General features: G+C 51.9%; 5 protein-coding genes across 10 annotated transcripts in view; all 5 read left to right on the top strand.

The window, feature by feature from the left end:
- Positions 1–6427: 6427 nt before the first annotated feature.
- On the top strand, positions 6428–13264 carry AQP8 (aquaporin 8). The gene is made up of 5 exons (XM_031055024.2): positions 6428–6822; positions 8422–8548; positions 9194–9408; positions 10354–10488; positions 10803–13264. Exons 1-5 carry the CDS (start codon positions 6569–6571, stop codon positions 10843–10845), a joined length of 774 nt encoding a protein of 257 aa, XP_030910884.2. The 5' UTR covers positions 6428–6568; the 3' UTR covers positions 10846–13264.
- Positions 13265–26362: 13098 nt separating this feature from the next.
- Positions 26363–129024, top strand: PRKCB (protein kinase C beta). 2 transcript variants are annotated; one of them, XM_034065603.1, is made up of 17 exons: positions 26363–26639; positions 26768–26799; positions 66383–66465; positions 77808–77919; positions 79008–79136; positions 88949–89105; positions 89488–89622; positions 90995–91091; positions 94299–94445; positions 99939–100112; positions 104062–104153; positions 104978–105040; positions 106957–107095; positions 110771–110851; positions 111085–111192; positions 116260–116400; positions 126162–129024. In XM_034065603.1, exons 1-17 carry the CDS (start codon positions 26470–26472, stop codon positions 126312–126314), a joined length of 2013 nt encoding a protein of 670 aa, XP_033921494.1. In that variant the 5' UTR covers positions 26363–26469; the 3' UTR covers positions 126315–129024. The 2 variants fall into 2 exon arrangements, with proteins under 2 accessions (XP_033921494.1, XP_033921493.1); XM_034065602.1 differs by lacking the exon at positions 126162–129024 and adding an exon at positions 121536–122867.
- Positions 129025–134739: 5715 nt separating this feature from the next.
- Positions 134740–160903, top strand: CACNG3 (calcium voltage-gated channel auxiliary subunit gamma 3). The gene is made up of 4 exons (XM_034065430.1): positions 134740–134996; positions 156313–156396; positions 158257–158397; positions 159500–160903. Exons 1-4 carry the CDS (start codon positions 134786–134788, stop codon positions 160009–160011), a joined length of 948 nt encoding a protein of 315 aa, XP_033921321.1. The 5' UTR covers positions 134740–134785; the 3' UTR covers positions 160012–160903.
- A 20265-nt stretch (positions 160904–181168) lies between these two features.
- RBBP6 (RB binding protein 6, ubiquitin ligase) lies at positions 181169–209935 on the top strand. The gene is made up of 18 exons (XM_034065619.1): positions 181169–181760; positions 187302–187401; positions 190035–190071; positions 194697–194741; positions 197072–197160; positions 197278–197374; positions 198113–198252; positions 198903–199075; positions 199606–199709; positions 200135–200493; positions 201507–201600; positions 201681–201759; positions 201850–201907; positions 203055–203417; positions 203773–203874; positions 205257–207002; positions 207750–208635; positions 208846–209935. The coding sequence occupies exons 1-18, from the start codon at positions 181595–181597 to the stop codon at positions 209533–209535; spliced, it is 5328 nt and encodes a 1775-aa protein (XP_033921510.1). The 5' UTR covers positions 181169–181594; the 3' UTR covers positions 209536–209935.
- Positions 209936–232101: 22166 nt separating this feature from the next.
- Positions 232102–249802, top strand: part of TNRC6A (trinucleotide repeat containing adaptor 6A) — a 45428-nt gene continuing 27727 nt past the window's right edge. For 4 of the 5 annotated variants that reach the window (XM_034065197.1, XM_034065196.1, XM_034065194.1 and 1 more), the window contains exons 1-3: positions 232631–232707; positions 243902–243992; positions 246013–246034. In XM_034065197.1, the coding sequence (XP_033921088.1) occupies positions 232631–232707; positions 243902–243992; positions 246013–246034 (190 nt within the window). Of the gene's footprint in view, positions 232206–232630; positions 232708–243901; positions 243993–246012; positions 246035–249802 lie in introns of those variants that run through there. The other variant, XM_034065195.1, reaches the window with a different exon arrangement.

Genomic DNA, 249802 nt, shown 5'->3' with positions numbered 1-249802 from the left:
GCTGTGTCTGCAGTAGCATTGAGCCTTTCTCTGTGCAGATGCAGGAGACCAGGACAGGTCTCAGTTTTACACCTTACCATCCAAGTGCCTTCTTGAGCACAGCATCTGTAACCAGGGACTGCAGGCTTTGCCTCTGGGTGGTTTCCCATGCAGTTGCCTGCTCCCTGGACTGGGAGCAGACAGGTTCTTGGAAGCAGGGGCAGTTATCCTGCTGCATTCAGTGGCCTGCAGCTTCTGGGTTTGCCTTCTGGTTTCACACTGTGGTTACATAAAACACAAGAGTGTTTGAATATTTCTCATTCCTGCTGTGCAGCTGCTCTGCCTTGCTGCTTTTGATATCCTGCTCCTTGATCTCTGCCCACAAACAGCTCTGATCTGACTTGCTGGCATTGGTATCACCTCTGTTAGGTGCTGCATGAGCACTTATGGGACCTGATGTCCTGAAAAACCTTGATTTCAATTAGCATGCAGAAACTGCCTGAAATAGCTGAGTCAAAGGTGCTTAAATATGAAGATGAGAGAAACAAGACAATGTGTAATGTCACAGATCTGCTCATAGCCAAGTTTGACATGTTACTTGACAGTTAATCTCTGTTAGTAAGAACAAGGGATTAAAGAAACTGAAAACCCACCAACAAACCAGCAGCCCTGTAACACCCTCTGCACTGCAGGAGTCTAGTGCAGTGACTAATGCTTGTTCTGTGGCAACAAGACTATCCTGCTGATTCCTTTTAAGTAAGATGAATACATTTTATTTAGTAGTTGTAAAAGCCCATGTCTACTATCAGTTTAATTTTGGCAAAACCCCCCTTGGGCCCCTTTATGAAGGGGAGCTGTGGTCTTACCTCCCCTGGAACAAATGTGTTCCCTTTGAACCAGCTGACATCTGAGATGCAACCTTTGAGCTGTTGAATTTGTCATATCAATGGGCCTTGAATGTGGCTCTCTCCAGGAGACTCTCCTGTGCCGTCAGTCGTCTTTGTTGTCATCTCTGTCATAGCTTAATCCTGTCTGTGGTGGGAAATGATGTCTCTGCCAGCATGAGGCAGATGCTGCTGGAATTGCTGCTCATCAATTTCTATTTTAGGTCCCTGTGTAATTTGCTCGTCTGAGGGAAGCACTGCAGGATGTGGCACAGGAGCAGAGCCGGGGCCGTGGGATGGAAGGCACAATGGTGCCCTGTTTGCTCTCCCTCTAGATGAGTCTGTCTTGCATCCGTTCAGCTGAATGGATGAGCACCCAGCTAGGAGAAGGGGAACCATTCCTGTGAGAGCTCTTCAAGGGACTGGTTGGCAGCAGTGGTGGAGGAAGTAGGTCACCTTGTGCTTCAGGGTTACACCAGGATGAAAGGGGTTTGTGAAAGGCAGTCTGGTTCCTGGGATTACAGCACCTGAAATCAATCTTCTGCCTCAGTTCATTTGAGAGTGCCTGGTGCTGCTGAACAGTGCTATTTGGCTGCAAAGGGAAAGGTTGAGAGAGGTTTGCTGGCCAGGAGAGGTGGCCTTTGCCTGCTGCTTGCTGTGCTTTATGTGACTCTGCTTGTCAGCAGCGGCTCCATTGAGCTGCATGGCAAATCTCTGCCTCTCCTCTGTTCCCAGCCCAGACTTCTGCCTGGTTTATTGGTACTGACAGTGCAGCAGAATTCATCCCCGCACATCCTTTGTTTAAAGGGAAAAGGAAAATCATTTAAGCTTGAATGAACTATGAGATGGGAGGCATTGTTCCAGCTATGGAGCTCGAGCATTCCCTTGCAACCTGCTGCCCCTCTGGCAGTTTCCTCTGATGCTTCAAGGGTTTAGCCTGGCCCTGCCTGCTGGTACCTGTTGGTGAGGGCACAGCACTGTCCCCTTTGCTATGGGGATGTCCTGTATTGGCCTTGCATTGAGCTCTGGTCTCTGTGTCACAGCCATATGTGTGCCATGCTGCTGCAGATCACTTGGAAGTGCTTGAACAAGTTTCCTCTTTCCCACTGAATATTGTTTCTATGTCTGTAAATATAACAGCAGGAGATTTGATGTCATCCATGGGAAAAGTTCTCCTTTGAGTCCCCTGCAGCATGGAGCCTGTGATGTTCCTGCTGTGTTTTGAGTTATGGAGCACCTGAAAAGCTCTATCTCCTCCTGTCCTGCTCCATTTGACTGCGGGATGGGCAGTCAGCCTGTCCCTCCTGTGTGCTGTGCATTCGGAGAGCATGGTGAAGGCAACAGCCAGGACCTGCATGGGGCTTGGGAAGGAGATGGAGCTGGTGGCTGGGAAGGAAGGTCAGCCAGGAAAGGTGGGTAACAGGATGGAGCTGTGTCTGGTCACTGTCCTTGGTGGAAGGTGATGTTAGTCCTCTGCTTCTCCCCGTGCCTGCAGTTGTGAAGCATCTGCAGGATGAGGATGCCCAGTTGCCATGGCAAAGGGAGGGAGCCGAGCGTGGTCCTTGCTTGCCATTGAGCTGCTGTCACAAACTGTTCTGTCAGGCACAAGAGCATCCTCTGATCTGCTCCACGCTGAGCCCTGTGTGTTGGTCCTCGCTCTGTCCAAGCTTCAACCACAGTTCAGATGATCACACTTCATGGTGCCTGTGTTCCACCCCCGTTACCCATGTCTGAGCATTGCCTGCTCAAAACATGCATAAAACTAGTCCCCTTCCAGAAAAATCGATCACTGAGCTCCTTACAGGGATTATCTGGCTCTAGGAACTGACTGGAAAGCAGCTGCTGATTTAGCACACACCACTTCAAGCTTCTCTGCAGCGTTACCAGTTCCTCATTTCATACTTACAGCTGCTTTGAGGTCTCTGTGCTGTTGGGGCAAAGGGAAATGTGGCTGTTGAGGCAGGAAACATTCTGTTGTTGGCAGCCTTATGGGATAGTCACAGGGAGCCAAGTGCTGGGTGACTGGGAAGATGTGCACGTGTGTGAGCTGCCTGGGACCGGGAGCATCCCTCCCTTTGAGAGCTCGCTGGGTTTTAATGTTACATGCCAGATTTAAGGTCTGAGTGTGGCTTCATCCTGTATTTTTCCCTTCTCAGTCCCCAGAACTGCCCTGAATGTGTCCCTGTGTTCCAGCAGACACCAGTAAGTGTATGGAGAACCCTTGGAAATTTCCATGCGTGCGGGAGCAGGTTGGTAGCAACTGGAGGTGAAGTCATTCTGCAAGATAGGCTCTGTAAAGGGGCAGAGGTCAGCTCAGCCGTGTTACTGCTATGAGCTGCACATACTTGTGCAGGTTCTCATTCACCAACAGTTGTGTAATCCTTTGGGCTATGGAGCTCCAAGGTAAACACTGGTGAGATAAGGCAGTGTCAAATGGGTTGCCTTTGCTTTTATGGCTTATTAAAAGAGCTGACCACGGGTGCTGAGGCCTCTCCTTGAAGCAACCCCATTGTGCAGCACTGAAATCCTTTGTGATTGCTTGTATAGACCCCAGTGAGACCTCTGTCCTCTGAAAGAGTCCACATCTGCTCCAGTCCTGCACTTCAGCCTTCAGAGGTGTTAATGGCACCTGGAGATGCTCTTAAGTGTCTAAGTGCTTTCTGAGTTTTGGTGCTGTGGTTCCTATGGAAAAGCAACTGAATCGCTGCAGATCCGCAGGGTGAAGCAAGGAGAAACAGAATGCAATGCGTGGGGAGTGGGTGTTGGATAGAACAGGGGTGTTGTGGCTTTCCCACCCAGGGAGATGGACACGGGAGCTGTTCTCTGCTGTTCTAAAAGGGATTTCTCAGCGCTGATGCCTGTTCTGTGCCACCGTTTCCTTTCCCAATTGACACAGTTGCTGTTGTCACTCATTTAACAAATCGGTGCAAGCACAAACAAGGACAAAAATAAGTGTCTGCTAATATGAGCAGATTTATCCCTGCTCATCCCCACGCCTCTCCCCCAGCGGAGTTCCTCTGCCGCTCACTGAGCAAACCTTAGTGCCAAGTATGTAATCTTATCCAGGATGGGCAAAGGGTGCTGAGCGCAGGGTTGGTTGCTTTGTGTGTTCGTGGGGCCTCTCAACAGGAGGTGGGTGCTGGAGCAGCCCCTGCTCGGGGTGGCACAGGAGGAAGATGGAGCTTAAAATGGGTCTGTAGCAGTCAAGTATGGAACGTGTGTTGTGCTTGAGAGCTGTGGGGTGGGAAAGCTGGGCTGGGGCAGCCTGGAGAACAGAAGGCTCCTGAAGGGGAGACCTGAGAGCAGCTCCAGCGCCTGAAGGGGCTGCAGGAAACCTGGAGAGGGGCTTGGGACAAGGGATGTAGGGACAGGCCAAGGGGAATGGCTTGAACCTGCCCAAGAGAGGGGAGACTGAGCTGAGCTCTTAGGCAGAAGCTGTTCCCTGTGAGGGTGCTGAGGCACTGGCACAGGGTGCCCAGAGAAGCTGTGGCTGCCCCATCCCTGGCAGTGCTCAAGGGCAGGTTGGACACAGGGGCTTGGAGCAGCTGCTCCAGTGGAAGGGGTCCCTGCCCTGTGCTTGGTTAGCAATAATGTAGCCTGAACATGGAGCATTCCCTATGGGAGGCTCAGGCAAATGTCCCTGCTCCCCAGACAATGATGGTAAATGTTTAAAAGCCAAGGACATTGGGTTAATCCTCCCTTCTGGTTTGTGACCTTCTGCAGCTGTTGGAGTCACCATGAGCAGCCTGAACAGCCACAGTCCAGGCACTATGGCATTGCCATCAGCCGCATTCATCACCATGTGCATGGCATCAGCATCTGCAAGCAGCTCCTTTCCTGCTGTTGGCCTGGCCAAGGAGGGGCAGAGCCATGGGCTGGCTCCCAGGGCATGTCCCAGTGCTGGTGCCTGGTGCCATGGGGCAGTTCAGCCCCCTCCGGGTACCCTGATATGGTGCCAGCATCACTCCCCCAGTGCTTTGAGAGCTGTGGGTAGGAAGCACCAGATGAAATCTGGGAACGTGTTACATTAATCTCTCATAATAAATACCCTGACAAACAAATGAAATCTGCATTCCGTTCGTCTGAATTAAAATCTTCCCAATGGAACTCCCTTCTGGTTGTGCTGTGGGACATGGGGAGGGATGGGTTTGATGAACCTGTTGGAGACCAGCTCTCGCTGGCATAGAATCAGGTGTTTTCCTGTTCCATAGGTCTGTGTAAGGGGTTCAAAGAGGAGCCCCAAAGACCCACCAACCCCAGCGTTCCCTCTCCATATTCCTGTGATTCCTACAACCTGTTTTCTATAGGGAGCAAGCTCTCAGCAGGAGAAATGAGCTGACAGGGGCTCATTCAGGGGTGCCTGGATTCCCCCATAGCTCCAGTGTGGTGTTTGTCCATTGTGTGGCCAGCACAGGCCTCCCTGGGACAGGTAAGTGGAAATTTCCTTCCCATCCCAGTGTCCTGTGAAAACACCATAAACCTCCCATGCTGTTCTTTACCCTTGCTTACGAGAGGGGAAAAGCCACCTATAAACCCAATCCTTAATTACCCATCACAAACACCCATCACTGCGGCTGATTGCTCAAGGTGAAGAGCTGCAGGGCTCATCCCCTGTGGGATGAGCTGTATCCTCTGCGCCACGGAGACCGTGTGTCCCTACCACCCTGCCCATTGCCTGTGCTGGTGATTCCCACTCCACGGCCTCTGCTGTGGCTTGAATCTGGCTTTCAGGGCAGCGATCCCTTACTGGGAGCATGGGGCTTTGGGAGGTTTTCAGGTTTCAAAGGTGCTTTTGGGCCATAGCATCACAGCCTGGTTTGTGTTAGAGGGACCTTGAAGCTCCTCCAGCCCCAACCCCTGCCATGGGCAGGGACCCCTTCCACTGGAGCAGCTGCTCCAAGCCCCTGTGTCCAACCTGGTCTTGAGCACTGCCAGCATCCAGATCCTTTGGGACCCTCACCAGCAATCTTCAATTGGGAGCAACAGGGATACAGGCACTTGAGGAGCTCTGGCAGGACCTGGGCTGAGGTTTAGGGGAACCAGCTCTGACTGTGGTTCAAGCTCCTTTGGTAACAAAGTAAATCAACCACTTTACCTGCTCTGTGGGGTCTGTAGAAGGGGTTTGGTGATGGGTCTGTATAGGAGTGATTTGTCATGGGGGGGTTTCCATCCCCACAGCTACATCAGCCATTTCTCACAGTGCTGCTGGATCCCTGTGTGTCCCCATGGCACATGCTGCCTCTTGGCATGCTAAAAGCCACCCAGCAAAGGCAGCCAGCGGGGCTTCACCCAGGTCCCCTGCTATGGGCAGCAATGGGAACAGAATCACATCCCAGGTCCTGGCAATGATAAAAATACCCACAGGGAAAAAATGAATCCAGAACCTTGAAGCAATGAGTTTTTATCAGGGTGGTGATAAAGAGCTTTATATACCTGGAGGTTGGCCTATCACCTTTTATTGCCCTTTTTTTTTCCCTTCTCCTTAAGCAATGCAAATCCAATCCATTTTTAGAGCCTCCCATCCACCACCTCTTCATACAGGTCAAGGGGAGCCTGCCAGCCTTGCAGTGGGACCAGTGCTCCTCATCCCTGCATCAGGACCCAGTGGAGCCCTGAGCCTGCAGCATCTCACTGTGCCCGTGGGGCCGACTGCCCCCAGGGCTCTCCCTGCTCCATCCCAGGACTCTGCACCCCTGCTGCATCCCATGGCCGCAGCTGAGTGCAGCCACCACCCGGTGAAGCTGGTGATGGACATGGACACCAAGGCCGAGCCCCCACAGCCGCACTGGTACGAGCACCGGGTCCAGCCCTGCGTGGCTGAGCTGCTGGGCACTGCTCTCTTCGTCTGCATCGGCTGCCTCTCGTCGGTGGAGGATGCTGTGGGCACCGGGAGGCTGCAGCCGGCCCTGGCACACGGGCTGGCCCTGGGGCTCAGCATCGCTGTCCTGGGAGGCATCAGGTAGGAGCAGGCTGGTACCTGAGGCTGCATGGTGCTTGCTGGTGGACAGGGATGCTCGTGTTTCCCCACTGCCCATAGGATGCTCCCTGCCCGTATATTGCTGCCATTGAGCCTCTCTGTCACTGAGTGGCTTTTTACACGTGCCAGAAGCAGCCCAGCAGCACCCTGAGGAATGGCAGGGGAGGGCAAACCCACTCCTTGTGATGAATCACAGGGTATGGTTGCCGGTAACACCTCTGGTCTGGGGGAGTTTGTTTGGCTTGTGATTGCCACGCTTTATTTTTAGCCCCTTTTAATAGAACCGGTCAAAGCTGAAGCATTCCTGTGGAAAGCTGAGAAATCTCCTTTTCAAAGGATGTCAGCGCAAAGTGTTTTGACCTGAGCAGTCTATTCCCCTGCGTATTTGCAGGTGGAAAACCTGGATTCCATTTACAAGTAGCTTCAATACCTCAAAAGCAGTATTTAGATGAGCCTGCTGATTGAACGATGTGCTGGTTGATGCTAACATATAGAGTTATCCTGAAGGAAGAAGCTGGAACAGCCCCTGTGGAGTTTCATTCCCTTCCCTTTGGCTCATGGATGGGGTGGTTGGTGCTCTGCAGCCAGGTCCTCCTCCAGCTCCCCATATCCCACCCATCCCTGGGGTGTTTGCAGCCAGAGCCCTGTCCAGCACAGACATTTCCAGCCTCAGCAACCCCCCTTCCTGCTCTCTATGATGGGTCTTTAATTACAGCTGAAGAATAAGATGTGATTATAGTTCCTAGACACTCTGAGTCATCGGCTGCACCAGCAATTATTATTAGGGCTGATTGGTTATGAAACTTGCTCATTAAAGTGTGTCTCATGATAATCTCTTTAATTAGAAGGTATCTGAGCTTGTCTTGCATGTGGTCTTCAAGATGAATGACTTAGGGCTGGTAAGGAGGTGGGGTCCATCCCTGCCCTTCCCAGGGCTGTGGTGGGTAGGGATGCAAAGGGACCCGTGTGCCTTCACCTTGGCATGGAGCAGGGGCAGATAAACCCTGACAGTCCCATTGGATTCCTGCAGTGCTGGGGTGGCCTCAGCCCTCCCGACAGCTCCCTGCGGATGTGGTGCTGCCAGGGATGGGTACAGATCCATCCCTGCCTCCCATCCCACAGCAGCAGCAGGGATGGGTGCTCTGTGTGTAACAGGGAATGACTCTGATCCCTGAGCCTGTGCCCCTGGAGGGGCTGCTCCAGAGCACACTGGAGGCTGCGGTGGTGCTGCTGCCACAAGCAAGGCTTTAGCTGGAGGAGACATAGTGGCGTAACCCCCCTGCACCAGGGCCTTGGGCAGGGTGTGGGTGCCCTCTGCACTGGGCAGCACTGGGAGAGAGCCCTTCTCCCTGCACCAAACCAGAGCAGCCCCTGTCAGCACTGCAGGGGTTGGGTATCCAGAGGAAAAACACACTCTGCTTTGAAGCAGCAGCTGCAGAGACAGGAGATGTCTGGATTCTGCTGCCCATAGCATCTTACCATAGGAAGGGCTGAAGACTCCTTTGTGCTTCCAGCCCGTGCTGAGCACAGTGCTCAACCCCAGGGGTAAACCCTTCACTGATGCTCCTTTCTTCTTCACAGTGGAGGCCACCTGAACCCTGCCGTGTCCTTGGGCATGTGGCTGCTCGGGGGGCTGAACATCACGATGCTCATCCCTTACTGGGTCTCCCAGCTCTGCGGAGCAGCCATAGGAGCCGGCCTGGCAAAGGTATGGATGTGTTGGGGCACAGGAACACCCGCAGGGGCTCCAGTGTGATGGGGAGGGTGCGGGGGACCCGGTGCTCGGCTCTGTGGGTGACTACAGGCTGATTGCTCACAGGGTGACACGCTCGGAGGCTGCTGTGTGGGCTCGGGGCTTGTCTGGTGCTCGGGTGTCTGCTTCCTCCTCCAGCTCTCTCACAGTCTGGCTGCAGGGCTCAGACAAGTCGCCCCCGCTGCGGTTTGGGGCGTGCAGATGATCACATCTGGGGTGATTCCTCCTCACCGGCAGCTGCTCTCCAGAGGTGTCTATGGGCACTGACTGTGCACAGAGCGGTGCTGCAGCTCCAGACATTGTGTTTGCCTGCGCTCTGGGGTCAGTTTAACCCATTGCCCGCATCCAGGCATCCCATGCCCAGCCGCATGGTGCCTCAGTGGCTGGGTGAGGCAGAGCGGGGCTGGCTCATTATCGTTATTATCTGGATTGATGCTAAGAGCCCTCAATAATGAGTTTACATTTGCTCAGGGCTGGTTTTCAGGAGCAAAGCGATAAGATCGGCTCCTCTTTAACATGATGCCCTGACAATGAGCACATGTGCCCTCTAAAGCCCCCATTGTGGAGCATGGAGGCACAACCAGGGCTGTCCCCACACAGGCTGTGGCAGCAAGTGAGCGGTACGTGAACACCAGCGGAGGAGCCTTCACCATCATCACAGCTGACGATCAGGTCCCCTCCGTCCTCGGGGGTGAGATCATCCTGACCTCCTTCCTTGTCCTCGTGGTCTGCATGGGCGCTGCCAATGGGAAGACCAAGACTCCGCTGGCACCTTTGTGCATTGGCTTCTTAGTCACGGTTAACATCTTGGCAGGGTGAGCTCATGAGTCCTATCTCCATGCACGTTCCCATATGCAGCTGATGCTGTTTGCTCCTGCAACTGCTGTCACCAGTCAGGGTGCCCCGAGTAGGGGTCAGGATGGGACCATTTGCTGCAGGGATGGAGCTGGTGCTCAGAGCATCCTGCAATGCCAGGAGCAGCTTATAACACACAGCATCGTGGTTCTCTGCTCCATCCCGGCTGCTGCATCCTGTATCAGGGAGGAGAGTGCCTGTGGATGGGGTGGGATGGGATGTGCCCCCTTGCAACACAGCACAGAACCTGCTGCAAGGGAAACTGAGGCAAGCTGGGGAGGCTGCCAATGACCCCCTCTGATGTGCTGTGGGGAGCTGCTGCCCTGGAGCCAGAGCAGCCTTTGCATGGCCCTGTTGTGGGGCGAGAGCACCCAAGGGCAGTGTTTGCCCTGCGCAGACCGGAGCGGGTTTGTCCGCAGCCGCTTGGTGGGTACGGAGCTCGCAGCCCTGCATGTTAATGGTGTTTAGTTAAGGCAGTGCCCCCTCTAGCGGGATCCGGGGCTGTGATTTCCCCGCTGCACAACCGCCCTGGGCAAGTATTCACCCATCTCAGCTCCCTTTCATCTCTGAACGCTGCTGCTCCTCCTGCCCCGCTCCGGAGCATCCCCTGCTTGGAGCCCAGCTCCTCCTTAGCCCCAGAATAGACTCAGCCTTTGTGCTTCCACCCAGCGCTGGGTTTTCCCCTATAGTGTGAACCCTCGTGAGCTCAGGCAGGTGCTGTCGGGGTTAGGATGGTCCGGGTGCTGCAGCTCCTTAGGCTGCCACCTGAGCACCAGGCATCCATGCATGGATGGGGCTGAGGTGGTCCAGGCTGCTGCTGCTGCCCTGAGCATCACCCTGAGCAGGGCCCAGTGCTGGTCCCATGTCCCACAAGGGCTGATGTGACTGATTCATTTCTCTTTCAGAGGTGCTGTGTCTGGAGCCTGCATGAACCCTGCCAGAGCCTTTGGGCCTGCCCTGGTGGCCAATTACTGGGACTATCACTGGGTTTACTGGGTAGGGCCCATGGTCGCTGCTCTCCTCGTCAGCGCGCTGGTGAGGTAGGTGATGCTGCGGTGGTAAAGAGAGAGGAGCTGTGCAGGATGAGCCCCCCTATCCCAACATGCCCTCACCCAAGGGCTCTGCCCTGCAGCCTGCGAGCAACCCTTTTCTATGGAGATATCCAAGGGCTGGAGACTCCTTTCCCCTCTCCTCATGAGGATAGGGCAACATTAACCTGTGCCCAAATCCATGTTGTCAAGTGGGGCAAATTCAGGCTCAGGCTGGCACCAGGCTCTTGTCACTGTGTTTCTGTTGTGTGCTTGCAATGGCAGAAGCACTGACCCAGGTTTCTCTCTCTTTTACCTCCCCAAAGGACCCTGCTTGGTGACAGGAGCATCCGCCTGCTCCTCAAGTGATGCTGGGCATGGGGCTGTGTTTGTGCCATTGTCACTGACCTGCCATGGGCTGGTGCAGCTCAGCACAGCCGCTGTGGAGCCCACCCTGTTCCTGGTCCTGCTCCTCACGATCCCACCTCTGCTCTGCCTCTCTTCACAAGCCCCAGCTCAGGAGATGCTTCACTGGATGCTGCAGGGGCAATGGAAAGCAGCAGCTCTGAACTGAGCATCCCTGCTCTGTCCCAGTACCAGCTCACCAACAGCATCCTCTGACCTGCACCAGTGTCCATGGGGTCCCAGGCTCCCCTGGCACCGGCCATGAGCAGCATCCATCCCTTGTGCTGTGGTGTGTGTGGCTGTGGCCGGCAGCATCTCCAGCTCCCTAGTGCAGGCAGTGGGAGCTGCTGGTTCCCAGACACCCCAAGGGGAACCTGCCTGACCCTGCTCAGGTGATGAGAGCCTGGGGGCTGTATGGCACCGATTCCTTTTGAACTTAATGACAATGTTAATTGCAGGTGGCTCCTCTTCCCTTGCATGGGCCTATGAGAGCTCCCCAGCCCCAAACATGCTGATGGGCACTGTCAGGCTCCATCCCCTGTTCCACGCTGGCTCCTCCATGTCTCCCATTCAGGCATTCCTGCTCCCTCCTCAGCACCCACCCCATGGGGATCCCATGTTCCAGCGCTCAGGATGCTCCCCTATGGGATCCCACTCCTCATTTGGTGCTGTAGCTCCTCAAGCAGGTCAGGATGATGCCCACAGAGGAGGGTGATGAGAGGAGGGATCTTTGGTGACAGCCAATTTATGGCCCCTCTCAGCATCCTGAGGCCCGGGGGGTGATGCAGCCCTCAAGAGCTCGGGGTGGATCCATCATCCCCTGCTCAGGACCGGTGCTGGGCCCGGGGGGTGAGGGAAGGGGCTGTGTGCCAGCAGGAGCTGCTGCCGTAAGCAGGAGCCGGCAGGAGGAGGGTGATGGAGCTGTGTGGGCAGGGGGAGAGGAGCCAGCGCAGGGCTCTGCGTCAGCGGTACCCGGCCCCGACGGCAGCTCTGCCCTGACTCATCGTGTGGGCTCCCGAGGGGGGCTCATAGGGACCCTGTCCCATCCCCACTGCTCAGGGGGATGAACCAGCACCCAGTGTCCTGAGTGCCCCTCAGATCACTCCAAATGCTGCAAACTTACCTTGGGAAATGCCTGTTGCCTTCCCAGCCCATACTGGTGTGCCCTGGGGAAGGGGCTGTGCTGGGAGAGCCGTGTCCCCCTTATGGGGCTGCCCACCAGCCCCATACTGGGATCCCGGTCCATCAGTGGGGCTGGTGTGTGAATGGGTCAGCAGCTGCAGGTGGGAGCAGCAGCATCTTCCCAGGGCCAGGACCCATGTGCTGAGCCCTGGGTTCTCCCTTTCTCCTGCAGCGGATCTGGAGGGAGGAATCCCCCAGGATAGAGGAGATGCTTCCTACCTCTCCTCCCAGGCTGCTCCACGCAGAGGCAGGGAAGCCGTTGCTGTGGCAGGGAGGACGTTCCCGGTGTCCCCGCAGGGCTGGCAGAGCCCTTCACGCTGTCTCCTCTCTATTTCCAGCTTGGTTTCTATTTTCCCAGCCTGGGAGGTGACCCACACGTGCACACACACGCACAGAGATGCGTCTGTATTTAGTAAAGGACAAGGCTGGGGAGATGCTGAAGTGAGGAAGTGCCAGGATTAAAGCATCCCTGACGCAAGGGGGTGTTTGCCTGCATCCCTGCCCACAGGGGATGTGGTACCCTGTGGTACCCCACGATGGGCAGCGTCAGCCCCGCTGACCAGGGCACAGGCAGCTGCTCATTCAGGGAGGAAAATGATGCAACACCACAGGAGACAAAGCATGAAGATGTCACTGGGATGGTTGTCATGGCAACGCCACCAAAAGTGCCAAACCAAGCAAGGATCAACCTCACTGCCTCCTCCCCATAGAGAGCCTCAGGGTATGGGGAGCTGATGGGGAAGTCCCAGCCTCTCCTGGGCCCTGCTCAGGCTGTTGACCCCTATGGGACTGGGGCTGTGGGTGCAATGGGCATGGGGCATGGTGGGTGCCCACCTTCCCATCACCCCAGCATGTGCAGGAAACACGTTTGTGGCTGCAGCTGCCTCTGCATGGAGCTGATTCCCTGCTGCACCCCAGGGTGCTGCTTCTGATGGGTGCAGGGTCTCAGGGCCATGGTCCCACTGTGCTGGGGATGCTCCTGAGCATCAGCCCTTGTTGCATGGCTCAGGCAAGGGAGGCAGGAGGAGGATGTCCCATGCAGGGCTGTGTGTGCTCCCCTGTCTTGCCGCTGCTGTGCTCAGCACACGCGGGGTTCATCCTCAGGGTGACTCTTCATAAAGCATCTGTAACAGTGCCTTGTTTTCCTGGAGTATTATTAAAGAGCTTAATTTATGCTAATTAAATACCAATTAACTCCCAAGCACTTGATGTGTTTTAAGGACATAAAATACATCTCATTCCCCTTCAATCCAATTTGCGTCAGGCCTGGCCATGGGTCTGCACCGTGTGCTTGTCAGCACATGGATCTGCCACGGAGCTGGGATGCATCCTGGTGTTCTCCGGGCTTTTCACATGCATTGGGATGGAGATGCTGCTTGGGAGCAGGCAGGGGGGACAGTGGTGAGGCACAGGGTGGCAGGACACTGATGGGATGCAGACCCAGAGTGATCCTAGGGCACCCAAAGGCTCTGCAGTCATCCTGCACATCCTCACCAGGGTGTTATCGGCTGTGGTTGGTGCCAGTCCTTTGGGGACAGGGAAAACCTCAGGGTATGCTCTGGGAAGAGCATCAGGGGATGTTTGTGCTGCCCTCACACTGCAGCTCTCCCACACTGGATAAACACCCTGGTTAAACTATGAGGGAGAAGCCGTGGTGAGGTGAGCATCCCAGTGCCACCGACCGCAGGGAGCAGCTGGGGTTTGTCTGTGCAGGAGGCTCCCCATGAAGACCCCAGTGGAGTTAGAGTGCTTCCAGTTCAGCACAAGAAATACATGGCTACTGGGGTGAACTTCCTAATGCCATTCCTCAAGGACAGGCTGGATGGGGCTTGGAGCAGCTGCTCCAGTGGAAGGCGTACTTGGAACTGGATGAGCTTTAAGGTCTCTTCACTCCAAACCACTTTGTGATTCCATGTTTCTATGTTGCAGGACTGAGTCCCTCATGGCTGGAGAGCTGGTGCCATCACTGCAGCGATACCTGAGCATCACTGAGCTCACCTCCAGGACAGGGATGGTCCAAGCGTGAGGAAGAACATGCAGAGGCAGCAGTAACTGTGTGTTAGCAACAGCAGTGAGGAAATGAGCAGGGCCATGCGCACAGCGAGGCTCACAGAAGCCTGTTCATTCACTGTGGGCAGAACAAGGCCTCACTGTTCCCTCCCTACCCCTGACCCCGCAGCCGAGGGAATCAGCAGCTCCCGGATGTTTTCCTTCCACATCCTCCCTTCAGAAGGACTGGGGGTGTCTTAACGTGCTCCCCAAACCTCCTCTTCCAATAGCAGCATCCCCAAGCAGAGGCAGCACAAGGTGCCAGGCGTGTGGCTGCGGCAGAGGAAGATGGATGGATGCTTTGTAGAGCATGCCCCATGAGAGCATCTGGGAATTCTCCCTGCGCTCTGCTGGAAAGGCTTTGCCAGCTGCAGCTGCAGCAACCACAGCCTTGGGAATGAAAGGAGATTGGATTCTTATAGCTCATTATCTCCATTGGGCAGAACCACAGCAGGATGCTCTGACCCTCACCAGGCAGAGCTGGACCCATGGCACCAGTTTGCTCCTCCTGTGGGAGCAAACTGGGGGGCTCTGGAACCAGCCTGTGCAAAGAAACCTTCGAATCCCATAAACTGCACCTGCAGCAATGACCTTACATGAGGAGCTGCACAGGGATAGGGATCAGCACAGCTCCCACATCTCCCATATGTCCTGCATGTCCCGTGTCTCCAGCAGCTCCTGTATCTCCTGCAGCCCTCACACCACCGGCAGCCCTGCAATGCTTCCCATGCAGCCCCTGCTGTGCCTGGCACATCTCTTCCAGCCCACCCCATGCTCACCACCGGATGCCTGCACCAGCCCTGGGTGCCCCCCGCTCACCACCCTGGTGCTGGTGCCATGGGGAGCTCCCCGGGTGCTGTGTGGGCACTGCCATGGGGACGTGGGGACAGCGGAGGTGGGCGATGACGTGCGGAGCCGGTGCCGCGCGTGAGCTGGCATCTGCATGTAGGAGACAGGAGCGAGGCGATGGGGAAGGGAGTGGGAGTGGAAATGTGTTCTGGGGAGGCTTTGGAAGCCATTAGAGGGGTCCAGGCAGGAGGAAGCATCCTGCCCTCCTGTGCCCAAGGGGTTGAGGACCCCGAGGCTGGGCAGCATCCTCATTGTGTGCCACATCCCTCATTGTGTGCCACATCCCTCGTTGTGTGCCACATCCCTCCCTGTGTGCCACCTCACTCATTGTGTGCCACATCCCTCACTGTGTGCCACATCCCTCCCTGTGTGCCACCTCCCTCATTGTGTGCCACATCCCTCCCTGTGTGCCACATCCCTCTTTGTGTGCCACAACCCTCTTTGTGTGCCACATCCCTCCCTGTGTGCCACCTCCCTCCTTGTGTGCCACATCCCTCCTTATGTGCCACATTCCTCCTTGTGTGCCACAACCCTCCCTGTGTGCCACAACCCTCTTTGTGTGCCACATCCCTCATTGTGTACCACATTCTTCCCTATGTGCCACATCCCTCCCTGTGTGCAGCCCCAGTCACTGCACCATCCTCTGCTGCTGTATTTGCTGCTGCCCAAGAACCTGGCACGGATGCCGGAGCAGCCTCCCCTGACTTGCATCTGAGCACAGAGCAGAGCCCCAGCACCACAACAAGCTCCAGGAGCTTCTGCAAGCAATGACAGGCAGAGACCCGGGGTCTTTCATGGTGACATCTTCTCCATCATGGTTTTGGGAGCCAAAGCACTCCCGAACCTGGCTCCCCCCACATCAGAGTGGGAGAGACCCTGGAGTGTGGCTGCTGAAGGGAAACGGGGTGAGAAGGGGTGAGAAGGGGTGAGAAGGGGTGAGAAGGGGTGAGAGGGGGTGAGAAGGGGTGAGAGGGGGTGAGAAGGGGTGAGAGGGGGTGAGAAGGGGTGAGAAGGGGTGATCCCTCCACTTCCCACCCCTGCTCCAGCTCCTCATGTTATTGATCTTTAGTTCCTTCTCGCTGTCATCACCAGCCCACTCGGGCTCTCTGGAGAGGAGCCCACAGGAACGTGGCTCCTGGGATTCCTGATATCCTATGGGCTGTGGGGGGGCCGGGACCTCCGGATCCCCGATTGCCCCCAGCTCCTGGGGGAGCAGAGCATCCTCACTGCACCCCCAGTGACATCCAGCCCCGCTCCCCCCAGCACCATGGAGCTGAAGGGATCCCATGTTGGAGGGGTTTAAGATGCATTTGGGTTGATGTTTATTCCCAGTCGGTTGTGGGTTATTGCAGCTTTCACCACTTTGGATGGTAAATGAACAAACACACAAGGCAAAGCCTCCAACACTGATCTGTGCTCAGGCAAAGGGGTGGGAAGTCTGGTTCAGACCCTCACCGTAAGGCTTTGTGTGTGTGCAGGTGATGGAGGAGCCCTTGGTCCCACTCTTGAGGCCATGGGGCTCCTCTGCACCCCATAGCATGTCCCTGGTGCTCTGTGGTCCCCAGCACGGTGATGTCCACTGCCTGCCCTCCATCCCTGCACCCTGCAGCAGAGCCAGCACAGCTCCTGGTCACCATGGAGACCTGGGATGAGGATTAGAACCTTCTTGGATGGATTCCTGCCCCCCCAGCCCTGCACAGCCTCTTGTTCCCTTGCTGGGCTGCATCTTTGTGCTGCACAGCCCCATGTAGGGGCTGCAGAGCTGACCACACACATGAGCACACATCCCATCCCCATCCATGCCCTCCTCCAAGGGCACTGGTGCTGCTCATGGGCTCTGCTGGGACCATGTGCTGTCCTTGGGACAATGTCCCCTTGCAGAGACACAAACCTAAGCTCTTGAAATGGGCTGAAATCACCTCCTGGCCCCATGGTGGGGCTGGAGCCCAAGGAGAAGGGCAGTTCCCAGTGGGCTTCTCACCTCTCCATTGGGATGCTTTGGGCATGATGCGGCACCACCACGATCCTTCAGGCTGGTGCCATCCTTCCCAAGCCAAGCAGAGAGCAGGCAGCAGCCCCCCCAACCTGGGGTCCAAACTGGCAAAGGGGTCACAGCATCAGGGCACCCCTGTCCTTCAGACCCATTGTTATTCCCTTGTCCCCATAGTGGCTGATCCCAGTGCTGCCAGCAAGACCCCAAGGAGTGGGTTTGGCTTCAGAAACAAGAGTTTCTCCTGCTCTTCACTGGGGTTTTCAGCTTTACAAAGCATCAAACCCTCATTTGGGTTTGAGCAGGAGGAATGTCAGCAGCAGGACTGATGTGTGTGCATGTGCTTGGTCTGTGCATCACTGGCTGGATGGGAAGCACGAGGATGAAGGAGCTCCCTGGAGCAGCAGGACCGGCTGGAGCAGAGGCTGGGCGGAAGGGGAATGCTAATGGGATCTGTGCTGGCAGCAGGCGGAATGCTGCACGATAAATAGCCATTTTAATTACTGCACAATATTTACAAGATTGCTTCCTCATTTGGGAAATTAAAACAAATGCTCCATCAAAATGATCAACATTGTACAGAGAGGCACAGGGCTGAGAAAGAGACACAGTGGCTGCTAATGAAGGAGTAATTGGCACCTTGGTGCTGGTGTGGCTTCTTCCTCTTCTTCACAACCATTGTGGGAAGGGCACCGGCAGCACTGGGAGCTCAGGGACCATGGTTCCTGTCACTGGGGTTTGGCAGCTCGGTCATAGAACCCCAGCCTGGTTTGGGTTGGAAGGGACCTTAAAGCTCATCCAGTCCCAACCCCTGCCACAGCAGGGACCCCTTCCACTGGAGCAGCTGCTCCAAGCCCCTGTGTCCAACCTGGCCTTGGGATGGGGCAGCCACAATGGTCCTGGTGATGCTCTGCAAAGAGGCCAGGGGAGGGCTAGGCAGAGGATGCTGAGCTGCAAACCCCCTTTCATGGACACAGGTTTCTGCTGTGTCTGTCCTGCTGTTCCTGCAGGCTGTGATCAGCCCCAGCTCTGCTTTGCTGCCCATCTCTGATGTTATTTCCCAACTCCAGGCCCTAGGATAATGTCGTGACTTGGGACATGCACTGATTTAGGGAAAACATGGAGACATGGAGAAAATCTCTCACACTGTGGTCGCAGAGGGACAGGGACAGAGTGAACTGATGTGTTCTGAGTGTCTGACATGGGTAATGCTGGGCCAGTACTGGGGAGGTGACTGGTTCCCAGCCCCAGAAACCCCTCTCCTATATGGGGAACCCTCTGCCATCCTGCAGAGCCCCCCAAACCTGGGCCAAGGCATGGGGGCTGGATTGGGTCCTCCCCACCATGGTGCACACACCGATGAGCATCCCCCTGCTTGGGGACTGTCCCTGTGGGGTAGGGATGTCCTCTGGGTACCGACCCTCCCTCTGCATCCCCTCCCCTGATTCTTTCCTCTTTTTTCCCCCTTTCTTCCTTTTTCTCCCTTTATTTTGCAGCTCTGCCGTTGCCATGGCAGCGGTGACATCCCATGGCAGCGGGGGGGACACGGTTGGGGTTTCCCTTAGGAGCAGCTCTCACTCTCTGATGGTCACCCACAGGCTGCAGTGGTACCCAGGGAAGGGCTGGAGCAGTCAGAGCCCCCCATGGCACTGCCCTCACTGGGATGCAGCAGAATTGGGTCAGGCTTCTGTGGACATTGGGAATAGCAGCGGGATTTAATTATGCTCAGATACCCACTGACATCCAGCAGGTTGCGTCAGGGGAGGAACTTCCACTCGAATGAAGGGGGGAAGGAGCAGGATGGCTCTTTGATAAGCCAAATGTTGGTCCATAAGGTGGATGTGGCTGAGCTGGGAGTGCTGAGGATTCAACATTCCACTTGTGCCAGGGGCAGGCAGGATCCTTGGGAAAGCCTGGGTGACATTGACTCCTCCTTAGCGGTGTGGGAGTGACTGGGCTCCATGGAGAGGTTGGGAAGAGGAACACAGAGAGAGAGCTGAGGAAGCTGCTCCAGCACAGACCCTCCAGCAGCGCTGGTGATGAGGATTGTGTTCACCTGAGCTCATTGCAGCAGCTCCATGGCCTGGCATCCACACTCCAGGAACAAGCAGAGATCCCACAGAAAACAAGGGCTTCTCTGGTGCTTTGTGTCCCTGGATCTGGATCCCACCCGCATCCCATGGGCAGTGGCTGGGTCAGAATGATGCTCCGAGAGGCAGGAAGGAGCCGGAGTAAGTGACATCCTGCAGATGGAACTGGTGCCATGTGAGTGACAAACACGGAGCAGAGGGAGGGAGAAATAAAGCTCACAGGGATGGAATAACCAACCTGCTGTGATTTACAGCACACCGAGACACCAGCCAGTGCTGGGGCTGCTGGAGAGCGGCTGGGACAGGACCAGGAGACACAACAGGACCCTGGCATCCCCATCCCTCCAACCTGTGACCCTCTGGGGTGATTGAAACCCAGCAGCTGCGGAGGTGCTGCCATCCAAAACCAACCCCAGTCATTTGGTTAGAGAGGAGTGAGAGCCTCATGCAAATGGTTTCCATTCAGAAGTTCTTTTGATTTCTAAATTAGCAGCAAGTCTTCCTGGGGCTTTTTTGGTTTTTTTTCCTTTTTTTCCCTTTTTTTTCCATTTTTTTTAACTTAAACCATTTCAGGAAGCCATCAACAAGTGGGCTGTTCTCACTTTCCAGTGCTTTATCTCCTTCCATTGCTTTTCCTCCCCAGCTCTGCCTGATTTGAGATGTTTGTGGTCCGAGTGCTGCTGGGCCCCCTCAATGCTCCATGCATTGCAGAGCAGCATCTCTGCAGCTCCAGTGCAGCCACCACAAACAGGCTCTGACTCCTGCACTGCTGGACCTGCTGGGGAGGAGCAGCCAAGCTGAGGGAGGCGATGCTGCAGATGCAGATGCAGCCATAAGTCAGGGACAAAGCAGTGGCTGTGTCCAGCTCTGGGGCAGCAGCACAAGAGGGACTTGGAGCTGGTGGAGTGAGTCCAGAGGAGGCCATGGGGATGCTGATGGTGCTGGAGCAGCTCTGCTCTGGAGCCAGGCTGAGAGAGCTGGGCTGGGGCAGCCTGGGCAAGAGAAGGCTCCTGAAGGGGAGACCTGAGAGCAGCTCCAGTGCCTAAAGGGGCTGCAGGAACCTGGAGAGGGGCTTGGGACAAGGGATGTAGGGACAGGCCAAGGGGAATGGCTTGAACCTGCCCAAGAGAGGGGAGACTGAGCTGAGCTCTGAGGCAGAAGCTGTTCCCTGTGAGGGTGCTGAGGCGCTGGCACAGGGTGCCCAGAGAAGCTGTGGCTGCCCCATCGCTGGCAGTGCTCAAGGCCAGGTTGGACACAGGGGCTTGGAGCAGCTGCTCCAGTGGAAGGGGTCCCTGCCTGTGGCAATGGGATGTGGGAGCACAGCAGTGCAGGACCCCAGCAGGCCTGGCCTTCAAGCTGGAATGATCTCCAGTGGGAAATGACACAAAATAGAACTGGTGAGAACAGGCAACCCCCTCCCTGCCCAAGCAGGAGATCTGTGCTTTATCCCAGGCTTGGGTTTGCTGGGAAATGACTGGAGCAGCTGGAGAAATGGGGGAGCAGAGCACGAGCATCCTGTTTCAGAGGTACCAGCCAATTGAGACTCATGCTTCTGTATGAAGGGGTTTGCACTGTGCCAAGGACAGGCCAGCAGCGATGCCAGCATAAACTGGGGTGGTCAAAGGCCAAACCTCTGGAAGGAAGATCTATTTGAGGATTTCCATCCCTCAGGATTTTCCACATGCAGATGATGCTCCAGAGCATCCCCCAGTGCATCCCTGACCTGCAGCCTGGCCCGTGGGGGTCTGTGGGTCAGGGTTTGCTGGGTGTGGAGCAGCAGAAAGTGGCTGTAAGGGAAGAGGTTAATGGCTCAGCTGTGAGGAAAGCCCTGGGAGGTAAAGCTTAATGAAGAAGTCATTGTGCAGTGGCTCAGCCCCGCGCCTGTAACTGAGCCTCATTGTTATTTAAATGTAGCTCCTTGCGGGGCTGGGTGAATAACTTCATCATCAGATGATGTTTCTGAGCGGTGTGATGAACCGTGTGTATAAAACCAACCATCCCTAGGAGAAGGATTCAGATCCAGCTCCTCGGTGGGAGCAGCTGGAGTTTGCCATGGCACAAGCAGTGTTTGCATCCCAGAGGAGGCGGCTGCTGCAGGGCTGAGAGGTGGGAGAGGACTGCAGGGGCTGGTGGCACCTCTGCTCCCCTCTGCTCTGCCTCCAGAGCTGGGCTTAGGCCCAGATAAGACTGATCCCAAGGAAGGGAGAGGGGTGAAGAGCTGCCCAGCCAGGAGTGTGCCAGGCACCAGGGAGCACAGGGAACATGGGTGCAGTGGGATGGGAAACCACCATACATCAGCTGAAGCACATCACTTACAGCTTGGTCTCATTCCTCTTCAGTTTGATTCCTGCTCTTATAATCCAGCAGAAAATGGTAATGCTGTTCTTAACCCCAAACTGCTGCCCTGAGTCTGGAGCATCCCATGCCCACTGGTGAGACCCATGGTGGTGGTAATGACACCATTCAGTCCACCCAGGTGCTAACCCAGCTTGGAAGGCAGCAGAAAATGCCCATGGGTATGGATCAATAGCAAGAAGTGATGACCACTTCCTACCTTAGAGTCATAGGGCAGGAAAGCCACTTATCAATCAAATGGGCTTGGAAGCAAACAGCAGAACCTCAAGGATTTCAGCAGTGACTCTGTTTAAGCAGCTGTGCAGGAAGGCGGTTTGATGTGGGCCCTTTCTGGGCACATGAAACAGAATTAATTTGCTCTCCCTGCAAGCCAGCAGCAGGGATATGAGATATTTAAACAGCCTAACCATGTCTGTGATGTGCTGCACCATGTACCCACGGTGTGACGCAGGTGTGGGGTACCGTGTTCTGCTGCTCTGTGGGGGGTTTGGGGCATGGGGCAGTGAAGAGCACAGGCTCCTCATCTGCAGCCTGCTTTGCCTTGAGGGGGGATGGAAGAAACATTGGTGGGCTTGGAAAACAGCAATGAGCTTCTACAAGCCCTGAGCATCAGCACTGATGTCCACTGCTGCAGCAGGGACCGGCTGGTCCCTTACAGCCTGGCTGCACCCCTGGGCTGTCCTCACATCACATCTTGCTCCTGGGTGCCTGTGGGATGCAGGCAAAGGAGCACAGAGAGGCTGGGAGCCTGGAAATGGGACATGAGCTCTGCTCTTGCAGGCAGCTGCGTTCCCTGGTGTGATGGGGAGATGCTGTCCTGCCTGCTCTGCTCTGGGCCTATGGACCCCTGTTAAATACCATTTATTGAAGTCCCTTCACTCACTTGTGCCCTGGGGTGACTGTGTGGATGCCAGCTCTCTGCCAGCTGAATAACCTGCACTCTGGGCACCACTGGATAACATTGCTTTGCTTCTTTGCCCAGGTTTCCTCCTCTCTGCCCAATACACCTGAATGTCTCTGCTCCCTGTGTTTGAAACAGCTCCATTTGACTCCCATCCAGCACATCCAGGGCTGGCAGCACTGCTGGGCCAACCCCAGGCTGCTCAAGCAGTCGGATGGAGGTAAATGAAGACGATTCCTTCTGGCATCCAGAAGAGGAGCAGCGGCTGTTGCACTGCCGGCTGTGCTGCTGCGGCTCTCCCCATGCTCTCCCCACCCTGGCCACTCGTGTGGGTTTATGTAACGTGCAGGCACCAACGTCTGGGATGCGTTTTCTCACACGGCGGCTGGCTGCGAAGGATGCTCCTGCCTCTGGTGGGTGGGTAACTAGGTCTCTCCTCACATGAATGCAGCTCCTGCTCTTCCTCGCTCCATCCTCGCTGCACGGAGGACGTGAAACATGCCCAAACTGGGAAAGCAGGAAGGGAAAACCAGCACAGCTGATGTCTCCCTGCTGCAGGGTCCTGCATGGTAGCCCTTTTGTTCCCCCAAGGGCCTGGTGCAGAACTCCATCCCCAGAGCAGCAGCAAGGCTAGGGATGCTCCAGCTGCCCCACAGGGGTTTGCCCTGTGTGATATTACTGCAGCCACACTGCTCTGCGGGTACCTGCAACCAGGGCTTCCCCCCAAAGAGAGAAGAAAACAAGTGTGTGTGTGGATCTGCCCTTCCCTGGCAAGAACACTTTGGGTGAAAGCTCTTATAACTCTTCTTATGTCTCCTACACCCAATGGAGCAGTGCTGCTGCCTCAGCACGCACCCCTGAGCATCACTCCCAGGACACCACCAGCCTGCATCCCGCTCCTGTGAGCTTAAAGTGTGCTCAGGAACGTCCTCAGAAAGCTGCACATGAGCTGTGCAGAGCTGCATGGGTTGATGCACAGTGTAAGAGCCAGAGCTAAGGGTGCCCTATCCCTGCCTTGGTCCTGCCAGCATGTTCAGGGGCAAGAGAGCATCTGCAAACCCATTCGGAGGCTGCTGAGACACCTTGATATTTAATTAGAGTTTGGCTCTTCCTCCACCTGTTTCCTGCAGCGGATTTAGGTCCCTCAGAAACACAACACTGTGGAGAGGAGGAAAATCTGTTCTCCAGCTACTCTGAGCTCTTTGGAAAATGCCAATGTGGGCACCAAGGGAGCAGCATCCCTACATCAGTGCCAGGCTGGAGGCTGCAGCGTGCTCACCAGGAGCTCGCTTGTGTTTCCATGTGAGCTGCTGCTCTGGGATGGCAGCTCCTGCTCATGTCCCATCCACACCAGCAGTGTCTGGGGCTCCTGCACATCTGGAGGCAGGGATTGCTTAGGAAACAGGGAGAATTTACAGTGCCTGTTGGGATTCTGCCTCTTTGCTGGGGCTGTGGCTGGCTCTCCCCATCGTGGTGCAGAGCCAGGCTGCAGGGCTGGAGCTGTTGCAGCGTGCCTTGGTGCAGCACACTGGGCTTGTGATTGCAGTGGGTTTCTGACCTGAACCCTGTGATTTATTTGCTGTGGTGCAGGGGAGATAATCAGCTTGTGTTGCTTGGCTCCTGCATCCCTGACCCCGCAGCCTCAGGCCAGGCTCCCTGCTCACACATTTCCCTGCAGCACACCCGGTGCTTTCCCTTCCACAAAGCAGCTCCTCAGTTGCCTGGTGGGAGGATGAGGTCCCTTCCTCAGGATGTGAATCATGTCTCTATGGGAGCCTGCTCCTGCACCCGTTGTCTCTGCATCTCCGGTGCCTGCGGGGCTGCTCTCCCACCCCCAGCAGCAGAGGGAGGCCATTGAGCCCATGGAGCCTGGGTTGTACTGTGGTGTGCTCCATGGAGGTATCCAGCAGGGAAAACTGACCCTGGCTGCCTGTATCACTGGCTGGTGCCCTGCTCTGTCTGATGAGAGGAGCTGACGGAGGAGAAAGAACCTGGAAACGGGAATGAATTGGGCCATACATTGCTCCCCTGAGAGAGCAGGATCAGAGCTGTTTGTAAGTCCCCTCACCACACCTGCGGGGACTTTGCATGAAGAAATACAGCCATTTCCTCAGAGGAAGGAGCTCTGGGATGCTCAGCCCCACGTTCCAAAGTGCGGAGGGGATGTGGATCCCCAGCTCCCATGAAAACCAGCATGGTCTTGAACACTGCTGCCTTTAGTGGGATAGAGCTCTTAGTGTGCTGAATAATGAAACAGCAACATAAGGAAACAAGAAAACACCCCCGAGAGCACGGCCTGTACCTGGGTTTTGTACTCCTGGAGCAGCAGTGAGGAAAGCTCATGCATGAATACCAACATGGGCATCAGTGCTTGGAGGGGGAAATTAAAGCCGTTTTCTCTGTGGTTCCTGCTGCTGCTGGGTTTCCTGTGCAGCAGCTGTGCGGGCTGGGCTTGGAAAATGGGAACACACAGTGAAATAAGAACAAAGAAGAGCCAGGCAAAGCCCAGGGTTTACAATCAAAATGAGAGGAATTGAGCCTAGCAAGGCTAGGCGTTAAGTGCAGCCTGTGTTGAGGGTAATGCACCACTCTCCTATGGGAAAGTACACAGGAAAGGCATCCAAATGACCTGTTATTATGTTCATTACTGCTCTCGTTCCTTCGCATGCAGAAGGAGTTATTTCTGTCGGGAAGGTTTCTATGTGCCACCCAGCAGCGAGCAGAGGACACCCGCAGCAAAGGCGGAACCAGCCCCAGTGCTGGCACAGCGGGAGGCCTGGGAGGGTTCCCTTCACCCCCTCATGGCACAGGCACGGCAGGCAGAGGGATGCCGGCAATTCAGTTCTTCTTAGCCCTAAAAGCACACGGGGCTGGGTGTTAGTGACAAGCCTGTCTATTGATGGAAGGACGACATCAGCAGGACAGGTCAGTTACATCTCATTATTGTAATGAGCCTTTTAAAGCAGCTGCATTAATAACAGTTCTGAGCCTATTTCTGGTAAGTCTCCTGGGTGCCTAATTCCATAGAGCTGGAGGAGCGTTGATCCGAGAAAGAGCTTGTGGGACGGAGGGCTGGAACGCAGGAGAGCAGGGATGCTCTGGAGCTGCAGAAGCACAATGATCACATAGATGCAGAGCTGGAATTAAATCCTGCAAGTGACAATTTAGAAAGTCTTGCTGTTCCCAGAAATATTCCATAGAATCACAGAACTGCAGCCTGGTTTGGGTTGGAAGGGACCTTAAAGCTCATCCAGTTCCAACCCCTGCCACAGGCAGGGACCCCTTCCACTGGAGCAGCTGCTCCAAGCCCTGTCCAGCCTGGCCTTGAACATTTCCAGTCCACGATTATGTTCCAATTAAGGCTGTGTCCTGCTTGGATTTGAATGTTCATTTCCTCAGCTCCCAGACAAGCAGCACTGGTCGCTGGAGCAGGAGACCATCAGATCTGATTTTCAGTGTCTGTGGATGCCAGCAGTGCAGCAGGCTTTCCCTCGGGGTTTTACTGTTGTTGTTACCATCATTATTACCACTATTATTATTACTTATCCACGTCCAATGGACTCCTGCGCTTTTCCCCAGCCTGCCTGCATGGGCAGCAATGCAACCAGAGAGGACAATGTCCCTGCAGTGGGGCTGGCCTGGGGAGAGCAGAGCTGCCCATGCAGTGGGACCTCTACCCACTGCCTGCAACGGTGCCCGTGCTGCTGCCCACACCAGTGCCCACAGTGCTGCCCGTGCTGCTGCCCGCACCGCTGCCCGTGTCGCTGCCGGTCCCCCGGTGGCACCGGGCAGGCCGGGTCGGGGATGCAGATGCTGAATGCAACTGAGCCGATGGGAGGAGCATCTCTCATCCTCGGCCACTGCGCGCTCCTCGCTCGGGCTATGCAAATTAACATGCAAATAAGAGGGAGGGGCTTAGTCTTACAGCGAAGCGGAGACGGGAGAGGGCGTGGCTTGTTATGCAGATAGCATGGGAGGGGCTTGAGCGGTATGTAAATGAGGGGGCGGGGCGGCGCCGGGTGTGTGTCGGTGCCTCCCGCCAGCTGCAGATAGAGGTAGGGTGCGTGCGGCCGAGCCCCGGGCACAGCTGCAGCGGGCGGACCGAGCCGCTCGGAACCGAACCGGGCAGAGCCGAACCGAGCGGAGCCGGCGGCCGGCAGCCCTCGCAGAGCATGGCCGAGCCGCCGGCAGCGCCGGGCCCGGAGGGCGAGGAGGGCCCGGTGCGGTTCGCCCGCAAGGGAGCCCTGCGGCAGAAGAACGTGCACGAGGTGAAGAACCACAAGTTCACCGCACGGTTCTTCAAGCAGCCCACGTTCTGCAGCCACTGCACCGACTTCATCTGGTGAGCGCCCCCCGGGACCCCCCATCCCTCCCCGGCCATCCCTTCCCTTCGCCCCCCTGTGCCGCTCCCCGCACCGGGCAGGGCCGCTGGCTCCCGTTCGGGCTCTCACACCGCCTCTCTCTCCGCAGGGGCTTCGGCAAGCAGGGCTTCCAGTGCCAAGGTGAGTGTTGCGCTGCCGGGAACGGGGGTTCAGTGCCTGTACCCCAGTGGGTCCGAGCATCGCGGCTGGGGCCGGTGGGCAGCACCCGGGGGCACTGGGGAAGCAGCTTCGTCATGTTTTCAATGAAGCGCTCGGTGTTTTGAAGCCGTTTGGGTGTCGCCAGCAGGGAAAAGGGGCTCGAGACTTCAGCTACAGCCCCCCCGGAACAGGCAGAGGGAAGTTTATTGGGTTTAAACGTACTTAACCCAAACCCGGGTGTTTTAACGGAGGAGCGGCAGTACCAGACCGGGGCTGTGCGGCCCCGGCAGGACTTGAACGGCTTCGGTGTGTTGCTCGTGAAGGGACAGATAGGCGTTATAACCGAATGTGTTGCAGTAGATTCTGGGTTACTACGGCCAGAATTCTTTGTTCTGGTAGCGCTGGGATGTTGTGGTGTCCCCTCGGGGAATCCGGGCGGGTTAACGGGGCTGTGCCCGGTTGGTCGGTGCTCGCCCAGCTGCAGGTCTCAGGTACCGGTGATGAGTCCTTGTTATGATGCTATGGGTACCACCTGCGTGAGGTTAGGGTCGGGGCAGGGGATTCAGGCAGCGCTGGCTGTTGCTGCAGCTCCTGGCAGTGAAATTCTGCTTTCGGGAGTATTCGGGGCAGAGTTTTGTTTCGGCAGGTGGCTGAATGGCGAGTGGAGGTATTTAGCATGAAAATAAACGTGCTGTGGCTCTGCTATCTGAAGAACAGCTCATCCTGGCAGCTTTCCTCTGTATCCGAAGCAGAAAACAGACCCTCCCCCGGGTATGGTGTGGTGCAGAACCAAAGCTGGTGGGGCTGGGGGGCACCTCTGCCTGCAGGCAGAAGGACTTTGCCTTGTGTGCTCTCGGGAGCATCTCTGCAGATGCTTCTCCAAGCAGTGTAAGCCTAGTCCAGTCTAAATAGCCTTGCATCCTTAGGAGTATAACCTTAAAACACCAAAAGCATTTCCCTGCTGCCTCATAAACCCCCACCGAAAAGACTGGGCTGGGGCTGGCAAGCAGAGGAAAGCAGATGTAGAGACTAAACCGTGTCCTAGTGGTGTTTCTCAAGGTCACAGCTTCCCCTGGCACCTGAGGTTTCATACTTGGGCGCTCATGCTACTCAGAAGAGTTTTGTGCAGCTCAGCCTTTGCTATGGGTCTTCCCAGCTTCAGCCAGGCGTTAATTGTCTGACTTCCCTCATGGTGCAGGCAGCTCACACCGCCTGGATTTGTGCAAACACGATGCCCCCAAATGTGAGGCATGCTAGAAAAGGGGGGGTCGTGTGCTGCCAGGCAGGGTTTTCCTGTGTCATGGCCAGTGCTTCCCTCAGTTTTACCTATAGCATTCATTATCGGGCAGCTGGAGCCTTTTCAAGTCTCTCTCGCAGCCATTAGGAGCTATTGTCCAAACCTGTAATCGTGCACATGCCTCAGGGCTTGTTCTTTAAAGCTTTTAACCAGTATTAAGCCAATCTTGTGTGTGAGGTCAGCAAATGGTACCTGTGATAGTGCTCACCAATGTGCTAACACGCAGTAGTTGGCTTCCAGATGGGGAGAGCCTCCCCAGCTCTTGGATGTCGAACAACGTGGTCCCGGTGTGTGCCCCTTGGAGCTGGAGCCCTGTGAGGCTGCAGGAGTGCGATGGGATTGCCATGTGTGTGTGGTCTGTGACTTACCCTTCTGCCTTAAGAGCCTGCAGGATTGCTTGTTGACACCTCTAAGGGGGTCTGCAATGTACCTTTCTACCCTAAGAAACCACTTTCCAGGTTACTGTGCTGTTACAGCCATGCAAACCCCGTTACTGTGCTGCAGTGGGAAATGTTGCAGTCTGCAGTGTGCAGAGCAGAGCAAGCTTCACCCGAACACTTCCCCAAAAGCGGATTTTTACGCACATCCCCTTGTGCAAGGCTCTGAGGTCCCTGCTGGAAGCGCTCTCGTTAGCCAGGGTCACTGTGGGTGCGATCCTCGCTAGTGACAGCCTCGCAGGGCTGGTGCCCCTCCGTGGAAGGCTCCATGTGTGATGCTTCCAGGTTGGGAAGTCAAGCACGAGCTGGAAGTCGGTGCCGCCTGCCATCTGCTTGGGAATCACAGCTACCCGGTGGTTCTGCAGCCCTCAGGTCTAGCTTCTCCTTAGGGGCTCTTCAGCCCTCCAGGCTTGCAGTCAGCTTTGGCTGCAGTGTTGAGCTCTCCATCGAATGCAGCTTGAATTCAACAACTTCCCCAACTGTTTTGTCCTGTTCCTCAGAGGGATGGATGGGAACGCAGCTGAGGCTTGTTCCTGTCTCGTTCCTGAGCTGTCTCTTACTGCTGTGCTTGCTCTAAGTGGGTTTTCACCTGTGCCCTGATTTCTTTCTAGGGCATTTGCAATAATTAGTTTGGTAATTAGCTCAGTACTTGTGACTTTTGGCAGGAAGTTGGCAGAAACTGACACTTTGTAGCTTGAAGTACTAACAGATACCACAAATGCCACTTAATTGCCTGCTAATCCGCTTCTTATCCTTGTATACCATCTCCTTCTTATGCATCTGAGCACTTCCTGGGCTAACATCTCTCTTCAGAGCCCAGAAGCGGTGCTGTGCTGGGCAGCAGCAGCTCTGCCCCAAGGAGCAGGGCTGGCTCTTGCAGGTTAACAATGAACACCAATGTATTGTGGATGTTGGGAGGGTGAAGTGCAGTGGATGTGCCTGGAAGTCCAGCTCTTCATGGGGGAATGTTTCCCGGCTGTGTCAGCCCATGGTACAGAGCAGGTTCTGGCTCTGTGGTAGCTGAGCTCTCATGTGAACTCATTAATAACAAAGAGGGGGTGTATGTGTTCTCCCCTTCCTGGGTTTCGAGATCCCTTTGTCCGATACCGTTACCAGGGACCATGTGAGGAGGGAGGCAGCAGGACGCCAAGTTACAGCCGACGGCTCTGCTGCTCGCTGCTCATTTCTCACTCGAGCGCTCCGAGGATGCTGAAGGAGCTGGTTTGAAAGCTGTCGAGAGGGAGATTCTTGGTCTCATCCTCGGAATGTGCCTCTTCTGGGAGCTGGCAGCTTTCTCCATCTGCTCTGCTCGTGTTCCCTCCTGGCATCCTTGGGGTATCTTTCTCCTGCTGCTCAAGAAGTGCTTGGTCCCCTGTGGATCAGGGTACCTGGTGCATGGAGTTTCTGTGAGGGGGCACCTTGCTGAGAGCTGGGTTTGGTTAACCCAGTCACGATCCCACTGGCTGGGCTGGTCTTCTACCTTGGGAGCTCAGGAAGAGGTGTGCATGTAAAGGCAAAGAGCCACGCAGCCCTGTTCTCACTTAGGAGCAAAAATAACCAGCATCTGTTACTGCGTTCACGTGTGCAAAGTAAAGGTCTTGGAAAGAAGAATGTGATTCCTTAAGGGAAACAAAGCGTCATGTAGTATTGGATGCAGTAACTTTCCTGGGTGAAATGTTTACTTCTCATCCCTGGTTACGGCTCAGCAAGCCAAGATGCCCTTCAGGGTTAATCTCTTCCCAAACTTCATACCAAACACAACTCCTCCTTCCCAAATCCAGGGCTCTCGTTTTGCTCTGTGTGCTCACATCTCAACCTTAGGTACCAAATCCAAGCCATTGGCGAATGTCACCCAGGTTTAGCTTCCAAGCAAGTGCTTCTCTTGCTGTCTTCAAACCCACCCTTCCTTCCCCCACCTCCTCGCTGCCCTCCAGACGGAAGTGAAACCCAGCCCAGCTCTGGTCCTCGCTGCAGCTCCTGCTGCTGTGGGTTTTGGGTTCTCACCATCAGCTTCATGCAGACATCCAGCGTGCGCTTCTATTGACTGTATTAAGCAAGGGAGAAACAAAAGCAAAACAAACTCCAATCATTTCAGAGTTGCCTCCAACCCAGTAATTTTGTGTCAACATATTATGCACGCTGGAGGAATGGTAGTGTTCAAATAGACTAATTAAAAATGTTACTGCAATTACTTTTGCAACACAAACGATGCTAATTATATAATGCTGCAGAAATTGGAAACATCAGTTTGGAGGGTGTGGGGTTTTTTTTGCTCCTTGCAGTGATAATAGAATTCCTGATGCTGGAGCTTGGATCTCCCTCCATTGGGGCAGGTAGGAATGGGAAGGGGAAGTGGGTCTGGTCCCCCGCAGCCATCAGCTGGTCTGTGATTCTGCAGAGCTGTGAATACAGTTGATTGGGGGGAAATGGGAAGATTTGGCCCCTTCATGTTCTGGCTGAGGGCTCAAGTCTCCTTCAAAGACTTGTTTTAAAGCCTGGGCTGGTTTCTTTAACCCTGCACAGACACCTGCAGCTCAGCTCAGAGGAATGGATGGGGAAGTGGAGCTGCTTTGGAAGGAAATGTGGCCATGCAGAAGGTTCTCACAGCACTGGGTTGGTGCCTGTGGCAGTCAGCAGGGATCACTTGATCTCTTGAGCCCAGTTCGTGTCTCCTTACAACGCAGAAGGGTTCTCTGTGCAAGCGGTTTCTCTTCCCCCCTTGCAGTGAGCATGGTACATTTTTCTCTATCTCTGAGGTAGCTGTCATCCTGAAATGATGTTAGGGTTTCCTAATGGGGAGGTCTGTTTCCTTCCCAGGGTATCTGTCACTGACCAGTGTCAGCACCAGGAGGCTGTGCCGAGGGTCTCGGGTGTTTTGGGGGTAGCTGGAGGGTTTGCATCACGTCTAACTGGTGCCTATCAGCTGTGACTCCACTGCAGGGTTTAAACCACCCCAGTGTAGAGCTTCTGCTGTGATTGTTCTCTGTGTATTGAGTCTTCCAGGGGAATCTAATGCCTGGGCTGTCTCTAAGGATACATCTCAGCAAACAGTGCAGGCATTTCTGTATGTCTGCCGGCTCACGTGTATGTGATCCTACAATCCCTGCGGCACACGGGCTCCTGGAACGGTGTGCAGGGCATCTTGCACTAGCAGGAACTGTGGGTGGATGCTCACTGGTCTCGGTGCCAGCAGAAGATGCTGGGGCTGCAAAACAGAGCAAGACCTTGAGGGTTTGATATCTGATGTAGAACAGGAGGTGGGGTTGAGTCTCCTCTCCAAACTCCGTGTGAGTTGTGTCAACTGATGGGTTTTATCTAGTAACCCAAGCTAGAGGAGCTGCATCAGCCCTTCTGGTGGGCTCTGCCCTCCTCCCAGCACGGCTCCTTGCTCTGCACACTGCATCTGAAAAGGCAACAGTCTAAAACTGCTCGAGACACTTGTCAATGCCATCCAGTCCCCTTCGGATTGATCAGCAGATGAGCTGCATGATCGCAGTGACTAAGAAATCAACCACTAGCTGTGCCCATCATTTAGTTCAGGCCAGAGCTGCTTGGAAAGCATCACTGTAGAGCATGTGGTCAGACAGGGAGTGTTAAAGCGTGTCCCCTGGCCTGAATGGAACATGTGTGCTAAGGACAAAGGGATGCTTGTAGTGGTGGGTGGATGGGGTTTTGCCCAAGAGGAATGTCTGGGTGGGTTTTTCTTGCAGGAGCCAGATGTGCTGAGGGTTAGAGCTGTACATGGACACACACAGAGCCTGGCTGAGGGTAAGCTCTGGTGTGAAGGGCAGCACGGGGCAGTGGTGGAGGGTGTCCGCAGCACTGCACCATTCATTCCTTCACTGGCTTCATGAATCATTGTTCTGAGAGCCCATGAATTAGAGCCATTTAGAGGAGGTGAGTAAGAGGCTCCTTGTAGGAGAGGGGTAACTGCAGGTCTTGTGGGCAGCAACCCAAGGCAGGCTGCAAGAACAAGCCCTGTGGAAAAGGCAACAGAAACAGAAGTGGAGGAGCTGCAATGATCCTGGATGCAGACTGGGTTTCCATTGCAGTGTTCTGGTGTTGCCTTGTGTGCTGCCAGCACAAACACACTTTGCTTTGCTGATGGGGGTGCTGTCTCTGAGAGCTGGGTGAGGGGAAGAGGGGGGAGAAAGGGTAAAGTGTTCCAGAGCCCCCCCAGGCTTTCCAAATGGTGCTGTAAGAGACAAACCATGGCCAAGGAGTTGCTCATCCCCTGTACCTGGAGTTTCAGAACACACTCATACTGGAGCCATTGTGCTCCTTGGAGTGGGTCCCCTGCAAGGACTTCCTGGAGGGAGGCACTGCAGCTGCATCTTATACCTGAGCAGAGACATGGGATGTAGGGTGCCTGGACCCTGCCCCATCCCTGGCAGTGCTCAAGGCCAGGTTGGACACAGGGGCTTGGAGCAGCTGCTCCAGTGGAAGGGGTCCCTGCCCATGGCAGGGGCTGGAGCTGGATGAGTTTAAGGTCCCTTGAACCCAAACCAGGCTGGGATTCCCAGTGCAACAGAAACAAGGGCTGTCCTTTGGGTTTCATTTTCACTGGGGAAAGGATGGCTGTGGGCTCCTGCTTCCTGCTCCAAGGCAACCCTGCTGGTGGTGACCATTGGCCAGGAGTTCCTCAAGGCAAAGAGGTGACAGTGCTGCAGAGGTGTAAAGTGGGTGCAGTAAATGCTGTAGTGCTCCAGACAGTGACCCAGTGGATGGAGGTGAAAACACCTTCAGAGCTTTCACTCCCATTGGGGCTAATGCATGGCACTATCCCTGGTTAACTCAGCAGGAGACTTGACCCTGGCTGGCCCTGTCCATCACCAAGGCGTCTGGTTTTCCACATAAGCCATAGGAGGGATGGATAAAGGGAAGAAAGCTGCCCTTGAGATGAGCCAAGTGCCTCATCTCAAGCAGACCCATTCCCAGAAGCAGCGGTGATGGCTGTAACGCTTCCCGGGAAGCAGTGTTCTTCCTTGGGAATGCTGCACCTGATGCTGCACAAGGGCAGAAGCAGCCACGTTCCTGGGATGAGGAGGATTCCTGTGGCACCACATGGAGCTGCAGCCATGTGTTCAGTCCTGGTCGGCCCCAGAGCCATGCATGGGGAGGTGGTTGGAAGCCGCTGCCTCCTACAACAGCTTCTACCCCATGAGAGATGCTTCCATGGGTTTGTAGCTGGTGGGGACAAGGGGGGTGAGCAAACCCCTCTGATCCCAGGAGTTGGGGTGCTGGTGTGGGTGCATGGCCCCATGTGCTGCAGGGGCTGGTGTGGGCTGTGCCTTGAGGAGAGGGGATCTCCATGGTGCAGCACGGCTGTTCTGTTCTGATTACCTTAATACTGACTGCAAGGGATTTATCTGCCCTGTTAGACCGGCCCCCACTGGAAAAGGGAAATAGATTAAATGTTCTCTTTAGGAGTAGGCCACCTGAATTCTGTGTAATTACAATAATAACTTGCAGGCTGCAGCCCTTTTTCCCCCTGTTCAGGATTATTTAACTGTTCATTGATAGGGAGGAAGCATGAGGAGTCCTTACAGTGCCCCACGTGATGCAGTGAGCCAGCCCTCACCATTGCTCCTGACGGCTGATCCCATTCCCTGTAGAAGGATCCTGGCTCCCTATAGCAGGCAAGGCATGTTGTGAAGGTGCCAGCTCTGCTGCTGCAGCATCGCTGTGCAGATGGAGCTGTGCACTGCTGTGGTTGTTCATCCCAGCATCTGCTGCAGCCGTGGCCAGGGACTGGTCTGCAGCACACCAGTGGCTTTGGTTCCCTGTAATGGTGTCACAGCTCCAATGCTCATTGCAGACTGGAGTGGGACTCGTTGTCATCTTCCTGCAAAGAGGTGACTTGAAGCTGTTGATAAAGCATCTCTATCTGGAAGCTGTCCAAGGCCAGGCAGACCTGAGTGGTGACAAGCATCACTCTGCTGTTAGGTGCTGATAAACGCTGTCTAGATGAAGATCTAAACGCCCCGGTTGCTTGCACAGGGCATTGCTGGCGTGTGTCAGTGCATGGGGTGCTTGCAGGCTGTGGGATGGTGTCTGCAGTAAGGAACTGTGTGTCTTGGCTAGCCAAGGCCTTGTGGCTCACGGCTGACCTGGGGCGTGATGCCAGCTCTGCTCAAGCTGTTGGGTTTGAGGGATCTGGGCTGATTCCTCTGCTGTTTGTAGCTGTTCTGCTCTTCCCATCATGTGAAAAACCAACCCAAACCAAGGCAGTTCCCAGCATGGTACTCGGATCAGTGAGAGTTTGGGGTGAGCACCCTTTAACCTCATCAGCCTCATGCTAATTTAACTTGTGGAGCACAGGAGCATGAGTCTCCCTGCCCCAGCTGATGTACATTGATTGCAGGGTACCTATAATGCGTTTGAGTCAGATGTGATTGGGTCAAACAATTTGCTTCCATATTTGGTCTTGCTTTAGTGCCAGGTTTATACATCTTGTTTAAGTATGACGAGCAGGACGGGCTCGCTGCTAATCCTCGCTGGCCTGGCAGCGCCTGCCAAGAGAGCCAGTGTTAACAGGCTCCAGTGGGTGTGAGTTACTGGGCTTGCTATGGTGCAGCTCCCCTTAAACTGGGTCTTTTTGCATCCATTGACATCTGGTTCTTCCCCCTCGGGTGGGAGTGCTCCCTGCTCAGAGCATCCTCCTGAGCAAGAGAACCTTTTCATCCCCATGCAGAAGGGAAGCAGGTGAATGTATCTGGGGGGTGGTTGGGGAAATGGGGGGGTAATGAGGGGCTCTGCAGGGAGGTCAATGGAGCTACTGGGCTTGAGCAGGGCACAGGGATGCTGGTGCAGGCGGCCCCGGTGGATGCAGAGGGTGGGCAATGGCAATAAGTGGCTGCTCAAGGGGATCTCTGCCTCTGCTCTCAGTTGGGGATCACGTTTAAAAGCTTCAGTTTCCTGTAGTTCTGCTCTGGTCTTCCTACATCTGATATTTAGTCAGCAGCAGGGAAGCTAAAAAAGATTCTGCTGCCTGAATCCCAGCCTTCAGCCACTCCTCTTCCTCATGCTGTGATGCTGGTGCTTGTGCTGGTAGATTCCTCCCCGTCTTCTGTTGCCATGTGAAGTAATGGAACAGTCATAGCTTCACCTTTGGAGAGAACAGTTAAATACCTTTATTCTGATGGCCTGAGCAGAGAGCACATCCAGTAGTTGATGCTCTTAGCACGTGAACAGATGTGTTTTAATGGTTCCCAATTATAGGAGAACAATGAGGAAGGTTGAGGAGAGGAAGTTGCCTTGGCTCTCCTGAATGGCTTCACCCAACTTCACTGGGTGACATCGCTCTGGAGTCAGGAGCCAGTACAGAGATTGTTTTATAACATCAGTCAGAAGCTGGAGTGAGGGGGAAGTGGCCCACGACTTTAATTTGCATCACTGAGTGGATTAGCTCCTGACGCAGTGCAAAGTCATTATTTACCATCTCCAGATCTGGTGCCTTTATCAATGCGATGCTTTGGAGAGAGGCTGATTCAGAGATCATTACCTCGGTGTTTCACTTGGCAGGGACCATTAACACTTGCCTTGTAAGCAAAATGATGGTGCTTGTCATTGGTGCTTAATATTGTGCCTACCCAAGAGGCTGAGTAATTTGTTTTTAGGGTTTTTTCTTCCTTTGCATTCATTACATTGCTTCAACTTTAGCTTGGCTTAGGAAAAAACCCTTGGAAACACTCCATGACTTGCCATTAACCTAGAGGAGGATTGTCTGAGTGATAAAACCAGTGCAGCCAGTGTCCTGTGCACTGGGATGGATGCATCTTCCCCACCCTGCAGCACAAGGTTGTGCTCAGTGCTTCCAGCTGCTGTGGCTCAGGGTAAGCCAAGGCACTGTCACCTTTCCCAAGCTGATGGAAGACTTTGTGCACAGCTTGAAGCATTCCTCCAAAATGGTTATTTATAGACTCCCCAGAGCTTGACATTGCTTTTGCTGTGGAGCAACCTTTGCTGTGTTGTCATGAGGGAGATGAGCTTTGTTACAGGCTGCTTCAGCCTTTTATGTGCTTTGGGAAAGCAACCTTTATGGAAGGGGTTATCCATGTCCCTCTGCTCACTTCATTTCTGAAGAGCCTAAAGGAATAACTTCACTGTTGGGGGATCTGATCTGAGCCAAGTGCCCTTCCATGGATGATGGTGGAGCTGCCACATCCTTGTGTGCAAGGGGAGGGAAGGGCTGAGCAGGACACCTCTGCTGCAGGAGTTTGCTGCTGGATGCCTCAGGCATTGCTGTGAGACTGAACTAATTCACATCGTGTGTCTAAGGACCAGGAGCTCAGTCCATTAACTTCCAAATTTGTCTTACTCGTCTGTCTTTGATGAAGTGGTGCCTCAGGGCCAGAGTCCTCTGGAAATGAGGCTTGTAGGTCTGTAACAGCAGCGACTTGTTCTGGTAAGACAAAGTGACCTTGGAGGAGCTGATTCCAAGAGTTTGCTTCTGGGGTTTCTCCCTTTGGACACCCCTATCTACAGCTTGGGCTGCCACCTTGTCCTCTGTAGGGGATGGCACTTTGTTGTCCAAGAAGCCTGGGTTGGAAAGGACCTTAAAGCTGATCCAGTTCCAACCCCCTGCCATGGGCAGGGACACTTTCCATTGGACCGGTAGCTCCATCCAACCTGCCATCACTCCATGTTACCTGCACCCTGTGTACCACGGGTGGGTAGAACATGGCACATGCACAGCCGTGTGGTACATGGTAAGGGCAGAGCTTCTGACCTGGAGTCTCCCATGGCTTGTGCAGGGGGGAAAGAGTCTCACTTCCTGGGTCATTGAGAGGGTTCTGGCAGGAGGAAGGGCTTTAGTTAATGCTGCTCAGTAGGGCTGCTCTTAGATCTCAGAGCGAGATGCTGCTGGACTGGAAAGAAGCACCATTTGCTTGGGAAGCCATGGTGGGATTTGCATTTTGGTTGAGCACGAAACCCTGGCAGAGAATGATTCTAAAATAGCTTCAAACTCCAGTTGGAATGTCTTCCCTCTCGGAATCTGTGCATGTCTGTCAGGGTGCCAGGAGGTTTGGAGTTTGGATTCCTTTGTTTGCTGCTGAGGAAAGCGAGGGCTTGTCTGGGTTATGGACAGCACTGCCATCATCCTGCCTGACAAACGGCTTGCTTCCTGCAGCCTTGGAGCAGAATTAGATTCTCCCCTATTATATACCTGAAAGGATTTCTCCTCCAACAGCAGTGCCTGTGTTGACCTGAATACTCAGGGGATGTGTACTGGGGTAGGAGCTCTGCAGTGTGTTTAATGAACCTCAGCTCTGCTGAAAATCGGGTGCTTTGAAATGCATCCTGGAAACTTCTCCTTGCTCCTGCCCATGGTGTAGCCTGCACAAGACTGTGCTGAGTGTTGTCACTGCAGAAAGAGAACAGAGCTCTTAACCTTGGGCTGGCTGTTGCTCCAGGCTCTGCATCTGCATCACCCCAGGGATGCGGTTGGTGGTGGATGGACTTGCATAGGCTGGTGTTTGAAGGCAGTGTCAGCAGGGCTATACCTGGGGCAGGACCATCCATCTCTGCTGTTGTCCTGCTCCCCAGGACCCCTGCTCAGCTGAGCTATGGGGTTCCTGGGGCTGCTTTTCCCTCTGAGCTTGCTCAAGAGGCCTCTCTGCATGGATCTTTTGGAAGGGTTGGTTTTGTTTGGTCTAAGGCTTTGTTCCAAGTGGTTGCTCTTCCTTTCCCAAAGAGAAGTTAGGAACCTTGAATGGGTTTGGCCTCCGTGTGCCATGCTTCAGGAATCAGAGTTCCTTCTGCCTTCACCTGGCTACAGGCTGGCCAAAGAGCAGGTGATGGGACAAGAGGTTTGTTAGGTTGGTTTTAGCCATTTTCTCAAGTTGGTACAACAGCTGCTTGCTTGTGTGGGTAGGAAAGGATGGGATTGTAGCACTAGATGGGGAGGGAAGCCAAGCATCTAATCCCAGCCTTGCGATGGTCCATGGCACAGCAAAGCTCCCTTCCAAAGCCACCTCCCCTGCTCTGGGCTTTGGAAATCTGGAAGAAACTTAATTTCTCTGATGCTACTATTAAGTGAGTCCATGAGGATGAAAATAAACGGCTGTTGGAAGGGCAGACTGACTCACTTTCTCATTCTCCTGTAAATTTCCATTTTGGTTTCAGTTTAAGCTCAGGTATGAGGGGAGTGAAAGCTGGTAATTTGTGACAAAACCTTCTATTTTAGAGCAGGGTAGAAAAACTCCCTTTCTAATTGCAGAAATTATAAGGCTGTGCTTGTAAAGGAATACTGCATCCAACAGTTACCTGCGGATTGCCTTTGGGATGCTCCGCTCTGGAGACACCAAACTGAGATTTACACCGTGCTTTGGTGCTGGTGATGCTGTGAGTGGCTGCAGGGATGGCCCCTGCTCTCCTACAGCCTCAGCTATCACCCTCTTGTCTGCTTTTGCCCCCATTGTCACTAGTGTTTGATGGCCTCCAGCTCTGGTCCTGGAAGAGGCAGAGGAGTTGGTCCTCACCCCTGCAATGCCAGTTAGGATTCTATAGGCTCCATTTATTGCCCCTTCAGGTGATGGGGTGCTCCATCATCCTCCATATGGAAACAACTTGATTTTAATCATCCTGCTCCTTTTCAGACCTCTTCCCATCTGTGGGGCTCTGAAGGCAGTGTCCCCTCATCCCTGGTGCTCTGGCAGCACAGGAGCCTTGCCTGACTATGGGGCACAGGGACTTGACTTCATTCCTCGGTGTCTGGCTGCTACAGACCCTGCAGCTCAGCTGCGAGTTCCTCCTGTCGCTGCCTGCTTGGCTGTCATTTCCCTTCCATGGTGTCAGAGTGAAACAAGAACACTTCTGTAAAAAGCAAGAGGAAAATCATGTGAATAAGCAGTGGGTTCGAAATAACGTGGCTGCTCTGGTCACTTCTGAATGGGGAAGCAAAGGGGCTGCCAGGCTCTGCTGCCATCCTCTCCCCTGCACTGTGTGCGTTGGAAGGGAGCTTAAAGCTCATCCAGCTCCAACCCCTGCCACGGGCAGGGACCCCTTCCACTGGGGCAGCTGCTCCAAGCCCCTGTGTCCAACCTGGCCTTGAGCACTGCCAGGGATGGGGCAGCCACAGCTTCTCTGGGCACCCTGTGCCAGCGCCTCAGCACCCTCACTTAGGGAGTGAACTTAGTCCTGAACTTAAGGGAAGAGCTTAGTCCTGATGTCTAATCTAAACCTCCCCTGTCAGTTTAAAACCACTGCAGTGGGCTCAGCTGGATGGTGCTGCCTGTGGCTGGTTAGTGTGGGAAGCAGCACTGGGGCAGGGAGATGGAGGCTGGTGTCCCTGAGGAGCACAGGGACATGCTGACTGGTGTGGGTGATGCGGGAGCCCCACAGCACTGCAGTGGGACCAGTTTGCATCAGCTCAGCACTGTGGAAGCAGAGCAAGGAGGTGCTGTCAGATGCCTCTGGGCTTTGACAGTGCTGCTGACAGGAGCTGCTCAGCCTCCCCAAGGCTGTTTGGCTGCCTGGTGGCTGTTGCTGTCTATGGAGCAGGTTCTCTTCTCAACATCATGGTGAGCAATGCACAAGGGGAAGGGTATTTCCCCCCCTCTCTAAAGACACTCATTCCTTGAGTCTATTTTTGGGTGAGCAGGGTCTGAGCTCCCACAGCTCCTCTGTTCAGCAGAGCCATCCGCCCCATGTCCACCTGTGCCCTGAATTAGAGCTGCAAGATGCTGTGATGGGTCCATATGGGCTCCTAAAATAATAGCTGTCAGCTCACTGCTGACTTGTATGGGGAGCTAAAGCTTATGGCTTTAGGAATGAGAGTTAGCAAACAAGTGCTGGTGGGTTCTAGCCAGACCACAGGTGTGTGTGTCTGCATCTTAGGCACACAGGGTGTGTGCTTTGAGATGGTCACTCTCAGGACCATGATCTGCTGTTTTGAGGAGCTGTTGGTACGTGTCCATTTATTACAAGGCCAAACCTGAGCTTTCAGGAGAGCTGGAGTCAAGCAGTTCCTTTTAACACCTCCTTTCATAACATTACTGGGGCAGATTCATGACCCTGATACATGGAAGCACTCATGAGCCTGTGCTGGGGCAGATGCTGCCGGGTCCTTTCCTAACAGAGGTGTCTGTAAATGAACCCTGCTGCTTGCGTTTAAATTCCTCTTTATTGGCTATTGGGTTTGATGTGCTTGTCTAATGAGTGAGGGCTGATGGATGTCTAATAAAGAACTCGTATCTCATCTTCCCACCGCTGCGGAGACAATTGGCCTCCGAACTGCTCTGCAGTGGCCTTCTGGAGGTGGCTGCCTGTCAGGGCAGCTGTTCCCCTTTGATCGGGTTATTGCACATTCAGGTCTTGTCCTGTTCAGGGTTTATTTGCTGGATGGGGACTGCCAAGCCATTATAGTGAAATGAGCAGCCTAATTGGGAAGGCTTGTGGCTCAGCATCGCTGATCACATTGGTGGGAGCGGGAGCTGGTGGGGAGCTCTGGTGCTGCTTGTGCCCAGGCAGAACAACAAACCCAAGCTGAAACAGCTGAGAGAAGTGGTGGTTTGTGATGTCCTGAACAACAAACCCACTTTTCCTTTGTTATTGGAGCTGTGTTTGGGGTGTGCAGCTTGCAGCCATCTCAGCACAGGGGATGGAAGCAGATGTTGGAGGGGAAGAGCTCCCAGTGCAGCCTGTGGTGGGTGATGCTCTGTAAGGATGCCTGGATCCCATGTTAGAGTCTGCTCAGCTAATAGCCATGTGTTCGTGTTGTGACGCTTGGCTGGAAGCTCTGGTGTCTGTGTGGCCAGACTGGGGCTCCTTGTCTGATGCCGGGTGCTGTGCACTGTGATGCTGTTCCTGTGATGTCTGAGCTCAGCTGTGCTGTCAGGAGACATCCCGACACAGCCTTATAGCTGTTGTTGGAGGGGGAAGAAAGGATGTGATAATTACCCTGTCTCGTGTGGAAGAGCTGGGGAGCAGTGCAGGATGCTGTGTGTCTCCTATGAAGCCTCTGGCTCCCACGCTGCCATAATGCTGCCTGTCCTTTAGAACTGTCACCCCTGGTCCCTGCCAGCTGCTGGTGACCTGGGCAGGAGGTGGCAGGATGCTTTTGGTGACGTTGGTCCTACCCTGGAGCACATCATAGAGCTCCTTGGTCCAGGTTTCGTAAGTGGGGCTATGCTGAAGTAACACGGAAACCATAGAGGAACTACCTGTGAATGGCTTTTTGTTGCTGTCAGGTGGATGGAAGCTAAGCTGAAAGGTTAAAGAGCAGGATCTGGGAGAGCTTTCAGGTTTGGGAGTAGTGGAGGAGCTGTTAAAGGCATCTCTGCCAAACTGGGATGTTCCTGGTCTGGTTTACCTGGACAACAGCTCACGATAACTGCGATTCCAAGGCTTCAAAAGCCTCATTCCTTAAACCTCCTGCAGGGCAGCTCGAGCTCCCCAGTCCAAGCGCTGCCTGCTCCTTCCCCATTGACTTCTCCAGAGGCGTTTGCATCTCGCCCCAGTTTCCGCAACCCCTTTTGTTGCTGCTGCAATCAATATCTGTCTCTCTCTGCTTCTGCCTTGGCACGTAGTGATTTATCCTTCTGCAAAGGTCTCTGAGCAATCTAAATGGAGGAAGGGGTGGATCGCTTACAGACACAGCACCGCTTCACATGCGAGAACAACTATTTTGAGGCTGTATTCTGAGGTTTGACTCAACTTCAACAGCTTCTCTGCAGGGAAAGCTGCATTGATAGTCACAAGTGGTAGCGGGTCAGGTACTCTATTTTTAGAAGTGCCATTTAATGGATGTTATTCTTGCAGCTCCTAGCTGGATGGTTAGTTATGTTCTGTCAAAGTTTGTTAGCATAAGCCAAGTCTTATCACATACTTGTGTTTTATGAAATGATCCATGACAGGGTCTTGGATCTTTATGTTTTATCTTGGTTGGAAGGAAGATGAGTAGTGTGATAAAGTGCTCAGCATCTCTGTATTCTAATGCAAATAGAGGCTATAGAGGTCTCGTAAATCAAGTCTGTTGCCCCATTGTGGTGTGTGCCTGGATGGGTTCAATGGCATCACTGTCTGATGTGGCTGATGCTGCTGCAGGCTCTGCTGCCCTCCTCACCCGCTGCATCTCTGTTGCACTGGATTTGGTTTCATGCTCTCATACTCCATCTCAGCTGTGTAAAGGAAGCTCTCTGCAGCAGAGAGGGTCTGTAACTAAATGCTCTTTATGCCTGGAAGCTGGTGATTAAAATGCTTTTGATCTGCCTTGCTCCTGTGCTCTGTAATGGGTGGTGTTGGTGTATAAGGAGGCACTGACTGGCAGGGCAGGCTGTGTGGATGTTAACATGTGTATGAAGGTGCCTTTTCCACTCATCTCTCCATGTTCACCCTGGTTTATGTACCCATGGGGGATGAGAACCAAGGCAGCCCTGATCCTCACTGCTGTGCATGTGGGATGCCCATGAGCGTTTACAACAACACACTTTTCTCCTCCCAGCTTTGCAGACCTGTCCCTGTGGGTATCTCTGCAAATGGATGTCCCAGCATCCATTTGCATAGCATTTCCATAACACCAGCAGCGCCCTTTGGTGACAGTGGAGCATTGGGGTCCTTCCCAGTCACAGCAGACCTGGCTAAAGCATGGCTTTTGGACCTGGGAAGTGTTGTGGGCTCGGATCCCTGTTTCGCCTGCATCACCTCAGGGTCCGTCATCCTTGGTCAGCAAACTTTAATCCCAGCCCTTAAAAAGAGGAGGGGAGGATAAATATATTGAGGGTAGCAAGGTCTTTGGCTGACGTGATCCTCCTAGTTCATCCTGCACGGACTGAAGATGAGTCAGTTCATTTCTGCTGCTGGCTTGACTTGTTGCATCCATGTCATCCATGTGTTTGGTCTCCTACAATGCTGCTCTTTGCCTTCTGGGTTGGTGATGGCTTCAGGTGTTCCCTCCACAGAAGCACAACTCCTGCAGCCTCTGAGGCTGGAGTAAAGCTCTCTGAGAACTCATCCCCCTTGAGGACTGTGGTCCCTGGTAGTGAAGCCCTGACTTCTGTGTTGGAATATGACTCGTTCTTGGTACAATCTGCTGCAGAAGGTGGGAGCCAATGTACCGGGGTTGCGCGCTGCATCCCACTGATGCAACTGGCTTTGTTTAGGGTCTTGAGTAGTTGGAACATGCTGGCTTGAGTGAATAGTTTTAATTAGTTCCATTCTTAGGCTGCCGTTGACTGCGCTGACTCACTTCCAGCTCTCCGATAACTTCAACACATGACTTCGTACCCAGGCACAGGAACAGAAATGAAACCGAGGGAAGATGGCAGCACACAGGCTGGGGCAGGTCCTGGTGCCCGTGGGAGAGCAGGAAGCTGCAATGGGAGAGCAGGAAGCTGCAGCAGCAGAGCGGTGCCTGGTGCTGTGCCCTGAGAAGTCCCCATGTGTGCCCTGGAGCATCAGCTCAAGTATCGCTTCCCCAAAGCTATTTGTGGAGCTGGAGGCTCTCACTAAGCAGCTTGAGCTTGTCTTGCTTTGCTACTGCAGAGCATGGGCATGGTGAAGCCTGGACATCCCGGGTCCAGCTGGGCTTGCTCTTGGAAGTCCTGTAGCCAAGGGAAGTAGCTGGAATATGCTCCCCCTTTGGTGGTCTGAGGTTTGAAGCCCCCAGTTGTTCCCCTGGCCAGCAGTCAGGATCCTTCCTCTTGCAGAGGACTTCTGTGCTGTGCTCAGCATGTCCTTGCTGCCACATGTAGCTTTTGGCTCTGAATTGTCCATCCTCTTCCTCCTGTGCCAGAGCACTGCTTTTCTGGGTACTCTCCATCGATACCATGGGGTTTGCCTCCTTTGCTCTCTGAACTGGGGCATCAGGGCCAAATTAGACTTACACTGTTGTGATAAAGCTTCCTGTGAGTGGGTTGGGGTTTGTAAGACAAGGTGTAAGTCTCTGTACAGGCCCAGCAATGGCTGGTACCCTGGCAGCAGCCTACAGGAGCTCACAACCTTCCTCATCCTGGCTCTCCTGCCATCTCATTGTGCTGCTCTATAGCTTGCTCTATAGCTTGCTCTATAGCTTGCTCTATAGCTTGCTCTATAGCTTGCTCTATAGCTTGCTCTATAGCTTGCTCTATAGCTTGCTCTATAGCTTGCTCTATAGCTTGCTCTATAGCTTGCTCTATAGCTTGCTCTATAGCTTCTCTCCATGCTTGCTCAGTTCAAAACCAAGATGCTGAGTGCAGTACTGACCCCATCTTGCAGCCAGGGCTGGAATGCTGCTTTGCTGGTGTCCCCTGTGCTGCTGTTCTGTGGCAGCCCTGGCTTTCCAATAGCCCATCTCTGCCCACTGGTGAGACCAGGCAGGAGCTCCATCCCCAGCCCCTCTACAACCTCATTATGGCTTTGTCACCTCTTGTAATGCTTAAAGGGGCAAGTCCCCCACACTGGGGTTGGTGTGGAGGTGCTGGGGGGCCCCAGTGAGGTGGGAGCCATTCCCTGGCACTGCGGCAATGGAAGGTGTTCATGAGTGGGAAGGCTGAAGGGGGAGAAGCTCATTGCTGTTCTTCCTAATTGCTCTCCCACTTCTGTACTCAGGCACAAAGCTGTCCCTGGGGATGCTGCCTGGTTCTGTCAGCAGCACCAGCACCCTCCCCACAGTCGGTCAATTTGAAAGGCATCTCCTCTGTTTTGACTTGGTCTGTCTTCCCTTTGATGTGAGAATGGTCCATCTGCCTCTTGATGAGGTGGAGGATGAAGGGCTGGAGTGAAGCGGGGGTGAGAAGTGCTCGGGGCTGCTCCCATTGGAGCTGATGGGTAGTGGGATGGTGTAGGAGCAGGACTGGGTCCTCACATCGGATCACCCATGTGGGAGGCTGAGCTGGGTTTGTCTCTGCTCCCAAGTGAAAAGCTGATGTAGCAGCCAGAGTTCAGAGTGCTGGGGACGAGATAACTGCCCATGCTCTGGGAGAGGAGCTCACTTCTAGAGCTGCATGTCAGCTGAGAAGCACTGGTTTGTGGTGAGCCCTTCTTAGGCAAGGGAGGCCAAAACACTGCCCTGAGGGGAAGTTTCTGCTGCAGCCCCCATGGAGAGGGCAGCTTTGAGGCTGCCTCTTCAGTCTTTAGTTTTGCTTAAAGAAATCCTTGTTCCAGACTCGCTGCTAGAAACTGGTAATGGGATTTGCAGGAGGTTTTCCTGGTTGGAGGTGTTGGGGTGTGCAGGAAGAGCTCCCTTGCTCTGCATGGGCTGTGGCTGCAGGAAGTCTCTTGTGTTGCAGCCCTGAGGTTGGGTTTGGAGGTGGACACCTGGATTTCACTGCAGTGATGGTTCAGGGCTGCCCTGCAATGAAGCTGTGTAACAGGGACGAAGCCAGGGATTCAGCTGGTGCTGAGGCTTCAGGACCAAGGGATGGGTGAGATGGGGTAGGAGCTTTCCATGGGCACATCTCTTCCTGTGCACAAGCCCTGTTGCAGAAGGAATGCTTCTATCCAGTATTAATGTGATGCTGTTGCCTGCAGGAGCTGGGTCAGTCCTTTCAACATCTGCTGCCCTGCCTGTAGCTCATAAATTCCATTGCATCTTTCCTGTCTTCCCATGGGCTCACTGGCACTTGCTCTTGTATGAACCTGCAGTCCTGAAGCTGCTAAAGTGGATCCTCAAAGCGAAGGTTCCTTTGGCAGCTGGGGGTGGATGGTGAGGTGGTGCCTCCATGGCAGAGCTGTGCTCCTGCCTCTTCTCAACCAAACATGCCCAAACCTTTATGGCACCAAATGTGAATCTTCTTCAGTGAGCTCTGTCCATGGTTGCATGGAAAGCATTTGCAAGGAGCAGTGGTACTGCAGGAAGGATAACTACGGAGTCCTTGGACATCAGTTTGTTGATGATGCTTGGTGCTTCCTATGCTGGTGGCTCCAGTGTGATGGTGGCACATGGCTCACTTTGGTGTGCCCAAAGCCTGGTTCAGTGCTGGTGTATTTCTTCCTCTGGTGCTGTGTGGAGATGGGACTCCAGTGACCACATTTGAGAAGTGTGAGCTGAATGTATGGCAAGCTCGTGCCCTTGTTGCACGTACAGCAGCCTGGCTTCTGATGCGCATAACTCCCCTGTGCCATATGGATGCTGCTGTAAACACATACAGTGCTCAGCTCTTGTATGGGGACAGCCAAGCTCTTCAGTCTTAACTCTGTTAGAAGCTTCTTGGTGGTTTTACCAGGCCTGCTCCACACGACTGAGACAGAAATGAGCCAGAATCACTTATTTGTGTGCCAGGCTTTGAAAGGGTGCGTTGGGAGCATATTTGTTGTTCTCAGCATTGATGTGTGATGACGTTGGGTCACTGTCAGTGTAGAGCTGGTTGAAAAATGAATCTCTAAAGAGGAGTGGGGAGGCTCAGGGGTTGCATTTCATTCTCATGATGACTTTTGGAGTAAGAAGGAGCTTTTCTCTCATTGAGAGTCACCTCACAAGTTTGACTTGGAAGTTGCTTTCAGGCTGATTCTGCTGAAGATTAATATTGGCTTTTTTCTGGTCTTTATCACAGAATCCCAGCCTGGTTTGTGTTGAAGGGACCTTAAAGCTCCTCCAGCTCCAACCCCTTCTACTGGAGCAGCTGCTCCAAGCCCCTGTGTCCAACCTGGCCTTGAGCACTGCCAGGGATGGGGCAGCCACAGCTTCTCTGGGCACCCTGTGCCAGCGCCTCAGCACCCTCAGTCCTGTCTCATGGGGCTGCTCAGGAATGCACTGGGGAGGTGATAATTCCCAAGGGGAATGCTCACACCCATCCCGGGCTGCTCCATGGGGAGGTTTGTTCCATCCGGAACAGGGATCTGCATGCGGCAAACCTGGGTTCTGCTGCCGTTGCTACGGGAACGGGTTGGAAACCTGATTCAGTTCCTTTCCTCTCTGCTCCCTCCTAGTTTAGACCCTGGGATGGATTTTGAGTTGTGAATACAATGGTCTCAGGTTGTATGGGGACCTCAACAATGTCCCTGGCTAATGAAAGAGCTGCCTCAGCTCCCAAGGGTTTCAATGGGAGTGTTTTTGTCTGCTCCTCAATACCCACTATCTAAAGCCAAGTTCAGCAGCTCCGTGTGCCCCGGGGCTGCTCACTGTGCCACCTGCCTGGATAATTGAGACCTTTCAGGTTGCCATAGAGGGTATTTTGGCTTCTAATATTGCATCTATTGATAGCTGGGGTGTTTATTCTTTAATGCAGTGAGAGGTGGGGATGTCTTTGTAAGGTGCTGGAGGCAGGTACGGGAGGGAGGACTTCACAAGCCTCTGATTTGCAGGATGGAGGCAATGAGCCAGACTGGAGCTGGTTTGTAACGTTTGGGGTTTGAACATTGCTCAGAATGTTCCTCTCTCGCTAGAGGGGCTTCAGGAGTTTGCTCAAGGACTAATGGGGTTTAATGTAAGCTGGATCACAGCATCCCAGACTGGTTTGGGTTGGAAGCTTAAAGCTCCTCCATCCCCAACCCCTGCCATGGGCAGGGACCCCTTCCACTGCAGCAGCTGCTCCAAGCCCCTGTGTCCAACCTGGCCTTGAGCACTGCCAGGGATGGGGCAGCCACAGCTTCTCTGGGCACCCTGTGCCAGCGCCTCAGCACCCTCACAGGGAACAGCTTCTGCCTCAGAGCTCAGCTCAGGCTCCCCTGGGGCAGGTTCAAGTCATTCCCCTTGGCCTGTCCCTACATCCCTTGTCCCAAGCCCCTCTCCAGGTTTCCTGTAGTCTTATGGGAACAAGCATCTTGAGAGGAGCTGTTCCCTGGTTACATCAGCCCACTTACTCTTCTGGAGCTTGGCACACATGGGCGACACTACAACTTTAGCAGAACAACACTGTAAGAGAAATCAACCTTCATTGCCAAGAAGCTCTGTCAGTGCTCCTGGGGGCTCACTTACCCTCTTGCTTTCTAAACCCCCATCAATGGTGGCAGTGAAAATCCCATGTGTGTGTTGGAACCTCAGTCCAAGCCCTGCCCCAAGCCCTGCTGTTCTTCACCAGGCTCTAACCTTGGGGGAAAGAAGCTTGAACAGCATCAGAGTGTGTTTGTAGCAGTTTCCTTTTCACTTTGGGATGCTCCTGCCTGGCTGTGTAAGCCTGTGGCTCTCTAAACCCTATTTACTGCAGGGTTTCAGGGCTGTTAAACAGGTGCTGGGCAGCTCACCAGTGTCTTGCTGTGAACATGGCCATGAGGACACTTGCATGAGGGGTCCTGTCTGCAGGTTGAAGTTGGGAGCCTGGAATGAGCTGATGCTTGCACAAGAGGAGCACAAGAATCTCACTTCCCAGGTGCTCAGGGCTGCAGGAGGAGAGGGATGAACTCCATTAGCAGTGTGAATATGTTGGGTTCAGCCTTTGCCATCCAAATTATAACAAAACTGGATTATAATGTAACTGTGATGAATGGCTCTGAAGCTGGATAGAGCTGACACAGGCAGGCAAGTGTCACGTTGGGCCATGGCCGAGCAGCAGTGCTCCAGTGGTGACAGAGGGGAGGAAGGTCCTGGAGCTGCTAAAGGAGCAAGGATGATGCAAGGCAGGAGCACATGCAATAGAGAGAGATTCAGCTGTGTGAATACACTGTTTGGGAAGCACATTTCCAGTGAATTAGGATCCTGGCAGGGTGTAAACCAGCTGAATTTTTTGGGAAGACACCTTTTTGTGGGTGTGTGTTTGATGTTCCTGGGATCTGAAGGGCAGAAGTGCTTTCCTGGGGGTGGCTGGTAAATGGGTTTGTGTCCTGGGCTGAACCTGCTGCTTATGTAGCTCCCGTCTCCATCAGTCCCAGGGTGAGCAGCCTGTGTGTCTGCAGTGTCTTACAGAGAGACTCTATTTGTTATAGCTTGAAGAGCTGCGGTGGGGGTCTCCTGCAGGTTTGACAGGCTTGCCCAGTGCTTGGGGATGGGAGCAGGTGGGAGATGCAGGAGGAAAGCGGGATGAGCCTGGGGTTTCCCATGTTTCAAGGCTCCCATGGCAAAGGGAGGGCTAGGAAAACAGCTGGAAGAGGTGTGTGCTTGTGCCATGCTCTGGTAATGCTCTGGAGAGGCTGGTTACAGCTTGGAGACCCAAAGTGAAGAGCCAGAAGTCTGGGATGAGGCAGTCCTGTATCCGGCATCCCTTGCAGCATCCTCTCTGGGTGCTGGGCTGTGTGGTGTGGAGCAGGTCATTCCCAGCACTGGCAGGGTTTGGAGCAGCACCATGGCTCTAAGCCAGCCTGTGCAATAGGTTGTGGCTGTTTATATGGAATAACTAATCTTTCCAAATATTTATTACTAATCCCATGCTGAGGAGCGGGTGCCGCACGTTCAGTGATGGAAAACCGCCCCCAGGCAGCTGCCAGTCTCACATGAGGCTGGATCTGAGATGTGGTTGATGTGGCAGGGAATGGCATTCCCATCCCAGGGCTGTCAGTGCTCCTCCAGCCCAGCCCATAGCATGCTGGGGAGCAGAGTGGGCTGGGGGGACCTTGCAGGTGTTCAACCAAGGTGCAGGTATCGGGGGGAGACTGGAAGGCAGCATGAAATGGGGGGGTTAACATGAAATCTGGATGGGAAGGCACCTTTTTAGGGGTTTTGTCATCCCAAACACTTTGGACAGACACAGGTTTGTGTTTGCTATGGCATTTGCAGGGAGCTCTTTAGGCAGAACAATGGGGGAGCATCCTTCAGCAGTGAGGAGCTTGCTGGGGGCCATGGGCAGCAGCTTCCTCCTCATAACCCCCTCAAGGTGCATCTGCCCAGCAGCTCCAAGCCTGACCAGTGATGGGGCTTCGTGTATGTGCCTCCTGGCTCAGCACCAACAGTTCTGGGCAGCCTTTAGGCTCTGAGGAGCATTCATCTCCCTGCAGGGGTATGCAAGAAGCTGCTGCCCAAAGCGGTTTGGGGGACATCTGTGACTCCCCCTGGGTTCTGCAGGTGCTGGAGCCATTGCAAGATCCTGAGGTGGCTCGATGGGGGGATGCAAGGAGAAGGGGGTAATTCAGATATCCATTGATCAGCCTGGCCCTGCAGCATGGTGCAGGTGGAGGGTGAGCATCTCCCTCTGCTGAGGATGAGGTTTTCATCCCCACTCCACACTGAGGGATGCTATGGCAGCCGTGGCACAGCCAATGGAGCAGCCGGGGTGTCTGTCAGGCTGGCAAAGGTGGGCACGGGCTGGGGGCTGCTGCGTGAGCGGCTGCTGCCACTTCCAATGAGCTACTGGAAGCTTCTGCTCTTCCCCCAGCTCTGCAGGCAGCTCCTTAGGGCTCAGCACAGGGGATGCTCTCTGCATCCTCTGTGGCAGAGGGAGAACAGGAGGAGAAGTCATTGGGATCTAGAGATGCACAGGCAGAGCTCAGCCCAGCACTTGTGAAATCTGCCCTATTTCATGTCTATGAAGTACTACATCACAGCTGGGAGAGATTTCAGGGGAGCTTAAAGGTTTTATTGTGCCATTTAGTATCTTATGTATGGCGCCTTTCCCTCTATTGCTTTATTAAAACAAACTGAATGGAAAGCTGCCTGTGGGCTACTGGTGATGGCCCACATTTATTGTGCTGAGGATGGAGGGGATGCTGTGCCAGCTGCAGCAGCACAGGCTCTATAAAGCGATCCCCATCAGTGAGGAGGATGCTCTGGAAGGTACCTGGCCATCCAGAAGCCAGGAACCTCGGGCTGATGCTCCACAGGCTTTGGCTGAGGGGGAGGGAGGCCAGGCTTAAATTGCTTATCCAAATGCCATTAAAAATGTAAATGGATTCCTTCTTTCCCTGGGCCAGAGCAGCATTAAAAAGGAGGCCACATCGTAAACATTAATAAAGTCGTATTGGCCAGCAGGGACATGGTGTGGAGAGGGAGCCAAGAAAGCTCTTTGCAGAGCTCCATGTGAATGAAACGGCTCTTCTCTTTTCCTTTCCTCGGGCTGGCAGCCTGGAAAAGGCTTTAATCCAGCACAGTGCCATGGAGTTGTACAGGATGGGTGCCCAGCAAGAGCAAACTCAGTTCGTGGCTTGGAGTTCAGTGAGTGGAGCAGGAGCTGAGCGTGTAGAGCAAGATCCACCTGAACAGCAGTAGCTTTAAAGGGAAGTTAAACATAAAGCAGGTTATTTCTTCCTGCCCCAAAATGTGTTTCAAGACTTCCCTTAATGTGAGTACTGATGCCCTCAGCCTTCAGCTCTCCATGGCCATTGTGATGAACAGGCCTCTGAGTTCATCCTACCCAGGGCTGAATCCCAGACCTTCCCTTGGGAAAGCTGGGTCAGGGACACACAGATCCCCAGGACAGAGCTGCCTCCCACAGCAAGGTGACTCCTCCAGCCTGTGCTACACCGTGCATCGCCTGTCTGCAGCATCAATAAAACCTTGTTCTGAGCAGCTCTGGCTGGAGAGAGACGAGTGAGCAGACAGAGCATCTACATGTTGGAGGTGTTATTTTAATGCCTTATCTGTAGAGCATCAAAAGGAGTGCCAAGTACATGAGAGATCTTGCCAGCTGCAGCCCTTTGAAGGTCTTAAAGGCTGTAATGTTGCAGTGTAATAACACATAGTGCTACAAACTGCCGTGAGAGAATGGCCTGTTTTCAAGGGAGGGGAAACAACAGACCCCAGTGTGATCTGCATCCCCTCCTGCAGCAGGGCGGCTGTGCTGGGGGGGCTGGAGAGTGTCTTAGGGTCAGCACAGAGGGATCCTGCTGCTTGTGGTGCTGTTGGCAAGGCTTTCCGGGGACGTGAGCATCCATCTCCTTGGCTGCAGCCAAGGTGAGCTGGGGAAGCGCTCAATGCCATGGTGAGCATCCTGCCTTGTGTGAGAGCTGGCTTCATGCCCCTCATGCTGCTCTGTGGCAAGGTTCAGTGCTCGGTGACTCGCTGTGGGCAAATCCCCATGGATCCATAATTAGCATGAATCCAGTGTCCTGGAGCCTTGGCTGGGCTCTGCTGCATTGGCAGGACAAACAAGACTGAGGAGAGGTGAAGATGCAGCAGGAGTCAGGGCAGAGCATCCTTCTTTTGTGCCCTAGCACCGTGTGCTGCTGGAGCTGCTCTCACCCTCTGCTCACTAACGCTGTGTTCTGCAGAGGAAGCGGCTGGATTTCTTATCAGCACATTCCCATCTGCAGCACAGGGAGCAGGAAGCATGTGAGACTTCCCAAAATTCCCCTGTGGAATTTAGGACTGAACAGGCTTGAAAAGAAGCTGTGGCTGCCCCATCCCTGGCAGTGTTCAAGGTTGGACACAGGGGCTTGGAGCAGCTGCTCCAGTGGAAGGGGTCCCTGCCTGTGGCAGGGGTTGGAGCTGGAGGAGCTTTAAGCTCCATCCCAACCCAAACCAGGCTGGGATCCTGTGGTTCTATGGCATAAGCAGTGTCTGCTGGGGTGACAACAGACTCAGGGTTTGCTCTTCCCTTGCTGTGTCCTCTCAGTGCACTGTGTGGCTTTCACTTACTGAAGGTGAAGTATCTACTGGCTCCTTTGTTAGCCTGAAAGGGGCAATTGCTGATTGAGCAGCGTTTATTTGCCTATATGAAGATGTTGCAGTGAGGGGAAATAGCTGCTGGTGGCTGTTTGGGGAGGCACCTCAGTGGGAGCTGCTAATGGAAAGCATCCCAGCTATCACAGGATGTCCTGCTGCTGCCTGCGGCTTCCTGGGGCATTTGTTCCTCCTGCCTATGTTAGCAGTGATCTTAAAGCAGACACAGTGAGGACCAAGCAGGACTTGGTTGTTTTGTTCTCCCTGGTTTAAAATAGACTTGATGGATGTGGAACAACTTCTTGTCAAGGCTGTTGCATGCAGGAGGTGGCTGCTGAGCCCTGCTCAGCCCCTTGGTCCCTCCTCCTGGCCTCTGTGATGCTGCTGAAGGCTTGGCCATGCAGAGCTGGTGCCTGCTGCCGTGCTTGGACCACAGACCCCAGTCCCTCCTCTGAACCCTGGGGAGGCTTTGGGACCCACACTTCTCTCATGGCAGTAAAGGCAACCCCTACCCTGCTTCAGAGCTGCTGCAGCTGAGCCCGTGTTCTGCTGGTGTGATGCAGGAGGAAGTGGTTGCAATACCAAGATAAAGTCCAGTGGCTGCTCTCTGGCTGGGTGCAGGGGCAGCAGCACAGACCCACACCCCAGGGGCTCCAGGAGCCTGCCTGCCTATGGCCAGCAACACTGGAGTGTTCTCTGGCTTCCCAGCACACAGGAGCAGGGATGGAGCTTCATCTCCTGCTGCATCTCAGGGCCTGTGGCTGTCTCATGGGCGTGCAGGCTCCAAACCATGCTGGATATGTTGGTGGGGAGACCTGCCCATCGATTAGGTAGAAGTGGAAGGGCTGAAGGATGCTCTGGGTCTGATCCTTGGGCTGATGGTTTGCAGAGCTGGGGCAGAACATTGCATGCAGCACTGTGCAGGGGAGAAAGGCCAGAGGGAAACTGAAAAGTGTCTTGAGGTTGTCCTGAGCCCTCCCATTTGCCTTTTGATGGGTGCCATGCATGGGAGGGATGTTAATGCCTGTGCTGTTTGTGCCTGTGTTCAAAGCACTGTCAGGGCGGAGGGTTCCTGCCCTCTGTGATGCTGGGCTGGTGCTGGTGAGCACTGGGGAAGGCAGCAGAGCACAGACACAGCAGTGTTTCACTGCAGGAAACCCAGGATGGTGACACAATCGCACGCCACAGTTACAGCACTTAATAAATCCTGTGTAGGAAGCTTCACCTTGCAAGGACCCTGGATAACTGCTGCTTTCAGCTGTACTCAAATTGATCTGCTGTTCCTGGGGGTTCAAGGAACCCTTCAGACATCACTCAGTGTATAGAGAACAAGCTCCCAAGCTGCAGCCTGCTCGGATGGAGCCGGAGGCAGCGCAGGGAAGTCATCACTCTTCATATCAGTCCAAGCCCACAGATGAGTGTTGCTGCTGTATGCACAGTGATTATTCTGTGCCCTTCCTGAAAAGCAAAGGGGCTGTGCAGCAGCTCCAGTGCTGTTACAGGGTCAGTGCTGGGACCCAGTGGGGTCTGGATGCTGCGTGGTGCATGCGATGAATGCAGGGAAAAGGAGCTCCTTCAGTGATGGGAGGAATGAAGCCCCTTGTCATGCTCTGAATGGGTTTTCTTTACGCATTTCCCCAAACTGGGATTAGTCTGATTTATTTCAAGGCTGTTGTTTAGGAATAGAGGGAACACGATTATAGACCATGCTGGTTTTAGCAGTAGACAAGTGCCTCCCAGACTTGGCAGGAGCTCTGTGTTCATGTTGATGCTGCTCTTGTTGTTGTCTCGGTGAAAGACCTTCAATTCTTCACCTTTCAGGGCCAGTTTCGAGCTCCAGCCTGGGCTCACCTGGTTATGAGCATCTGGAGATAACATGAAGGTGCTTGGGAAGGCAGAAGTGATGCTTGTGGCCAAGGGTGCTTGAGAAGTTTCTCACCCATGCACAGGCTCTGTACCCGAAATAGAGCCTCTAAAGGAAACAAGTGCTTTATCTTGCACTGTGTGCTCAGCATAAATTCCTCTTGCTGTAGTGTTCAGGAACAAAGCGTGGCTCAGTCTGTCCCTGCATCCCCAGTGCCATGGAAAATTAATGTTGATATTGGAATTATGACGGCTTTTCGCCAGAGGCTCATGAGCACTGGTTTGATGCTTGCCATGTGTAGAAAAGGTTCCTTCATCTCCTTCCCTTAGCTAAGTGTCCCTGTTCCCAGGCTGGAACTGCCTGTAGGGTTGCTCACCCATGGCTTGTGGTGCATCACTGAGGCTTACGCGACACCAGCTCTTTTAGGCAGATAAAGCTATAACCATAATGGATTTGTGCAGCTCCCGTTGCCCTCACAGGGCTTGGAGCCACAGCTGCCCTTGCAGATCCTGCTGACCTCTCCATGGGAACCCAGAGAAGCAAGCCCAGGTCTCCCTGCAGCCGCTACGGGCACCTCCTTATCCCCCTGTGTAGTCTGTGACACCCTGTTCCTCCCCACAGGCTCCTCTGTAGCGTTTGACTGACATCTTTTGAGAAGCTGCCGTGTTTCTGCCATTAACTTTCAATCCCATTTGGGAAAGCATCACTGGGGGTTGCCTTGGTTATGTCTGACAAGCCTGGCAGGTGCTGCTGGGGTGAGCAATGCTGGTGGGGCTGACACAAAGCCAGCACTGTGGAAAGGGAAGGCAGCAGGGACAGAGGATGGAGTGGCTTTTCCCTTGATGCCACAAAGGTTGTGATGGTGCAGAGGAGCCAATGCCCACCCTACTGAGCAGTGCTTGGGCACCAGGCTTCAGGATGGGCTGGAATTGGGGCAGGGTGATGGTACATGGGATAAGGATACATGCACCAGCAACTGTTTAAAGGCTGAAAGATCATTCACCAGCCTGGTGCCCTTGGAGCCTCCTTGCTTGCTGGAAGAGGTGATGGTGTTTATCTGAGCACTGCTATTTAATGGCTATGCTGCTCTCTGCCTTGGAAATAAGACAGAGTTCAGATAGGAGAATTGAAGGCGGTGGGGATGTGAGGAAGGAAATGGGAGTGAAATTCCCCTCTCTGTCTTGGAGATAAGTGACAAAACTCAGCTTTAACTCAGTTACATTATTAGCGCTTTGGGACTGGCTTTTTATCTTCCTTAAATAGGATTAATACACCGTTACAAACACGCTGTCTTCAAAGCAGGCGAGCAGCCATCTTCCAGGGCTCTGCCATGCAGCAGCCGGGATGATGGTGGGTTACCTACACCCCGACTGTGCCCCTCTCAGTGTGTGACTTGTCCTCCGGGCAGGATGGATCCCATTGGGATACCTGCCCATATTTCTGCCTGTTCTCAAGAGCCCGGCCCCGAGTTTCAATTACAATCTTAAATTACCAGGTCACCGGAGTCAAAGTAGGTCTGCAGGTTTTAATGATCTCCTCTCTTGTCGTGTGCAGGGGTTTGGGGTTTCTCCAAGCCTCCTTTCCATCCCCGCACTGAGACCGTCGGTGACGGAGCACATGGCACCGATGGGTTGTGTAACTGGTACAGGCGAGGCAGGTTCCGATGGTGCTCATCCTCCAGGGACTGCAGCAGCTTTCCACTGCCTTCCAGCGCCTTCCAAAGAGATCCAGAACTAATTGCCAAGGCTCTTTAATCTGGTCCCTCGGGGCCTGGATTAATCACAGAGTACTTCTGATATCACTCGCTCGCTGGTGTTGATGCTGAGGGTGTTCTGTGGGGTTGGGATGTATCTGGAGCTGTTGGGTGGGTGTTTGTGAGCAGAGAGGGCTGCAGGCACTGGGCTGTCCCCCAGGCTGTCCCTAGGTCCCTTTGCAGAGGGACCAGGCTCTGAGGTGGATGCAGCAGTTTCCTCTGTGCTGCCTGTCCCTGTTTGTATAAGGTAGAAACTGAGCTTGTCCATTGGTCCTGCATCTTGAGAAGCCTCTCATCTTCCTACCCCTCAGCCAGCATCTGGGTGCCCTTCCTCTAATGCCTGCCATTCCCATCAGCATCCCTGCCATTCCCATCAGCATCTCTGCTTGCCTCCATGGTCCAGGAGCTGCAATCACCTTGCTCCAGCCCAGCATGGGCTCACCCCTGAGGCTGTGATGAAGTCCTCTGTGTGCAGCATTGTGATTTGGGCTTTAAGAAACAGGTTAGAGGTGACATTAACATGGAAAGAAAGAAATTCCAACTTGCAAAATGACCTGTTAGTGTTGGTGCAGTGTGTCACCTGGCTGTAATGAGACATTAGGTAGGGAATAGCATGTTTCCCTCCTGTTCATTCAGGGCCGGTGTGTGGGCAGCTTCCCGGCTGGTGCAGTTCTGTGCGTGGGTCTCTGCAACAGCACCTGGCACAGGATAAAGGAGCAGAGAAGAAAGGTGTCTGTGCCTCATGCAGGGAAACACACTGATGGCTTCATTCTCCTTGCTTTGAACTCCTCTGCTGGCCCCGGCTGCATCCCAGGATGCTTGGAGAGCAGGAGTGGATCAGCATGGTGCCTGCACGGTGTGCGGTCCACGTGGCTGCCCCCATCCTGGTGCTGGGCGTGCAGCTCTGCTCAGTGCAAGCTGCCTCTCTGTACAGGCTCCTGCAGGCAAGATGTTGTGCTGGGGCTTTTGTTGGTCTCTCAATAGTGTGCTTGTGGTGGGACTGGGCTGTGTACCTGCAGCACCATCCCTGCCTGCATGGGGAGTGGGAGGATGGAGCATGGGGTGTCTCTGGATGCTGGGATGAGGCTGCTGGGGTGCTCTGCTCACTGCTCCCAGCAGCTTTATTAGCCCAAAGTGCATTGGAGAGGAAGCAGGAGCTGGACTTGAGCCATGCCCTGGGTTGAGGGACCCTCTGCCCCATTCTGTGAGCCCTGGGCCAGCAAGAGCTGCAGAAGCCAGGTCAGCAGCAGTACCCATGTGCTTCCCAGAGCAGCACTTCCGAGCATCCCCATCCCTGCAGCCTGGATGTGGCTCGAGGTGTTTCTCTGGCACATGCGGTGGGAGAAGGAAGCTCTTTCCCTGCTCCCATCTCTAACGCTATCACCATCCCCTTCCCCACCCACACCCACTGCATTGCCAGGGATGATTGATGTTCCTCATCCTGCATGGCTACAATACATTCATTGTCATGCAGAGGGTGTTGTCACTTCGTTACTGGTATTCCATATAGAACTGCAGACTTTCTTCAATGTTTTCTTCTTATGTACACAAATCCCTCCACAAGTGCCTGGCTGGGCTCAATGTGACCCTTTAAGAAAGGACTGTTAAGGATGGCTCTATTGGAAGTGAACAGCAGAGCACCCATCCTGCCCCTGCTCTTCAGCACAGCTCCTGCATGGCAGGCACTGCATTCACTTGATTTCTGTTGGCAGGGTCTTACCTTGGGAAGCCACAGATGCCACTGCTACCCCCAGCTCTGGCACCTGAACATGGCCTGGTGATGGAGGGATGTTCCCTGGTGTTGGAGGGGTGTTGGATGGAGCAGGGGAGCATTTGACCCTACACCTCCTATAGGGTCTCTCAGCCCTCCACTTGCAAAGGGAGCAGCAAGGGGTCCTTGTGTAGTTCTGCAAGGATGTGTTGTCTTTGTGGTTTTGTATTCTTGGTGTTTTCTTAAGGCCCTAAATTCTGTGGGGAAATCTGTGCCCTGAAGCATTGCTTGTGCTTTTAATGGGTCATAGAATCCCAGACTGGTTTAGGCTGGAGGGAACCTGAAAGATCATCCAGTTCCAACCTCTTCCATGGGCAGGGGCAACTTCCACTAGATCCCTTGCTCCAAGCCCCCTCACCAGATGTGGGTGCTACTGCTGATGGTTGGGGCAAAATTGGGATGTGCTGAGTTCATGTAGCCCTCAAGCATGGGAAACATCATGAGAAAGTGGAGGAGCTCAAAAGAGTGAATAGGCCATAACTGGGTTATGAGGAAGGGGCACAGATAACTGATAGCATGTGGGTATGTGGGAGGGATGAGGGTAGTGATGCTGCTGCTGGATGTGTTAGAGCTCCCTTGGGTGTCCTGCCTGTGCTGCAGTAGTGTGAGCAGGGCCATGGGCAGCAGATTCCCACCTGCTGGAGGTGCAGAAGGGCTCGGCAGCTGCATCCAAGCCAGCCTGCTCTTGGAGATGGGGTGGGTGCTGCCATGCTGAGCCATGGGTGGGAATGCCATGGAAATGAGGATGAGCACCTGAGCGTGGAGACAGCACAAGCAGAGGCTCAGTCAACTGTGAGCTGCAGGAGGGGAGATGATGGCATCTGCAGGAGCCTTCCAAATTACCCAGTGCAAGGAGCAGTCCGGATGCTGCCCAGGAAACCCCTTGGCACCAGAATGCCTTTTCCTCCCTATCTCTGGCATCACTAACGCAGGAACATTCTGGGATAGTCCTGAACTTGTGTAACTCCTATAGGAACTGGGGACAGGTTAAAGCCAGGCTGGCACAGGAGGCCTTTTGCTCAGCACTGGGGCTTGTGGCACGTTCTTCTGCCTGCACAGAGCCTGACACCACTGCAGAAGGGCTGCAGGCTTCACCAAGCTGCTGCTGGCACAGCTGGCAGAGCCGTGGCTGCCTCCTCCTGTGCTGGCACGGGGCTGAATTATTCAGTGTGCAAGTGAGTCTGTTCCCTGGGGCTGGAGGGAGCTGATGAAGTATTTAACTGCTCCCCGAGCCGGGATCAGGCTCTAATGTAAAATTAATGCCTTTGTGTCTCTGGAAATAGCTGCAGCCCTGCCATGGGTGCGGGTCAGCATCACCGGTGCTGGGACATGGGTCCTGGAGAGCGGCTCTTCCTGCAGCATCCTGGGTCTCTTCACAAAGCTGGTGTTGATGCTTTTCCCCCTCCCAAAGAACAAGTAGTAGATGAATGACAGGGTTGGTTTTCTTAATACCCAAAGGGGCTGCAGGAAACCTGGAGAGGGGCTTGGGACAAGGGATGTAGGGACAGGCCAAGGGGAATGGCTTGAACCTGCCCAAGAGAGGGGAGACTGAGCTGAGCTCTGAGGCAGAAGCTGTTCCCTGTGAGGGTGCTGAGGTGCTGGCACAGGGTGCCCAGAGAAGCTGTGGCTGCCCCATCCCTGGCAGTGCTCAAGGCCAGGTTGGACACAGGGGCTTGGAGCAGCTGCTCCAGTGGAAGGGGTCCCTGCCCATGGCAGGGGTTGGAGCTGGAGGAGCTTTGAGGTCCCTTTAACCCAAACCCCACTGTGATTCTCAGAGACCTGGGAACACCCCTGCAGAGCAAGTGGGAGATGGGAGCAGAGAGCCCTGAGCTGGTACCGGGTGTTTGGGCAGACAAGGAGCCTGCACAGATGAGGATGCTTCAGCCTGCACAGATGTGGATGCTTCAGCCTGCCCAGATGAGGATGCTTCAGCCTGCACAGATGAGGGTGTTTCAGCCTGCACAGATGAGGGTGTTTCAACCTGCCCTTCCCCAGCAGGGATTTGCACAGAGGATTCCTCCTCTTCAGGCACCTAATCCCTGTCACTGAGCTCCTCGCATGGAAGGCTCAGTCTTTCCCACAGCACTGGGGAAGGGCCTGGGGGCCAGGATGATCAGGAGCATCCTCCTCCATGTGAAAACAGGGAATGGCATCAGCCAAAGGGGCTCCTGGGGAAGGGGTGGCAGGTCCAGATCCTCTGTCCATGCTGCATCCCTTTCCAGCAGCCAGCATGGGATGAGGAATGATGGGTGTAAGTCCTGCCTATGTTAAAGGGTCTTATGTGGTCCCTGCCTCAGGAGCCACTGATGGGATGTGCTGGAGAGCGGAATGGACAGAGTTGGTTGGTTTTATAATGGCTGGAAGATTGTATAGCTTTAAAAAACTATATCCTGCTGCTTTACAGCAGCAATACCAGGAAATGCAGCTCTATCTCCCTGGCACTGAGTGACAGCTTTCTCAGCACTGATTTGCAGGGCTGGGCTTCTTCATATCTGTAATGAAGGTTTCTTTGTACCGTTTGTGCAGAATTAACTGGTCTGAATAGGAGTTGCTCCCTTGCTTTGGGAGTCTTTGTCACTGTTCAGGGAATCGGAGTCTTTGAGAGCAATGAGGCTGCTGAGACCTCACAGAAGGGAACTCGGATGGCTCAGGCTATCCTTTTATTACTGTCTTTCCACTCCTCAATCCCCATCCTCAGTCCCTGCTGCTGTTCCTGGTGGGTTTCCACAGTGGGAAACCACTGCCCACACCTCCCAGGGCACAATCATTGTCTCCCTGGAGCTGGTAATGGGAAAACCGCTCAAGCCTGATGAGGAGCTGAGGATCCTTGTTGTGTTGTAAGAACCCCAGAAAGCTTCCATCCAAAGCTGGGGATTAAATCCAAACAGTGTATATTTTAGCTCAGCTTCAATCTGTGTGCTCTCCGTGATTAGAAGCTGTCAGAAATTCAGGACTTCCCCTCCTGGAAGCCTTCTTTCCCCTTATTTTGTGATTACCACGCTCCGCTGGCTCTGCTTGATGGAGCAAGGCTCATTTTGTAACGTGGGAATGGAAACTGTGGGCAAGTGCTGGCTGTGGTGCCTTTGAGTGCAGCATCGGGGCAGAGCCAGGCCCATGCGTCCGACCCCGTGGGCTTGCCCAGCGTAGGTGGAGCGACACAAAGCTCCTTTAAAAAGCCCATTTAATCGCGTTTTCTCCCCGGTTTTGGCAATCCTCATTCCAAAGCTGTTTCCTGAAGCTCGAGCTCTTCAGGCAGGGAAATGTTACCCGAATGAGAATCTCCACAGGTTGTAAGGAGCAGCCACGCACTGAGCTACGCTCGAAATAATCTGAGCTTTGTGCTGTTGGAACCATCTGCCAAAGCACGGCTCTGTCAGCTCTCCGGGGAGGCTTGAACTGCTCCCTGGGTTTGCTTTAGAGACGAATCTGGCTTCAACCTTCCTCTGTCTCTGTTAACTCTCCATCTGTCTGCCTTATCTGACATATCTGAGGCTGGTCTGGGTCCTCCAGCCCTCTCCCTTGCCCAGTGAGGTGGGCAGAGGGTTCCCTTCCTAAGGAATGTGTGTTCTGGGAAGGGATGAGACATGGGAGGTGACTTCCCTGAATAATTCATTCTGTGAAGGACTCGAAAATGGATTATCCCTTTCTTGAGCACATCAGGGCAGGGAGTTCATGCAATGAAATTAGAGCAACAAATGGAGATCAAATAAAAGGCAACTCTGCTTTCTGCAGCATGGAGTTGCTAGGCAGGGTTCATTGCTGCAGGAAGTCATTTGTCACCGTGTCTGGGTTTGAGGAGGGCTGGATACCTTCCTGCCAGCTAACCATGTTCCATGTGGGAGATGAGGCTAATCGCATCCCATGGGGCAGCTCCAAGCCCATAGCGTGCAGGGGTCAGGAAATGATGTAGCATCTCCAGCCAGCCTGGCTCTGCCTGCCAGCACCTCGCAGGGCTCTGCTCTCCTGGCATTGGTAAGCCCAGGGCTGTGGGCTGGTGCCAGGGCCACATGGTGGCCAAGGGCTCAAGTCAGGGCTGTTGGAGGCAGCTCTGGGGCTCTCCTGGGCTGCGTGGAGATGTGGGCCCATGGGTGGCACCAAGCTGCTGCTTTGCCTCCAGCATCTATGACCATTCACAGTCACCCAGCACCTTGCAGTGGGTCCATGGCAAGGGCAAGGCCATTTTCCCTCTTGAGTATGATTCTTGCATCCCCAAAACCTGATCCAGAGCAAGGTTAAAGAGGAAAAATGGGACCCCAAAATACTCCAAAAGAGCTGCTCTGAGCAGGACAGGCCACTGCATCAAACGTGTGTCCTGGCAGTAACAGCACAGAGATACAGCTCCAGTGCCTGGGTCCTGCTGCTGTCCAGGATGCACTCAGCAGTCTCAGGCACTTGGAGCTTGCAAATGAATCACAAACCCTGACACCCTCTAGGCTTTCCTCTTCCTGGGAATACCTGTGCTCCTGTTGGGCTGGCTCCATGGGGAGCCTCCTGCCAGCCTAAGGAGCTTATAGCTTTGCTAAAGGGCTTTTCCTGGGCAGGAACTGCTGCACTGGGAAGGATTTTGTATTCTAAGAGCAAACCTTTCAGCATTGTTGTCTGTTTGGGCAAACTGCCCAAGTGTCTGCTGTTGGGAAGGCATCAGAACAGAGACGGAGCATGTGAGGTGAGCCTGGTGGGGAATCTCTTACAGCTGTTTGCATCCTGTAAGCAGGAGAACACACTGCTGGTGAAGGAAGGGGATGTGCAGGGGCACAGCAAACGGGTGCAGTGATACCTGTGATGCTCATCAGTGTGGGCAGGGATGCTCTGCTCCTCCCTGCGCTATCGGCCATGGGAGCCCCTCACAGGGGTGGGCTTTGGCCTCATGGTTGGGGCTGCTCGCTGCATAGGGTGGGCAGGAAGAGAGGGTCCGTGCTCCTTCACAGCCCCTGAGGAGGGTTGGACAGTGCATCCCTCTGCCCAGTGCTGCCCAAGCAAGCCCTGATGGGCATAAATCCTGGTCCTGACTCACTGCAATGTCTTTTCCTGTTCCATCCCTCAAAGGGTTTTCTGCTGAGTGTTGAAGGGATGAGGGGATTCTCCATCCTGCCCCATTCCTGCAGGACTGGCTGTGCTATGGGACAAGCTGTGGTGGCTGCATGGAAATTCCTTATTAATGGCTCTGCCCAGTGCCTTACGGACGCAGACACTTGTGATGGGTCCTGTGTGTTGAGCAGCTCCCATGCTATAGTGTGATGTCCCAGAGCGTGTGCAGCTCCCTGGGTGCACAGTGTTGGATGTTCCCACCATCTCTTCCCCATGCTAAGGTGATGTCCATTTAACCTGCCTGGAGGTCATGATGCTGGAGATGCCTTCAAGCTCTTCCCTAGCGCCACACTGGATAATGGCAGGGTCTGTCCTGGCTGGTGGTTCGCTTTGACAGTGGTTTTATTTGCTCTGTGCTGTTGTTCTCACTGGACCAAGTGTTGGGTGCCAGCATGGGGGTAAGACCTTGCCTTGCATCGGTCAATGTGCAGCTCCTCCTGCCCGACAGTGTGGGTCTGCAGTGACAAAAGCCCTTAGGAAGCAGGGAATTCTTGCAGCAGTATTGCCATGCAGCGCACTGAAGTGCTGGATTTCTCCCTCCTGCCATGGCCGAGGACTTTACAACAGCTTTGTCCACTGCAATGATCTGCAGCGTTGTTCCAAACACACTCCCAGCCATACACTGCTGGATAAAGCTTTAATTCACTGGCCTGGCCAGCAGCAGCCAGTGCTGATGGATGCTCTGCCTCTGCTGTGCTACACCCGCAGCCCTCCCTGCCCCAGGAGGTCCCCCCAGTGCCAAGGTGCAGCCAGATGTGTGCTCTGCAATGCTCATACTCCAGGAACACGTTTTGATGAGGTTTTCCTGCTTGGCAGCATCTGTGATCGGGTTGGAAATTGCTTTATGGGTTTTCTCAAGGGTTTTTCTCAGTGGTTCAGGTCAAGGAGCCCTTAAGTGTTCAGAACATTGTATTGCAGCTCATATAAGCAGATGAGAACCAAGTCCCTGTAAGTCATCTTTGTGGCAATCGAATATCATAGAATCAGGGAATGCTTTGAGTTGGAAGGGACCTTAAAGCTCACCCAGTTCCAGCTCCCTGCCATGGGCAGGGACCCTTTCCATTAGAGCAGCTTGCTCCAAGCCCTGGCATAGAGGAATGGCACTAGGAAGTCCAGCCCAGCAGCTCTATATTTCTTGCACTGAAGTGGAATCATTCCAGCTCCACTGGGAAGCTGTTGCTGCAGCCTGGATACTGGCACCAGCTCCCGGCATCGCCTGCGCCCAGTGTGCTGCGGAGCTTTATTGAGTTTATCCCCACACTTCAGGACAAATCTTTGCTAATAGAGTTCTAATTTCTTCCTTCCTGCTTCCCAGATGCCTCTGTCTCTGTATCCCAATGACAGAAATGGTGAGCTATGTTTTCAAGAAACTGTTTATTTGCTGGGAAGCAAATGAGAGGCCCTGAGAGAGGAGGGTTCCTGGCAGCTCTTGTGCCTCTGAAAGCTTCTGGGTTTGTTCTTTTCACAATGAAAAATGGAAAAGGGAAGAGGAATTTAAAGCCGGAGGTAGCAGGACACGATAAGGGGATTGTGAGTTCAATAGCAAACGTCACTTGCCTTTCCTTGTTCCTTACAAGTGTGATAACGCTGCAGCTGAAGCCTGCGCTGCTCAGCCTGGGTTATGTGCTGTATCTCATCTCATCACTGTTTCCTTTAGCATAACCACGGCTCTTGGAAAGGGATGTGGCAAGTAAGAGACCCCTGAGACAGAGCTGAGCTTGGTGCCCAGGTTTCCCCAGACAGAGGCAGTCTTTGCACATCTTTGCTTTGCTTTCTTATTCCCTTTGCTCCCTTTGTGCATGGTGCTACCCCTTGGAGCTGAGCTGCTCTGGGCACCCTGTGCCAGCGCCTCAGCACCCTCCCAGGGAACAGCTTCTGCCTCAGAGCTCAGCTCAGTCTCCCCTCAGGCAGGTTCAAGCCATTCCCTTGGCCTGTCCCTACAGGCCCTTGTCCCAAGCCCCTCTCCAGCTTTGATGAAAATAAGATGCTTATTTCGCATTTAGGGAAGAAATTAGCCTTTAAGTAGAGTGCTTTGATTGCAGAACCAGGGCTGGCAGTGTCAGATTAGTGTGTGCCATGAAGGGGTGATGGTTGAAGGGATGTGGATTTAGTTCTGGATACTTAGGCTTGAAAGTCTGGGTACAGCATGTTGGGATTAACGTTCCCAGAAGGGTGACTGTCATCAACTGCGTGTGTTGAGGAGAGGGAGACGTGTGTGTGCTGGTCTGGCAGAGGGAGGCTGCGGAGCTGCTGAAGCAATGCAGGGCTGTGGGAGGGAGATGCCCACCTGTTCCATCGGTACACCATTCCATTTTTGGGCACATGCACTTTCAGCTCCGATCCCCACAAATGCCAGATTCTCCCTCTCTTAATACCCGGGGTGACCTCGGAGCGTGCGCTATGGATGGCAGTGAGCTCCATGTGAATAGAAGGGCTCAGAGCCCTCCTCTGCTCAGCACTTTGCTTCTGCCTTTGCTGAAGCGCCTGGTCCAGTTGGTGCTGTTCAATAGGTCCAGTTGATGATGCTCAATAGGTCCAGTTGGTGCTGTTCAGTAGGTCCAGTTGGTGGTGTTCAATGGGTCCAGTTGGTGATGCTCAATAGGTCCAGTTGGTGCTATTTAATAGGTCCAGTTGGTGGTGTTCAATGGGTCCAGTTGGTGATGCTCAATAGGTCCAGTTGGTGCTATTTAATAGGTCCAGTTGGTTCTGTTTAATAGGTCCAGTTGATGACGTTCAATAGGTCCAGTTGGTAATGCTCAGTGGGTTCAGTTGGTGATGCTCAGTAGGTCCAGTTGGTGATGTTCAATAGGTCCAGTTGGTGATGCTCAGTAGGGTTTAAAAACCTGCCACAGCTTTAGAATCCCAAACATCCTAAGTCAGACATAAGAGCTCTGTTTTCCTAAGCTCTGGGTTGTCGAGGTGCCAATCCCTTAACGTGTGACTGACACTGTCACTCTCTTCTCTTTGCAGTCTGCTGCTTCGTTGTGCACAAGCGGTGCCATGAGTTCGTCACCTTCTCCTGCCCCGGTGCTGATAAAGGCCCTGCCTCCGATGTAAGTACCTGCTCCAGTGCCCTGGGTGAAGGCACAACATGGTGTTTTGTGGACCGTGGTGTTTCACAGCAATTTGGAGACCGTGTTCTTGGCAATGGTAGTTCTGTGCTGTTATTTCACAGGCATCTCGAATTCATTGTTATTCACAGTCGTGGGGGCTCTGAGATTCTGAGACACTTAAAACACTTTGAAGTCATCCAATAACTTGCTCTGAGAGCAGGGAGAATGTGTGGGAATGCAGAGACATTTGTGTCTGGGGTTGAGTCTGCAGCTCCCTTTTGTCCCTTGAGTCACAGCCTCAGTTTCCCCATTGGTAAAGTGACATTTCCAGGTTCTGCCACCTGAGCTGAGGTTTTAGGCTTGGGCTTAATTAAGATGAATGAAGCAGTAAGGGCTAAAAAGCTGCTTTAAGACCTTGGCTGATGTGCCCTGGGCTGAAGGCAGCTCCTCTGGCAGGGCCTGGTTCAGTCCTGATCGATCCCTTTTGCCACAGGTGAAACACCTGAAAGCTTTAGCTGTCATTTAAGATGCTCACAGTGCTGCTAGACTGGAGGCAGCCTGGGCAGTGTGCCTGAGCTCCTTCCTCCTCAGCTCATCCCTTACTCTGAAGGCATCACTGCCCCACATCGCTGTTTCCATGTTGGTCCTGCATTGCCCCATGCTTCAGCATTACCTGCTCCTCACTGCAGAGGTCTCCTCCCTAAAAGCAGGCGCAGGTTTTCAGTCTGTTCCCTCTCATCTTGCAGGTTTAATTCAACCAATACATATGTTTGTTCTTCCCAAGGGGGAAACACAGCCCACAGGCACATTTCATGCCTGGGATTTGCATCATCAGTGTTGCTGCGTTTGCTCTGACTCCCTCAGAAAGCACAGCCCCAACCGGGCAGGACCATTGAGGACAGCAGGGTTACCGGGAAGCACTGGTTTAGGTGTTCCTATAGGAAAACAGCACTGCTGTGCTTTAAAACACCAGAAAACCCCCCGAATTCCCACTAAGTCCATCCCCATCCCGGTTTTCCCAAGGCCTTAATTTCCCGGAGCATCCCCGGGCTGCGAGTGGGATTGCTGGAGCAGCATTGCTGCCTGCGGCTCCTGTGCCAGCGCCTCTCGGGGCTGTCTGGCAGTTTGTGTGTTTTCCCGTGGAAACTGGCTAATTTGGGGAACTGCTGGGAGGGAAGGGAGCGAATTGGGGAAACAGCAGCGCTCCACAGCTCTCACCCTTCAAAATAGCAGCCGTGGGAGCAGGCGGTGCAACAGGCAGGGAGGGTTGTTTAGCTGAGGCTAAACACACAGTGTCAGTCGCAGGGGTGGTGATAAATGGGGGTTTAGGGGGGTCAGAGCTGGGGGTAGTTGCTTATAGCGGGGGAGAAGGTGTCTGAGCTGAGCCCTGGCGCCCATCCCTGGCTGGGCTGTGGTACCCAGAGGAGGTGATGGCAGTGGACCAGAGGCCACCAGCTCCATGGCTGGAAGTGGCCCCTTGCTGCTGCAGCAGCCCCGGGAGCAGGGTGGGTGCTGCAGGATGATGTGGGTGCCTCTGCGGTGGCAGAGTGTGAGCCTGCCCTGGGTGATGCAGAAGCAGCAGGAAGGTGCCAGCAAAGGTGACCATGGAGGCAGGAGGTGGGAATGCTGGAGCCACTTAACCTTGCTCAAGGTAAATGAGGTTTGGCAGCGGGAGAGCAGGGAAGGCTGTGGTCCAGATGCCTGCCCGCCAGCCTTCATCACCATCATCTGGGCAGCAGCTGGTGGAGCAGCAGCAGGTACCAGGGTTGTGCTTTGCCTGGTTCTGCACAGCTCTGGCTCACATGGATGCAATGCTTCTGTTTCTCCCTGTCTGATCTAGAGCAAGCCAGGAACAGTGAGGAGCCCTTGGACAGCTTGAACTTCCCCCCAGCACAGCTCTTTGATCCTGGGCCAGCAGCTTTCCTATGGCTTGAACCTGCCAGAGCAGGGGAGACTGAGCTGAGCTCTGAGGCAGAAGCTGTTCCCTGTGAGGGTGCTGAGGCGCTGGCACAGGGTGCCCAGAGAAGCTGTGGCTGCCCCATCCCTGGCAGTGCTCAAGGCCAGGTTGGACACAGGGGCTTGGAGCAGCTGCTCCAGTGGAAGGGGTTGGAGCTGGATGAGCTTTAAGCTTCCAACCCAAACCAATCTGGGATTCAGCCTCCTGCCCTGTGGCTGTCCAGCTGGTGATGGGTTCCTGTGGGCAGCCTCTGCCTGAGATGGGAAAGGTCTAAATTACCTCTAAGTTGTCACATTTTAAGAGGGGCCACCTGATACCAGGGCACAAGAAAGGCCTTTAACCAGGTTCTCTATTGCTTGGGTGAGGGTTGCCACTGTGGCTCATGGAGCAGACAGGTAAAAGCCACCAGGCTGGGGTGAACTGATTTGTTTCTGGTCCTTCCTAAAGATGAATAGAGGGATGCAGATGCTTGGGAGTTAAAGAAAGGAGCAGAAATGTCCCTTTTGTAGCTGCTCTTTTCTGTGCTCAGCAGAGCTCTCTGGTTTGTGCCCTGCACAACTGTTCCCTGGGCTGTAACAGGGGGTTCATGCAGAGCAGGCATCATTCCTTCAGCACTGTCAATCAAGTTTCTTACAGTGCTATAATCCTTAAGGAGCTTTGAACCAGGAGATGTAAAACTACTCCAGCAAACAGCAGTGCCCTGTCTGCTTTGGGAATGCTTCATGTCGAGCTGATGATGCAGAGCTTGAGCCTTCCTCTGCTGTGTTCTTGCCAGTAACCAGAGCATGGATCCAGAGCGACTGATGCAGTCAGGCAGTGGTGACATCTGGGTTGTGGTGGTGATAGCTCTGCCGTGTCCCATTTGTGCAGCAGTCTGGTGACCGCCTTCCCTTGCACAAATAATTAATATCCAATGAAAGAATGAGCTTAATTTATTGCATCTGTTTAAACCTCAGTGTGCTCATCCTTGGAGGGCCACGTGACTGAAGAGGGATGGGCTGCTCAGTGAGATGGCATCTGCAGGGGCAGGAGGCTGGGGATGCAGCGGAGAGATGGATGCTGTCGTTCCATCCGGATCCAGCCTGGCTGGAGCTCTCAGTGCCAGCTGGCTGCTGGGTTGCATCCCTAGAGCTGCTCTTTTATGGTATTCCACTCACGGAGCCAAGGGGAAAACACATCAAAGCCAGAAAGGATTTCTATCTTTGCTCCTTGATCTGTGTATCTTGTGGCACTTGAGAATCAAGGAGAGAACAGTTTTGTGTCCTGTAAAGTGCTTATGGATGCTTAATTTTAAACACCCAGGTAATACTGGTTACTTAAAATGAGTCTGTTTGAAGTCAAGGACATGCTTAAGTCTATGGGGTGGTGTGTGCATGTTCAAGCAGCCAAGGGGTGTACTTTATGCTTTTGAAGCATGACCAAGTAAGTGGAGAGCAGTGAAATGTCAATGGGAACAGACAGATTTGCACTGATCCTGCTTTGGAGCAGGTTCTGTTTGATCTGGTTGTGTATGAACCTCCTTGAGGAGAGCACACGGGTGTTTAACCTCACCAAGGCCACTGAATAGGAACCTTCCATCTAGCACAGGACTAATTATGCATTGATAGAGGGTATCTGAGGAAAAGAGAGTGAAAACTAATTGCTTCCTTCAATAGCAAATGAAGCTGGAGCTGTAAGTGCTGGTACTGAAGACACCAGGGCTGCTTTCATGCTGGACTGCTCTGAAGCCATGGCAGGACATGGCTTATTCTGATGGCTGGGGATGTGACGGTGGGTCTGTGATTTGGGTGATGCTGTTGCTGAGGAGTGTTCCTGGTACATGGGACAGGCTCACTGAGGGCAGATTTGACCAGTTCCTTCCCTTTGTCTCAACCTGTGTTATGCTGAGCTTTGAAGCACTGTTGATGAGGGTGGTGTGGTTCACCCACACCACGTTGCTGGGCTGGGCTCCCATGGCTGTGTGATGTGCATTGGGGTTGGAACTTGATGATGTGTAAGGTCCCTTCCAACTCAAACCACTCCATGATCCCTCAAAAGGCCTGAGCCCTGTGTACCTTTCACATTAACATGCTCTCAGGTCCCTCCCCAGCTTCCCAAAGTGACCACTTGTTCTGCCCAGGAGGACCAGTGTCGCTCTATGGGTTGCCATGACAAGCTCTGATGCTCCCATGCTCTCCTGTTGACAGGAGGCAGCACGAGCATGACCATTGGAGCTGAAGCTTCCCCAAGTATGGCAAGGTCTTCAGGAGCTGAAGTCAGGCGTGTGTAATGTAATGCAGTTGGCAAACCTAATTATAGTAGGAGCTATTAGTAGAATGCATAATTATTTAAATGGTAGACAAAATAATCATTAAAATGACCTTCTTTGCCTTATCCTGGTAAAGGTCATCTAATCAGGATGCATTAATAAATCCCAGAGCTGTTCTGGGTAGGTAACAGGCCAATGTAGCTTCATTCCAAATCTGCATTTCATTTTCCCACTATTTGCAGCATTAGAGGGTTCCTGTAATGCTCCTATCATGGCACCTTTGGTCTTTCCAGGCTCTGTTTGCTGGAGGCAGCATCATTTCCTTTCTGTCCTGGGCTCCTCCTTCCTCAGAAAGCTCTGGAATTGTGTGTTTGTACAGAAGAAAGTATTGCTGCTACCCTGGTTTAGGAGAGTGTGGCTCATACAGGTGGTGTTAGCCTGATGGCGTCTTCCCAGTATTGGTACATGGTGGTTCTGCCCATGCCCAGCATCACCAGATCCAAGCTGGTGCTTGTAGCCGGATGCAGAGGCTCATTCTGCTTTCCCAAGTTTGGGTTCTTCTCTTAGAGGATTTGGGACATGTGGGCTGGCAACAGTTAGCAATGAGAATAAATGAGGATGCCATTTGTGGTACCTAAAAACTAGCAGCTTGTTCAAGGTTCTCTTTTCTGGGGTTATCCCCAGTGGGAAAGGGATGCCTGTTGCCATGTAGCCCCTTTGCACAGGGTAACATCATAGGGCTGTGAGCAAGCTCCGACTGTTGGGGGTGGAGGGTGGGATGTGCAGCCACTTCCCCTTCCCTCTGACATGCCCATTGAGCCAGGATGTTCCTGAAGACCCCAAGCACCTCTTTCCCAGGTCTTGCCTTAGGGAGCAGGATCCGGCTCTCTCCTCTCACCCCCCATACCTGGTGCATGAGCTGATCCTCACATCCCTGCTGCAGCTTGCTGCCTTCCCTTGTCTTGCTAATGAAGTTCTCCATCCCATGGGGTGCCATCTGCCCCTTGCACAAGGGCACATGCTCGCTGCTCCTGCCAGCCGCTGACAGCTCCTGTGGGATGAAGATGTCTCTGCCTTGCTCCCTCCCAGCACCTTCTGTGCTTCCCTGAGCGCTGCTGGAGCCTGGCTTCTCCTCCTGCCAGCCTGCACATGTCTCCAGCCCCATCAGAAGCTGCTCTGCTTTGCCTGTTAAGATTCCAGCCCCTCTGGTTAAAGCAGGGGGCTTGGGATGGCTGGATCGGAGCTGGGTTTGTGCAGAGCATCACCATGAAGATGGTGGGGTAGGAGATGGTACCAGCTGGGGGTCCTGTGGGCACGGAGGGCTTCTCTGTGCTGCTTCAGACCACCCTGAGGCTGCAGGGAGCAGGGGAGCACTGTGGGAGCCCCATTCTTTCAGAGTTTGTTCTCTAATGAAATGACTCTCGAGGTACGTGAAGGATAACAAACATTTCTGAATGATGCTGAGCTGCTAACGCTGCTCGGGGGGAAAAAAGCTGAGTTTGGCTTTTTCTCTTGTGCTGCTGGGTAAAAGAGTGCATTTTATTCAGTGCTGGCAGCAGCAGGAGAAGAATAACTGTCATCTATAGCCCTCTGCAGTTGTCTGACTAGCAGATGAGATCTTCTGTCAATAAAAATGTATTCACTTGCTGGAAGCTGTCAGGGGAAGCTGTCAAGGGCAGGTGTTATCCGGGGCTGGGTGTTTGACATGGAACAGCCCAAGCTGTGATGCTGCTGCTGTGTTGCGGCTGTGCTCGGGGACCACTTGCCCTTCCACAGCCAAGGTCTGGGCAGAGGAGCTGCCTGCACTGCTGTGCCCTCAGGCCTGTGCTGTGAGGTTGAACAGCAGCAGTAACACTGGTAGCACTTGGTGTCAAACTGTCTTTAGAACGTGGATCCCAAGGAGTTCAGTACTGGTAGAAAGGATGCTCCGATGATGGACCCAGACCTTTGTCCTCTTGCCATGACCAGGACCTGTGCTTTCCTCCTGTGTGTAACCTCCTTTCAGTGCACCCCTGTGGTGTCTTTCCATTGGAGCCAATACCCACTGCTCTTGTTTGCTTGTTCCTTAACTTCCTTGCGTGGTTTTTGCTGGGATTTGGAGCTGTTTCTCACCAAAGGTGTTTCTCCAGCGCTGTACAGGCAGGTGGGAAGGTGCAGGAGGTGCATCCTTGGCTCCTGGCTGCAGGTCCCAAACAGGATAGTGCAGGTGAGTGCTGCTTGAAAGCCTGTCCTTGCCAACAGCACAGGGGTCCCATTTCTGGTGACCACTGTTATCTTCAGTTCATCTTCCCCCCTATGTCCTGGCTTCAGTGAGAAGAACTGGCACAAAGCAAGGATGCTGCCCAGAGCTCCCATTCACATCCCTGACCCAGCCTTTTACAGCCCTGGAAGGAAGCAGAGGCTTTTCTCTCCTGCATCACCTTTAGAGTCACTGTCAGGCCACTTCTGTCTGTGCTTGAGGTGTTCCCTGCATAATGGAGGGGATTTTCCTAGGGGAAATATTGGAACAAAGCACAAGGTTTCTGGTTTTACATCTGCTGCCTGGGTTTCAGTAGGTGCAGGCACTAAGCTCATGCTGTGTTCTATTTGCTCTGCTATTATGGGGCTTAAAATTGCCAGCAAATTCACTTTGAAATAGTCTCTTCACATGAATTGTGTTAATTCTTCTTTGGAAAAGGCTGTTTAAAGCTTTTGCTGCACTGAGATGGGGAAATAGGGGCAAGTCATCCTGCAGCAAACCGCTGGGGCTGTTGTGTGGGGTCCAGCATGAAGTATTAAAGCAGCATCAGCCATCGGGTGGGTTCTTGGCTTCCTGGGGACCGCAGGGCTCCAGCCCCTGCTGAAGGGATGGTGATGGGACCTGGGATCTGAGGGGTTTATTTGCATGAGGGAATAGAAGACATTTCAGTGCCCTTTGTGTGTGACTGATCCTAGGGATGAACTCAAGTGAGCTGGATGTGCTTTACAAGTGTTTCATGGCTCAGACTGCTGGGTCTGAGGAAGGGTCTGGGCCAAGGAGAGGCACCACTGATGCAGTGCAGAGTGACTAAACCCAGGCAGCATCCAGCCCAGGGTTTGGGGATGTCAGAGGGCTGCTGCCCTTGCCAGGACACGGACTTGGCATGAGGAATAGCTGAAGCCAAACGCCCTTGCTTGTCGTGCAGTGTGGTGATGCTCTGCTCTGCTCTCCCCCTTGGCTTACTGCTGTGTGCTGAGCCACTGCCCAGGCAGGCTGATGCACAGGAGCAAAGGGATCCTGGCTACAGTGAGCAGCACATAAATTAACCAATGCCACCAGTGAGGAACTGGTGAGCTCCTGCATCAGCATCTCCATCAGGGTTCAGCCAGAGGTGCCTGACATTGCTGTGGTCCTGCAGTGATGTGTATGGGTATGTGTACCTTCAGTGATGGGTATGACCCTGAAGCATGGTGCTGAGCCTGGGGAAGGCTCTGGCAGGGCTGTGCTCACAGTGCCTCCCGCAGAGGCCAGGGCTCGGTTGCTTGCTTTTGAATCACATTTCTTGTGTCCTGGGAGAGCAGGAGAGCTGGGGCTGCTGCAGGCAACACACACAGACCCCATACCCAGCACAGTAGGGTGGGAGCAGCGGGAGGTGTGTGGGGTTTTGCTCTGCAGGTACCTCAATGACGTGATACTGCATTGGCTCAGTTCAGACCTCAAACCTGCTGCCAAGCTGAGAAGCAGGAGCCACCTCTTATGGGTCGTTGCAGGGCACCAGCTTGAAGCCAACAGCTTCTTTCCCTTCCTGGCTCATGTTCTGACACGCATCCCTCCCCTTGCAGCATCGCGGGTCTGTGGCAGCGCTGATTCAAAAGGTCAGAGCCTCGCAGTGCAGTAAAACCTTCCTAATGGTGTTTCTGAGCTGTGTTCCCAAGGAGGGCTCCTCTGCCCTGCTCCTCTGTGCTGATGGGATGCAGGAGGAACGCTTCTCCTTTTCTTGGCAAGCCTCTTTTTAATCATTCTTGGTGTAAGTCTCAGCATCTGCACACACAGGGACCTCGTCATCCCTGTCTCTGTGGTACAAAAATAGGCTCTGTGTAAAGTGACTTCAGACTGGGTCAAAAATGATACCCAGACTTTCCAGTTTCTGGCACCTTCTAAAGCCCTGGTCAAGGTGAAACAGGCCCTCACACCAGAGAGGCAGTTCTGCCTCCCTGTGCCTGGCTGCATCCATCACCCTCGTATCCTTTGGGCTCTGGGTCAATCCAGAACACAGCCCTTGGGGTGGGAGCAGAAGGTGAAGCCCATGAGGGGTCCAGCTCCCTCTGAGCAGGACTGGGATGCTGATGGAGCAGTCTGGAAGGTGCTGTTGCTGCCGCAGCATGGCTCAATGCACACTTTGTTTTTCTGGCTCTGGCTTCTTTATCTCCCATTTCCAGTGGGAATTTAACATCCTTCACATGAATTGTCTCATTTTGCATTAAGCTTGTGGTTTGTTGTTTTTCTTCTTTATGAATGACTAAAGCTTTCATTTGCCTAAACAGGAATATCTGTTTCTAGAAGGGAACACAGAAACTGGAGCGCTCGGGGGCGATTCCTCCCCGTGTCACACGCTGGGGTTTAGCACGTGGCTTCTACTGCTGCCCCCGTGTCATCAGCCTCATCCTACTGCTGCTGGTGATGGGACGAGCACCCCAGGGTGTCCTGTGCAGGGTGCAGAGGGCTCAGGGGGATCTGATGGCTCCCTCCAAGTGCCTGCAGGAGGATGGAGCCAGGAGGGGCTGGGCTCTGCTCCCAAGGAACAAGAGATGGGACAAGAGGAACCGGCCTCAAGCTGCACCAGGGCAGGTTTAGATGGAGCTGAGGAACAATTCCTGCCCCACAGGGTGCTCAGCATTGGAACAGGCTGCCCAGGGCAGGGTTCACACACCGTGGAGATGAGGCCTCGGTGCCATGGGTTCATCCATGGGAGATGCTGGATCTGGTTCACACCGTGTTATGTGGGCAAAGCTGCTTATGGGGATGCCCCTGCGCTGTTGCACAGGCAGAGCTCAGGTCATAAAATCAAGTTTTCAGAGGCTTACAGTGTGTCCCATGGAGGGATTGCCCTATAAGCCTCTTAGGAGGGTGTGTGCTCATCCTGGTGTCCCTTTGGGCACCAGTGCTCCATGGTACCTGCCTGCAGCACTGCACCCATCATGGGCTGCCCAGCTCCAACCCCCTGCCTGCAATCTGCCCACCGAAGCTTTCATTCCCACACCTCTTCTAGCCTGAAACCCAGGCCAAAAGGCACAGTGTCACTTGGAGAGCTGATTACAGGTTAACCATGAACCCTCGTCCTGCCTGTCTTCCGGCTGACACACAAGCCACCAGACAGAGCTGTGCTCTGCTCTGCACATAGGAGCGCTTTGCTTTTTGAGATGATTTCAGTTTCAAACACAATAAACTTGCTCAAGTGTGTGCCCAACCCCTGGCACTCAACAGACTGAATTCAATGAAGCTCTGCTGCTTTTCCGCCTTCCTGGTATCACTCAAGTTATCTGTGGTGCTGTGAAATAATGCAGAATATGAAGTGATTAACGTGACTGGAAGGCTCAGTGCAGTAGTGGTAGGAGAATGAATTGGAATGGGGGAGGTGATGTATTGGCAGCTCTGTTATAGCTCAGTTCTGGCTCCACTCTTTATTTATTTACGTGGCTCGCGGTGCCCTGGAAAGGTGTCTTTCCTAACGCCTGGGCTCCTTTCCAGGCCATTAGAAAGCCACTGAGCTCAAATGGCCAAGCCAGGAGCTGTGCCTCATCCCTAACCCTGCAGTTAACCTGAGAGGGGATGAAGCCAGCAGCTTCTCACCATAATCCTCCTCCTCTGCTGTGTGTGATGCTGCCAGCACCCTACTCTGCAGCACTGAGCTGCTCTGGGCTCCCTTGCAGGAGCAGCACTGTCTGCCCCAGGCCACCCATGCTCCTCATGTGGTCCCTGTATGGTTCTGACATAACTTTGTGTTGTCTTCAGGATGCTCAGTGTTGGTCTGAATACCTGAGGTTTGATCAGGGCTTCCAGGATTGTCTTGTGTGGAAGATGCCAAGAAACACCAAATCCTTGGTCTGCCTCAGTCGTTTCCTCCTATGGTTGGTCCAATGTCCCTCTTGAAGTTGTTTCTCTGTGTGGCTGGAGCAGCTCTGCTCTGGAGCCAGGCTGAGAGAGCTGGGCTGGGGCAGCCTGGGGAAGAGAAGGGGAGACCTGAGAGCAGCTCCAGTGCCTAAAGGGGCTGCAGGAACCTGGAGAGGGGCTTGGGACAAGGGATGTAGGGACAGGCCAAGGGGAATGGCTTGAACCTGCCCAAGAGAGGGGAGACTGAGCTGAGCTCTGAGGCAGAAGCTGTTCCCTGTGAGGGTGCTGAGGCGCTGGCACAGGGTGCCCAGAGAAGCTGTGGCTGCCCCATCCCTGGCAGTGCTCAAGGCCAGGTTGGACACAGGGGCTTGGAGCAGCTGCTCCAGTGGAAGGGGTCCCTGCCCATGGCAGGGGTTGGAGCTGGATGAGCTTTGAGGTCCCTTCAACCCAAACCATTCCATGATTCTGTAGATCCCTGTTGGAGGAGCCCCGTTTGCAAGGTGTCTGTGCAGGACTGCAGCTGGTGTCCAGCATAAACCAGTGCCCCCCACTTTGCACATTCTGCTGGTGCAGAAAATCTGCTGTTGGGTTTAAGAAAGCTCAAAATATCCAAGTAGTATTTTACTGAGCAGCTCAGTTCCCAGAGTGTGCTGGGGAGGGATTGGCACTGGAGCACAAAGGTGCTCACTGGGTACCCTTAATACAGGTGGCAATAACGGGTGGCTTTCTCTGCTTTACATGCAAGCTGAGTAGGGTCCACCCCTTGTGTTGGTTCTTAGGCACCAATTTCACCTGGTGCTTTCCATGCTAAGGCCAAGTTATTTAAAAGCAGTGAATCGCCAGCGAAGCCAACGCGTTCCTTCCTCATTGTTATGGCAACACATCCACAGGGTAATAACGCTGGATCTTGGTGACTGTTGGAAAAGGTCCACATCAGTCGGTGGCAGTTGAGTGAAGTCCATTAACAGCACCTCCGTAGCCAGCTGGCGTGTGAAACGTGGCGAGCGGTGGGGCCCTGCCAATGTTTAATGCAGGTTTATAATCTTTATGGTGTATTTTCCTCCCAGGATCCCCGGAGCAAACACAAGTTTAAGATCCACACGTACTCCAGCCCCACCTTCTGTGACCACTGCGGGTCGTTGCTCTATGGGCTCATTCACCAGGGGATGAAATGTGACAGTAAGTGATGGAGCGGTGCTTGCAGCCATGGGGGGCTCTGGCACCCCACGGCCCTGGGCAGGGTCTCCCCCACATCATCTCTCCCCCTACACAGCATCCCCACATTCTCTCCCCCCTCTCAGCATCCTCCACATCATCCCCACAGGATCCCCACATTTTCCCCCACAGGATCCCCACATTTTCCCCCACAGCATCCCCACATTTCCCCCCACAGCATCCTCCACATCCCCCCCCAGTATCCCTGCATCCCTCCAATCTTCCCTCATTCCCTCTCCAGCTCTCCCAGAGCTGGCTCTGACTGACACCCCGTGGCCGTGTTGGCTGCAGTGAAACAGCCTCTGCAGAGCGCTTGGCTCTGCAAACAGGAGGAATTCTTTCCAAAGCAGAGGAAATGGGGGATGCAAGAACAGGGAGAGGATGGAGAGGGAGAGATCAGTTATTTTCCATGTTAATCTTGTACGTTCCTATTTAAAAGGACTGTGAATACACAGCTCTGCTTCCGTGCTCGTGCTGCCGGCGGGGAGCAGCACACTCTGCTGCTCGCCATGTGCTGCCTTTCCCATAAATATAGAAGCTTGCTGACTGTTGTGGGAACAGTGTATTCATTATCACCTTTAAAATGTTACCAAGTGGAAAGGAATTTCTTTAGAATAAAAAATTACAGATATATATATTTATATATTTTATACATATGTAACTTTCTGTACACGTGTATATGAATACATGTACACAGGTGATATTTAATGCCCCCTGTCAGCTCCCAGTGAACCCACTCAATACCCAGCATTGCACCATGGGTGTGATGGAGGAGAAGTCTGTAAAATTCAAGTAATTAGAATAAGGGCTAAAATCCTCTAATCTCCATTGGTAAGACCCAGAGCTGGGGGTTGGTGGGTCCCTGTGTCCTGGCAGGCCTCTGCCAGCCCCCAGCTGCATCTGAAGCTCCATTTCCTGCATGTTTGCCCCAGAATCCCTTAAAGCATCCCCATTTAAAGCGAGGACAAGCTCTCCCCATCCCTCAAACCCCATGAGCTGCAGCAGAGGTGACCCCAGCACTGACTGTCCCTTTCTCCCTGTCCACCCCACAGCCTGCATGATGAACGTGCACAAGCGCTGCGTGATGAACGTTCCCAGCCTGTGCGGGACGGACCACACCGAGCGCCGCGGCCGCATCTACATCCGGGCTGACATCGAGAAGGACGTGCTCACTGTTGTAGGTAGGTGTGATACCCAGGTGAGGTGGGACAAGGCTTTTGCTCTCCTCCAAGCACATTCCTGCCCTCTGGCAAGCCCTGGATGGTGCTTCCTGTGTTCAGTGGCTTTTCCAGTCCGAGACTTCTCAACCTGTGCTTTGAATCATGTGGAATTCCAGCATCCCTTGGGATGGGTGGCAGAAGGTTCCTCTGTTTAGCTGTGCCGTGGGGAAAAGCACATGGTTTGGATTGTGCTGTCCCCACGGTGGTGAACATCCCTTTCCTGCTGTTCTTCCTATGCCTTTAACAGTACCTGGGCCCATACAGGTCTTGGTTGGGATCTCAGTGGTAAGAGATGGGGCTGGTGGAGGCAGCCAGGCAGTGCTGCGCTCTGCTCTGACCCAGGGACCCATTGGGGAGCCCCTTGTCCCTCATCCCGGTTTCCTCTGTCCTGGAACATCTCCATTCTCAGCTTGTGGCACAAAACAGGATTATCCCATCCCTAAAGGCTTTGAGTTCCTAGGGCATGCTGCTTCCCCCGCGACCTGTAAGCACATTGTGAAACAAACTGTGCTCTTGTGAAGCCTCTTGTTCCCTGCATGGAGAGACCAGACTGGAGATGTGACTCCCTCTTGGGTGCTGGCAGGGGTAGGAGGCAGGCAGAGCTCTCTGTGGATGCACAGAGCTGGGTAACCAGGCAGCTCCGGAGGTCCAGTTGGTCTCTGCAGGGTTCCCAAGCTGTTCACAGCATGAGTTCAAAGCACGGGGTGTGAAATGCCACCTCCTGCCCACGCTGCAGACGGGGTCCGAGGGGTGCCAGGCTGATGATGCTGATAACGAGGACTAGATCCTCCAGCATCACACCAGTCTGGTTCCCGCATCCCGCAGGACAGCAGGGCTGGCAGCAGGAGATGCTGTGACATCCATAGGGTTTGCTTCAGTGGGATGGGGTCAGCTCTGGGGTGTCCCACTGAGCTCAGCACTGCTCTGATGGGTGCCTGGAGGAGTGTGAGTTTGTGGGGCTGAGCTGCTGCTCTGGGATGCTCCTTGTGGGGAGGGCAGGCTCAGCAGAGCCAAATGGAGACAGCTGCAACCTGTGTGATCCCAGACAGGGGCTCCAGCCCCTCCTGCCCCTCCTCTACCCTGATGAGGGGTGATCTGAGCACCTCAGGGTGCTGGGTGAGCTGTTACAAGGGCCTGTAGGGACAGGCCAAGGGGAATGGCTTGAACCTGGGAATGGTGCCCAGAGAAGCTGTGGCTGCCCCATCCCTGGCAGTGCTCAAGGCCAGGTTGGACACAGGGGCTTGGAGCAGCTGCTCCAGTGGAAGGGGTTGGAGCTGGAGGAGCTTTAAGGTCCCTTCCAACCCAAACCATTCCATGGTTCTATGATCCAGGAGCACAGGGAAGAGGCAGGATCCTCGCTGGCCCTAATGAACCATCAGAAACGTTTTCAAGAACAACATGAAGTTGCTGAAAATATTCATGAAAAAAACTGTGACATTAACACATTAAAAATGTGTTAATTTGGGGGTTGGATTTGTCCCTAAAGGAGAGCTTCAATGAACCACACAGAGCTTCCTTCCACACAACCCTGCTTCCCAGGCACCTTCCTCCGGGGGATGAGGCGGGACTGGTACCCAGCCTCCCATCGCTCCTGCTGGCACCGGAGCCGTGTTCCCATAGCTCCAAAGGGACGGGAGAAACTCCCCCGGCCCCTTTCTGTGCAGCTGGATTTTCCTTCCCTTCAGCTGGCTTTGAAAGGCTGTTTTATTTCTGGCCCTTTATGGAGGTGTTGGTGATAACATGTCATCTGTTGGCTCTTCCAGAAGGCAGGAAGCACACTGTGCTCCCCGGCTCTGCCGCAGAGCTGATGGAGGAGTGGGAGCTCTTGCAGGAGGAGGAGGGAGCACACTGGTGGTGCAGCCTGTCCATCCCTCCTGCCCTCCAGGCTGGTGAGGAGCTCGGCATTCCCATTCCATAAGTTGGATGGAGATGGAATAGTCTGCTCAGAGCAGAGCACACGTGGGCACCCAGCCCATGGAGCTGTGTGCTATGGGGACACAGGCTGGGCACTGCTGTTTGTGCTGCCAGGGAGGGACATGGACATGGAACTTGATGATGGACCTTGCCCAGTGTGTGGATGGGGTTTCCTGGCTCAGGAGCTGCACTAAGGGGTGGATGAGCTGTTCCCATGGTCAGTCCCAGTATTTGTCAGCATGTTCCAACACTGTGTGCTCTCCCTGCTCCAGGCCTGTCCCTGTGGGGCATGGAGCAGGCAGAGGCTCAGCCAAGCATGGGCAGTGTTGCCCATACTGGCAGGCCGAGCTTGGTCACACCAGGCTGAAACTGGGGTGCTGGGATCCCTGTTTTCCTATGAACATCTCTGCTGGTGTAAGGAGGAGATGCAGGATGCTGCAGTGGGCTGAAGCTGTTGGGCTCTGTGCCCAAGGGATTGTCTGTGGTGCCTTTGATCCCAGTAAAACACAGGGAAGGATCTTCTCAATGGTTGGAGACCCTTGCTCACAGCTTCAGTGAGCTGACCCATAGCAAAGAGCATCACATCTGTGGTGTTCAATGTGAGGCCGCTGCTGCTGGCCCTTGGAGCCAGCAGTGCTCGGCTGGGCACAGAGAAATGCCTGCAGGCGGCAGCACAGGCACAGCCAAAGCCTTCGGTTCTCATCATTGACTTGAGGAATCCGTCAGGAGTTTGCCGTGTGCCTTTTGGCAGCGTGGTTTTCTATTTAAAACCTGCTCTTTCTGAAGCAAACCTGCTCCTCACGATGCAAAAAGCAGCTTTTTGCTTAAGGAAAGTGCGTTGGTTGACTTGGAATGACCTATGTGGTGAGCTAGAGACCTGAAAAGCTGCATCTCTCTGCATCCCCCTCTCTGAAGATGACCATGGACTGTTTCTCCCCCCCCCCCGATCTGTGATCTGAGACCTCCTCTGTGTGATGGTAGCAGGTAGGAGACGCTGTGGGTCCATTGTGGCCAACACTCCCTATCTTCAGCTCACAAATGAAGCTCAGGAAAGAAGGAGATGTTTAAACCTAACAGATTCACTGTGAATCCCACTGCTGTAGGGCGCGGGTTTGACCCCAAACCTGCTATGGTGTAGGGATGGAGAAGCGGGTGTTGTGAGGGATGGAGCAGCCCCAGGTCAGCTGTAGGCTGTGCAGGGCTATGCTCATGCTCTGCTTGTGCACAGCTCTTGGCACAGCACGGGCCTGCCTACGGCACGGTCTGCCAGATACTGGGATTGTGGAATCATAACAATAACATGAGAAGGACCCAAATGTCAATGTTTTTAACCCATTCTTGGTTCTGAAGAGCCAGGATGAATCTCAGAGCTGGAGGGTAGGAGGCTGCTGAGAGCATCCCTATGGGGGTCACTGAGGCTTCAGGCAGAGGCAGGGCTTGAAATCCAGTAGCCAAACCCCCAGATCTCCCAAACTCTACAACGTGTGCACAGGACAGCCCAGGCTTTGGCTAATAGTAGGGCAAATAAATGGCACCTTCCTAAGGCCTGTAGCTTGGTGCTGTTGGCTCAGTGTGTCCCCCAGCTCCATACTGGGCACTGGGCTCACAGCTCCATCAGCCAAAGGTGGTTTCCAAAACACAGGAGGTTTCTGAGGGCTTGTTAATAAGAGGACAAAGCAGTCTGCATCAGTCTGCATCTCATCCAGGAACGCTTGGATACGTGCTCTTGGCAAGCGCTTCCGAAGCATTGACACGAGCTGTGTGGGGACTGTGTGATCAGCATCCTGCTCGTGAGTGAGGTCCTGAGATGGAGCTGGCTTTGGCTCAGAGCCTGATGTGCCAGGATCATAGAACAGAATCCCAGGACCTCAGGGATCAGCTGGTCCAACCATGTGTTGTTGAATGTCCGATGTTTCTGTGTGTTCAGGTTGGATAGTGTTGAAAGTGCTTATTTCAGTGCTGAACAGACCAGGCCCAGGGAATCAGTGCAGGAGGCTGGAAAACCTCAAGTAGCTGGCTAGAAATGGCTGATTGTATTGGCAGTTGTTGGTTTAAATCAGGATAGAGCATCCCTGCCATTGGTGCTGTGATGAACTGGATCCCAAGGCAAGCAACCTGAGCTACCATGGGTCACCCTCCTGGAGGCCATACAGGGAGAAGCCTGTTCAGCTCTTTGGCTTCCTTACATTAACACTACAACATTCATGGAGTCTCTTCCACTTGTGCCAAGATGGATGCAAGTTGTGTGTGTTGGAGCCTCTGGAGCCTGTGGTGGCAGCCTGGGCATGGGGACGGCTCTGTCGCTTCTCCTTGAGCAGCAAAATGAGATCTCTGCTTCTCTCACCCACCATGTAAACCATGGCAAACTCTTCCTCGCAGCTTTGTCATACCAAGGAGGTAGCGTGGGATGGTTATTTAGCTTGAATCATAGAATCCCAGAATCCCAGACTGCTTTGGGTTGAAGGGACCTTAAAGCTCCTCCAGCTCCAACCCCTGCCACAGGCAGGGACCCCTTCCACTGGAGCAGCTGCTCCAAGCCCTGTGTCTAACCTGGCCTTGAGCACTGCCAGGGATGGGGCAGCCACAGCTTCTCACAGCTTGAGCCTCCTGCACCTTGAGCTGCTTGACAAAATAGAAGTCATCTTTTGGGCCTGGTACATGGGATTTAGGTACCCAGCAGTGCTCTGAGATGACTCAAACTGCCAGAGCAAGTTAATTCCCTTTGGATGCTGCTTACCGATGCTGTCCTCTGTCGCTGCGTCAGGGTGTTCATTGCTTGTCTCAGGGAAGTGGTGACCTACAGGGACTAAGGGCAGAACAAACATGACAGGTTTATGCTGCACATTCAGGGGTACATGTGGGAGATGGAGGCTGTTCAGCATCTTCAGGTGGCTTTGAGCCGTGTCCAGGTGAAAGCACAGTGTGTCCTGTCCTTGTGCTGGAGTATCAGGACAATGCTGGGTTCCCTCCTTGTGGCTCCTGCGAAGCCAAGACCCCATTGGGAGCAGTGGAATGAGGCTCCATCTCAGGGTTACAGCAGAGGCTGCCGGGACCAGAGCATTGCTATTTACCAAGCTGATGAAGTACAACATTGACCCAAACTGAAACCAATTACTCTGTGATTAGATAAAGGAGCTGGAAGTGTGTTAATTAATAATCACCAGCCCAGGAAGACGCAGCCATAATGAGTCCTGAGCCTTTGCTATTGCAGAAGCATGTGTGAATAGATGCTCCTGCAGAGCATTAATTCAGTGTTTTAACACATGAGGGTGTTAATCCCAGCTCGCTGGAATGTGGCTGCTCCCGGCTGGAGCTGGTGTGTGCTGCTGGAGGGGGGAAGATGAGAGCAGAACAGCCCAAGAGCATCCCGTCTCCAAGTCCTGTGCAGGAGGTGTTAAAGGGGGTACCACAGGCATGGCTGAGGCTGTGGTGAGGTGGTCAGGCAGGGATGGGGTGTTGAGCTCTGACCTGGCAGTGAGCAGGGCTCTCAGAAGGGTATTGCCCTTGGTGGGCAGTGGGAAGCAGAGCTCTCTGCCCTCACTGTGTGGTGCTGGCCTTGCTTACTCAGAGATGAAGGTGAAGGATTTGGCAGCCGGTTTAAGCTGTCTTTGAGAGCGGGGTGGGAGTGGGTTTTGTTGTAGGCTTTCTTTTTTGAACATCAAAGTGAACCCCCATATGGTGCTGCATATTTAGCAAAGAACTTTATGGGCTTTATTTATCCGGCATACTCATCTTGCCTTCCCATAGGAGCCTGGGAACCTATGGCATTTGGCACTGCGGTGCTGCCTGTGCCTCTTTACCAGGGTGCAGCTCCTGCTGGGGCTGGAGGAAGGGCCTTACCCTGCTCTCACAGACACCATGGGCTCCTGCCCATGGCCAGAAGGTGCTGGGAAGGGCTGTGCTCCTTCCGGCTTTGGGCATTGGTTCCAGTGCTGTTTCTCCCCACGTTTTCCATTGGAGATGTGGGTGTCTGAAATCAGTGTCTCTTCCCAAGCCTGTTCTGCAGTTATGGCTGTCTGAGTAATTAAAACATGTCTGAATAATTTGTTTGGAAGCTATTGCACATATTGGACAGGAAATTATTCAGATATCACCCAACCAGCTCTACCTGCCCTGGCCCTACAAGGTGTTGCTGGTGCCATCTCCTTCCATCCCAATGGATTGGTGTCCCCAACCCATTGCTGCACACCCTGAGTAAGGGAGAGGTATTTCCTCACAGAACACCCCTGAGCATCCTTGCTGGTACACAGAGGATGTGCCAGCATGGCCCCAACCCCAAACCCCCCCTGGATCCAGGCAAGTTCAGGGCTTTTCAACGCCTCCTCCTGCCTGCAACCAGAGCAGCTTCTCCTCAGCTTGGTAGCCAAAGTGATTTAAGACCAGCTGCTGTAAATGGGATTGTAATATTCTTACTCATCACTATTAATAATGATGTTACTACTTCTTAATGATGCACAAAACTGTCAGAATGTGACTGATATCAAAGTAATTTCCATCAGATTTCACTGTCATAGGAGTGCTGTGAGGAGAGCAGCGCGTTCCTCCCTAGGCGAGGTATAACTGCTGCACCTCTGGGGGCTTTTATTTCTCTTTCACTTAATTGTTGCTTTCTGCTTGAAAAGCCAGGAAGTTACTTAAGGTCAGGCCGAAGCGTTTGGGGTTTTTAAATGAATAGATAAAATTATTCCCATTAATGAAATTCTTTGGCCTGCATGCTGAGATAATAACAGAGGTAATCAAATCTCATGCTTCAGGGCATAAACTGATTAACTGTGAGGGTCAGGAAGCACTTTTTCTGTTCCTTAAAGAAGCAAACAATGGCCTGATAAATGTTGAAGCCTTATTCATTTGTCTCTGGAGGACATTACACTGGTGAAACACACAGCATGGATTCAGTGTGAGGTGATTCTGCATCCTCTCTCTGTGAGGGGACATGGTCTTGTTTGATTCCCATGGGCAAGCAGCTTCTGAGAATCATGGAATAGAATCATGGAACAGTTTGGGTTGGAAAAGACCTTCAAAGCTCATCTTATCCAACCCCTGCAATGAGCAAGGGCACCTTCAACAGCATCAGTTTTGCCTGGTTGGTTGGTCCTACAGGATGGCAGTGGGCTGCGTTTGGTGTGGAGATGGGATATTCCCCCAGTGCTCCAACATCTGCCTATGCTGCGGATGGTCAGGGTCATTGAAAATAGGGTTTTGTAATCATTTTCAAGCCAGGAAGGTTATAAAAGGAGCCAGGCGGTGCCTCGGCAGGACTTACCGTGGGGCTTTTCACTAATACCCTTCTGTGTTCTATCGTTCAAAAGCATGGTTATAAAGATTGCCTTTTTCCCTATCAAAAAGGCTCAGATAAAAGCTTGTAACAATGATGAGAAAATATGTATTCTTCTCCTCGGTGATAAGAGGTGAGGGAAGGGAAGGCGTTCCGGCTCTATCAGTGCAGAGCCTTGGCAAGGCCCTTGGAAATGAAACCCATTATTTGGAGATCTCCCCCAGCAGATTGGAAGCCTGTCTGCTCATGTGCTACAAAGCTTGGAGCAGAAGGGTTTGACTGAGAGTCCACAATGAGCTGCAGAGTAACTGCTGTGCATCCTCTGAAGTGCAGAGTGGGGATTGATGTGCAGGCTTCAGGGAAGACCCATTAAATGGTACATGCAAATGAGTGTTAGGATGTTGTAGGACTGAAGTCAGAGGGAATGGTTACAGACAGAGGAAGATGTGACTGTTGGGCTGCTCACAGCATGTACATGGATGAGGTTGGTGCAGAGCTTCACCAGCCCTGGTGCTGCTGTGGGTTTCTACCCATAGGGGTGTGGACGGCCCAGGGCAAAGCTGACCCGAACTCAGAGAGCAGCCTGTGCAATACATAACACATTGGCAATAACCAGTTGGCTTGAAAGCCACTCATGTGGCTGGTGTTTTATTGTCCTCCAGAGACAGGCTGACAATGCTGGGCTGGGGCAGCCTGGACAAGAGAAGGCTCCTGATGGTGAGACCTGAGAGCAGCTCCAGTGCCTAAAGGGGCTGCAGGAAACCTGGAGAGGGGCTTGGGACAAGGGCCTGGAGGGACAGGCCAAGGGGAATGGCTTGAACCTGCCCAGGAGAGGGGAGACTGAGCTGAGCTCTGAGGCAGAAGCTGTTCCCTGGGAGGGTGCTGAGGCGCTGGCTCAGTTCATCCCTGCTGGGAAGATGAGTTGGCTGCTGCCTAAGCACCTTACAGAAGGACACTGCCCCAGGGACCAGAGCCCCCCACGTGTCCTCTGCTGCTCACACTTGAGCACAGAAAGCTGTTTGTCAGTGCTGATGATCTGCATCCCTGACCCCATGGGCTGAGCCTCCACCTCCCATCAGAGACCCGACCTGCCCCGGGGACCATGGATCCGCAGTGAGGCCGCTGTACATCACTGCTCTGGGGCTGTCAGGGATGAAGTCATCCTTCCCCTTCTGCCCGAGGGGCAGGAGGTGGCTCTGGCTCTTCAGACTTGTCTGGGGCATGTCCAGTGCTGTAGAATCGATAGGGCTGCCAGGCACCTGCAATTGGGCAGCAGGCAATTCCCAGCAGGCTCCCCTCTCTGTGCCTCAGGAGCTGCTGTCAAGGGTGTCCCGTTTGATAAATGAGCTGGTTTATACATGCAAACTGGAGCTTTGGCTCCGAGTTTGCTTCCACAGAGCCGGAAATTGGGCGATGCTTCAGGAGGACAGCAGCAGATTGCAGATTTCGGAGCATTCATTTGCTTTTCAAACCTATCTGGCTCCCAGCCTTGCCTTGGGAATGCCTCACTGGGAACAGAGCAATTGTGTTTGCTCTTGCTGACTCTCTGAAAGGATCTCCTAACATCCTGCAGCACTGCACACGCAGCCGGATTAGGGGTGAAGCTGTGTCCCCAGTGACCCTCGCAGCTGAACTGGGTGATCCAGTGGGAGTGTGGGCAGTGCCACATTCCCTGTTCCTAGAACAACCCATGTGCCTGATCCCGAGGTGTGCACTGGCCTGGGGAGCTGACATTGTGCTGAGGAGGAGCTGGGGGCTCTGTAACTGCAGGGTTTGGCAGGAGCAGTGCTGCCTGCATGAGTCCTGCTGCAGTGCAGGGAAGGGGATTTCCTGCTCTGGCTTCCAATGAGCAGCTTTTCCCCCAGTTACATCCCTGCTCCATCATGTCCCATTGGACTTTCCATCTCTGGTGTCTTTATTGGGCTTGGAGGGAAGATAAGACCCTTCTCCCAGGAGACAAACTGACTTAAGCTGGGGAGAGATGCTTGTGTCAGCCTGATCGTATTCAGGTTGTCAAAGCTGCAACCCCATTGCAAGCAGTTGAGGTTGCCCACAGGTTTCCTCTCCCCTCTTCTGCTCCTGCTCCCTTGGACATCCCGTTGGGACTATGGCATCTGAGCCCAAGGGGATCCAGAGGGAGATCTCTGTGCTCAGCCACTGGCCTGGTGCACCCTGGTGCCAGCTTCACCCTATTCTGTTCCCATTTCCACTCTCCATGGAAAGTACCATCCTGGTGCTCCCCTCTCTCCCAAAAGGATGTAAATCAGTGTAATTCTGCTTACCAAGGTGCAAGAGCAGCTTTAAACTGTTTAAACCTAAGAGCAAACAACAAACCATCCCATCAGAAAGGGGGAGTGATCTCTTTAGTTGCTCCTCCAGCCTCCCTCATCCATCGGAGCTGTGCTTGCTTTGCATTGGTAACTGCACATCATTCCATGAGGAATGGCTGGGTCTGCACATACTCAGTTTTGGTTCTGGTTTTAATCACTGTTTTCACACTCGCTCTTGGCACACAGGGAAGTTGTCAATTGTTGGGTATGTTTGTACTTTTGGTACTGAATTTAATCCTTTCTCTCTTCCCCAGTAAGAGATGCTAAAAACCTAGTTCCTATGGACCCTAATGGCTTGTCAGATCCCTACGTGAAGCTTAAACTAATCCCTGACCCCAAAAACGAAAGCAAACAGAAGACCAAAACTATCAAGTGCTCCCTGAATCCTGAGTGGAACGAGACATTTAAATTGTGAGTAGCAGAACACGTTTAAACCTTTCAACTCCTTCTTCTCACCCCTAAGAACTAATGGGATTGGGTTGGTGCTGATTTAATTGTTCAGAGGCATTAAGCCGATTCAATGAGAAATAATTCCTTTTGGTCCTGTAAGTGGGACTCAGGAACATGCAAACCTCTGCCCTGAGCCCTGATCAAAGCTGAGTGTTCGAGGGCAGGAGCTCTGCATCCTCCATTTGAAATGGATGTGATGGGAAATGCAGTATTAGAGCATTGAACAGTCATTGAGGACCATCCTTTCTGTTTGCAGCCATGTCCTTATGGAGCATGGAGGGGCACGGTGGCATAGCAGTGGCCTCTGGAATTAAACCAGCCCTTTCTCTTTGCTCTCTCGCAGCCAACTGAAAGAGGCAGACAAAGACAGGCGGTTGTCTGTGGAGATCTGGGACTGGGATCTGACCAGCAGGAATGATTTCATGGGCTCCTTGTCCTTTGGGATTTCTGAGCTGCAGAAGTCGGGAGTCGATGGATGGTAAGAGTGGTGATTGCTTTAAAAACACAGTGGGCAAAAAGCAGCTCTGATGGGTTTTGAACATGATGAAGATGAGGCAGCTCATTGTCCTTTACCAGCATCCTTCTGTTCAAGGTCCAGCAGTCGCTGTGGCTCCCATGGAGGGTGCTGCTCCAGCAGGATATGGGGGTGCTGGGTGCCTGAGTGTCCCTGCACGGGCTGGCTTTGTCACCTCCTTCTGCCCCTCACAGCATTGCTGGAGGTGGGGTTTTCCCTCCCATGGGCAGGAACAACCACGGGTGTCTCTGTCTGGTGTTCCTGCAGGCTCTCACTTCCCAGGCATTTGCCAATCCAGCATTTTCCAGCTGAATTCCTTGGTGTGTGAGCTGGGCAGGAGAGCCTGGCTGTGAGCTGGTGAATGGAACACTGTGACCATGATGTGTGGCAGGGACAGCCCTTCCATAGCACTCAGACTAGCAGAACCCATGCCAAGGGGCACTGTTCACCAGGAGGGATGCTCCTGTGTGTAATTACCCTTGTTCCCATATGGAAGATGAGCACTGTGGGTCTGTGACACCGCACTGAATGGGTCTCTTCATTTCCATTTTATCTCCCCCAGCAGGACTCATGCTGCTTATTTCCTTGGGTTTTTTCCCCAGCCACTGATGCCTGAGAGCTCTGTTCCCTTCCCATGTCAAGTGTAATAACTGGAAATAGATATTATGTCTTCTGGAAACCAAAACCTGTGCTACTCATTTGCATTCCACCAGTTGAGCAAACACCCCTGACTCTGTCTTGTCTTTTCCACCATGGGAGGAACATGTATCTCTTTTAAAGCAGGGAATGGAGAGGAGGAGGGATAGTGGATGGGCTGGACACCTACATAGCACTGACCCATCATAGGGCTGCAGCAGGGTCTGGCTGTGATATCGTGGGGCTCAGTCTGTGAGCCTCCATTGTCACAGACCAGATCCTGATGGAGATGAGGCTTCTCCTCTGGGAACATATTCCCAGTCTCCGGTAGGGATGCACGTGTTGGCTGGAGTTGATGCACTGCCACAGCCTGGTGGTTTTCCCAGCCTTTAGGGTTAGGAAATCTAAGTGGAAATCTAAGTCACAGGTTTGGCTGGCGTGAGCTCTGCTGTGTATTTCATACCTAAACAACTGCAGTTAATGGGGAAAACAAGCTTAAAGGAAGAGCTTGCCCCTCTGTTATCTCATTTGTCCCTTCAGTGCAGTCTCTGGATAACACCATTGATTCCCAGGTTCAGGATGGAGCTGAGGCTTCGCCCTGGGCTGGGTGAGATCCCTCAGATCTGATTCCTGAGAGCTGCTGTTTGTCCTTTCCCATTGCCTCCCATCCTGACCTTGACATCTCCCCATGTCCCTCCAGGTTCAAGCTGCTGAGCCAGGAGGAGGGCGAGTACTTCAACGTCCCAGTGCCTCCAGAGGGAGAAGAAGGAAACGAGGAGCTGAGGCAGAAGTTTGAGGTGAATTGATCTCTGCTGCCTATCTGGGGGTTTGTTTGCTGCCTCCTGCCATGCCCTTCACAAGGGACTTTCCCTGCCTCCGAAAGGAGCAGCCGCTTCTGGTGGGTGAGGAGATGATGGAGACACAAATGATGCTGTGGCATTTACATCAGGTTGAGAATACAACAGATGATTGCACCATGTGCTCTGCTAAGGGGGTGCTTGGTCCCTGCCTCTGCTGCCTGTGAGCAGGAAGGAGTCTGACACCATTTCTAAATCATATTTCCCCGCAGCACAGCAAATGCTTCCCTTTCATGTGCGTTGTTTCAATGTCTTTCTGTTAGGGCTACACAATTCACCCTTTGGGGTGGCCAAAAGAAGTACAGCCCAAACAGGTTGCACATTATCATCAATGTGTTTCCAATGCTTTATTCCAGTTGAAGGATGAGGATAGTGGATGGCTCAGAATGACCTGATGTAACCGTGCTCCTGATGCCAGCACATGGTGCAGCAGTTGTACCCTCTGAGGTGCCATATAACAGGATTTGTTCATCTGGTTTTAATGTCATGCTGCTGATTATGAATTAATATCATCAACTGAAGTGAATTAAGATATTAATAGAATTGGATTTGGATCTGATCGTGGGAAGGAAACCTCTCTGAGCCTTTACACATCATGGCATCCCTGTGCCCAGCCGGGTGCACTGGGATCAGGATGGGTTTTGAGGAGAGCAATGGCTGGGTGAGGTGGCACATGGCATCAGTGATCCCTGCGGTGGCCCAGATCCTGCACATCATGGGCTTCACACCACAAAAGCACTGCGGGAAGCTGCCAATTCTGCTCCATCTCTATCAGCATCTTGCTGGGACAGGCTGATGGATGGGAGCCTCAGCCACTGCTATAGCACAGGCTCAGGTGTAGTAAATTCATGCTGACAAATGGAGCCAGGCAGCGAAGGTCAGGTGTGTTTTTAACACAATATGTGAGCAGTATTTGGCACAGTTCAAACCTTAAAGAGGTCTTGAGATGGTGTGAGCCTATTAAATACAGGACTTTTGTACTCACTTAGAGACATTAGAGACACCTGATAGCCAAAGCAGGACACTTCAGTTGCGGTGATGAACTTCACCTCTTCCCAGCTCTTATTTTGGGCTCTTCCATGGAAAGCCCTTTCCCCTCCTGGCCCCACTGCCTGCTGAGCCCATTGTGTCAGGGATGCTGTGTCTGTCTCCTGTGGACATCCTGTGTGAACAACCGCAGGTTGAGTGTGAGACTGAGGGTGGTTGCAGCACCCCCTCTTCAGACCCAGGTAGGGGAACAGCTACAGTCAGCAGGAGGGACCCAAGGTCACTGTCACCCTTGGCTGATGGGAACGCTGTGCCTGAAGCTGGCTGGTTTGCTGGGATGAAGTGAGTGAGAATCCTCTTCCTTCTCCCCTCTTTGTGTTGCTCTTTTCCCCTCTGCCCAGGGTTGAAAGCCTTGCCCTGCTTTGGTCCATGATACATGGGATCCCATGGCCAAACCCAGTGCTGCTGGGCTGCAGATGTGTGGGGGAATATGGGCTCCTCTGGAACAGAGCTGCTCTTTTGGGTGTCATTTAACAGAAACATAATAGTGCCCTTGTATTTTATTGCAGCTTGTTCTCACAGAGGTTAATTTGGTGTCAGGGCTGATCTGATGAGATTGTTTTTCAGCTGTGATGGAGTGTTCAGGAAGCTCTCATGGAATATAACTGCTGCTAAGTACACCTTCCCTTTGGAGATGGCTTTGAAATGCAACAGGGTGAGGACTGCTGAAGGCAGTCACACAGCACAGGGCTGGCATGGCAGAGACACAGAGGCTGCTGCTGTTGGGTGTCCCAGAGCTGGATCCTCATTGCCTTTGGTTGGTGCCAGAGCTGCTCTGTGTCACCTGAAGTAAAATGCTCTGATTCAGCATCCCCTTCTTGTGGGGATGTTGTAGAACCCTAAGGATTACTGTAAGGAAAACTGTTTGTACACTGGGAGAGGTGACTGTTCCCCTGTCAGTGCATTCCCCTTTCCCACTGGAACACTATCACATCCCACTGCAGCAGGTACCAGCAGCTGCTGGCAGGTTTCCACCTCCCCTCTGGTGCAGAGCTGATGTTGGCAATTCCCAGGGACTATTCCTTTAGTTTTCAGTGCTGGAGCTTTTGGGATGGCTGTAGGTGCTGCAGGTGACCTTGAGCGGAGGTTCCTACAGCATGGAGAACCCGGCAAGAACCAATTAGCAGCAGCAAAGGCTTGGAGATTACTTGTGAGGCTCCTATCTGGAGGAGCTGCGAGCAGCAGCCAAATTGAACTGCTGGGATCGGGTTAATGGAATTTCATGCTAGACTGAGCTCGGTGCAAGCCTCATCCCATCCCCTATTGCTAAACATTGAAACTGTGAGATAGCGTTTACAAACGGTGGCTCAGCAGAGGAAGGAGCCTCCAGCCCAGTAAGGAGGCACTGGGCCAGTGAGGAGGTTCAGGGTTTAAACTGGGGGGGGGGTTATGAGGCTCCTTTATAGGCAGTTGTGATGCAGCGGATGCTGGGGGAGCAGGAGCTGTGCTTTCTATTCTGCTTCGTTCCAAATGCGTTTGTAGCTTCCCACGTGCAGCCTCAGCCGGCCCAGGAGAGCAGTTCTCATCAGGATCAGAGAGTCACGGAGGTGGAGCTGCATAAAGAGTCCTGTGTTTTACCTTAATATAGTTATATTCATCTGCCCCTCTCTAGTGAGGTGAGAGACAGGAGCTGGTTTTGAGGGGGAAAGAAAAAAGGCTCATTGAAGCCTCTGTTCTGCACTTTGGATGACCTAGAGCACATTAGGGGCAGCTCCAGGATGCAGAGGCTGCAGTGGGGGTGATAAGGCAGATTTGATTCCCAGATCCTTTTGCATAGATTTAACTGGGAACCAGCCCAATAAAGGGCAATGTGTTGGGGCTGGTGACTCCTCCAGTGCCCTTCTTGGCTCTCCCTGTCACACTTAGAATGGTTTGGGTTGAAGGCACCTTGAGCTCATCCAGTTTCACCCCCATGCCATGGGCAAGGACATCTCCCAATAGACCAGGTCTCTTGCAGGAAAGGTTCCTGTAGCTCACGGGAGCTGGAAAAGAGCTGATGAATGTGGGTTTCAGGAGCACTCACTGGTTTTATAGTGACTTCTGTCCCCAGTTTTCAGTAATCCCTTCTCTTCTCTCCCCATCCCATCTCCATCTTTGCAGAGAGCCAAGATTGGAACAGGGTCCAAGGCTGCAGATGAGAAGACAAGAAATGCCATCTCCAAGTTCGACAACAACGGGAGCAGAGATCGGATGAAACTGTCGGATTTCAACTTCCTGATGGTGCTGGGCAAAGGGAGCTTTGGGAAGGTGGGACACAATATTCACCTTTATGCTTTCCGTATTGAACCCATGTGCTGCGGCCAGGGGGATGCTCCAGTGTGGTCTGTCCTTGCTCTGACTGGGAGCTCTGGTGTTAAGGTGATGGGAACCCAGTCTGTTGGCTCTCTTATGGACTGTGCTGCCGTGTCACAGTGATGAGGAGCTGAGATGTCTGATGAGACCAGCACAGAACTCAGGGGTTCCTTCCCTGTGGGAAGCAATGCGTGTGCTGTGCCTTTAAAGTCCTCTTTGATGTGGCCATTTCTTCCTCCAATAATTACAAATATACATGAACATTTTAATTAACATTCCAGACGGTTGTGAGTGGTACCAGGATTTCATTCTTTGAGTAATTATGGGACTTGGAGCCTGCCTTTTACTTGGGGTCTTGCCAACTTTGTCATGATTTCCATTAGGAATGCCAGCGCTCAAGTGGCTGCTGGGGCTCCGGAGGAAGGGGCTGCATCTGCTGTGCACCAGCACTGTTTGCTGCTCTGATGGATGATGGCCCAACACTGCTCTGATGAGGGAATTGCCTTAATTGCAGGGAATGCTGCTCTGCCTTCGGGCGGGCAGGAGGGGATGCCAGGGCAGTGATGCTCACCCATTGTCTCCCGAACATGAGGGTGAAGCTGCCTTTCCAAGCTGGTTCCTGCACTGAAACAGCTGTGACAGGAGGAGGGCACGTGGAGCATCCATCAGTGATGCTGCCAGGGAGGAGGCTGCTGTTACTCTGTGGTTTACACCTCTGCTGTGTGTTAACATGAGGAGCAGGAAAGCTCCGTGCGTTGTGCCTGTGCTGCTCTCCCTCAGGAATGTGTTCACATCCCAGTTTCCACATCACTTTTGCCCCTTTTCTCTCCCTCCCAACACCTAATCCCTTTTAAATCTGTGCCTGGCATCTGGACACTCTGTAGTTGTGGTTCCCCCCCCCCTTCTTTCAATTTGAGAAACATTAGCAAGTGCTTCCGTCGGCATTGTGGCTTATATAAGGGGATGTGTGACAGAAACTGTTCCCTGGAACAGAACGTTATAAATATGCTAATTTGTGCTAATTAAAACAGCACGTTGGTTTCTATGGCTTGATGCAGCCTCACCCTCACGTGTGCCTGCGCCTCGCTGGGCAGCATTCCCTATGGATCCCCTCCCGATGTCCCACTGCCTGGCTCCAGCATGGGGATGCTGAGGTGGCATGGTCAGAGGTGCCCATAGGGCCCTATGCAGAGGATGCTTTGCCACCTGCATGTTGTGCATTCACAGAGGTGCTGGATGTGTTGGAAGGAGCCAGAGGTGCCCTCATCCGTGCCATGTGGTGGGAGAGGAGCCCAGCGCCCTAGTGTTGGATCCTGCCTGTTCCCAGCCCTTGGCACTATGGTGGTGTCCATGGCATCAGTGTACCCCTCCAGGATGGGCACTGCCTGCTCCTGTGCTGGCTGTGCTGCCAGCATCCCTGCTGCCTGGCTCTGAGTGTGATCACCCCACATGAGGGTGTCTGCCTCAGGAACAACCTTATTCACCCCTGGGCATCAGCACTCGGGTTTACTGACCAGTATTTGTCTCCCTCCACTGCTGCTGTGGTGTTCGTGGTCAGGAGCATCCATGTGTTGGCCTTGGTGAAGTTTAATAACCTTGCTTGTTCTATGCTCAGCATCAGGATATCTCCAGTTCCTATGCTGAGCATTCCCAAGCAAGGACTCTGTAGTACAGGAATAATTCATAGTCACCCTGATTTGGGTTGGAAGGGACCTTAAAGCTCCTCCAGCTCCAACCCCTGCCATGGGCAGGGACCCCTTCCACTGGAGCAGCTGCTCCAAGCCCTGTGTCCAACCTGGCCTTGAACATCAAGTGTCAGGGGCTGGACAATTGCATTGGAGTTTATTTGGAGAGCAGCTCCGAGGCAGGGCCTGGGATGTGCATGGTCCTGGCTCAGCTTGTTCAGCCTCAGGACATGGGGTGACCCTGGGGGCTCCTTGCTGGGTTTCAGTGGCTTTGTCCTGGTCCCTGCTGCTGCCCACCCTGGCATGGGGTCCACCAGTGCCCCCAGGAGCAGTGACTGGTGGCAGTCCCCTGGCACTGGGCTGGCACTGGGCTGGGAGATGTTCCTGACTGGAGAAGGCAGCACTTGGCACAGCCCACCCTGGGTTCGCTTTGCTGTAATATAAATAGAGGGAAGTTAAATTATGTGGCTTGCTCATATTTTTGCAGCTAATCAATCTGTCATGCTATCAAACTGTCAATCTTTCCCGGGGGTTTTATGGTGTATTTCTGAGCAGAGCTGATTCTTTTGCCTGTGCTGTTATGGATTACATTGCAATGGGAGACAATTTCCATGTCCTGTTGATAATCTCTGAGCAGTAAAATGCTTTTCTCCCCTCTCTGGTATGAAATGTGGCAGAAGGGATGGTCTTGCTCTGTAACTTGCAGAGCTGTGCCCTGTCCCTGGGCACACAGTGGGGTTTGGGTTCCTGCTCCCTCCTTCACCTGTGATTTTCATGGCATTTCCAAACTGTGCTGAGGGCATTCACTTGTGTGAATCCTCCTGTACCCGCAGTGAGTGGGTCCCAATCCTTTCCTTTGTCCTTATGGTGAAGCTGGCTCCTCGGTGGCTGTCCTCCTCCTGTGTCCTTACCTGTCCCCATGCTGCAGGCACACAGGAGCTGTGATGCCAGCACACAGGAGCCAGCATGAGCCAGCCCCTGGCACATGAGAGCACAGAGCAGGCTCCTCCACGCAGCAGGATGAGCTGTGGTTCCAAGCTGTCACACTGGCCCTGCACCACCGAGCTGCCATGGGAGCGAGACAGTGTCCGGGACGGTCACATAAGCCCATGGGCTGTGAACAGCCCCATGCAGAAGAGGCCAAGGCTGCTCTTTGTGCCTGTTACACGGTGCAGGATGTAGCGTCTCTGTTGGCTGTAGACCAGAGCCTGCAATCCCCTCTGTGGGTGCAGATTGACAGTCCCTGTAACACCCCGACAGCATCTGGAGCCGCTCGCACTGCCAGCCCAGATGTGAGAGATGACGTGAGGGTATCAGCATCCTCTGTGCTCACCCAGACACCCGCTCTCCCTCTGGGTCTCCTCACTGTGGGTGCAGCTGGGTGCAGGCAGCTGCAGAGTCCTTTTCCCATCTCCATAAAGCAGGGCTGGATGGCTCAGCTGTGGCATCACTGCGTCATTGGGAAGCTGCTGTGGGAAACATTTACAGTCCATGTGCACCCTGGAGCAGTGGTTTGCATTCATTGTGGTGCACCAGCCAACCTGCAGAGCCCAAGTGTGCGGTGGTGGTGGCAGCCACATCCCTGCTCCAGTGGGGATCACACATGGATGTCTTGGTGGTCCCTCTGGGGCAATAAAGCATATTGTGAGCTCAGGGATTCCCTGGTTTAGTTACTCTGGAAGGGTTATGATAGCAAGGTAGGTCTGTATATAATTGATGTTGCATAAAGTGCACTTACTCCTAGTTTTCTCTTCCCATAAACTGCATTCCTGGAGCAGCCTCTTCCCTTTTTCCATCACCTTTGAATGGCCAAAGCCCATCTGCTTTTATCACTTAAAAACCAGCCCTGGCTTTTAGCACCTGCCCATGGTGACTTGTAAATCTCAACTCACATATAAGTGGTGAAGATAAGTGGAGGTGATGGACTGAAAGGGATTGTTTGGTTTGTGCATGAGGGCAGAGGTGCAGGAGAGCTGCTGTGTCTGCTGCCCTGGCTGCAGGCAGGGCACTGGGCTGCCCATGCTGGTGGGTGCTCTGAGCTTGTCATTGAGTGTAAAGGGCTGTTGCAAGACCCCTCAGGGAGCTGTCAGTGGCAAGGATGAAGCACTAATATGGTCCCAGTGTCAGTGCCTTACTGGGCTGCATCCCAGCAGCACTTTGAGCTGTTCTGGGCTCCTGTTCTCAACTTTCCTCCAACATCAGGGAGTAAATAAATGAGCTCCTGGAGCCGCTGAAGCTGTCCTTGTGCTGCTCAGCCCTGCCAAGGGATGAGCACGGTCTGTGGCTGCTGCAGTCCCAGCCCTGCTGATGGAGATGGGAATGTCAGAGGCTGCTCCAAAGCACTTGGCTCTGCGGAGCCCCAGTGCCTTTCCCAGCTAATCCTGAGCAGCAGCGTGTCAAGGGCAGCCAGACCCAGATGAGCCAAGTGCCTGAGTGAGCCAGAGCTGTGTTCCCAACAGGGCTCTTCCCCAGCGTGCTGTTATCTCCACTCTAACAAGTGGGTGAGCGTTGAAGACCTTGGGCTGTGTCCCTGCTTTGTCCCCACTCCCTGAGCTGTGTTCTCTGCCTTGTCCCCTCCTGCCTTACTGCTCCAGGGCTGGCACAGCACTGCCTGAGCCCCAGACCCCAAGCTGGGCTGCTCTGCCCCAGGACAGGCTCTGCTCCAGCTCCAAAAGGATGCTCAGGGCTCCATAGGGATGCTCAGGGCTCCATGGGGAATCCGGGCACGCTGCAGCAGGGAGCACAAGGCTCTGTCCCTGTGTCTGCTTTGTGCTGACAAGAGGGTGAATTCCATCACCTTTAGTGTCTCAAAAGTCACCTGTGAGACCCGCTCACGTTTCCTCTGCCTGTCTGCTCCAGCCTGAAATGTGTTTCAGTTCCAGCCCAGTGATGCTGGCTTCTCATGGTTTATTTTCCACACACCCAGACTCGTGTTGCTGCTGTGACTGGAGGCTTTCAGCAGACTTTGTTGAATGGAAAGCAATTCACTTCCACTGAGCACTCGAATCTAATGTGATGAGAGAGTGCGGGGAGGAGAGATGCAAGCAAGGTCAGGGGCTGTTTTGCAGCAGCCTGAGGAGCAGCTTGCATTGATGGAGCATGGTCTGAGGATCCTCACTGAGGCAGATGGGATTAACAGGGCAAATTGCACCAGCAGAAGCAGTGCATCCCATTTATGGTGATAAATTAACCCTCAAATGGGTGAAACTGGTTTAAAATGGAAGGTTGGATCCTGCCGGATGACAGAGGCTTTGCCTGGGTGATGGACCAGCACGTAGCTGGGTTTTGATCCCTGTGTGTATTGCAGAGGGAGGTGTGAGGCAGGGAAAATCTTACTGGGTTTTCTTACTATTGGCTATAAACTGACTCTTTCCAACTTGCAGCTTTTACTACTTCCTAATGTGATGGAGTCTGTGTTCGAACTCCTGACCCCCCGCACTGATGCTGGTTGCACCTTGAGGGTGCTGAACTGGGGCACGACTCAGGGGTGGAGGGTGACAAGAGGTGATCAGTGGCTCAGCCATGAGCAAACCCTTTGTCTGTGCTCCTTGAGGTGATGATGGGATGAGGATGTAGAAGTGTTACTTGTTAGACTTGGGGTTCCTAAATGCTTCTGGGAATACTGCTGGGAGCTTTCTGCATCCCTTTGGGTTATAATGGGAGCTGCAGGATAAACAGCAAGGTGTTACTGCTGGCCATGGCAAGCTGCAAGTGTTGCAGATCCATGTTTTCCTTACTCACTGTGTGTCCTCTCCCCGTGCAGGTGATGCTGGCAGAGAGGAAGGGCACGGATGAGCTCTATGCTGTTAAGATCTTGAAGAAGGATGTTGTAATCCAGGACGATGATGTAGAGTGCACGATGGTTGAAAAGCGTGTCCTGGCTCTCTCTGGGAAGCCTCCGTTCCTGACCCAGCTCCATTCCTGCTTTCAGACCATGGTAAGTGCTGGTGCCAGTGCTGCAGCCCTGCTGCACCCTGAATGCTGGGCACTTTGCACAATGGGTTTTAGTAACTGGTGAGTCTATGGGCAGAAACCTGGTGTCACCAGTTACTCAGACCAGTGCCTCTCTGGATGGCTGCAGGGCACCCAGGAGCTGTGGGGATGGAGCTATAGAGACTTCTGCCCTGGTCATGTATCTTTGCTTCTTGACAGCTTACCTTTGCTTCCATTCATGTTTCATCCTGATGCACATCACTGCGCTTGCCAAAGCAGCAGTGGATTTTCTGCCTTGGCAACCTCACAACTTGTCCAATTCACTTCCAAATGTATCTCCATGAACAGCATGTCCCATCCCTGGCAGTGTCCATGGCCAGGTTGGGCTTGGAACAAGCTGCTCCAATGGAAGGGGTCCCTGTCTGTGGCAGGGGTTGGAGCTGGAGGAGCTTTGAGGTCCCTTCCAACCCAAACCGGGCTGGGATTTTATGTCCCTGTGTTAAACTGGAGGCTGTAACATACAGTATTTCTTCAGGAGCTGTTGGTGGTGTTGGACATGATTCCCCAGCCCACAAGTGGCCCTCAGCCCACATCCATTGTGATCCGATAGCAAAGTGCTGTGCTTTTCCTTCGGATTCATTCCGGTGATAAAACACCTGAGCAGAGAGTGGAACCTAATACAAATCACAGGGAATTCAGCTTGAAACAGGCTTGTGATTGAGTTTGTACAAATCAGAAGCAGAAAGGGGCAGTGGAAAGGGGACAGGGGACCTCTAAAGCAATCTCTGCCCTGCCATGAGTGACCTGTGAATGACAATGTCCCCATACATGTCAGTGGGAAGGGAGAGGGACTCTGCACAGTCCTTTAGAGCCATGACAATGCTTTCCTGGAGGATTACATTTGAATATTATCCCAGGAATTTCATTTACGGAGCACATTCAGTATATTTAAAGCCCATGGACCAGCTTTGCAGCACAGCAATCAGACTGTGGCAGGAGAAGCTATTTCACGCAGCATCTCTGGCATCTCAAGTGAGTCAGCGCAGGATTATTCCTGGCAGACCTATAGTAGCTTAATAGTAATCGTATTTGTAATGTAATCAAAATGTATAGCAGGGTGTATTATCGAGTGCTGGCACAAAGCACTTTGATTCCTGGGAGCACAGCTCTCATCGGGGCTGTCAGTGACTGGTGGGAGACAGAACAGCCCCACATCTACATTTGAAAGAAGGGAAGATGAGCAGTGAGAGAGCTCCTGCATGGGGCTCATGCACCACAGAAGCCCCGTGCTGGCCTGGCACAGGGGTCCTGCAGTGCTCTGGGGGTGTCCTTGGGGCTCAGCAGTGAAGGGAATGGTGATGCTGGGATGATATATAGCAGGTGAATGGGGAGCGTGGCTCTGACTCCAGTTCCCAGCATGGGCACAGGCAGGAGCTGGACCAAAGGGTGGGTAACTAGGAGGGTGTTGGAAGGAGCCCTGGGAGTTGCATCTTGGCTCATGCAAGGGGGTATTTATGTATCTGAAACCTGCTGTTGCTCAGTGAGTTCAGATGCCCCAGACCTGCACAGATCCCATCCTTTTCTGCTGTAGACAAGAGCTTTCCATGTCCCTCCTCCCTCCAGCCCGTCGGCTCGCCAGCCATCTGGCTGCTTTATTCATGACAGCTCTTCCCCCTGAAGCACCAGCGTTCTCTTCTCCACCCAAATGAGGAAAGCTCCAATCCTGCTTTTAGAGCTCAGCTGCCTGTTTCAAGAGACCATCTCTTTAATATTCTTCCTACTTGAAGTCGATCGATATATTTAGGCAGCAGCTGCAACGAGCACAGCATTGCTTCACTTTCCAGTTGCTGTCACAGGGGGACAAGCGTGGCACTGGCTGCTGAAGGTGACTTTGCCCTGTGCCTTGCTGCTGTGCTGTATCCACACCTTGGCAGAGGCTGCTCATTATAGAGGGGTATGCTCCCAAATTCCCACTCATAAGCCAAAATCTCTCCTCTCCCATCAGTGCCACATGTTTTACACAGCCTGATTGCCCCTCTGGTGCAGTCTTAACTACCTTTGAGGCTCAGGGTGGGTTGGGCATTGGGGCTGTGATGGGTGGAGGAGCTGATTACCCAAGTTATTCCATAGCCCTTATTGTGCTAATGATCACATTTGCATATCTTCTGGGTGCTCATCCTTGCTGTCTGGGAAGCAGGGAAGGGTTTGGTTAAGGGGGAAATGAGGAATGGGAAATATAATGAGTTACTGTGAGGGTGCCCAGAGAAGCTGTGGCTGCCCCATCCCTGGCAGTGCTCAAGGCCAGGTTGGACACAGGGGCTTGGAGCAGCTGCTCCAGTGGAAGGTGTTGGAACTGGATGAGCTTTAAGGTCTTTATTGCATCAGATGCCTGCTGGTAAGGAGGACCCACTCAATGGTGGTAGAGAGCTGCTGCTTCCCCTTCCCAGAGGAACATCCCACAGCAGTTTAATTCCATGCTTTAGGCAACCTTGCAGGATCTTCCTCACAGGCAATTCCCATTAGAAAACAGAGCTGTGAACCATCAGAGGGAAGTGGTTCCAAGAGCACAGTTCCACAGGGGAAGTTGTTGGTGAGTGGAGCTCCTACTTGCCCAGGCCTCCCAGGACTTGCAGGGCTCTGTTTGGGATGCAGCATGAGAAGATCCAGCTTCTTTTGGACTATCAGTCTGATTCTGTGGCAATGCTCAGGTCTTGCTTCTTGCCTTGCTGCTCTCAGCACTGATTGTCACCCACAGTTTCTAGAATTCCCAGCAATGTTTTGAGGACTGGGCTTACATCCAGCACTGCCAATGGATGCAGGAGCCGTGCTGACTGTTCCACACCACCACCAGCTCACCACAGCTCTAGGTGCTGACTGTTCCACACCACCACCAGCTCACCACAGCTCTAGGTGCTGACTGTTCCACACCACCACCAGCTCACCACAGCTCTAGGTGCTGGCTGTTCCACACCACCACCAGCTCACCACAGCTCTAGGTGCTGACTGTTCCACACCACCACCAGCTCACCACAGCTCTAGGTGCTGACTGTTCCACACCACCACCAGCTCACCACAGCTCTAGGTGCTGACTGTTCCACACCACCACCAGCTCACCACAGCTCTAGGTGCTGACTGTTCCACACCACCACCAGCTCACCACAGCTCTAGGTGCTGACTGTTCCACACCACCACCAGCTCACCACAGCTCTAGGAGCTGACTGTTCTATACCACCACCAGCTTACCACAGCAATAGGGCAGTGCATGGTGCAGAGCAAAACACATCCCTTCAGAAGCTTGCTTGGGAATTCCTCAGGTCTGCAGCTCTGTGGCTGTGGGAGAGGAGGATTGACCTGTTTGTCCTACTGTTAACAATTACTTAATTAACAATGTGTGACCATTAAGCACAGCCTCAGCCCAGGCTGGGATGGGGATGGGGGGGTGCAGTATTCCTCTACCTCCCCATCTCAGGTAGCTCTGGGGAGCTGGGAATGCCGCACATCCCTGTTGGTGCCTGGCCAAATCACATCGATCACTGCCTGCTCATGGCAACTCCTGCCTCTTGTGCATCTCTTAGCTGAAGCTATGCAGAGCCTGGTGAGATACCAACAGGGAGGTGTCTGCTCCAGCACCCTGCACACGGCCTCGGTGAACAATGAGAGCAGATTGGTCAATGGGAGGTGAAAAAGCTGGTTTAGGAATTCCTCCACTCGCCTTCCCCATTGGATTGATGTGCAGAGGTGCAGAGCTAAAGAGCAGAGCATTGCAAAGCAATGGGCACATGTGTCTGATGGGCTCTGTGTGAGCACCAGCTCCACCTGCACCCCTTGGGGAGGGCAATGATGACAGTTGTATTGCCATGAGAACTCCAGGCTGGAGCTGTCAGCTCCGACCCCTGCGGATTCCCTGCTCTGATAATTGTGCTGCTAATTGTTTGCTTTCGTTTTCCCTCTAGGATCGCTTGTATTTTGTGATGGAATATGTGAATGGTGGGGACTTAATGTACCAGATCCAGCAGGTTGGGAGGTTTAAAGAGCCACATGCTGTGTAAGTTCAGTAGCCCTCATTGGCACCTTAGGGGTAGGTATTGGATGTACCTTTGTCACGCAGCTGGAAAGATAGCCCAAGCCACAGGCATTTGTGGTGCCTTGACAGAAAGGGAGGCCAGCAGGAATCAGAAGGTGTGGGATGATTCTGCCTGGTGCCAAGGGTGCTGGTACCTCCAGCTCATCTTTGGGATACATTGCAGTGGTTGGCAGGCAAATAACTGACCTCCATAGTAGCACCCATGGCATAAGAGGGACGTTGGGTCTTTGGCTCCTCTACTGGGGTTGCCAACCTGGCTGTTAATGGATGGCTTTTGGCTCCTGCTCCCTGTAACATGGACAGAGCAGAATGTGTCTGTGAAAGCCTTCATCTGCTTAGACAAAGACACAGCGGGTGAGCAGAGCCTGGTGGGTGTGAGCTGATGCTCTGGGCTCTTGGCAGGGTCCTCCCAGACCCAGAATGCTCTGTAAAGCAGGCAGTGGCCCTGTGTGTTATCTCCTCAGCCTCCCAAGATGACAGATAACTTCTCAAGCCCCATTGGCAGCGCACAATAGCAAACAGCTCTTGCTTGATGCGAGTTTGTCTAACACAAAGTGACAGCCCCCACTAGCCCACAGCAATGTGATCACATCCCTGCCCGATGCCGGTGATGCCAGCTTGTGTCATTCCCTGCAATGCTTGTCTGGTGGGTTTATGTCGGGCTCTCTCTATCCTTTGGTCACGTATGCCCCATGCCTTTCACTGGGTGCGGTTGCTTTGGGAAGGTTTTCATTTCCATTCGTCTCCTTCAATGATGGGTGTCCCTTTCAAACCTTTCATTGCAGATTCTACGCAGCAGAAATAGCCATCGGCCTCTTCTTCCTGCAGAGCAAAGGCATCATTTACCGGTAGGTGAGCAAGTTCCTCCTTCCTCTCTTCCCCTCAGGGCTGCAGCTGCAGCCAGAGCGGTGTCAGGACCATGGTGCTGTGCAGGGCTCTGTGATGCTCCTGCCATGGATGGAGTCTGGCAGCTGCCACCCAGACCAGGGCTGTGAGCCTCAAAGTGTGGCTGGGTTTGGAGCAGGTCCCCGTCTTTGTCCCTGTTTTATAGGAGGGCTGCTCTGGTTCCTCTCTTGCTCTGTTTCATGCCCTTCAACCCATACAACACGAATACTGGCAGCATGGACTGATGCTGAGTCACTTGTTCTGCTGCAGGGCACTGTTTTCTTACCATTAACACCAGAGCATGTACTTATGAATGGCCTTATCTGCACTTATCCTGGTATTAATGATGCTGGACCAGGCTCTGGTTAAGCACTGAAATCAGTGTACTGCTCCTCATCCCTGCTCCTGAGTATTCCCAAAGCCAGAGCTAGAGCAGAGCATCCTAATGAGTGTCAGATACCATTAAGTGCTTTGCAAAAGAGAGATGCCAGCTGTGAAGTCAGGAGATGCTCAAGACTGTTCTGAAGATGAAAGAAGTGGAGCAAACCTGATGTGAGTGATGTTTTATGCCATCAACCACTACAGAGAGATTCTAGGCCTGTCAGTCCCCAGTGCCACTTCTTCCTTCCTTCCTCCAAATCCAGGCTGTGTCATCTGCCTTTGGCCTGTCAGGGTTCTAAGAACTGACACAATAATTGGATAAAACAGTGTTAGAAAACAGCAAGTTGTAAATGACACTGTTTGTTTCACTGGGTGCTTACTGCACATAAGCCTTGTGCACTGTGCAGCCCCATGGCATTGCTGAGCAGGCTGTTCCCAATGGGGCCATAGGATTCCAGCCTGGTTTGGGTTGGAAGGGACCTTAAAGCTCCTCCAGCTCCAGCCCCTGCCATGGGCAGGGACCCCTTCCACTGGAGCAGCTGCTCCAAGCCCCTGTGTCCAACCTGGCCTTGAGCACTGCCAGGGATGGGGCAGCCACAGCTTCTCTGGGCACCCTGTGCCAGCGCCTCAGCACCCTCACAGGGAACAGCTTCTGCCTCAGAGCTCAGCTCAGTCTCCCCTCGGGCAGGTTCAAGCCATTCCCCTTGGCCTGTCCCTACATCCCTTGTCCCAAGCCCCTCTCCAGGTTGCTCACCTGCCTTGGACCTCACTGTCACACTCAGGTCAGGGAAATCTTGTGCCATGCCCCAGTATTGAACTGAAGACCTTTGAGTAACACTTTACTGCACAGAACATAAACCAGGAGTGTCCCATATCTCAGGACTGTGTGGTAATTACATGGCTGGTAATGTACAAATTGCACATGAAATACTGAGCGTTGGCTATGGAATGGTCCTTCCGGCTGGAGCCAGGGCTGAAGGGGCCGGGGGTAAGATATGGAGCTCTGTAACTGCCTCTTCAGTGTGTGCTGAAGAGCAAAGGTCCCCCAGGGTTGGATCCAAGTAACAGATACCCCATGGCTGAGGACCGGATGGAAAGGCTCTTTCATTGGTGTTTCCATGGGGGAGCACAGCGCAGGTGATGCAGGATGTCTGCTGAGCAGGTGCTGCTGCATCGCTGCTGAGCGTTAAGTACACTTTGATTTCCATAGGTGCAAAAAAATGGCTCTATTAAATCTGCCTCCCTGGCAGATGAAAGTGTTTCCCTCAGACACTTAAAGCTATTTACCCAGCATGGGGTTCCTGTGGGTTAAAAGTAAACTAAACACTTCATCCTGACAGAGCCCTGGCTTATTGGTGCTCATTTCCCCCCGTGTTACCCTGCAAAGAGCCTGGGTGTGAGACAAAGCCAGAGCTCACTCCTGGAGCCAACAGATTGTGCCCTTGCTGGATGGCTTCATGCATGTTCTTTTGTGTCATCACTCTGCTTTGCTTTGTAGGGACCTAAAGCTGGACAACGTGATGCTGGATAGCGAGGGGCACATAAAGATCGCAGACTTCGGCATGTGCAAGGAGAACATCTGGGACGGGGTGACCACCAAGACCTTCTGCGGCACTCCAGACTACATTGCACCCGAGGTAGGGTTTGCAGAGGCAGCCACTGCTGTTCTGTGTGTGTTCCAGCAGCCTGGTTGATGCTCTTCTCCATGGGATGACCTTGCTTTGGGCAGCTGATCGGAACAGGGACATTAGTTAATTCACCATCAGGCTGGGAAGTCCATCCCCTCGGCACTGGCTGTCCCCAAGGGCTACCTAAGGAAGTGATGCTGGATCTGCTGCCCTGTTGGCTATCTGCCCTGCTTCTGCCTCCGAGTACAGCAGATCCTCTGTGCTGGTGTCCCTGCAGTGTGTTCTGCTGGCATCACCACGCCTGTCTGGTCCTTGGCACCCACCAAGGGCTGCTCCTCACACGCTTCCTTGCTGCTGGAGAAGATGAGCCCAGAGCTCAGCCCATGTGTGACAGCACTTCCAGCACAATGAGACCAGTGGGAAAAGTGGGATTATCAGTGGATAATGTTTCCATGTGAAGTGAAACCCTTTAAGTGTCTCCAGCTTGCTGCTCGCAGTGGAGGGCTGTGTCTGGTGCAGGGAGGCTTCTTGTCTACAGCTCTACATCACTCCAAAGTGACTTTACGTTGGGTTATTACTCATCTGATGGAGTCACACATGACACATGAAGTGCTATGAGGTGCCATTTCATGTCAGGCTTGTGAAACTCAGGTGGTAACTGTTCCCTAATGTCTGTTCCCTCTCAAATCTTCTCCTTCCACTGAGTTTTCAATGATGAGATTTAATATTCATTCATTTAAATATCTTAGAGGAAGAGGTTCTCTTTGCTGGGACATAGTTAGAGGTGCTCCTGTGCTGATCTGCATTGTGTCTTGCTGCAGCCACAGCAGTGTTTAATTACTCATCCCAATGTGTGTTGCATACCTGCATCCTACCAAGATTGATACTGGTGTTCTGTTGGTCCATAGCCCTGTTGCTGTGTGATTAATGCTCTTTCAAAGCAGGACAAAGACCAGTTCCTTGGTGTTTGCCTGAGCATCATCATTGCAACTCATTCTCCTCTCCTTGCTCAAACTGTTTGTTCCCCCAAAGAAAATCAGGAAGTGTAAAATGAGGATGCAGATCCCTGCAGTACACAGGGAGGGTATTGAATCTGCTATAGTGGGTCTCAAAGAGTGAGTTTACACCCCCCTGTTTTGTGGCTGGCAACAGTGGGGATGCCCTTCTGCTGTGCTCTCCAGCTGGGCAGCCAAGCCTGCAGCACTCCAGGGTCCTCCTGCTGGACCACACTTCCTCCCTGCAGTGTTCTCAAGCCAACACATCTTCAGGGTAAACATGTCCTGTGATTTGCTTGACCCATTTTTAGGGCCTTTTCTATTCTAAGATACAGCGCTATGTGCCAAGGGTACAAGTACTGAGCGCAGATACCCCATTAGTGTGCCTCCCTCTGAACAAAACCTGTTGTGTTCTGACCTTCCTCACCATACCATCAGTGACTTCAGTTTGCAGAGATGCTTTCCTGCAAGGATTTCTCCTAAGTGCTGTTTTCTTGTAAAGGCCTTTATGGCATGAACAGTTCGCACCTCAGTTTCCCAGAGCTCTCGTACATCATCTAAAGAGCAAGTGGAAGGAACTTGCAATGCACTCGGTCAAGGAAGTTCAGAGCTTGAAAGTCAGTATCTGATCCTGATGGGAAGGGTCTGGCCAGACCACAGGATGCTGTCAAGGCAGCTGGGGTTGTATCACTGTGCTTGGACATGTGGCTGGACCAGGACCAGGGCAGAAAAGATTGGAGCTGGATGGAAGTCACCTCTTCTCAGGTGGGATGGCAGCACTTGCCCTGTATCCCTTTGGATACTGCAGAGTTACTGAATGTGAAGACTCTTGAGGCTGAAGGCCCATCCCTGGCAGTGCTCAAGGCCAGGTTGGACACAGGGGCTTGGAGCAGCTGCTCCAGTGGAAGGGGTCCCTGCCCATGGCAGGGGTTGGAGCTGGATGAGCTTTAAGGTCCCTTCAACCCAAAGCATTCCATGATTCTGTGATTTGCCCATGGGTCTGGAGCCTTGCCTGGGGACAGTCCTCTGGAGCTGGATTGCTCGTACGTCCTCCCATGATTAGCATATGATTTGCATTTTTGCTGGAGTGCAGGAATCTTTGCGGAATAGAACCCTGCAATTAGGATGAATACATCACGTAATTGTTTTGCATTAAGTAACAGATGGCAGAGCCCGGGGCCTGTCAGAGCCTGAGCACTGCAGTGATGCCCAGCACCAGCCACCCAGCAACTAAACCGGAGTGTAAGACCCATGGAAGACCGGCTCCTCCTGTGGTCCCCACGTGGGACCTGTTACAGCTCCCTTTGGATGTGGATGGAGGGTGATGGGACCCCCGTGCTTAGGGGGAGCAAGTGGGTTTGCTGTGAGTTTCAATAGCAAGGAGCTAACCCCTCTATGGGGTTCAGCTGTAGGTACCCCAAAGCACCAACACACGTGGGTGAGGGCACCCACTCTACAGCGGCAGGCTCACTAAGGGGCTTTGCTGCCGGTTCACACAATGGTGGAATTTGGGGTATTTCAGGTTTTGCCGAGTGAATCATGGAAAACACAATTTGTGGTTTGGTGCCTTACCCAAAATAAATGCTGGTATTTTTAAAGCTCAAACCTCCGAGTTAGATCCCAGCTCCAGCACAGCCGCACTGCTGGGGTGAGGGGAGGGCTGCCAGTTATTGGGTTGCTTGTGAGGGATGCTCCTCAATATATATCACAAAGCAAACTGGCAGCCTGGGATGCAGAGGGGTTTGACTGCCTGTATGCTGCAGGTTGGTTTTAAAGGGCCACATACCATCCACACAGGGATAAACTCCATGCTGAGATGTCAAACCAACTGCACTGGTTTTAGTGGGGGAGACAAATTCCAAAGGGGATGAGGGTGCATGGGAACAGCTCCTGCTCCAATGGATCCGGCTATGAGGGTGCATGGGAACAGCTCCTGCTCCAATGGATCCGGCTATGAGGGTGCATGGGAACAGCTCCTGCTCCAATGGATCCGGCTATGAGGGTGCATGGGAACAGCTCCTGCTCCAATGGATCCGGCTATGAGGGTGCATGGGAACAGCTCCTGCTCCAATGGATCCGGCTATGAGGGTGCATGGGAACAGCTCCTGCTCCAATGGATCCGGCTATGAGGGTGCATGGGAACAGCTCCTGCTCCAATGGATCCGGCTATGAGGGTGCATGGGAACAGCTCCTGCTCCAATGGACCTGGCTATGAGGGTGCATGGGAACAGCTCCTGCTCCAATGGATCCTGCTATGAGGGCGCATGGGAACAGCTCCTGCTCCAATGGATCCGGCTATGAGGGTGCATGGGAACAGCTCCTGCTCCAATGCATCCGGCTATGAGGGTGCATGGGAACAGCTCCTGCTCCAATGGATCCGGCTGTGCCCAGGCTGGAGAGCACAGCGAATATGGAGCAGTTCCACCTAAATCAGAGTGAATCTCACTCAAATACAGCAAATATTCTGTTTGTGTGTCTAATGTTTAGTGCACACTTGAGACCTGATGATTTAAAGCTGCTGAACCCTCTGCCTACCACATGCTGTTTGTAATTGCAGCTCCCCCCGGTCAGGGGCTGATGTCTCAGTAAATAACCTGTCCTTCTGACCTGGACTACAGCTGGAAATGGGTTTGTGTTGTGCCAACAGGTTAAAAATGGGAGTGTAACCCTGCTGTTTGTGTTGTTTCAGATAATTGCTTATCAGCCCTATGGGAAGTCTGTGGATTGGTGGGCATTTGGAGTCCTGCTCTATGAAATGTTAGCTGGCCAGGTAATTGAATTCTAATTGATTCCTATGGGGCTGGGTTAGGTTCCATTGCGAGCTGTGATTTGTTCTGCTGCTGGCACACGGTTGGGGGGTGTCTCCTCGGTGCTGGGGATGCAGCACTGAGACACAGGGCACTGTGCAGTGCAGGCAGCACTGGTCTTATGGCTGGGATCACAGAGCACATGGAAGCTCAGAGGCCAGGAAACACCATTGAACCTCTGTTTGCTTCACTCTAGGCTCCCTTTGAGGGGGAAGATGAAGATGAGCTCTTCCAGTCCATCATGGAGCACAATGTTGCCTACCCCAAGTCCATGTCCAAGGAGGCTGTGGCGATCTGCAAAGGGGTAAGGGCTGGGCCATGTTCTGCTGGGGGGGGACATGCAGAGATGTCCATGCACCTTCAGCAGTGTGCAGTCCTATGTGCATGGTCCCAGCTTCTTCTTGCTCTGCTCCAGGGGAATGTGGCAAACCCCAGTTGTGTTCTGGTGTGCTCCTACAACACAACTTGTGTTAATTTGTGTATATGTACTGAAACCAAGTAAAAATACCACCTAGATCTGTTCTGTGTCATTACACTGAGAAGAAGTTCAGGTAGGACCAAAGGCCTGGCTTTGCTCAAGTGAAGGTCAGGAGGAAATGGGAGCATTGGCTGGGATGTGGGGGTTGAGGGCATCTGCCCAGAAATCCTCCTCTCTGTTAGGTACCAACAGGGGAGCTTTGTGCATCTTTACTTGAAAGGAAAAATGATGCTCAGAGAAGATAACTGTGGTTTCTAACCCGTTTTCAAACCCTTCATCCTGCAGCGCTTTCCCCATAGCTGTGATGAGCTCTCCCTTGGGCCACCTCCAGTTCACTGCCCCAGTACTGCTGGGTCAGGGCAGTATTTCCATTACCAGAGCTCTCAATTTGCAGTGAAGCTCTGCATTGCCCCATGTCCTGAGCTATCTATGGGCTGGCTCTAGGCAAGACTTAGATGCAGTGTGCACTGGCTTGGGTTGTGATGAATAAAGCTGGCTAGGTCCTGATGTTATCATGCATGTGGTTATTGCTTGGGACCGAGCCCCATCTCAGCCAGGCAGTATCAAACAGTGCTATAAATACATGTTTGTGTAGGAATTTAAATGTTTGCTTTTAACAGTTAATATTTAAAACATCTGAGCATTCTTTGCCCCAAAATAGCGTTTCCATCTACAAATGACACATCTCGCGCTTCACGCTCCCACTGCGGCATTTCAGAGCCTCTTCCCAGTGTTGCCAGGATTCAGCACTGGTGATAAGGAGGAGTATTTGCTTGTCCCGTGGGAGAAGCTGCTGCAGGTGATGCCGTGGGCACAGGGAGGGGGATGCTGTCCAGGCATCCTTGGAAACATGGGAAAATCAAGTCCTTGAGTCAGAAACACTGGTGATCAAAGGGGGAATTTCCACAGGCTTTTGGTACCATTATTCATGTCATCAGCCAGGACATGAGGGGAAAGTCCAGTAGGCAGCAGGATGGAGGAAGGATGCTTTTGGTGATGCTGTGAACACCATTATACCCATAGCGCCTGAGGGAGCGGAGGCTGGAGCAGGGTTGAGTCTCACTGTCAGCTTCATTGCTGTTGCATCAGTCAGGATGGGAATGCTGTAAATAGACGAGAAGAGCCCATGACTGGAACATCTGCTGGGTGTAGCTGCAGTGGTACTTTGGGAACTGGGAGGCTGCTCAGCCATGCAGGGAGGGCTCAGCTCTTATGAATTCCTGTGGGTTTTACTTGGAAGTGGCAGTTCCCTTTGTACAACTGTTCTTTGAGGAAGTGCACCCAAACTCGTGACATTCCTCATCACCACCGAACTGCTACACCAGGAGGCTCGATTAGAAATGAGTGTGGTGTTTAAGAGCTGTCAGTAAGATGGAAACCAGCCGGTTGTGTTCCCCCTGGAACACAGTGAAATAGGTCTCAATGACCTGCAGAGGCACTGAGGCTGCCTGTGTTGTATGTGATGGGTCTTGCAAGAGGGCACAAACCCAACCCCATATCAGTCCAGAGGACAATCAATTGGAGGAGCCTTCACTCCTGCATGTGAAGGGGTTGGTATTTCACTGCCCTCTGAAACAATGGTGGTGTTCCCACTCGGTTTCACTCTATGCTGGTGCCAGTTATCACTTACTGCTGCACAGCACAGGGATGAGAACCGTTTGATCCTGAAAGCCTCGTGCTGCCCGAGCCAAGAGACAAACCCTCATCAGAGATCACTGGCTGGGAAGCAAATGGAGAGTTAACCAGGACGCAGCTCCTTGACTCGCAGTCAGCAGCAATTACCTGATCAAAGGGAGCATCTCCCTCCTCTGCTGTCAGCTCTGGTTTTGTCTAAGGCTGATGTTGGAGCTGCTGTTCCATGGTGCAGGTAGCTCAGTGCTGCTCTCTCGAGCTCTGCTTTGCTTATCGGGAGCCAGGCTCCTATTCCAGGGCACTGGCACAAGCCATCAGCTGTTCTCCATCCCCTGTGGAGGGGTTTGGCTGCCTGAGCAGAGCAGCCCATTCCAGGTGAGCAGGTTGGCTGGGAATAGAAGCTCTGTGTTAATCTGCACTCAATGGCAGGTTTTGTGCAGTGAAGACCCCAGGTATTTTGATGGTATTTCCAGCAGTGCACCTCTCGGATGTGCCCGTGTCTCAGTGGCTGTGGGTAGGAGAAAGGCAGCTGGAAGGTGGGAGCATTGGGATCCACTCCTGGCTGAGGCTGGGATGGGATCAGGGGGTGCTGTTGTGGTAGCATGGCACAGAAGCATGCCCAGGTGAAGGGAGTGGTGGTGTCCTGATGGGAAGGTCCCAGTGAGCTGTGTGGTCTCACAACCATGAGCAAAGGTGGCCTGCATCACCTCTTGGTGCTGTTCAATAAGCAAGCAGCATCCGTGTGCCTTCCAGACAGGAAGAATCCCAGCTAAAGCTGGGGTTTAGCAAAGCAGTTGAACCCAGACTTGGACTTTCCCTATATCTGAGCTGCAAACATCAGATGTGATTTGACCTGAAGCATCCTTATCTGCAGAAGCCTGAAGGGTTTTCACTGCGTTAGTATGGGGATTAAAACAACCTGTTCCTGTTTAATACAAACAAAGCTAAATGATGATTCTATGTAAGCCAGGAGAATCAATCTGCATGTTTATGGGGTCCTATATATCAATAACAGATGGTACCCTCATGCTCACATGCATAAAAACACAATAGGAAAACAAGAAAACGTACTTTCTGGAGGCACATGCAGATACTGTGATGTGGCAGTTGAAGATGGAGGTGTTGGTGTGTTCACAGCAAAGACTCACAGATGGATTTCTTCACATGTTTGCTGCAAACAAAGCTATTTGGATGGGATATTAGGGCTGTCAAGCACTAGAACAGGCTGCCCAGGGCAGTGCTGGAGTCACCATCCCTGAAGTGCTTGGGGACATGGGTTAGTGGTGGCCTTGGCAGTGCTGGGTTAATGGCTGGACTCAGTGATCTTAAAGGTCCTTTCCAAAGTAAATGATGTGATGATTCTATTTGATGTGATACCCATATCACTATATCAGTTTATTAGCATGTTCAGACTTTCACATTGTTGTTAAACATTGCTTTATCCTAGAATCCCAGCCTGGTTTGTGTTGGAAGGGACCTTAAAGCTCATCCAGTTCCAACCCCTGCCATGGGAGGAACATCTTCCACTAGAGCAAGTTCCTCCAAGCACCATTCAACCTAGGAAAACCTGATTGAGTCATAGGAAGCTTTCTCACCACTAAGGGGGACCTGATTGAATGGTCAGGATGCTGTTTAGAGCTCACTGAGGAGATGCAAAGATGCTCTTGCTTAGCTGAACCTAGGTCAGTGTGAAGGGGATGCAGTAAGAGCAGAGGGACAGTGAGGTTCAGTGGGGCCAGGAGCCGACAGATACCTGCCCATGTAAGGTGATGTGAATGCTGCCTTGCTGTGCTGCCTCGGCAGTGCTGGGCTCCCTGCCTGCTGGTGGCACTACTCCCTTCTCCAGGCAGGGGACAGTGGCTGCATCCAGCCCATCCTGCTTGTCCCTGCTGCTCTTTCAGGAGACACAGAACATCTTCCCCTTTACCAGGCTTCTTACACTGGGATTTGTTGGTGGTGTTCCTTATGCAGGGCTGCCTGCTGCATTACCAAGAGAAACTGTATTATTTACCCCAAAAACACAAAACAGGGGTTAGGAAAACATATCACTTTGCTTTATGCTGCCAGCTGCCCCCTGCCCTCACCTGCAGCCCATGAGCCTGGCTCCTCGCACAGGATGGGCTCTGCATGCTGATGCTGATGCCAGTCACATCCCTGCCCTGCGGAGAGGCAGCTCTCACCATCTGGAAAATCACTTGTCCAGCTTGGGAAGCCTGCTGGGCCCTTGCTGTGTGCAGATGGGATTCCCAGGGAGTGCTGCTGGCTCACGGAAGCCTCGCTCCATCAGTCTTGGAGCTGCAGGTTGCCTCGCCGTGGATGCAGGGCTATTTGCTAGCGCTGTGGTGAGCAGCTCCGCTCTTGCTTCACATTTGTTGAGGTTTTTCCTTTAAAGGATGTTTTTGTGTTATTTTTGGGGGGGTTGGCAGGGTTTTGCTTGGTTTCAGCTCCCTGCCATAGCATTACTTTGAAACCCTGAGCAGGGTTGGTTTGTGCACCCATGGTCAGCAGGGGTGATGTGTGTGGGGTTTGTTCACCCCTATGGCCCAGTGGGCTGCCCAGTGCTTGGGCTGACTTGTCTGTTGGATTACAAACCCCTTTCCTTTGGGGGGCCATATCCAACAGAAGTTGGGCCCCAGGGTCCAGAGTCCACCTCTGCACAGCTCTGGGTTCAGTTTTAACTGCCCTGCTTTTAATAAGGCTGCTGTTTTGTAGTGAGTGTACAGCTCATATTCTCTGTGCTTATCAATGCCTTGTGACTCGCTGGAATCTCCATCTGATCTCTGGACACAGCTCAAACAATGCCCCCAGGATATTAATATTGTGCAACTGCTCTTAATTCCCATGGCCTGTTTCATTTCTCTTATTGAGCCAGTGGAGAGGAGAAGTTTAGATGATAAACAGCATTAATGCACTGTTGGGTTGTTCCCCCAGCAGCAGGCTGCTGTGGATGCAGGAGTTATCTCTTGGTGAACTGGTTTCATTCCGAGAGGAGCAATGGATGTGCTCATCCCATCCAGCACTCATGTACAACCTGCTTAGTCTGGTTCTGAAGCCAATGTCACCCATCCCTGTGCCTGGAGCTCCAGCTTCTCCCTCTGTCCTCTGCTCAAGCAGCAACCTGAGGCAGAGGAGACGGGAGCCCCTCTTGGGATGCAGGCCCATTGAGGGGTGTCCTGGGGCAGTGGTTTCATAGTGCAGGCTGCCAGCAGCATCACTGCGGTTGGACACGCTGTGACTGTTCCTTCTCTTCCTCTCCCCAAGCTGATGACCAAGCACCCTGCCAAGCGCCTGGGCTGCGGCCCCGAAGGGGAGCGGGACATCAAGGAGCACGCGTTCTTCCGCTACATCGACTGGGACAAACTGGAGCGGAAGGAGATCCAGCCTCCCTTCAAGCCAAAGGCTGTAAGTGTGCCTGCGGGGAGCACGGTTCTCCCATCCTCTCCTTGGCACCAGTTCTCTCCTGCACAGCATCTCCCACTTGTGCTGGTGGGTGAGCACCCACATAGGTGCAGTGTGGAGGTCCTGTTTCCCTGCTCAGAGCACCCTGTGTCCTCAGATTTAACATGTGCCAAACCCTGGCTGTGAAAGGATAATGCTCAGATGCTTTGTCTTGCTCTGGCTTGCAGGGATAGAAGCACCTCACGTTCAGCTCATGGATGTAATTCCATTGCCACACTGTGTCTGTTACCCCAGGGGTTGGTCTTGCTGTTGATTTCTTTCCCTCCTTTCTTCTCAATCTGAACAGGTCTCTTTAATCTAAACTTTATTTCAAGCACTATAGCTCAGCACCATCCTGTCTGAGTTGGCAACGGAGCTGGATTTCACTCTGGGTTTCTCTCCAAGGTGAAGCAGTGGAAGGCTGGAGCAGGGCTCACGGGTGGAAGAGCTCTGCAGTGGGGATCTGGATGCTCTCTGCCATCCCTTTGGGATGGGCTGTTCTCACCAGAGATGCTCTGTGTGCACAATGTGGGGGGGGATGAGCTGCCAGCAGCAACACTGAGGCAGAGACATGAGTAATGTGAAAGCTGTTGGTCAAAAGAGACAAAGAGACAAGGAGACAGAGAGTGAGTCTTAATGCCTGACCACAGGGTTCATGCTGTGCAGTGCCAGGGTAAGGTCACAGCTAAGTCTGAGTCTCCACAGTGGTCCAGGTCCTTAAGGCACAGACACATTCATGTGTGTGCACCTCCTGCATGCCCATTGCTGCTGTGTCCTAGTTGGGCACTGGTGTTTTACAGCAGACTGTGAATGTGAAGTTAAATCTGATTGATGTCTCTGATACACACTGGTATTGATGCCCAGTGATCAAGGGCTTGGAACTAGAGGAACTCTAAGGTCCCTCCAACCCAAACCAGTCTATGATCCTGTGATGGCATGCTCTCTTAATCCATCATAGTGGATCATACCTCAGAGTCCAGAGATGCTCCCTATGTTTAACTGAGCCTGCCCCACTGCCCTCAACAGCCTGGACACATCTGCTGTTCCTTGGCTTTATGTAAACCTGTCCTTTTGAAGGGACCCCTTCAGTGCTTGGGAAAACAGGGAAAACATGGAGTGGGAACCCATTTGGTGCAGGGTGTTCAGCTCTTTCAGCTCTCCTCTCTAAATACTCTCTGCTGCAGCCTTTTCCCTTCTACAGCTCCTTGCTTGGCTGATCAAAGAGGAACAAGCCATTAGCTGGGCCTGGCAGGAGCCTCCTCTTCCTCCTGGTGTGCAGCATGGACGGGGCAGCAGGAGGTCTGCTCCTTGCCTGGGGCTGCCAGCAATGCTCTGTCTGCCTTTGGGGCTGCCTGTCAGTTCCAGACAAATATTTTTGTCAAGTTTCTATTCAATTATATATACAAATGTTATTTTTTTGACAAATATTTCTACAAATGTTACTTTTTAGGCAAATATTTATAAAAATGTTATTTTTAGACAAATATTTATAAAAACGTTACTTTTTTATTTATACAAATGTTACTTTTTAGGCAACTCTTTCTGCTAACACCTGCAGTGATGCCTTTGCAGGAAGCTTTATGGGGCACTGTCCTCAGAGCCTTTCACCTCCGTGGCTGAGAGCTGCTTTGGTGTGGTGCAGTCTCAGACTGCCCTCTGCATCAGCCAAGACAATAACATCCCAATTTCCTTGTCTCAGGAATGTGGAGATCCAATTGCTGGTAGGCAGCTGGTGATGGTTATCACAGGGCTCTGCACTGCTGCTGCTTTCCAAGCCATTACACCATATAGGAAAGGCATTACTGGGCAGGCATTAGCTTTGATATCAAAGCATAATAGTGCAAGAGTATTTGGGGCTGTTTGTCCACACTGTGGTTTGGTGGCTGAGGGTGAGGTGTGACCTGTGTCCAAAGGATGCTGACACACATGGCAGGGATGCTGCTGCTCACCGGAGCCCATTGACAAAGCTGGGCAGGCACTGGGGCTTTGCAGTCTTGTTCTACAAGAGCCCATTCCTGCTGCAATCCACAGCTCCTGCTGTTTCCTACCTCTGTGTTCCTTTGCTAATAGAGCTGCTGCTGCATCTCCATTCCACCCTGCCCTTTCCTCCCGAGCAGATTCCCAGTGCTGCTGTTTGCCTCGGGATGCGACACAATGGTGTTGGTTGGTGTTTTGGAGTTAACAACTGTTGGGTTCTACCAACAGTGCTTTCTTACTGGTTTTATGGCTTAAACTGTGCAAATGTTGTCCTGCTTTAAATGTCTTATTTCTTTAAAACCCTTTTGACACTGGTCCTTGGAAGGGGATGGGAAGCTGCTGCCCATCACTTCTCACCTAATGGCTGGGAAGGAGCAGAAATCACCCTTTGATAGGACAGGGAGATTAGCAGCAGGATAGGCGCAGTTGCTGTGGGATTTAGGTAGGATCAAGACAATTCAGATACCTGCTGATAGCTGATATTTCAGCAGCAGTGCATCTGTGCTGGAAAACACATCTCCTTTCACGCCAGCTGTGAGCGCAGATCAGAGCAGCACAGGGATGGAAATCCAGGCTTGGGCACCTTCGCTTTGCATTGGATGGGTCAGAGGAAGGACATTGCTCCTGAGCAGTGTTCACACAGGGGTTGAGCCCTGCTGCACAGAGGGTTTGTGCTGCTCTGGCTCTTTACCTTGGCTTTAATCCTTTCCTTTCAATTAGCTTCTCTAAAGGTATTGTCATGGAGTCATGGAATGGTTTGGGTGGAAGGGTCCTTAAAGCTCATCCAGCTCCAACCCCTGCCACAGGCAGGGACACCTTCTATTAGAGCAGCTGTCTCCAAGCCCCATCCAACCTGCCCTTGTCATTCCACAATACGGAATGAGATGCAAACATCTGCTCACAAAAGCCCTGTACAGAGCAACAGGAAAACAGCCCCTTCATCCCTATGCCTGCCTGCGTGTTACATACAGAGCCGAAAACGAATTCCCAAGAGCTCATATGTTGCTTCCTGCTTTGTGCTTGATTAACCTTTATCACAGAGCCGGTAACGAGACAGATCAGGGGCTGTGCTGTCTTTGGTGCTCAGAAACACATCGGGTTTGACACGGGGCTGTGCTTGGCTGCTCTGTGCTTTGGCTTGTGCATAACAATCCCTATGGTGGGGCTGCGGCTCCCCCGGGAGCCTGTTTACACTCGCCTGCTTTCCCTGTCTCTCACCGAGATAATTATTGGTTTGGGTATCTAATTACTCCTTTACTTTCCATAAAGGCTGGTGATTTGCAAAGGCTCCTCATTTGAAGCATTGAAATCACATGGCAGCGCGCGGGATTAGTCACAACAGGACAGGGGCTTAAAAATGCCTTTTAATCTAATAATTTTTAATTGCATAAATTAACTTTGCTCTAACTGCTTTGCATTAATTAATATTGAAACGCCGTTTATAGACCTGGATGTGTCAGAACGCTGCTTCCCCTGCGTGAGCCTTGCTGTAGCCTTAGTTTCAGTCTCTACGAGGGGAGGTTGAGTGTTTGCCTAAGTAATGCCCTAATTAGATGAGCTTTAAGGATTGGGGAGGGCAGCAGTGGGCAGGGTGAGGAGGCAGTCGGATGTGTTCAGGTTAAACATCTCTTGTAATCAAGATTTACCCTGGTAGCCTCAGGGTCCCATAATGACTTTGAGTCTCTGAGCTTCCCCTCTGATTATTCAACCAATATTTCCAGTGTATTGGGAAGAAACTCGGCTTTGTTCATAGGAGAGGTGAAAGCCAAGGTCCTACATCAGAAAGCCCTAGCAGTGAATGCTCCCAGCCATTGCCTGGAGCAGGGATCAGTGTGCTGGAGCATCCCAAGCAGGGATACAGGATCATTAACCAGACACTTACCAACAAATGCACCATCATTCCCCATGACCAGTGCAAATGGGCTCTTGGTGAGGCTCCAGGTTCATGCTGCCCCCAAATTCCCCTAAACATGATGCATCTCTTGACAGAGGCCTCTGCAAGCCCTGATCCAACCTCGGGTATCAAGGAGCCAGGTTTTAACCCAGGAAGGGCAGAGATACCTGTGAGGCTCATGGGATTCTGGCTGTATCCCTGGTTTGGGCCAAAACCCTGGGAAATAGAGGGTATCTTCAGCTCACTGCTTCTCCTTGGTCCTGGAGCAAGGGCTCTATCGCAGCTGGAGTGCATCCATCCTTGGCTTCTTGTGATCTTTGATTGCATCTCGGGACCAATGGAAAAAATTATATGATGCCTTTTGTCTCTGCTTGAAATCAGGCTGGAAACTGATAAAATAGAAAGGCTATCTTCTAGCTGACAGTTTTATTTCTGCAGCTCGGAAAGAAAAGTCATTCTGTGCTGGCTATAAATATTAGACAGGACACGTTGGGGATTTATGTAAGACAAATTCCCACCCTCCCCCTTTCTCCATTCAGGATGGAGTGATGCCTGCACATTAATAGAGTACTAAAATGAGGCAGAGTTTTCACAACGTGGCTTTAGATCAATGTAGGACTTCATGCAGAATGTCTCCTGCCCTTCAATGGGGAGTTTCATTTCGGAAGCTTTAAAGGGAAAATAAGGCCTGTTTTCCTTCTTGCTCTCCCTTATCACTCATGTGTGGGGCAGACCTTGTGTCTGACACTCCTGCAGTGTTGGGCCTTGGCCATTGCAATACAACTTGCCTCATTCCAAGGGCTGATGGTATTGTGGCAACATGGGGCAGGTCAGGACACGCATGCAGAGCAGCACAAGTGCATGGTCACAGCCTTCAGTCCTTGGCTTTGGGCTTGGATGTGGCTTCTGTAAACCCAAAGGCAATTTCCAACCTTAAAGTATTTATTTTATCCATGTGAAAGCTCTCAATGTAAATGCTCTTTGGTTTTCCATCCAGGGCAAGTTCCTATGCATCCAACCACTATGCAAACCTCACACGGCAGAGCATGGAATGCTATGGATACATCCCACTTTTAACATTCCCCATACATGTACTCAAGTGGTTTGTGCCTTTTCCTTCCCAGCAGTGCTGCAGGGAGGCGCAGGCGGTGAGGCTGGGGGTGCTGCATCCCCATCCCATGCGCTGCTTTCTCCACCCACCATTCCTTCTTTTCTTCCCTTCCCATAGTGCGGACGCAATGCTGAGAACTTCGACCGCTTTTTCACTCGCCATCCACCCGTCCTCACTCCTCCCGACCAGGAAGTCATCAGGAACATTGACCAGTCAGAGTTCGAAGGATTTTCCTTTCTTAACTCTGAGTTCTTTAAGCCCGAAGCTAAGAGCTAAGTCCGGCGTAGATCCCGTTCCCGCATCCCTCTCCTCCAGCCCCAGCCGCTGATGGGACATTTTCCATTGCAGAACTTGAACTCATGGGGTTTTATTTCCTTTAGTGCTACTCCTGGCGTGACCGTATTTCAAAGCCTGAAGGGTGATGTGGGGGGTGATTCAGGGTGAGTGATGCACGCTGCAGTTGTGCTTTTATGGCATATCATTTGGAGATGGAAACGGGTCCCTGGCGGATGGAGGTGGAACGGAGAGGGGTAAGCTGTGACAACAAGGAGAAATCTCTTCAGTGTCTGTCTTGATTCCTGCTCTTGTTCTAATATCATCACAAAAACTCATTATTTAGCTGACTTGGTGGCCAGTGAGTGTTTTTAGTGGTCTCTTCACAGTGTAAATGTGCACTACAGGCGCTGCCACTGAGCCCCTGGCTCTAAGCAGCTCCTCTGGAGAGCTGAAGCCAAATCTGGCTTCATTGGTGGCTCTGTGCTGCTGTTTGCAGCACCCGGTGCCACCATCACCTTATACACACACAGCCTTGGGTAAGTGGTTCTCTGTGCTGGGTCTTTGCAGCGCAGGATGAAGGATTAGGGAAGCCAGATCTGCTGCTTGCAAAGATTTCTCCTGGTTGTGCAGCTTCTAAGTAGCACAGTTTAGATCCAGAGCAGCACCTCCAGTGGTAACCAGGGGGTTTGAAAGAGCTCTTGTGATGCTTTGAATCCATGGTCACCCTGGTGAATCCCACACAACTTCCATCCGCAGAGTGAAACCTTTCCCTTTCTCCAAATGCCAAAGCAACGGATTGAGTTTGTTACCTGCACTTTAAAGGTGTCAAAAAGGGTATTAGCACAAATGGGATGCTATTTAACTGTGAACAGTATTGTGGGTTCTGATCTGAAGCTCGTAAAGTATTTGGGCTCAATTAATGCTCTTTTAAGAAATGCCTCCAGGTATTTAAATCTGGTTTTTCAATCTAGACCCAGGTTTTGTTTCTGGCATCAAGGAAAACATTCCAGGAAGGGTTAACTTCTCCTGAAACAATAACTATTATGCAGCTTCCCTTTATACTCCTCTGCAGATGTTCGTAGGCTGTCACTGTATCGATCTGCTTCAAGTTGTAATGTGCCAATTTTACTTTTTCCCCCAAAATACTGATTATAAAATAAAAAGTGAGAAATAACATCACAGAAACCTGCATGTGTTTGGCAATAATGAGTTCCTACAGTGCTGAGCTCAGGGATGCCAGGACCACTGAGAGTTGAGGCTGTGCCATGGATGTCTGGGGATGCACAACCCAGAGCAGCGCAGGCAGCAGTCCACAACACAGAGCCACAGCCCCTTCATCCTCTGCAGCATCCCCAAACCAAGGTGTGATGTACTGGAAGCATCTTCCAAGCAGACACTAAATGCCTGCTTGTCCTCTGCACATCCTGCTCCATCATGGGCAGGGGAAGGAGCTTCTCTCCACCATCACTTGAAGGAAGGATGCTTTGGGGTGTGAGCACCCCCTCCTGTGCGGTGCTACAGAGCTCTGCCCATTGGAGATCTCTCTAAATGCCTTGATCAGAGACCACTGTGGGATGTGCTTCCCTCACTGCAGTGCATGTCGGTGACTCACGGCCCCACTGCACTCTCCCAGCTGTTAGGAGCTATTGCTCTTAACAGGATTAGGATCTGCTGTTAAAAGCAATTGGCAGTTTGAGCTAACAAGGAATTGAAGGTTCCCGTTCACCTCCCTTCGGAACATGTCTGTATTCCTCTCCTGACTTTGGAAATCTGCTTCTGCTGAACGGCTGTGGCTCTGTGGGATCCTTCTGAAAGGCACCAAGCAGCAGCACCAACACAGCAAGAGCTGCTTCTCAGCTTCCTTCACCCATACTGGAGCCCTGGCATGGGGAAGAGGCTTGGATGCAGCAGTGGTGATCAGGGAGGATTCCGATGCCCTGGGATGAGGATGCAGGCGCGCTGCCCTGGGCATGGGGAGCTGGGGTGTCTCTGCTGCACCATCCATCCCCTGCTCCTCATCACCTCCCAATTAGCCCCTGCTGGAGGTACTTTCAGCCTTGTATTTCTCCTGCCTTCCCCTCTCCGTTCACCAGATCCATGCAGCCGTTCCCCACCAGCTCCCAGGATATTCATCATCTTTGACAGAGGCCAAATTGCCACCAATTTCAGACAAAACTCAAGGTAAGAACTCAGCAAACCCCACTCTGGAGCTTGCAGCTGGGCCCTCCCCGTGCTGTGCTGTCCTGTGAGCCTTTGCCAAAGCAGCAGCAGCTTTTGGGCACCCAAGGGCTCCAGGCTGGGCACTCATCCTGCCCAGTGCCACCAGCAGAGTCCACTCCAAAGGGCTGGGACTGCAGTGGCAAATGTGGATGTTTCATTCCCCTTTGCAGCATCCCACAGCATTCCTGCTCAGAAGGACCTGAGTGTTGGTTCAGGTGGATGTGGCCTTCAGGAACTGCTTGGTCAGCTCAGCATCCCTCCAGGAACGTGATAGGAGCCTGGTGCCACAGTCGGCTCCTTCCATCTGCACAAGTGGGGATGCAAGATTCCATGTGGAACAGCTTGGAAACAGGCTCTTGGCAGCGAAGGGCAATGCCTCTGCTCTCCCATGGATTCACAGCCCCTCTCACCCTCAGGGATGCTGCCTTCCATTGAGGTGGGATTACACTTGTACTGCAGCTGCCTCACCCTTTGCCTGGCAGAACTCTGCCCCTGAACTCAGCTCCTTCACCCCATCTGCTGTTCTCCAGTCCTGCTCTGTGCCTCCAAATCTGCATCTTCTTCCTTGTCTGTGCTGGGAGAGGAGCCCTGCATGGGCTCTGATGGCTCCCAAGAGTCACTTGCTGACAGTGAAGGCAAAACCCAGCTCCAGGATGGGAACAGGCTGAGACCTGATGGCACAGCCATGTCCTGGCTCTTCTGCTTTCTCTCTCTGCTGCTTGAGCTCCAGCTCTGTTTTCCTCCCCATCTGGTCTCCTCTCAGCCATCCTTGGCTCTCTTTGCTCTCTGCTCTTGCCCCCACAAGGCTGAAGCTGTCCCGATGTGATGCCTTCTGCAGCATCTGGAGTCTCCATGCCTGGTCCACAGGCATCTGGACAGGACACATCACCCACCAGGTGCCTGGTCAGTGCAGGGCAGGGGGTGGCTGCGGTGGAGGGAGCAGGAGCAGGGCACAGCCGGACCCCACATGGTCACTGCCCTGACCCACATATGTGCCTGTTGGTGGAGCAGGTGGTGTGAGGGTGATCACTGCCCTTCAAGGGCAAAGCTGAAAGAGAGAAAGCCCCAAAAGCCTTTTCTCAGGTTTCTGTGGCAGTGCCCTGCCAGTGTCACAGTGGGAACCTCCTGTGCTCCCACCTCCTTCCAGCTCCCACACAGAAGGAAAGATGGGAAAGGTCTCTTGTCCGTGCTTGCTTTGGTAATGGGATGAAGCAGAGCACATTCCCCACCTGTGCGCTGCAGGAGAGGGTGTCCCTCTGCTACCTCCCTTTATGATGAAGGATCCTGGGTCCTTGTATTGCATCTTCAGTGCTGCAGTTCCCCATTCAGCCAAGGCACTGTAACCCCCCCACAGGCAGAACATCCCTGAATTGGGCAATCTCAGATACGCACACGTTTATAACACCAGCACAAGTGTTCCCAAAGGATGGGCTCTGCAGTGCCAGTAGCAGGTTACCAGCACTAATCGAGATGATAACTCTTTGTTTTATTATTTATTTATTAGCTTGGATGTAGCTGCAAAGTTGTTGTTCTGAAATCAAAATGATGAAAGGTTGCATCTGTGGAATGTTCATTCTTTGAGGTTTTAAGCTACTGTGTGTTTTCTACAGAGAACCCTGGAGAAAATCACATCCCCAGATCAATAGATCACTGTGCTGCTTAATACCATATCATAGCATCGTTTTTAACAATCCAGCTTAAGCAGAAGGAGCTCCCGCAGCTGATTATTTTGTGCCAACACTGAAGCCTTCTTGAACATTTACTCCCATTTCAAGGCATGTTGCTTCCTCCAGGCTCCTTCCCCTGTGCAGTGTGGATCTGTTTGCAGTGATGGTTTCGCATGCTGAGAACCTGCTCTGTTGCTCTCTCCCGCAGCACTCAGGAGCAGAGGGATGCTCCTTCACCACTCCCTTTCCCTTCTGGTTGTGTTTCAAGCGTGTTCAACTGTTGTTTCTCTCTTCTTGCCTGCGGTGTGGGGTTGCTCCTGTTGTACAGGGGCTGCTCCTGTTGTACAGGGGTTGCTCCTGTTGTACAGGGGTTGCTCCTGTTGTACAGGGGTTGCTCCTGTTGTACAGGGGCTGCACTGCCAGGCTGGGTGTGTGTTCCTCATCAGCAACAGCGTGAGGAGCCGGTGTGGAGATGCTGTGTACTGGGGTGAAGCTGGGAACAGCCCAGCTCTTCGGGTACCCCACTGCTCACTCATGCTCCCCCTTTGCTGCCTTTAACTCTGTGCTTTCCACCCAACAGAAGGACAAACGCGACACTTCCAACTTCGACAAGGAGTTCACCCGGCAGCCGGTGGAGCTGACGCCAACAGACAAACTCTTCATCATGAACTTGGACCAGAACGAGTTTGCTGGATTCTCCTACACCAACCCCGAGTTTGTCATTAACGTGTAGTCACAGCCTCTCCTCGCAGTCCCCAGCTCCAGCCCACCTTGTACATACCGACATAGTCTTCCGGGATTAGCAGTGCAGACATACACACCCTCATGCGAAACACGCTTGGTTTAGGAGGCCTTTCTATGTCTGTGTCACTTGCTAGCTTGGTTTCCTTAGCTGGAGGTGTTTGGGGTTCGAGTTAACAGTCAGTAATACTTCTAGGAACTATAGTTGGTGGTGACTAATAGAGTTTTTAAACAGAAATATACCAAATTGCTACAGTCTTTGTAACCTTTGAAGCGGGCTGCTGAGATTCCAGTGACCCCAGCTACTCACAAATCCTTTCTGTTGAATGCTGAGCATGGTTGATATCTTAAACCGTTGTGCTGAAGCTTGCGATGACTGTGAGCTTGTCTTAGAGGAGCCTTTTGTTCAAGACATGGATACATTTGATCAGTGTGGAGAAGTCTGCTTATAGACATATATTTTTAAACGCGTTGTACATACCGAAGCCGTCTTCCTCCCTCGCCTCCCTCCAGCCTGCGCTCGCCATACGGCCTTCCCTTCACTCAGGCATTACGGCTCCCAACCGCTTCCATGCCAGCTCTTGTAAATCAGAGCAAACCCCTTTTCTAAGCGAAAGGTGGGATGGTTTTTGTAACATCTGGAGCAGTTTGCAGTTTTGATACGCTCTGTCAGCGCGCTCATCAATCCTTCTCCTGGTGTTTTCCACAGGCGCTGTCAGGATTTAACAGCTCAGTAAAAGGGTATTAATATTCTACCAAAACAGAACACGTTTATATCCTCAGTTTACAATCTACCAACTGAAAATGCGCCTGCTACAAAAGGGCTGCACTGAGGGCTATTTCTAAAGGTAACTTTTCTACTTTACACCCTCTGCTATTCTCAAGGCTCAAAGAAGCATCTTGAGTTACCTGATCTCAGCCAAAATTCCTGGGGATGTTAGTGAGAAATCCAGGAATTTCTGCATCACTTAAAACCAGGTCTGAATCAGAAGAGACCAATCCAGCAGCTGTTTGTAAGGCAGAGCTGTGCTGTGTGTGCAGGCAGGGGCAGGAAGGGTAGGGACAAGCAGGAGCTGCCCATCAGAGGGTAAGCCCTGAGTGCGAGGAGCATCCTTCACGTACCGGCTGTTACCCCCTCTTATTACACACCAGTTCAGTTGGTTCCCACCCCTGTATGTATATATTTGAACCACTACTGGTTCTAATGTAAATACACATCACTCCATGCCTATAGGGGAAGATGGGGGTGGAATTCTATGAATCACGAGGAATCCTATAAAGGAAAATCTGGTTTGTAGATCTTTTATAAGCACCAAACTCTACTTTTGCAATTATTTTACTGATTCAATGAGGTTAAAAGGCTGCTAGAAGCTCAGGCCAACATCCCTCCTTGCAGGGAGCGGCCGGGGTCCATGCCCTGTTACTGAACACAGCGCCCTGTGGGTGCTGGGGGTGTGAGCTGGGGACCCACGGCCTCAGGCACTGTCCTGGGCTGGAAGAACCAACCCAAACCCCATTAAAACTGCAAATTGTGCCAGATTGACAGTGGGTTTATGAGATGCTCTGCCCCAGGTGCAGCCCCACATGGGCTGGTTCCTGGCCAGGGCTCTCGTAACACCAGCACAAGGCTCAGAAGACGTGTCTCCATCCTCTGCAGAGCACAGTTGATGTTCAGAGCATGTCTGTTGCTGTAACTATCAACCCTGTCGCTGCAGAATTAGTATTCCCTCAGTGGTGAGTGTTGTTCATTCCGTACCTTCATCCCGGGGTCGGTCCAGGAGGATGCTGCAGGGTCTCCGTGCCAAGGGAGCCGTGGGTACGCGCAGGGGCTGCTGTGGGGGCTACGTCTGTTCTGTTTAGGACTGTCTGTGTTCGTGTCAGGGTGACACTTGTGCATGGAGCAGGCGTTGTGCTGCTGGGCAGCTCCGGTGTAAGGTCTGTGCTCCAGGGAGAGCTTAGCAAAGGCTGGATCCTGTTTGCAGGTCTCATACAATGGGTGTTTCTGACGTTGTCCATTCTGGGACTTGCCAAACTCTTACTCCGAGGTCCATTTCCAGATGACTTGTTCCTTTGTGTAATGGGATGTGCCCATCCCTGCACAGACGTTGTACCAGCTCTCCCAAGGAAGGGCAGAGTGACAGTGGTTGACTCACTGTTTGCTGTAATTCGATGATTTAATCGTTGCTGTTGGATGGGGAAAGCAGTGCTTCGGGATGATGCTCACAGAGGATCAGAGATGCTGGGAGGCTTCAGGAGAGTCCCAGGTGCTCCAATGCATGGACAAAGCCCAGTAAAATGATGTCTGTGGGTGCCCCACAGCTGGGTGCCCCAGTCCAGTGCTGGGGAGCAAGGGACAGTGCAAGCAGGCAGCGGGTGAGGCTCATGGGGGCAGAGGAGGCTCACAGGGTGCACCTGAGCCCTGTTGTAGGGCTGGGGATGGGGTTTTCTGCAAGTCTGGTGTCCCATGCTGAGCATCCCGGCTGTGGTGGGACTGGGAATGGGGCCCAGCAGTGGCAGAGTGGGACCCAGAGCTCTGCATGTCCCCAGGGCAGGGCAGAGGAGGCAGGACACAGTCATCCACCCATGAAGGATGTCGCATGCTGGCTCTCTGCTGGGCTGGATCACACCTGAGGGCTGCAGGTAAGTGGGGTTCAGGTTCCTCCTGTGGTTCCCAATGGGGCAGGATGGATCAGACACACACACAGGGGCTGTGCTGGCCCCTTTGCTGCTCCAGGCAGCAGAACCTGCACAGATCCTGCACTCAGGCTGGGGGCTTTGCAAAGGAGACCAGTACTGAGTGAAGAAGACATGGATGGGACAGGAGGGCTGAGGCTCCTGGAGGCAGAGAGGGAATCACCTGAATTACCCATTGGCTAACACTGGCTAAGAACATCTTTTCCCAATGCTGGCATTTGGAAATGCACCAGGTGTTTCTTGGTGCAGGAGCAGTTTTCCATTCCTGCCTGTGGGGACGTTAGGGTGCAGATACCCTAACGTGCTCCCTGGGCATGCCCTACTCTTTCACTTGGCTCTTTTGCTAAAGAAAAGGGAGAGGACTGTGGATGTTTGTCTGTGTTCTTGGTGTAAAGCACAGCCCAGCTTGAGCTGGGGAGCAGTGGGGAGGCTGCCGGGTGCCCATGGAGCACGGCTGCAGAGCCAGCACACTGCAGTTCAGGATGAGTCCATGCAGGGCTGGCACCAAGTGTCAGCTCTCCAGAGTGTGCAAGGGAACAGCACCAGGGCAATGCTAGAGATGGGGGACTTGCTGCTGCTGTCTCCCCTGGTGAGACATCTGAGCATCTCTTGATAGGAGAACCATCACTGCAGGAGGAATTGATCCAATACAGGCAGGTTTGGCCAGCCCACAGTGTCAAAGACAGGAAGACAAGTGAGTGCTCTGGCAGTAGATCTGCTCTGGTGATTGTGAGTCCCAGGGGCTCTAATGCAAGCACACATCAAGGTTTCCAGCTCCGAGTGCCCAGATCCAGCTGCTCACATCTGGAGGGGGGAATTAACACATAGACAAGTGCTGCAGCTTCTCTGCTTGTGCAGAAGTGGGGAAGCCACGAGCCTGCAGCAGCAGCAGGAGCAAACAGCATCTGCTCCGTGCACGGGAGTGTCACCCCAGCTCTTTAGTTCTGATCACGTTCAAAGTGGCAATTAAAACAAGGAAAAAACACACAAAAAAATGAAATGTTTATTGTTGAACAGTTTGTGTTCGTGAACTTGATTTCACCTGCAAGTATTTGAGGACTTTTCTACATCCTAGACTACCTGCTGTGTGTCGTCAAAGGTTCTCCTCAAGACCTCCTTTTAGATGGGCATATACTCTTTATTCTATTTGCTGCATGTATGAAGAACAAATAAAATATCTAATTTTAAAGAACCCCTGATGGCTTCACTTCCTTTTCCTGATGGATTCCAGGGCTGAGGGGGTGGTGGATATCCAAAGGGGTGGGTATATCAGGGGGTCCTCAGCCCTTAGGTGCTGGTTCTGCATCAATATGGTCACCCAAAGGGGCCCCACTGAGCCCCCAAACACTGAGATGCTGCAGCTTTTCTGTTAGAAAGATGTATATTGGTGCAACTGGGGGGTGTTGGTGAGGGGAACCTGCATGAATGTGGGTCTGGAGACCCATGGCTGCACTTACGCGTACATACCAACCAGTGGGGAGGAGGAGGGAAGGTGTAAGTTGTTATTGCTCACTGAGTTAATACATTGCAGATGCTCTTCCCACCCTCTGTAAGCACTGGTTCCCACTACCTGTCCCTCATGGGGGTGCTGGGTGCAGGCGCATCCTGGGGCAGGGGAGCTGCACAGTGATACCTGCTCTTCTCCATCCAGGAGCCCTGCTTTGTGAGGACGTGTCCCTGTGGAAGCTGGTGAGCATGTGAGGAAGGGTCTTTCCTTCTCCTTTTGGGTACTTCAGCTAAGCCTTAGGCAAGGTGTCCTCGCCTCTCCTGCCTGGTGAGGCTGATGGTCACTGGGGCCCATCCCGATTGATGTGGGATGGGAAGGAACCGCAGGGCTTGGCCAGTGTATCCCCAACATCCCTTGTCCTTCTCTGTCCCTCTTCCTACCTGAGCACAGCCCCTGCTGCCAGCACTGCAGGATCCACGATCCATCGGGAACATCTCCATGGCCCCAGCGCAGGGTTTCATGGTGCCTGGTTGATCCCGTTCCCCAGACTCACTACGTGCCCATGCCCGGAATGCTGCTGAGCATCAGTTCTCCCTGCTTGTATAAATGAAACGTTTGGTTTTGTGACACTTCCCTTAATTATGGGAGCTAATGACAAAAGCATTGTGACAAATGACTCAGCTCCTGATAGTGAAGTTAATTAATGCTGAAGTTCGGAGTCTCCATTGGAGCAGCTGGAAAAACCCGGCTGAGCAGTTTGCTTCCCCCCTGTACCACAGGCAGCAGCAACCCAAGTCCCCCCAATGTGCCAGGTAAAATCCTCCCCGCTGCTGTGAGGGGATGAGAGAAGAAAGGCCAAGCACCAGCGGAGCCATTGCCTCGGAGCCGTCCCTCCATCCATCAAAGGCATCGGGAGGAACACAGCCTCATTAATGTGTGAATGAGTGACCAGAAGCAGCTTCACGTTAGGCTCTGACCTTCAAGAGCCGTCTCCCTGAAGCCATCTTTCATCTCTTTCATTTGCATTACAATCCTGTTTGCCTCATTATTCGGGATCCGCTGCTGCTTCAAAGAATTTAAATCAAATCAATTAAATTGTGGTGGTTTGGAGCAGCAGCAAACCCTTTGTGGGGCTCAGCACAGCCCGGCCGGACCGGGGCTATAGAATGTCTTTAATCTGCTGCTATTTGTTCTCTTATTACTTCTGTGGTACCTCTGCTTCAGAGGGACCCTTTGATGATCGTGTCCTTTCCCACCCATCCCATGCAGATGTGCTCTGTGTAGAGGCTGCTCTTCGCATGACCGCAGAGAAAGGGTTCCTCAGCTTCCATCCTGCACCTTGGGATTGAGATGAGGATGCTTCTAGCAGGGCTGCTGGGATGGGGAGCTGCTGTGAGGACAAAGGTCCTGGTTCTCTGGGATGCTGATGCTGCCCCTTCCATGGCCACTCCAGCACCCCCTCCACATCTTCCCATAGAGAAATCCATAGGAAGGGATTTCTGCTTCTCTCCCCTGCTATTCCTATTGCTACTGCACTGTTAGGAGTCCCTCTGGGATCTGCAGGGCTGGTAGGGAGCCACAGGAGCTTGTGCCACATCCATTGGGGCTGGTGGCACACTGGGCACTGCTCACATGTGCCGCATGCAGAGCACCTCCTGAACGTGGTGGCACAGCACCTGAGGACACAGCAGCCCCACGGCTGGATCCCGATGGAGCCAGGAGATCACAACCAGCACTCCCAGAGCATGTGCAGATATAAATAATCCCTTGTGGGAGTGGGGAAGGATGAACGTGTGTGCCGAAGGCTGTGGAGTCCTTATCCCCCTGCAGCCCCAGGGAGCAGGGGGGTGAAGACTGGGCAAGGCTAGAGCTCAGCATCTCACTGCATTGCTAATAACCTAAACTCGCCTTGTAGCAGAGCCTCTTCCTTCAAGGAAAACCTAATCCAGCGAGGGATTATTTCTGACTACTTACTTCCTGTCACTTTGCCAATTCAAATGCAGCAGAGCTTTCATCCCTGCATGCGGAAGGACAAAGCCCCATAGATCTCGGTTCAGGATGGTTTCTCCTGCAAGGACAGCTCTTTAGTCTCGCACAAGTTGTACAATCTTTGCTGCATGGGATGGGCTTTGGTGTTTGTTTCTACCTTGCCCAGCTCCAGAGGGTCTGTGAGCAGGGGGATGCTGGTGATGGGTAAGGTGGTGAACAGCAAGGGCAGGAGCTGGAGGAGTCCAGGAGGGAGCACACATCCCTCTGGGCCTGAGCTGCAGAGTGGGATGGTGAGGACCCCAAATACGGGTTCACTGCAGATCCTAGTGAACCCCCCGCGTGTCCCCATGGCTGGCAACTCCTGGGCCTGCCTACTCCATGCAACAAGTAGTAAGAGCTGTGCAGGGCTCTATGAGGGGTGCCCCCACCACCAACCCCTACAAGGGCCAACATGCTCCAATGTGGACTTTGGTTCTGTTGGAGCTCGCCTTGTTAAAGCCTAGGAAACGGTACATGTGCACTGTGCACACACCTACACACGCTGTGTTAAAATAACACAATTAAGGCTGCAAAATCCCCCACTCGGGATGCAGTTTGCAGCCCCTTCGCTGTAGGTGTGAGATATCTTTGCTGCCTGGCACCGTGCAGGATGGGGGCCGGTGTCAGGCTCTGCCCCACGCGCTGCCGGGGCTGGGTGACAGCGGTGGGAGCAGAGGGGGCTGTGGGATGAGGGAGCAGGAATGGGAATGCCATGGTTGAGGCATTGCAGACTCTCGCTGCTCCCTGCCCTGAGCAGTGGGACACATGGATCCCTCAGGAGCAGCATCCTGGTGCAGTCATGCGTTGAGCTCATACCGGTGTCCAGACAAGGTGTCACCAGTGACTGTTGTGCCACTGCCAACACCAGCCACCGGTTGTTCAGCATCTGAACAACTATAACCCCTCCTCAAAAAACACACAGGAAAAACCCCTGTGATGCTGCTTGAGTGGATGCTTCTGCCCACAGCCCCCCAATCCCCATCCCTGCGTGTGGCAGGTGCTGCGGGAGGATGCAGGCAGCACTCCCTGCCTGATGAGTGCATGCAGTGATTTAAGGTAGAGGAGGCTACTTAATTGTCACACTGCTTAATTTCTCAGTACCCCAGTTTTTCTGTAACCTCCATAATTTTCTGTTTGTGTTTTGGGAGTAAATAACTAGTATTTACATGCGAGTGCATACAAATGAGCACTGTGCGAGTGCACGCTACCAGGTAAATCACAGCTTTCCTGTCTCACCCGTAGCCCTTAAAAGACTATTAATTTAAGAGGTGAGTATATTATAGGGCTTATTTGAAAGGTCGCATGAGTCATAAGCTCAGCCGAGCGGCTGCAGAAATGTTTGAGATAGAGGAGGAGGCAGCAGAGAGGCACTGGAGAGAGTGAGGGGTTTAACTGGTGGTGGGTTTGACTGGTGAGGGGGTTAACCACGGCAAACGAAGCCGGGATGTGATGTGCCCTCCCCGGTGCCCCGGTCCTGCTCTGACCCGGCGCTGGGCCGGGGAGGCCCCTCGGGCTGACCTCCCCTGTCTGCAGTGCACGGGGCTGTGGCACTGCTGCCAGCCGGGGCTCAGCGCCCGGTACCGGGGCAGCAGCAGCTCCAGTGCCGGTGGGGGGGTCTGCGAGCCGAGATGCTCCGTGCGGGGGGAGCAGGGGCGGGCTCCGACCGGCACCCGGGGGTGGGGGTCCCGGTCCCCTGGACAATGCCGGTCTCACCCCCCGGGGTAGGGTCTCTGCCCAGCCCCGCTCCCAGCATCCCGGGTGGGATCTCCCGTCCGGTCCCGGTCCCATCACCCCGGTGTGGGGGTCCCGGGGCAGTGACTCTCCCACCACCCCGGTGTGGGGGTCCCGGTCCTGGGGCAGTGACGCCCCCATCACCCCCGGTGTGGGGGTCCCGGGGCAGTGACGCCCCCATCACCCCTCTACGGTCCCCGGTGCCGCTCCCGGTTCCGTCTCCCCCCGCCCCTCCCGGCCCGGCCCCATCCGCGGGCGGTGCCGGTTTCCCGTCGGCGCTGCCCCCCCCCGCGGCCCGCCCTGCGCTGCCCCCGCCGCCCCCCGCCGCTGCCTTGTCCGGGCGGCGCGGGGGGAGGCGCCGGGAGAGGCTCCGCGCTCCCTCCGCGGGCGCACAGCGGAGCCCTCCGCGCCCCCCGCCGCCGCTGGGCCATGCCCCGGAGCCCCGGGGCTCGGCGGCCCCGCGCTGCGCCTCCGCGGGGGCATGAGGCGCCGAGCGCGGAGAGCGGCGGCGGGCGGCGGCGCCGGCCCTTCCCCTGCGAGCCGCCGCCGTAGGATGAAGCAGCATGAGGATGTGTGACAGAGGCGTCCAGATGCTCATCACCACGGTGGGAGCCTTCGCAGCCTTCAGCCTCATGACCATCGCCGTGGGCACCGACTACTGGCTCTACTCGCGCGGCGTGTGCAGGACTAAGTCCACGAGCGACAACGACACGAGCCGCAAGAACGAGGAGGTGATGACCCACTCGGGGCTCTGGAGGACGTGCTGCCTGGAAGGTACCAAACAGCCCCAAACCCAGCCCCGGCCCTGCCCACAAGGACTTCCGGGGGGTCCCGGGACCCCCAGCCCCAAAGCCGGACCCTGGAGGGGGGAACACGGGGGTGCTCGGCCGTGGCACCGCCGAGGGGGGCTCTGGAAGCGGGGTCCCCCCGTGCTCGGGGACCGGCGCTGCCCGTGAGCACCGGCGCTGTGGTGGGAGCCTCAGGCTGGGGACCGCGGGTCCCTCCCGGCCCCTGGCGCTGTTTAAAAGCGAAGCTCTCGGGGGGCAGAGCCCCTCAGCTCCCCCCTCCCGGGGCTCCGCAAGGGCCACGTCCCCGTTGGGGGGAGCCCGCAGCACCCCAATCTTCACAGCCGAGCCCCCAGCCGGAGCCGGCCCTTCCCCTCCCCACAGCAGAGCGGGGCAGGACGCGCTGCTGCTGCTGCTGCTGCCCCACTGCAACGTGTCCCTAGGGGACTGCACCCCACAGCCAGGCACCCACCTCCCCACTGCACCCCATTGCTTCACTCCAGCCCATGCTTTGGGGGCAATCTGGCCCCAGAGCTGCTGGTTAGGATGATGTGAGCAACAACAGGCTGTGCTTGAGCACGAGCTTGGCTGGAGCCGGGTCCTGGTGGTGCCTGCGCAGCAAACCCAGGCTGGTGGGATCGCACTGGGCCATAACTTCTATAACCAGCAGCAGCAGTTGGTGTCCTGGGCACGGGGGGGACCGTCCCTGCTGCCCTGCGGGCCCCGGAGCGATGCCTCCGACGGTGGGGGCAGCGAGCCGCGGCACGGAGCTGCTTCCTCCACATTGGAAAGTTCTCGGTGAGTCACAGCCAGGGATGCAGAAACAGCCGGTCTGGTCCTGGTGCTCCTGAGCCCCCTGAAGTCAGTCAGAGCTTTCCTACCGGTTCAAGGGGGGTTTGGATCATGCTCTAATGCCATAATAAATGATTTGAGGTAATCTGTCAGCCCTGTTGGGCTGAGGGAGCCGAGGAGCAGCAGTCAGGGCTGAGAGATGGGATCACTGGAAGCAATGAGTGATTCCCAAAATCCTTGGGGCTGCTAGCTGCATTTCTTTTCCATAGCGAATGCTTTATGTTTCCCTCCTGTGATAAATGACTGCTCGGGCAGGAGCTGGGGAGGCCCCACTCTTGTGGGCACAGCAGTGCCATCGCAGAGCTCAGCACTGAATCACAGCCCATCACTCTGAGCATGGGGCTCATCATTCCCAGACCCTGGACTGGCACTGTGGGAGCAGGGTGGCTCTGCCCAGTGCTGTGCCGGTGCTGCTTGGCCATACCCATGGCACACCTGAGGCCTGACTCTGGGCACAGGCTCCGTCATTCCCTGTGTGTGCGGGTGGGTGATGGAGCTGGGGGTGAGCAACAGGGCTGTGGGTGGGTGACAGGGCTGCGGAGGAGCGATGGGTGATGGAGCTGCGGGACCATGCAGCACCAGGCAGGCTCAGTCCCATCAGTGCTTGGGGTGAGCACATGGAGCTGCTGTGGGGCTGCAGGGACACGGAGAGGATGCTCATCACCCTCTGGAATTTAGCTGGGGGAAGGCACTGGTGTTGGTGTCTCCAGGCTGTTAACTGACGCAATGCTGGGAAGGGAAAACTTCCACATCCGAGCTGTGCAGAGCTCATGTGTGCTCTGTGCTGGTGCTGCTGGGGGGCTGAGGTCCTCCAAGCTGAGAGTCAGTGTTCTCTGCGCTTGGGGCTGCTCTCTGTGCTGAGCCCCTGCACCCTGTCCCATGCAGGAGGTCCTGCCTGCTTCCTGCTGTCAGGCCCTGCTTTCTGTATGCTCTGCATCTGCCTTGATGGACAAAGGTAGCACTTGATCACCCTGTGCACAGTCAGTGGGAAGGGCGAGTTCTCCTGCGGTGCAGAGGATGCTCTGAGCAATGAGCTGTGCTCTCTGCCCCTCGGGATGAGCCTTGGCCTTGAGCTTCCTGCTGCTAACAGGGGTTTAATGTGTGTGAGGATGGAGGCACCAAGAGCGAGCCCCATCCGCTGGCCTGGTGGGGTGCATGGATGGGTACTGAGGTGATGGACGTGGGGCTGCTGCACGCTCCGTCCGTTCAGCCCGTGTCAGTCACACACACGGAGCCAATGGCACAGAGCACGTGAGCACCGGAGCACAGAGCAGATAAATCCTGAATGAAGCCACCGCAGAGCGATGGGGAGACCGGCACCGGAGAGCAGGGATCAGGGTGATGTGGGACCTACAGCCTTGTGGGTGTTCCCTGCTCCAAACTGCAGCGTGTCAGTTCTGACTGTCACCTGTATGGTGTGTGAATAGTGTATGGCACCTGGTGCTTCTGCTCGAGCATGGCCAATGTTTGCTGGTGTGTCTGTCCCCTGTGGCTGTTTGTTGTCAGTCCTTGTCCCCTGTGACTTCCTTGTTAATAGGAAAGGTAGGGAAGCGCGTGGTACTTCAGGGTTGGGAAATAGCTGCTTTGGCTTGTGCTGTTTCTAGGAAAGGAAAACAACTGTTTTCATCAAGTTTAATTAAATCCAGCATGGTAAAAGGCAGGGAGCCTCCTTGTCCTCCCAGCTGCATGGTACCCGCTGGGACTGGCTCCGTGGCATCATGTGGATCTGAAACAGGCAGAGGTAGCAGGAAGATCTGCACAGGGCTGCTTGAAATCCCATATTTTAAGGGATTTATTCATCCCTGGCAGTGCTCAAAGCCAGGTTGGACACAGGGGCTTGGAGCAGCTGCTCCAGTGGAAGGGGTCCCTGTCCATGGCAGGGGTTGGAGCTGGAGGAGCTCTAAGGTCCCTTCAACCCAAACCATTCCATGGTTCTGTGATTCTATGAAATAATGTCTGGTATTTAAGTCTCCCATAGCCACAAAAGCTGGTTTTCCTTCTTTCTTCATGCTGTTGGTCTGGTTGTACCCCAGCCCCTTAGCTACAGCATCCCACAGGAAGCTCCCACACATGGGGTCCACCACGACCTCCAGCCCCTTCTGTGCTGCCCAATGCCAGGGTATCATCTCCTACCCCCCCACTGCAACTTGCTCTCCTAGTGTTGGACTTGGCTGCATAAAAGGGCCATCACTGAATGAGTCCATGGTACCAACCCACCTCCATCACTCCCCGGTATTGCAGTCAGTCTTTTCTGTGCCATTTGTCTGTTTTACCAGCAATTATTTCATGTTTTCTTTAATACCCTTGATAAAGACATGCCATAGTTCCATATGAATCCCTTGATAAAGACATGCCATAGTGCCATACCCTGGTAGCAGGCGATTTGTGTAGAAATATCCCATTGGATGACAAGGTACAATCCCTGCAATCTGCCTCCCAGTCCCTTTAATAAAGCACTGTTGATTCTGCATAATCCCAGTCTTTTTCCTTCTTCAGGAGAGCTAAATCAAATACCCTGTGGAACTCTAAACATATTATGTTACTGATTTCCTTTATCAACCGGATTTGTAACCATATCAGGAAAAATGTGAGGAGTTTGATGAATCTGTTTTCCACATGGATGTTTGATTCTCATCTCCTCATTGGGGTCCTTCCAGTGCTCACCCATGGGTGATGCTGGTCCTACCTCTGCCCAGCGCCACCACTCATGGTATTAAACCAACTCATCCCGTCCTCTGGAAACCCAACAGAGTGCCAAGGTTTATTAAACTCCATTTTAGGCCTTCAGACACCTTCTCAGCCTGTTCTCTATGTGCTCTTGGGACAAAGTTCTCCAGCCTGACCAGCTTCATGTTTGCACTTCATGTTGCTGCTCAGCATCCCCACCAGCTCCTGCAGGAACACAGGAGCCTATTTGTCTCCAAGTACAGAACAGGAGTAGCTGATGAATAAATAATTGTGTGTCACTTCTGCTGCACGACTGACAGTTGCACTGTCATGATCTGGTGGTGGTTTACATTGACAGTGAAGCTGGAACTACAGCTGGCTGGAGAATTCCTCCTTGCTTTGCTTACACCTTTTGGTGGCAGGTTTATTTCAGCTGATCCCAGCAGCTTCTCTTATCAGCCGTGTACATGTCTTGACTGCTACTTCCAACGCCAAGAGCCCTGGTTTTAACTTTTTAATTACATCTTCAGTTCCCTTTCAGCAGGCCTGAAGGATGCTCAGGGTACCCCTTGCTCCCGGGTACCACTCCTGCTTCTCCCTTTCCATTTCCCCCTCGCTGGTTCTATCCATGGCTGCTTTTGGCTCTGCTGAGCTGGTTCGCAGCGAAGGCGTTAAACTGGGCTGGAAGCAGCTGCCCCTGGATCGCCACCAGCTCTTCCCCCGCTTCCAGCTCCTCTCAGTCCTTCCAAGCAGAGCATTTCCCAAGGTGACAGCAATATTGTTTCTGTTAGAAAGTTATTATCTTTAATTTTTAAACGCGCCAAGCAAATGTCCCTGAGATTGCAATCACCCATGATCGAGCACTTCTGCTCACCACTCATTATAGGTGGGTATTTAAGGAGCTGCTCATCCTGTTCCTCTGTCTGGTTGGCGTCTGGAATAGATTCTCATCAACAGCCCGATGTGCAGTCCAACACTTCAGCGCGGTGCTCGTGGTCCAGGCGCTGTGCGGGGTCTCTGCGGTGCTGTGCCAGGCTCTCCATATGCATCCATCCTGCTCTCCCTGGCTGGCAGCACAGCTCTGTCCCGGGAATGCTCGCCAGCTCCATCACGGCTCACAGGGATGATGCCATGCTGAGATGGGTGGCACGGATGGGGACTGCTGGCATGGGCTGGAGGTGGTGAATTGGGAGACAGGATGGGTCTATGACAGCATGGAAGGTTTGGGCAGATGAATGGGGAGGGGTTATTTGCTCTTCATGTAAGAGCTAACAGGCATTGTGTTAACTCATGTGATGGAAAGGAGACAATGGAGGCATCTGAGATAGAATAGGATCATAGAACGGAATGGTTTGGGTTGGAAGGGACCTTAAAGCTCATTCAGTTCCAATGGCAGGGACCCCTTCCACTGGAGCAGCTGCTCCAAGCCCCTGTGTCCAACCTGGCCTTGAGCACTGCCAGGGATGGGGCAGCCACAGCTTCTCTGGGCACCCTGTGCCAGAGCCTCAGCACCCTCACAGGGAACAGCTTCTGCCTCAGAGCTCAGCTCAGTCTCCCCTTGGTGGAGGATGTACTGAATAAGCATCAGCTCCTGTCCTGTAACGCAGCTGGCAATGGGGCTGGCTGGACCCTCGCTCTGCTCCAGACCCATGTTCTTGTGGCATGTGGCCAGACGTTAAGAGCCACAACAACCCTTCTGGACAGAGAGGGGTCCCGGGATGCTGCCAGCCGGCACTGTGCCTTTGGAACGTGTTGCTGTTGGGAATGTGTCCGGGGAGGAGCCGTGTGCTTTGAGAAGCCGTCACTTCAAACAGAGGGTGCAGAACTCACCCTGCCGGGATGCTGCAGTGTTAATGTGGACACAATTCCCATCTTCTGGAGTGGGGTGGAGAGCTGGTTCCCACACTGCCTGCGAGCAGCACGTGATGAGTAAAATGTGTGCTGTGAACAGCTCAGAAACAGGCATTTTATTGCTGCATAGGCGTGGTGCAGAGCCTGTCATCTCAAGAGCTGTTAGTGGTTAATAGAGGTGGAAGTCTGCATCTGAATGAGGCTCCAGTGGGTTCTTTTCCCATGCAAGGTCACTACCTCCATTACGGCTGTGGGTAATTAGTGTTGGCTAACGAACCCCGGTGCTGGGGCTGGCACTGGGACCGCAGCCGTGCGCTGGGGGAGGATGCCCATGGATCGATCCCGGATCCTCCCGTCCCCGGGGAGGTGCCAGCGGATGACGTTCACTGGGAGCAGCCAGGGAGCAGGGACTGATGCTTGGCTCCGCTGCTGAGTTACGTGGCCCTTGGTAAATCACTTCCCTCTGCATGAGTTTTGTGTGAGGCCGTGCGGGTTCTGATACAGCCCATGCAGGCACACAGCACTGTTATCACTGCTCATAGGGTATAGCCCATACCCTGCCCACCAGCACATCCCGTTGGACCTCACTGTGCTCTTTGGCACTGCGGTCCAGGTAACAGCCGGGTCTGGAGCCCTATGGTGCCTTCAGCAGCCCATGCTGCCCTGGATGAGATGGGGTGAGGCAGCCGCAGCATTAAACTTGCTCTCGGTGGCTACTTGGCACATGGAGTTCACCATGGGGTTTTTAATGGACACAATGAGCACTTCATAAACAGACATTAACCTCCTTCTCCATAATTGCCCTGAAAAGGTTATAAGTGTGCTAACCCTTAAGGCCAGGGGGGTCTCTCAGCTGCTGCCCAAGGGCCACATGTGGCAGGGGTTAAGCCTCTGGCTGACTCACGGCCCTGCACTGCTGGGATGCAGATACAACCTATGCATGGTCATTGATGCACATCAGTGCTGTAGGTGCTGGGGCTGAGATAGTCAAAGACATTGAGGGGAAAGGTGCCCACTCCGAGTCACCCTGAGGCACCTGCAGGGAGTGAACAGGGCTGTGTTTAGAATGGGTTTTCTCCATGTGCCTGTGATGCTGGAGGAACCAGGCAGGGCCTGGGCTGCCCTGCTCCGCTGCAGCTCTGCTACAGCATCTAATGGCACTTGGAAACAGACTCCTTGAGGCAGGTGTTTGCATTCTGGGTTAGTGCTCGGTGTGGAGAGAGCGGCTTCACCTCCCTTCCAAGAGGTCCATGGCTCTGCCCCTCTCACCTTGCAGAAATCATTTACACTCTGGGTGAGTGCATTTGACAGGCTTGAAAATACCAGGATTGTTCACAGCCATGGAGGGGAGAGGCAGGAGGAATGCGTGTGGCTGCTGGATGGGTGATGCTGCGTGAGGGTTTCCTCACATACTGCCTGCTCCTTATCTCCTGACACCACAATCCATGGACAAACCTGCTGCTGTCAGGCTGCAGAGGATGGCTCCACCATTCCCATTCTCTTTGGAGGTGTGTTCTGTTATACAAACAGATCCACAAGGAAATGCCAGGGCAGGCAGGGGACAGCAGAAAGACAGCATGGGAGAAGTCATCCCCTCGCTGCCATCCCCTCGCTGCCATCCCCTTGCTGCCATCCCACCATCCTCGGTGGGCACTTTGTGCACTTGCTTTATGCCAGGTGGTTTGTATGGGAGCAGGAGGATCAGGCTGGGGCAGGAGCTGGGAGAGGAGCCCCAGGGTGGGCATAGGGAGTAGGGGGGATGTATGACACCAACCACCCCCCCCAGCCTTTCTGGGTGCTGGGAGCCCGTGGGGTGTTGGCATTGGCAATAATACACCCTGTGGGACTCGGGCAGTGATGAGCAATGACAAAAGTCGTTGTTTGAGGGTGACATTTGTGTTTGTGCGTCTTGAATGCTCACATTTCCAATGTCACTGATGGTTTGGTAATTGCCCTCTAATTATACCTTTACTCTCTGGAGTCACAAGGGGAGGGAAAAGCAGACCCCAGAGAGGCTACCAACAGCAGCTACCCTTTAATGTGTTCCTGAGTTTAGCTCATTAAAATCAGTATTGGCTTATGCTGCGGCACCTTCATTGAGGTGCCCATGTCCTGCACACCTGCCCCAGGGATCCTGGAGAGGATGGGCAGAGAGAGCAGAACCTCTTCAGACAGGCTGGCTGGTGCTTGGCTGGATGTTAAAGACCAACTTCCAGTTGTTTTCCAGCTGTCAGAGTGCTTTGATGCATCAGCATCATCAGTTGCATCACACCCATTGCGTGAGCGATTGCAAGGGGCTGTGACAGTCACCGGCTGCCTTCCCCCAGGGCTGAGCCGAGCCCAGGGCTGCTTTAGCAGCTGGGAAAGGTCACTGTCACTTTGGGAGACAGCCCAAGACCTCACATTGGCTTTTGCTGCCATTTGGAAGTCTCTCGCAGCCCCGAGGCTCCTTCCCTCTGTGCCTGGAGAGTCTCTTGTGCCTCTGCATGCTTAGCTGAGGGTGACATCAGCCTTTGGCCTTTCCTCCAATGTGGAATGCTGGAGGAGGATAGGAGTGATTCGGCCTTTTGCAGGACGTAGGAGAGCTGCAGCCTGAGGTGTGAGACCTCTGAGCCTGGGTGAGAAGAGGGAACCAGGCTGTCTGCTTGTCACCGAGCAGTCAAAGTGTGCCCCAGCAAGAGCATGGGGATGGCAGTGAGGCCAGGGGGAAGCCGTGTGTGCATCTTAAATAGCATTAAATCATAAGAATAGATTAAAATCATATGTACTCTGCATATTGCCCCAACCCTCTTTCCAGCGCTGCTGTGGGAAGCATGGGAGCTGCTGGTCCCCACTCCCAGGCAGCATCACCAGCTGGCTCCTTTGGGACAGAAGCATCCCCACAGCCACAACCTATTCCCTATGGAAGTGTTCCATGCAGCTTTCCTGCCTGTCCCAGCTCGCTGGGGGCTGAAGTGATGGACGTGACATCTCCTCCACCCTGAGCTGTGCACCCACAGCACTGGAGCAGCCCATGTCTTAAGCAGAGGGTTTACAGATACACAGGTTCAGTCCCTTGGTCAGCAGTGATGTGTGCTGTCAATGTGGACACATCCCCCTGGAGGATGAGGGGGGACAGAAGCAGCACTGAACACCCCATGGGCTCTCGGGAGCTCTGCTCCTCCGGCCCCAGGTTTCATGGTGCTGAGCGCGGTGCTGGCAGCGCTTGGGGCCTCTGCACCATCACCTCCCGCGCAGAGCCTATTTCCAGGGCTGTGAATTCCTGCTCCGCACGGCTCCAGCTGAGCACCCAACATGAGCAGACGCTTGTGATCTGCAGCCCCCACCACCCATCTGCACACCGGGGACAGCATCACCGGCCCCAGCAGCAGCCGCGGAGCCTGCGAAGGGGGAACTGCTCCTGCTTGCAGCAGGAGAGGTGGATGAGGCCGGGGCTGCACATTGACGGTGGATAATGAATAGAGGGGGGAAGTGATATGGTAGCAAATACTATAACCAAGTGAATACAGGAACCCAGTATACACAGGCTGGTCCCAGGCTGCCCCATCCCCACAGCACAGCCCTCAGGGCACTTTCCATCATCTCCTTCAGCCTAAAGGAGATGCTGGAGCATCCTCCAGGTGTGTGCCATGAGCATTAATGAAGGTGGAGCTGCTGGGCTGCAGCTGGGCCAGAGCCATTAAAGGGCTGTGGGGATGGGCAGGGAGGGTTGAGCAGTGCTGAGGGTGAAATGATGGACTCTGAGCAGGACCCTGAGCTGGAAATGTGTGAGCAAACCCACAGGGGAAGCCCCAGGTAGGTAATGGGAGAGCTGGGGCAGTGCAGAGGAAGCCACTGTGGTTTCTGTGTGCTTGGGGGACACAAATGCCTCTGGCAGGCACAAACCCACAGCTCACTGTGCTCTGCTGTCCTCAAAGCTGTTGGCAAAGCATCACCAGGCTTCAACAGCAGCAGGATGGGCTCTTCTGTGTGGTTTAATGTGGAAGATGATGGAAAGCCTTGGCATGTGCTGCCCATCCATCTCATGGTCCTTTATGCTTCTGGAGTTAATGCATCAAAGTGTTCTGTGCTTTCAGTCAGATTTGGGAGCTGGGCAAAGGTGAGGCTGGGTTATGGCCAAGGTAATGGCATGAGAGGCTCAGGGGCAGTTTGCACAGGTCTGATCCATCTGAAAGTGAAGCAGGTTTGTAGCTGGCAATGTGGGCTTGTTTTCTGCCTAAGGGTGGCTGGAGCTGAGCCTGCAGTGCTGGGGCTGTGGCACAGGCAGGCAAAAGGAGAGCATTAGCTAAAGGAGTCCCATGTGCTGCTGTGGGCAGGATGGTGTTTAAGAGCCCAAGGAAACTGGTTGTAATGCATATGGTCTCCTGGTGCTGTGAAATCCCGAGGTGATGGATGATGGACAGGATGCACTCTCATCCTGTATCTGCCCTTGCTGCTGCCCCAGGCAGGGAGTGCACTGCCTGCATGGGGTTTCCAATGGCAAAGCCCTCCCAAAGGCACTGGGGCAGAGCGAGGGCTGCAGGGTGGAAATTGCTGTGGAGGCCATGAGATGATGGAGCATCCCTGCCCTGGAGCCAGGCTGAGAGAGCTGGGCTGGGGCAGCCTGGACAAGAGAAGGCTCCTGAAGGGGAGACCTGAGAGCAGCTCCAGTGCCTAAAGGGGCTGCAGGAACCTGGAGAGGGGCTTGGGACAAGGGATGTAGGGACAGGCCAAGGGGAATGGCTTGAACCAGCCCAAGAGAGGGGAGACTGAGCTGAGCTCTGAGGCAGAAGCTGTTCCCTGTGAGGGTGCTGAGGCGCTGGCACAGGTGCCCAGAGAAGCTGTGGCTGCCCCATCCCTGGCAGTGCTCAAGGCCAGGTTGGACACAGGGGCTTGGAGCAGCTGCTCCAGTGGAAGGGGTCCCTGCCTGTGGCAGGGGTTGGAGCTGGAGGAGCTTTAAGGTCCCTTCAACCCAAACCAGGCTGGGATGCTGTGATAACTTCTGGAAACCCTTCCAGGGCACAGGGAGGCATCTGTTATTTCTCAGGCAGGTTTGCATTGCTCACTCCATCACCAGCCCAGTCCTCTCCTAATGCTCAGTCTATAGCACCGTCCCTTCTTGCTCTCCCAAAAAAGCCAGCAGTGAAACTACGGTGCTACTCTCCAATATCCCTTTTCCCCATCTGGGGCATTGGAAGCAGCTTCCCAGGGCTCTCTTCCCCTCCCGCAGATGGTGAGGAGGCGGCTCTGCCTCCCGGCAGCAACGAGCTAAATCCATCCATGCTGGATGTGCTCCGGTCCTTGGGATAGCGCCGGACCCCGACCCCTGGGCTGGCAATGGGGAGCCGGTGGCTGCAGGTTGCCAGCATCCTCCTCCCGCAGCAGCAAACACACAGCACGATGCCCACTGAATTCCCTGGAATAAATTGGCTTTGATGGATCGAGTCCCGTTCAGTGCATCAGCTGAAAACTTCAAATATTTATATCGTTGGGAGATGTGACAGAAATATACATATATAAAAAGGCAGGTGCTTGAGTGGCAGTCACGTATCTGAAGTTCAAATACCTCCAAATCAGTGCTATGAGAGAGGAAGAACACAGTTAATACCTCTCTTTTCAAGGAGCCTCCTCCCAGCCTGAACCTGCTTTCAAGACTGACTCTGCAGCTCTAGGAACTATTGCTGGGCTGTGACCATGAAGCACTCGCCCTGCTCATGGCATGTCGGGAGGTGCTGTTCTCTGCTCTGTTGTGATTCACTGTGGCCAAACAAACCCATTTGTTACGTAAAGAGCCTCTTTCAGGAGTGACCTTTTTAATGCAGAATTGCCTTTTGGCAATGGGCTCATCTCGCTGGAGCACTGACAGCATTTCCTGGGCCCCTCCATGTGTTTTTAGCCCTGATGTTCTGTGCCATGGGGCTCCTTTAGGAATGGATTTGCCTTGGTGAGGTTCAGGGTGCTGGGCTCAGGCTATGTAAAGGGGCTCGCTGCCCAGCCTGGCTCCTCATGGCACCTCTGGAGCCTCTTGGAACCCTCCCTGCTTCTATAAGCATCTTCCTGGGAGTACAGTCAGTGGTATTGGTTACACACTGGAGCATCTGCTTCACCTGGAAGTAGGGAACACAACTTTGAAGGTGTTATTCCAGGCTGCTGTGCATCAAACACCAGGTTAGCTCCTTTGGCCGACAAGCTGATCATCCCCTGCTTGCTGCAGGCTGCCCAGCCCTGGCTCTGTGCTCACCATCACCAACATGCCCTCATCAGCCCTCACACAGCCTGCTGATGGTTGCACCAAAGCAAACCTGGTGACCACAACCTTATTCATGCTGTCCATGGCCTATCCCCTTGCTCTTGTGCCAACAGACACCAGCCTGAGCAGTGGGGTCAGAGCATGCTGGAGCTGGGGACAGCAGCAGCCCCACCACTGCTGCCCTGCCACAGACCATCACCATCCTCATCCTCCTCAGCAGCAGCCTGGTGAGGTTTTAGACATCGCTGTTAGTTGCTCCGTTGGCTCCTCCAGTGCATCTCTTTAAGCTCTGGGATGGAAATGTGCTGAATATGAAATGCACGGTTGTAATAACAGTTATTTAACATTGCTCGGTCCTGTGACTAAGGCTTGTGCCGTTTGCGCTGGGTAACGGGTGTTGCTCCTGTGTCTGTTCACCCTCATGCAGCACAGAAAGATGTTGTGATGGGTTTCTACTGTTTGTTTGTGTCCTCTCAGTGCTCTGCAATTCCGAGCTGCTGATTTATATTCAGAGTTATGAATATCTCCTTTCTTCCTTTTGCTGGCCATGTTTGTGTTTTATAGCTGTTTACATATTAGCCAGGCAGTCTTTCAACAGATGCAAACTCCTGTTGTGGCTGTGAGTTTTGGGGTGAAACACTTAAATCATTCTCTATTCACAGTCATGCCTTTATGCTTAAAGCCATTCTCCAAACTGATTTGCCTTATAATTGTTTTCTGCTCTGTGAGTCGACTTCTCAGAGCATCCAGAATATATACTGGTGCCTGGGACCTGCCTCTGTTTGCCCATAAGAAGCATAATCAAGTCATGATTGCTTGGACTTGAGCAGCAACTAGTTCTTCATTCTGTGATCCATTCCCCTTCAGCTGTCAACACAGAGTCTAAAATAGCATTCCCTGCGCTGGGTGCTTCAGAGCGATGAAATTGTCATTTATAGGGTTTTAGCAATTCCGAGGATGTTTTAATACTGGCAAAGTTAAACCTCCGGCTTCCTGGCGTAATCTGCCTTTTGCTCCTGCTTATGATAAATAGACGGTTATGCAGCCCCGGGGTGATCTGGTCCTGGCATGGCTCTGGAGCAGCACCAGAGCATCCTATACCTATGTGCTATCATTGTCTGAATTAGCAGTGTTTGTTTAACCAGAGGATCCCAGGTTACTACAATCTTGATCCTGGTTTTTCCCGTCTGGTCCCTTCTGGGTGGTTTTGTCACCAATCTTCAGTGTTCTGCCTGTGTCTCAATGTGAGTCGAATGGACTCCAATAAATGAGTTCAGATCCTTCCATGACTTATGCCAGCTCGGATGAGCAGGCACTGAAAGGCTGCCTTGGGTTTGCTTCGTGAGGTTTGTCCTTACCATCTTCATGTTGTGCTGGATGTTCCCTGCTTTCTGCATCCTCTTTGTGCTGGTTTGATGCTGACTGATGCTGTGACTGCTGGAGCAGTGACCTCTGGCTCCAGAGGTGGGTTTGGGATCAGCACAGCTGTGTGTGAGGCTCACTGATACAGCCCTTGTGCTGGAGAGGCTGCGGAGGCTGAAGATGGATCCTGTCAACAGGAAGCTTCAGTTATCCCACAGGCTGCAGAGGCAGCACCCGGAGATGCAGTGCAGAAACGGGAGCTGCAGACACTGTGAATGATGCTTTTTGGAGGAGCTGGTCCATGCTCTGGCAAGGGACACAACTTCAGTCCTGCATCCCACGTCCGTGCTGTTATTTAGTGATTGGAGTGGGCTGATGAGGAACGATGGCTGCAAATGTGATGGAGCCAGGCTGGGGAGACACCAGCAGTGAAGAAGACCAAAAAGCCCATTACAGTGAAAGAGCACAGGAGGGAAAAGCCATCATTTGATGTATGGAAGTTGTGTCCACAAAGAGAAGCAGAAAAGGGCCTGAATTTCGACAAATTAGATGAGGAGCTGTTATAACAGAGGCAGAAATGATCGTGAAGGGCAAATTGCTGAAGGCATCAAAAGCAATAAGAGTCTTTACTCTCAAACAGTCCCTGGCTGCTGTAGGATGGGTGCCCAGCAGGCAGCCATGGCTCAGGGAGCATCAGCTCTCCTTCCCTAACAGGCACAGAGCTCCATGCTATGGGACAGACCCACTTCCCTGTGTCCTGACAGCAAAACCCTTTGTGATCCGGGATTCTCCTGGGGCTGACCTGGCTGCCCCTGTTACTGAGGCCAGAGAGGAGGCTGGAAGGCAGCCCCTTCCCAGGAGCTCAGTGTTCATCAAAGGAAGGAGAGGGGGATCCTGCCCATCTGTGACCATACCCCAGGCATGGGGATGCTCCTGCCCCATCTCCTTCCATCAGCATCTCCAGGCAGGCGAACAAGCTAATGATAAAGATCATTATTTTTTTTAATTGCTAGAATTGTATTAATTTAAAGGGATAAACTCAATCAGGGAAGCTCATTAATCTCTACCACATGGCTTATTTACGCTGCTTCTGGCTGCTCCGGCGCTCATTTCACTGTCACGGGAATGTCAATTACCTTCTGAAATCACAATCGATGTTTATTCCCTGTTAAACCATGAATGGTTTCCTTTGGCACACTGTGCTCCTGCCCAGCCCCATCCCAGGCTCTTGGTGTTGGCAATGTGCTGGCCACCCTGGGCACTGTGCTTGCCACAGCCCATGTGCCCTCCTTCCTGGGAGAGCCCAGCATCTTCCTGGCATCATTTCCCTGCCATGAGCTCCAAGGAAGTGGAAGGATGGAGGGAGGGAGGGAGGAAACCCAGGGGGAGACCCCGGGAGGCAGCTCCAGTGCATTACCCGATTACTTTTATAATGAGAAAAGCAAAGCTAAACCCTTTGAGCAGAACGCTGGAAATTACCCATCACTTCCAAACTTTTCTCCTTCCTCCTCTATTATTCAGAATTGTTTTGCTTTTCTGAAGTGCCTTGTGTAGGTTGCACCAACCCCACAGGTTCCAGAACGGGAGATGATGAGTCACTGTCAAAAACGGAGCTTTTCTTCCCTTCTTTTTCCCCTTTCAGCAGTGCTGAAGAGTCAAGTCTGTGACACACGCTGAGCACCAGCATCTCACTGCTGAAAACTGGCAGCAGCTCCCGGTCCATCCCGGTGCCAGCGCTGTGCCCATGCTGTGTGGGGATGCCCGGTGTGGAGCTGGTGCTGCTCCCCCCACTGCTGGGGTGCATGGGGGGGTCAGTTCTTGCACTGCTCTGTGTGTGTTCACGCTGGCCTTGCCCCGGATCCCACCTCTGCCACCTCCTCCCTGTTGTGATCCTTACATTTACTTGGGGTTTTTCCACTGGTTTCCTTTTTTCCTGCCACAGGGAAAAGTCCTTCAGGAAAGGCAGAGCTGTGTAGGAGACTGCTCAGACACAACCAGCCACCGCAGGGAGGGGGAGAGGGTGTGAAGTGGAGATGGAGCCACATTGCACCAGGACCCCAGTGGGAAGCTGGTGTGGGGCTGCTGGAGCGATGGGGATGTGCTGGGGAGAACCCAGCCCTAGGAGGGGGATTCATCCTCCTGGCAGGATCCCAGCATCCATCCCAACAGGAGAGCTATTAGTTATAGAGAGTAACACAGAGCAGGGGGTGCTTCTAATGAGTTGCCTTAATTGAGCTGCTCTCCAGTGAAGTTTGAAGCAGGCAGATGCATGTGGTGATAGCTTGTGGTCTGAAGAGCATGAAACTGGTTTGATGGAGAGGACGGGTTGCTTGCCTGGCTCCCAAAGGTTTTCCTGGCCTTGGGAGGAAAGCAGAGCCTTTCCCAAGGCTTCCACACTGGGCAGCATCCTTGGCTTGAGCAGCTCTTCCAGCTGGGTTGCTCTGGGATGAGCTAAGCCCTGCACAGTGGCATCTGGTCTCTGGGTGATGGATGGGTCTAATGTGGACCCGCAACCCTGCAGCTTCACAATCTCACACCAGGGACTTTATGCAAAGAGCCTCAGGATCTCTTGCAGAGCATGAAGCTGGGGAAGGGAAGGAATAAAGATGAATTTCTTTCCATCTCTCCAAGCATCTGGGAGGTGGGTGGGAGGTAAAAAAAGAAGAGCCCTGAAGTTTTAATTCCTTGGAGATATTTAGGTATCTTGCTCTTGTTACTCAAGGGAGTGCAGAGCCTGAGCATCTCTTGAGGATGTGCCGCAGGCTTGTCCCCAGTGCTTGCCAGCAAAGCCTGGACCTCTGGGGCTCCAAACACCATTCATTTTGAGAGGGCCCCAGCACTGCCTCCAAACAGATTTGCCATGACAGGGTCTCCTTAGGAAGGCCATTACTGTAAACCACAGCTTGGGATATAAATCACTTGAATTTATTGGGCAGTGTGGACTGCTGAGGGCTGAAACGTGACCTTGCCCCAGGACTTCTGGCTGAGGAATTGGGTTCTTGCTTTGGAAGGATTTAGCTCCTCTTTCCCAGCCCAAGCCTGTTTGCTCACTGAGCAGTAACAACCAGAACAGTCCCTGGAAAACTGGATGAGGAGTAATGAGATTGTAAAGCCATAACTGGGGCTCTTTAGTGTTCTGGCTCTGGGGTTAGGATTGATGTCCTTAGCCATATTTTCACCATCATGAGGCATGCGCTTCCCTCACCCCCCTCCCCGGGGTAAAGGGCTTTGAGAAGCAAAAGACCTGAGATCAGATCAGTTAATTGCCTCTGCATCCTGCCCTAAATGCAGCACAGAGAGTTTGGAAGTGGACATATGAATGAGCCAAAGCAGCAGCGACAAATCCTTGTGGAAGGCAGCCCTGGTCCAGGAGCAGGAACCAGCGTTAGTCACGTTATTTAATGCACAGCGTGGGGATGCTCTGATCCAGTGGGATGAGAGGGATCGAAGAATCCTGCAGAGCAGGGGATGAAAGCAGCCCTGCGGGAGGGGAAGGGATGGCAAGGCAAGGCATGCCTTAACACATCCTGCATTCACTGCTTTTGTGATATGAGTTCAGCTCATCCAAATTCAATCTGATGTTAGCTAAAGGCTGCAGTGAGCCCGGAGCCATCAGGCAGGGACGCCCTGCAGGCACCGTGCAGCTGATGATCCCATTGCCATGCAGGTGCTTACAGGCAGGAAATGCCCTGGAAGGTTTGCCAAGTGGAGAGGGCTTCCCTGCAGAGCCTGGGTTAAAGTGGCTCCATTCATTCGAGAGCTCGAGCTGATGCTCATAGAGGCTGGTGCAGGGCAGGGATGGATGCTAGGGCAGGGATGGATGCTGGTGCAGGGCAGGGATGGATGCTGGTGCAGGGCGCGGATAGATGCTGGTGCAGGGCAGGGATGGATGCTGGTGCAGGGATGCTGGTGCAGGGCAGGGATGGATGCTGCTCTGGCTTATAGACACTGCAAAGGACAAGCTTGGTTGATCCATGGGGAAGGTGCTGGAGCTGCACCTGCAGCTGTGGGATGGTCAGGAGCTGCTCAGCTCAGGAGGTTTTAATCCAGCCTGGGCAGCACAGTGGGTGTTTGAAGGACATTCTTGTCCCTGCTGGCATCAGTGCCCCTGCTCCCGGTGCTGGCAGTGGCACTGGCTATGGGAGAGCACCAGGGCAGCACCTTATTGAGTGCCTTGCATGCTGGATGTGCTGCATGTGTTCTGGAGGAGGGGACGGGCAGGTCTGGTTCCTTAGGATGGAAACAGTGAAGGAAGAAGCTGTCCTGTGCTGGAGTGGGCGAGGGGAGGCAGTGCCGATGGAATGAGGCTCCTGTCACATTCCTGCTTCCCAGCTCTGGAGCGCTGTGAGCAGAGCTGCTCAGGCAGGGAAGCGCAGGGAACAGCCAAGCTGGCTGATCAGGACTCACTGATAGAGAGGGATGATTACCCACATCCATTGGGGACCAATGATAGGGGTGAAGAGCCGCAGCCTCTGCCTGCACTGGGCCCGCAGATGAATCGAACCCACGGTGCCGTGACTGATGCACGCAGCCATGGGCATCACTCCGAGCAGGATGGGATGTGCCAGAGCTCTCCCTTTCCTGCTGTGCAGGGAGAGGAGCCCGAGCCCTGGCAAAGGTGTCTGTACAGCATAAACTGCTCCAGGTGCTGTGCCCAGGCCAAGAGCTCATGGTGATGGCAAAGGGGCATGGAGCCACCCTGGCATCGGCAGAGGCTGAGCCAAGTGCATCTTGTGCTGGAGCTCACAGCACAGCCTTGGTTCTGGTGGGGGAGCAGAAGATCCGGCACTGCCTCTGCCTTGAGTCCTTGCTAAGAAAGCATGGGCAGAGGAAGGAGGCTGCAGAGATGATGGGGACAAACCCAGCTCCTTTATGGCTGTGATGTTTGTTTTACAGCTGCTCTACCAGGGCCCAGCTGTGAGGCCAGAGTAGGAAAGGCAGAGCTGCAACCACTGCTGCTGGTGTCTGGAGGCTGAGGTTGTGCCTTGAGGGGTAAATGGCAGGGCCCCATCCTCAGGGAGCATTTTGGGGTCAGGGGATGCTTTCTGTGGTGTAAGCCTTGTTGTGGTATTTGTTTGGAGGCTAGGAAGTTGTGTGTCAGGTGACTCAGCGGTTGCCATGGCGACGAGCATCAGTTAATGAACAGAGGGAGTAAAGGATCCAAAACAAATGTCAGAGCATGAAATAGATGCTGCGGAGCTGGGCAGGCAGTGGGGCTGCCCCCAGAGCCCGTCCCCTCCCTGCATGGGGCTGCCCTGCATGGGCTGGGGGTCCCTTTGCCTTTGGGGACCGAGCAGGGCAGCAGCAACACTGAGAAAGCATTTGATTTCATCTTCTTCATAAGGCCAGGTTGGACACAGGGCTTGGAGCAGCTGCTCCAGTGGAAGGGGTCCCTGCCCATGGCAGGGGTTGGAGCTGGAGGAGCTTTAAGGTCCCTTCATCCCAAACCATTCCATGATTTTGATGTTTATTTTCTCCCATCCCATTCCTATTGCAAAGGAAGTGTTTGGCTGCGACCAGCAGGGCTGAACGAAGGGGAGCGGTTGCAGATGCTGATGAGACAGTGTGGATGCAGCATGGCTCTGTGCGGCCCTGGCTGCAGAAGGGAGGCAGGGATGAGCAGTGTGCCTGCACTGATGGAGCAGGGGGTGTTTGCATTGGAACACTGCACTCACAGGGGTCTCCTGCTCCAAGGCTTGTCCTTTGCCTCACATCAGGTTTCTCTTGGATGCTGTGTATGACAGAAGTGAGGATGTGGGGTCCTTGGTCTGCTGCTGCTCAGGGCAGAGGGGATGTGGGTCAGTCCCCACAGCCCAGAGGTGGGTTTCAGTGTGGGCTCAGCAGCTCAGGCAGCTCTGAGAGCTTCAGAGCTCCAGCCCATGATCAGTATCCTCACTTGCACGCTGTGCTGATGGGCTCACACAGGCTGTGGACTCCATTCCCACATGGCACCAAGTGCGAGCATCCCCTCACTGATCAGATAAGGAATGATGGTCCCACGACCCATGAGGCTGCTGCAGAAGGATGTGATGCCACATCCTGCACGCTGACAGCAGCTCTGCACACATTCCAAGTGGGAGAGGGTGGATCTGTCCCACTGCAGTGGTTGTGCTTTGGGATGCTGGGGTGTGTTGGGGTGCTGGGGGTCAGCACAGCCCCACTCTGTGCCCAATGGCTGGAGAGCAAAGGGACAGATGTGGGATGCAGCTGTGGGGTGTGTGGGGCAGAGCCCTGTTGGCAGGTACCAGGGAGAAGAGGAGGATGATGAGGATGAGGAGGATGGGCTGTGCTGTGCCCGCTGCCCCCCCAGCCCCATTCGTGGTGCTGGGTTTCAGCCTCCCCTTCACCCACAGTTCCCAAAGCAACGGGAGCAGGCGGCTCTCCCTCGATGCCGTGTCTCCCTCTTGGATGACAGCTTCCCACCTCCAGAGCTTCATCTCCAGGCTGTAATTGATGCCTGTCACGATGCTCAGCTCCCCCGGGGTGCAGAGCAGCAGCGTGCTGCCATGTGGGACACTGAGCCTGTCCCCTGGTCCTGTCTGCTCCCATAGGAGAAGGGACAGACCCAGCATGACCTGACTGTGTGCTCAGGTGAGGGGCTGCCCTTCCTCTGTTTAAGCACTGCAGGGGTTCCTCCACCTGCCCCTTTGCACTGCAGAGGTCTCACTCTGTGCCTCAGTTTCCCCATTTATAGCACTGAGGACAGCATCGCGCCTGCTCTTGTGTTACCTTTGGCTGCTTGCTCTGGAGAAGGCAGGTCCATGAATCCCACAGACACCCTGGACCCTGAGGAGCTGTGTTCCCATCCCTGCCCATGGCATGAGCCAAGCTCTGAGCCCTTCCCAGTGCAGTACATTGGGCCTTGGCAGGCTGTGGTGAGGAGCAGGCTCACAGCATCCGCAGGAGGTGATGGCTGCATCCATCACAACAGATCCATGAGCACAGCTGGGCAGAGCCAGGACTTCCTTCATTAGTTTTTAATGCCTTTAATTTCTCCCTGCCTGCCCAGGATGCAGGAGCAGAAGAGGCAAGAGCCCATTCGCAGCCAGTGCCATGAACCCATCTGAAGCCCAGAGCTCTCCCCTGCCCTGACACAGCCATTCTGCCCCATTCACACCCCAAATCCATGTTTTGCAGCATGGAACTCAGTCCATGGGAGTGTGCCTCGTCCTTGGCTTTCCCTTGGCTTTCCCCTCCCGTGGCACAATCGCATGGCTTTGGCCCAGGAGAGAGCTGAGCCCGAAAGCGCAGTGAGCAGAAAGCCAAGGCAAACAGGCGGGTGCTTAAAGATGAAATGTGTTTGGTTTGCTTCAGAAGCAGGGAGGGGGAAACAAAAAACACATGGAAAAAGAGCCTTTTCTCCCCCAAAAACACTCAGTGGGAGGCCAGCAGATGCCAGAGCATCTGCCTCCATCCCCAGGCCTTGCAGTCAGTGCTGCCGGTGCCCACCACAGTGGGGATGCTCTCGCCCCCAATCCGGAGCTGTGCTGTGGGGCCCTATGAGCAGGAGAAGGGAGGTGGCTCATCCATGGCCATGCATGGGGCTCCTGTGGGGGATGTGGGGCTGATGTAGGGCACAGACCGCTCATCAGGGTGACCTTCTGCCGGCTCTGGCTCTGCCCAGCAGCAGTGTTCCGGGCAGGAAGCAGCACTGGGAAGCGGCAGGAAGGGTGAGCAGGATGGGAACTCTTTGTAAGTCATTTAAATGACTCATCTGTGCCTCCAAAATAATCTCATCTCGGAAGTTGAGCTGCGGCCCAGATGTTCCTGGAGCAAACGTGCTGAGGCTCCTGCCCTTGTGGGTCAGCAGGGAACCCAGGCTGCTCCATTGCACTGCCAAGGAGCCAGGCTGGAGGATCAGGCTGTGCTGGGATCAGCCACCCCGACCCTGTGCTGTTGTCTCCCAGTAGGATTTATGTGATTCCATGATCCTGACATCCCAAAGGAGCCCCCAGTGCAGCTGAATAAGGTGTTGGTCAGACCTGAAGGGTGGGAGGGTTATTCACATCTCATTGATTTGCTGTCAGAGCTGAGGGGCTTTTCCTGGGTGCTGGTAAGTGCCTGCCCTGCTTCACCTCCCCTCACCACACTGATGGAGCATGGAGGGGCTCTGCTGGGGGATGCAGGAGGACCAGGGCAGTTTGGGTCTCTCCTCCCAGCTCAGCAGGAGTGTTGAATAGGGCTCATTGTGGGGTATGAACGTGCAGCCCCATTGTGGGTGCAGGAGCACCCAGGCACCCCAAACCCGAGCACCCTGGGGACCACTGGCAGTGCCTGTGGCTGCACATCCAGCATCTCCTGCCAGCACAGAGGGTTTGAGGGTTCTCTGCTTGTGTCTCCGCAGGCACCTTCCGAGGCGTGTGCAAGAAAATCGACCACTTCCCTGAGGATGCTGATTACGAGCAAGACACGGCCGAGTACCTGCTCCGTGAGTCTGCTTCCCTGGGGCGCAATGGGGCTGCACAATGGGGCTGAGCAATGGGGCTGCTCAATGGGGCTGCACAAGGGGGCTGCGCAATGGGGCTGTGCAATGGGGCTGCACACCCTCCATAGGGACCCCCATCCCCACCACCCAACCCAGCAGGTCCCCCTGCTGCTGCAGGATGCTGCAGGACCACAGCCCCCCAGGCTCCCCACACAGCAGCAGGGACCCTCTGGGTTACCCAAGTGTGGCCACATCACACTGCAGTGGCAGCACCAATGGCACATTGGTCTGGTGCTGGCTGTCCCTGAGGCTGCCCCCAGCAGCAGCGGCACAGCCTGAGCTTGTTGGGGTATGAGGGGTGCCGGGGAGCAAGGCAGGTCCCTGGTGCACCCCCACAGGGTTCCTGGTTGTTCCCTGGGCTGGATTTACTGGTGCTCACTGGGAGAGCACAGGGAGCATCTGATGTGTGCTCTGCCAGCAGGAGCCGAGCAGGGAGATGGAGCAGGAACAGAGCTGGGTGATCCAATGGGAAGAGCAGCATCCTCCTGTCCTGGGGGCTGCAGGACCCACAGGGGTTTACATGGGGGAGGTGGTGCTGGGCTGAAGCTGACCCTGCAGGGAAGAGGCACCATCCTGAGCACTTTGCACTGAGGTGCAGGTTGACAGAGGCTGGGCACAGATAACACACACCATGACAGGCAAAGCAACAGGGATACACACTGAGTGACACCACAGTGAGCATGGCAAAAGGCCCATTTGAACCCCCAAATTACCAAACAGAGCAGCAGGAACACAAGGCAGCCTTGCAAGCATTGGCATTGCTGGGTGCTCTGAGCTGCTGGAGCCAGGAGGGTGCAGGGACCCCCGATCCCATCACACTGTGCTCAGCGCAGGGCCCATCAGCAGCCCCTGCCTGACCCAGCTGCTGCCCATCCAGATGTTGCTCTGAGTCCCCATTCCCCAGAGCCACAGGGATCCAGGAGCTCTGCTCACCGTCTGAGAGGGGAATGAACCCAATGGAATTGGTTTGCAATTTTAGTAGATCAGCACTGAAGTTCTCCCACCCCCTCCCACATTTAACATCAAAAGTCTATTTTAAAGCCCCAGAATGGCACTTTAATGGGGCTCCTCTGTACTTCTGTGCTTTTAATAAAGGCCCTAAGAGGGGGATGAGAGCCCAAACCAAGGCACGGTGTATTTTCGGTGCAGCAGGTAGAGTTTTGCTGCATTCATTACTCTTTACTGTCATTTTGGAAGCTGAACTTCTGAGAGACATGTAGAAAAGCCCCTTCTTTGTGTGGGGCTCAGTCCCACACAGTCCAGGCAGTGCTGGAGTTAATGCCATGGGGATGGAGCCATCGCATTGCACCTGGTGGGCTCTGGGTTTTTGTTCATTTTGATGATGTTTCTCCCTACACCAGAAAATGACGTTTTGATGAGTTTTTAGGTGTGTTAGTTTGTAAATTCTTGACTTTCAAAGCAGTTTGGGGAGCCAAGAACAGGGTCCTGACCCTTGGCTGGTGGTGCTGGTCCTTGCCCGCATGGTGACACCTGGGGGTTCTGCAGTTCCAGACTCAAGTCAATGCCAAAACCCATGGGTGGTGTGTTTGGCAATGGGAAGGTCAATTGCTTGTGCTGAGTGTGTGACAACACCGGGAGAGAGAACTCCTTCATATTTCCTATGAGGATAAAGAACGAAACTCGATGTTTAAGAAGGTTTTGTGCCAGGAGGCCTGAACCACTGGGTTTGCAGCTCAGGGCCAAGCAGAGGATCCACAGCAGGTACTGGGGCTGCCCATCCCTCTCACCAGTACCCAACTGGTGCACTGCAGTGATGCTTCCCTTCCCTCTCCGGTCCCACAGGTGCGGTGCGAGCCTCCAGCATCTTCCCCATCCTCAGCGTGGGGCTGCTGTTCTTCGGGGGCCTCTGTGTGGCAGCCAGTGAGTTCTACAAGAGCAAACACAACATCATCCTCAGCGCCGGCATCTTCTTCGTCTCTGCAGGTAGGAGCTGCGTGGCAGGGCCGGGAGCAGGCAGCTATTCCAGCATGCTGGAAGCATGGGAGGAGGACCTGGGGGAGCCAGGGATGGGCTGTGGGTCCTCCCTGTGCTTTGTGAGCGTTCCTGTCCCTTGGATAAACCCTCACAGCAGAGGTTGCTGGCACATGGTCACGAAGCTGCACGGCACTTTAAGCATCCACTGGGTCCCTATATGGTCCCCCCACATCCCCAGTGGTCCCTATGTGGGTGCTGCAGCCCAGGAGGGGCTCCCATAGCATAACCCAGCCCTGGGCAGGTTCTGGGGGCTCTACCCTCCGTCACCACCAAGCAGCAGTTGTAGGACCAGACAAGGGCAGGCACTGTGCTGGCAGCAGGCACAGAGGATGCTGCAGTCCTGCAAGGAAAGCCGCTCCCTTGGGAGGCTGTTCCTTATGGATTACTCATTTCTCAGTGCGCTGTTCCCCAACGCTTCCACTGATTATCGCATGACAATGTCTTTGTGTCAAGGAACTGCTCTATTTGGTGTGTTTCCTCTCCCCACAAAGAGACAAATTGCTCTCCCTCTTTTGGCTGGCAGGAGCTGCTGATGCAGATGAGAAAACAACAGAAAGAACATAATGGATTCATTAAGTAAATCCAGGAATCCATCAGCTGCTCCCCAGCCCCAGTGCTGCTGGCAGTGCAGAAACTGCCCCGATCCCAAATAAAGCCCTTGGGCTCCACCAGGAATGAGAAGAGATGGAACCTTTCCTTCTTCCCTTCATTCCCAAGCTGGGTTCATGCCATAGGGATCCCCTCCTTGCCCCATCAGTTGGCTCTTCTCAGGCCACAGCCCCAGCTCTTGAAATGTCCCTTTTCTAAACAAACCCATGGTTGTTTTTCCTTCAATACATGTGAATATACGTGAATATGTATGTGGCTGTATCTGTACATGGGGATGGCAGCAGAGGTCAGTGAGGGGCTTTGGTCCTAGTGTGCTGGCAGAGGGATTGGTGCCCCATAGGGATGCAGCCATCATCCCCAGCACCCTTCCTGCTCCACTGGGGTCCTCCATCCCTCTCCAGCCACCCAACCAACCTCCTCTCCCTCTCACCCTCCCCTCAAGGTCTCAGCAACATCATTGGGATCATCGTCTACATCTCGGCCAATGCGGGGGACCCAGGGCAGAGCGACTCCAAGAAGAGCTACTCCTACGGCTGGTCCTTCTACTTCGGAGCGCTGTCCTTCATCATTGCGGAGATGGTGGGAGTGATCGCCGTGCACATGTACATTGAGAAGCATCGCCAGATCCGCGCCAAGTCCCACTCGGAGCTGCTCAAGAAGTCGGCCTTCACCCGCCTCCCACCCTACAGGTACCGCTTCCGCCGGCGGTCCAGCTCCCGCTCCACCGAGCCGCGGTCCCGGGACATGTCACCCGTCAGCAAGGGCTTCAGCACCATCCCCTCCACCGACATCTCCATGTTCACCCTCTCCAGGGATCCCTCCAAGGTCACCATGGGGACGCTGCTCAACTCGGAGCGGGACCATGGGTTTTTACAGGTCCACAACTCCATCCCCAAAGAGTTCAAGGAGTCTTTGCACAACAACCCGGCCAACAGACGAACCACGCCGGTGTGAGGCGGGCAGGGACACCCCGCCGGGCTGCATGGCATCCTCCTCGTGGCGGTGTGACCCCCGAAAACCCGGGTTTAAGACAGTCGCAGCTGGCTCCCGACATCCCCATCGTGGGGCTGGTTTGTCACTGCTCTAACACCACCGGCCAGGCCACTGCACCCACAATGGGACCGGGACCCCCTCCCCGGCGGGGGGGGTCATGGTGCCCCTGCAGACTGAGCGGGGCTCCCAACGCCACCCGGGACCGTGGCTTCCCGAGGTGTCCATCGTTAATGTTGATCATAGCCGCAGTGTTACCTTAGCTGTATGTCCCATGGAAATGCTGTCTGTGAGATTCCTTAAATCCGGTAGTGACACCGCCTGGAAGTCCGGAGTTGGAAGCACTGAGTCGGTGCCATAGCGAGTGCTCGTGTTGCGAACCCCCTTCCCCTGTCGTGCTGGATGGAGTGCTCGGGCTGGGTTTCCCTCTGGCGTTTCGTGCATGCATTAAATAGCTTGGAATTCAATTTTGTCATGTCGGGTTGGAAGAAACATCCTTTTGCAGTTTCCTGTGGTCTTGAAAGGGCTTCTTTCGTTCTTCCTTCCTTCCTTTCTTTCTTCCTTTGGTGCATTCAGGCCATGAAAGGACTCAGGAGCAGAACTCCTCCAGTGACTGGTAGCAACTAGCCAGCGTTTAATTAACCTCTCATGTTGCAAGGAAATTAATTAATTCCCTAAGATTAATACATGATCACCAATTACTGTCTGGGCACAAGCAAGGAGGCAGCACTTGCCCCGGTGGTACCGAAGCTGGGTGGGTGGCTCGGCTCGGGCTGCGTGCGATGGTGTATGATTCTGTAATGCCTGGGAGACCAATGAGCAAAGCAACAATAAACTCGTCCAGTTTGGCAAGCAAGTCCCTATCCAGGTCCCAGTGACCCACTGAAGAGCATCACTTGCTGTGTGTCCCATGGGTGGTTCGTGGCATCCCTGGTGGCAGCCCTCGGCCTCTGCTGTGGTTGTGTGTGGTGCTCAGGGGTCTGGGTGCAGTCCCTGCCCTGGTTTGGGTGAGGATGGATGGGGCATCACAGGGGGTGAGGTGCCAGGGCACCAACAGGGTGACAGCCATTCCCCCACGGAGGTGCCATGGGGGTGACATCCCCTTCCTGGGGGTACCAGTGGCCAGACCCCTCTCCTAGGGCAATGCTGAGTTAGGAGCAAAGCACAAGACCCCCCCATGGTGTTTGGATGTCAGCATGTGCCTGTCCCCCTGTGCTGCTGGGTGGTGATGTGATGACAGTCAGGGGATGGCACAGGCTGACAGGGGGGACATCAGCCTTGAGATGCCAAGGTGCATGTGTGCAGTGGAGGTTGGCTTTAAACACCTCCTCATCAGAACAGAGGTGGTTTCGAGGCTGCTTGTGCAGTGTGAGGTGTCGCTTCATTGCAATGCTATTAACCTGCTGGCAAAAGGGATGATTCCATCAGTCCCAGTGGGGCTCATGGCCCATGGAGCTCCCCTTTACTGTGCTCTGCCGAAGGGAAACGTCTGGTCCTTGGTGTGTGCTCCATGGAGCAGCCTTGCCCCAGAGCCAGAGCACACCCATGTGCAGGGTCTCCATCTCCTTCCCATTTGTTTGCTCCTGAAGGGGGTTTGTGAGAGCACTGACTCACATGCTAATTAGACCTCTTAATTGCTGGAGCTGCTGATTGCATGTGTTAAAAACAGAGCAGTGCAGGGCTCTGATCTCGGGGGAATGTTTCAAAACAAAGCAGGGAAAGGACTGATGGTTTCAATACAGAACAAGCTGCAGTTGATACCTCACCTGGCCTGTGGCTGCCGGGCTCCTGCCCAGCTCCTCCTGCAGCCTCTTTCCCCATGGACCTGCCCTGTGAATACAGCATCAGAGTGTTGGTAACGTACCTGGAGGTGGTGTTTGCAGTATCAATACTGCTGTCGCTGTGTGGTTATTGCCATCGTGGCAGTAAATCCATTTATCAGGTCCCAGGGTGCTGCTGTGCTATTACCTGTGTGCACACAGGACACTCGGCTCCTTCCTGTGTCATTAAGTCCCATTCAGGGCAGTTTGTCATGCATCTCTCCTGAGGGGCAGTGAGGCAGGAGATGAGTTGGGAAAGGATTTTGCTTCAAAGAAAGGATGGATGTTTAACCACGTTATCCCTGAAGTGATTGAATGGAAGCAGGAGGTGCCCCAGGACATGCACTGCTCAGCACCTTCCCTGCGCCTTGCTGGGTGCTGGGGAGCCAGGCAGCAAACTGCTCTAGCTTAAGGCTGAATCTGTGGCCCGAAGGCAGCATAACTTCAGCCACTGCTCTTCCCAGTGCCGTTGCCCTTTGGTTCCAGCCTCTGTGACTGATTTCTGTCCTGCAGCTTGAATAGAATGGAATGGAATAGAATTAGATAGAATAGGATAGAATAGCATAGAAGTGACCTCCAGTGATCATCTGACCATGGCAGGGCTGACCAAAAGCCACAGCTTGACACTAAGGGCATTGTCCAAATGCCTATTCAACACTGGCAGGCTCTGGGCATCCACCACCTCTCTGGGAAGCCTGTTCCAGTGTTCGACCACCCTCTTGGCAAAGAAATGTCCAATCTGAACCTCCCCTGGTGCAGCCTTGAACCATTCCCAGGTGTCCTGCCCCAGGATCCCAGGGGGAAGAGACCAGCACCTCCTTGTCCACATCCCCTCCATAGGAAGCTGTAGAGATCCATGGTCCTGTGCATGGAGGGAGCCCAGCGATGGGCCAATACAGGACCAGGACCATGGTGCTTGTTTGGATCCAGGTAAGGTGTCCAGTGCTGGGTTGGGAAGAGGGGAAGGAGCAGGGCACCATGGAGCTGCCTGCACGTCCCCATGTCGCAGTGCTGGCAGCGGCTGCAGCCACGGGGCCATTTGTTCCTGCCGGCAGTGCGGTGGTGATTGAAGGTGTTTACTGCCTTCAACGTGTAATGTCTTTCCATTGTGCCAATGTCTTTCCCCTGGAAGGGAAAATCGATATCCAGGCTAAATCTGGAGGCTTCAATATTTTTCAGCGAGGTGCGAATCAATATGGATTTCTTCAGTTTAATTTCAATACCTGCGAGCGCTCATTCAGGCCATTTCCTGACCTTTCCAAGCCTTCAGGGAGGGAGATTATAAAGATTTGTTCAAATTCAACGAATTGAATCAGTAAATGCCCCACTACTTTGTTTGCTTCCTGCCAGACCTTGATAAACAGTGTGAAGCCCATCATTGTGTGGCTCCCGGTGCCTTGCCCAGTGTCATTCCCAACACTAGCCATGCCATCCCGCATCCATCCCACCAGCTGTGATTGTGTTGGTGCCCATGGGCACATCCATCAGGGGCAGGACAGCCCAGATTGGCCATGAAGGGGATGGGTGTTCATGTAAATGCACTCACTCCCCCTTACCTGAGTCCCAATGGACCCACATCACACAAACCAACCCAATCCTCCTCTGTGCTTCTGAGCAGGCTGATTTAAGGGTGCTGCAGTGCTCTATATTTACCCTACAACACCTTTATGCAGTGCTAAATCATCGTGTGAGCACTGTAAATAGTGCAAAAGGAGCACAAGCTTGTAGGCTCATCTGGCTGGAGCAGACTTGGAGTAACTCAGTCATTGCCCTTGGAGCAATCCCACTGGATGGGAGAAACAAAGACATCTGTGGTCTTCCATTCCAGTGTCAGGTATGAGGTGGCTGTCACTGTGGGTAAATGGGGTTCTGAGTCACAGGGTGCATGTGTGGGTGCTGGACCCAGCAATAACCAAGGGGAACTCTTGGTGGCTCTCAGTAATTGCTGGGGCCTCGATTTGCTGTCATCATGGGCTTGTGCTCCTGTTACCTCTCAAGGGAGGTTTTTAATGGCTCTACCAGCGCTGCAATAGATGGAGACCCAATGGTGACCATGGGTTTCTGCAAGGGAAGCTCCCTCGGTCGAGAGCCTCCTCTGGCTGCTCCTTTCTCCTCCTTGTCCTTTGCCCTTTCTCCCTTTGATTTGTTGGGGTTTTGTACTCTCTGCATTAGCTCCTGAAAGCCCAGGGAAGTCCAAGCAATTCCTATCACATGTTTATTATTTACTTGATGGACAGTAATGGCTTCTGGGGTGCCATTACTGTATGTCATCCAAATCCGAATGCTGAGAGGCTTTAAAGGGCAGCCTTTCACTAGGGGCTGGACCAGCTTCCCCAGCACTGTGATCATCCACTGTGAGTGCCTCTATGTCCATAAATCTGCTGACCGTGGCCACTAAACCCAGCTCTTAAAGGCCCCCAGAACGTGTTCAGTGAGGCTTTCACTGCTTGCACAGCCCAGTTCCTGTGCTGATAAACTCTTGTCATTAACCCCCTTGTCCTCAGCAGGGGAGAAAAGCAGCCTGACCCCCCTGAGTTTGTGTTAGAGATGGTCATCAGGAGCTGGGGGTGTTGGGGATGCTGCGGATGGGAGCTTGGTGCCTGTGGTCCCATCTCTGATGCTGCCCCGGGGCCAGGGGAACCCCCCCATGGTGCTGATGGGTGCCCTGTGAGTGGGACACAGCAGTGCAGGTAAGTGCAATTAGGGACTAATTATTGCTGGTTCTCATTGCCTGCTCCTGGCAGTGGCTGCAGCCCCAGGGGGGGCTGTGCTAGGGAGGGCAGCTGATGGTTGCTGTAGACCCACAAGTACAGCCCTTGTGCAGCTCCTTTGTGGTCTTGGGGGCTTCCAAGAGATCAGATCTTTGGGGAAACAGCCCCAAATAAAGCACCAGCCCTTGTGGCTACTGCTGCTGGGCAGCCCATGGGGTCCCAGTGGTGCAGGCATGCACTGCCAGACAGGTAAACCAGTCCAGCCACATCTCGGCTGGTCCCCCCCACTGCTTACTGGTGTTGGTGATGCTGAGGCCCCAGCAGCATCAGAGGGAGCAGATTGATGGGAGCATTTGTGCCCCTTGCTCAGAGGCCAACAGAGAGGGGTTTTAAGTCAAGCAGAGCTCCCTTTCTCTTACTAAGCTGGTGTCTGTCACTGGGCTAAAGGAGCCAGCCAAGGATATAAATCATTTCCAGGCTTGCTCTGGCCCTGCCAAGTGCAGGATGAGGCTGATAACAAATAGTGCTGGGATTGCACAAACTGGCCTCGCTCCCCATCTTTGGGGTTTGTCATCAGTTTCTGGATGGTCTCTGTCGGTTCAGGCTCAGCAGTGCCCAGGGGCCTGAAGCAACCACGGATGGAACCATAGGTGCAAGGAAGGGCTGGAATCTGTTATGGGGAGTGCAAAGTGGGATTTAGGCATTCCTGGAAGGATGTGGCTCCTGCCTGCTCCAGCCATTCAGGCACCAAGTTCATGTCTATGGTGCTGCTCTCTCTTTACCCAGCTAAAGTTCCAGCTTCCTTAGTAACCCATAGGTGCGCTGGAAAACTGCAGCGAGTACATTAAGCAGCAACTTGGTAAGTTTATCTGGATGAAATACAATAATTATCATGCTTAGCAGCTGTTGCTATTTAAAATAAGAAAAAACGGGGCTTGCATGGCAAATGTTTTGTAAACCATGTGCACCAACAATCTGTTCCAATGAAACCAGCCATTATGGAAACGGTATAATAGCAGGAGCTCATTATGGAAAGTTAAATTGCAAATCATATTTTGTTTCAAATGAGCTCGATGAATGCATAATCTGCCTCAAAGAAAGAGTTTTGTAGTCCTGATCCTCCTGCCAAGAGCTGAAGCTCTTGGGCTGCAGCTGCCAGAGAGGCCTGATTGTCCATTTCAAACTACAGGAAGTTTTGGTTTCAAAGGAAGATTTGAAGAGAGAAAGGGACAAAAAAGGGAAAGCAAAGGGAGAGAGAAAAGCAAAGGGAAAAAGGCAGGGATTTGGGAACGCCGGGATGGTTCCTACTGCATCCCGGTGCCTGCAGGGCTGTGCAGGTTGGGTTCATGCAGAACAAGCCAGTGAAGGACCTGTGCAGCCAGAGCAAGGCAGGGGCTGGCCCTGAGTATTCCTCTTTCATACCAAGGGCATAGTTTATAGATGTGCAAGTGTTGCTTGTGCTTTAATCCCCAGCCCTTCCCAGTGACCCCAAGCAATCCCTGTGCACCCAGCAGGCTCCCAGTCAATGCCATCGGAGCCCTGGGCTTGAGCTCATCCGTGTTCATCAATTAAAAACAATGGTAAATACTCCAATGAGGCTTCAAAGCCTCTTCTGCTCCTGGCCAAGCTCGGGGGGGGTGGTGAATCCCAGTGGCCCATTCCCAATGGAGCCGGTGCTGCACTGCTGAGCTGTGTGAACACTGCACGTCCCTCTGTGCCGACAGCCTGCAGGGATGGAGCATCCCACCGGCTCCTGCTGCAGCTATGTGTTAGCAGCACAGAGGAGCAGGTAAAGCAGCAGAGCCTCCCCAGGAGCTGGGGATGTTCCCTGCATATCGATGTAAGCCATGACCACTGTGGTTTATTGCTGGTCTTAAAAAGAGCATATGTAGTAATGAAGCTTGGCAGGAGAGCCCAGCACTCACGTACGTATTCTGCAGCTGAACGGGAGCTGAGCAGGGATCTGCAGTGCTGGGATGGAGCAGGGGAACTGCCTGGGCAGATGCTGCTGTCTAAATTTAGGGATATTAATGACTGTCTAAATGCTCATCCCAGCAGCTCTGGACCATGGGAAGGGCTGTCCTGATGCACACCAGTCACTGATGGGCAGTTCCCAGCCTGTTCCTGGGACAGAAGCTGGGATAAGGAGTTGGGGTGTCCCAAGGGTGCTGGTCTGAAGGGGCTGCCCGTGGTCCTTCACCCAGGGACATGGGGATGTGGGAAGCTGCCTGCAGTGCAGGAGCAGGGCTCTGTGCCCTGTGCCATGCTGATGGCTGTCAGTACAGTCACCACCCATAGCACACGGGTGCTCCCCAGGTTCCTGGGACAGCCTGTGGATGGGATATCCAGGTAGCCTGCCCTGAGGTCACCCTATGGGTGTCCCCCCACCCATCTCTGCACCACCCCCCTGACACTGCAAGGGGCTCTGTGAGGAGCCCATAGCACAGCAAGGGGGATAATTGGGTGCATTGACTGCAGCTGCACCGAGGGGTGAGGTCTGATATCACCCCATGTGTGAGGTGCATCCCCCATCCCTGCTCTGCTGGAGCTCTGAAGCACTGTCGGTACCAGGGATGTGGCTGAGCAGAAGGTGCTGGTTTAACTCACCCAGCTCACAGCAAACAGCAGAGCAAGGAGCTGGCAGCAGGGAAAGGGCTGTTGTTTGTACCGGTAACACCAGGGTGAGAGCAGTATGGGATGGATGAGGAACACCTCTCCCAGCACCCTGGGAGCACAGATGAGCTTCTAGAGACTCTTTAAATGCATCATATATCTCCAGAGAGGCTTTTGAGCCAGTTAACCTGGCAGCAAAGCCAATTGGAAAGGCTAACAAGTGCTCACTAACCTCCTGGTAAATAGCAGGAACATTTAACCCTGCAGGCTCATTCTTCACCTCTCTTTTCTAATGGAGAGCTATTTTCGAGTGCAGGCCAGAGCTCAGAGCAGGCGAGTGATCTCCTTGTGCTCCCCAGGCTTGATTAACCTCTGCTGCCTGCCCTGGTCAGCAAGCTGCAGCCAGGGAATTGCTGTTATTGCTGTCGGGTCCTCCCTGCCTGGCCAGCCCCTCCTGTCCTGGCTGTCCAGAGCCCTGACCACACTGACATCACTGTGGGAACACCCTGACTTGTCCCATTCCCGGCCCTGCCACAGCCCCACAGGTGTCTGGGGTTTGGGGCTGGAGGGGCTAGGTACCAGTGGGATGCAGGATGGGGACACAGCCGAAGCATCTCGGTAGGTGATGAGCAACCACAGTGTGGCCAGGAGATGGGATGGGGACAGGCACCCATGGCACTAGTGCTGGTGCAGATACCCTGCCCGTGCCATCTCTCCTGCACTGCTGCTCAACCCAGAGGGCTTTAGTGCTCAGGAATGGAGTTTGGGGTCTGGCAGCCCCCAGCCCTTGTGGCCTCCCCTCCGGCACCAGCACAGCCCCTGTTGCTGACAGAGCCATAACCTGCTGCTGGCAAGGTGGGATCTGGCAGGAGGAGCCTTGTGCCATAGAGACCTGACCTGCAAGTGGCAGCGTGTGGAATGCTGCCCATAAGCACTAATTGCATCTCCTCATCACCACCAGCTCTGGGGACCGGCAGTGGGGCACAGGGGATACGGTGATTCCACTCATTGCTGCTCGCACTGGGATGCTGCTCGATGGGAAGGGACCATGGGGGGGCTGTGAACTGGGGTAGAATAGGGCTTGCTGCTCCTCCATGGGCAGAGCGGGGCTGCTGCTGCATCCCAGGCACAATCCCATTAAACACCAAACCCACAGCTGCTCGCAGTGCTGGGGGATGGTTAAAGGCAGCAGAAGCAATTTGCAATTAAAATGTGTTTATCTTAGGAAAGAAGTCCCGGAAACTTGCAATGAAAATGGCCATAGAGAGGCCAAGATTTCATCTCTCAAAGCTTCCTTTCTGAAGTCAGCAGTAGCACGGGTTCTGTTGTCACCAGATAGATGCTAGCTGTGGCTCTCTGGGTGGTGCTGGGGACCCAGGATGCTGATGGGATGGGGGGACCTGTGTCCCAGCACATCTGGAGCAGCTGTGACCTTAGCAGCATGAGCTAAGGATGCAAGAGGGCATCCACCGATGAAGGTTGTCTCAGGACCGAGTCAGTGCCAGGCACAACGTGGGCAGACAGCCTGGGCTTCTATGGATGCTCCAAGAGGAAGAAGAGACTTGTCACTGGTGTGATGCTGGGATGAGCCTCAGCCCTGTTGTCCCTCTTGGTGGTTATTTCACAGTGGGAACAAGGAAAAGGAACAGAAGCAGAAGGGAAGCAGCTGGCTCTGGGCACATGCAGAAGCTATAAATCACTCTCGCAGTACATCCCAGAGGCTCTCACCTCGGGGTTCAAGTGCCTTTTAACCTCTCAGATCATGGAGCCCTGCAGGAACTCTTTGTCTTGCTTGTGAGGTCTTTAAGTGTCTCACAGTCCAAACCCAAGCTGCAAACCCTCACTGTGGGCTGCCAGGGGGGCAGGTTCACCTCTGGCACTGGTTAATGTCCTAAAAGGAGGGATTGAATGTGCTTTATAAAGTGTGAGAGCCAGGAGGGCAGAAATCCACTTCTGTGAATGGGAACAGACACTGAGCATTCTGAGGCTGGAGCTGCCCCTTGCCCTGGGCTAACTCAGAGCCCCTGGATGCAGAGAGCCCAGGAGGAGCTTCCCAAGTGGATGAATCCAGCCCAGCTCGACACTAGAGAGAATCAACTGGGTTGGAACAGATCTTTAAGCTCATCAGGTCCAAGCGTTACGTGTCATACACTGGGCTTATTGCAGCTGCTGTTTGTGACCTGCGTCCTATCCCTCATTGTGTTAATGAGCTGCAGCATCTCATCAAACCCAGCACAGAGAAAATGGTATTAAATGGCTGTGAAAAGCAATAATTCATTTCCACGATGCCCGTGGTTTGGATTGAAGGGAGGAAAACCACAGCTCCAGCAGCACGACTTTCCCTGCCAGCCCACTAAGAGGCAGGGTGCTCATTAGCTTAGATCATTGCTGCTCCAGATGCAATCGGCTTTCAGGATGGTTAAACACATCAACCCCACCGACAAGAAGTGGCAAAGGGCATTGCAACCCCAGCCACCCACCAGCACCCTCTGGTTTCACTGGGATCCCTGGGTTGTCCAACCCATAGACACCCTATAGCTTCCAGCCGTGGATAACTGAGATGCCACCGAGCTCCAGACCTTGCCCAGTGCCCCCCAACCCTTCCAAGCTGCTTTCTCCTGCCCTCTCCAGCAAAGCAGCTCAGACAGGGGCTGGAAAGCAGAGGCCTTTCCTTGTGACAGCCAAGGAGCACAGCACTGAAGATGCAGCCATGGAGGGTCCTCAGAAGCCACAAGTTTTGGTCAGTATGGATGTGTCCCATGATTCTGGCCTGAACTGGGCCCACCTTTGACATCCCATGATGGAGCCTGCACAGAGCCTCACAAGCCAGACTGGGTTTGCAAGGGAAAGGTTTGGCAGTGGGTGCTGATGAAGAGGTCAGCCTGGGTCCAGATACACCCTCAGGTGTATCTGCTGCAGTGCATGGGGCTGTGCTCTGCTCCCTCCTTAGTGGAGCCCATTCATTCTGCTGCACAAGGAGCACATGAAGCAAGGAGGGAAATGAGCATGAAATGTGATGGCAGTGCTGGCCAGAGCCAGGCCTGGGCAGCTGGAGCATCTGGACCACAGCAGGGGCTGTGTGCAGCCAGGCTCTCCCCAAGCATCACTAAACATCGTCAATAGGAAATGACTGCTCATGAGCACAATGGAGATTATCATTTAGTTCTTAACAACCCGGCACAGCTCCTGTCTGATGTGGTGCATCTGCATCAGAGAACGTATTACTACTTTTGATGGAGGAGAGGGATTACAGGAGAAATCTGCATAAATTCATTGGTAAATGTCATTTAGCATATGTCCCAATGTAATGTATCAGGGTCTGTGGTGCAGGCTCTGACTCACACAGAGCTCTCTTTCTCTTCCAACAGACAGATAAATAACCCTCAGGACAGAATTACCTCACTGGAAGGAGCTGATATCCAATCGCTGCTGCTCCAGGTGAGGAGCTGGCTCCAGGCAGCCTGCCCTGGGCAGCAGAGGGGCCAGGCTGGTGATGTGGGGATGCAAGTGCTGGAGGAAGGGTTTCCTTGCAAAGCCATGAGCTCTCTGCTCCCACAGACCCCTTCAGGCCGCCTGTTTGGGTTAACTTCACAGCTGATGGGCTCATTCTGTCCTTGATCAGCTCTCAAAGGGATGTGCTTATCCACAGAGGCTGCTCCAGCTGCCTCAGCTTCAGTCTCTTTGGTGTTTGCTGGCTGATGTCAGGTTCTTTAACACATGGGCCGTGATGGGGAAAGCACTTTGTGGCAGCCAGAGCCTGTGGCAAGCTAAGGTCCTGCTAAACCACAGCATCAGCCCCAGGGCTTGGCTGAAGCTGAGTGTCCATGTCCATCCCCACAGCCACCATGGGGCCCTAATGGTGATGCCAGCCCAGCAGAGATGAAGGAAGCAGGATGTGACAGGCATGATGGACCATGACAAAGAGCTCTGTTTCCCAGCCCATATCTATCCTGCCACCTCCTTGTCACTGTCTGGAGGAACATCCCTGGTGGGGTTTGGGATAGCGGCTCTGGACAGGGATGAGGGAGCTGCACCTGAGAAGCAACTTCTTTAACCATAAATGCAGTAAGGCACAAACACCCTGTGATGGGAGGAGGGACCATACACATCTCCAACATAACCAGTCCACAGCTGCACCCAGTGTGACCTTGCACAGTGCTCCTGCATCCTGAGGAAGTCAGGCCTGAGAAGTGGGAATTTCAGCCTTGGGAAGGCTGATCCCAAACCCAGCACTCCCAGGCTGGGCAGCACCTTCCAGCTGCTGTATGCCCATGTCTGCAGTGATTGCTGGTCTCACTGCAGGCACTCTGCTTTCACACATCTCCCCCAAGCAAGCAAACGCTCCACCATGACTGCCTGATAGGTCTTATCGCCTTGTTAGCAATTAATATTAGCATGGTAGAACTTGCTAATATGAGATAGACAATAATTAGAAAGCCATTTAATTGCCCAGCAGCTCCTAAGCTCTGCATGCAAATGTGGCTTCCACCCCCTGCATTAAGGAGGATGGCACAGGAGGACAAAACCATCCCTGAGGACTGGGTGAGACCAGTGCAATGCAGGGCTCCAGGATCCCCCACCCTGCAGGCAGGCTGGGTTCACAGAGCAGCATCCATGCGGTGCTGAGGGAGCACAGATGGGCTGGGGTCAGCTCAGAGCTCAATGCTCAGGTGTGCCTCATTGCAACAGGATGAAGCCTTTTCTCCTGCTTCTGGGTATGAGGTGAGACTGGAAGGAGGGATGGTGCTCCTGGAACCAGCAGATGCATCGGGTATAATGGCAGGTATGGAGAAGAGCAAAGCAGAGGGACCCCCAGAGTGCTTCCCAGGGGGTGCTGCAGAGGGGTGAGGGCAGGCAGCAGAGAGGGGCTGGGCAAAGGGGAGCATGTCCTGGAAAGGGGTGACCCTGCAAAAGGCTCAAGGACACAGGACAGGTACCACTGCCTTAGATCCCAGAGTGATGCTGTGGCTTGTGATCCCTGGGTATCCCCATGGAGAGGAGGTTATCTCTGTACAGCACCAGTAACACCCAGCGGCCACGCTCCCAGCAAGGTGTTAAGAAACAGCAGATCCCTGGTAGGAGCTCCAAGAGCTGCTTGAGGTCTGGAAATCTGCTACAGGGGAAGGAAGAAGGAGGTGAGTTTGTGGGTCTTGACAAGAGGGGGTTAAAAGATCCCTCGATTGTGGTCTCCAAGTACCTGTGTGTGAAGGTTTTGACAAGGGATGACATAAAAGCTGCTCCAGTGATTGCAGCTGCAATCCAAGCAGCCTTTCGACAATGGGTGGAATTAATCTGGGAACAACTTACTAAAGGATGCGTAGAAGGTTTGACAATGAAGGCCATGAATGCTGCTCCACCTCAGGGTTGTGTGTCACCTCACCTTGTACTGAGGGTGGTGTGTCAATCACAGGGGAGCTCTGGGTCCCCATGGCATGGTCCTGCTCCTTGTGGTGCTGAGAGAGGACATACATGGGGCAGGCAGGGTGTATCCATAGGGAACCCCACACAGCAGCGGATTCAGGGAGCAGGATGGGCTGAGCAGGGGTGGCTGAGAGCCCTGGTGCTGCTGTACACGGTGACAGGAGCAATCCCACTGCGTGTCCTGGTGTGCTCCCACCAGCACCTCCGCTCACACGTATTTAGTCCCTGTTTGGAAGCATTAAGCGCAGAGATAAAAGTACCTGCATAGAAAGTGCTGGATGAGGCCGTTATCGCTGGGGGATTAGCGGCTGCTGGTGACTCAGAACTAAGATGACTCAAGGAAAGGCAGCATCCAAGGGATAAAGTCAAACCACAGCGGTCCCATCATCAGCCAGTTCCACACACTCAGCAGCGTCTCCGGAGCGATCAGTGCAGCCGCACAGGGACCTGGCACAGGGAAAGGGCTTCCTTCTGCCTCTCCCCCCGCTGCAAGTCAGCATCTGCCGGCTGCGATAGCTGCAGCCACAGCCAGCCAGGCCTGGCCGGATGAGGGCTCCAGAGGATATGGAGAAGGGGCCTTTGATCCCCTCTAATTAACTCTGATGTCAAATGTGTCACACAGCTAAGAATTAGGAGGAAAACAGGGCTTGCTTTGATGTGTGGTGCGATATGGATGTGGCCAAGGGGCTGTAGAGGGCAGAGGTGAGGGGAGGCAGGAGAGGTTTGAGCCAAGAACCCAGAAGCACAGGGCTGATGAGCACCAATGGGACAGATGCGTTGCTCCCAGTGCTCCAGGGAACACGGTGGTACTGGGAAAGGCACAGAAGCTGCTGTATTCCGGGTTGGTTGGGGCCTGGCAGTGTCTGCTCTGCATGCAGAGGGCTCAGGCTGCTCAGTGGTGCAGGATCCATAGTGTCTGTGCTTGCTTGAATGATGGATGGCACCAGGAACAGCCACGTGCAGGGGGCTCTGTTGTACATCAACCAGCACCAGCCTTGCCCCTGGATGTGACTGTGCGGTACCAGGGGGACGTTTCCTGCCCTTCCTGGAGGACACAACCACCCAGCACAGGCACCAGCACGTTTCTCTGCGGTGATCACTGGGGCATCGCAGTGATGCAGAGGATGAGATCACTGGATCCGGCTCACGGGGACCACGGGTGGCTGTGGACCCGCTGCACTTGGGGGGACCAGAGGAGCTCGGTGATGGACGAGGGTCTCCCAACAACGAGCTCCTGCCCGGGGGGTTCTGCGGCTGGAACTGCGCTTTGCTGGATGCTTCCAGCCCCGAGCCAGGCTCCCCCCGTCGCCAGCCCCTATCCCGGCGCTAAAATGACCTCTAGCGGCAGGATGGGACCGGGGCCGGTCCGGAGCCTTCAGGAGCATCAGCCCCATGAGCTACGGCTGCTCCCGTCCGCCCCATGCTGCGGTGCAGCGGTGGGGCTGCCCTCGGAGCACCTTGGTGCGGGTTTATGTGCTCCAGTGCCATCAGCCTGCATCGGTAACAGCGCCCGGCTCCCCCTGCACAGCGGCAGCAGCAGCAGGAGGGGGGCAGGCACCGTCTGCTCCAGCCTGGTGCTTCCAGGCTCCCCACATCAGGGCCTTGAGCAGGGGAACAGAGCAGGGTCCTGCTGCGGGACACACAGGAGGGAGCTTGGCAAACCCCAAACCCAGCTCATGGAGGGTCCAGAGGCAGTTTCACCACGATGCTGACCGCGTTCGGACACTCAGCATGAAGCCATTCTCCTCCCGGCCATGAGGCACCATCCTCCAGGCTCAGTGGGGCTGCAAGCCCTGTTTGATGCTGCTGCTGGAAGGCACCAGCTCCTTTCCTCACGAGGTGGCAATGGCGAGTTAGTTTTGTCTCTTCTTTGGCTGAGCAGGGTAATTAGTGACTGGGAATTCATCAAGCAGCAAGGTCACCCCTGGCCAGCGGGGATGGGATCCACAGGTGGTGCTGAGCGCTGTCAGTGACAGCGAGATAACGAGAGAGCATCTTCCCAGAGCCAGTGGGTTCCCAAGGGAAGGGGAGGTGTGATCCCTCTCCACCATAGGGAGCTGTAGGGGGGCTGAAGCGATGCCTGTGCTCGCTTTGAGCCCGACCCTCTGCTCTCTCTAGCAGTCAGGTCTATGCTCCGATGCCAGACCTAGGGGTGGGCTCATCCCATGGCACCGTTTTGGGACAGGATCAAAGGAAAACCCTCTGCAGAGGGGATCTCGCCTTCAGTTGGGATCATGACTCCAGCAGAGCATCATTCCTGAGGGACAGGCTCTGTGTGGGGTGCACAGTGCTGGGGCTGAGCCTGCTTCCAGGCAGGAGCAGCGGTGGTCCTCATTAGGAGGAAGCTGACTAATGAAGTTCTTTATGTGGGTTTGGTGACTGCTTGGGTGAATTAGCTCTGATTAGCACAGAAAAAGTCACTTTTACTCCAGAGCCCTGTTCACACAGAGAGGAGTCGTTTGTTCTGTTCTATCTCTCCTGGTTCGCTCTGTGATGATAGCAAACCCCTGCCGAGGAAGGAATGAGCTCTCACCTTCTCTCTGACTAGCTGATAGGCTCTATTTTCTTCTCCCTAGTAGTAAATTCAGACATGCATGTGAAATCAGGAGGAAGGATGCCCAGACTGGAGATCGAGAGGAGCTCTCCATGCCCATGAGAAGACTCTGGCTCCACAGAGACCATCACAGGGCTATGAAGGCATCTGAGTCCAACCCCAACCCCTGCATCTCTTGCACGCAAGGCACAGAGAGCCCATGAGCATCTTCAGCAGCGCAGGACACAAACCACGGTAATAGACACTCTGTTAAGGAAATCCAGTGTTGTTTTCTGAGCAGGGCACTGGGAAGGGGCCGGGTGTCCCCAAAAGGCTATGGGAGCATCAGCTCTGAGGTCTGGGCACAGCGTCCCCACAGACAGCACCAGCTGCCCTGGCTTTGCTGCACCTCAAGGCTTAATTAATGGTTAGGAAGCAGGTTAGAGATGAAAAGCACAAAGGTGTCACAACCCCAATGGACAGGTTGGGCAGGATGAAGCCTGACCCACAGTGATGTTTTGTTGGATGTTTATTTGTGGCACTCATTAAAGTACCAGTTTCGGTGGTGCTGGGGTCTGAAACACAGCCAGGCTGAAATGAGCGTCTGCTTCCACAGGCTCCTATGTGCCTCTGTGCAGGAACAGGACAAAATCCACACAAAATTCCCTGCCCCATTCCTTTAACACCAGATTCCAGCAGAAGAGGTGTATTTTAGTTTTCAGATGCTATATAGCAAAGGAGCTGTAGGTATAAGTGATCCCAAAACATCCAAGCATCGCTGGTGATCCATGAGAGCAGCACCAAATCTGTGGGGGGAGCCAAGTCCCTCGTTAATCTTGGGAAATAGATGTAGCCCTGCCAAAAAGACCAAAGCCTGTGACATCAAACTGCTATTCAGTGTCTAGGTCCTCTCCTCTGACTGTTAATTATTTCTTCTCCCTTTCACTTCCTAAGCTGCAGAGCAGCTCCTCACAGATATCCATTACATTTATTAGCATTTCAAATAATAAATAACACCTTTCTGGGCTGCTGGGTCCATTTGTCCCAGCCAGTGTCACACCAGAGGCCATCCATCAGCAGAGCAGTGGTGGTGTGATGATGTACGATGCTGATACATCCTCTGAGTACCAGCACCCTGATGCAGTGCTCTGTGCAGGGCATCACTCCGGTTGTAGATGGCTGGCTGGTGGTGCAGCCCTGACCATCACCATCCTTAATCTTTAATGGATTGTCCTGGAACCGTGGTGGATTTTTCCATGCAAAGGTAACTGTGGTTTATGGGATGACAGGCGGATGCTGCAGGTGAAGCTTTAACAAACCAGCTTCCACATCTGGGCAACTGCTTTGGACTCAGACAAGTAGATAATGGCCATCCTGGGAACCCACTGGGCAGCTGGTGAGGAAAAGGAGCTTGTGGCCTTCCTCTGGTTCCCAGGCATGGTACAAATGTCACAGCCAAGCTCCTTCCTCACTCTCCCAACAGAAGGGACAATGATTCAATTTGGGCACAAAATAAGGGAATTCTGCTTCTTGATCCCGTAATCATTCCATGTTGTTCTGGGAATAACTGGAGGATTCACAGCTCCCCAGCTGGGCTCTCAGCACACTTCCCATGTGTTCAGCAGGCAGTGCCTGTTTTGAGGCAAACCAAACCAGAAAACCTGTTTTGGTTTGTTTCAGCCCTCAGGACAATGGCAGAACAATCAAACCCAAGGGGATGTGCTCTGATTAGCCTGGGGCTGGTTCTGACAAAGTCCCTCAAGGCACAGTGGCAGAGATAAGGAAAGGTCTGGGTTTCCTTCTCAGCTGATACTATTGTCTATGGAAAGGAATCTGGAGGGGTGTGTATTCATAGGGGGCTCTCTCAAGGCATGTTCCTCCCTCCTTCATGCTGTGCTGGCATCTGGGATTCGTGGTGAATAGGAGGTGTTGCCACCCCTAATGCGTTCACTGAGTGCTTACAGATGTCACATGCTGGTTCCAGGGTCTGCTTGCTTCCATTCTTCAGCAACGCAAAGTGCAGACATTCACATGCTGTTCCTCTTGTCTAATGAGACTCCTTCTCTTACCCCCTCTAGGCTCCAAGTTTTGATTGTTGTGCTCAAAACGTAATGATTTATCAATGGTAGTAAGTTGGTGTGATGCTGTGTGTGACAGGGTTTGGTGTGTCTGCAGTGTGTGCACATGGAGGCACAGGAGCTACGGACAAGTGAGCAGGAGCAGAGAGGAATCGGACTTTGGGACTGGTTTTGCTTTGGGTTTTGAAGTGTATCAATGGGATCATCATTCTTAATTGAAGCTGACTTTACCCAGTACCTGCCCACAGCGGCTGTGCTACCTCAGAAGCCGGACTGATGACTGAGCCTCACAACTGTGGCTTGGAGAGCAATGTGGACATTCCAGCCCAACCGGCCATGCATGCCCTCGGTTTGTGGGTTCCCATCACTCAGCCCCTGGCTGCTCATGGCAATGCTGGGTTCTCTCTGCACAGAACTCACAGCTAAAGGGAAACCCAACAAGCAAACAGAACACTTTGCTCCTGACAAAGCAAACTGAAGCAGGGAATGCAAACGCACCTTCCCATTGTGCCAGCCTGCTTATTGGCATGTTGATGGGGCTCAGAAGCTACCAGGAATAGTTCACCCTTCCTGGTTTTGAGGGGTCTTTTGGTTGCTTTTCCTGTTGTTCAGCGGTACAGGAGGTGCTTTGCAGACCCCCAGGAACAATCCTGTCCCAGCCCTTGCTCCAAGGACTTGTGTGTTTCAGAATGAAAGCACCAGGGACTCAGCAAGAGGGGCTCGATGCAGCGCAGCAGAGCTGGGTATGGGTAAGCAGCTTCTAAAGCAAGAAGGTGGTAAATGAGATGCTCCGTACACAGCTCCTAATAATCTGTAATGGGAAAACACCACAACCACATTTTAAAGTATAGTTTCTCTTTACTGCTCTTTTTCAACTAATGTGTATGACCTATAAAACTGACAGCATAGCTTGGGTTAACTTACTTGGAGAACTTGGAGAGCAACGTGCTGCTCAGTGCATTTGGAAGCAAAAGAGTTAAATTACAGTTCCAGAACCAGCTGAAACCCACAAAGCCAGTCCTGATGCCAGCAGGTGTGCAGGGCACACTGAGCCTTAACGCTGCTCTCATTTTCAAATGCCTTTCGGAACATACCCCTGCTCCTTCTGAAAGCCACAGGGTATTTCTGTGCCTCCCTGGGACAGTCCCAATTGGTTTCTGTGGTTCTAAATGTGGGTAGCAGAGAACACCTTCTTACATGCTACAACAGCAAGCTAATTGTTATGACATGAGCGTGGTAAACATCCTTTAATGGGCATTTCAAACCCATGGTGTAAGATGGATCTGTCCAAGTAAAGCTGTGACAGCATCTGGGGTAGTTGGGATGCGATCACACATCCTCCTGTGCCACTGCTGCCCTTTCACTGCTCCCACCACCCTCTTGTCAGTGGTCACTGCTGTGATGCCACAGCTCAGCTGCTCCTGGGAGCATCCCTTGTCCTGCTTGGGTTCGAATGAGCAGTATTAGATCATCACCATTCCAGATGAAAAGCCGGAGGGAGCAACCAAGCAGGTTCTGCTGGACTCGGGAGCAGGACTAGCCTGGGCTGGGCTGGGAGGTGTAAAGCAGCCGGTCACCTCAGATGCATCATCTCCTGGCTGCGTGAGCAGACTCTAAGGCTCCATTGAATCCCAGAATCCCAGACTGGTTTGGGTTGGAAGTGACCTTAATCTCATCCAGTTCCAAATCCCGGGCGTGGGGTGTGCTGTGTGTACGGTGCAGTGAAGCATGGTATGGCTCTGCCCATAGCTGACTCACAGTGCATCGATCCAGGGTGATCCACAGCACACACACCTGGTACTCAGTGCAAGCTGGTTTAAGAAACTGGTAATGCTGATGTTCTCTGACTGTTGAAACTAAACTCAAGTCAATCTACTCCTCACTCTCTAATGGAAGCAAACTGTTCTACATAGAACCTACTTAGTATGGAGACTCCAGGTACCCTTGTTCATGCAGATCCTTTTACCCTGGAGGGGATGAAAACCCTAACTAGCAGCTGCAGGGTCCAGATACCAAAAGTGTCCCAGACATTTTAGATGAGCAGTGTTTGTTTTCCCTTCCCTATTTTCACTCTAACAATGTACTTGGTTTTGGACTGATTCATTTGCAATAGGACTGCACAGGCTCCAAAGGTTTTCTCTTTAAACACCTGTGGCCAGAGGATTAGAAAATGAACATTTCTGAAGTGATGGATTGGGAGTTTGAATGAATGGGTGGATGTGCAACCAGTACATAAATCGAAACCGTTGGGAGTTTAATCATTACATTAATAGAAGTATGAAGCCCACAAGAAGGTGACTAATTGTGTAACTTTCTTTTCTGCTGCGTATTAGTGGGCAGATAACTGGTAGAGGAAAAATGAGGATTCATACAGAAATGTGCACAGTATGAATTACCTGGTCATGTAAAAGCTCAGATGCCTGGAAAGGAAGAGACGTGTGCGTCATAGATTTGTGGAAATAACAAATAGCTCCTTTAAAAAAGCAATAATCTGCATAATAAAGCATTAATAGATATCTTAAGTCACAGTCATTGCCTGCATAATGAAAACTGTGAGATGATAATGATTATTCTGCCCTCATGCTGTTTATTTTGCTGTTAGCACATGTTTAACTTCCTTATTACTGCTCAAGTTCTGCTCCCTGTTCTAATCAATTTCTTCTTCTCATCCAGATTAACCATTCTTCCCTTGGAAACAGCAAACTGAAACCTGCTCTGGTGTATCAGTCCCTGTGTCAGGTCTCTGTTGTCAGTCATTTGGCAGTGGGGAATTCAGCCGTTCGTGTTTCCATGGGGCATTCTGTGATGCAGGCACCAAGACTGTTATCTTCCCCTGGTGTTTTTGTCCTCTGTGCCCTGTCCCTCCTGCCCCGGTGCCGTCAGCTCTGCAGGACAGTGGCATGGGGATCGTTCCTCTGATGGGGTCACACTGTTGCTTCCGAGCAGGAATGGGAACCTCATGGTCTGCTGCGCACATTGTTCACCAGGGAGGGAAATAAGGGGAATGCTGTGTTGTTGCTCCCCAAGGAGGGTGAAGCTCATGGGATGCCAGGAGGGTTCTCCCCTCCCTTCACCAAGCATGGCAAAGCCATTGCCTCTCAGAATCACAGCATCATGAGGGAAGGGAACCCTGGGGATCACTGAGTCCAGCCCCTACCGATGCAAACCTAACCCTAACCCGGGAGCAGGGCACACAGGAATGTGTCCGTGATGGGGTTTGGGTGTCTCCAGAGAGGGGGATCCACAGCACCCTATGCCGGGGCTCTGCCACCCTCAATGGGCACCTCGTGTGGAGGTGACGCTTGTGTTTTAGTTTATGGCCATTGCTGCTCGTCCTGCAGCTGGGCACCACTGGAAGGGGTCCGGCACCATCCTGCTGGCACGGCCGTTGATCTGCTCCCCTCTCAGCCTGCTCCTCCCTGGAGCAGCCAGACCCAGCTCCCGCAGCCCCTGCTCAGCACAGGGATGCTCCAGACCCCGACCACCCTCATGGCCTCCGCTGGACCCTCTCCAGCAGCTCCTTGTGCCTTGCACTGGGTGCACTGGGAAGCCCGGTACTGGACACAGGAGGGACACGGGGGGGACACGGGGGGGGACAGGACACGGGGGGGACGGGACACGGGGGGGACGGGACACGGGGGGGGGCATGACACGGGGGGGACAGGACACGGGGGGGCAGGACACGGGGGGGGAAACGGGGGGGGACAGGACAAGGGGGGGACACGGGGGGGGGGACAGGGCACGGGGGGGGGGGGGACAGGACACCGGGGGGGGGCAGTCCCGGTAACGGCTGCCCGCTAGGGGGCGCTCAGCGCTCGGACGGAGAGGGCGTGGTGTTGTGTCATAATGCGCTGGGTCACGTGGGGCACGCACGCCGGCACGCCGGGAGGGGGTAAGAGGACGTGTGTGGGCGCGGCGTGGCCGTGCCCTTGCGCATGCGCCGTGCAGCGCTCGCCGCGGCCCGTGCGGTTGGGGCCGGGAAACCCCTCGGTGGGACGCGGTGGTGCGGGAGCCGCCATCGACAGCGGAGGCCCCGGAGCCGAACGGAACCGAACCGGACCGGACCGGGGCCGCACCGGGTCTGTGCCCGCACCGGGACGAGGAGCCCGGCGGCAGCCGAAGCCGAGGCCCGGCTCGATCGCTGTGGGCCGCAGTCGTTGCGGGGGCGGGGGCCGGGGCTTCGCAGCGCCACCGCCGCCATGGAGCCCTGAGGCCTCCAGCGGCTGAGTGTGCCTGAGGCCCCGCGGCCTGGCCATGGCCCAGCGCCGCGGCCTGTGAGCACAGCCCGGCCCGGCCCCAGCCCAGCCCCGGCCCCAGCGGAGGCCGCGCTGCCAACGGCCATCGGGGAGCGGGCACGGCCCGGCCCCGACCATGTCGTGCGTGCACTACAAGTTCTCGTCCAAGCTCAACTATGACACGGTCACCTTCGACGGGCTCCACATCTCCCTGTGCGACCTCAAGCGCCAGATCATGGGTCGCGAGAAGCTGAAGGCGGCCGACTGCGACCTGCAGATCACCAACGCCCAGACCAAAGAAGGTGCGTGGGGCGGCGGCGCGGCCTGCGGGAGCCGCGGTCTATAGCTCGGCCCCGAGCATGGGGACCGAGGGAATAAAGCGGGGTGGGAGCGATAACGTGGTTCGGACACGGTCGGTAGCGGTGCCCGGTGTTGAGGCCTTCCTGAGCTGTTCCTTTGTAGTCGTTGTGACAGGCACCGCCGGCGCTGCGCTTCAGACGCCGGGTTAGGTGTGGAGGTTCGTGTGCTGCATACAGGGCTTACCAAGGTTTGGGTTTCCTGGAAATCGGGGGAAAATAATGCGGAAATGGAGAGGGATAATAACAAACCTGCCAGGTTTCTTTTTAATCTGAAGGAGAGAGCTCGTAGTCATGGAAATAGAAGAGATGGCTGATTTGAAAAGTGAGTTTGTTGGCTTAATATTGTCTTCAGCGTCTTCTCCCTCACGCTTCATGGGAAAACTAGTTTTGTGCCTGTTGCAGAAAGTGCTCGCTAACAGCGTTTTGGATCTAGAGTTTATTTGTGAGTTAAAATTCCTGCAGGCCCTTTAAAGCCTTCTTGCACCTGACCTTCTCAGTTACACTGGAATTTCTTGTTAATATAACTTTTCTGCACCAAAGACATTGTCATTCAGATGCTGTTGAGCCTCATTTCATTATTCATTTATTCATTTCTAACCTTTTTCATGTGTTTTTTTATTTCCCCTGGTACTATGTGTTAGCCACGTCAGGGCAGCCCTGGAGGTCTGTGGCAGAGCATTTATGGTGAACATACGTAAGAAATGTTCTCAGAAGTCATAACTTCTTTTAAATCTCACAACTGACGCTTGATCCTCAACCATGATAAGGGTTTCCTCTTAGTGTGATATTTCAGATTGGATATTTGCCTTGTTGATAAGTTTGCAAGTAATTAAAAACTTTGGGAAGTGACTTATCAGCAATAAAAAGAATTGTAAAGTGTTTCGTTTGTTAATTTCCCTTCCTGTGCTTCTGTGCCACTCCTGCAACAGTCTTGTCTTTAAAACAGGTGCTGGTGGCTTTTTTTCTCTTCCTGCTTGAAGTATTAAAACAGAATAGTGTGTTTGCTGCAGTAACTGAAACTTCAGCCCCAGCCTTTAAAGTGGTTAGGTCTAAAGCTCGTGCTTTATCTACAGATGCTTAGACTGTCTTGAGGAGGATTTCTGTGAAGAGACTCAACAGCGCAACTTTGGGGCCTCAAGGATGCTATTAGTTTGTGTGAGGTGCGTAGGTAGAGATGCACTTCAGAAGTCTTGAGTTGTTCCAGTAGCACTGAATAGAATTGTCAAGAGCTGTTGAAAACTGCTTCATGAAGGGCTTTGCTGCAGAGGGGACTCTGGGGTTTCTTTGGTTGCTGCTGTACTTGCAGCTTCCCAGCACTGGCAGCCTGAATGGCCACTGCCTGACGTCATTCCTGTCGCAGGCTAGGCTGGGTAAAACAGCCTTGAGACCAGAACATTGGATGGTGGTAAATTGTGATGGAGCCCAGTTATCATCACCAGAACTAAAACATGTTCTGAAATAGGCTAGTGTTACAGCAGGTGAGGAGCAGGAAGCAAAGGTTATGGAAGATAAAATTATGCTCTTAAATATGCTGCCCCATAAAACAGCCCTCCAGTATCCACAGTGCAGTTCTGCAGAGGTTGTTGCTTTGGTTCTCTACATAATCAAAATCCAGTGGAGAACAAGCATCCTCTTCGCTAGGTTCTGTTACATGTGATGTTGCCTGAAGGTGAAGCTAAGAAAGGTATATCTTTCGTAGTTCAAAGAGCATTGCTCTTGTGTAACAGGGATGGGATCCTCCTCTGGGTCAGTTGTGTTGCACTTTGACTTTTAAAAAACCAGTATAAAACTCCAAATTACAGATTAGTAACACAGGTACTTATTGAAGCTTTTGTAAGGGGATTTCTCTGCAAACACAAAAATCCCCCAGTGGTTTTCAGAGCAAGGCTGCAAAATACATTTCAGCGCAATATATATGCCAGATTTTTTGGTTTATATCCATAACCACGAATTTCAGTTTTTAACAATCAGATTTGATGCTTAAACTCTCCTTCAGAACATAAAGGAAAAAAAACTAGACCAGGATATTCTGCCTCAGTGGGATGCTTGGAGTTCTTATGGACATACCATGACTTTGTGGAGGAGCCTGGACTAAATGTTGAAATGTGGAGTGATCTTGGAAAGAACAAAGTAAACCTGGAATGAAGATAACCAACTTGCTCTGGTTTTTTCAACTGCTCTGAGCTTTTATGGATCAGTAACTGTTGCTTTTCATAATGGATATGTAGTAATAAAAGCTAAAAGTAAGCAGGATTTTAAGCTTTTTGTCTCTTTCTAAGGTGCTGGGAAAGCAGAATGGGTGGTTGGGACCTGTCTATAGGAATGAGTGCCCTCTGTGCTTACTCTATAAGCATGTTCTGTAAAAGCAGAATTCCCTTCAAAAAGATACTCATTTTGAGTATATCGAGTGATGGGTTTAAACTCCCCTTGTCTTAATTTGATCAGAATTTCTTGACCTGTCTTTTATAGTAGATGCTTTCCCAATATTGTGGAAGAACTGCAAATCCTGTAACATTCTGACTCAAAACACTTGGGAAATGTGCTGTTCTCCTTATAGAGCAAAATGATACAGAAAACCAAGCCTGGGACTCTGAACTGGTGTTAGAGGAATCATCTGAAGGGCAGAGGGTGCTTTTCTAAGACTTGTCTCTTGAGCTCAGAACTTGCCTGAGTTCAGTGTTGGAGTGGGCACTTGACCATTTTAGTAATGCCACCATGTGATGTCTTCCAGACAAGCTCGTGCTGACTGTGAATGAAGTCACTTGGCCTCACAGCTGACGTTTGTCTGTCTGCTGGGATGGCTTCAACACTGCCAACATAGTGCTTTAGAGAAGACTTTTAAGCAAGTTTCAAAGCCAGCCCTTTGCTGGGCTGTTCCATGGTGCAGTGCTAGTCTGGGGCATTGCTTTGGTTCCAGCTCAGAGTGTGGTGAATTCCCAGGCTGCCATGCAGCATTATTCTGTGGAGCTTTCAGGAAGGACACAGTTCCTGTTTGCCTGGTGGGGTTGGAGGCAAGTCAGATACCTGTTTAAAACCCATCATGTTCCAGTAGAGCTCATCTGGTGCTTTGGCTCTGTCACCAGCAGGTTTGGGACCCTGGGGGTGTGCCATCAGCTCAGATCGTCTGCCTTGGCCAGGTCTTTAGGGCAGGCTGTGTTTGGTCCATAACGGCCTTGTTTCCAGTGTGGCTTTTGCTTTCCCAGTCACACACTGAAGCAACAAGCAGTGCCAACAAGACCTGAAGGCATCAGACAGTCTATGTAATCAAATTGATGATTGAAAGTATGTTAGATTTGGTTGACTTGTCCTTTCAAAGCAACATAGATGCTCTTTTGGAGCACAGCACTGTATAACAGTAATGCAAATGCAAGTTCCATGAGCTGCTTGGCTTACTGAACTAGCTCATTGAAGGAATGATGATATCCAAGTTGTAGGTGAGATCACTGATACCTATTCTGGTGGAAGCTGAAATGCCAGAAATAGTAGTCTGGGCAGGATTACTGGGGATGTTTCAAGGCAGTGCCTTCAGTGCCAGCTACAGAGATGATTTCCTTGTCGCAGTGTGCCAGTGGTGCTGAGCAGAACAGAGTTAAAAAGGTACATCATGAGAAAGCAGATTTCCAAGCACTAGAGAGAAAATGTGTGCTTGGGAGTTACCCTTGTTCCCAGCAGAGACAGTCTGGCATGTGAGTAGTCATTTTTGTCTCTTACTCTGCAAATCATTCCCCCAGCAGCATAATAGCTGGTTGCAAAGCACCTAAGCCTGGTAAAGGCTTTTCTTTGTTGTTCCACATCCAGGCTTGCCTTCTCATGGAGTCTGTTTTGATGAGGTTCTGGTGTGCTGTATCTGGGTGAAAATACTTCTGTAGACAGTGCACAGAGAGATGCTTTTGCAGTGCTGTCAGACTCAAAATGGTGGATTAAAGCAGGCCATGAAATAAAGTAGGAACTTTTTCAGTACATTGTTCATAGCAAATGTGTGACACACAGTACTGAAACTAGCAGATTTTCAAAATTACAGTTGAATTTAAAAGTGGGGGGTTCTTAAATCATGCATTAAATGCAGTGTAACCTTCAGAGCATAACCTAAGCTGTTTGCTGCAGGAAGAAGGTTGTGGACACTAATGCAATTGTTGGTTTAAGATTTCTAAATCAGTGTAGGGCAGCTCTTGTCTGCCTCCATTCCTTCCTTGAAATACTGCTTTCCTTTGACTTTCAAGCATACTGCTTTCTTGTAGAACATATAGCAGGCTTCAGACTGTTCTCTTTCTTCTGCTTTTGACTTTAGCATCCAAATCTTCCTTTGCTTTTGTAAGCTTCCTGAGTTAATTGAATCCTTATGTTTAATCACAGGTCAGATTGACAAAAGCCCAGTGCCACTTACTGGCCATCACTGGCAGTAAAATGAGTTTTGTGCTGTCAGGGGAATAGGAATCAGCAATGTTGTTGCCTCCAGCTACTTTGAACCGTTTCTGTTGAATCTTGAACAAATGTGAGGAGTAGCCTTGTTGAGCGTGATGCCACTGGTGGCTTTGCAGATGTGGAGTCATGTGGTGAGGCAGTGACGCTGCTTTGCAGGTCCCGGAGGTTGCCAGCTCTCTGCTGGGGGATGCTTCTGCCTGCAGGGAACAGCTTCCTGCTGGGAGCTGCTAGTTTAGTCTGAGAACTGTTAGACTGAGCTGGCATCTAATTCAAACCAAGCAAACACAAATTTCACGGGACCTCAGCACTAGCACTCCAGCTTTAGTTCTTTCCTGCTTGAAACATAACCAGTTATCTCTTTAGCCTATGTTTAATAACATTTCATCACCAAAATTAGTTCAGTGAATTGAGTCAGAGGAAAAATAAAGGCATTAAAGCCAGCTGGTATCAGATCCCTTCACAGAACTAACTCCATTTCACTGTACACTGACTGAGCAGCTGGCAGGCATGGCTGTTGATGGGTTAAGCTCCAAGAAAGGGAGATGGGGGCTCCCTTCTGTGTTCTGCACTAGCAGCAGAGGTGCATTGCTCTTGGTTAACAGCAGTGAAAGCAGTGGCGTGGAGTTTTCACGCTTTAGCCTTGTGCAGGGCAAGCGAGTCCCACTCCAGAACCCACTGTGCAGGTGAGACTTTGCTGTGGCCTGGTTTTCCCCAGATATCTGTTGGTTTTGCAACCTTAACAGCAGCCAAAGCAACTTAAGCTAGATGAGGAAAAACCACCCCCTGCACTAGCAGACTCTGCTTGAGTGACCTCTAAGGAGATTTTGCTGTTGGCATTCGAACTATTAAAAATGATAAGAAGGTTGTTGTTTTTGCTTGATTACCCAACCTGAAGCTTTCTTGAAATGTACTTTCAGTGTGATGAGACAGTAAAAGCACAGTAAAAGCACACCTAAAATTTTGCTTTTAGATCAGTAGAGGGATTCTCTGAAGTGCTGAGTGATAGCTGTATATATTCTTACAAATTGACTAATGTTCGTTCTGGTTTTATGTTGCTTTCAGAATACACAGATGATAATGCCCTGATTCCGAAGAACTCATCTGTAATTGTGAGAAGAATCCCTATTGGCGGAGTGAAAGCTACCAGCAAAACATACGTTATGTGAGTGTCAATAAAGCATGTACTGAGCAGGGTTTCAGTGGGTGAACTTATCATTTATCTTAGTTTATAGAGGCATTCAGGTTGTATCTTTCTTGTTAAAGCTGCTGTTAATTTTTGTCAGAATGGGGTAGGTTTTAATGTATGTCCCAAAGTAGGCTTAGCATTTTTAGCCCTGCTGGTACATGGATTTCAAACCCCAACAGTGGCAACCTGTAAGATGATTCTATGGGGTTTGGTCTTGGGAGTTGATTTTGCTGAGAGCCAGGTTGTAGATCCTATTTCCTCTGCTTGGGAAGATTCCTTATTCTATGTGTTTGCATTTATAGTAAAGACAGATAACACATTTTAGTGTGAATTTGTGGCTTATTCTCATCTAGAAGAGTCTGATTCTCAGTGTTTTGGCTATATGTTGCATCTGGGAGAGGAGACTGGGGTATGGCAATATTCTTCCACCCCAAGTGTGGGTTTTTACATAGTAGCTGTAGAGGAAAGACCAAGGCTTGCCAGCTGGCAAACCATGCACATAATAAGTTCATTCCTAAGTGATTCCTATTACTTTCCTAAAGGCAATGTCCATTTTGGGCAAGAGAACAACAATATCCTGAAGTGCATTGCCTTTTGTGCGAGTATGATGAAGGAATAGTTAGTCCTTTCCAAACCTGAGACTGGGGAAGCACTTTAGCATGTTACCAAATGTAACTAGTTATCTCCCTAAGCCTGTTTTTGCCTTAAGCTGGTATCTCTGCTCCAGCTTTTAATTCTGAGTTCTTAAGATTTATGAAAGACAGAGCGTCAGAAGTATTGATGAAAGTTACAGCTATTCACATGCAATCCTGATAACAGCATTCCTGCTGTCACTTACATATTCATACAGACCAGTTCTGTATCAGCTACATCAGCACTGTTTGAGTGGCCATGTTTTTCAGCCCTCTGAAAGACACACCTCTCCCCCACAATCAGTAGATGATACTAGCTTGTGATTTTGCCATGTCTCTCATGTTAGTTCTCAGTAAATAGACTGATGAGTTACAGTCTGACTCAAACAGTACAGCAGCATCCTGGTACCCATGAAGCATTTGCAAGCAAAAAGCCCTGAATTAATTCAGCGTAGCTCTGCATGGAAACTTTGGGCGTATTACAGCAGCAGTTGTTGCTCTCAGGCACTACCTAGTAATTCTGGAGGCCACAGCATTGTGCTTATAAACGTGGCCTTGTTTGGGGAATCAATTTAAATATGTGTGCTTAGTGCTGTCTTGTGAGTGCATCCTCCCTTTTGGGTTGGATGGCACCCTCCCTCCTCTGGTATTGTAATGCTGCCCTAAAGCAAGAGGATGGGTGCTGCAGGCAGCAAAGATCACAGGCACGCATTGTTTGTATGGGATAAGGAAAGAATGGCACTGCTGTTGAAAATTAACCAGGCAGATCAGCTTCCTATTCCTGCAGCTGGGAACGTTGCAGAACCAAGTGGTAGAGTGTTAAATGCTTGGGAATGGTGAAGGTCTGCTGTAACAGTGGAGAGGCCTTCAAAAGTGCTTTACTCACCTTGTACTATTCAAGGTAAATGGATGAAGCAACCACAGTGTGGTAATCCAAAGTATTTCCTTGTACTTCCTCATCTTCAGGGGGTACGTGGCTGTAATTGGGAGCCTGAGGGTGTTCTAGCAGTGGCAGGAAGCACGAGCCTTTCTCTTTGTACATAAATTCCACAGCAGCAGCTTTTAAATTGCCTCTGCTCATGGGACGCTTTGGATGATGTGTGCATTGTTTGTTAACCATCTTTGTGATTGCATGTCTGGTTCATGATGAGTAGCATGCAGGTACAGATTGATGAGTATGTGGAATCTCGGCAGGATTTCAAATGTAATAAATATTTCCTAAAATACTGTAGCATTTTCAAGATGATCTTAAAGCAAATTCTGGCAATTAAGACCTTTTTTTCTGTCACAGGACTCCTAAATCGCACAAAACCCTAGAAACTGCTTTCAGGTGACATTTCTACTACTATTTTTAGTCAATATAGCATATGTAACACGTTTAGTATTTTGGTGCTTTCATGGCTAAATACAGTAGATACTGAACACAGTGCTTGGGCTTCCACAAAGAAACACTGTTGTAAAGACTAAGCTGCCAACAGTTTTCTTCTTTCTTTGTCAGATGACTGAGGTTTTTCACTGAAGTGAGCTTGCACTTCATGGTGTTGAGACTCTCACTGTTCTGTCTTAGGAACTGAAGTGCTGTCTCTGGCACCTGGTTGTAACACTAAGGATGTACAGATTGGCTAAAGTGACCTTCATAGCTTGACAGTTGACTATTTAAGAACACAAAACTGTGATACAGGCTTCCTATTTTTGATACTTCCATAGCAGACAGAATGAGGACTTCCTCTTGCACTGTTGTGTTCTATATCTGTAAGTCTCAGAGTAATTGCTGACAAAGTACAAATGTGATATTTGGTGGGTTTTTAGTTGCTCTGAATGTACCAAGAGAGAAATGTGTATGAATGAATTTCCACATTCCCTAGCCTATAGGGACTTGATGGTTTGATGTTCAGGTTTTATCATCTGTTTTCACTGTTTTATGTTGGGTACCAGTGCTTTATTTTAAATTCTGATCACCTTTATTTCTTCTTCTAGAAGTCGAACTGAGCCAGTGAGTGGAACATCAAAAGCAGTATGTAAAAACCCAATCTCACACTTTTTTCTACACACTGCACTTAATTTTACACAACGTAGCCTTTTATTAATTTTCCAAACATTAACTTAATCTATTTTCCAGTAAAATAGAGTGTTTGTTGTAAATACAATGTATTTGCTTCAGCATAGTAAAAACTGAGTAATGCCATTATTTGCACAGTTCTAATGTGAATACCGGTATTTGTGCTAGTACTGGATTGTATTTCCTATTGCATATGATAGACTATTCCTGTATGACTCTGTGTTGTACAGATTCTGTGCGCTCGGGTTCAGATCCTGGCGGTTGGAGGTTTGCACAATTGAACATGGTGCCATGTTCTACATCTGTCTGTCTATAGCTAGTAATATGTATGTTTGTATAGGTTGTTGTGTGCTTTTTGTTTCTTGCAATAAAAGTTGTTTGGAGTGTACTTTTGCCATTTTCACATTGTATCACTTAGCTTTTTGTTTTAAATACCTTTTTTTCTTTTTTTTTTGCCTAATGGTTTTTGAAGATGTGATCAAAAACCACTGAGAAACCACTGTTGTTAACCTTGGTGCTGTTCCTTCTAACTTGGGGGTTCAAACAAATCCCAACCCCTACATATCCCGTACATTCTGAGGACAGTTCTGTTCAGCTGAATTGATTCCTTTTCATGTCCTTAAATACTTGGGCATTTGTCCTGAAACTGTGTAACTAAGGTGATACTGTTTGGGCCCCTCTGAGTACCTGAATGTCTTTAATAGATTGCCATGAATTTAAATATCATTGCTACACAAAGTGGTATTCTAAAGTTCTGCATTTGCTCTTTTCCCTTTACCTGATGAAGCTGTTTCATAGTTTGCAAATGAAAATACCTAAACCAAATGCTGGCAGAAGGTCAGAGCCTGGTGCATTGCTGGCTAAACCCCTGTTGTTTTTCTGCACTGCCTGCAGTACATTTTTGGGTCTGGGTGACTTCAGGGTTGGATGCTGCTTTCATTTCCCAAAGGTTAAGCCTTTCTTTAGTATACCACCACTTTGAGTTTGCGTTTGGAAAAGGGGCAGCGTTTTTCAGGTTTGAAAACACTGTTGTCTGCTGCTAAACTATAAGTAACACACAGAAATACTGGGCTGGTAATGGTCTAGATCTTGATTTGCCTCTTGGGTCAAATATGATGTGTAAATGCTCATTTTGAAATAGTCTTTACAGTATAAAAGTTACGACTTGGTGCTTTTTATTTTTCATCTTTATTTCAAGTATATCTGCTTTTCCTTCACTAGACTGGTGTGAGGCATTACACTAACCCTGGATCATTGGATCTGACCATTTGATAAGCTCTTAGGATACCTTGATGTAGAAACTGATGAAGTCAGGGTCTGTGTTCTGTGAAGGATACAGCCTCTGATTCTCACACAATGCCATCCAACAACTGCAAATTGAAAACTTGTGTGTGTAGGTTTAAAACCACCAAGTCCAAATCTGCATCCGTAATTCTATTGCTGATTGATTCAAATTCCTTTTTGGACATGAATGCCTCTCATTGCGAGTTGGAGATAGTTTGCCCAGTGACCCTAGTAGTTAATGTAATGCATTGATGTAAACCACTTTTACAGGATTTGATCTAATTCCTATGGGTTTTTATTTCTTGAAAACAGTTACTTTTCTTTTTGTTTACTAGCATGTGTATAAACACAAATCACATGTTCATAAATAAAGTTAACATTCTTTTAGCCTTGTGTGTTCCCTGGCATGTCTGTATTACATTTCTAAGTAGCATCTTACCATAAGCTAACATAGATACATCAAAAAAGATAAAATCGTGGAGTGGGAGGGAAGACTTAGTGTTAGTTAGAACTAATTGAAGTGAATGAAGAGCAAAACGTTCCCTTCTGTTTGCTCTGGCTGTACCTGGATTGGGTTGTGGGTAGCATAGGGAGGGTGGAAGCCTCACATCACTCTGAAATCCTTTCTTTTACTGTAAAAGCACTGCAGCCTCAGGTGCTTCTGGTGGTGGAGACACACTGAGCACTGTTAAAGCTAACTCAGGGCATGGTCTGAAGCATGGGGGTTTGTTCCTTGGGATTTGGGGTTTGTTTTTCATCCATATATTTCTGTCTGTATTTGAAAGCAGAGCCTGGATCTTAGTGTGGCAGGAGTAAATCCCTGGAAAACTTGTCAATTCTTGTTGAAGGGTAAAGCAGCAAAACGGAAATGAGTTAAGATTTTTTTTAAAGGATGCACAAAGCCAAACTCTGTTTCTTCATTGTCTTGCTCATAGGTTAGCTGTCATTCTACACCCAAAGTTGTGCTGCTGTCCTGCTCTTAATACAGCAGAGCAAGAAGGTGGATCCTTTTTGGTTTAGTATTCCCATTTCAGGAACTGCAGGGATCTCCAGTTGATGCTTGTCCTTAGAGGCTGCAGAAGTGCAGAGGGTCCTGCCTGCTTGTTTAATGCCATCAAGCACAAGCGTGATCATTCCTGGCTGGATTTTTAGTTCAACCAAGCTATAGGAGTTAGGAAACCACTGTGATTTAAATGTAGCATCAGTGAGATCAGCCTTTTCCTCCCATTTTCTGTCCCCTGTCCCACTTGCTTTGCATTAGTTTCTGCTTAGTCTTTTCTGTGAAATGGGAATTGATACACTGACTGTTGAGTATGGTTTGGGAGGGGGGTTGCCCCTGTCCCGTCCCCAGTTCTTCTGCAGTTTTATCTCTAGGTTGTATGCAAGTATCATGGAGATGTTGTTTGTGCTGAACTAAGTGGAGGGACTGGCAGGAATTGAGCAGAAATATCAAGGTAGGAAGAGACACAGGAATGTAGGCTCATTGGAAGGTGGCTCTTGGGCAAACATACCACAGAGTCCATTGATTATCTATTTGCTGCTTTTGGTATCTCCTGAATAGAAAGGAGTGCTACTGCCTCCTTTAAGGAACTGGACTGTTGCCTGGAGGCCATCTAATAACTGCTTCCTAAAAAGCCCCAGAGCTAGTTCGTAGTTTACTAACTGGTCTGTTTTGATTACTGATCAATCCTAGACCACTTAATACCAGGCTCCAGCAGGGAGCTTCCCTAATTCCTTGTTTTCCTCTGAAAAACCATGGAATGACAGTGGTTGTAGTTGCCATGAGAGAGCACGGGCCTGTTTTCCCACATGTAAAAAAGAGTGGCATATGGAGTGTGAAGCTACAGAATCCTTGATGAGTCTTCCCTTTAACAGAGCTAGGTACGAAATGTTCTCAAAAGGAAGACAGTTCAGTCTCTGGTAAGGCTTGCAATGGAAAGAAGGTCTCTCTTTCTAGATCTTCATGTTCCCCTCCAAATGCACATTTCAAGAGCTTATAGTTAGTAATGCAGTAATGTTGTATGTGCTCTCCTAGACATGTAGAGAAGGAATGATTAATGGACTTGAGGTATTTTTTCCCCAGTCTGCTAAAACTGGTCCTTCAGTTCTTTATCACCTAATGTAGGGAAGGACAGGAGCTTTCTGCCATTCAGTGGCCTTGTGGGGAGAGCTGTTTAGTTTTCATTGTAACGTTTTATTCGGTGGTTTCGAACAACTTAAGACACAATAAGCAGTGATTCGAGTGTTCCTGATAACGACTTAAGTTTAACTGCAGCTTGTGGCATAATGTCATTCAATATAGTGGATCAGGGAGAAGAGTTTCCCTTTTTACTTGTGGAAAAACTGCTCCAGTGTTTAGTTCTCAGCAAAACACTGTGGCCCATTCCCAGCTAGTGGCCTGGGGACTTCATTCCTACAAGGTATAACTGTAGGTAGCTGGAAGGAAGCAGGGTAGTTCTGTTGGAGAGAAAAGTATAGGGCTGTGCTCTGAATCCATGTTTTCAGTACCAAGAGTGTGCTTTGCACTTTCTGCCTTTGTTCATTTAGTCCTGAGTTCAGTTGGGTAGCAAGGAAATACTAAATCCTCACTTCCCAAGCTGATTTGGATAGTGTGGCCTAATAGTGATCTAATAAAATACAAGAAAGGAGTTGTCTCAGTTATTATGGGCTACTCTGTCATGATAAACACATTTACTTACATACAGTTCCAGCAGTTGTTTCTTGTAGGCAAAGTGGTGGGGTACTGTTAGGACTGATGCTTTGGATCGGTGGTTGTAGTTGGGCTTGGTGGGGTCCAGGTTTGGCATTTTGAAACGTACCAAGTGGAGAGGCAGAACTCATGGTTCAGGGCTCTTTATTCTGACAGCAGCTGTTCTGGGTTCGTAAAAGCATAACCATGTGAATTTGTAACTGGTTAACTGACAAACTCCACTGAAGCTTCCTGCAGTGATGCTTTTAAGCCCTTTTTAACTGAAAACTGACAGCTTCCTTCCCCCTTTGACTCTTAAGCCCCTGTGAGCATTTGGGAGGGTCCCTCTGTGAGATACTCTGGAGCAATAAGTCCATCTCAGGCGGGTTTGGTTATTTTAGTTCCTTAGCATTAACCACATAGGAACCCTTAAGCTGCCATAGGTTTGGACTTTGTTTTGAACAAATACAATTGACACTGGGTTGGAAATGCCTCTTCCAGGGAACACGCAGTGGGTGTAGGGCAGCCTTTCAGACTACAGTAGAGGTTAACTGTTGCCATGTTTTGATTGTAGAACTTGAATATGTGTTTAATTTTTTGTGAACAGATTGATGACTCTTCTGCATCTATTTCTCTGGCCCAGCTTACTAAGGTATATATATATATTCTTGTCAAATACTTTAAAGAAAAGTGTTTGTTTCTTATTTCTAAATCTCTACTGTGCTCTCTAGCTGGATAACTGTTGTAATCAGAACAAAGCTTTAGCTTAAGCCTTAATAATTTAAAGTATTCATTTTAACTTTAAAATGTGTGTATATTTTGATACTATCCTGTAAAGAGTAGTTCCCAGTTTGGGAAGATAGAAGGGGAGTGCCTTATCAGCCTCAGCATAATGTTGCAGTGTTACTCATCCTCAAGACACAAAGAAGAAGCCCTTCAGAAGCTCTTTACCGTTTTTCATACCTTTGGTTTATTTTGCGTTGGAAACTAACCCAATTTTTGCAGAAGAATTTAATTGGCTGTAAGTTCCGGACATTGCAGGGGGCTGCAACAGCCACAATAACATGGACAATTGCATGGCTTGTTTCTGAATTCCTAGTCATTCCAGTTACAGAGCCATTCTTGGAATGCTGCACAATTCCATAAGCTGTAGTAGACAGTGGACAACCTGAGCTAATTTGTTTGAACGCAGACTGTGTAAATTGTGTAAATGTACCTAATTGTTCATAGGAATATACCAATGTGTATGTGTGGCATAAACTAGCAGCTGTGACCTTCTGGAACTGTTGTAATGCCATGTTTTGCGATGGAACTGCTTGCTTTTTTTGCTCAACAATGTGTAACTTTGTCTGGGAAAGCACTAGTGACTGCACTCGGTGCACTTAGTTCCTAGTCTTTGAAGTGACAAAGCTTAGGGAAGGCAGGGCCCAGTGCAGAGGAGCTAGTTCTTTCTTCCCAAAACAAAGGCTGGAGCTAATTTCCAAGAAAGAGGAATCTTTTCCCCCTGGTGACTTCTTCCCTGTCCCACTGCACAAATCAAATAGCGTGCAGTGGGCAAAAAAACCCCCACAAAGTAGTTCTGGAGGGAGCCACCAAAAGCAATTGATCTCCATTAGTGCTGTCCCTAAGCGTGTCCTTGGCTCTGTAAACCCATGTGAAGTTTTACTCTAAAATGTGACAAGCTGTCCAGGTGTGTACACAGATAAACTTTGGGGGAAAACTAAGGATTTCAGGCAAATGCAGGAACATAGCAGAAAGCAGCTCAAAACTGTTACTTCCTCTAAGCTCTTGAATCCAGGCTGCCTTAGCGTGGAGGCAATGTGTTAACAGTTTTCTGGTTTATTATTGCTCTGTATTAAATGCCATCTTTGAATTTTGGTCTATTCCTAGTAATGTTTTGTGGGCTTTGGATGTATTTTGTAAACCGTTTGGGTTCAAACAAATTAGTCCAATACCTGTAAAGTTTTCTGTACTTGTTAATGGCAATGATTTGACAGCTGTTGATCTGGATTGTGTTACTGTTGGGAAACTCCTGTGTATCTGAAACAACCATTTAATAAAAAGTTGAAACTAGTTGGTTGCTTTTGTGAATGAATGCATATAAAACCAGAACCATGAGTGCTTGATCTGAATGGTAGGTGCTTGAAGGTCCAAATCATTTACAGTCACTCCCTTAGACCCTGCTTGTATCTGGACTAGTGTGTAATAAGAATACGTTAACAAATGCTGCTTAATTCAGCTGGCTTCAGTAATTTGAAGATCTAGTTCTGCGTAAGGTTTCTATTACAATTTGTAAATTAAAAGGACACAGTCAACTGGGAAGAACCTGCAGGTTGTTCTTGTTGTAGTTAAATCATTTAATCTGGAGAAGTTAGTGGGGGGACATGCAGTTTGGGCTGCCCGCAGCACACGATGGTCACGTTTCTGCTGAAGAGAACCTTGTGTTCAAGCTGGATTCATTTCAGTGCTTCCATGTCTGAATTTCAGCAAGCAAAAACAACTGCCCCGACTCCTAAGTTGTGTGTCCTTTTAATGCTGCAAAATGTAGATAATGCTACTTGCATACATCTTAATCAATTGTACAGTGTGTATCTTCTCCTTCAAATAGCCTGGAGCTTCAAAATCAGTTTAAAAACACTGCATAGTGTATATATATTTTTTCTACACATTGCTTCAGTCCACGTGGAAGAAAACTGGACTGGTTACACAAGCCTTTAAGTCAGGTACAAACAGAGCCTAAGGTTTGAGTGCCCAACAATGCTCTTTTCAAGTAGGCTGACAGGCACATAAACATCATGTAATGGCGTAAGGACTCCCCAGAACATCTTCAGGACAAATGTATTTTATATAAGCAGCTGTTTTCATGCAAGCTCAGCTAGTGTTGTGCTGCTCTTTACAGGATTGGATGAGTGGTCTTGTCTTTGGCTGTGTGGGCTTAAATGTGTTTCTAATGTGTGTGTCAAATAATTGCCTGTTAAACAGACCGCCAATCTGGCTGAAGCCAATGCTTCCGAAGAAGATAAAATAAAAGCTATGATGACACAGTCTGGCCATGAATATGATCCAGTCAAGTAAGTGTCCAGAATGTCAAATGTGTTCTCTGAAGATTGTGTTAAAATAGTGGAGATGTTGGTTTTAACAGAACCCACACCCATCCCTTCTTTCTTCTTTTCCCCAAAACCTTCTAGTTACATGAAGAAGCCTGTGGGTCCTCCTCCACCATCATACACCTGCTTTCGCTGTGGGAAACCTGGACACTATATAAAGAACTGCCCAACAAATGGGGTAAGGTTTTGGGGGGGGGCTTGTGCTCTTGCTGAGGGTTGCATTTTGTTACCTTGGCAGCTGGTAACAAATCCAGGCATGCTCATGTTAAATATTGCTTCTTTCTAGGTTATAGGCATTAAATGTGTCTGGATCCTTCTCTGTGAACTTTCAAGTGTATTTTGCAGTATTTTGACATTACTGGGATTTTTTCTCCTTTTTAACCCTTTCTTTTTATGGCAGTTCACAATTTTTAGCATTTGGTGTAAAAAGATGGTTCTGTTGACCCTGTGTGTTAAATATTTTCATGTTTTACTTACCCAAGTCTCTGCTTGAGTATTCATACATTTAGTATTAGTCACTGAATGTATATACATGAGGTGTGAAGTCAGCCTTCACCTATAGCTGGTGAATAGAAGTTTCTCCAGTGGCTGATCCAGAGCCTTGACTTAAGCTCTCCCTTGGAATTTGGAGGAGGAGCAGGTTTGTGTCTCTTCTCCCAGGGGGTGGTGAGCTAAGGCATGTTTCACCTTTAAGGAACCTGAGGTTAAGCCAAGAATATCGACTGAGCTCAAAACTCTGCTCAAGCCTTTGGAACATCCTGGCCGTGCTCGTGTAGGATAATAAGTGTTTTATTTGAGCAACTCTTTTGCTAGGTAAAAGGAGAGGATTAAAGGCTTCTGCTGCTTAAGATGAGAATTGCAGTCCCATTTGAAGAGTGTGCTTGAGATGAGGCATGTGCATTTCTTTTCTTAACAGGACAAAAACTTTGAGTCCGTTCCCAGAATTAAAAAGAGCACAGGAATTCCAAGGAGTTTCATGATGGAGGTGAAAGATCCCAACACCAAGGGTGCCATGCTCACAAACACTGGGAAATACGCCATACCAACCATTGACGCGTAAGTGTGGAATCCATTGGGAATTCCTGACCACAAAGGGAGTGAGAGAAACCGTATGTAAATGCCTGAGTAGCACTGCAATCAAGTTGGCCAGCATCTCTAAGGAAGGGAAGAGGAATCATTGTCATTGTATCTCAACCTTAAAATCATAGTGTGAGACAGACTGAAGTTCCACTGTTGCTATAAGCTGAGGAAATACTGTGTGTGCTGATAAGAGTGGCTGCTTTCAAATGCACTTGGTGGCACGTCAATTTTTCTGTCATAGATCTCCTTTTGTAGAAGCTGGAACATTGACTTTTTTCCTTTATCAAATGCAGTTACTTGGAGACTAGCTTTATCCTGAGCCTGCAATTCACATTTGCCGTCTGGCAAAGGAGAGATGGGATTCATTTCATCTGATTTCTAGCTGTCATATATTTTTCTAGTCTGAGCTAATTTCTTGATCCAATGAGTAGGAAAGTTCTGCAGAAGGGAGATTGTTCCCCCTCCCTGTTGTAGTGGTGTGGCTGTAGAAAAGTGTTTGAAACTAAATGCCCTTGTTTCGGAAGACTGGTGTGATGGTTCCATCTGTTACCTTCCTTTAGTAAAATGCAAAGCTTGGAAAAGTTTCCCTTTAACTTTTTCTTCTTCTTTCCCCACCCTCCCTCCAGGGAAGCTTATGCTATAGGAAAGAAGGAAAAGCCTCCTTTTTTACCAGAGGAGCCGTCCTCCTCCTCAGAAGAAGATGATCCTATTCCAGATGAGCTGTTATGTCTCATTTGTAAAGATATCATGACGGATGCAGTTGTTATTCCCTGCTGTGGAAACAGTTATTGTGATGAATGTAAGTGTGTGTTAATTTGAAATGTCAAATCTAATCTGCTGAAAGCAGAAATGGGAAATAAGGAAATTATTACTAGTTCTATTTAATACTTGAGTATACTTTAAACAGGAATATGTAAGAATATGGGGGGGAAGAAATGCAGAAAGCTTTTTTCCCTTCTTATGTATCTAGGTAAGTCTTCTTTACACGTGGAAGAACAAGTATGAGAAGAGGGATAACTGTGAAGGTGATTACAGTATTAGATACCAAATACACTGAATTTGTCCATAATCCTTTCTCATACATTATTATACAGCCAAGTCTGATGACTTACTCGGGTCTGCAACACAGACAGTTGGGCATTTATTCCACGTTGTTCTCCATGGGAGTGGTAGTTAAAACCTTCAGAACTGAGGCCTGACAGTGGTTTTTTGGGATGTGTTTTATTCACTTACCTGAAGGTTGGCATTGAAGTGTATTTAGAATTCGTTAGAACCCCAAGTATTTCCTCAGTTCAGCTGAAAACGGTGCTGGTTATTCTAACTTCACAGGTATTAGAACAGCATTACTGGAGTCTGAGGAGCATACGTGTCCAACGTGTCATCAGACAGATGTTTCTCCTGACGCTTTAATCGCCAACAAGTTCCTACGCCAGGTAACAACTGCTTCTGTGTAAACTGTAAGGGAAGTCTGTTTGTAACAGGCAGAAAGGGAAGAAAATACCAATTTGTATCTCCTTAAACAAGGGTAAATTGAACAAAGCTGCGTTTACTTTTCAGGTACCTTGTCTGTTGTTAACAGAAGCTGACAACTCATTAGAGACGATTTGGCAAATTGAGGTCATGCTGTTGTTTAACATCATTGCCTTTCACATTTGGTGTTAACGTTGAAGTGCTTGAAATACAGATGCTCTTGAATTAACATCAGTGTTCCATGTGCTGTGTTCATACAGCTGTGTGTTGATTTATTTCAAGATTGATGGCATTGACAGGAATACACAAGTAATTGTACTCTGTGGAGGGATCGTTCCTACATCTGAAGTTTCACTGTACCTTGTTGTAAATGTTCTTCTGCCTTTAGGCTGTGAACAACTTCAAAAATGAAACCGGTTACACCAAAAGGCTCCGTAAGCAGATTCAGCAGCAACAGCAGCAGCAGCAACAGCAGCAGCAGCTGCCGCCACCACCTCCACCTCCACCACCTCTCATGAGACAAACAATAACACGCAACCTGCAGCCTCTGCTCCGGCCAACGAGACCGGAACCACTGATGATTCCATTAGCTTCTCTGGCTTCTCGTTCTGCTCTGTCATCTTTGGGTCCAGGTCCATCCTCTGTGGCAGCTGGGCTGCCTGTAAACCCATCTTCTGTTGTTGTCTCTGATCTCCCTCCAGCAGTGTCCCTGTCTCTCCGTGGTGAAAAGCCAGATGGACCTTTCCGGTGAGTAAATCTGTAGACAAGATGAATAACAAAGACACCAAAATGCTGAAGTCAGATTCTTGAGTTCTCAGCTGGTGATTTGTGTATAATTAGGGACAGTTCCAGGTAACTGTGGAAGTTCTGGGGTTTGTTTTTACTTTGATAAGTTCAAGTGTGCCTCGTGCAAGAATTTCCTCAGAAGTATTTCTGTTTGGTTCCCTTACAGTCATTCAGTACAGTTTTACCTTGGAGGAGGAGCCTTTTGGTCCCTAGGAGCCTTTGATTTTAAGTGGCTAGCAATTCCGTAGTTATGCCAAACCTTGAACGCATCAATTTCTCTTTAGTACTGGGGAAATAACTCTCATGAAGTGTAAAAGCAGGATTATAGGTAAAATTGACCGGGTGTTTTCACATTGCTTTTTTCTACAGTATTTTTCATCACTATTATGACAAGTCAGAGTCATCCTCAGTCATACAGAGTGTAGTCAGTGATACCCAATGAAACTGAAACACTACAGATTTGAGATATTTATAAACATGACAATCTAATTTTGCAACCCAGTGAAGTCATGAAAATACATTAAAGATCTAGGCTATAATTCAGGGCTTACATCCTTCCAGCTTTATGCCCTGCATGCGCATAGCTGCTCTGTCTACAAGACTGCCAGGCTCGGCTGTACTGCTCAGCACAGAGGGTCACAGTTCAGCAGAACCTCTAAGGCAGCCTCTGAACTAGCACATGCACATTTCCTAATAGCGTTTCAGTTCCTGCATCTTCCAAAACTCTGATCCACTCACATGCAGCCTGCTTAATAAGACACTTTTTGAGTGAGCTCTTTGAATACCAGGAGCCCAAACTGATCTCTTGTCAGTGCTTCCTTTGGAATCTGCCAACCTCACATTTGTCAATCTAGGGGAGATTATATTCTGCTTTTTTCTCTATTTACAGCAGCCAGGCTTTCCTCACCTGGGACTTTGTATTTCCAGTAGCACTTCAAAGCACTGTTTGAATAACCTAATCTGTTGTTTTGTAGTGATGATACTGTTATACCTCCTGCTGCTCTGGTGACTGCTGCTGAGCTTTCTAAATCTTCCCCCCTGTCAATCACCAGTCTGTTGGAAGAGAAGGTAAATGTTATTTCAACATAAGCAGTGGTTCTTGGACTTCAGTAGAGCTCATTTCCTAACTGTTGGCTTTTCTTTCCAAGGGCTATCAGGTTCCTGTGCTGAGACAGCCAGCATTACCAAGTCTTCTGGGCCCTCAAGGACAATCAATACCCACAACTGGTAAGTAATGATAACTTCAGAATCTCTTCTAAAATACCATATTTAGATAAACTGAATGGTTGAAAGGTTTTCTTCTTCCCACTTCCAAAGGTCATCCCATGAGAGCCGGAACCATTCGCTCAGCAGGTGGCAGACCAGGCTGGGAACTGTAAGTATCCTACACAAATTCCATATATTGCTGCTACTTGTAAGCTGTTAAATTAGGCTGTACCACATAACTTACACATCTCCTGATGTATAATGAAACTGCACACAGAGAGCTGTGGAGAATACAAGAGGTAATTAATTGTTCATGGCTTAATTTTAATTACCTTTAACAAAGGGGATCTGTGCGTGCAGAAAGATCATGTAACATGAAACCCCAGTCCATAATTGAAGAGAGGACTCTGAAAAATGAACTCGCTTTGAGGAAACCATAATTACATCTAAAAATCAACTCTAATGTAAAGATCAATGGAAGGCCACCCATTTGATCACTGGCTCAATAGGGCTGAAGAAATTGATAGCCTATATCAATATCAGCCTCCAACATTCTTCATCAGCTTAGTTGGATGCTGATTGAACAAATAATTGGAAGAATCAACACTGTTACTTTATGACAGTTTTGAATTCCTCTCATTTAGTCATCTCAAATAGCCAGGCTGCCCTCTCTCTGTTGGAGAGAGGGGAATCTGTTCTATGTGGTATTGCAGGGTCAGGTTAGTCCTTTTGGTGTACATACATGTGTATAATGTTACAGATGGATTGTAAGGTTGCGTTGCGTTCATAGAATCTTAAGATCAATCCAAACAAAACCCAGGCTCCATCCCACAGATTGCCTAAAATCTCCTATTCAGTAAACAAGAAAATAAAGAGTTCAGGGACGAGAACAGGCCAAATTCATCATCACGAGGCGACACTGTAGGAAGCGTAGGTGGGAGAAGTTAGAAGAAGTTTGAGAGAAGATGAGTTTATGTTTGTGCAGTACTGTGAAGATCAGAAGTGTGAAGTGCCTCAAGGAGTGGCAGAGGAGCAGTGGGCACTGGGTGCGTGGGAGATGGGAGTCTCTTAAGTCCACAGACGCAAAGCTGAGCATAAGGAGAGAAGACTGAGGGAACTGCTGGGGGTGAGCATGTGGAAGGCAAGTATGAGGATCAAGAAATAGCTGTGGTCTCAAATGAACAGAAAACAGGGAGACAAATGCATCAGTTGAGAGCAAGGAGTGCTCGCCACCATGCTTCCGCTTCATTCACTTTCCTCCTTGAAATCAGGGCAGGGTGTGACAAACAGTGACATGAGTTTCTGGATTTCTTTAGTTCAAATCGAGGACGCCTGCATGGTGACCGTGCCCAAAGGACGCAGGCCCCATCACTACCAGCATCAGCACCAGTCTTTGTGCCTGTGCCTCCTCCTCCCTTGTATCCTCCACCACCACATGCACTTCCTCTTCCTCCTGGGGTACCACCACCACAGTTTCCTCCTCAGTTTCCACCTGGGCAGCCTCCATCCGCTGGGTACACTGTCCCCCCTCCAGGATATCCCCCAGCTCCTGCAAACATGTCATCAGCGTGGGTACCAACAGCAGTACCAACGGCTCATTCCAATACCATCCCAACGACACAAGCACCTCCCTTATCTAGGGAGGAGTTTTACAGAGAGCAGCGGAGACTTAAAGAGGAGTAAGTATTCGGCTCGCTGATGTTGCGTTGCTTTTTATTGTTGTATTTCGGTAGCGTATCGGACCGCAGTTACACTAAAGTGCATCTGAGATAAGCAAAGATGACATAGTGTTTCTTCCAGTATACTTTTCCATTGCAGATGGTAAACGTGCAAAGCTAAACCAGACAAATGTAATTCTAAAAGTTTCCCTAAAACGTGTAGGAATTCTCAACTGGTTTTGCTTAAATAGGATGTTCACCTGTTGCGTTGCATGCAGTATACATTTTCTCATATTGGCCATGTTTTGTTTCTTGATGTCTTTTTGTAATAAAGGTCAAACTATCATTGTAATAAAGGTCAAACTTATTTTAACAGGGAAAAGAAAAAGTCCAAACTTGATGAGTTTACAAATGATTTTGCTAAGGAATTGATGGAATATAAAAAGATTCAAAAGGAGCGTAGGCGTTCGTTTTCCAGGTAACTGCTTTACATGTCCGTAATGGAGAAGCAGATTGTCTAGAAGAATCAGGAGGAGTTCACTCCACCTCTGTCGTTAGATGGATTGGATGATTCAGGGGATTAGCAGTGATAGGAGTTCCATGTGCAGGTTACTAGCTCGCTTAGCTTACTAGGTTACAGCAGTGATTAGTGGACTGGTAGTTAGAATTGAGCAGTAGCTGTCAAGGAGCAGGGCTCTCTTACACAGTGTCTCTGCAGTGACATCCTTCCCTCTGGACAGCATGAGGAGGCCAGAGACTGGACAGGGATAATGACTGGATTTTCTGCATCTCCCTACTCTGATTGTAACCATTACCTCAAAGCACTTTGGAGGAGATAAGTGAGAGAAATTGTCTTCATTTCCTCTGTTTATCTCATGTGGCAACCCGGAGAGACGTTAACCTGGACTGCAGGCCGGTATTTTGTTGACAATGTTAAATTTGTCTTTGGATTTAAAAGATCAGACTTGTTTATAGGGAAACCTTGATGAAGGACTTGGAGATGAGCAATGATGCTAATGAACAAATGTGGAATGATGTGAAATGGCTCTTAAGAAACATAAAAGAAAAACTTGTGATGGAAACATGGAGGACATCTGATGTGTTCTGTCTCCAGAGTGACTTGGGCAGGAGTCTGAATAGCTCTCCATTAGTAATGCTGTCAGTACCTTTCCTAGGCACTGAGTCATGTTGCTAGAGGCTGAGTTTAGAAGCTTTTAGATAGGATTTTTCTTGCAATGTGGTCGCTAACCTTGGTTAGAGAGAGAGATGTGCAAAAGTCTCTAGGACATCTGGCTGGAGGTGTGGATTAAGCAGTCCTGTATGTAAGATTGCAGCACTAACTGACAAGTAAGCAGTGAGGTTGAACAGGCTGAGCTGGCCTTTAACACCGAGCTTTGCTGTCTGCAGGCTAAACTGTGTTTTCTGGATGTTTGATACTGCACTCTAGCTATTAAGACTTGCTCTTTTTGCATTTTACTGCAACAAAAATGATTTGCATTGCATGTAGTAGCTGAGTAGTGGAGAATGTGCGTGTTCATGTACCAGTAGAGGCCAGTACACACCGCCTTAAATCAATCCCTAGCGCTGGTAGCTCCTGTGATAGAAGTGAGTGGAAATAGCCTTACCCTTCCTGTATGTTTTACACTAACAAAGCAGCAGCTGTTCTGTCTTGTAAGCAGAAACTTTACACGTTATCAAGTTTTCCAGTTTGCAGTAGCATTATGTCAGCAGCTGAAAGAAGCTTTGACATAAGCAGTTGAAGAGAAAAAGCCCAGACCAAATTTGGGAAGTAAAAACCAGGGGAGCACAACTGGTTTGAATTAACTTCATCTATTTTCTTGTGTTGTGTTTTCTTCTAAGGTCCAAGTCTCCTTATAGTGCTTCATCTTACTCTAGGAGCTCCTACACCTACTCCAAGTCAAGATCCGGTTCTTCCCGTTCTCGCTCCTACTCTCGCTCCTTCAGCCGTTCTCATTCCCGTTCCTACTCACGATCTCCACCGTACCAGAGAAGAGGCAAAGGGAAGAGTCGGAACTATCGGTCTCGATCCCGCTCGCATGGGTACCACCGCTCCAGGTCAAGGTCACCCCCATACAGAAGGTACCACTCACGGTCAAGGTCTCCGGTGTTTCGAGGCCAGTCTCCCACCAAACGAACTGTACCTCAGGGGGAGGGAGAAAGGGAGTATTTTAACAGATACAGGGAAGTTCCACCATACGATATGAAAGCTTATTATGGCAGATCTGTGGACTTCAGAGACCCCTTTGAGAAGGAAAGATACAGAGAATGGGAAAGGAACTACAGAGAATGGTATGAGAAGTTTTACAAGGGCTACGCTGTTGGTGCTCAACCTCGGCCTCCTGTCAGCAGGGAAAACTTCTCTCCAGAGAGGTTTGGGGCCCCCGGGACCAGGAGGGAGAACTCTCCCTATGCTCGGGGGCGTAGGGAGGATTATCCTGGTGGGCAGAGCCACCGCAATCGTAGCATAGCTGGAAATTATCCCGAGAAACCCTCTGGAAGAGAGAGCCATGGTGTCAAAGATCCTACAAAATCGAAAGAGAAGGAGGTGGAGAATCCACTGGGAGATGGCAAGGGAAATAAGCATAAAAAACACCGGAAGAGAAGGAAAGGAGATGAGAATGAAGGATTTGCTAATACTGAGATGTTGGAAAGTGCGAGAAAACCAAGAGAGGCAGTTGCAACAGAAGACGTTAAAACAGACTCCCTGTTCATACTTCCAAGCAGAGATGATGCCACTCCTGTAAGAGATGAGCCCATGGAAGCAGATTCCATTGCTTTCAAACCCGTGTCTGAAAAGGAGAAAAAGGAGAAGGATAAGCCAAAAGCAAAGACTGACAAGACGAAGCGGAAAGCAGATGCAGCCGTTCCTCCTAAGAAGGACAGCACAGCGAAGCCAGGCAAAGCTGCCCAAGAGAAGGTGGACCCTGACCGGGAAAAGTCTCCTCGAACAGAACCTCCTGTGAAGAAGGTGAAGGAGGAGTTGCCAAAGACTGACAGTGTTAAAGCATCTTCCTCTCAAAAGGACGAGAAGGCTCTTGGGACCCCACGGAAGGCTCATCCTAAAGTGGCAAAAGATCACCCAGAAACCAGACCAGCCAAGGAGGAGAAGGCAAAGAAAGACCATCCGAAAGAAGCCAAGTCAGAGAAGCCCTCCACCAAAGAGGAGAAGGCAAAAAAACCTGCAGAAAAAGGCAAACCCTCTGATGCAAAACCTGAGAAAAGAAAAAGAAAAGCAGAGGAAAAGGCTGATAAAGAACATGAAGCCACTTCCACAAAGGCCTCGAAAGCAGAAACTGCTGAATCAAAAACGTCGCCAAAGGGGAAGGCCGAGCCCGATGGTGAGAAAGGAGAGAAGACTCCAGACAAGGACAAATCTTTTCTCAACAACCCTGCCAAAAAGATTAAACTGAACCGAGAAACAGGGAAGAAGATTGTGAGTGGAGAGAATGTGCCCCCTGCAAAAGAGCCTGGGGAGAAACCTGAGCCCAGCAGCAGCAAAGTGAAACAAGAGAAAACGAAGGGGAAAGTGAGGAGAAAAGTAGCAGCAGCTGATGCATCGAGTTCTACTCTTGTAGACTACACCAGGTACCTCCGCATTCCTTTTCCTATCTTTCCTTCCTCCTTCCCTTCAAAATGTGCATAGTTGTGTATGGTGACTACTGAACTAACAGCTAAATCCATGCTGAATGAGTGAATAGTCCTTGCTCTCAAATGATTCTTGGGTCAAAATCAAGTTTTGTTAAAGAAATCAAGCAGGCTGTACAGAAAGCTGGTAAGGTTAATTCACCAGGGATGTGTTTGACCCTGACTTCTAGGACTTTCCTTCCCCCTCTTATTCATTACATGTTAACGGAGGTGTCCTCTCCGTTTTCCTTCAAGTCCAGCTTATTTCAAAAGGCAAGGAGAACAGATGTGGCTGTGCCAGGCAGTATTGTGCATTTTAAACATGTCAATGTCCTGGAAAGAACACTGGGGCACGAGGACAAAGCTTTGGTTCTCTGTAGTCACCTCTCCATAACTGCTTAGATACTGAAACAAGAACGAAGATCTGATTTATCTGCCATTGATAGAAATAGGACATGAAGGAATTACCAGATCAGACAGTCCCCAAGCTGATAATCATGTGTCTTTGTTAATTACATGCATAGGGGCAGGGTACTGAATGAACTGATTGCTCATACTCTTAGCCAGTGGATTCACCAAGATCCTCACTCATGAGATGTTTTACAATGCTGAAGATTGAGAACTGAACCAAAAGCTGTTTGTAAAGTACCACAGGGATGGTGGTTTGTCTATCTCACCCCTTACTAATACATGCTTTTTTCCTCTTAGCACTAGTTCAACTGGAGGAAGCCCTGTAAGAAAGCCTGAAGAAAAGACTGATACCAAACGAACTGTCATTAAGACCATGGAGGAGTATAATAATGATATAACAGCCCCTGCTGAAGATGTCATTATTATGATCCAGGTCCCTCAGTCAAAGTGGGACAAAGATGACTTTGAGTCTGAAGAGGAAGACATTAAATCTACCCAGGTTCCCACAAGCATAGGAAAACCTGCTAGCGTTATAAAAAATGTGAGTGCTAAGCCAGCAAACCCCATAAAACACAGTGAAAAAGAGACAGAGCCTTTGGAGAAACCACAGAAATCCACAAAAGAGGCAAGTTATGAGAGCTCCCAGCATGATGCCAAGAGCTCAAAAAGTTCTGTGTCGAGTGAGAAAGGCAAAGCCAAAGAGCGGGATCATTCCTTATCAGACAAGGATGCTTCTGAGAAGAGGAAGAGCAGTGCTCAGCCAGAAAAGGACCACTCGGAACGTGCAGCTGAGCAAGGGAATGGAAAAACCATTTCCCAGTCTTCCAAGGAGGGCAGATCTGAGAAGCACGATCCTGGCCGTGGATCCACTGCCAAGGACTTCACTCCCAACCGAGACAAGAAATCTGACCATGATGGCAACAGAGACCATTCTAGCTCCAAACGCAGGGATGAAAAGAGTGAACTGGCGAGGAGAAAAGATTCCCCCTCTCGAAACAGAGACTCTGCATCTGTGCAGAAGAGCAAACCGAGAGAGGAGCGAGCAGAGCCGTCCAAAAAGGGCACTGGAGAGGCCAAAAGGAGCAGCTACAGTCCCTCGCGTGAGCGGAAGCAGTCTGAGCACAAAGCTGCTCATGAGTCCAAGCGTGCATCAGAGGAACACAAACCTCTGGATAAGAATTCAGTAAAAGAGAAGGAGAAAGAGAAAGAAAAGGAAAAAGAAAAGGAGAAAGAAAAAGAAAAGGAAAAAGAAAAGGAAAAGGAAAAGGAAAAAGAAAAAGAAAAGGAAAAGGAAAAAGAAAAGGAAAAGGAAAAAGAAAAGGAAAAGGAAAAGGAAAAAGAAAAGGAAAAAGAAAAAGAGAAAGAAAAAGAAAAGGAGAAAGAAAAAGAAAAGGAAAAAGAAAAGGAGAAAGAGAAGGAGAAAGAGAAGCACCTCCCAGAAATAAAGAGCAATAAAGAGAAAGAGCCAAGTGTTCCCAAACCACCTGTGAAACAAGAATCACCAGAGGCAAAGAGTGAGAGCGTGGCTGGACAGAACGATAAAGGTGTTGTCAAGCCCAAACCTCAGGTGAGCAGCTCCTCACGGCTCTCCTCTGACCTCACCCGAGAGACAGACGAGGCTGCCTTCGTCCCAGACTACAACGAGAGTGACAGTGAGAGTAACGTGTCTGCTAAAGAGGAGGAGGCTGCAGGGAAGAACCCTAAAGAGCCCAAGGAAAAGGCTGTTGAGAAGGTGAAGGAGGATGCGGCTCCTCCTGCAGCCGAGCAGCCTGAAGCCGGCAGGAGCCAGAGCCAGAGCAGCCCCAGCGTCAGCCGCAGCCGCAGCCACAGCCCCTCCGAGAGCCAGACCCGGAGCCACAGCAGCAGCGCCAGCTCTGGGGAGAGCCAGGACAGCAAGAAGAAGAAGAAGAAGAAGGAGAAGAAGAAGCACAAGAAGCATAAGAAACACAAGAAGCATAAGAAACACCTCGGCAATGAGACGGAATTGGAGAAGAGCCAAAAACACAAACACAAGAAGAAGAAATCGAAGAAGAGCAAAGATAAAGAGAAAGATGACCAAAAAGTGAAATCTGTCACGACATAGGATGACAGATGATAAAAAAGTGACTTAATTCCTAAGTCATCTGTATTAAATTTTGTTAAAATGTAAACGAATTCAAGCGTTGTAAATAATGACCTGGAAGAGCCTGTGCTGCACTTAAACTATTGCTGCTTGTTTGATTTTTACATCAGAGCTTTATAAAAAGTGAACATTTTGTACAGAATTGTGCGTTGTGACCGTGTAACATGAAAGGTTTTCCTGGGGCATCTTCTTTCCCACCACCGGCGGTCGCTTTGGGGAGTTGCCTGTGCTGGGAGGACTTCACACCTGGGTTGGTTTCCAGCAGAGGCTCAGGACCCGGCCCCTGTGGGATGGTTTGCAGAGGACATCGCAGCCCTGTTGTGTCACTTTTTGATTACAATAAAAGGTTTTCAGTAAACTATCCCTGTGATGAGAGTCGCAGTGAGAGCTGGGCACGAGCAAGGACAGGGAGAGCTCGGAGGAAGGCTTTGCTGCATGGTGGCTGATGGGTGAACCGTGGTGGACCCATGGCTTTGGCTCTGGAGTGGTCGGGTGTTGGATCCTGTGATCTGCTGCTCAGGGGGGCTCTGTTTCTGGGTGCCAGGCAGGCTTGGAGCTCTCCTGTGCATTATGTGTGGTCCCAGACTGGTTTAACTGCTGTTCATTCAGACCCTCACCTCACCTCGTCGTGCTGGCTGGGGTTCTTCATGGTGTGTAAGTCAGTTGCAGTGCAGGTGACTGCAGTTTGCTGGGGGGTATGGAGCAGTAGGACTGTAAATACCTGGCAGTCATCAGAAACATATTGAAGAAGAGGGGGGGAAGATCAGAGAATGAAATAGTAAAAGTAGAAACCTACCCCAAGGTGCTCTATAAATGAAGCCGTTAGGAGTGGATGTGTGGTTGTCTGCTTGTTCCTAGAGTCTGATGTGGCAGCAGCCTGCAGAGTGGGTGAGCATCTCCAGTGCAAATGGAAGCAGCCTGGTCTATTGGAAGGTGTCCCTGCCCATGGCAGGCTTGGAACCAGATGGTCTCTAAGGTCCCTTCCAGCCCAAACCTTAGGCTGACTTCTGCTTATTCCCAGCATCTCAGCAGTGTTTGGCTCACTCATAAGGTTGCCACCAAACACACACATGCTGTACTCTGCTTTCTCATGGTGCTGATGGAGATGTTTGTGCTTCAGGTTGTCCTGAGCTGGATTCTGGGCAGCTTCTGCCAGTGGCTTATTCTGATTCAAAGATGGCTTTGTAGGAGTGATCACAAAGGGGGGTTGTCAGTTGTTCACATAGGTTGGATTATGAAGGAAATGGAGTTAGAGGAGATGCTATAGGATGTGTGGGGGTTCCCTCCTTACAGGTGATGGAGATGAGTGTGATGTGCATCTCATGTGCCCCAGAACAAAGCATGTAACAGGTACTTTGGGCCTGTGACAGTCACTGAGAAAGAAATCCTGGAATCACAGTCCCTGTGCCATGTCACCTACAGGTAACTCACCACAGCCAAGGCACCACTGTCAGCTCTTCAGCATCTTCCAGGCTTTCTTCAGCAGCAGAACCTGTTGGGTGCATTCCCATCCTGTCTGTAGTGATCTCCACACTGGGGTCAGAGGCAGCATCCAGCCCTGCTCATCACCAGTGACCAAGTACTGGGTGTTGTGGAAGGGGGGATGGAGGCACCTTGGTAACCCTGGCACCTTCCAGGGCTGCAGCTTTGGCTGCTGATGAGGAGGGACCTGTCCAGGGCCCTGGAGCTGGGTGTACCAGCCCTCAAGGGCTGCCTGTTTCCACCTATGGCTGATGCTTTGCTATCCGCAGTTTGGGATGGAGCAAAGCAGGGATGCTCCACAGGGATGTTAGGATCTCCCCACCATGCCCCGGGCATGGCAGTGGGACAGCCCCAGACTGAGCACATGAAACCCTGTGCTCCATGCAGCATCCAAGAGGGGCCAGGTTGTGTTTGGGATCCTTCTTTGATAATGGGGCTCTTCTGGGTGTCTGTGTCCAGTAGGACCCGAGGAGCTCAGGAAGGCTGAAGGGAAGCAGCAGGTTGGAAGGGTTTGGGCTTTCCCATCACCGAGACCTGCCCCTATGATCCCTGCATCCCCTGCAGCGTGTGAGCAATCCTGCACCGGGAGCACCAGGTCCCTGGGCCTCATTTGGTGTTTCCTTCATAATCAGTGGCAGATTTTGCACTCACGGTTGCACTCATCCGGATGCCCCCGGGATGTGCTCTGCTGGGTTATTGTATCCGTCGGGATGTGGCTGTGGAGCTGTTGTCAGCGGGATGCAGACCAGGGGGTTGCTGGGGTTTGGTGTCCTGCTCAGACAAATCCTGCTTTTCCCTTTTGACAGAGCTGATGGAAACGGAGCACTTGGCTTTGTTGTGCTCAGCAGAGCTCCGCTGGGAGCCTGCCTTGGTATCAGCGATGAACTGGATGCACACTTGCATTGCACACAGTGGTCCTTTGGGCTGCAGCAGATCCGTGGGCCTGAGTCATCCATGGGAGATGTGGGCAGGAGGAGCAGGGTATGGCTGGGGATGCAGTGGAGGGGTGATGGGGTCTCTGGCAGGACAGACCCACGTGTGGCCTCAGTGGGGCAGGAGAAGGGGGTCCCACTATTTCAAGGCCAGGGTGGACAGGGCTTGGAACAACCTGGTGTAGTGGGATGTGTCCTGGCCAGTGCAGCACACAGTGGGGCTGGGGCACTGGCATTGCTGCTGGCACTGCCCCTTCCCTGGGATCACACTGGTGACCCCTGTGTGCTGAGCCCTTTGCTCCTCCTGGGCCTCTGGAGCTTGAACTGCTTTGAGCACGTCTGTGGCAGAAGGGTTTCTCTAGGGGCAGCAGAGCCAGCAGAGCCATCAGGCTGCGGGACCAGCCCTGGGCTGTGGCAGGGATGGATGGAGCCTCATTGGGTAGTGCTTCCCCTGCTCCACAGGACAGGTTACAGCTGCAGGGAGCAGTGCACAGGGAAGGGAGCAGAGGCATCAATGCAGTCATTGACAGAAGTGGGAGCTGGTGTAGGAGCTGGTGGGCATTAAATGTCCCTGGCATTTGGCTCCTGTCTCCTCTCTCCCACCCCTTTCCCCCAAGGTTCCTGGGTTCTCGTTGCCTCATTAACCCCTCACTAATTGTGGGGTTTATACAGCTTCAGTTTTCAGAGTCCATACCAAAAACTGGGTTTTGGTGGCACCACGTCAGGTTTGCCCATCCGGTGACAGTGCTGACCGGTGCTCATGGCAACGTGTGACCCTGACTGAGCTTAAAGAGAGAAGGATTTGAACACAGGTGTAAGCCAGGTCTGGCTCCTGCCCTGGGGAGCTGGGTACCAGCACGGCACTGCCAGGCCCTGCCCTGCCCTCCTGCTTGGCACCACAGTGAGTTCATGGGTCCTGCCACCAGTTATTTGGCAGTGCACTGGGTGCTCTCTGGGTGCAGCCCCAATGGATCTGCTGCCATGGGGGGGCTTGGGGCAGCGCTGGGGCATTGAGGCTGCTGTGGGATCCTGGTGGGTGTCGTTGTCTCCATCCTCTCACCAGTGCATCCCTGTGAGCATTGGGATGCTGCACAAGGGGCTCCTCACTGCTGGGTTCAGGGTGCACCACAGCCCTCGGCTCTTCCTGCCTCCACACCAGGGTTCCAACAGTGACGTGTCCTGAATGGGGTGGCTCTGGGGGAGCTGTTCCCATTTCCATCCACATCCCAGGGGGTTGGTTCTGGAAGCTCTCAGTGCTGGTGCTCAGATGCTGGTCCTGAAGTGGTGGCTCTTGCACGATGTGGGTTTGTTCTGGTGCTCAGTCAGTGCCTCAGCCCTCCCTGTGGTGTCCTGCTCATGGGGGGGAGCTGGGAAAGAGCTGGGATTGGACCCATACAGCCAGAATGGATTCAATGGGCAGCCCCAGCCTGGACGGGGCTGGAGGGGGCTGCTTGGTGGGTGATGGGATGCAATGCAATGCAATGCAATGTGATGCGGTGCGGCTGTCATTAGGATGCAGCTCCATCACCGTCTCCCTGGAGACTATGGGAACGCAGGGCTGGTGAATCGGTGTCTGGGGCAGCTGTGTGGGGCTCTGCGGGGAGCGAGGCCATCACTGCCCCTCAGGAGCAGCCTTTGTCCGGGGCATTGTAGGCAGGGATGTGGGGCAGGGCAGTGAGGGGCCAGGGCTGTGGGGCAGACAATGCTCAGCACTGCAGCACCAGTACTGGTTGGGTTTGTTTTGTCCTAGAGCCGGTTCTGCTTTGGGCTGACACTGAGCAGGGATCACTGCTCTGGTGCAGTGTTGTAGCCTCGGCCATCCCGTTTAACACTCGGGGCATTCCCGTTAGCCCCTTTGTGCCGCTGAAAGGAGCCATGTGCTTCCGAGACAGCTTTAGGGATGCTGCAGAACAACAGGAAAAGGGGTTTCTGTGCTGCTGAATGCAGCTGCCAATCACCCGTGTCCTGCCTGGGCTCACATGGAATGCACTGTGGCGGCTCCAGCCACCATGGGCTCCTGTTTGCAGTCGGGATTTGCCATATAGGGAATGAGCCATGTGAGCATTCCATTGGCACCGGTGCCCACCCTGCCCTCTGCCACATTCACTGCTTGCCCCAACTTGAGCCTGGTTTGATGCAGGTGGAGGGAAGCAGCTTCTGCAGCATCGGAATCATCCTCTGTGGCTGGTGTGGATGTTTGGGCTCAGAGCCACATGTGCCCATGAGCAGAGGAGTGACCCTGACCCTAACCCTTCGGCTCCCCCACACTTCATCCTGGTTTGATTTTCCTTGGCTCCATAGCAGTTCCGTGGGGAGTGGTTCTGTTCCCATCCCAGCCTGCTCGGGTGGATGCTTCCTGTGGTACAAAGGGGATAAGCAATGAGTAGAGCTGACTGCTGTCAGTGACATGGGCTGTGTGTGGCAGGGCTGGTGCTGCCTTCCACGCTGTCTGATGGCACAGGGCAATGCCAGGGCCATGAGGCTGCTGCCACCATGAGAGAGGATGTGCTGTGGTTGCCCTTCAGCTGATGGGTCTGGATGCATCCAGCCCTGGGTCCGGTAAGAGCCAATGGGATTTGGCTGGAGCTGAAACCAGGGGGTTAGGAACGGGAGTTGGGATGGGATGGATGTGCTGAGGCTAACAGAGGGTTGGTGATGAAGAGGGGAAATGGGGAGTTGGCTGCATGCAAACTGAGGCTGATGGGGACTGGGAGCCCAGTACAGGAGGAGCTGTGGAGAGGGGAGCAGGGAGCTCCAAAGGTGATTTCACCTCCAGGACTGTGCCTTTACCTCTGCTCCTCTCCACCACACAAGCCCAGTGCCCATCGTTGTTCCTCACACCCGGATCCATCCATCCCGGCTGTGCACCCTCCCTGTTCACGGTGCATTGTGCTGTGTTTGCCTCTGCTCATGCAGGTTCATGCCCAACCTTCTGTGCTGGTTTAAAACCCAGGGATCCATTTCCTGCTGGGATGTACATGTGCCAATGGTGTGGGGATGGATTAAAACCCATGTGGGCAAAGCCCATCCATGATCCCATTAGAGGAGGGTCCCTGCGGTGCTGAGCTTCACCACTGCCCTAAGTCTCCATCCTGCTGCTGGGCCTCAGCCCCTACAGGCACTCTCTGTCTTGTTTTAGGCCCCATAGCCCTGCCCCACAGCCCTGCCCCATAGCCCTGCCCCACAGCCCTGCCAGGCCCTTGCTGCCCCAAGGAGCTGCAGACCAGCCCCATGTCCTGTTTCCCCAGCTTCCCACCGGGATCAGCCGCATGCAGACCCTCATCTTGGGCATCCCCATCCGCTCCACATGGTCCCAGCATTCCCTGTCAGAGCAGCACAGGACACAGGGGTTCAAGGCTCTCCTGAGGTATTCCCCTCATTGACTGGGTGTGCTGCCTGTGCACTGGGTATTCTTGTTGTATACTGGGTATTCCTCTTGTGCACTGGGTATTCCTCTTCTGTACTGGGGTATTCCTGTCATGGACCGGGTGTGGTGCCTGTGTACTGGCTGTTCCTGTCATAACCTGGCTATTCCTCTTGTGTACTGGATATTCCTGTCTCATACTGGTTATTCTTGCATGCCATGTCCCACGTTCCAGTGCTGGCCTTGGGAGCCGCATTACTCATCCCAGGGCAGGGCTGCTGCTCTATCATTGGGGTTTCCTAACCTTTGCCATCACGGGATCAGGGAGGTTCATGGTATCCCCAACTCAACCCACAGCCCTCATGTCCTGCCTTTTCTTTTTCCCATGCCACTAATCCCAGTTTATCCAAACTCCTCATGTCCCAGTGGCTGATGAGGTTTGCACCATGTGATGCTGTGGGATCTGCAGCACCAACCACGTTGTTCTGGCTGCGGGATGAGCCATTAGGGTTGGGTTTCTGCAGCTGCAAATGAGGAGGACACCAGACACTGGAGCTGTTTGTCAAGCACAATCAGAGGTGAGCATCTCCAGCACCACACCTCCAAACAGGGATGTGATTACATGTGAGACAATGAGGGAACCCTCATCAGTCACTGTGTCTCTGGAAGGCTCACGCTGCAGTTGGGGGGTGATAACTCAGCTGAGCTGTAATGGTCCAACACCCTCATGCTCCATGCTGGCTGCCCATGGCAGGGACTGGTGCCAGCTCATCTCATGCAGTTAGCACTGGAGGTGCTGTGTTAGGGGCACTGGGGCCACTGGTGCTTCCCAGCAGAGCCCTCCTGGGATGTGTGTCCATGTATAGGGAAGCTGTCTGGGAAGCCTTGGTGGGATGAGGTGTCAGTGGAGGACCGGGTGACCACAGCATCCCCTCGCCAGCAGCATCTTTCCTTCTGAGCATCCCTTCTCCTCCCCCCCTGCACGTGCAGCCACAGAGGCAAATGTGGCTGTAATGAAAAGTAAACCCAATATCCCTGCCCCTATGTTTGTAAATGAGTGTAACCGTCAGCTACAGGATAAATGACACCTCATTACTGCCGAGGGAAGTTCAGGCTGCGAGGGGATCCTAGGGAAGCACCATCACTGATGGGAAACGAACAGGATGCCGGCTGTAGGAACTGTAATTACACAGGACTGACATACTGTGAGCTGTTTATGATAATGAACTGGTGCATCAAATCAAATTAACCTTAGTTATGTAGCACAGAACGCACCGAGGACTTGTCTCGGTGGATGCTAAACCCAAGCCCGGAGTCAGGAAAGCCGCTTGAACGCAGCTCCGCTGACAGGACAGGATGGGCTTTACCCACACGGGTTTAAACCCGCTCCTATGTAGGGGCCGTCCGGTGAGCGGCGCTCCGGGCCGGGCGGGATGCGCCATGGCAGAGCCGCTGCGGGCAGCGCGGCCGGGGACCCCCCTCAGCACCGGGGAGCAGCGGCTCCGCTGCGCCATGCGCCCCTCGCTCCGCACCGCGCAGCCGGCCCCCTGCGCACCGGCCGCTGGAGCACAGCCCAGGCGAGGTCAGTACCGAGACCCGGAGGAGGATGCGGGAGCTGCGGGATGGGGATGGGGATACTGCCGGGGCAGGGGATGCGGGATGCAGGATGCGGGATGGGGATGGGGATGCTGCCGGGGCAGGGGATGCGGGATGGGATGGGGATGCTGCCGGGGCAGGGGATGCGGGATGCGGGATGCGGGATGCGGGATGGGGATGGGGATGGGGATGCTGCCGGGGCAGGGGATGCGGGATGCGGGCGCCTCCGCGCTGCTACAAGCGGGTTTCATTTGCCACAAAGCCTACAGTGCTCACTGCAGGAGCGCTCCCACCGGGAGCCCTTCGCTCTGACGGGTGAGTAACGTCCCAGAGCACCCAGCGCTCTGGTAACGATGAACGAGGCTCCTAAAGCAGGGTCCCCTCCTTGCCGGGCTGCTCGCAGCGCTGCAGGGAAGGAGTCACCGGCTGCACCGTGCTGGAGGTGCCGGCACAAGCTCAGCCGGGGCTGGGGGGTCCCGAGAGCACCGTGGCGAGGGGCAAAGGGGCAAGCACATGTTATGGCAGCGGCTCTGTCAATAGCGTGCTTGTGTCAAGGGGGGTGTTTGGCTGTAGGGGGGAGGCAGGGGGATGCTATGGGTCGGGTTGCTGGGTGCAGATGGAGCTGGGCTGGCTTTGGAGGGCAGGAATGGCTGATGTGAGATGAGGACGATGATGAGAGCAGGGCACAGGACCACAGCAGGCAGCTGCTTGCACAGAGCTAAAGAGCAAGAAAATGAACTATTCCGGATGGTTCAATGCCTTTTACCCTGGCTCCCAGTGTCTGTCTCCTGGTGGCCTGCAGGCTTCTGAACACTGTTATGAGTTGTGTTGAATTAGTTTGTATTAGATAGATCAGATTATATAAACACAGTGCCCACGTTTCATCCCCTCCTCAGGGCAAGGATTCCTCTGCTGAGCTTCCCACTTGTCGGAACCACACACATTGCACCTCCAGATAAGGGCTTTCCTCTGTAATTTAAAGCATTGGATGGGTTTTGCAGTAGCTGCATTGGGTTGATCCTGAATTATAGTGTTTAATATCTTCCTGTCGATGGGATTTGTTTAAACAACATGTTTACTGTCTTTGGTTTCAATGAGCACCGTGGGTGCCATCCCATAATTCCTTTGCTAGTGCTGGCTCTGAGGCCTGGTTCATGGTGAGGGCACTGGTTTTGTGGTCATGAGTTAATTTTGCTTCTTTCCATCAATATGAGAATGCCTGAGAGTGAATCACTATTGTATAGGAATAAAGAGAGGAGATTTCCCCTAATCCCCATTAAATGGGGCTCCAACAATGATGACTCATGACAGGACAGGAGTGAACTATTCCATAGGTGAAGCTTTGATGGGAGCCCTCCCAGCCCAGGTACAGCCTTGGGGCCCTGCACTCTCCCTCCATGTGCAGGCACTGATCTCTGTGTCCCTGCCCTGCTGTGCCCCCATCACCTCCCTGTGACACATCAGCCTCCAGCCCTCACCCAGGCACCTTCCCTAGCATCCCTGCATCCCTGCTCCTGCATCACACACTGTGGTATCACCAAACCATAACCTGTTCTCACCTGTAACCAACAGATCCCCTTCTAGACCTGTTAACCCCCTAAACCCTGCACAGAACACCCAGGACAACCCCCGGGTGTCCCATCCCTTCTCCACAATATGGGAATGATTAATGTGCCATTATTGCTGCCCATCTTGCTTTTGTTTAATTATCATTTCTGTATTGTTGGTGTCTCTGGAGACCCGATCCGGTGGGAATGGTTGATGGATTATGGATGCAATGCAGGTCAACACATCCAAGTATCACTGCCTTGTAATTTGCTGTGCCACAGAGGCCAATATAGATGCTTTGTGTTATTAATTACACCAATACACTTTCATGAGTAACATGATTAATTGGGCTGGATGGGTTAGTGTTGCAGGCCTGTGCTGTGCTGTGTTTGCTCTTGGCTGGCTCATAGACAGGCAGCAGAACCTTCAGCTTGGGCTCAGTCCGTTACTTCTCTTCTAGGGCATCCAGGGGGAAACCCCAAATCCATGCATTGCCCTTGGTGTGCCAGGGAGCCACAGGGCAGCGGGACAGGGATGCAGGGATGCTGATGGCCATGGCCGTGGCTGGTGCTGGGAGGGATGCCCAGTGCATGGCACCAGCACCGGGCAGACCCTGAGCAGCAGCATCAGGATGAGCAGGGAGATGCTGAAGGGTCCCTGGTGTGGTTCCTGCCCTGGGGCTGCCCCATTGCCCTGGTTTGCTCCCAGGGGCATCTCCAAGCCCAGCACTGCTCTGGCCTCACTGCAAGGATGAACTGCACTTGGAGTAACTCAGAGCCTCATCTGCTCCCACTGAGCTGCTCAGGAAGTGGCACCAGGGCTGCTCTAACTCAGCTCTATTCTCCTTGCACAAGCTCAGAGTGTGGAACCAAACAGTGCCAAGTGTGGTCCTGTGTCACCAGCTCCTGACACCTGCAGCTCCTGGGTTCACAGCGTGGGTTTGACCTGCCACAGTCGATACCCCGATGAGCTGGTGCCAGTCTGCAGTGTGAACACAGGACTCAGTGTTTGCTGTGGGGTGAAAGCAGAAGCAGAGCTGGGTGCGTTCGCTCAGCATCAGGGTCTCATCCCCCCTGGCAGCCCATGGCCTGTGTCCCTCTGCATGTCTGCTTTGAAGACCTCATAGCAGCCTTTCAGTATCTGAAGGGGCCTACAGGGATGCTGGGGAGGGACTCTTCATTAGGGACTGCAGTGATAGAACAAGGGGTAATGGGTTGAAACTTAAACAGGGGAGGTTTAGATTGGGTATAAGGAAGATTGGATCTACTGGAATGGGTTGCCCAGGGAGGTTGTGAATGCTCCATCCCTGGCAGTGTTGAAGGCCAGGCTGGATGAAGCATTGGGTGATATGGTTTAGTGTGAGGTGTCCCTGCCCATGGCAGTGGGATGGAACTGGATGATCCTTGGTCCTTTCCAACCCTATTCTATGATTCACAGCAGCTCTGGGAGCAGGGAAGTCTGTGGTCCCCAGCTCAGCATCACCAAACCTCTGCTGCATCCCACAGGTCCCAGTGCTCTTGGAGCTGGTTCCCAGCATTGCAGCAGAGCTGAAACCTCTCCTGTCTTCTGTTTCCACAAAGGTCAAGGAAGAGTCATCGTCCTTTAAGTGCCAAGAAGAGAACTTCCACCCTCTGGTGCAAGAAGGCTTTGAACAGTAAGGCTCTTTCCTCCTGGATGGTCACTGCTTGGTTGGCTGTACATGGGTTTTACTTTGGCCATTCCTTTTCCTCCTTGTCACCAGTCTGACTGTGGGGGCTGTTTCTTTGCTTTTCCATGTAGTTTAGTCCCACAAACGGTCGTGTTGGGGATGGGGATGGGGATGGGGATGGGGTCCTGTCCTGCCCTCTCAGTGATGCTTTGAGTGGGACTGGGCAAGCGGCTGTGTGGTTCTGGGTTACGAGCTGGGCTCAGACCACAGCAGAGCAGCACAGACACAGGGGTCAGCAGTGTCTGCCTGGCTGTGCAGGACCTCGGTTTAGTTATGGCAATGGCTGGAGCTGGCACCCGGCCTGGAGCGTGGGATCCCGGCCAGGCTGCTCTTAGGGATCTTGGGAATGGGACCCTGCATGGGAGATGGGAAGAGGCCCTGCCAGCAGCTCTGGGGATGGGGCACACGCTGTTTGCATGCTAGGAAGGGTTTGCTGTCCTGTGCTGGTGAGTGTGGCTGTATGCAATGGCAGCTGCTGTGGGATGGAGGGACCGCCTGGTGCTGCAGAACCACCAGCACTGGTCACACTGTGACCAGCACACCCATGCCCAGCACTGGTCCCAGGCTATCACCAGCACACCCATGCCCTGTACTGGTGCAGGAAGCCTGTAAGCACCACAGTGGCACCAACCACAGCCACCGGCACGGTAGGGAAGTGGAGCAGGGTCAGCACTGAGCAAGCCCATTGCTGGAAATGCCTTTTAGAGGCTCCGGTCTTGGCCAAAACCAGATCAGAAAATGAACTCTTACTGCAGGTGCCTCAGAGCTGCTCCAGATCCGTGTGCTCTGGGCAGCTGGAGCCTGTGTGCCAGGTACCTGGGGCAGCCACAGTCACCACTGCACCATGACCGTTCCCAGTTTCACACCAGTTTAAACTCGCCCTCATTGAGCCTGGGGAGATGGAAAATGTCTTTATCAAGGGAAGCCACAGCCCCTGTGTGGCTGCTCAATGTGCTCTGATGTTAGTGAGGATGGGGAGCACCGCTGGTCACTGAGCTCCTGCGGGAGCAGCTCCGAACAAAGGGTTTCCCTTTGGTTCTCCTGTTGCTTTGACCACCTTGAGCTGGTCGGTGGCACCTTGGGCCAGTGAGGTGGCTTCTGGAGCTCTCCATTGCCCCACGTTTTAAGTGGCCTCTGATGTGCTGGGTTCAATGTGGAGATGTAAACCATGGGGTAAACTGAGGTGCGCATCCATCACCCATGGGATATTGCAGGGGTTGCTCTTCCCTTCTGCCATGGCTCTGTTCCATGTCCATAAATCCATGGCAGTCCCATTACAGTGCTTCCTCCTGCTCCCCTGCCCCAGTGCTGACCAGCTGGGCACCAGACCAACCAGCACCCTCTTCTCCAGAGGCAGGAAGGAATATCCCAGAGTATCATTTGTTTGTTCCTCACTGTCTGTATGTGCCAGAGCATCTCCAGCTGCCATGGTCCCATTTTCCCCACCTCCGGCTGATCCTGAGTCACCCAAACAGCAGGATATGAATCAGTAGGAATACGAGTCTGTACCGGTGGTACCCAAACCAGGCAGGATGTAAACGCTTACTTAAATGGCATCTCTCAATGTGTGATGGATACAGGTATGCACACGTGTGTGATGTGCTCAGTTAAACACACCACTGTTGTGCTTGGTGCCCATCTCCTCGCCGGGGCTCACACCTTGACCATCTCCCCCCATACAGCAGACATGGAGCTGTTTGTGCTGTGTGTTTCTCCCACAGACCTTTGTATCCCTGATCTTTTCCCCTTGCACTTGTATCCTTACTGTAGGAATGAGGCAGTAAACCTGGAGTGAAGGCAAGCCGGGCCCTGCTCCCTGCTCAGCCAGCCACAGTGTACACAGGGCACCGTTATTACCCCGCATCCACGCTCTCTAACCCTGTAATTAGATGCTTAGGCTGTGATTGCCCCATTGTCCACTGGATAGGTTTAATCATTCTTTTCTCCTACAGTGGCAATTTTGTTCCAATTAGTTATTGCAGTTTGAGCAGCAATAGCTGGTTGAGTTTAGGGAGGAATTAAAAGGGTAGGGAAGGATAATGAAGGAGCTGACGAAGGAGGGGCTGCAAACAGGGCTGTTGTGTCACCCCTTCTCTTCCTGACTCCCTCTTGCTCCCCAGAGAGCTTGCTGGGGCTGGGAATGCTCCCCCTGGAAACGAGGATCCTGAGGGACACAGACTGCCTGGCTTCATCCCTGCCAGGGAGCTTCATCATGGATCTGATGGGAGCAAGGGACAGGCGAGCCTGTGTTTGTCCAATGGGCTTCAATCAGTGTGTCTTAACCCCTGGTAGGGGCAGGTTTGGGCTCGTTGTGTTGTACACCCTGTGGTCCCCTCCTCAGTGAACACACATCCCAGTTCAGTCCCAGCCCAACAGGATCTGGAGACGCTTCCAAGAGGTGATCCCGGGAATCAGCTGCACAGTGAGTGATGAACCAGGTGGGACCTGTGGGGGAAAAACAAGGTTATGTTTATGTGGTTATGGTTCCAGAATGGGTTTTGCTTTCGTGATCCCTGGCTGGGACACAACCTCCTTTGGTTTGGGCTCTCTGGCTTCACTGTGCAGGGCAATGGTTCAGCCTCTTGCATGACCAGTGCTCCATGAGCCTTTATCCAGGATGATCCCAACAGTGTGAAGCTGATGGGATCTTGGAGTGGGATCCACAGCCCTGACTGATGCTGGAGCACCCCAGTGGGGCCCAGGCTCACTGTGCTCGACTGACCCTAGGTACCACAATAAAACCCATTCAGTTACAGCCAACAGCAAACCGTGATCACCAAATCACTGTCATTAACTCCATGGCATTCCCAGCCATGGGGCTGCTCTCGAGGGGATGTGGGTTGGGATTGCTTTGGACTTGTTAAGATTCGGGAAGGTTGTGAAGGGAGAGAAGGCCCTGACAGTCTGCAGGAGGTACAACACTGCTGCCTGTGCAGCTCATGTATAATTCAATGATCCCAGAGTCATTTGAATATCTAAATTATGCATGATCAAAGCAGCACAGAAATCCTCCCTCCCAGCCCCATAGACACAATGCTCCCCAGTGTGCCCCCCCTGCGGAGGCAGCTCCATGCTCCCACATCTATGGAGCCTCAATGCTCCACGGAAACTGAGCTCGACTGGAAAAACACAGCCGTCAATGGGGCTGTTCTTTAGTACCCCCTGCATCACCCACCGGCGCCGTTGTCAGGGTGATGGTCACTGCCATGCCGCAGGACAGGCCTGAGGAGGGGTGATGGGCACACAGGGTGAAGGAGCCCTATGGCTGGGGAAGCAAAGCTCTGACCACTGTCAGGAGAGCATGGAGGGGTCTCATCCCCCTCTGCTGCCTCCTCCAGGGGCTGCAGACCCATTTCTCCATGGGCTGGGCTGGTGTTGGTCCTCCAAGGTCCATGGATGTGCCCTGGTTCTCTCCTGAGCTCCTTCATGGCTGCAGCCATGGCCACACAGGAGTGGGAAAAGGGCAGAATACCAACCAATGCTCCCTGTGCCCCCTGCGGATGCTGTGAGTTGTCATTTGTATTCCATAATTTAATGATCTATTCCCAAGGGAAAATTAGTCTTCAATTTATGGAAAAATCCCTGATAATTTAAGCTCGACAGCAGGGGAGGGCTGGAGCCATGGAGCCATGGAGCCATGGGGCCTGCCCCACACCTCCCGCACCCCACAGCCTGCACAGGACAAGCATGAGGGAGACTTTAATGACACACTGAAGTCCATCTGAAGCCTCCCAACAAAGACTGCATCCTGGGGGCAGGAAAAGCAGTTTCCTCCTGAAACAAGGGATCTGTTTGCACCAGGCACACCGCAGGGCTCAGCTGCAGCTTGATGCTGAAGCACTGGGGGATGCAGGAATGCACTGGGTGAGCCATCAGTGCTCCTTATGGCAGTGACCACCAAACCATCCCAGCTCTCACAGTGCCACTGGTTCCAGGGCCCTGCATCCCCTTTGCCATGGGCAGCACCCCCTGTGCCTGCTGCAATGGGATCGGGAAGAGGCTGAGCTGGCTCCATCCAGAGATGCTGCAGGTCCCCAGGCTCTTCCTGCTGCTGGATGGGGTGAGGATGTCCCTGCACCAAGGGCAGGTGTAAATCCTGAGCTCTGACAGGATCCATCACCTCCTCTGCTGGTATGGAGATAGATGGCCAAGGCTTTGCTCATTAGAGGCTGTGGCAAAGGGTAGGTGCTGGGAGGCTCCGTGCCTGGGAAGAGCTCAAGGGGAGCTCATTAACTTGAAGCACTGGGTCCAGAGGGCTCATTTGGCTGCTATCAGTTCACTCCTCTTCTGGTAATGTGGAAATGAGGGAGGGGGATCTGAGCCTCCTCTCAGTGACCAACACTTTGATTTACCCCTTTCTCAATCATCTCCTCCCTTTCAAACTGCCTTCGATGCTGTTTATTCTCCACAGGTCTTAAGCCTTTCCAGGCAGAACATAACCCTTTGCTCCCACGATACTGAGCTTACAGGACGGATCAGACACTGCTTCATGTCTTCTTATCCTGGCACCACAGGGGTGCTGTTTAAGGGGCCTGTGATGCTATCCCGGTGAGGCCAAGGTGGTCTGAGAGCAAAACCTGGGCAAGGAGAAGGGGTTTTTGCCCTTCACCTGTACCAACAGCCGTGGGTATATCTATCTAAGCCTCTCTGGCCCTCTTCAGCACTGACAGGGCAGGTTACAGGCTTCCTTTTCCTAATGCAGTGTGTGCAATGGCTTGGGACATCATCCAGCCCCCTGAAGATGCTGCAGGGGCTGGAGCAGATCCCATAGGAGCCAGGCTGAGAGAGCTGGGCTGGGGCAGCCTGAACAAGAGAAGGGGAGACCTGAGAGCAGCTCCAGTGCCTAAAGGGGCTGCAGGAACCTGGAGAGGGGCTTGGGACAAGGGCAGGCTCCTGGCTCACAAACCCAACAATCAATACAGTGTTAACAGCAATCACATTAATTGCACTGAGCTATTAATGAAGGCAGAGCTGTCAAAGCACAGCAAACATTGGAGCAGAAGCCTGGAGCGATGCCCTGGCCCCAGCCTGGGGAGGTAACAACGGGGTTTTCTCTCCATACACATGGAGAGGACATGGCTTTAACATAGAGGAGATGAAGGTACCAGTGTAGCCATAGGGGTTGTGAGCCCTGTCAGCACCTCTGCCTCCTACCCAGGCAGAGCTCAGCCCCTCTGCTGGCTGACACAAGTGTAAGTGATGCTCTCACAGCCAGCTGCTCCCGAGATGCTGTTAAATTGGAAGGGAAATCTATTTCCTGTTGGGAAAAGAGAGGAGGGAGCGAACTGGGAGTTAAATATAGATATATGATATGGAAATGAAGCTGACAAGTGAGTGAATAAGAAATGAAGGTTTGAATTATTGAAGGGTGGGAGGAGATGGCGCATGCAAATAGCATTAATGTGGAAAGAGGCAGCGCTCTGCACAGGGAAAGGAGGTTTGGAAACGGATTTATTCCTTTTAAGAAAGGGGCTACATCTATGAAATGGAAGGCAGCGGCAGCAGCACATGTGTATTTCTGAGGCCTTTCTTTCCAGCCTCTCCCTTTATTCTCCTGCTTTTTTCATTCCCTACAAAGCAATGAGGGAAATTGAAGGCTCTGAATTCTTTAGCTTCAATGGAAGTGAGATAAATGAAGTTGTGATTGCTGCACAGGCACAAGTGACTTCCAGAGGTGGCCGAGCACAGGCTGCTGTTAGAGGGCTGCGAGGAGGTGTTTGCCCATTGGGGACAAGGTTCTTTGGCCTTTGGAGCCATCGCAATCACAGCCTGGTCTAGCACAGCCCCTGGAACCGATGGTGATGTTCAGCCCCCCTGCAGAGACAATGGGCTTGGTTTCAATGGGAAATACCTGTCTGGAGCTGTCAGCCTGCTTGAGGAGTTCATTACAGTGTGAAAACACCCAGGCTGCTTTCGCTCTTGTTGCACCACCCGTTGCAGAGCCCACAAGGCAGGAAGGGAGGGAGCACGGGGCTGCAGAGCATCAACAGTTCGATACTGGAAACAGAGCCCCAGCTGGTTGTTTGTGTCAGAGGTAAAGCTGACAAGGGATCCTGGCAGAACAGGCGCTGTAGATGTCTTCATTACCCTGCACACAGCTCTGTTTGTGCCTCTCTGACCCTCCTAGGACTGACAGGGCAGGTTAGGGGTTTCCTTTCCCTAATTCAGTACATGATGGCTTGGGACGAACTGTTAGAGCTCTAGATCAAAATGTCATGTATTAGAGAAGTGCCTCCCCAAGGATTCTTATCCCTCGCTTATTCTTTGTCGTGTGCTGACAGTGTGCTCTGCTCTGTCTGATCTGTCTCTAGCTATTTATACAGCTTCTATCACATAGTACCTGACTGCTCCCATTGCTTAAACAATGATGGTTTGTTTCTCCCTTACCTGCTCTGCAAAGCTGCATAGGACCTCAGGAGTTATTAAGAGTGCAGGGATTTATATTCCCATTCACTCCGGAGTTACCCATGGGTATGGTGCACCCTGTCCCGCACCTAACCCACGCCTATGACAGAGCCTAACCACTGCGTTTCTAGTGATCTGCATGTATAAGATCAGATTTGCTCCCAATCCTCAGTGGTTACAGGCTCTGTTCCCCACAGTCTGACAGCAGGATGGCTCCTCTCCTGCCCTCCCTGCCCCATCCCAAGGCTCTCATCTTCAGCCAGCCACCACTGCAGCTCCCCTTCACTGCAGCCTGGCTTCTCTATGGGGGCACTGGGGGAACAGGGGTCCTGTCTCTTGGCTCCAGTGGCTCCCAGTCCATCCCAGTGTGGGCCCTTTCTCCACTGTGTCCCCATGGCAACGTGCGCTCCTGCTGCAGCGGCATCCTCGGCTCGCCACTTCCAGCGCTGCATTTGTATTCCCAGGCTTTGTCTCTGCGCTGGCAGGAGGCCAGGCCAGGCATCCATTTCAAAGCAGCCTTTGTGCTCCTGGTGAAATAGCTGCTCGGAAACCGATGGGATTCAGTCAGCCGAGAACACCGTGTGTGTTGCTTTGCCTTCCGTGCTCACAGCCGGTGTGCGGCTGTTCCTACCTGCACCCAGGGAACAGCCCCACAGAGCACACATCACCCTGTGAGCCGGCAGGGATGGGGCTGTGCCTGCTGCAGGGGGTAGCAGCAAGAGGGGGGGACATCCTCTTTCTATCTCCCACTGTCCAGGCTCATCCAGTTCCAACCATGGGCAGGGACCTCTTGAACTGGAGCAGCTGCTCCAAGCCCCTGTGTCCAACCTGGCCTTGAGCACTGCCAGGGATGGGGCAGCCACAGCTTCTGTGGGCAACCTGGAATACTGGACCACTGGAACAGCCACTTCCCTCCTGCAGCTCCTGATGGATGCAGGGTGAAGACAACCCACTGGAGGATGTGATCCATTAATTGCAGTGTCTGTCCTTGTTTCTGGTGGAGTTCAAGGCATAGAAAATGTGATATTACACATCTGCTTCAGTGTGCAGAGGTACAGGCAGAAGGATGCATGTATATGCATATGTGTATCACTGTGGTGTAGTGGAGATCCACTACTGGAGATCCACAGTCCAGGCATGGATCAGCAGCATGGGCATGACTTTGAATGGGGACACTTCCCTACCTGGAGACAGACCCTGGAGGTAACAAGTGCCAGGGCTCATGCTGTGGTCTGTGGTGCTGCTGATGAAGTGTGTCCTGGCCCCATTTTATTCTGTGTAATTAGGAAATTCAGCAGACAAGTTGCTTTCTGAAGCCTCAACCAGGGAATGGTTGTGGTAGAGTGGAATAGAAAGCAATGGTCTGTGGTAGAGTGGAAATCGTTTATGTTGTTGTCAGTGAGAAGTGCAATAGGAGAAGGTGAGATCTGTTAATCTGGTGCTGTGTGAGGAAGGGTGGTTGTTGAGTTAGACAATCAATAAGCATTGATCACTGAGAGGCTTACCCCTGTTAAACGTGATGGAGGACAGACAAGATGTACATAAACAGAAGCCCATGGCCAGGCAGGGTGAGCATCCCTCAGGCAGAGGGCAGGAGCTGCCCACTGCGGTTCCCATCCCTGTTTCCCTGGGCAAGTGGCTCATTCACTCCCCAGTTCACCAGCCCGGATCAGGGACCTGAGCTGTGCCCTGGATGTAGCTGGGGGGTTGAAGGTGAGGGAAGCCATTTCCTCCATGAACATCAGTGTTTGCATGAGTCCATGGCAAATACTGGGACTGGAGGGTCCTGCATGCGTCATCCACATCTTCGTGCTGGTGGTGAAGAAGGGCAGTGCTCTGTAGCTCTGTGGGCTCTCCAAATAGTGCCCACTGCCTCCGAAACCTCCAAATGAGCTAGAAAGAGCCATGCCTGTAAAGGGACACCAGCACACGGTGACCTGGCAGGCTCCATGCTCAGCTGGATGCAGGGGCAGGCAGTGCCCAGGGGACACAGGGCTGGACACTGCTGTGGTGACAGCACCTCAAGGGGAACCTTCAGAGCCAGGGGAGACTGGAACCAGGCTCCATCAGTCACTTGGCCTGGGCTGTGCTGCTAACAGAGCACAGGGACTGGCAGAGGGGAAGCCGCAGTGAACCCATTGCTGTGGTTTCCTTTTGGAGTGCAGTGCAGGCCTGGTGAATAAATGGGGATTGGAAACGTCTCTTGCACTGCACCACTTGAGGGGCTGGGGATGTGTGGATGGCGTAATTGGCTGGATGCAGAGTGAAATCCAGGCTCAACGATTCCATTTTGCAGTTGGCAGCCTTCCCAAGCGCAGCTCAGGGGAAGCGAGTTGCAGTAGCTGTAAAGCACAGGGAAAGTCTTTATCTCTTAGACTTTTTTGCTGATTTAAAGGGTAGGATTAAATTCTCATTTAATAACGTCAAGTGCCTGCTGTCCCCTGCTCGGATCACTCTGTGTGAGGGTGATAATGCTGGGAAGGGAGCCTGGAGGAAAGCAGTGCTGCTGCTTCTCCCGAGCACAGGACTAATGGCTGTTTGCTGCCGCAGCCTGTGGAGCAAGCACCATTTAATCACAAGCCTTAGCACAAGATGCACAAGGTGCTGCTGCTTCCTAGCTCTGTTTGGAAGGTGAGCTGAATGCTGTCTGTTTGTGACTTCCAACTTTGTCATTTGGGGTTTCTTCCTCCTAATGAAGCATCTTACAGAGACCCAGATATCCCTCGCTAACATACAGAATCTGGTTGACTTAACTGAGCTCCCAAGCAGGCACAGTTCTCATGAGTAAGTGCTGCTCCTCTGTACCTTTAGATCACCACTTCTTCCCATCGCCTGGGCTATTTTAAAGCTTGTAAATGAAGGCTCCACAATGAACAAGGAAACGAGGCTGCGAGCAGAGGAGCACACAGAGCTCTGTGTTAGCGACGAGACTGTTTTCCCTTGTCTGGCACATCAGCTCATTTAGATTGTTTAAGTCAAGTGCAATATTGAAAACAATCTGTTTTGCTCATGACAGCGTCTTCATTCTGTGCAATGATGCTGAATGGAACAAGCGGCAAAGGGTTATTGACAGCAAATCCTCACGTTGCCAGGCCTGCCCTTCTCAGGTCGCCTGGAAAAAGGCAGCTCCTGGCTTTATTTCCCCCAGACATTAAGCAGAAAGTGTCTTACATCTCATCAGCTTTGCAGCTCCACGCTGAAGCCTTCATTTTGCATGGAGCCCTGATTGCAAACTGCAGGGGAAGGGTGGAGGGGATGGGAAGCACTGAAATGGCACCAGCTCGGTTTGAACTGGTTTCAGTCGGTGCCTTTCCTGCCTCCTGCAGCTCCTCTCTCACTCTCATTGTGTGGAAACCCTAATTGCAAAGCTAATGGGGATGTGAAGGCAGGAGGAGCCAGTGCGTGCCAGGCTGGCGGGGCAGGTGGAGCCTGCTGTCGTGGGTGAAGGCATCTGGGGATCACTTCCCAGAAGGGCATGTTTACCAAGTGGTGGAAGTGTAACTGCACAGATCCATCCCTGGCAGCCGCAGGTTGTTCGCCCTTGAAGAGTGGTTTCATTATCCCTGATTTCATGTATGACCATAGTGCTTTGGAGCCACTCGAATGCAAGGAGGAGATCGTGGGGTAAGTAGTAGAGGGTTAGTAAATGCAAGGATCTGCTGACCATGTACAATCAGCTGCAGTATTTACAAGGCAGAATGGAAGCAATCAGTGCAGCAGTCTGGTTGCTGGGGGCATGTGCATAAATACAATTAGAGAACAATCTAAAACAATAAAGAAAGCTACAGACCTTGACTATGAATTTTATTGACAGTGGCATAATGCAGTTAACAAAATGACATAACATTTATTAGCCTTCTTCACTGAGGACAGACCCAACGGCAGCCCTCCTACATCAAGCCACTGAGGCCAGATAAGACAGAAGTGCTGTGAATGAAACGGTAACAGGAAGCTGAATCACACATCAGGAAATAATGACTTTCAGTTATACACTGTTACATGGCAATCCCAACTTTTTCATATGAGCAAAAATAAACCAGGCCAAATCAACTTATGAGTTATTACTAGAAGCTGAGAAACCAGTTTCAAATTGTCAGTGCCCTTTTAAGTACATCAAAGACAATACAATCACTTGAAGCGTGTGCTTGTTCGGCTCACAGCAGTGCATGCTGTACTAGAAGAGGACAAAAACACCCTTACTGGCTATGCTATATTGTCATAAATGCTTATCTTTAATAAGGTAGGATCCTCTTCAGCTGAAAAATGCCCTGCTCTGTTTGTGCTGCAGAAAGACAGTTAATATTGCAGCAGATTCCCAGAGACGATTGCTCATTTGTCCAGAGCATCCATTTACTTTGCAGGTGAACAGAACAGGGCTCATTTCTCAACTAGCTTTAACAGGGATGGTAAAAGGCAACTGAAACCGGGCTGGGAAATGCTTGTGATAATGTGCAAGCCAGATGCAAAATGAGACCTACAACTTCCCTATGCCAACAAATGCCCTTCGCTCAGGATGGATCCAGCAGACAGGATGATGCTTATTTCCATAGTGGGAGCTGGGAAGCAAATCACACTCCTGAGCAGCTCTGTAGCACCTCCAGTAACAACCAGCCCCTTGGGCAGCAGCTGTGCAGGCTGATGGGGTGTTCTGAGCCAGCACTGTAGGGCTCGGTGCAGCAACAGGCACCCCAGTGACAGCCTCACACCGGAGAGCCCAGCCCTGCAGTGTACAGCCAGACTGGTACAGCTCGATAGCTTGGCTAAGGTTGCTTGGCAGAGGTGTAGCTACAGGTGCAACACACCCTTCCTACCGGTGTGCTTGTACTACACTGACTCCTTCTCGGTTCCGTTTCTAAGCAGAAACCCATTACCTGCCGTCACTCACTATCAGTTTGCTGCATCTGCTTCTTGCTGTAGGCACTGGCAATCGGAAGCAGAAACGAGTCATAATGTTTTCTAATGCAGGTATGTTAAATGCACTCAAGTTTCAAAGCAATATTCTACGCAAGCACCTTATTCTGTATTTCCTATTGGCACCGGTAATAACACTTTAGAGTGTTAAAGGCACTTAAAACACTTCCTTGCCGCTGTTCTGTGCGGCTTCCTCGCATTGGGGTTCTTGATTCTCCCCCATTAGTCCCTGTCAGTACCTTGGCTCGTTTCCTTTCTGCAGACTCACTTCTGGGGTGCAGCTGCCGAAGCCCAGCACGGAGGCACGGACCCGGTTCCATGGGTCTGACCTCGGCCTCTCTGTACGCTGGGGATGGAGCCGTGTGCTCACACAAACCAACATCCCCCTCTGCTCGCCTCCATCCCTGCCTCCGCCTCACAGCCCCGTTGCTAGGGGCCGGTTGCTAGGGCGCCATGTCGCACCAGCGCCGTGCCCCGGAAGCGCTGCCCGGGGCGGGGTTTCGGTTCCGGTGCGGCGGGGCCGGGCCGGGCCGGCTGAGGAGGCAGGAAATGGCGGCGGTGCTGCAGCAGCTGCCGGGCCCTCCCGCTCCGCAGTGCCGGGCCCTGCCCGCATAGAGCCCCGCGGCAGCCCGGGCCCCCGCCGCAGCCCCGCCGGGACGGACTCCGAGCACTTTACATACATGAGGTACCGGGGGGAGCGCCTCGGGCCGGCCCCGCTGCGGCCCGGCTTGGAGCGGGGCTGCGGGCACGGAGCTCGGCAGGGACCGGGGGGGCTCGGCCGGAGGCACCGGTTTGCCTGCGGGGCCGAGCTCTGCCCCGTCGGGCTCCGCATTGTTCGCTCCGCCGGGCGGGCAGCCCCTTTGTGGCCGCCGAGCCGGTGGTGGTGGGGCAGGGCGGGGGCCGGGCCGGTTCTCGGTTAAGTGATGCAGCAGAACCGGTGTCCTCCGAGCGCAGGACGGGTGTGCAGCGCAGGACGGGTGGGTGCGGGCGGCCCTGCCCCTGCGGGAGCAGCCCCCGGGGCCTCGGCAGCCGGAGCCCGCACCGGGAGCCCTGAGGGCACCGTAACCCCCTCCCGGTTTGTTCTGTGCCTCGTGCTGCATTGCTGTTGACATGGAAACCAACACCGCTTTCTGTTCCAGAGAATTGGAAGCCAAAGCTACCAAAGAAGTCGAAAGAAAACTAAGCAGGTAAGATGCTCATTTGTATTCACTCCCACAGTCTGGAGCGAGAAGTGGCCTTGGGCTAGAAATCGTTGTGGGCTTAATCTGGAGCTTTAATCTCGTGTTAATTGTAAGGAGAAAAACCACCCTGAATTTGAAAATGTTGTCTGCTGCATAGTGAAATCCCTGCAATTTATTTAATTCCTTAAACACCTTTTTATCGTGCCTTATTTACATAATAACAATATCATGGTCTGGAATAGAGTTTCTTTAATAGGACAGGGTTTTGAAGAGAAGAATAACTGACTTCTCTGTCCTAACATGTGGCACCCAACAATAACTGAGAATTCAATTACAGGCTTGCTTGGTTTGGGGTTTTTTTCTATAAAGTTCAGGTAAATATTACTGGGAGGCCAGAAGTAGTTGCTTTTGGCAAGAAACTTGCTTTAGGCCCAGATAAACTCTATGTTGCTGTATAACTCTTAACTCTTTGCCTCTTTGCATGAGGAGTTAAACCCAGTGAGTTTCCCATGGGCACATAGCCCTTGTTTGAGAACTCTGCAGACTGTTGAGCTCCTTTGCTCAGTTCCCCAGCTCGGGAGTAAGAGTTATGTTGGGAATTCTGTGCCAGCAGCATCCATGCCTTTGGTACTTCAGAACTTACTTCCTGTGAGCCGTTCATTCTTAGTGTGGTGCCTTCCTTGCAGGTACCTGCTTCTTTCTGTTGGCTGCATTCTTTGGGTTTGACTTTTGTCCTACTTTCTTGTTGTGTTCTCTCTCAATCAGACCCTAAAGGGACTCTTGCAGCTGAACTTCAAAGGGCCTTCTGCCAGGGCTGTTTGAATCTGCTGAAACCCGAGGGTAACTGATAAAGTACTCAGTTCTGGCACCTTTTCTTATTTACCGTGTCTGGTCAGTCTCCAGTGTCCAGGTTGATTCATGGTTACACTGGAAACTGGCTGGCTCTCCCCTGCTGGCAGTGGGTGTCTTCCTTAGTTTGGGTACTGTGCTTAAGCACGACTAGTGTTTCCCATTTTGTTGCTGAAATACCTACAATCTTTAGGATACACTGAGCATATTGCTTTTAAATACAGTGTCAAAGTCACTGTTAAATGGGGTTTACTTGAAGAGAGTGATTTTAAATTGCAGCTCTTGAAGGAGTCTGTCCAGAAAAGGTACGAAAATGCTGTGTAAATAGAAGATGGAACAGTTGGTGGTCTGGAAAGCACTTGGTGTGGCCGTGATGCCAGGAGTGATTTTGGGATGGACAGAGTGCTAAGAAAGCAATACTCAGGTGCAGTCTTAGGAAGTCCATAGTTCTTCAGTTTGCTGACCTGAAGAGGCCTCTGGGCACGCTGGCAAGCATGACAGGTAGTGACAGAAGAGAAAGTGACCCATAGAACTGCTGCAGCTCAGCGCCTGCTGGGGCTTGGGGACAGAGCAAGGTTCACTGAGCTCTGCTCTGGAATGGTCTGTGTGTTTTCTGACACAGAGGTGGATGTGTCCTGGGTTTAAAAGAGCTACTTTCAAGTTAATGTTAATACAGTGGTTGTTTTCAGAAACCTGCTTATGTTCAGGGAGGGAGTTTCCACCGTGTGAGCACCCAGGCTGATAAAACTGTGGCCTGCCTGCTCTGGATAGCCTGATTAATAGTGTTCCAGTTGTAGAACTCAGCAGATAGCCCTCATTCTTTCTCTAATGTCATTATTTACGATCTTATTAAATTTGCAGTGACCCAGTCAAATTGTGAGAGAGCAAATAGCTTTTCCTGGGAAAGGCAAATAGACCCATGCTACAGTTGTTCTTAATCTAAAACTGCGCAGTGTATATATAGACTGTAAGCTCCAGGGAGCGTTGGTGTGGCTTCACGGACGTGCTGAAGTCACCTTTGGAGTCTGTGCTTATAGATTGATGGGTAGTAAATATCCTTCTTTTATCTTACTGGGAATATTGGCCTGGACTGTGAGTTTGCGATAGGACAAGTGTTCTAGATTTTACCAGAGCTTGCTGATCCAGTCGCAGTGATTACTGCTTTAAACTCGGGATTAGCCATTTGCCTTGTTTGGCCTTTTGGAAAAGAATCTTCATTTGGTCTGTGTTCTGTTTTAAATGCCTACATGCCTGGTCCTGTGCAAATATTCCTGGTCTCAGGAATAAGTGGAGTGCGTGATTTGCATCAGTAATTCAGATAAATCTATTGCACATTGCCTTGTGTCCTGTTCAAGAGTTAAATGTTGACTCTTCAGTCTCCTGCTGGACGAGAGCTGTCCGTTAATGACTGGAGAAATGCAAGAGCTACATTTGCTCCAAATCAGGACCAGTAAAAATCACCATTTAGTGCTTTTGACCTAAGACCTAACTGTTGACTTCTGTTTGGTAAACAGGGCTTTCCTGCCTCATTTATGTGGAACTGAGAGAAGGTAAATATCTGAAATATGTTTACAGTACTTTTTTCCCCAAACCCAGGGGTTTGACTCTCACTTCACACGCATGCAAATCATAGGGAAGATTCACCCACTGCTTTCATTCACCTGTGTTTCTGCTTCAGAGGTTCCATCTGCATTGGTTGCAGGCTGCCCATGTTCTGGGAGAGAAAGCTTTCTGCCTAAAACCATGCATACCTCTGGATTCCATCCATGTATCTCCTAAGTTCTTGCTGTACAATTTATTTGGTTTACTCTTCCATGTTCAATAACCACCATATTTCCATGAGGCTTTCTTGTGCGCTGCAGGAAACCGATGAGATGGCTCAGTGACAGGGGCACAGAGAAACAGTGAGAATTGGAGTTGTGTCTGTTGATATTTAAGCTCTTGGTTTTCTGTTGGGCTTTTCTTCCTAATAAACTTCTTAGGGAAGACTTCAGCACATGGGACAGCAAAGAGACAGCATCTGTTCATGTTTCTCAAGAGTTCTAGAGATACTTGGGCAAAATCAAGCATTCCTTTCTCCTCTCCACACGCTTTTTCAGCTCATGCAGAGTTGTCAGGTTGTCCCCATCAGATAACTTGCATTTACCTTCTGTTTTCCTAGCCTTACAGCAAGGCCGTTGTGCACCTTGATAGGGTGCTAACAAAACTGAGGCAGTCTGGAGTATGGGTGGTCTTATGGTTAAGATGCTGGACTTGAACAGTCCTTTGGGTTTGTGCATCTATTACAGATACCCAGTGTGACCAGTGTGATTATGGAGAAGCATTTTAATCTGTCTCCTTCCATTCCCCATTTGTTAAGTGAAGATAGGGATTGTTTATTGCTGCTGCTGATGCCTTATGTATTTAGATCATAAACTTCTTGGGAGAGAGATTTGTCTTTATATGCTTGGGTGGCAGTGAATATCTTTGACAAAACCTCAGGGTGAAACTGTAACAGAAATCCTACTCCAGAGCTATGGTGCATTTACAGTGCTTGTAGTTTGGAGTTAGTTCTGGTGAGCAGCTCCTGTATTAGCAGAGTGGGAGAGGTGAGTGTGTTCAAGCAATTGGTAGAGGGGGATGTGGTAGTTAGAATTCAGTGACTTTTATGGTGATAATTTAAAGACTGAGGTACTAAAAGCAGAACAGAAAGTAGCTGACAAACAGGAATTAATTATTCACTGGAGTAATTGTTTCAATTTTTAGCTTGGCAGCACCTCTTCTATATGTTAATAGCTGGAAAGAACAACACAGGCACTTGTGTAAAGTGGTTTTGTTTTGTTATTGGTGCCTGAGGCTTCCTTTGCTCCTGTGTTAAACGCTGAGTGGTTTTGGTTGCCAGAGCCTTTCCATTTAAGGCACTGGTGGGGTTTGTTGGTTTTGTTTCTCTGTTAACTTCAAAGCACTGGTTTCTATTCCACCAACTTGGAGAGTGCTCTGTTTGCTGTTTTGTGGGAAGCACTGGCAGAGGACTCGGAGGTTCCATTTTTAGTCAAGATCCCCATTTTACAGTTAATTCTTGTATAATGATGGTTTAGCAGAAAAGCTGTTGAGGGTTTAACAGAAAAAGAAATCATTTTTATTGGCATGTGTGTACTTGCATAATTTAAAAAATAAGGATTAGGGAACTTGTAGGTCAGAATGCAGAAATATTATCAAAACATAAAGCCTCAGCAGTGTTTGACAGTCAGTGTGGAATGTCACACACAGGTTGAATAGGTAGCAGCGTGTGTGCATCCATCCATCTTTACTGTCTTTGCAGAACTGTAGGGATCTGTCAGTGCCAGACACTTACATGTAGTTATATGGCAGTGTTGCACCTGTAGCATGGCAAGCTCATATGTAACAAAAAGAGCAGCAAATGGGGGAAAGAATTTGTTTGTTTCCTTAAAAACTCCTTGTTTATGTTTGTCACTAGAAGCTTTCAGAGTGCTTTCAAAAGCCCCAGTGTATAATCACTTCTGATTCTTACTTTTATGCTTACTCCATGTAGTATCCAGGTGGCAGGTAAAACCTGATAGTTATCTTTTCAGGTTCAGTTAGAACAAGGGCTGCTGAGAGGCTGGCTTGTGGTTTGCCCCCAACAAAGCTGTTCCCCTGTGAGACCCATGACCAGTGGTCCCTTGTCTGCTCGGCATGCAGGGACATTGCAATGACAACAGGACACAGCGTATCTGCAGCCTTTGGGGTACTTCAGAAGAGACCCACTGCAGAAACACAGTGGGAGAATCGCTTCACAGCCTCAAGGCTTCTAAAAGCACTTGTTGGGATGGAAACAGCGTCTTTAAAGCGTGCTAGCATCATCTTGTGGGGTGCTGCGGGTTTGGAGGGGGTTTGAGGGTATCTGGCCATAAAATGCTGTGTGTGAGCATCTGGAATGCTGCCTGCAGCTTGAGCAGCGTTTGGGGAGGGCATAGCTAGCAGTGGGTGCGAGCCTGCAGAATCCAGAAAGCACAGTGCTGTTGTGTGGGTGGTTCTGGTTTGGGGAACACCAGGTAATGTGTTCACAGTGGATGGCAGCCTGGTTTATTTTGGTGCTGGAGTTTGCTGTGTGCATCTCACGCGCTTTCACTCAGAGATGAATACTGAGTTCGGGTTGTAATAATGCAGTGCTGTGTCTTAGGGCTTAGTTTGTGTCAGAATCCTGCTCATAACTGTAATTTCCTCAGCGAGGTGACTGGAATTGTAATTTTATTGTGGCATAACATGTTTCCCTTTTGTATATTATAACAGAAGATAACATGCTGCACAGACAGTAATTATCACATCTTCAGCATGTCTTCAAGGAAAATAGGGGTATCCTGGCTTCTCCTCCTCCATAATGTAGGAATAGAGGTTAAATACGTCTAGTTCAGCCCAGGTATTTTTACAATGCCAAGCTGGAGCTTTTGGAATTAAAGATGAATAGAACTTTTTTTCCAAGAATCAATAAGAGAAGTATGATTTGCTATAAATACTACCTGACATGTTTACACGGTGAGGTTACAGCTTTTTTCCAGTTCACAAGCCAACTAACAAAGCAAGCCGTACATAAAACTAGCATCATCAAAACCTGAGACGCAGGAGGAGTGAGGAGTGTGGGCTGTGGAAGTCAGAATGTGGCTGCTCTTGTTTAATGGCACACAGTTGTGATAGTGATGAAGGGGGAGACTTGCTGTCAAAGATCACCAGGATCACTGTCCTGCCAGAGTGATACTGTTCTAGAAGATGGAAAAGTGCTTACTTTAATGGGTTAGTTGAGGAAGGTGTTTTGGTAGCTTGTTGGTTTTTTCCATGTACACAAACAAGAATTGTGCTGAGGTGCACACCTGGAGGAAAGGTGTTTTTCAGTAAATAACAGTAAATATTCATCTGATGCTCCCTCTGTTTGAAGTTGGGCAGATTCTGGCAGGTTCTACTTGTGTCCTCTCGGAGCCATTGATGTGCAGCTTCTCCTGAGATCTAGATCCATTTTCGTTCAGTGTCACTTGAACATAAAGCTCTTTTCAAGTAAAGCTGTTTAAAGCCCAGGCCTCTGCTCCAGCCTCAGGTGTGCATTTCTTATGATGAGGTCTTTAATTTTCAGTTGATCTAAAATGAAAAATAGGTTTTGCATTTCTGCTAAGACCATTTAACCTTGAGCAAGTCACTTAAGCTATACAGGAGGAAAAGGAAACTCCCTGTACATGTGTTTTAGTGAAAATTGGGTGGCTCATGGGGGGTAACAGAGGGCTGTTTATATCTTCATGTTATAAATCCAAATTCAGTTCTCAGTTGTTGCTTTTCATTTGGCCAGCTGATGGACCGAGCATGCTGTGACAGACACCTCTGACACAGGGATGGATTAAACCTACCCGTATGTAGGGCAAAGCCCAGCTAAAGAACTTGCTCATTTTCTGGCTTTGTCTTGTTACTGTGAGACCAGATTCCTGCAGTGTTTCCTGTTATGTGCTATAAAATAACATGAAGCTGCTGATAGTTTGTACACAAAGAATAATACAGAGGGAAAAGGTGGCTATTAAAGCCTCAGATGATAAATGGGAAACACTGCGTAGCACTTGTGTTTCTCAAGGAGTAGCATTAAAAATGTAGCTTGTTTGTGGTGTGTTCTAATGGGTGCTGGAATCTGAGGCATAAATACCATCATTTGCTGTCTGTTGAGGGCCTCTGTTAATGTGTTAGCAAGAATAAAGGGAGTGTGCACCTTCAGCTGTCAGAGATGGTGATGCAGGAGCTCTGCTTCAGATGTGATGACTTAATAGGTGAATCTGGATTTGTATCTCAGGTTTATGTTTGTGTAGGAGGGTGGTGGGAATAGGGCTGCCCTCCTGGAGAGATTCTGTTTCCTGTGAGGAACAGAGGCAGTAAGACTGTTACTGTTGTTATTTAACTGTGCAGTTGGGTTAGTTCTGTTTTCCAGTCACTGAGAATTAACATTACAATGATCATCTAATACTCTTAAAGACGTGTCATGGACTGTAGGTGGGTAATATTTTTTCAAGTGTTGCTAAGGTCCTGATACTCATCACAGAGGTTTTCAATGTATTCTAAGGTAGCTTTGTAATCTGAAAGCTGTTTTTCTTAAACACATGAAAACAGAATGATCACAGTGTCATCATTTAGGAGTTTTATGGCTCCTGTGTGGGAACAAAAAGCTGATGCTGTGGTAGAATATTCCAGAGACCTTGGTGTGTTAGTGTTAGCATCTGTATTCCAAAAATAAAACCTAATCTTGTTGATGTGGCTGCAGCAGGATTGATGAGTTACTTTCTTTTCCTGTGAAATGCTACTTTGCATTCTGCTTGCTCTTGAAAGTGCTACACTTGCTTCTAAACACGGAATGGTTTTTCAGTTCGTGTATTCAGTTCATGTTCATTTTGGACGTGACACACACAAAGTTGTCACACAGAGCAAAGCACCAGTGGCTTTCTTGGCTCCTAGAAATCTTCTCAGGTTATTAGGACCCTGGAAGTTTTGTTCCCAACCACAATCCCAAGCCATGTACCACCCTGCAGCACTGGTACATAGGCTTGTAGAATGGTTTGGATTGAAAGGACCTTAAAGCTCACCCACTTCCAGCTTCCTGCCACGGGCAGGGCCACCTTCCACTAGAGCAGGTTGCTCCAAGCCCTGTCCAGCCTGGCCTTGGACACTGCCTCCCATCAGGTGTGCACTGCCAGTGCTGGGGAGAGCTGGGGATGAGGGACCCCAGCAAGGAGAGTGGCAAGAACAGGCTGATGCTGCACAAGGATGACTCTGGATCACAGCATGCTCGTGGCAGGATGGACAAAGCTGGCTTCTGCATCACCTTTACAGAGCACACGTGTCGCTGCAGGCTAATCATTACCTCAGCTTTGTAAAGCATCCAGTGGGTTGCTTTAAATAAATCTGGCTGACTGTGACTGTGTTCTGTGGGTATGTGAGTAACCTCTTAGTTGTCCATGAAATAATTTCTGAGCCTTAATTGCAAATGCAGCACTGCATTTCCAGTGAGACTGGTTGCAGGCAGATAATAAAACTGTGATCAGATGCCAGACAGCCACAGTGTATGTGATGGTTTGTGACTTTCAGTGCAACTGAAGTAGAACAGGCTCAGAAACAACATTTTTAGGTGGTTTTTTTGCAAACCAAAGAACATCAGCAGTAATTCCTTTAAAAAAGAACTAACTAATGCTTGCTCTCTGGTATTAGAGAATCTTAAAAGGCAGCATCTGATCTGTGGAAACTCTTGGGACCTATGCTCTGCTGGTCTGGGTATGCAGGGTGATGGAGTCGGGTGGTGTTGGACTGTTCATGGTCACAGTATGCTGCAGCTTTCCTCTGGTAAATGTCTGCGGTGCCAGGCTTCACCTGGTAACACATAGCATGGGCTGATGGGCACTTAAAGTCACCCTAAGAGTGGGAGAGGAGAAAAAGGATGCTGGATGTACAAGAGATCAGTGTTATTCCAACAGAAGGGAGCACTGGGGAAAGAAACCAGTAGAGGATGAAATCAGATTTGCAGTGAGAGCAAAGATCTCAACAGGTGGGGGTGAAAACTGATTCTTGTTTGTGTAGTTGCTCTACAGACACACGTAACCATGTTCCAAGGACTGTTTACAGAGAGGAGTCAGGAAAGAGATTTCTAATTAAGAAATACTTGGTTTGGGAATCCAAAACTTCCCTCCCCCCAGACAAATTGATTTTTGCCATCCAGATAGAGCATAGCTGCTGTCTGGCAGTATTAGTAGTAATAAAAATAGATTGGCGAAAACTGCTTCAGTCACTTACCCAAAATGCAGCCCTGGGTTTTTTCCTGGTGTGCTCACATTAATAGTCTCAGAAGTTTCTGTGCCCTATAAATAATTTACATGTTGCTGGCTCTTTTCTTCCACAGTGAATGTCATGTGAAAATACTGCCACAGCTCTTCTTGCTTGAAACCACTATTAATAATAGCCAAGTGGCCACAACTTGACATTCAAATACAAGTATTGTTATTGCAGCATTGACCTTAGCAGGGGGGGAACCACTTTTCATGCTGAAGAATCACACAATGGGCAATAGAACAGGCTCATAGTTTAAAGGTAGAGCTCGGGGGGCAGCAGGAGGGGGGTGCATTCTCTTCCCAGGGCATGGCAGTGTTACACAGGGTGCAGAGTGTGATGAGCTGCTGTTGAGTATCACTTACACTGACACCAGTGCAGTGGGAGGCACGTGCTGAAAGAAGCTTCTGTCTAATTAAAAAGGGAGGTGGTTGCATGGATTTGTCCCAGTGGAGCCAGGCACCTGGGAGACACATGTGGGTGTAAAAACCAGAAATGAGCAAAGGCAAACCCAACCCAGAGTGATGCCTGCACTTGTGCTCATTTTAAAAGGGACTGGAGCTGTCGTAAAAGTAGAATTCACCAATTACTTATCTAGCTAAATAAGTAATGAAAGTCCTGGTATTTGCAGAGTGTCTTGGGTTTTACTGTATTCAATTGGCTTGGCTTCTGATGTGTAGATGGATCTTGGCAAAGATAAAAGCAGTGCTTGTCATGTGCAGAGCTGAACTCTGGAGATAGACACCAGACAGGACCACTTGTCACAAACAGGGGTGTTCATTCCCTTCCAGCAGTTGTTTCTTGGCCTTTTCGTTTGCCACAGTAAATCACCTCCATGTCTGTGATCAGTTTTGCCACCCAGAGATCTCCACAGCAGCTTTGAATCCGAGCACCTCCTGTCACCTGAGCTGCAGCTGATGGGATAGTGTGTACAGACTGGGAGAACACCAGCTGCATGTGAAGTGTGCCTTTAAAAGAGAGGACTTGTGCTGATCTTTGAAGGTTATTCAAAGAGTGAACTTGGTGTCTTCTTCCTTTACTTACTCAACACATATGGGGTTTGTGCCCACATCCCACTCAGAGTATCACAGAAATTAGGATTAGTGTGACAAAGTGGTTTGCCCAGTGAAAAGGTGGATGTGCAGTGGAGCTTGTGTTGAGGTTCAGGACATGGGAAGGATGTGTGTTATATCCTGGAGGTACACTGCAGAAAGAGGTTTGGAAAACATCTTCAGCCTGTTGTTTAAATCTCATCACCTGACTGTATGGTCAGCACTGGTGGGGCAACAGCTTCCGAGCTTTGAACTCAGAAATACTCCAGACCCTGAAAGGGCAGAGAATTGTCTTGCAGGTGGGCTTCTAGTCTACAGAAAGGCTTAAGTAACTGTATGTTCTCTCTCCCTGTTACCATGCTCTAACAAAAGCTAACTGCCACCACTGTTTGATGTTTATATCCAGCTTTATTGTTACTTTCTAAACTTCAGAATCATCCTTTCTGTGAGCAGTTGGTTTTATTCTCATGTACAACACAACCAACTGATCTTCACTTGCACGTTCATGTTGTCACGAGCTCTTTGCACCATTAGCCCAGCTGCTTTTGTGCCTGCCCGTGACCACGGTCTGTTCTGTCGGTCATGTCCTCATTCTTACCAAGATCCCTGCACCTCTCCAAGCATGGCCTTAAAGAAGTTTGTTTCCATTGTCCTGGCATTTGTGTCACATCTTGGTCCCTGCAGTCCCTGATGGCTTCACGTGGGCTTGCACCTCTGCAGTTCTTCCTGCTTTTTATACTCCCTATGTTCCTGCCTTTCATCTTGGCTGAAGTCTGTTTTTAAACAGTGCAATCTGCAGAGTGCTGTTGCTGCTAAACCTTCTGTTCAAGCTTGTAAAACCTTGTATTAACTGAGTTCAGATTAATGCCATGGGGTTTGTTCTCACTTTTGTCAGTTATGGTTTTGTCACTTGTTTAAGGCGCTCCAGAGTTGCTGTGCTGCCGACAGGTCTAGTGTGCCCATGCTCTTCAGCTCACGTGCCATCTAGTTCATGTGTGCTTCATGTCAGCAGTGCCACGTATACAGTGCACACAGGGGTGTTTCCTGGCAGAGGTGGTGTTTGGGATCAGGGAGCTGATGGGTGTCCAGGCAGTGGGGGCAGCACCAAAGGGTCTGTGTGGCTGCAGGGAGCCCACTGCCTGGCAGGGTGAGCCGTGACGTGTGTGCTCAGTCATAGCAATGTACAATAGCAGGCAGGGATTAACCTACATCTGAATTTGTGCAGCCTTTTGAATGGGATTCATGGCAGAGCCGTCATTGTAACTGTTGGAAACAGGAACTCTTACATGTAGCCTGACACTGCAGCCGCTCTTCACGTTGTGTCACTTGTGGTTTGCACAGTCCCTGTAGAAATATTATCCAATTAGAAGCAGAATTCCCCTGTCCTTTTGTGTCACAGTGAAATAATTGTTCTAACATGAATGTAAGTGTGTACAGATTGTATTTTGGGAAAGTTAATTACAAACTGTGTGGTTTAGGGATTTTGTGCAAGAAGAGGAAGAACAGTTGATGGAAGAAAGGAAAAAGAGAAAAGAAGACAAGAAGAAGAAGGAAGCTGCTCAAAAAAAGGTATGTTGAACATTCAAAGATAACCCGCCTGCTTCTGAGTTACTTTAGTTTCATCACTGGTTAATACTGGGTCAGTTGTGGTTATTCAGAAGTGTTTTCTGTTTAATTTAATGTTCTGAGCTTTAGATGTGCTGTCAGTTATTTAGTGGTAACTGATACATTGAACATCTTTATTGGCTTTGTGATCCATTTCAGAGGTTAAATGTTCTGAAATGAGCATTCTCTTTCCTGATTGCCAGTTGAAGTGGTTTCATGTTTAAAAACTTCCTCAATGTTAATGCATTTATTAGTAGAATAAAATTAGCTCTTTTTTAAGATGGTGACTTTCAGCTGCATCCTTCCTTTACTATATATATTCTTATCCTTCCATATGGAAACATGCGTCATAAGACAGTTTGTATGAAGGAAGGTGGATAAAAATGAAAATATTGACAGCAGAGGTGTATTGGGATGGAAACAACACAGAAATGCTTCAGAGTGAATGCTTCAGAGTCCTGTTTATGATCAAGATACTCATCATGGCCATTGATTCTTGATATTGACCCTGAGTTTGAGAGGAGCTTGTAAATGTGTTTGTAAACGTGTCCCTTTCAGGTGGGAGCAGAGGGAACCCGCTTAGCAGTTTCCTCTGATTCCCTTGGCTAATGCTGGATGTGTCTCTTAAGAACATCCTGGTTTGTGTTCTCAACCACAGGCTCTGCAGCAAAGCCTTTTAAAGGCCCCAAGCACAGGATCTGCCTTCTGGCAGGTGGGGATACGGGCAGTGGTGTTGGAGGCCGTGTGATAGGGTAAAATGGGCAGAACAGAAGCGGGGTGGGGGCTTGATACACTGGTGCAGGCATTAGCCCTGGTTTGGTTTCCTGGCTCAGTGGCTGATGCGCTGCAGTGAGTGGAGTTCAGAAGAGGCTTTGCAGGGTTTCCATCTGCAGCCATTTTTAGCAAAGAGCTGAAAAGCTTCTGCTCAGTTTCTTGGTAGCAAGGCACAGTTTTTAACTCGCTCAAAACATCTTCATTTTGAACTTCTGGACAGTACAGCTACAGTTTCTGTGTGTATATGTGCCTTTGTCAGCTAAAGAAGCTGAGATGGGGGTTTAAGGCTCTCTTGATTTCCTTAGAAGTGAGGCTGTGGCATGGAGAGCTGTTAACAGTGTTTCAGTACTCAGCCCTACCAGTGCTGGTATCTGAACCTGGCCAAGACTCAGATCAGATCAGTGGATCAGTAAATCTCTATTGCACTCACACGTGCCCCTTTCTCCTCACGGTTTCAATTATAGACAATCATAGCTTAAGTGTTTTGGCAAATTTATTGCCTCTTATGAATATATGTGATACCGTAATTAAAATGGGCTGTATACAGCTACCAGAGTGACCACATCCAATTAAATCTCGTTGTGCTTTGGCAATAGTGCATTTTAATGGTGATAATCAAGAAAACTCTAGGTGCAGGTAGGGAGAACTGTGAGCTGTGCTTTTGAGAGCTCAGTTTTGCTGGTTTATAGTTAAACCCTTGCAGTTAAGGTGTGCTTCCACACCAGACATGTTTCTGTCCCTGTATTTATCCTGTGATTTTTAACTGCAATTTTAGTCATACAGATCTCTAATGTTGGCAGTATCATAGGTGTAACCGGTTGAGCCTTGAAAATGACTTGGAAAGTCTTTGCATTTCCTTTCTTCTTTACATGTCTAGTCCCTCCCTCTGCAATAAAAGTGGTGGCAGTTCTTTGCTTCCAGGCACAGTTTTTAACTCGCTCAAAACATCTTCATTTGCAAGTTTAATGCAGTCTGTTTCATGTACTTATCTTTCAAATTAATTTTGTCTTCTATAACGTTTAAACAGCTTTCTAGGCATGAAGAATAATAGGCATGGTGTGGTTAGAGACACTTCTGAAGTAGATAATTAAATAACTCTAAAACATGTTAAAAGAGGGGAATCAGAAGCTAATGTTGCTTTATGAAGCGGCACGTGCATACAGGGGTTTTATCTGCACACATCACTGACACTTCTCTTTTCTTATTCTAGGCCATTGAACAAAAAATCAAAGGTAAGTTACTTTACAGTTATTTCTATTCTCTGTCTCATTCCTTCATTGTTAAATATGTTGAATCAGACGGGTCACCCAAAAGCTCTTCTCACAACTGAATGATGGACTTCTTGAAACTTTGGTTGTACTATTTCAAACAGTGACCACAGAAGAGTAATGATCAAGGGTGTATTTCAGGGATTGGACTCTTCTGTTCTTCCTGGTTTCCATGCTCAGTTACTTGAACAGCACCAGGCATATACATAATACCTTGAGTTCTCTTTATTTGCTTTTTGCCTTCCCCTTTTTTTGGTAGACAAGTAATGGATGTATCTGGCTATAACCAATTATTGCATGTGGAGGGTTCATCCTGCCAGAATGATCATGATGACCATACCTGCAAGCTGTAATTCCAATGTTTGGTGGCAGGCTGAGAATGCCACAGTTACTCTGAATGTGTGTGGGGTTTATGCAGATCCCCATTCCAGCAGGCCTCCAGAGAAAGGGAAGAGGCATTCTTTTCACTTGCTCTTTAGCTCTTAACCTGCTAGTTGGGAAGTGGACAGTAATTGCTTAGGTGTTCATGTGGAGTGCTTGCTGCATCCCTGTTTTCAGGGAACATTGGCTTTAATTTACTACTCACTGGAGCAGTGGTAGAAGCAGGAGCTCAGAAGCCCTGCTTGGCAGAGATGCAATTACTGCTGGAAAATCAAAAGGTGTTTGAAGTGCTGTTCTGGCATGAAGGTAGTAAAATGGTAGAGGACATACTGTGCTTGGGAAGAGCAGAGAAACAAATGGAAGTGGCCATTACTGTGGAATGTGCCTTTGAAGCAGCATCCTCCTTCACGTGAGGTTGGAATGGAGGAGGCAGGTTTCTCACATACAAAATGCACTGATGCTCCTGCTGAGGGCTGCAGCGCAATTACAGCTATCAGGAGGCATGGTTTGTCTCATTTATTTAAGTACAGTGTGTATTTTAGTCCTGTTTAAATGGGAAAATAGATAAGAGTAGGAGCAGCAGGTTTTCAGTGTGTGCCAAGGAGCAAGTAAGGGCAGCCTGGGTTCGTGTCTCAGGGAGCTCTGTGAGGAGGAGGATGGTGCTTAATGAGTAGTGATCACTTGAGGCAGTGGGAGCTGCCCCAGTGCTGGTGATGAGAGCCCACGTTCCAGATGTGCAGCCATCCTCTGGGTTTCATGGGGCTGAGTGCGGGTCTTGCCCTTCCAGCCTGGCTCTGGTCACTGAAACCAGCTGGGAATTCTGTGTGTGTCTTTGTGTGAATGCTTAATAAAACTGCTGCAAGAGTGTTGTAATCAATAAATATGCTTTGCTTGGTTTTAAAGCACCCTTTTTCAGAGTGCTGGGAATTACACGTGCGGAACAGGCTGAGCATTGGTTTTCTCCTGCCATAAAGCTGCTAAGATAATATGCCCGATGTAAATACAGAATTGTCAAAGTGTTTGGTTCTACTCTGAAGCAATGAAATGTATCTGAAAAGATAGCAAAGAAGAAAGTGGTGAAACAGAGTGTAAATAATAAGGTCCATTTTGAATGAACATTTGACCTATGGACTTGTGCTGCGCTGGCGTCCCAGCATCACAGCATGGCTGAAAATAGAAGGGCACAAATCCTGCCCTGAGGTACCTGGTTGGGTGGAAACTGCCTTCTCCTGAAGGACAACTGGTCTTTTATGTTCTTCTGTTCATGTTCTCCTTGGAGCCTGCTGGTTACTGAAGAAGTGTTAAGTTCCACCTTTAGTGTTACATTCTTATTAGTAACAGGGTATGTCAGGAAGTGCATCAGGAATGTGGAGCTGTCACAGACATACACACACACTGGCTGTCCTGAAGCAGGGCAGACAGGAGGTTCAGATAGAGGACTTTGTGCAACAGTTTGTCTAGGAACCGAATCCGTGGTTACATTGCACAAAGCGCTTTCATGGCAACATTGGTTCTGCCTGCTTGTGTTCAGGATACAAATGAATGTTTCATTAGTTTCCAAGTTTCCATCACGTTAATGTCTTAAATAATTCATTCTGTGCATGAGCTGAAGATAAAATAGCAGAGTATGGGATCTCTAAATAATTCACACTTGCGTTCCTGCTTTCAGGAAGGAGCTGGTTAAGTGACGTGAGTGGTTGGTTATTTCTTGGGTTTAAGTGTAGTTTGGGAGGCTCCAAAATGTTGCTTTAGTGAAGGCAGAAGTTGCTGTTTAACGGCTGAAGTAGCTACCTGTGATCATGTACAGCACTACGACTGCCTTCCGAGGAAGTCAGTAGTGCTGATTTCTTTCCTGTTCAGGATTAGGGATGGAGTAATGAAGATGATGCTGATCCAGATGTTTCTGGTACAAGGAATGTTTTAATACTGTAGTATTGTCATTAAAAATGCATATGTGTCATTCCTGTGGATTTCAAAGAGTCCAACCCATCTGGTTTTACATGTCTGGCTGTATTAAAGGAAAAGAGGCAGTTCATAGGAGTTAGCCTATAGCTTAGTTGCCAAGTGAAGGTTTGTGCAGCAGCTGGCACAACACATTCACACTCAACAAGTGCCCTCTGAGTGCTCCAGTACCAGGCATTTGGGGAAAAAACAAGTATCATTTGAAGGGCCTTATTTGAGGAGAATACTGCAGCACTGACAAGTGTGGTGGTATTTCTTGTACCACAGCAGGGTATTTTTGCTGTGTTTAATGTCAGTGCTATTGAAGATGGACAAATCAGTCTATTTATTGTGAATTGCTCCTAAAACAGGACTTGACAAACTGCAGCATGGCCACAGATAGCTGCTGAGAAGCCAAGCACTCGAGTGGATGCTGTTTAAGACCATTTGAGTTTTGTTGTGCTCACTTCAGCAATCACAGTGTGCTTCTCCAGCAGGAGATGTCCTCAGGAGCTGGAATGTCTCTGCACACACTTCAATGCACACACATAATACCCTAGCAAAGTAGTTTGGGGGAACCAAAGGGCAGTGTAGGTGCTGGTGTTGTGGTGAGCTGTTCCCAGCGCTGCTGCGTGTCGGGAAACAGTGCGAGCAGGAGCTGAAAACTGCTGTCAGTCTTCAGCCCCGGCTCGCTGTGCTTTGTCAAGGCAGAGGCGTAAAGCAGTGCTGCTATTGCAGAGCAGAATCAACTTTGAGTCAACCACTGAAACGGAAAGTGCCTTTAAAAATAGCAGGGTGTGGAGCTGAAATCTTTGACTCATATTTCCCACCTTGGAAACTTGGTACTCGTTTTAATGGGAAGCACCATTGCCCCAGCACAGACTCTGTGGTCTTTGTGGGGTTTCCTTCTGTCACTTCCCCTCCTGTGCTCTTCCAGCTCGGGAAGCCTGTTAGCGTTTCGGTGCCGGAGGTGAGCAGCATGGATGCCAGTGAGGAGCAGTGTGCTGGGAGAGCCGGCGGCGCAGGGGTTAACGCCTTGGCAGCGGTGGGATATTTTCCAGCTCGCTCAGCTTACAGCTGCAGCCATTTTTCCAGCAGGAAAATTCTAGCACTACATCTTACGTGTGTCAGCGCCCGGCTTCCTCCGCTTGCCCTTCAGCATTCCAGCACTGACACCTCTGGGGCATGGCAGGCGGGCAGGCAGCCTCACAACACATTTCTCAGAGGTCAGCTCCGGCAGCAGCCACAAGAAACACATAAATGACAGCTCCGTGCTGCTCTTTGTGTGCTGCGGGAGTGATCTGATCTCTGCCCGCCGAGCGAGAAGCTGGTTTCCATCTGCACTAAAGTTAGGGGCAGGGCTGCCATTTTTGGGGCTGGAGGGAGCCGTGGCCCCGCTCAGGAGGAGCT

Source organism: Melopsittacus undulatus, chromosome 8 (genome assembly GCF_012275295.1).
Source record: "Melopsittacus undulatus isolate bMelUnd1 chromosome 8, bMelUnd1.mat.Z, whole genome shotgun sequence".
In the NCBI taxonomy this organism is placed as follows: Eukaryota; Metazoa; Chordata; class Aves; order Psittaciformes; family Psittaculidae; genus Melopsittacus; species Melopsittacus undulatus.
This window is presented reverse-complemented; position numbering and strand designations above follow the sequence as displayed.

Excerpts from the sequence above, each read along its gene's own strand:
- AQP8 (XM_031055024.2), top strand. The coding sequence starts at position 6,569 with ATGGCCGCAGCTGAGTGCAGCCACCACCCGGTGAAGCTGGTGATGGAC. Across the intron at positions 9,409-10,353 it reads ACGGTTAACATCTTGGCAGG|AGGTGCTGTGTCTGGAGCCT; the intron begins GTGAGCTCATGA and ends TTTCTCTTTCAG. Across the intron at positions 10,489-10,802 it reads CTCGTCAGCGCGCTGGTGAG|GACCCTGCTTGGTGACAGGA; the intron begins GTAGGTGATGCT and ends ACCTCCCCAAAG.
- PRKCB (XM_034065602.1), top strand. The coding sequence starts at position 26,470 with ATGGCCGAGCCGCCGGCAGCGCCGGGCCCGGAGGGCGAGGAGGGCCCG. Across the intron at positions 100,113-104,061 it reads ATTCCTGCTTTCAGACCATG|GATCGCTTGTATTTTGTGAT; the intron begins GTAAGTGCTGGT and ends TTTTCCCTCTAG. Across the intron at positions 105,041-106,956 it reads AGCAAAGGCATCATTTACCG|GGACCTAAAGCTGGACAACG; the intron begins GTAGGTGAGCAA and ends TTTGCTTTGTAG.
- CACNG3 (XM_034065430.1), top strand. The coding sequence starts at position 134,786 with ATGAGGATGTGTGACAGAGGCGTCCAGATGCTCATCACCACGGTGGGA. Across the intron at positions 134,997-156,312 it reads GAGGACGTGCTGCCTGGAAG|GCACCTTCCGAGGCGTGTGC; the intron begins GTACCAAACAGC and ends GTGTCTCCGCAG. Across the intron at positions 156,397-158,256 it reads CACGGCCGAGTACCTGCTCC|GTGCGGTGCGAGCCTCCAGC; the intron begins GTGAGTCTGCTT and ends CCGGTCCCACAG.
- RBBP6 (XM_034065619.1), top strand. The coding sequence starts at position 181,595 with ATGTCGTGCGTGCACTACAAGTTCTCGTCCAAGCTCAACTATGACACG. Across the intron at positions 200,494-201,506 it reads AAGCCAGATGGACCTTTCCG|TGATGATACTGTTATACCTC; the intron begins GTGAGTAAATCT and ends GTTGTTTTGTAG. Across the intron at positions 203,418-203,772 it reads CAGCGGAGACTTAAAGAGGA|GGAAAAGAAAAAGTCCAAAC; the intron begins GTAAGTATTCGG and ends TTATTTTAACAG.